This window comes from Rutilus rutilus (genome assembly GCF_951802725.1).
Source record: "Rutilus rutilus genome assembly, chromosome: 10".
NCBI lineage: Eukaryota > Metazoa > Chordata > Actinopteri > Cypriniformes > Leuciscidae > Rutilus > Rutilus rutilus.
The window spans coordinates 29,980,983-30,267,949 of NC_140215.1; the positions used below are offsets into that span (position 1 = coordinate 29,980,983).

The 286,967-nt window shown below is 40.9% G+C and overlaps 2 protein-coding genes across 3 annotated transcripts; one reads left to right on the forward strand and one right to left on the reverse strand.

Annotated features, from left to right (window-relative positions):
- Positions 1-8,022: 8,022 nt before the first annotated feature.
- Positions 8,023-16,890, forward strand: upp2 (uridine phosphorylase 2). 2 transcript variants are annotated; one of them, XM_084420551.1, is made up of 8 exons: positions 8,023-8,331; positions 8,419-8,490; positions 8,975-9,089; positions 9,944-10,102; positions 10,624-10,738; positions 10,960-11,169; positions 11,764-11,910; positions 16,054-16,890. In XM_084420551.1, the coding sequence occupies exons 2-8, from the start codon at positions 8,438-8,440 to the stop codon at positions 16,194-16,196; spliced, it is 942 nt and encodes a 313-aa protein (XP_084276677.1). In that variant the 5' UTR covers positions 8,023-8,331; positions 8,419-8,437; the 3' UTR covers positions 16,197-16,890. The 2 variants fall into 2 exon arrangements, with proteins under 2 accessions (XP_084276677.1, XP_084276678.1); XM_084420552.1 differs by having other exon boundaries at positions 8,264-8,331; positions 8,943-9,089.
- An 11,727-nt stretch (positions 16,891-28,617) lies between these two features.
- On the reverse strand, positions 28,618-199,132 carry LOC311298294 (coiled-coil domain-containing protein 148-like). The gene is made up of 15 exons (XM_084421092.1): positions 199,022-199,132; positions 196,470-196,524; positions 160,266-160,387; positions 117,075-117,178; positions 99,037-99,131; positions 98,566-98,711; positions 97,662-97,757; positions 95,370-95,557; positions 94,140-94,278; positions 83,071-83,277; positions 34,213-34,353; positions 33,519-33,637; positions 32,795-32,912; positions 32,505-32,639; positions 28,618-29,208 (listed from the first exon to the last, which is right to left on the reverse strand). Exons 2-15 carry the CDS (start codon positions 196,522-196,524, stop codon positions 29,062-29,064), a joined length of 1,812 nt encoding a protein of 603 aa, XP_084277218.1. The 5' UTR covers positions 199,022-199,132; the 3' UTR covers positions 28,618-29,061.
- Between the last annotated feature and the right edge of the window lie 87,835 nt (positions 199,133-286,967).

Consider the following 286,967-nt stretch of genomic DNA (forward strand, 5'->3'; position numbering starts at 1 on the left):
AAGACCAGATGTGGTGTTTAGGACCTCACATTGGTCTAAAATGGGAGACTAAAGGGTGTGAATTTTGTAATAAACTGCTGCTTCAATGTATATGTAATAAGTGATTATAATCAAGTCAAGTCAATATTTTTCTTCTAAATGTCAAATGAGATGAATGACTTCTATAGACTTGTGAGATTTTACTTTGTTATAGAAGTTATGTGATTACTGAAATGTTCTTTTCATGTATTCTCTAATGTCTGTATTTGATATCTGAGTGCAGTAACAGTGCTTTGCTCATTTAGCACAGCTTCAAGAAATGAAATATGGAAAGATGTTTTGTTTTGTTTGAGAAAGGTCTTCAACATGTGTCAATACATACATCTGTTTTTTTCGAGGGTACTCTGACAACTATGGTCAAAGGGGTCATTGAAGTCTATAGTTTAAGGGACCATCTCTTTGTTAAAGCCTTAACAGTTAGACTAAAGTGCATCCCTCCTTGAGAGAAAGAACGCATAATCTTGATGTTTTGAGACGAGTCTCCTGTTTATCGTTAGAGCCTAGCCAAATCCAACCTTGGAAAAGCTGTGTGTCAGGTGTGTGTTAGTCTTCTTGGTTACAGGTTAAGGAACCACTGGCATTATTGGAGATTGACTGAGTTGTTGTTCTGGACATGCTGGCGCCCAGCAACCCAAATCGGTAAATAGGTCACGACGTGCCTAACTTTAGGGTCTGAGTGTCAGCTGGATAATCGATGGAGATATGCTTCAGTCTATCTGTATATGTGTGGAAAATTACTATGTTTCTCTATTTCTTAAACTGCAACTTGAAGCAATGACGTAACTTAGACCTTGGTGAACGGTATAATTGCTGTGATCTTTGTAACTGTAAGCGGGGTGGCCTACAAACTCCTGTTTGAGTCTTGAAGGTGACTTCTGCTGATGAAACTGCAAACTATCTTCAGTGAATCTTTTCTTGAATTTTTTATAATTCTGACTCCGGGTCTTCATTCATCATATCTGGTAAAATATGATTTTCTACGATAATATATGATATTGAAGTCTTTGACTGTAAAATGTTTCAAACATGAATAACAGCCACACTTCATGTGTTTTTCTCTAGAAACTGAAGTGAATAGGATCTGTGCTTCTTCCTGAGGAGAGAATGTATTATCAGTATGTTTTGGTAGTTTGTCCTGATGATAGTTAGCTCAGGCCCTCTTCAACTTTTGGAGAAACTGCGATTCCAGCGCTTTTGTGTGTGCGTTGTTCTGTGCAGATCTTGTATAGGAGCTATGGGACACTTCGGCATGCAACAACAGACCCGGAGACGCCTTTCTCCGACCTCCGTGGTCACCGCAGACCTAATCTAGGAATCGTGCAACAACTATCTTGACTAATGGCGACATACTCTCCTATTATACCCTACATATCCATGTGTGGAAATTTGCTTAGACTATGTGTTTGCTTAGCCGATCAGAAACTGCAACCTGAAGCAAGGACTTAGCTTAGACCTTGGTGAAGGGTATATCTGTGAATATACAGTAAAGTGTCATTTATTCCTGATCAAAGCTGAATTTTCAGCATCATTACTCCAGTCTTCAGTGTCACATAATCCTTCAGAAATCAGTCTAATATGATGATTTGATGCTCAAGAAACATTTATGATTATTATCAATGTTGAAAACAGTTATTTACATTTTTATTTCATGATGCTATGATGAATAGAAAGTTCAAAAGAACAGCATTTATCTGAAATCTAAAGCTTTTGTAACTTAAACACAACCGTTCAAAAGTTTGGGGTCAGTAAGAATTTTAATTTTATTTTTGGGGGAAATAAATAAAATAAATCAATACTTTTATTCATCAAGGATGAGTTAAACTGATCAAAAGTTACAGTAAAGACATTTATAATGTTAGAAAATATTCTATTTTAAATAAATGCTGTTCTTTTTAACTTTATATTCATCAAAGAAGTTTGAAAAAAAAATTGTACACTGTTTTCAACATTGATCATAATAATGAATGTTTCTTGAGCATCAAATCATCATATTAGACTGATTTCTGAAGGATAATGTGACACTGAAGACTGGAATAATGATGCTGAAAATTCAGCTTTGATCACAGGAATAAATTACACTTTACTGTGTATTCACATAGAAAACAGTCATTTTAAATTGGAATAATATTTCACAATATTACTGTTTTTGTTTGTATTTTTAATCAAATAAATGCAGCCTTGGTGAGCAAAATATACTTCTTTTAAAAACATTAAAAATCTTACTGACCACAAACTTATGAACGGTATATATATATACATATATATATATATATATATATATATGTGTGTGTGTGTGTGTGTGTGTGTGTGTGTGTGTGTGTGTGTGTGTGTGTGTCCAAGTAATACACGTGTCCACTTTGAAACACAATGTTAATCTGACGTTAAACCTGCCTCCTGGTAGGTTTAATTTAAGCCTCAATTTAGTCCTGGAGTAACTCTAGTCTTCCTCCAGGAAATCAGCTTATTAAACTCTGGACTAAACTAAATCTAGGACTATTTAAAGCCTTGACCGAGAAAGCAGATTTCTGTTAATCTGGTTTAAAGGGCAATTTTAGTCTAGGATTAGGCTTAATCTCTGTTCGGGAAACCGCCCCTGAGGATACAAAGGGGCTAAAGACACACCTTAAAGGCACAGTATGTAAGTTTTGCCTCTAGAGGTCACTTATTCAGAACAATAACAAAGGCGTAGCTTGATGACGCCGTGAAAGTGCATGGAATCAGGAGTTGATGTCTTCACCTCCACAGCCGATGCAAAGCAATTCGACAGGACTCAGGCAGAAATCATGTTCATGAATGGGCTAATGTATTAAAGTTTTATTAAAGTTACTGTGGTATGAAGCAGGGTTGGGCAGAGAGGCCCTGACATCTTACGTTGCTTTTTTTATTATGCTTATATTTTGCATTTACATTTAATCATTTTGCAGACTCTTTTATCCAAAGCGACTTACAAATTAGGAGAGCAATAGAAGCATATAAGCAATATTATGCCCACACCACACATTATGTCCTTTTGTTTGCCTCCTTCCCTGAACTTGAACTCTGTTACAGTTACATTTGATCACTTAAATTCCCATTCTTTTATTTCATTCTAATAAAACAGAGAGGCACTTCAAGAGAGTCTGCACACTCCACCAAAGACAAGAGTCATCAAAAAAGCAAGATAAAATCAATGCTTTACTGAAGAAGGGTAAAGCATTGATTTTATCTCGCTTTTTTGAAGTCTCTTGTCTTTGGTGGAGTGTGCTGACTCTCTTGAAGTGCCTCTCTACTTGGAATTCTTTGTCTACGCACCTCATATGGATTAATTTTAAGGCACGGCGGTGAGTCCCTAGTTATTCTTCATTCTGATAAAACAGCCACAAGCTGAATTACTAATCACAATCACTTTATCTGACAAATTAAAATTGTGGGGTTACGTAGCGCTGTTTTACTTGATCAAAATATCCAGTAACACTTTAGAATGGGGAAAACACTATAAACAACGACTTTTGCCTCAATAAGCACCTAATTTACTGCTTATTAATAGTTATAAGGTAGTAGTTGTATCGTTTAAGCTCTGGTATTGGGTCGGATTAAGGGGTGTAGAATATAGTCATGCTATAGCATTAATATGTGCTTTGTACGTACTAATAAACAACCAATATGCAAGCTAATAAGCAACTAGTTAGAATTGTTCCCAATACTAAAGTGTTACCAAAAATCATACTAAAAATACATTCGGTGCTCGGTAGCCTACCAAGTCACTGGTTTCAACTTACATTGAAGTAAGCTAGATCGATATTAGAATATCATTAATAAAAGCTGGATGACTTGCATTGCTAAATGGCATGCAGTTCATTTTTAAATATATTGTATGGTGGAGAAAATGCGGTATTACTGTTTCTACAAATAAAGCTCTTTCTGATTATGCTATGTTAGACACTTGACAAAAAAAACCTGTTGTCTCTGAGGCATGGTGCAAACACGGGGTCAAGTCTCAGTTCCGGCAGGTAGGTGGGGGGAGTGATTGAACAGCGCTCTCTTCCAATCTCATTACACACAACTGAGGTGTGTGTGTGGGTGAGTTCAATTCTCACTGCTGTGTGTGTGCACACGGATGGGTGAAATGAGAACACAACTTCCGAGTAAGGGGCACCATAAGGGTTCAGCCCCCAGTGAGGGTATGATTTGGAAAAAAATATATATATATTGTTTGTATGCTAGGGTAGGTCTGAACAACACAGTAGGTTCTACTAGGTACCTACACTACTACACTACTACACTAGGTTCTACACTACCTATCAAGTCAGTCTCTGAATATTGATTTAATTTCCAGCTAATATTCAGTAATATCCATTAAGAATTTAGACAAACTTTACAGTATTTGCTGTAATTGTCTAGATTGGCTATATGTGGGTAAATATTTATTTTTTTATTCCCAACATGTAATGTGTCACGTGTAGGTTCAGATGAAGATGAGAAGGATGAAAAAAGTTCCACAAACAAAGTATTTATTTACAAAACAAACACAAAAATCCAATACAAGAATCAGGTAATGTGTAACAATACTGGACAATGAATGAGAACTCAAGAGGAACTTAAATACACAGTGATGATGAGACGATGACGAACAGCTGTGATGATAAATGAGTGTCCATGACAACGATTGGAGGGAAAGGAACAATGGAAACATAGGAAACAGGTGACTGACGAATGCATAGTAAAAGTCCATGAAAACAAAACTAAACACACAGATTGTGACATAATTACATAACTACATTTGTGCAGTAAAATTAACTTTAAAGAAGATCTAAATTTATCATTTGGTTCATGGCGATAACATGGAAAATGTGCAATGCTCAGTGTTGGGAGTTACATAAATGAATTACAAAATAAATGTAACTAATCTGTTACAGTTACTGAGAAAAAAGGTGTAATTAAATCACAGTTATTTATGAAAATGTTAACAATTACAAAGAGGGATCTGAATAGACCAATTATAGGTTTGTAAACATCCGGGATGCGCGCGCATCGTGGTTGCAGAAAGACCCGTTTAACAGCTGATCATTACACGGATACGGATAAGAATAATACTAATAGTTCGATTTAAAACATTTTTTATACAGATTTACGATTCTGGCAACCGATTGCACAATACGAAATTTTTCCGGATGTTGTCTTTTGGTCCCGACATGCGCAGTAGAACCTGCGTGACGCAGGTTGATAATTCCCCAATTAAATCACAGTTATTTATGAAAATGTTAACAATTACAAAGAGGGATCTGAATAGTTTCTGTAAAAAAGCTAGGATATGTTGAAAATATAAATGTGTTGCTTTGCCTGTTTTTGATATGCAAGATGCCTCCTGCCATTTAAAGGCCGTTTAGTAAAGCAATGCTATTCTGATGCTTTGATTGGCTCTGAATTGATTGGATTTGAATTTGCAGTGCACCACATCTGCCAATTACATCAATCCACATTGCCGCTGAAAGCTTTAGGCAACCTGTCTGAGAGATGCCATGGAGTGATAAAAATGCGTTCCAGTGCTGAAAATGTAAAAATATGTTCATCCAGAAATCAGAAAAGGGCGCAAATATAACAGTTCAGTGCAAAATACGTTTGCCAACTATTAAAATGCTATCGACATCGAAGGTTTCATTGTCGAACCTGAGGAAGCATCTGCAGGCATGTAACTTAGCGAACAGTAAGCAGTCAATAAATTAAGAGAGGCATTGCCTTCTTCCGCCTGTCACACCATGCTACTAACGTGTATTAAAGATGTGTTTAGCTCTGAATTGCTTGGTGCATGTCCACAGGATACCAGCAGGATACCACAAATGTGGCAAAGCCCCCTCGAGGTCCCTCCCCGGACAACTGTGCCTTTGTCGATGCTTCATCCTATGAAGAAGAATGAACGAAGCAGTTGTCCGGGAAGCTCAACTGATGTGCTAAGGTCAAGGAACTCTGTGACATGTGCCTCGAGGGAGCGTTTTCCCTGCTCAAGGCACAATAGTCAGACACCCAAGGCTCCAGCTCCACGGCGATGTCTAGCTCTGACTTCCTTTAAATTTCCGGCTTTCTGTGTTTTCACTGTTAAATTGAATAGAAAGTTGAACTGAATTGAAAGTTGTAATACTTTCTTCTGAAATAGTACTGAATCTTCTGATCAAAACACAGACGAAGAAGAAGCAGAAACAAGCATTAAACAGCATATAAATCAAAACTGCCTAAAGTTAATGAATGAAATGTCGACCCAGGAAGTGGTATAGGACTGTGATCCATACCATAGATTCATAGATCTACTTAGACTTAGACTTAGGCTCGATCTACTCCATCTATGTTTTGGTCTTCATGCTGAATCCAATCTGGATGTAGTCTTTGACAAAATGCATTTTTCTCAGCTTTTTTCTCAAAATGTTGCTTTTTTTAATGCCCACAGTCAAGTAAAAAAAAAAAAAAAAAAAAGAATGTATGAAGCTAGAATAAAACATTTTTTTTATTTTTTTTATTTAAGGCTCTGTTCTTTCTTTTCATACATAGTTGACAGTGATGATAAATCAGATCAGTAACTATGACGACACTAGTGGCACTAATGGTGCAAAACAAAAGTCCAAACAGGGTGATATTGTGACAAGTACACAGTGTGCTTTTCAAATTTTCACTATTTCATGTTGTTTTGCTTTGACTTAATGTGTAATCTATTTAACAGATGTTGCAAAACCCTGTGCAGTGTGCAGATAGAGGTAAATACACACTTACCTGTATTTTACCACTTACCTCTAAACAAAGTGTTGTGATCTTGTGTTTTCACTTACAATTTTTAAATCTGCTTGTTCAATAATGACATTTTGTTTATTTTAACCAAAACAAACATCTTCCAGATTGTAGCTTTAAAAGGTGATTCTGTTGGCTGAAAGAGCTTAATGGGTACTCTGTTCTGTGTCAACAAATTTGGGTAACACTTTAGAATTCTGTTCCATCATTAATGAATAACTAGACATGAACATTCTTGAAACTACTATTAACTAACAAGAAACTAGGATTATTGAATTAGTAAGTAATAGTTCACTATTAGCTAATCAATAAATACAAATTTCATACATCTCAACTACTAAATACAGATTCATAATTAATGTGAATAATGCAAAATGAATTAATTCTAGAGTGAAGATCATGGTAACCCACTAGTAATGACTAAAGTATTACAAAATCCTTCAGAAGGAATTATTAATTATTTGGATCAGTATTCCTAATCTGTGCAGGGTTTGGGAGACGGCTGGCTGGGCTCTGGGACCGGAGTGGGCCTGGTGATGGGCACATGGTGAATGCCGAACTGTTGTTCACCAGCACCCACTCCACAAACGTGGGAAATGTGAAGTCTTTGTTGCTCCTGCTCCATTTGGATGGCCGGCAAGCCCATAATAAAGGGGGCGGCTCAAAAAAATCTTAGTCTTGCGGAAGTGAAATCCACAGACAAAGAAGCGTTACAAACAAACTAACTTTTAACTAACAAACTGCACTACTTACAACTTAACATTATTGCAAGACAAAGAACATAGGCTAACTTTAAGGGTTTAAATACACAGGAGTAATAATAGCAATAGCAATAATAATCAATGCCTCCTGCAGAACAGGTGTAGAAACTAAACAGAACTGTCACACCCTCTGCAGTGAATGTCAATATTTTCTTGAAAAAATTAAAACATAAACAATATTACTTTTTTAGTATTTAGTTTTGCTAGCTCTATTGATTGTTACATAATCATTCAAACACTGGTGCAGTCACCATATAGATCTATCAATGTACACAACTATGTGCAGCGTCTACGCATTATTTTTATTTACAAAACAAAAAAATGTAAACTGTATTTTTAATGGATGGGTTGGAGCAGATGATGGAGTAGTGAAGGTTACTATCAGTGCTGGACACAAGATAAGGTTATATAAGATATGTTTAGATAAGCTAAACACATACACATGCACATCAAACCGTGCACACACTTCATTTGACTGTTTATTAAACTGTGTTGATGTTGGCGCAGTCCTGCATCTCTCTGTAGAGCATAAGTCTATTTGTTAACATATCAAGGGAGATCAGTAACCATGTGGAGACAGGGAGCAGGTGCTACACCTCCCTCTATAACCAATCAGAGAATGCTGAGCTTTCTATAAGAGCCTGTCTAAGTCGGACACATTTTTATTCTACAGAGGTCCTGATGACACAAAGGTCTGCATAGTAAAGGGGCAAAAGTTAGCAGTAGAACAAATCAAAAGGATTAAAGGATTTGTCTTGAAAGATACAGCTGCTGCCAGGTACAAAAATGGAATAAATTCTGCATGTTTCTTTTTCCTATATATCTGTGAACAAATAATGAATTTATATTTACCGCTCTCTTGCAGATTATTGAGAATTGCAATCATGGCACCTATTTTAATGAACAGCACTGGAAATGAACACAGCAGTTACATTCAGTAAGATAACTTTCATTTACTCAGAAAGCACACATCTTTAACAGATCAGAGAAGATGGGCAATGTCTGGTTGATGAATGTGTAAAGACTTCGTGTGTGGGCTTGTTTGGGTCTTTGGATATACTGGGTTCGGTTCAGTTCGGTTCAGTTCTGATAGACATCCAACAATTGTTAGATAGTAATATCTAACAATAGTCAGGATATTGAGAAAATGTGCTTGTTGCTTTGCAAAAATATTTTAATGAGAAAATCTCCTTGGTCCTTGACTTCGTTCTATTTCTAACTAATTTTTTAATAATAATTTTTCTCCGTTTTTTTTATTAGATTGATACTTTTTGAGTAAAGCACAGTGCCCATGCTTTTACTTTTTATACACTATCTACACACATGAATGTCATATGAGTTATATGGAACATATGAAATATTTGTGTTTAACAGTCTAACTTCTCTTAGTCCACAGCAATAACAGATGTGATGTGTCACAGACAGGTGGAGTATGTGAAAAACCCTCACCTGGACAGCATGGAAGAGGACATCCTGTACCACTTAAACCTGGGCACCAAGACCCATGACCTGCCCCAGATGTTTGGGGATGTGAAGGTGTGTACAGAAGTCCTGACCACACCTGATTGAATAAAGTAACATTTATTTTTAACAACATTATGAAAGTAAAAAGCCTAACTCATGTCTATGAGTTAGGCTTTTTACTTTCATAATGTTGTAAAAAATAAATGTTACTTTATTCAATCTTCATATTACATTCCTACAAAAATGACAGATACTTTCCTACGTTAAAACACGAGGTTAATTGTGTTTTAGACCATACATGGAATAGCGATTGATTGCGACCTGGAAGCAACATTGAGTGGTGGGATATTTTGCTAATAAAAATATTGTGATATGAGAATAGCATGAGGACGTTATTGTGTCTGGTTTTCAGTATCATCTAAGTGAGCTTTTATTAAGTTTTACACATGCACAGGAAGTTTCAGTGTGGACGAGCTAGTATGGATGGAGAGAGTTTTGAAATGATAATGGCATTTTCAAATTTAGACCTAGCCTTAGACAGCACATTTAAGGTGAAATTAAATGCAATAATCTTGAAGATAGTCTTTAGGACTGTATAGAGGATGATTGATGAAAATTATGATCTATTTACAAGGGTTCCAAAAAGGGGACTGCATGGCGCAAATATGAATTAGATATCTTATTTTCTACTCCATTAAACCAAGATTTTAGAATAGCTGAAATAATACATCTGAATTTTGTGATTAAGACTTCTTGAGCTACATGTAATACCAGTAAAGGGCAATTCTTGAAAAAAAAAAAAAAAAAAAAAAACTTAAAGTCTACAGAACAAAACAAAAGCAACATCAGATAGTTTAATGCAAAATGTATCTTTTGGTTGGAAAGTGATTCATTTTGCTATGTTTTGTCTGTTATCTCTTCTGTAGTTTGTTTGTGTTGGCGGAAGTCCTAATCGGATGAGATCTTTTGCCCAGTTCATCCATGAGCAGCTGGAGCTGCCAGGAAACATTGCAGATATCAGAGATATCTGTGAGGGAACGGATCGATATTCCATGTATAAAGTGGGACCTGTGCTGTCCATTAGCGTGAGTGTCTGAAATCCTGATGAGGCTTGTATTTGAATGAGAGATTATTCATACCAGTAAATTGATTTGAATTTTTTTTATGAAGATCATGTGATGTAGGTTAATTACTTAAAGATCAGTACGTAGGAGCATTTCACTGAATCCAGGATAAAGATTATCCAGTGGTAGTTGACCTTTATCTCAAAGCCAGTGAATACTACTGAGTTAATGATCTCTCTCTCTCTGTGTGTGTGTGTGTGTGTGTGTGTGTGTGTGTGTGTGTGTGTGTGTGTGTGTGTGTGTGTGCGTGCGTGTGTGTGTGTGTGTGTGTGTGTGTGTGTGTGTGTGTGTGTGTGTGTGTGGAGAACTTGTGGTCAGACTTATTGTATAGATATATGCATAAGCTATGAACAATGAATGACTGGATGAAACGTGTAATCATTAGCATCAATCATCATTAATCATAATCTGTAGTGGGCTAGCATCACTTTTTTTCACTTGCATCATAATTGATGTATTCTCCTCCGTTTTGTCTCTGACAGCATGGCATGGGTGTTCCCTCCATCTCCATCATGCTGCATGAGCTCATTAAAATGCTCTATCATGCTCGTTGTCGTGATGTCATCATCTTTCGCATTGGCACGTCAGGCGGAGTTGGTGAGCACTTCCTGCTCTATTGTATCATTGAGTTATGAAGCACAAATACATCAGCCTGAGGAAGCGGTTTTAACTTTAATGGCAATTGTGAAGACTCAAAAATGAATCAGTAAATTCTGAAGCATTACATATGAAATTTAAAACTGCTGGATGGAGGGGGACATGAAGCATATGTGTTTTCTACTTTCAAATAATTTTTCACCATTTGTTTGAACACACAGGTCTGGCTGCAGGGACCGTAGTGATCACAGATAAAGCTGTGGACTCTTTCTTCAGGCCCCAGTTTGAGCAGGTGGTTCTGGGAAAGGTTATCATCAGGAGCACAGAGCTAGATGAAGATGTAGCCCAAGAGCTCCTGCAGTATTCCTCAGAGCTTCCAGATATTCCTACTGTTATTGGAAACACAATGTGCACACATGACTTCTACGAAGGTACTGCAATGTTTTTGTACTTTGTTTTATTTAGTAGCCCATACTGGGTTTGGTCCTGTAGCCTAAACAGTAGAGCATGTTGTTAGTGATGCCATGATCCTAGGTTTGATTACTAGTGAATGCATGAACTTATTAAATGTACTGAATGCAATGTAAGTTGCTTTGGATAAAAGAGTCTGCCAAATAGATAAATGTAAAAATCAAATACAAAAAATATGATTGTTTGATTGAACTGATTGAATCAAACTGATTGAACCTGGATGTTGATTGTATACAATATACTAAATATGCTAAAATATGCAATATAGTTGTATAAAATATAGTATAGTATACTGTAGTTATGTCAAATCTGTTCACCAGCTATACTGTGTGTGTCATAACCCACCCATAACCGTAGTTTAAATGTCAGACTTGCCTAACAACTGCTTTAACCGTGACTGTATTTACAATACAACATGGCCTCTCACACACAAGCATTCAAAAACAGATCTTGTGATCTATGGATCTATATCTTAATGTGCTTTTGAAGACAGCACACTTAAAGGATATTTATTTTCATATAGTGACATACCTAACCTCCTTTTCCTGTTGTAGGTCAGGGGCGACTGGATGGAGCCCTGTGCTCATTTTCCACTGAAGAAAAATTCGAATATCTGAGGAAAGCTAACGAGGCAGGCGTCAGGAACATTGAGATGGAATCCACTGTCTTTGCTGCCATGTGTCGTGTCTGCAATCTTAAAGGTACATACGTTTACATTGTCTGTTGTCATCATCACAACTATAACACGTACCAGAGTAGGCAGGTATGGACCAAATTTTTTTAAGGCGTCACCATAAGCCCCTTAAGGCTGATATATTTATTGACATATAGGAATTATCATTGCATATTAGCATGTTGTTTCTTTGTTCTTTTTTCTTTTTGACAAAATGTTGAAACGGAGAACCGCCTTTGACAGACAAACGGTTCTGCCTTTGGGCTAAATAGGGGGATAACCAAAAATAATCGTCAGTATAAAGTATTGAAGGGACTATTAATTATGACCGCCGCTAGCGTAGCTAGCGAAAGCGGTCATATAGGGATTGTCAAAGTTTTTTTTTTTTTTTTTTTTCGTCACCTTACTGAATTTTTCGTCAACGATACCAGGGACACCGAAGCACCGGGGAACATGAAATTTGGTGGGCATGTAGCCCCACTAGACTTCTAAGGAAAAATTTCGTTTGGTCCCCGGGGGCCACTCCCCCCCCGCGCTGGGGCCCCCTTAAATTTTTCGTCAACGATACCAGGGACACCGAAACACCGGGGAACCTGAAATTTGGTGGGCATGTAGCCCCACTAGACTTCTAAGGAAAAATTTCGTTTGGTCCCCGGGGGCCACTCCCCCCCCGCGCTGGGCCCCCCCAAACCCAAAAAAATGCAGTTTTTCCTAAATAACTACCTGAACCGTGGCACCGAGGATGAAGAAATTTTTATGGTATGTTGGTCTACTAGACTTTTACGGAAAAATTTCGTTTGGTCCGCGGGGGCCACTTCCCCCCCCCCGCGCTGGGGCCCCCGTAAATTTTTCGTCAACGATACCAGGGACACCGAAACACCGGGGAACATGAAATTTGGTGGGCATGTAGCCCCACTAGACTTCTAAGGAAAAATTTCGTTTGGTCCCCGGGGGCCACTCCCCCCCCGCGCTGGGCCCCCCCAAACCCAAAAAAAATCAGTTTTTCCTAAATAACTACCTGAACCGTGGCACCGAGGATGAAGAAATTTTTGTGGTATGTTGGTCTACTAGACTTTTACGGAAAAATTTCATTTGGTCACCGGGGGCCACTTCCCCCCCCCCGCGCTGGGGCCCCCGTAAATTTTTCGTCAACCATACCAGGGACACCGAAACACCGGGGAACATGAAATTTGGTGGGCATGTAGCCCCACTAGACTTCTAAGGAAAAATTTCGTTTGGTCCCCGGGGGCCACTCCCCCCCCGCGCTGGGCCCCCCCAAACCCCAAAAAATGCAGTTTTTCCTAAATAACTACCTGAACCGTGGCACCGAGGATGAAGAAATTTTTATGGTATGTTGGTCTACTAGACTTTTACGGAAAAATTTCGTTTGGTCCCCGGGGGCCACTTCCCCCCCCACGCTGGGGCCCCCGTAAATTTTTCGTCAACGATACCAGGGACACCGAAACACCGGGGAACATGAAATTTGGTGGGCATGTAGCCCCACTAGACTTCTACGGAAAAATTTCGTTTGGTCCCCGGGGGCCACTCCCCCCCCCGCGCTGAGCCCCCCTTAACCCAAAAAAATGCAGTTTTTCCTAAATAACTACCTAAACCGTGGCACCGAGGATGAATAAATTTTTATGGTATGTTCGTCTACTAGACTTTTACGGAAAAATTTCGTTTGGTCCCCGGGGGCCACTTCCCCCCCCGCGCTGGGGCCCCCGTAAATTTTTCGTCAACGATACCAGGGACACCGAAGCACCGGGGAACATGAAATTTGGTGGGCATGTAGCCCCACTACACTTCTACGGAAAAATTTCGTTTGGTCCCCGGGGGCCACTCCCCCCCTGCGCTGGGCCCCCCCAAACCCAAAAAAATGCAGTTTTTCCTAAATAACTACCTGAACCGTGGCACCGAGGATGAAGAAATTTTTATGGTATGTTGCTCTTAAGGGCCCACATCAACCTAGCCCATAATCACTCATTTGTGATTTGCGCCCCTCCCATAAAAAATGAAAATGCAATATTATTCTGCTTTAATCGCCCCTATCTTCAGTGGAGATGTTCAGAACTGCACCATATTTCATGTGTATGATTAACTTGACATCCTCTGGGGGTATCCTCTGCTAAGTTTTGTAGAATTTCATCCATGGGGGGGGTATAAAATAAATTCATTTATGTGCACATTTAGTGACTGTACACTCATCGGCCTGTAGATGGTGCTGTTGAGCGAAGGGTTGCTGGTTTAGGATGATACTGTCACACACACACATGCAGGAATACAAACAAACGCAAGCATGCACACACACTGACATCCACACGCACAGACACACACCCATACACACACATACAAATCCACATGCACAGACACACACACACACACAAACACACACGCGCACACATGTACGCACACATACATACACGCACAGACACACACACACATACACAAACACACACACATACACACACACACACACACACACACACACACACAGACAGACATGCACATACTATTACTTTTTTTAGGTATATACATAAACACGCAATACAGCCAAATTACTCCACGTCATTTATTTTTGTGGAAAGCCAGTGCAGGCCTGAGCGGCGGTCATATTTTGTACCGCGATGCGGTACATCTAGTTGAAACAACTACTGCATTCACTGACACTGTATTGTCCTCTGTAGAGCTGTAGAGTTTTTTGGAAATATTTAAATTGTAGCTTTTCAAGTCAAGTTTATTCTTATAGTGCTTAATGCAATCTTTTTTATAATTAAATTTATATGAATTTAACAGTTTTTTTTTTCCCACTCTCAATAGGGACAGTGCTCATCAATCAACAGTCAGACACTTTAAATAAGTCAGAAACAGGCTAACTTCAGTTTTAAAATGGCAACCTAAAATTAAAAAAATTAAATAAAATAAAAATCACAATTATCCACAATTGATCAAACATATGTCTATATATTAAAACCAAGAAAAACCTTCTCCATGATTAAGTAAAAAAACACAAAAGTTAACAAACCTTAAAATAGTATTTCAAATCAAATACTAATATCCTACTAAAGATAATACTAAAGATAATAATAATGGAAGAATATAAAAAATTATGATTTATGTACAAGTTTGATTTGCTTTCAGCCATATCTTTAATTTATATTTAAATGTTGAATAATTTCTACTATCCCTCAACTCAGTTGTTAAAGTATTCCAATAATGAATGGCTTTAACTGAAAAGACTGATGTAAATTGTTGAACACAGTCTCTTCTAGTAGTTGCTATTGTTGCGCTGCCACTATTATCCTTCTGTATTATAACTGGCTTAACGTCCATTTAAAATCTTACAAATCAAGCAAGCATCAGCAAAATGTTTAATACAGAATTTATTTTTGAACTTATATTGCAACGATTAAAACTAACAGTCCTCCGATCAAGCGTTTTATATGTCTGTTTGTAAAGGGATTCAAATAAAAAATTTAACAATTTTTAAAATTGTTGTGCTTGCTTGTGACTAGTGAAGTAATATGTGATATGAGGAAAAGACCATAGAATGCATAAAAAGCTGTGCTATTGTTAGATATGGTCTTGTATGCAAAAAAATAAAATGAATAATATTGGCTACCTTTTTGGCATGCTTTTGAAAAGACACAATAAATCAAATGAAATGAAATACAAAATCGGATTTAAATTAGAATGTCCGAGTTGCTTTTCTCCATTCTAGAAAAGTGGTTGGTTATTTGTATTGTCAAGCTCTAAAAAATAACATTATAAAAACAGAATTATCTGGAAGTTGGAGCTAAACTTTTCAGGATGCTGCTTTAGGCACATCACTCCCGGGTTAACATCAGTGCTTTTCGACCAAGTTTGAAAAACATGCAAAGCTTTAGACATTTTTGAGCTTTGCAAGTATGATTTGAGAGCTTTTGAAAAGGCAAAGGTTTTAAGTGAATACCACCTTACATTTGATTGTGTTCCTCACACACACAGCTATTGTAGCTGAGTCTTGGATATTCTGCCTAAAATCTTAAAACAGAACTTTATCTTTGCTTGAACTAACCCTTATGTAAAGCTCATAGTCCAGGGTTTAAGTACTGCTTTGTATGCCTCACTTTATGCAGCATTGAATTACCTTAAATCTACTCCAAAGTGGTTAATGGCATGATATTTTTTGCAGCTGCAGTGGTGTGTGTGACTCTGCTGAACAGGTTTGAGGGAGATCAGATTTCTACACCTCATGATGCTCTTCTTGAATATCAGCAGAGACCGCAGCGCCTTGTGGTTCATTTCATCAAGAAACGTCTCGGACTCATCTCATAAAAATATGTAATTAATATCTACAGTGTAAATAATACTGTTTATAGTGTGTTTGTGTTATTTAAAGGCAACATTCACATTCTCAAACCATCCTCAGCTGACTTCCTTACATTTAAAACAAATGAACACACACCACTCTTAATGTTGTTAGTAATTTGTGTGTATTATAACTTGTAAATCTACTATATGATTTAAATTATATGTGTGGTAAACTTATCGGCGTGTGTGGTAAACTTATATTGTAAAAATAAGCTAAATAAATTATGTGAAGTTCATGTGGGTTTTTACTTTAGTAACACTTGATACTGATAATATGGAAAAGCAACTGATTATGCTGGAGATGCATATTCTTTGTCGCTAGAGGAAATTATTTGTCTCTAGAAGTTTCTAATGGTTAAGAGTCTTTGCTCATAAACCTCATGCGGCTCTTTAACCAGTGCTGTGGTCCATAGTCTCTCTGTTATGGAGGGGTCGAGGAGAGGTGGATTAATGAATAATTATCACTGAACTGTACTGAGCTGAATATTGACACTATTCTCTTGCTACAGCTGCTTTACAGCTGAATTCGAAGTTGTCTCATATTTGATGAAATCCATATCATTAAATCTGTTCCTGTCCTGTTTATTATTGTGAAGCTGCTCTGAAACATTTTCTATTGTATAAAGCGCTATAAAAAATAAAGGTGACTACTTGTAAACTGGCTCCTGGACGTATATTGACAGGCTCTATCTCCAGGGTGAAACTGCTAAAAGAGCAACCACTCTTGGCGAGTAATAAAGTTGATTATGATTTCGCTTTTCTAACTTTAGGCAGACAAAAGTTAAACACAACTACCACACAGTTGTCATCATTTACACACAACGACTCAAAATTGTTCACACTTATTTTTGATGATGTGACCAAACCAACTCTACATAATACAGGTCAGTTCAGAGCTCAGTACTGACTCAAAATGTTGCACTGAATGTTGATACCAACAATGGATGGAAACAATATAAGTGGGAGAGGAGGAAGAGTAAAAAGAGGAGGAGGTGAACATGCAGGAAGAGGAGGAGGACGAGAAAGAGCAAGGTGTGGAAAATGGTGTCAAGGCTGGATCTGGCTTTAGGGTTTTTCCCTTTGCCTGCAGAGATGACATTGTGTGTGATGTGGACAAAGTCATCTGGCCGGACCCAACATGAAGACATGATCCTGAAGCAGAATAAAATCTCTCTCACTGACCTTGATTTTGAAGTTGTACAACTCTTCTGAGTGACTGTAACATACTTTTCATTTCGAGTTTTTTACTGTAACCTTTTTGGCTTTTGCAGTCGGGTCACTGTATTTTCACAGTATGCAAGTGGTGAATATACAGACATTCAATAGGCCTACTATACAATATTCAGAACAATACTATACTTGCATATATACAGTATATAATTTATTTACTGTAACATTCACCGTCAGTCTTCTCTGCACTACATTCCCCAGCATCCTCTTTGGCGCACCTGCACTCTCTCCCCTGAGTACTGATCACACACACCTGCACATCATCAGTCCAGCAATTACCTCCAGCACTTAAGCTCCACTCTCACTCTCAGTCATTGTCTGGTATCATTTGCATCAAGATGCTAACGCTGTGCTTACCTCTAGGACTCAATGCTGTTTACCTGTTCCCTTGTATTCTCTCCAATTCTTCCTTGTCTCCTGTGTGTGCTCCAGAGTCCTCTCCAGTTCTGAGTATCTCCATCCGATCTCCATCTACAAGAAAACGAACTGAGTCATTGAAGTCTACACCATCTGGATATCTACTCACCCACTTACCTTTACCTGCACTACCGATCACTCATCTGGTTGTTCATAATAAACTCAGATTACCTGCATACGTGTGTCTGTTCCCTCTGTCTTGTAACATTTACCTTACTATTGTAAGTTGTCATTACTATACTTTTTTTACGTAATTGCAAAATTGGTTTACTTTGTTACAATATACTTTTTTTCTGTAACTGCATGCTTTGGATTCTGTGTTCTCCATTTTTGGTGTAGTGTCTAATGAATGATCTGTAGTGTTTATAATATTGTGTGTATGATCTGAAAGCATTGTTTGATTTTGAGCACAGATAAAACGGTTTTGAGGCAATTGTTTGATTTTGTCAGAGGTTGACCCAGACCTGAGGAGAGAGATGATGATGCTGTTGCTGAATAGCCTTTACATTTGCTGCATTTGGAAATAAAGCTTTTTAAAATGTAAGTATTTTACTGTGCATGGGCTCTTCCTTACATGTTTTGTCAATGTGACGTTTCAAAGGTCAGATTTTTGTCCGAAACAGCATGTACAGGAGTATTGCTTTATCCACTTATCCACTTAAAATTGTGTGTGAGGATTTAAGAAAATGGTGAGTTGTTTCAAGAATTGTTTCTAAGAAACTGAGAAAAACTGTAAACAGCAGTTCCCTTTCAAGGGAACTCGCGTTGCGTCGATTGACGCTATGGGAACGCTTTGCGTGATGACGTCTTGAAGCACATGTAAAATCAGTCCAATGGTGTAGCGGGACGTCAGAGGCGGGTGACGTCACGTACCAGGAAGCTATAAAAGCCGGCCTGAAGCAGGAAACAACAGCTTTCTGAGTCTTCAGTAGCGCTCTGTGTTGAAATCTGTCTGTCTATTTGGTGTTGTCTATATATATATATATATATATTATATTCAGTATGGCGAGCAAGCAGCAGTTTAGAGTGTGTGTCCATCCCTGCCCGCGTTATTTAACGGGAGGTGACACACACACTCTTTGTGTTGTTTGTTTGGGAGAGGAGCATGCCCAGTCAGCACTCGAGGGTGGTGACTGTGAGCATTGCTGTGCGCTTCCATTGCGTACACTCCGATCCCGCTTGGCTCGGTTCAATCCCGACCACGTTCCCCAGGGCTTTGGTCCCGCCGCTGCCGAGGCACGGCGTCGATCTCAGACCTGGGGTTCGCAGATGGATCTATCAGTGGATGTTGAGACGGGCTCTGCCTTATCTCAGCCTCCTTCTGATAGATCCAGTGCCTCTCATCAGGGTGTGGAAGCACGCGCTGCGGTTACTTCCCCCCCGATAGAGGCACCAGTACTGCAACTATCCAGCTCTGAGGAGTTGGATGTTGTAAGTATTGATGCTGAGTCTGAGGATTCGCCACCTCAGTCTCATGCTTTTGAAGAACTGCTCGATGTGATCACGAGAGCAGTTGACAGATTGTCTATTGAGTGGCCAGAGGATAGGCAGGACGTTCGTTCGAAAAGCAAACTCGACGAACGCTTCCTGCCATCTCGTGCTCAGCCCCAGCGTAGGAGCCTGCCGTTTTTCCCCGATCTCCACACCGAGGTGTCGAGATCGTGGGGGAGACCAGTCTCTCACAGAGTGTACACACCACACACCTCTCTATATTCCTCCATTTCACAATATAAAGAGCATGGTTATGGGGAGATGCCGAAGGTGGAAGAGACGCTCGCGGGCTATCTCTCTCCAGCAATGGCATCTTCCCTGAAGGCTCCTACACTCCCCTCAAAACCAGTAAAATTGACATCTTCCCTGATTAATAAATCGTATGCAGCCGCTGGTCAAGCTGCAGCGTGTCTGCATACGATGTCCATTTTACAAGCTTATCAAGCAGAATTATTGGGGGATTTAGAGGAGGGCGGGGGAATCGGTCCCGACACTGTGGCTGAACTGCGCAGAGCCACGGATGTTTCTCTCAGAGCCACCAAGGAGACCGCTAAATCTATCGGGCGGTCTATGGCTGCCCTGGTGGCCACTGAGAGGCATCTGTGGCTCAACCTGAGCGATATTAAGGACAAAGAAAAGCATGTTCTGTTAGACGCTCCGGTTTCCACTGCCGGGTTATTTGGGGATGCAGTAAATATTGCGGTTGCAAAATCACAAGAAGCCGCTAAACAAGCATCTGCTCTCCAAAAGCTTCTTCCCCGCCGTTCTTTCTATGAGGCTGCTGAGCGGGAGCAGCCTCACTCCTCTAAAAAGGGTGCTGAGCATCGTGCCACTCAGAAGCAGAGCGTGTCCTCCCGTGCTCCCCCACAAAAATCTCGGGGACACGGAGGGCGCGCTCAAACCCAGCAGTCTTCGAGGGGTAGAACGGATCTGGGGACCGTTCTGCCAACCCTGCCGCCATCGGCGTTACAGGGCGCAGCGGTCTCCGGCGAGCACATATCTCAAGGACCACCCGGGAACGTAGTGGCCTCGGGATGCCCGCCCCCTCCGAGGAGGGTGTTAGAGCAGTCTGTTCGGTCGCTCCCTGCCGGTGCGCCGTTACAGGGCGTCGAATTGACTGCTCAACAACAACAAAATCCAGAAACCAGTCTCGAGAGGCTGGTACCTCTAGTAGAATCTTTGACAGCGTGGAAGCTACTGTCAAATGTTTCTCGTTGGGTCCTGCAGACCGTGGAAAAAGGGTATCAGATTCAGTTCGGAAAACGCCCGCCTCGGTTTATGGGGGTTCTGCCCACTGTGGTGGCCCCCGAGCAGGTTCTGGTTATGGAACAGGAAGTAAACACTCTGTTAGAGAAGGGGGCCATAGAATATGTACCTCCCTCCGACAGGGAAACCGGGTTTTACAGCCGGTACTTCATAGTTCCAAAAAAGGACGGGGGATTGCGTCCCATTTTGGATCTTCGAGTTCTGAACGAGTCAGTCATGCAGCTCAAGTTCAAAATGTTGACATTGAGACAGATCGTGCCACAGATCAGGTCCGAGGACTGGTTTGTCACGATAGACCTCAAGGACGCATATTTCCATATTTCCATCCGTCCGTGTCATTGGAAGTTCCTGAGGTTTGCTTTCGGGGGCAAAGCATACCAATATCGTGTTCTTCCATTCGGCCTAGCTTTATCACCCCGCACTTTCACGAAGTGCATGGATGCAGCTCTGGCGCCTCTGCGCCTTCAGGGGATTCGCATCCTGAACTACATCGACGATTGGTTGATTTTAGCTCAGTCGCATCAGTTGGCGGTTCAACATCGAGATGTTGTTCTCGCCCACATGAAAGAGCTGGGGTTACGGCTGAACGCCAAGAAGAGTGTGCTTTCTCCACTCCAGAGAACCACTTTCCTAGGCGTGGTTTGGGACTCAGTGTCGATGCAGGCGCGCCTGTCACCGCCACGTATAGAGTCCATCCTTGCAGCTGTGAAAAGTGTAAAGCTAGGCCAGCTACTCACTGTCAAACAGTTCCAGAGACTGTTGGGTCTCATGGCAGCAGCTTCCAACGTGATACCTTTTGGACTGCTGCACATGAGGCCCCTGCAGTGGTGGCTCAGGACCAGGGGGTTTTCCCCGAGGGGCAACCCATTTCGCACAATCAAGGTCACGCGGCGATGCCTACGTGCCTTGGTTATGTGGAAGAAACCTTGGTTCCTGTCCCAGGGCCCAGTGTTGGGAGCTTCTTGTCGTCGCAGACTGCTAACGACGGATGCTTCCCTCACGGGTTGGGGAGCGATCCTGGAGGGTCGCTCAGCTCAAGGTCTGTGGGAAGACCATCATCGTTCCTGGCATATCAATCGCCTAGAGATGTTAGCTGTCTTCCGGGCTCTGAGGAGCTTTGTCACAGACCTCAGGGGACACCATGTGTTAGTGCATACGGACAACACGTCGGTAGTCGCCTACATCAACCACCAAGGGGGTTTGCGCTCGCGCCCATTATCAAATCTGGCACGCCATATCCTCTTGTGGTCCCAGGGGAAGTTGCTGTCACTCAGAGCAGCCTACATCCCCGGGGTTCAGAATATAGGAGCAGACACTCTGTCGAGGCAGGGGCCGAGGCCCGGGGAATGGAGGCTCCACCCCGAGGTGGTGGAGCTGATATGGAGGGAGTACGGCCAAGCACAAGTGGATCTGTTTGCGTCTCGAGAGACGTCTCACTGTCCACTTTGGTTCTCCCTCACGCATCCAGCTCCTCTCGGACTGGATGCTATGGTACAGGCGTGGCCGAGGCTTCGTCTGTACGCCTTTCCCCCAGTTGCTCTGCTCCCGGGAGTTCTGGAGAGGGTTCGCAGGGACCGGGTTTGCCTGCTTCTTATAGCCCCGCGCTGGCCGGGCAGAGTATGGTTTCCCGACCTTGTGTCCCTCCTCGACGGGCCTCCTCTGGAGCTACCTGTCAGGAGGGACCTTCTGTCCCAAGCAGGGGGTTCAATACTTCACCCCCGCCCAGAACTGTGGAACCTGTGGGCTTGGCCTCTGAGGGGGCCCAGCTCATAGAGTCAGGTCTCTCAACTGAGGTTGTTGAGACCATTCTACAGTCCAGAGCTCCCTCCACGAGGAAACTTTATGCCCTGAAGTGGAGAGTATTCACTTCTTGGTGTAGTGACCGTCGGTTGGACCCAGTCCACTGCCCAATTGGTACAGTGCTGGAGTTCCTGCAGGACCGGTTCACTGCAGGTCTGACCCCGTCCACTTTAAAGGTCTATGTGGCGGCCATAGGTGCTTACCACATTCCTTTGGGTGGAATGTCTGTGGGGAAGGACCCTCTGGTATCTCGTTTCCTTCGTGGCACTTGGAGGCTGAGGCCTGCAGTCCGCTCTAGGGTTCCGCCATGGGACTTGTCCATTGCTCTACAAGGCCTGTCCCTGGCCCCCTTTGAGCCCATTGAGGAGGTTTCTGAAAAGTTTCTGACTTTGAAAGCTATTTTCCTTCTTGCCATTTCTTCTCTGAAGAGAATTGGGGATATTCAAGCATTGTCGGTTGCTCCGTCCTGCTTAGAGTTTGCTCCGGGTATGGTGAAAGCTTTTCTCCATCCCAGACCGGGTTATGTCCCCAAGGTCCCCACTAATGTGGCCAGACCTATTATTCTGCAGGCCTTCTGTCCTCCTCCCTTCCAGAATGCGGACCAGGAGGCTAATAATTTGCTTTGCCCAGTTCGGGCGTTAGACGCCTACGTCCACAGAGCTGCCCTGTGGCGCAGAAGTGATCAGTTGTTTGTTTGCTTTGGCTCCCCTAACAAGGGAGGGCCGGTGTCTAAGCAAAGAATGAGCAAGTGGGTGGTCGAGGCTATCTCACTTGCTTATGAGGCGGCTGGGCAGCCTTCTCCTTTGGCTGTCCGGTCGCACTCTACAAGGAGTATGGCGGCCTCTAAGGCCCTTATTTCAGGAGTTTCACTACAGGATGTCTGTGATGCGGCAGGCTGGTCCTCACCGCACACTTTCGTCAGGTTTTACTCTTTGGATCTAGACTCTGCTCCAGGGTCTCATGTTTTGTCTTCCTAGTGCTGCTCTATTAGATTTCACACAGGACAGACATTTGTAGCTATGGAGGCGTTGGTATAGACGTTCCCATAGCGTCAATCGACGCAACGCGAGTTCCCTTGAAAGGGAACGCCTCGGTTACGACTGTAACCTCGGTTCCCTGAAGAGGGAACGAGCGTTGCGTCACCCTGCCATACCTCCTTCATGCCTGTCAGCACGACTTCAGACTTTACTAAGCTGTTGTTTCCTGCTTCAGGCCGGCTTTTATAGCTTCCTGGTACGTGACGTCACCCGCCTCTGACGTCCCGCTACACCATTGGACTGATTTTACATGTGCTTCAAGACGTCATCACGCAAAGCGTTCCCATAGCGTCAATCGACGCAACGCTCGTTCCCTCTTCAGGGAACCGAGGTTACAGTCGTAACCGAGGCGTTTTTTGTGAAGTAAAAAAAAATGCAATGCCACTGAAAACCAAATTCACTTTTCAGAAAAGAAGAAAAAAACGGGAATAACAAACTGCATAAGTCTGCTTAAGCCTAAACTAAAGTTGAAGCACCCTTAGATTTTTATTACAGCACTCAGGAGCTTGGCACAACTTGATGAATATTTTCTTTGCATTCTCCTTTTCAGAAGCATTGCAGGGGCAGTAATAATTTACAAATAATTTTATCTACAGGGTTAGTTTACCACAAAATGATTCTATTAATTAATTACCCTCATGTTGTTCCAAACCCTTAAGATTTTTGTTAATCTTCGGAACACAAATGAAGATCTTTTGAATGAAATCTGAGAGCTTTATAGACCCCTTTTCAGTTGGTACACATGGTTACGTTTTTTTTGTGGGCGGAGCTTAGGTGGTGGCAGATTGATTCCTCTGGCTGATTCACTAACGTTAGTTTGCAAGTTTTGTTAGCTTGTTTTTTAATGATGACTGGAGAAAATCCGATTTTATCTTAATGTGCAAGGTCACTCACTATCCAGGACCACGATTGTTATTTGCAAAAGTTAATTTTAACGGACATCCCAGATTGGCTGACCCGTCAATGGATGGACGATCTAACAGAATTAACGCTAATGCTTCCTCCGGTTCAGTGGCCTGACTTCTACACCTAAGTTACCTGATAGAGAAACTGAGCGTAAAGAGAAACTGAGGGCATATAAAGAGATGCCTATAACTGTACTAAATGGTCACGTACAAGACTTGTGTGGTAGCCTACGATCCGCAGTTCTGCCTAGTCAGCGCCAAGGCCAGACAGAAGACGACAATGTAAAGAGTGACATTATGGTGCAATTTTAATGATGAATATTTTCTAGACAGCATAAAAATGTATTTGATTACCCTTTCTTACCAGGTTCTTCAAAAAGTCTAGTCACAATCAATCAAAACAATGTATACAATCATAGATGATTCACAAATAATCACAATCATTTAGAAAACATTATGCCATAAAATTTCAAATTGGAGCCTGTACTCCATCGATTCTTGCACCCAACAACACAACAAGATGACATTTAATAACAATTATAACTAGAAAAAAAAAGTTTGTTGAGACAAACTTTAAGTTGGCTTGAGAAAGCCGGACCAGAGAGTTTGAAGAAGTTTAAAGTAGTTTGAAGTTTAAAGTACTTTAAATTTTGATTGATAGATTAGTTAGAAAGAAAGAATAGTTAGAAAGAAAGAAAGATTAGTTAGAAAGAAAGAAAAAAGATTAGTTAGAAAGAAAGAGAAAGAAAGGAAGATTAGTTAGAAAGAAAGAGAAAGAAAGAAAGATAGATTAGTTAGAAAGAAAGATAAGTTAAAAAGAAAGATAGTTAGAAAGAAAGAATAGTTAGAAAGAAAGAAAGATTAGTTAGAAAGAAAGAAAAAAGATTAGTTAGAAAGAAAGAAAGAGAAAGAAAGATTAGTTAGAAAGAAGGAATGAAAGAAAGATTAGTTAGAAAGAAAGATAGAAAGAAAGAAAGATTAGGTAGAAAGAAAGAAAGAAAGAAAGAAAGATTAGTTTGAAAGAAAGAAAAAAGAAAGAAAGATAGATAGAAAAAAGAGAAAGAAAGATTAGTTAGAAAGAGTTAATGAAAAAGATTAGTTAGAAAGAAAGAAAGAAAGAAAGAAAGAAAGAAAGAAAGAAAGAAAGAAAGAAAGAAAGAAGAAAGAAAGATTTGTTTGAAAGAAAGACAAAAGAAACAAAGATTAGGTAGAAAGAACGAACAAAAGAAAGAAAGAAAGAAAGAAAGAAAGAAAGAAAGAAAGAAAGAAAGAAAGAAAGAAAGAAAAAAGAGAAAGAAAGATTAGTTAGAATTAATGAAAGAAAGATTAGTTAGAAAGAAAGAAAGAAAGAAAGATTAGTTTGAAAGAGAAGAAATATTAGGTAGAAAGAAATAAAGATAGATAGATAGATAGATAGATAGATAGATAGATAGATAGATAGATAGATAGATAGATAGATAGATAGATAGATAGATAGATAGATAGATAGATAGATAGATAGATAGATATAAGAAAGAAAGATTGATTAGTTAGAAAGATAAATTAGTTAGAAAGAAAGATAGATTATATAGCAAGAAATAGATTAGTTAGAAAGAAAGATAGATAGATTAGTTAGAAAGAAAGAAAGATAGATAGATTAGTTAGAAAGAAAGAACGATTAGTTGGAAAGAAATAAAGAAAGAAAGATTAGTTAGAAAGAAAGAAAGATAGATTAGTTAGAAAGAGATAGAAAAGGTTTGAAGATAGATAGATAGATAAAAAAAGAAAGAAAGAAGATAGATTAGTTAGAAAGAATGATAGATTAGTTAAAAGAAAGAAAGATAAATAGATTAGTTAGAAAGAAAGATATAGATTAGTTAGAAAGAAAGAAAAAGAAAGATGGATTAGTTAGAAAGAAAGAAAGATATATTAGTTAGAAAGAAAGAAAGAAAAATAGATAGATTAGTTAGAAATAAAGAAAGATAGATTAGTTAGAAAGAAAGAAAGAAAGAAAGATTAGTTAGAAAGAGATAGAAAATGTTTGAAGATAGATAGATAGATGTTAAAAAGAAAGAAAAAGATAGATTGGTTAGAAAGAATGATAGATTAGTTAAAAAGAAAGAAAGATAAATAGATTAGTTAGAAAGAAATAGATTAGTTAGAAAGAAAGAAATATAGATAGATTAGTTAGAAAGAAAGAAAGATTGATTAGTTAGAAAGATAAATTAGTTAGAAAGAAAGAGATTATATAGCAAGAAATAGATTAGTTAGAAAGAAAGATAGATAGATTAGTTAGAAAGATATAGATAAGTTAGAAAGAAAGAAAGAAAGATAGATTAGTTAGAAAGAAAGAAAGAAAGATTAGTTAGAAAGAAAGAAAGATAGATTAGTTAGAAAGAAATAGATTAGTTAGAAAGAAATATAGATAGATTAGTTAGAAAGAAAGAAAGATTGATTAGTTAGAAAGATAAATTAGTTAGAAAGAAAGATAGATTATATAGCAAGAAATAGATTAGTTAGAAAGAAAGATAGATAGATAGATTAGTTAGAAAGAAAGAAAGAAAGATAGATAGATTAGTTAGAAAGAAAGAAAGATAGATTAGTTGGAAAGAAAGAAAGAAAGATTAGTTAGAAAGAAAGAAAGATAGATTAGTTGGAAAGAAAGAAAGATTAGTTAGAAAGAAAGAAAGATAGATTAGTTAGAAAGAGATAGAAGAAGAAGATAGATGATAGATAGATAGATAGATAGATAGATAGATAGATAGATAGATAGATAGATAGATAGATAGATAGATAGATAGATAGATAGATAGATAGATAGACAGACAGACAGACTGGTTAAAAAGAAAGAAAAAAGATAGATTAGTTAGAAAGAATGATAGATTAGTTAAAAAGAAAGAAAGATAAATAGATTAGTTAGAAAGAAAGATATAGATTAGTTAGAAAGAAAGAAATATAGACAGATTAGTTAGAAAGAAAGAAAGATTGATTAGTTAGAAAGATAAATTAGTTAGAAAGATAGATAGATTATATAGAAAGAAATTAGTTAGAAAGAAAGATAGATTAGTTAGAAAGAAAGATAGATAGATTGGTTAGAAAGAAAGAAAGATAGATAGATTAGTTAGAAAGAAAGATAGATTAGTTGGAAAGAAAGAAAGAAAGATTAGTTAGTTAGAAAGAAAGACAGATTAGTTAGAAAGAGATAGAAAAGGTTTGAAGATAGATCAGGTCAGTGGGATTATTAAGTTGGCTTGAGAAAGCCAACTTAAGCCGTATGATGTTTAATATTAATTTTTAGGAAAACTGTAAGTCAAAACAGTTAGAAAAGATATAGCACACTAAGTCAGAACAGTATGACTGTATGACAGAAAGGTCTGACCCGAGTTTGGAGTTTGTAGAGTTAAAGCTCTAGGAGGAGTTAGAGTCAGAACATTTTGGGTCAGAAAAAGAATAATAATAAGTTTAAATAGGATTTCAGTAAGTTGGCTTTCTCAAGCCAACTTAATAATTTAAGCTCCTTATTAAGTAGCCGAATCTGTGCTGGTTTGTATTGGCCACCTCCAGTCCAGTTTTCCCTTTGTTTTGCCACCAGCTAACGCCATGTAGTAACTGTAACTGTGACGTCGGCTCGAAATTGGTCTATAGACAGCTATGCAACTACATGTGCCACTTTGACGCTCAAAACGTTCATAAAGAGATCGCAAAACTAATCCGAATGGACTATATATCCGCTAATATGAATTGAGCGGTTTAGTCCAAATTTTCTTAAGAGACTCGATCAATGAACAGATTGAATTTAGACTTTTATTCACATTTAAACATTGATCAGCGAACATAAACCGAAGCTCAACCGGACCTGCTTGACGTGCAAGACCAAACCTCATTGGTTCTGGCAGAAGCTCGAGAATGAACCTCATTAGTTCTTGCTGAAGCTCAAATGTGCTGCGTAACAAGAGAATTAACCTCATTGGTTCTCACACGTCAAGCGAACATGCTTGAGCTTCAGTTTGCCACAACTGATGTGTGAGTTGATGAATGTGTTATATGTTTTATTCAGATATAAATGTGAATAAAAGCCTAAATTCAATCTGTTCATTTTATAAAGCAGCTTGACCTCTAAATATATAACATAATACATAACATATATATTGTATAATAATTCAAGTATTACATCTACAGCTAATTCTATTCAGTTTCTATTCTATTCTGTTTTCCCTAATCAATTAAACTAATTAGTGGATCTATTTAAATCACATTTCAAAAATACTTTACACATATAGTGATACCAAAGATGAGACGAAGAAAGACAAACTCGATAGCTACATTTAAATTGCAGTGATACAGGCAATACCTTTTTTAAAGGTCGATGTCATTGTAAAATTCCAATATATTTACTTATATATTTACTTTACAACGCGGACTGACAACAGCAGGCATGCATATATATATATATATATATATATACCTGGGATAAATAAATATATTACTAGAATAAAGTGTCCAGTGGGAATATGTACTTTAATTTGATTCTAAGGGTCAGAGAGGGTTGAAAATCATTAAAAATTAAAATATGACATAGCTCAAAAAGTCACCAACATGTGGAACATATGTTTTTTTAGTATTTTAAAATGATTAGTCGCCCAGTTTTAGGTAGACATATATGTGTTATATGTGAAAAGGTTAATATATTTATTTATTTAATGTTCAGGTTCTGAAGGCAGTGGATTCCATGTCTCGTCTGGGTGGTTTTGGAGGTTGGATCTCAGACAGAATCAGTTTTGCATAGGGGGTGTTATGGAGACCAGCAGTTCTGAGCGCCTGTTCAATACGAACTCTGGGATCAGACACAATCTGAAAGACAGACAAAATAAGAAGAAAAAAAGATAAGAGCATCTTTCAATTATTCACAGAATTATTGATTCATGGCAAATCTATATAAGTCACCATGATCAAGCCTTCAAAGTGAGATGCTCAAGCAAAAGTCAGGGAAGTAATATAAATAGAATTCTTTTAATAATTAAATGTTTTTTGTAACAGGATTTGCTGTTGACCGGTTGATCTGCTTTGACATGACCAAGGTTAAAGTCAGTAACTTATCTCAGTTTTATGTTTACAGGAAGTGATATTAAACCTCCATGTTATGAAACAAAAGTCTGGAAAAAAAGTCTGTATGTTTCACAGTTTGGCCTTGGCCAATAACTTTGTAAAGGCCAGAGTCCCAAAATGTCATCACAGGTTAACCATTATTATTGGCAGAAACATAATGTCCCATGTACATGACAGTCAGAACTGGCAGCTGCAGGTCTACCCTGAACCAGACTATTTAAATGTTGAGCAGTAAATAAAGGACTGACTGTGAGATCAGCAGAGGCCAATCATCTTGTGCCATGCGGTGATGATGTGACTTGTGCCAGATTGCATGTAAAGGACCTATCAGCCTGCGCCCTCTGGAGTTTCACGACTGAACTAGACACGTATGTAAATTTCAGCACATTTGTTCTAACTGATTAGACATAGACATCAAAGTTTGAATTTGTTAATTATATAATAAATAATTACATTGAAAAATTAAATTGTGAAATTAAAGTGAAAAAAGTAAAATAGTCCTCCATTACAGTATCTAAATTTTTCCTACTAAAAAGAATGTTTTATTCATGCGATGTCCACTGTAGAGGACACCGTTTGTTTAAAAAATAAAATGACATGAAAAGACATGACATGTGAGGGAAAAAACAATGGGATTTCTTTTTCATTCACCAATCAATTTTTAGGTTTCAAGATTTTTTTTTACCAAACTTTGTTACAATATTGGGGACATTTAATATTCAACAATATTATTGATCTGCCTGCATTGACATCATTATTTGAGAACTGAACTGAGCTGGACGATGACATTACGGTTTTCTCCAGAGTGGATATATAACTAAATTAATAACTTTTTTACAACAAAAATTGTTCACTGAACCATCACTGAACTTACTTAAAGGGGTGGTTCAGGATTTTCAACATCGGACCTCATTTTCAAGTGAGCCTGTTTGTCATTCATCAGTGGAGACCGTTTTCAAAAAAATTCATCCAGTCCTTACTTTTGGATAGTTCGCTGGTGCTAGGCTAGCGCGAGTCAACGGTAGATGCGTTAGCCTGCCATTAAAAACAGTTTTACCCACTCCACAGTACATCAAAAGCAAATCAATTATAACGCCAGACTACCGATATAAATGTCTGTTGAGAGAATAATGTTAGAAATCAAACTACCCTTTCATCGCATTGCAATAGTTATACTTTGTTCCCTGTGTTTATTAGCACAGTCTACAGCAGCGGCGGAGTGATATTAAGTTACCTAGGCAACCGAGACTACTACTAGCTAGCTATGGCACATGGACGTACAGACGTCCCGACTGTAGTGCGCTTCTTTTCTGTGTTTACTTTTCGGCGCAGTACTAACCGGAGCAAAGTAAAATTCCGCCACTGCTGAGAAACTAGTTCCTGTAAATGTAATGCGATCATTGAGATGCAAGTGTAGTTTGAATTCTAACATTATTCTCTCAACAGACATTTACATCGATAGTCTGGCGTTATATAATTTATTTGCTTTTGGTGTACTGTGGAGTGGGTAAAACTGTTTTTAATGGCAGGCTAACGCATCTACCGTTGACTCGCGCTAGCCTAGCACCAGCGAACTATCCAAAAGTAAGGACTGGATGAATTTTTTTGAAAACTGTCTCCACTGATGAATGACAAACAGGCTCACTTGAAAATGAGGTCCGATGTTGAAAATCCTGAACCACCCCTTTAAGCTAGACTATGATGATGGTTAATTTTATTTTCTTCTAGATCTGCTGTACAGCAGAAACAAACTTTGTTGCATTATTTTCCTGTTATCACTGTAAAGATGATTTGAAACAATCTATATTGTAAAAAGCGCTATAAAAATAAAGATGACTTGACTTGTTAGAAAATAGGCGGGTCCACAACACGCTTGTTACACACATAGGGATGCACAGCAGCAGCAGCACACAAACTGGACAAATATTAAAAATAAAAGGATTACAATGTAAAAGATTAATATTGTGTGCATAAAGATCTGGTGGAATCTGGCTTGTCCCGTACTACACTCGTGCCATGGAGGATTCGCTATTTACATGACGGAATTTGCAAGTGGAAAAACTGAACGCGTCTCCAGAGCGCAAACGGATCTGCTTGTGTGCGAGGTTAAAGGGCGCAAGCAGACCATCTACGGGACACCATATTGTAACTGTGTAACTGTTTGTGTAATAAGCAGATTGTACGTGCGTTGTGGACCCGCCTATAGGCGCACTTTACTAACGCGCTCTTTAAATAAAAATAAAATACTTTAGACCAGGTTTTTGTTGGTCAATGGCGCAGTCTATTTCAGTTGCCTCAAAATAGCAACGCGAAAACAATGCGCCTGAACACGATAACAATATTGTGCATGTTCTTTATTGCTAGGTATTGAAAGGACTCACATGTGCATTCCAGTGAATTATTAATGGGATATACTGTAAATTAAATCGGGAGAGCAGACCACAAATGTGCAGTATATGTAGTCCTTTTTCATACTGTTACAGCGGAATACAAAAGGAAAAAAGGAAATAATCAGGAGGAATAGAATGCAGCAACTGAAAAGAGCTCTTGCCATAGATATTCTTGTCATACCACGTCACTTTAAAATGCCAAGTGTTATTTTATTCTCTTAAAGTTTTGCAGCTCATTCAGACAAATGGACGGATATGGATTATTTGGATTAACCGTATGATTTGAAATTATTTGTTTCAGTCTTTTTTGAGTGGAACTTCCCCAAACCGGAAGTGCCACCTATAATCTAAACGCGGTAGGCTTGTTAGGAAAAAGGTGAATAAAAATAATTTATTTAATGTATTGTTTATTTATGATTTATTTAATTTATTTAACATAATGAAATATAAATTATAGGTTAACATCTAATGTTTCTGGAAATAGCCTATATTTCATGTGCATGATTCTTCTTCTGGTTCAACACAAAGGTTGGTTGGATTATTGGTCTCAGTGTAATAAAAGGCTTCATGTGTGTTTGTGTGAGGGAGGTGAATGTGTGTGTGCGATAGGTATCTACAGTATGTGCTGTGTGTGTTGTGTGCATGTGCTACCTGTTCATCTGTGTATGTATTTAGCGGGTACAGTGGTTTTTGCAAAGCAAAGACTTCTTCTGGAAGTTGACGTACTCTCCATGCCTCTGTGTTTCCCATCATCCTCTCTGGATTGGCCTCAGCTACTTTAGAGACCTGTAAACCAAACAAATACGCACAACGAGCTGTCACTGCTTAACAAAAATGATGCTCTAACCTAGGCTTAGGCCCTGATACAAATCATTAGATTAGATTAGAGTCTGGGCATTTGCATGTGTAAAATGCATGTGCAAAACTGCATGTGCGTGTACCTGGTTGCATAAAGCTTGTAGTCTCTCCTCTCTCTCCTTATCATCCTTCTGTTTTTGTTTTTCTTTCATTTCATGCATCTGCAGCTTCTGCTGTAACAGTTCTTTTCTGAACTTCACCCTGCACAACATATCCAACCAATGATACAGCTGAAACAATTATATTATAACATTCTGATTACATTTATCAGCATTTTGACAATATCCTGCGTACAGTATTTCTCAATATTGTATTTGCTCTGAAAAGGCTTAAAAGTTGTTGTGTTTTTTTTATTAGAGGAATCATAATCATTATATAAGCAACAAAGTTTCCTAGTAGATTCAAAATATTGAAAGCAAAAAGTAAAATACAGTTAAAAAAAGAATATATGTATATTTAAGATAATTAAACATTTTTCCACTCTTTCACTGAATAAACATAATGAAGAATACAATTTTATTTTAAATGTTTTATTTGACATAATACTATAAACAGTATTATTACATAATAACTTGTTAAAACAAATGTGTTAAAACATACATTAATTGTACTGTTTAAATGGCAAGATTTTGAAAGGAATGCAGATAGTATATTTGGTGGAAATGTATGAAATCTTTGTTCTTATAATATGATTCATGATAATAGTTTGTCTGATCCACAGTATCTGTAGCTGCAAGGCTGGTACTAAAGGTTTGCTGGTTATTTGGCCTTTTTTGTCAAATTGTTTCTCCAACCAAAGTACTTTACCTTTCTTTATCTCTCTGCATCTGTTCTTCCATCTCTCTTCTCAGTTCTGCAAGCCTCTTCATATCCCTCTTTCTCTGCTCATCTCTTCTCCTCTGCTTCTCTGCATGGAACCTATTTATCTGAGAGGGAAAGAAAGAAAAGCCATGTGATTTGTATTAAACTAGAATTTTCTTTGGCTGAACCATAAGCTAAAAACGAAAATTTACAGACTTCAGACATTTGTGTAGTTTTAGATAAAAAAATTATGTAGACATTTAGAGATTTTGTGTGAATGGAGAAAGTACGAAGATCGGTATAATCTATTTCTTTCTCATAAACGTCATTAATCAGGGACAAAACACAGCTCTGCAGGAAGTGAAGGGAAGCAGGAACACACACACAAATTTACATTCACATTACATTTATCAAGCTAATGGGCTGAGGACAGAGCCTTGGGGTTCCCCTAAGTATTTTACTAATGCTCATACTGGACTACACTGATTTTTTCATAGTGCTCTGATAAATTATAATGTAATAATGGCTTACAAGTGTTAATAAAAATGAAAAATAATGAAAATGGCTCATACAAATTGTATTCAATAATTCTGTTTTTATTAAAATTACATCACATTATGGGAATAGTTTGGTTTTCATGCTGACTTTAAATAATGATGACATCACATGTACTGTCATTTAAGGTTTCATTCAAATGTACCTGCTGTGTCAGTTGAGCTCTTCTAGTTTTTTCTCTCTGTTGTTCTTTCCTCAAGGTCTCCTCTTCCTCTTTGTGCCAATAAGCAGCAAGAGCAGCCTCCAACTCCGCAGCCTCCTCCTGCTGAATGCGCCACTGCTGGAGCTAAACCCACACAGACAGACAGGTAACTTCAGCAGCAATTTATCTGTAGTGTTTAGACCACTGAAGTGTTAAGCTGGAACTATGTACAGTAGACTGGAGATACAGTGTGTAGACTTTACTGAGCCATCAAAAAAAACAAAAAACATAGCAAATCTCTGTAGGCACACACAGTATTAAAATATGATTACACACTCAAATTAGAGAAACTGAGTCTTAAACACTTGGATGGATGGAACACTTGCATGGATCACTCGTCATTGCATACTATATCTATATATGTATAAAATAGTATATGAAAGAGTATGCAAAATGATAAAACAATGAAGAATAGTGTGAACACTGAGTGGTGTTCTGGTTATCATCTACAGCAGGGGTTCTGAACTCTGGCCTTCAAGATCCACTTTCCTGCAGAGTGTACTTCCAAACTTAATTAAACTCACCTACGTGCAACTTTCTAGTAATCCTGAAGACTTTGATTTGTTTGTTCAGGTGTGTTTCATTAGGGTTGGAACTAAAGCCTGGAAAGTGGACCTCGAGGGCCAGAGATGATATTCCCTGATCCGACAACAAATCCTAAAACAGTGGTTCCCGAACTGGGGGTACATGAGGTGACAGAGGGGGCCTGTGAACAAAATGCAGAGTATTGTCATTCATTTAATTCTACCCCAATAATAACATTAAAACTAAGCATGTATTTCCAGCAGACAAAATGTCCCCTCTAGTCAAGTCACATTCATTTATATAGTGCTTTTTACATTACAGAATGTTTCAAAGCAGCTTTACTGTGATAATAGGAAATTAATGCAAATAAGATTGTTTAGGCTGTACAGCAGCTCTAAAAAAAGTCATTATCCAGCTTAAGTAAGTTTTTTATTGATTAATTTTTGTGGTAAAAATCATTAGTAATTAAGGGGGCTGCTTACACGACACCATTTTCAATTGAAAATAGAAAGCTTTTAAAGGAGACATATCATGCTTTTAAATTGTTCCTTTTTAAATATAAATCATACATTTGTAGTCTATATAAAGCGGAACTGCAATGCTTGGGTCTGAATTCTTCATTATTATAGCTCCACAAGCCCCCTTTTTACCCCTTTTCTGTTGTGCGTCTCAGAGCAACCCGTTTTGGTGCGGTCTCTTTAAAAAACATTGAGACACTTCATACCCCGCCCCCTCTCCAGGTTGCAGAGGTTCAACTCCACCCCGTTCGGCCATTTTTGTAGTCTGATAGCAGAGATAGGATTACTAGCGGCACAGAAACTTTTTATTCACACGTTATTAACAAAATGTCAACAACGGAAGACTTGTCCAGCCAGCCTTACATGTTCGAGCCAGAGTCGGAGCCGGAGCGAGATAAAAATGTAGACGACGAACCTGCAGAACAACGTCTTCATATGGATGTATCGCAATGGTATGTTACTGTATTTACACATGAAACTTTGGTCTTCCGACCTTTTACCACCGTGTCGATTTATTTTGATTAATATGTGCGAGGGAGAGCGAGCAAGACAGCGTCTTTTGGAGACGGCGAAGTCATGTTTACACCATAGACCAGGGATAGGCAACTCCGGTCCTGGAGGGCCACACTGTCCTGCAGAGTTTAGCTCCAACCCTAATTAAACACACCTGAACAAGGCAATCAATGTTTTCAAGATTACTAGATAGATACAGGCAGGTGAGTTTTTATCAGGGCTGAAGCTAAACTCTGCAGGACAGTGGCCCTCCAGGACCGAAGTTGCCTATCCCTGCCATAGACTGTAGGGCTCCGAGAGAGAGCGCCCGCGCGACCGGGTCTCTCTCTCTCTCTCTCTCTCTCTCTCTCTCTCTCTCTCTCTCTCTCTCTCTCTCTCTCTCAATTTCAATTCAATTCAATTCAAAATTGCTTTATTGGCATGACTGTACATATTACAATATTGCCAAAGCTTGTAAAAGACATCAAAATAATAAAATATTACAACATAACTTAAATCTAAATGTACTACTTAAATTAATTGTACAAATTAACAGTGTAACAAATTATAATATCTGTAAACATTTTACACCATAGTGTTTTAACATATATACAAATTATAGTATCGGAACATTTTATACCACAGTGTTTTAACATATACACACACATGTCACTGAAGGTCACTGTGGTGGACAGTAGGGAAACACACTGAGGTCAGACACACACATCACACACACATTCACCTGCTGTCTCTCAGGCTGTGGCACACACACACGTATCTGGCAGCCAATGCTGCTGTCTGGCCCTCTCCTAGCAGGATCTTCATCTGATCTACTTCAGTCATGGCTGTAAAGTTCTGTATTAAGTTAGTGAGTTTGTTAAAGTAGAGTTCTCTGACTGAACTGTATTTGTGACAGTGAAGGAGGAAGTGCGTCTCTGTCTCGATCTCTCCTGTGCTACAGTGAACACACACCCTCTGCTCTCGGGGTAACCAGCTCTTCCTGTGTCTGCCGGTCTCGATGGCTAGACTGTGTTCACTCAGCCTGTACCGGCTCAGGATCCGTCTCTGCTTTGTGTCTCTCACACTCTGGAGATATTCTTCCAGTTCATAATTTGATTTCAAATTTCGATAGAATTGTAATTTACTTTGTGTTTTAGTTTCCTGATCCCAATGTTCCAGATATGTATTTTTAGACTGTTTGATAATTTGGTTTGTCCTGATGTTAGTGTGAGAAGCAGTGCTGGTCTGAGACTGGTTAGAGTTAGTAGGGTTAGTCCGGTTAGTGAGTCTCAGAACCAGCTGACTGAGGAGACTCTTTTCGGGGTTCAGTTCTTGGGTTTGTAGTGCTTTAAAATGTAGCGATTCTGTGGGACTTGATTTTAGATGCATCCAGAATTTGAGGGATCTTTTTTGCATATTGATAATCAATGGGAATCGGCCTAATTCTGCCCTACATGCATTATTGGGTGTTTTCCTTTGTAGTTTTAGAATCATTTTGCAGAATTCAGTGTGTAGGGCTTCTGTTGGATGCCTGTCCCATCTAGTGTAGCTCTGATCACTGAGTGGACCCCAAACCTCACTTCCATACAGCGCAATGGGCTGAATTACACTATCGAAGATTTTACACCAGATTGGAATCGGTAATTCAATGTTTTGGAATTTTTTCTTAATTGCGTATAGAGCTCTCCGAGCTTTATCTTTGAGAGCATTCACTGCCACACTGAAACTCCCCGATGCAGTGATGACCAGGCCGAGGTAAGTGTACTGCATCGTGTGCTCTAGGGCGGTGCTGCCTAGGCTGAACTGGTGTCTGTGTTCCTGACATCTGGGCTTCTTCTGAAAGACCATAATGTTGGTCTTGGTGAGGTTGACTGCCAGGGCCCAGTTCTGGCAGTAGTTCTCCAGCAGGTCCAGGTGCTGCTGTAGTCCCTGTGCAGTGGGTGACAGCAGCACCAGGTCGTCTGCGTACAGCAAGAGCTTGATGCTCCTGTCCTGTAGAGTGAGTCCAGGGCCCGTAGACTGCTCCAGCTGCACCGCTAGTTCATTAATGTAGATGTTGAACAGCGTTGGACTCAGGCTACAGCCCTGCCGCACTCCTCTTTTCTGGGTGAAGAATTCTGTGTGTTTGTTGCCAATTCGTATTGCACATTTGTTGTTCGAATACATTGATTTTATAGTGTCATAAACTTTACCCCCTACACCACTTTGTAAAAGTTTATAATATAATCCGTTGTGCCAAATAGAATCAAATGCTTTTTTAAAATCGACAAAGCATGCAAATATTTTTCCGTTTTTGGTCTGTTTTACGTGTTTATTGATTAGGGTGTGTAGGGTGTAAATGTGGTCAGTAGTTCTGTGATTTGGAACGAAGCCAATCTGACTCGAGCTCAGGACATTGTGTTCGTTAAGGAAGCTTACAATTCTATTGTTTAAAATACTGCTAAATAACTTCCCCAGATTACTGCTCACACAAATGCCTCTGAAATTATTAGGGTCCAATTTATCTCCACTCTTATGAATTGGGGTAATAAGTCCTTGGCTCCAGATGTCAGGAAAACAGCCTGAACTAAGTACAGTGTTGAACAGTTTGAGCACGGCCGCCTGCAGCTCAGGTGTGCTGTGTTTCAGCATCTCTCCTAGAATGCCGTCAGGACCGCAAGATTTCTTTCCTTTTTGGCTTTTGAGTTTATTTGTCAATTCTTCATGTGTAATTGGGAAGTCAAGTGGATTCTGATTATTTTTAATTGTCTCTTCAAGAGTTTGTAGATTTTGTTTGATCAGGTTATAATTATCATTGAGTTGGTTTGATGGGATTTCTTTATATAAGTTTTCAAAATGATTTGTCCAAATTTCTCCATCTTGTATTGGCAGGTCTTGTGGTTTCGTTGTGCTCAGATTGTTCCACATATCCCAGAACTGATTCTGATTTATTGAATGCTCTAATTCTTCTATACTTTTGGTCAGATGGTGTTGCTTTTTCACTCTAATTGTGTCTTTATATATTTTTAGTTTAGAAAAGTATTCAGTTCTTATCTCAGTGTTGTTTGGTTCTTTATGTTTCAGATTTGATAATTTTCTAAGTTGTTTTCTTAATGTTTTGCATTCTGAGTCAAACCATTTTTCATCTTTTGGAGTATTTTTAGTGTATTTTTTGCCTTTCTTTTTCAATTCACTTTTATGTGCTGCTTTTTTAAATATGTAATTTATTTCGTTTGTAGCCGAATTAACACCATCTTTAGTTGTTTTGAATTTCTTATTAATAAATGTATTTATTAGATTTTTTAGTTCTTCAGAACTGAGGGCTTGGACAAATTTGTCTGCGCTGTCTGGAGCCCATCTGTACCTCTGCTGGACCGGGTACATTTGGCAGGTTTCCGGCCTGTTTTGTTCTGGTGTGTGATGTGTTTTGATGTAGATGTTAGTTTGGTTATGGTCAGAAAGCGGAGTTTGCTGTTTGACAGTGAATGCATTGAAGGAGGAAGGGTCCATGTCAGTGATGGCATAGTCAACTACACTAGCTCCAAGACCTGAACAACACGTGAACCTCCCTAAAGAGTCCCCTCTGATCCGGCCGTTCAGTATGTACAGGCCTGAGGCTCGGCAGAGCTGCACCAACTCTCTACCGCTTTTATTCACGGTTTGATCAAGGTTGTTTCTCGGTGGAAGTTTTCTTGTGAGACTCGGGGGGTTTTGGCCAAACACATATTCATTGCCCTTTGGATCTATGACATCCGGTTCAGATCCAGTTCTGGCATTAAAGTCTCCACACAGCAGCACGTTTCCCTGGGCCTGGAAACGGCTGATTTCTGTGTGGACGCTGTTGAGGTATTCCTCATCATGGTAAGGGGACTCCGCTGGGGGAATGTAGATGGCACAGAGATATGTGTCTGTAGCTAAAATGCCAATTTGGTTTAATTTTAACCAGCAATGAAATTTCCCAACTGTAATGGTGGAAATGTGTTTGGCCAGATCCTCCCTGTACCACACCAGGATTCCTCCCGAGTCTCGTCCACGATGGACTGTACTTATCTTGACTGAGGGCACAATTACTTCATAATAGCCTGAGGGACAGTAGGTGAGCGCATCATTTCGACACCAGGTTTCAGTGAGGATTATGATATCAACATCTTCTATATTTTTTAGAAATTCAGGGTCTGTGCTTTTAGAACCAAATGTTGAAGAGTGAAGACCCTGAATATTCCAGCAACTTATTTGAAATGAACGCATTTGTATTCTAAAAGAAAAACCTATTTGGTGAGACAGAGAGAAGATAAGGTGAAGCTACATGTGAATCTCTACATCTCTCTCTCTCTCTCTCTCTCTCTCTCTCTCTCTCTCTGCGTGTTGGGAGTTTTTGGGGTGAGGTGTTGAGTGAGAACTGACCTGCAAAACCCTTTTTTCTCTTTCTTTTTTTCCCTCCTTTTTTTCTTGTCTTTCTTTTTTCTTTTTCACTTTTTTTTTCCTTTTTTGCATGTTCTGACAGTTTGTTTTTTGGTAAGCGGTTAATTTTTGAGCGCAACTAAGTTGCGCGATAGGATGGCGTCTATCTTTGCAGCATGGGGTGCGGTGTGTACCTGATGACGGTGTTATGGTAGAGGACGTTCTCGTGGCAGTGGGAGATGAGGTAGGCTTTGAAAGTATTATTTATGCCTCCCGAATGAATAAAGCGGTTGTTGTATTTGTAAAAGAGAAAAACACTGCTTGTAGGTTGATTGAAAATGGTATTGTCATACGTGATAATCTTGTGCAGGTTACTCCGCTTTATGCACCTTCTAGTAAAATCATTATTTCAAATATTCCGCCTTTCATTTCTAATGAGGCGTTGGAATGTGAATTAGTGAGATTCGGTAAGTTTGCTAGCGAGTTCAGAACGATTTCTTTAGGTTGTAAACATCCGTCTTTAAAACATGTTCAGTCTTTTAGAAGACAAGTGTATATGTTTTTGGACTCTCCAGAAAATACTTTGGACGTTTCTTTCCGTGTTAAGCATGAAGGGAGACCTTATATGGTTTATGCAACTACTGGCAACTTGCGATGTTTTGATTGTGGTGACATAGGGCATAAGCGGATTGCGTGTCCACGCAATGAGCACGGAGGAGCGAAACAAATAGTTTCAGAGGGGGAGGTTGATGCTGTGATCATCTCAGTTGACAATGAAATCGCAGGTCCTTCTGGGTTACAGTCAGATACTGGTACAGTAGCGCGTGTCATCTCTGAGCCAGTGTCTGCGGTGCCAATACAGTCAGCTGAGTGCAGCGCTAGTGACGTTACTCGTAGCGGGAATGCCGAGAACGCCGTAGCTGGAACTTGTGTTATTGTACCAGGTATCAGCAACGTTGAGCAAAGTAACTATAATGGTGAGGAATCTGATGAAATTAATCCGAGTGGGTTATTAACTTGTATAGGTAATGATAGTATTGATGCCATGTCTGATGATACAGATTCAATTGACATTGAGGGCTCACAGGGAGATCTTCAAAAGGAAATTTCCTTATATCCCCTTGAGGAAATAAATCACTTCTTGGATGATACTTTTGGCAAACAGGTGAATGTTAAAGACTTTTTCCCAGACATTGAGAAGTTTGTTAGGTCTGTTACAGTTCTTCAAAAAGCAGTTGGTTTCGATATTTTGAGTGAAAAGAAGCGTTTTCGACTAAAGAAGCATCTTACAGTGATAAGAAAATGTAAGAAAGGAAAAAAAAGTTCTTAAACTGATCAGGAATGCATCACATGGGTTGCTTCTCTTTCTTTCTTTTTCTGTTATGTCTGTCTTTCCTCCTCTTAAATACATGTATGGATAATTTGAGGGTGGGCTCCATTAATGTTAATGGTGGTAGGGATAGACATAAACGTGATTTGTTATTAGAAAGTATACAGATAAAGAGATTAAATGTTGTATTACTTCAGGAAACTCATAGTGATGTAGATAATGAAGCCGATTGGAAAATGTGCTGGAAGGGGCAACAGATACTTAGTCATGGGACAAATTTTAGTGCAGGTGTGGCAATTCTTTTTTCTCCAGAAACTAGAGTTAATATTTTAAGCTCTGAAGAAGTTATAAAAGGTCGTCTTGTCTTAGTGAAGGCTGAAATTTAAGGTTTTCTTTTTTGTTTCATAAATGTGTATGTACCGAATGTGGGACATGAGAGAATCACGTTTTTTAAGATTTTAAGTGGAATATTGAAACAGTGTCACAATAATGATAATTTGATAGTTGGGGGAGACTGGAATTGCACAGAAAATTTTACCATTGATCGAAGTTCTGAGGAACCTCATATGCAATCTTCCATTTACATGTACCTGTCTAAAATAGTAAAAGAAGCTGAACTATTAGATATGTGGAGGATTAAACATAATACTGCCAGACAATATACTTGGGTAAAAGTATCTGATGATAGAGTGAGTGCTGCCCGTTTGGACAGAATCTATATATCTAAATGTTCTAGTAATCGGGTTGTTGAGTGCTCAATTTTTCCAGTGGGGTTTTCAGACCATCATATGGTTTTAATGTCATTGGTGTTATCAAAGTCTTCAAGGAAATCTTCATATTGGCACTTTAATGCCAAATTATTACAAGATGTTAACTTCTGTAAACATTTTAAAGTTTTCTGGGAATGTTGGAAAAAAAAAACATACTTTTGAAAATGTAAGACAATGGTGGGAAATTGGAAAAACACAAATACAAATGTTTTGTCTGCAATATACAGTTAATTCCACAAATATGATAAAGAAAGCTATTCAAACTCTTGAGAGATCCATAGATTCAATAGAGAAAGATTTGTTGGATAGACATGATCCTGGTTTGTCTCATTGTTTACAACAAAAAAAGAGTGAGTTGGGGTCCTTTTTAAATGAAAGGGTGAAAGGAGCCTTGGTGAGGTCTCGGTTTATTGCAGTAAATGAGATGGATGCCCCAAGTTCATATTTTTTTAACTTGGAACGTTCAGTAGCACAGCACAAACAAATGGCCTGCCTCCGTCTGCCCGATGGAAGGGTCACCACTGACATTGCAGAAATGCGTCATCATGCAGTGGACTTTTATTCCTCTTTATATACTGCAGAACATTGTGACTTGGACTGTGCTGAGCAGTTATTTCAAGGCCTTCCTAAATTGGACTCTGATTCTAAGACTGCCTTGGACTCTTTTTTAACGTTTGAGGTAGGGGTGCTCCGATTGATCGGTCGCCGATCATAATCGGCCGATAATAGCTTTGGGATGTTTGATCGGTGGTCTCTATAAAGGCCGATCCAGAAAAGCCGATCAGATGACGCAAAACTCGCGAGACAATTTTTTTTACGCGCTGCTAAAAATGGCTTCACCGGTCTGGCAATTCTACAAGGTGTGTGAAAAAGACAATACATTAGCAATCTGCAATGTGTGTACCAAGCAAATCCCACGAGGCGGAAAGCACGCAAAACATTTTAACACCACCAACCTCATCAGACATTTGAAGGTTAGTCACGTAAAGGAATATGAGCAGTTTTCAAAGTTAGCTAGTGCAAAGAGAGAGCGAGACAGTTCATCAACTCAAGCGCCACTCACTCAGCTGTCGGTAACAGAGACGTTTCAAAGACAGCAACCCTACAGCAGGGACAGTAAGAAGCATAAAGAAATATCAGACAAAATAATGGAATTCATTTGCCTAGATCACCAGCCTCTGTCTGTTGTGGAAGACGAAGGGTTCCGGCGACTCATGTCCTATTTAGATTCACGTTACACTCTGCCAGGGCGTAAATATTTCACTGATGTGTGCCTGCCGCAGTTATACCAAACTGTGTTTACATATGTCGACAGCCTTATGAAGGACAACATAACATCGATTGGTTTCACTAGTGACATTTGGAGTGCGAGTGTATGCCCCATGTCCATGTTGAGCCTCACTGCGCAGTTTATTAATCAAAATTTCGAGCTACAAAAAGTTGTTCTACATTCTCAAGAGTTTCCAGGGTCACACACCGCGGAGGCTCTTGCTGCTGCATTCAGCGACATGTTTCGAGCATGGGGAATCCCGAAGGAAAAAGTGCATGTTATTCTAAGGGATAACGCAAAGAACATGGAAAAGGCCATGAGGGATGGCAATCTACCCAGCCTGCCGTGCATGGCGCATTCACTCCAGCTCGCCGTGACCGAGGGAGTCATGTCACAACGCAGCATCGCTGATATAATCGCTTCTGGAAGACGCATCGTCGGTCATTTCAAACACTCCCCGCTTGCTTACTCCCGGCTTCAAAGTATTCAGAAACAAATGGGCCAGCCTATCAAGAGACTACAGCAAGATGTACCTACCAGGTGGAACAGTACTGTATACATGCTGCAGAGTCTGCTGGAACAGAAACATGCCCTGTGTGCTTATGTAGCCGACTATGACTTACCCTCCATGTTCACCAGTAGCCAGTGGAAATTAGTTGAAAATATGATTTCGCTACTCGCCCCATTTGAAGAGCTCACGCTGCAGATCAGCGCATCAACTGCATCGGCTGCAGATGTTATACCTTCCATCAGAGCTTTAACTCGTCTTCTTGAGAAGACAGCAGAGACTGACCACGGTGTAAAAACTTCAAAAGCCACGTTGTTGGAAGCGGTCCAGAAAAGATTCCGTGACATTGAATCTGAGCGCCTGTATAGCATCGCTACAATCCTCGATCCGAGGTGAGAAAACTTAATTTACACATTCGTTTGTGTGTGTGCCCGCGCTCTGTGGCTGTCAGAGCGAATTAAAGAGCATGCAAATGAGTATTTCAAAGGTTTTAATTAATAATTGATAAAAAATATATATATTTATGACTATTCTAGTAGCCTGAGCTCCTTAATTAATATTGCAAGAATAGGTAGCCTATATTTGGTCTAAATGATTGATACAAGAAGCTATTAATGAAATGAAGTGTAATTTAATTGTTATTTTGTATAGGCTGGTATTTCCTTCAAATTCTGTAAATTTGCTGTAAACATGAGCAATTAGAAGAGTTATTAATAAGATTAATGATAAAAAAGCATATTTTTTGGAGTATGCTAAGCTGAGTAATAACAAGAGCTAATCATAACCTTTGAAATTAAATAGAACATTTCTTAGTATAGATTTTCTATTTTTTATGTAATTTCTCTGTGCTGTTACATATTTCTTTTCTAACATGGAGCAACTGTAACTCAATTATAAAAGTATTTTTGATTCTGATTTTTGATAAATTCATATTATTCAATTCAAATAAATTAATGAATGTTTTGTTTTCTTGTAAATAAAAGGTACAAAGACAGATATTTTTCTGATGCAGTCAAGCCCCAGATACGTGGGCTGCTTTCTGATGTCCTGGCCACTGGATTGGAGCAGCAGGATGGTGAGGCGGCGAGTTTGGCTGCAAGCGGGTCCGGACCCCCAGAGAAAGTACCACGAACTGGCTCCTTGCATGCCATGTATGCTGAGTTGTTGGGTGGAGATCAGGAATGTGGTGGCAGTGACATCAGCAGCTCAGCATCATTGCAATTGAATCTTTACCTGTCAGAGCCAGTTATCCCTCAAAGCGGACAGCCACTTGTTTATTGGCAGAACAATAAAAGCCGCTTTCCGGCTCTCGCACAAGCAGCACGAACCTACCTCTGTGCACCGTGTACAAGTGTTGATAGCGAAAGACTTTTTAGCACAGCAGGGAATATTATTGATGAAAAGAGAAACAAGCTGTCTGCCAAAAATGCAGAGATGCTTATCTTTATAAAAAAAAATCTGCCATTGATGCTTAAGAAGTAATCTCTATCCCCCCTCTCTCTTTCTCTACCTCACTCTACCTCTCTCTACCTCTCTAAATGCCAGAGTATCCCAGAAAAAAGCTGTTATGGACAGCTTCCATACAGATATGGAAGTTGTTAGTTATTTGAATTTTTTGTTGCTGTGCACTTTACTAACTGTGCTCCTTGAAAAGGTGTTTTACAATAACCAATGGCTGGCTGACTGACTCAAAACAATATTTTGGCTATAGCCTTTTTTGTTGCAGTTTTAGTTTAAAGTAGCCTAAAGCTAAATTTAAAGACTCAGATGTTATGTCTTATCTTATTTTATTTATATATTCTACAGGATTTAAGTTGTATTAGTCAAGCCCTACGTTGTTCCTAATAACCAAGCACAGGCTGCTAAGTTAATTTGCTGGAGATGTTGCTTGCAAATAAATACACAGTTGTCAATTCATGATGTGTTGTCTTCTCTTAATTGTAATACTTAATGTGCATTGTTGTTAAATATAGTTTAAAAAATTATGCTACATGATAAATAGAAGGCTTCATAGACCCTGTAATCGGTGATCGGTATCGGTATCGGGTGATACAGTTTCCAGCAATCGGGGATCGGTGATCGGCCCCAAAAATCCTGATCGGAGCACCCCTAGTTTGAGGAACTTTCATCTGCTGCCACACAGCTCAGCTCGGGGCGCTCCCCTGGTGTTGATGGGTTGACATCAGAGTTCTATAAACACTTTTGGGACCTTCTTGGTGTTGATCTTTTTGAGGTTTTCTGTGAATGTTTCAAAGATGGATTTTTGCCTGTCACATGTCGTCGTGCCGTTCTTTCTTTGCTTCCTAAAAAGGGAGATCTGTCTTTGTTAAAGAACTGGAGGCCTGTTGCCTTATTGACCACGGAATACAAGATCTTGTCAAAATGTCTTGCCAATAGGTTAAAGAAATACGTACACACAATAGTGCATAAAGATCAGACATATTGCATACCAAATAGGTCAATAATGGATAATTTGTTTTTAGTACGAGACATTCTAGACATTTGTAAAACATTTAATTTAGGAGTTGGATTAGTTGCCCTAGATCAGGAAAAAGCTTTTGATCGGGTAGATCACAGTTATTTATTCAACTTACTTAAAGTTTTTGGGTTTGGGGAAGGCTTTTTAAATTGGATACAACTCCTTTATGCTGGCGCTTCGTGTATGGTAAAAGTTGGGGGCGGTTTGAGTAAACCAATTTCTGTTCAAAGAGGAATACGGCAAGGTTGTCCATTGTCTGGTTTGTTGTACAGTATTGCTATTGAACCTCTACTTTTTAATTTAAGAAAGACTTTAGGTGGGTTTTCAATACCAAATGTGACTCAGAATACAAATGTCTCTATTACTGCTTATGCTGATGATGTGACTGTGTTGGTTAGCGGTGGGCAAGATATTACTGCTCTGTCTGAAGTCCTTCATTTATATGAGAAGGCTTCATCAGCAAAGGTAAATTGGGACAAAAGTGAGGCTTTTTGGGCAGGTCAAGATCCTTTACACGTTTTGCCATCACTGCCAGGGAAGCTTAATTGGGGCAAAGCAGGGTTAAAAGTTTTGGGAGTTCATTTTGGTTCAAACCACTTTCAGAAGTTAAATTGGGAGGGTGTAATGGAGAAAGTATGCACCCGATTGTCTCGCTGGACTTGGCTGCTACCCAAGCTATCCTACAGGGGGAGAGTCTTGATTGTCAATAACTTGGTTGCTTCCACATTATGGCACAGATTTAATGTGTTACAACCACCGGCTGGATTAGTGCAAGAAGTACAAAGAAAGTTGGTGAACTTTTTCTGGTCCGGACAACATTGGGTGCGCTCCTCTGTACTGTTTCTTCCGATGGCAGAAGGAGGCCACAGTTTGGTGGATATCAGGTCCAGGCTAATGACATTTCGTTTACAAGCTGCCCAGAGACTGTTATACAACAATGACAGCGCCTGGTTTGACACTGCAGTGGCACTTTTGAGAAGAGCTGGTGGAATGGGACTTGATAAGCATTTGTTTCTGATGAAGCTAGAAGAGACTGAGCTTTTAGATCTGACTCCTTTCTATAAATCTGTTCTGGAAGCCTGGAAAGTTTTTGTATTTTCAAGATCACCTGAAGCGCCTGCGGGGATGTGGCTGTTGGAGGAGCCATTGTTTCTTAACTCTTTCCTGCCTTCGAGACTTTTATCCTCAGCCTTTCTGCGTGCGCGTCTACTGTCTGCTGGGTGCACGAAGCTGAGGCATTTACTACAAACCAGTGTGGAATCCTTGGGCAGGAAAGCTGGGGTTAAGTCAACAAGAGTATTACAAAAGCTCATCACAGAGGTGATTGGAGAACTGGATTTTAACTATCGTTCTTTCTTGGACAATCCAGCTATAATAGATGAATGGAGAAGTGGATGTGAGTATTGTTTCCCCTTTCTGACTGTAAGAGCTGCGGTGGGGGACTGGCAGGAAGAGAGGAAAGGTCTATTGTCATTCAGAACTCCACAAATGGATGGATTTGAGTCAGTGGGAAAGAAAGCCCTTTATGTCACCTGTGTAAAGGTGTCTAATTTACTTTCTTTGACTGGGGTTCTTTCGACGAAATGGACAGAGGTTTTTGGCACTGACTCTTCCCCTAAAGGTAGTTGGCGTATCCTGTACAAACGTCCGATTGACCAGCGGACTGGTGACCTCCAGTGGAGGATTGTACACGGATCTATAGCTACAAACAGACGGTGGTGCATCTTGATCCTAGTGTTAGTGCGGGTTGTCCTTTTTGTGTAGAGACTGAATCTGTCTTTCATTTGTTCATGCAATGTACAAGGTTGATGGACTTGTTTTCATTGTTAACAGAGTGGGTTACATCTTTGGGTGAAACTTTTTCTTTTCAGTTGTTCATCTTTGGTCCAAAGTACACCGTTGAGCAAAAGAATGTTTTGGTTTTACTTAATTTTCTATTTGGTAATGCAAAATTAGCCATCTGGAAAACTAGAAAAAATAAGATATTAGGACAAAGTGCAGTAAATCCAATTTTCATGTTTTTGGGCCTAGTGGGTTCTCGTCTCAGAGTGGAATATGCGTACTATAAATTGGTTGGGCGTTTAGAGTGTTTTATGGAAATTTGGGGGATAAACCATGTCTTATGTACAGTTTATGAAGATGAATTGGTGTTGAAATTTTAATGTTTTTTTTATGTTATTATTTATTTATTTGTTGTGATGATGAGTGATTGTTATCATCATCATATTGTGTTGAACAAACATGTTTGTCTATAATTGTTGTTAAAATAAAAGTGTCTTAATCCTCTCTCTCTCTCTCTCTCTCTCTCTCTCTCTCTCTCTCTCTCTCTCTCTCTCTCTCTCTCTCTCTCTCTCTCTCTCTCTCTCTCTCTCTCTCTCTCTCTCTCTCTCTCTCTTTGCTCGTTCTTTCAGTCAAACATGCGCCACAAGCGCGGCAGTTCATCTACATTAGACGGTGTAATGAAGCGTGTGGGTTACTACATCCAACAACCGAACATTTTAACTTACCCTCTCGTAACTTCTGCATCCAGCTTGGACTACAAAATTGCAGCGATAAATAATAATGGCGGATTGCTCGAAGTGTTGGGCCGGAAGTCAATGTCCTTATTTGGCAGTTCCACTGCAAATACTGTGACGTATTAGTTCGCAAAACGTCATAGATAACAGAAAAATCTGAACCGGTTGAAAAATATGACCAAAACAGAATATAAAGATATCAACGAAGCACCTGAAGAGAATAATTTCATCTTTTCTGTACTTCTAAACACTCCAAATATACAACAAAATGCATTTAAGGGCTAAAAAAGTGCATTTAGCATGATATGTCCCCTTTAATGCTTTCTGGCCGTTCATTTACATGACAACGGCGTATTGGTGGCCTGAGAACGCAAACTTTGAAATAGTTTTTTTTTATTTTTTATATATATACATTTTCCTGTGAATCAAGAGACGCATGAATGTTTGTTAAACAAGTTTAAATGTAGGCAATATTTTAAGAAATGGTAAAAACAGTATAAAATAAGCTGTATCACAGTTTTTCTAAATTGCTAAAAAACAAAACCCCAACACAAAACCCCATTCTAAGGAACTACCGCTCTTCATATATTGAAACATTTATTTACAATATATTTACACTGTAAAATGTAATTAGTTGAGTGTTTTACTTAGAAAACATGGAAAACTATTGTTTTAAATTGGATGTTTTACTCAAAGATGTAAGTTTCTACTATAAAAACATACAAAAGAGTGTCAGGACTCTAATTGTATTATAATTAATACAATTAATTACTCAATTAATATAATACTCACATTGTATTATAAACACTGCAAAACTATAACAGGAGACCAAACTTTGTTGTGGTAAGCAGATTTTTTTTTTACCACATTGCAAATAACATTTTGAACTTATTTAATATTCAGTCACACACAGACATCAAGAATCAGTATATGAATCTCAACAACGGTAACATGATTAATTCTGCTATGCATTCTGGGAGCTACCATAGTAAAAAAACTCATCCATGGTTCCCAGCATGCATTGCAGCATGAAGAATGTCACCATTGTTGAGATTCATATGCTAGTTCTTGATGTCTCTGTGTGACTAAAGTTGGGACTTGAACTAAATGTTTTATGCACAATGTGTTTAAAAAAAAAACAAAAAACCACACACACAACATTTGCATCTAATTAGTGCAACAACGTTTGATCTCTTTTTGTAATTTCACAGCGTTTTACATTTTATGATATGACCAAACTTTTGTAATACACCTTTAGGATGAGATCACTACTGTAGCGACTGAAAAATGCTGTGCAGCTGTCAATCAGCTGTGTGTAACCCCGGGCACGCTGTTGGTTGGCAGCCTGGAGAGAGGGGCGGACGCCCGGGGGGTATAGTGTTTGAGTTGAGGAAGTTCGCTCTCTTTCTGTTCTGGGGGAGACACGCCCGCTGTGTTCTAATGCCTGCACGTTGTGCTTTTGGTGAATAAACAAGTTAACTGAACTCTGGCCTCTTTGAGAGATGTTACACTGGTGTCAGAAGTAAAAAATTATCGGAAACGCGATTAGGGAAGACCGAGGGTGCACCCTGCACTACTAGTTAGGGACCAGTTTAGTTAGTTAGTTAAGTTAGCGTTAGCGAGACCGTGTCGCCACGGTGTGCGTGGGGAGATGAGTGACAGAGAAGGAGCTAGAGCCACGGAATGGACATTTGGTGACTTACAAAGGGAACTGCGACGGCTGGAGGACAGCAGAGGACATCTTAGGGGCACGATGGAAGCAATGGCCTCCGAGGCTGGCTTTGACAGACGAGGACATGCACGCTTCGCGCAAGCCAAAGTCAGAGGGGGGCGCAGACACCAACGTCACCTCCGGCGCGGGAAGCTCAGAAGTAAACAACAATGGCGGCGCCCAGTCCACAATAACAGCGGTAGTGGCTAGCTCCGTGAAAACTCCAAAGTACAATGGGAAGGTGAGCTGGGAAGCTTTTCATGCGCAATTCGAACTGCTTGCTAAATCACAGAACTGGTCACAAGAGACTAAAGCGTTACAATTGGCGATGTGCCTTACGGACGAGGCTTTAGCATGCTTGCTACTCTTAGATGTAGATGACAGAGAGAACTACGTCGCATTGGTGGGGGCTCTCCAGCGACGGTTCGGGAACTTTACGGGAGCGGAGCTCCTCCGCAATGAACTGAATAACAGATACAGAAGACACGGCGAGCCGCTACGGCAATTAGCCAATGACATTGAGAGCCTTACCCGCAGAGCATATAGCAGCATGCCGACGATGGTACAAAGTGAGTTAGCCCGCGATCGGTTCATGCAAGCCCTTTCACCGCCCGAACTGCGTGTGGAGGTACAGCTGACACACCCACGGTCCCTGCAGGAGGCGTTGGAGAGGGCGTCAGAGAGAGAGACGGCCCGCGCCTACATCACAATGCCCACACAGGGACACAACAGTCCCCAGGTCAGAGCAGCAGCGGAGGTTCCGCAAACACCAGCATGGGCAGCGGAGCTGACAGAGCTGGTGCGGGCAGCTTCCCTGGGCACTTAACGGCGGTCTGACCGCACTACTAGACTGTGCTGGGGCTGTGGGGAACCCGGTCACTTGGTACGCTCATGCCCGAAAACACCCAGACACCGGGGAAACGACCCCGGGTCCGCATAGAGGGGGCGACGCGGACCACAAACCACAGCCCCCCACATACACCCTCAGGCACGGCCGGCCCAACGGAGGTGGCGGTAGTGGGCCGGACTTCAATTGGGGACCTCTGCCACATCCCAGTCACCGTGGAGGGAGTAACGTGCGTGGCACTGGTCGACACCGGCTCTACAGTGACATTAGTGCGGCCCGATGTGCTCCCCAGGCAAACGGTGTTGGAGCCAACAGCAGTCCACCTGCAGACGGTGACTGGGGAACTGTCACCCATGAAAGGCAAAGGGACACTGACATTTGTGGTGGGCGGTAAAACAGTGCGCCACCCGGTGTGGGTGGCGTCAGTCCAGGACCCCTGCATTCTCGGACTGGACTTTCTGAAGAACACGGGCTGTCGGCTGGACCTTGCAGAGGCCACCCTGTGCTTTCCAGGGGAACGTCCGGTCAACATGGCTCCACCCCCCCAGGGCCTCAACCCTACAACACCCCAGGTAACCACTGTGTCAGCAAACACCGCTGAAACCAACAGCGACCCTGTCGTAGGGACCTGGAGGCCCGCCCCTCGAGACCCCTGTAGCCCCCTGTAGCCCCCCACCCCCCCACACACAGCTGAACAGAGGCACGTTACAGCCCCCGCTGCTCGGAACACGTCAGCCGCCACCCCCACTACCCCTCTCACCTCACCTAGCCACCCCACCTGCGCCACAGCCGGCACACACTGCAAAGAGCCCTAAGAGCCGGGCCTCTGACCCATTAACAGCCCAGCTCCCCCAAATGGAGGAGGGAGGTGTCGTGTCGGCAGTACAGGGCATATGGCGACTGAACTGTTCTCATCTAGACCCCCAACAGGGGGAAGAATTGGGGCAACTATTGCTACATTTCAAGGACATTTTTGCATTTAAAGAAGGTGACGTGGGGCGCACACACCTAATGCAGCATGACATAGATACGGGCGACAGCCCGCCTATCAAGTTACGCCCACGTCGCCTCCCACTGGCACGCCAGGAAGCAGCAGACCAGGTGTTGTGGGAGATGCAACAGGCGGGCATTGTGGAGCCATCTGACAGCCCGTGGGCTGCCCCTGTTGTCATGGTCCCAAAAAAGAACGGTCAATGGAGGTTCTGGGTGGACTACAGACGGCTCAACGGGGTGACAAAGAAGGACTCCTACCCTCTGCCACGGGTTGATGAAGCCCTGGACCAGGTAGCGGGGTCAGCCTGGTTCACGTCGCTGGACCTGAGATCTGGATACTGGCAGGTACCTCTCTCGCCCTCTGCCAAACCAAAAACAGCGTTCTGCACAAGCTATGGCCTCTGGCAGTTCAAAGTTCTCCCATTTGGCCTTTGCAATTCACCAGCTTCCTTTGAAAGACTGATGGACAAAGTGCTGTCAGGTGTCCCTCGGTGTGTGAGTGCGTGGTGTACCTGGATGACATTCTCGCCTACGGCCCCACTTTCCAGGCAGCTCTCCAGTCCCTGTGGTATGTTTTGGAGCGTATAGCAGCAGCGGGCCTCAAACTTCACCCGGAAAAGTGCCACTTCATGCAGAGATGGCAGGCTGGGCAGAGATGGCATTGACACAATGGATGAAAAGGTACGAGCGGTCAGAGACTGGCCCACACCAGCGGACCAGCAACAGCTGAAAAGCTTCCTGGGCTTAGCCTCCTATTACCGGAGGTTCGTGAGGGGGTTCTCCTGTGTGGCGGCACCGCTGTTCAGGCTACTACACAAAGACCAAGACTTTGGGTGGACCAGTGAGTGTCAAACAGCGTTCACCTCGCTACAGAAGGCGCTGGGAGAGGCTCCTGTGTTGGCTCCGGCTGACCTCTCCCTCCCGTTCATCTTGGACTGTGACGCGAGTGGCCAGGGAGTGGGAGGGGTGCTGGCACAGCTAAGCCCAGAGGGTGAGAGAGTGGTAGCGTATTACAGTAAGACTTTTAATAAGCACGAACGCCGCTACTGTGTCACACGCAGAGAACTCCTAGCTGTGTTATCGTCCATTCGACATTTCAAATACTACCTTTGTGGGCTACCGTTCACCGTCAGGACGGACCACTCTGCCCTCCAGTGGCTCATGTCCTTTAAAGAGCCGGAGGGCCAGGTAGCATGCTGGATGGAGGAGCTACAGTCCTATGACTTTAAAGTGGTGCATAGAGCGGGAGCCCGCCACTCCAACGCCGACGCCCTGTCCCGCAGACCCTGTGCTGAGGAAGGATGCCGCCACTGCGATCGGAGGGAGACACGAGACAAGGAACTACAGGGTCAGGAGGCAGCCATCGTCAGCCGGGCCGAGGTGGCTGTGTGCCGCGAGCTTACTGAGATTTCAGCAACGCAGTGGAGACAACAGCAGGAGGCCGACACGGACATACAGCCAGTGCTCCAGTGGGTGGAGATGCAGACACGGCCACCATGGGAGGAGGTGGCACCGCTCTCCACAGCGACAAAAGGGCTGTGGGCAAAGTTCCAGGCCCTGTGGCTCACCGACGGGGTGCTACAGCGGGCCTGGAAGGATCCAGCGACGGGAGAGCTGAGGTGGCAGTTGGTGGTCCCCAGAGCAGAGAGACTGACCGTGCTGAAGGCAGTGCATGGGGCCACAGGGGCCGGTCACTTCGGGGTCACCAAAACTCTCCGTCGCCTACGACAGAACTTCTACTGGGGGCAGTTCAGGAGGGACGTAGAGGACTTCTGCAGGCGGTGCGACAGCTGCACGGCAAAGAAGGGCCCCTCCGAACAGTCCCACGTCCAGCTCCAACAGTTCCCTGTCGGCGCACCCATGGAAAGAGTTGGGGTGGATATAGTCGGCCCACTCCCGGTCACTGACAGCGGGAACAGGTATGTGCTGTCAGTCATGGACTACTTCACCAAGTGGCCCAAGGCTTATGCTCTCCCTGACCAGGAGGCAGAGACAGTGGCTGAAGCCCTACTGGAGGGCATGGTCTGCCGTTTTGGGACGCCCCAAACCATACACAGTGACCAAGGGCGAAACTTTGAGTCACGAGTATTCGCTGACCTGTGTCACAGACTGGGCATAAACAAAACTCGCACCACCCCCCTACACCCGCAGAGCGATGGCTTAGTAGAACGCTTCAACAGGACCCTGATCCAGCAGCTGGCCATCATCACCGCTAAACACCAACGCGACTGGGACAAGCACCTCCTGCTTGTGCTGATGGCCTGACGGTCCGCTGTCCAAGAATCTACGGCCTGCACGCCAGCCCTGCTCATGCTGGGTAGAGAGCTCCGCACCCCACCAGCAATGGCCTTTGGCCTCCCCCCTGACACCCCAGCTGTGCCCCCAGGACGAGAGTATGCCAGGAGACTACAGGACCGCCTAGAGACAGCCCACGATTTTGCACGTGCGCAGCTGCAGACAACGTAGAAACTACGATCTACATCACAAGGGCCGCCACCTGGAACCGGGAGAGCTGGTTTGGGTCCACAGCCCGCAGAGAAAAAAAGACCGTTGCCCTAAGCTGGACAGTGACTGGGTAGGCCCTTGTAGAGTGTTAGAGCGACTTGGGGAGGTGGTATACAGAGTACAGAGTGGCCATACATAGAGACAGATTGGCCCCCTACCATGGAGACGCTACCCCCCAGCTCCCACACAGGCCCTCACAGACCCCCCAGACACAACTCACCCTGCACTCACTCAGCCGGAGGGGCACCGGGCCCTACACACATTCACAAACGGGCACACAGACACACTCCCAGACATTTCCACACCACAGACATTTTTTTTATTTGTGAGCATTGGTGGAACTGAAGGTGTGAGAATAAACACGAAACACATGTGATCGTTGCCATGCGCTGGATTCGGCCAATCGTGTAACAGCTGTGTGAGGACGGTGAGGATGCTGACAAAGACAGCGTAGGCCGTAAGGCCTCGGCCTCGAGTGGTCGCTGTCTGACGAGCCTGCGCTGTAACAGCCCGGCGCGAGGTTCACCCTCGCCCGCCCCCACCTAATCTGTCATTTATTTTTACACTAAATTGTGTTTGTTGTCTTTACATTAGATTAATAATGTTTCATATATCTAGAATAGATATGGAATAAATAGCATTCAATACAACATGAGTATCTCTCATATACTTAAATCGAGTTTTAATTTCTCTTGTAGGATTGTGGATTTTGTAGGACGTCGTAGCCACTATTTTCCCATACTGTGAATTATTATGTGTTTTAGCTTTTGTTTCATGCCGTGTCTATGAATTATTAGTGTTGGGACAGAAGCGCACTTCCTCTTTTTAAGAGGGCAGTTGTAAAGGGTTTCTCTTCTCTTTTGGGATTGGGCATTGTGCAATATGGTGGGGTAATCAACCACAAAAGTACCTACTCTGGGTTGTTATTCATGTGCATTATTAATTTATTTGTATGTGTAAATTATTGGGAATGCTGTGGTTTGTAGTGGGAAACACACAAGTTAATGCCGTGCTATCACGTTTGCTGTGGAAGTTGTAGCATAGTAGGCCTATAGAATAAATTGTTTGTTCAAAAAAAAGTGGTTCCCCGTTTTGCACCAGGATCTGCGTGCTGCCCATCTATTCCCTATAGTTCGCTATATGTTGTGGACCCATGGTAACCGATGGTCGTAGTCTTTGACCTAGTAGTACTGGTAATAAACAACAACAAAAATGGAAATACAATTTTAATGTGATTATCAATAAACTATTTTTGTATCGCTTTTGCACATCAGCCTCCAGCTTGTTTCATTCTGATTGACACTAGCGTGGGGAAAGTCTTTAGTCTGGTGGGTAAATAGGTTCTCCCACACCTTTCAGATAAGTGGGAGTGGCGTAGTCATGTAAGGCCACACATATCACAGAAATAAAGTCAATCTGGTTAGTAGGGGTGTAACGATATTCGAACCGAACCGAAAAACCGCGATACACCACCCACGATACGAATCGCGATACTCTCATGGCGTACCGAACACGCCCGCCCCGCCCCCTGCTGTCCCGGCTCATTGGACCTCATGTCTTATGTGTACACAACGAATACAGCGTTGCCTAACCACCATTAACCACAATAAGCTCAGTGTTTTGTTACGTTCGATAATAAGCAAGGTGTAATCTTTCAAACTCTGTCTATTTGATCACGAAATTCAAACATTAAATGTCGTTTTGGCGCTCTTTGATGTGGCGTGACGGATCACCGTAGCTCCTCATTTAAAGTGGCAGCACGGAGCGCGAGTAAACGCGATTCTCTTCCTCAGTTACAGAATAAACATGAATGGACACCTGAAGGTATGTTGAAAGATACAGTATACTTACTGAAAGGCATCATAACTCGTGTAATTGCTCAGTCAGTGTTTCAACAGCGGAAATACGTCAATAAAACGCTTAGTTTTTCACATAGCTTTATTTACCTCAGGCAAGTCATTCAGTGTCCACAGCTTGTTGGTTTGCTAAGGAAATGAACTCTTTCACTAAATAAATGCACTATATTAGCCTATATATTATATTTTACTTAACCTGTTAATGACATCTTGATTATTTAATGTATGTTTAAAATATCTGTCATGAAAATGACATCAACTGTGTAAATGATTATATTTCAATAATAAATTAGAGTAAAAATGTTAATGTAAAAACTGCCTTATGTGCAGTTTACATGTTTTCATACAATTTGTTACTTGAGTGTTGATTGTTATTATATCTAAAAATAAATAGCAACTGAATTTAGGCTAAAAGTCTAGGCTCTGTTGTTAAGCTTTAATGTTATAGTAATGTGCAAGTAAGGGCTCCTATATAGTTTACAGAATTAGCAGATACATTTTTTTATCCTTGCGAAACGTTTACTTGTAATTGAATTAATTTAAAGACAAGGACACAATTTGTTAATTAAAGAACTGTTTAAAAAAAAAAAGCAATTTTAGCTTTCTAAACCCCCCACTCCACCTAAATGAACCGAACCGAACCGAGACGTCAAAACCGTGGGACGTACCGAACCGTCAGTTTTGTGTATCGTTACACCCCTACTGGTTAGTAAGTGAAGCTGGTAATGCTGAAATCTGCTGCTGAGATCTTGAGAGATCTGTTAATGTTTAATGTTCTGTTGGGATTTAAAGGGTTTCTCTTATGTCTTTGTGTAGCTGCTTACAACTTTGAGTAAAACCTCCTTTTTCCACGTTTTCGAAATACACTCATCCAGTGACATTTTACAGTGTAAATATATTGCGAATATATTGTTCAATATATGAAAACCGGCAATTCCTTATGTATTATTCAATATTTTGTATTATATAACACAATATATTAATGCAGTATATTATTTCATATATTTTTTAGTATTTACACCATATAATATATTGATCATAAATCTCTGCGCAAGGGGCGCAGTCAATTACCTCAGCTTCACTTCAACCTGGTGCTAATCGTTGAAAATGTGTCTATTTACAATGTGATTTTGGAGCACTGAGTATTGTAGCCAAGCATGGCTATGATGTTGAAAATAATGGGCAGTCAGAGGTGTTTAAGTTACCGGTCGATTGCGAGACTCAGCTCAGTATCCCTCAAAATACTGAAGTTTCTGTTTAGTGGCAGTTTGATAAGTCCTACATGCTCACAAATCCTCTCATAAAAAACAAAGCGTAGTAGACACATTGTAATTTAAAGATTTATTGTGCATTTTAGTCAAATGGGAATTAAAATGGGGGGTTTTTGCAAGTGTGCCGACCAACAGCTTCAGTAATTAAGGGAACGCTCGGTAATTGCTAGCTTTCTATGTAATTAATTTGGAATTTGAAGAAAAGTTCTTATTTTTCACGAGACTGTGACTTTTCCTACTTCAGTACAAAAAGTGCTGAACTTTGACAACTGAATTTTAAACCTAGTGATTTTATAATGTCTAGCCTAATTATAAATTCAAAAGCAAAACAGGTTGGAGAGTGGAAATGGCTAATATGAGCCAATAAGTGCTCCTCTGCTGCCATCTACTGGTTATAGTGATATTTTTTTTGTCTTTTTTATTTTTCAATAAAAGTGTTTGTTTTCCATTAAATGTTGGATTTCCTACATCTCGAAACTTTCAGTTTTACAAATGGGGACAATCTTGGAAGGATGAATAAATAATGTGTTTTGTCATATTCAAAATAACATTTAAAGTGCTGGAATATCCAATTACAAACACTGTGTTTCTTATTCAAATGTTCCCATTATCTTCAAGTCTGATGTAAAGGAATTTCCTTTATCCTGACTATCTAAAATAAAACTGTTGCGTCTACTCATCGACACAGAGCGTCTACTAATCGACACTTAATAAATAATAAAACTGTTGCGTCTACTCATCGACACAGAGCGTCTACAATCGACACTTAATAACCTTTATACTCCAGCTCTTGCGTCTTCAATCGACATCTGGCCGAGTTTCTTACTCTAACTTACTTGATTCCCTAAACTGACCTGCTGCGCAGCAGAAATGAACAGACAGACTTTCAGCAAATGTCCTCTAAATGCTTTAATAACGGCCGGGAGAGTCTTCGAGCAGTTCTCAGAGAACTCTCCCAAGAAGAATCAAGGCCGGTGGATCTCAGACAAATTCCATTGAGACATCCCACCGTAAAACACATATACAACAGTTTTTATAGTATAGAGGTATGACAAAATGTCAGGCTGCATTACATACTTTCCCCACTATTTGATTGGTTCTTCATATGCAAACCCCTCTGTTACTAGGTAAAGCAAACTCTGATCTTGCGGTGACTTCATCTGGAATCACAAGATTCTAACAGACTGTCTAGTTTCATTTCCCAAAACTAAGTTATTTTTACATACATACGCACACAGTCAAAGACACAAGTTTTCCATTGGTTTCATACAGTACATCCTGTTCCAATGTTAGATGTTAAATAAGGTTAGATGTTAAAAACATGATTAGTTTAATATACAGTTTAAAATCTCCACGACACTGACTTGCAATCGATTAAAACTGGTTCATTGGCAAATTAGGTAATTGTGGCAACTGCATTAAAATATAAACGTAAAAATATCAACCCTTATGCTGGGTAAATAACGCAATTTGCTTGGTAAAATTAACGCAACGTGTTCTGTCCTATCAGTTTAGTCTTACCCAGCCCTTGGGCTAAAAACAAACCCAAATATACACATGAAAGGAGAATGTATGTGTGTGAGAGAAGAAATATATGTATGTGAAAGGAGAATGTATGTGTGTGAGAGTAGAAATATACATATGTGAAAGGAGAATTTAAGTGCGTGAGAGTAGAAAAATATGTATGTGAAAGGAGAATATATAAGTGAGTGAGAGTAGAAATATATGTATGTAAAAGGAGAATGCAAGTGAGTGAGAGTGCCAGAATGAATTATGGCTTGTACGGCCCCTCATAGTCTTTCTTTACAAAGTGACATTGCCAAGTATTTACCTAATTAATGATCTAGAAACAGGAAATATCGCATGTTGTTTGATAACTCAGCTGTAATACGATCTCATGCATAATACAGCACAGTGATTGGGTTAAAAGAGTTCATTTGCATGAATAAATGCAGTGAAACGATTGACGTCAGCTCGTTCGTCCAGCCCCTACTGGAGCCCCACAGCCAATCACCACTCCGGATCATGCCGGAATTACGCATTGACATCAGAATAAAAACTAGTATGTTTACAGACAGTACTGGGAACTTACTTTATTTGAGTCCACTGAATAGGAATATTTCTTAATATAAAACTGCAAACATCTAATGTGTAATAGTGAATTAATTAAAAACATGACTTTAACTAAAGTCTTTGCCGTTCATATTTAGCTAGCAAAAACACACATCGTATGTGCTAAAGTATGTAGCAAGGAGACTGTCACTGCATCAACAAATACAATGTTACTGCCTTTTAATAAAGCAATAGCATAACCATCAGTGTTTCTAGGCTCATCATTGACTGAAGAACAGGCTCTACTCTCCAGCACAATGGTGACAGATCTCGTGTGCAAAAACACATAAAACACTTTAGTTTAATATTTACAGGTTTCATTCTCACAGGTTTCATGTTTAAAGTCTGTGTAGAGTTTCCTGTTAAAACGGTGTCGTGTTAGCGGCCCCTAAGTTAATGATCGTTGCGACGGAAGTGAATCAATCAAATTAACTTTAGCTGGAAAATAACTTTATTCAAGAACTGCTATAAAGCCAAAACAATCTCTGTTACTTTAAACTATCCTTGTATATCTGTAAAGCCGCTTTGGAACAATCTACATTGTTAAAAGCGCTATATAAATGAAGATGACTTGACTTGACTGACTTGACTCTCCTTTTTAGTTATTGACTTCGCATAACTTTTTTCTATGAACTTTCACTAATATTTCAGTGAAATTAACTTCTTTCGTTTGGCAAATCTGACTGTTACGTTTTACAGTACATTACAGTTTTTCCTTGATTTTACGGTAATCTACTGGCAGCTGTGGTTGCCAGTAAATTGATGTTTTTATACAGTTTGATGCCGTAAATTAATTTACAGTTGATTACATTAAATTACGTTTCACTCGTCACTTTTTTTTATTTGACACATTTAACCCTTTTAACCCCACTACAAAATCTTCAGTTTTAAATTAACACTTAAGTGTTACAGAGTGTTGGAGTAACACTGGAGCAGTGTTGAAGTTAATGATATAATTCAGTGATTAATTAACAGATGATTGAGCATGACGAACACCTGATGTTAACAAGCAGAATCACTGAAGGACGGAGGAACAAGAAGAACTACAACTGACTTCCAGCCACAGAAGACATTAAATCTCTCAAGATCTCAGCAGAGGAGGATTAAACAACTCCAAAAAATAGCATTACCAGCTTCACTTATTACTAACCAGATTGACTATTTATTTTTTCATACTTCTACCGAAATTTATATTGAGAATTAACAGAGGTTTAGAAGTTGTTTTGTTTCATTTGACGTTACCATTATGGAGATCAGTGTTTGCTTTAGTTGTGGTCTTGACCCTTGACTTTAGCAATAGTTTTTCTGTGACTGCTGTAACTGTGTTTTTAAGACACATTTGTTGTGGCAAAAACAAAGTCAACAAAACTGAGATCAGGTGTTGCTGACAGGGGGGCAGGGATTTGTATTATTTTGAAGGTACCCCCGGGCGCCGCCATTGGCTAGCGGAACCCCACCTGCTGTTAGCATCCCATTGACTCCCATTCATTTTGGCGTCACTTTGACAGCGAATAACTTTACATCTGAGGCGTTTAAAGACTCCATTTGTCCATTATTTATTTCTAAAGAAACACGAAAATGTATAAAAGGCTCCATTACCTTGTAGCTTACGTTATGGCCCTGTAGAAGCAGTTTTTGTAAAAGTAGGCTAACGATTGCGTCACAGCCACGCGACTCTCTGTCGCACAGTAGGAAATTACCGTATGGACAGGAGGAGAAGCTCGCGGGCAATCGGGAGGACGTCGAGGCAAAATGACAAAATAATTAATCAGAACACCTACAAAAAGTTTCTCCTGCTCCAAGATCGTCTCTGCGAGTTTCGGAAGGTAATGATTCAGATTGATCTTGGTACAGCTACTAGAAGACAGACGGTTTGCTCACGTCACATCTACGTCGTCGAGCTCAGTTTGAGTCTGCGCAGTACGCTGGACCCCCAGGAAGTAAGAGTTTCTAATTGGCTTCACTTTGTCTCCGTTGAATCCAATGGGGTCGCTGTGTCCATTTCTTTTACTGTCTATGGTTGCTGATAATGAAGGCAGCACATAATGCTTGGATCACCGATCTCATCCAGTGTCTAATCACTTACCAAAATGTGTTTTTTAATACAGCTTAATTTAATATAACTACACTGTGAAACTACAGCAAAAGATCAAACAGTATTGCACAATCAGTTATGAAGTATTTTTAAACTCATTAATCACTAAAAAATCTTGATAACATCAAATCTGAACATCACAAAACACACAACTAAAAGTCAACACAAAACCAACAGCAAAAATAAAAGCAAAAATGAAAAATGAAAGAAAATAGCCAGACAATAGGTGGTTTGCAGTCACGTGATTGTGATGACGCGCGAAATTCAGATGGAGGGCAGGAAGTGAAGAGCGGAATGGACGAGATGGCGGAAAGTCCGTACTGGACTACTTTTGACGCTATTACAAGAGAAATATACAACAAAAAATCGAAACATATGTTGGACGTGATCCTTACGTTATGAAGAGGAGCGATTTTTCAACTGAATTGAAAGATTTTGCCTGTAACGTTACGAGTTTGTCTTCAGTTACAGGGGTAACTTACAAACTCAAAGAAAAGAAGAAACAATTACTTTGACTTTACGAAGTTCAGAAACTGGTACGTTACATAAACATAGCCACATAAGTTAATTCACCTTTGACAAAGTGATCACTGCACACACAGGCATTTTCCGACGTAGGTTTGCAAGCCATTTTTTTCCGGCGTTTTTCGGTCAATTTCTTGCCTTTTTCCCCCTTATGAACAACAACTTTTGGTACTCGATAAAAACTCCTCGTGGTTTCATCGATTTGAGCAACCATAAACGACGCAAAACATAGGCATTTTGAGTTTGTTATAGTGGTTCTAAATGTAGCAAATCACTTCCTGCCCTCCATCTGCATTTCGCGCCATGGCAACGCAGTAACGCGACGTCATATGCAAACAAGCTATTGACCTTTCGCCGGCCCCTCCCCCAAAACGGCCATTGTCCAATCACACATCATAGCAACCGTTACTATGTGAGCAGGTCCGACAAACATTAGCAAGATGGTGAAGCGTGCGCCCACGGCGTTTGTAAATCGGACACTAGATACCCCGAGAGATTGTCTGGAGGAGTTGTGTTCTTTCCATTCCCAAAGCCGAAAACACAGCGTGAGCGATGCCTACAATGGATAAAACAGTGTGGACGGCCCCACTCCCAGTTAAATGTGTCGAACATTACGAAGCATAAATACGTCTGCTGGCTGTGGTGTCGATGGTTACTTAAAGTTTTTTTTTTTTTTTTTTTTCTGATCTGAAAAACTATCCTATCTGTTACTCAAAAAACATAATATTGTTAGTATGATCCGTTGCCCCACTAATAAATATTATGGTCTCAACCGCGAGTTTTGTGATCTGTTGTCCCCCTAATAAATATTATGGTAAGTGCATTATGAAAGACAAGCAATGAAAGTTATTTAGATGCAAATTAAGGCTATGTCTGGTTAAACAGTTATTGTGTGATTTCGTTTATTGTGCGTTGTCAACTTGAAGCATGAATTTGAGAAAGAAAATCATTTTTGGAAGAAAATGCACCACATACTTTTGTCAATGATATAAGTTAAGTTATAGCTAAAAGATTGTAAAAGCTTTCAGTTCACCCTGCCTAATTGTAGTTGAAAAGTCAAATTAAGCTTGATTAATGATATACTGTGACTGATCAGATAAACTACAGCATCGAGAATATAACTCCCATGTGTTTTGCAGCATTTAAAATTTTAGTCATAGTGTGTTATGCGAAAAAACACACATAAGAAATTATTGCTGACAGCACTTTTATTTTCAGAGAGTTTTTTCTTTCACACAAAAACACAACAGTGAGTGTCTTTCAATGCTTTTAAACACTTGTTTTCTTGTTCTTTGTCATATCACAAATTATGTGTATGAACAAATATTATGTAAGCATTAGCCTCGACAGAGACGTAGATAGTAGTCGTGTCTCCTTCATTGCGTATTTTTATATTTTGAATATATCCCTCCACTGCATACTGTAACCCCTTTTGCCTCGATCTGGAGGATATCACGGAGGTATTGCTCCAAAAATGGTCACTGACACGCACGGGTATAGAGGGTTTTCACGACGCGTCATCAATCCGGAAGTCGGCCATTTTGGAGGTACTGAACGTAAACAGTGCCATTGAACTGAACGGACTCGCAAATTTGGCTGATTATTGCTTCTGAAAAATGGTCAAGTTTTGGTCTGTACTCATCGGTCGCACCGAGAAAAAACATTTCTAGTTCTATAGACTGCCGAAAGTTAAAGAGAAGAGTGCAAAAAACTGATGAAAGATGGCGTTTGTGGTTGAGAGGCACAGCATCAGCCACATGTGTAAATGAAGCGTTAACTATGGCTAAAATTTTTACGTATAATAGTTAACTATGGGTACATACACACTGTCAATCCGATTATCTTTGTATCCGATTGGAATATGATCTAAAATGATGTCCACACTCCACACTGTATTGCAACTGTTCAGAACCGATTTGTGTGTCCACGCAGCTCTTTGACAATACGGCAATGATGTTGCGTTGATGGAGAGGTTTGCATTTGCAATATAAATGTTTTCTTATTTAAATTTTACAATATGGAAATGTATAGCCGCCGCGTTGGACTACTGTGTCTCGAGCTGCAGAACTGTAGGAGGCTGGTAGGTTACTGTATGCACAACTCTTTTTCATCCGCGCCGGTTTCAAAATACTTTTCAAAAATAATAATTTTCTGCTCGTCCGGCACTTTGCATCAACACAACCTTGTTTCGGCAGCGACTTTCAGCATGTTCCCTATAACAACGTCTGATGTTTATATTTTACGTGGCGTGAGAAAGTCACATAAACCACGAGAAAGAGCGTTCAGACTGGTGGATTTCCTGATATGTGATTTGAATAGGATATTAAACCACATATGGATGTAGCTTGAAACCGATTTCATGTGCTTTTTTTGGACTGACAATCTGAACGTAGCCAATGTCGGGATACGAAAAAGAAGTAACGTTAAGGACTAACGTTAGAGAAGCTAGCTCGTTCAGATCTTTACCACATATTACCTTAAGTTTGTCAAAATTTTGAGCTCTTTCCTGCTTACCAAGTCCTTCTCTATATGATTACGCAGCTTCCATGTGTTTTTCCCGTGGTTTAGACATCAGAAATGAGTGTAACAATGTGTTCAATAGTACATAAACAGTGCAATCCATGCCGTTGTTTACATCCGAGTACCTCCAATATGGCCGCGCATCCGGGTAACTGACCAAATCGTGACGTAGGTGAAAACCCTCTATACCTCTTCCCGTCATGGCAATCTGTCGCGCTGGTCGTGTTTGATCATTTGTTTGTCGGACGTAGCAACAGTAACTAAGGGGGGCGGGGCTCGGCGAAAGGTCAATTCAGCAGCATAATTTATTCATGCCGCAATGCATGCTGGGAGTCGTACACAAAATTTTTTTTTTACTATGCTGGTACGTAACATGCATTGCAGCATGAAACTTTTTGATTGTAACCATTGTTGAGATTCATACGCCGATTATTGATGTCTGTGTGTGTCTGGCTGATCCAAAAGTTCAAAATGTTCTGAGCATAAACTTTTTTAAATCTTTCATATATTCTGCTTGTGATCAATACTCCAATAGATCTCCATCTGTAAAATCACAGTGATACCATAATCAAAAATGCAAGACATCACCCATATAAACACATTAGACAATAAATGAGATCAGTGAATCAGAGCACTAGATGATGATTGTAACCATTAACAAATAGTAATTTAGTCACTGTCATCTGATCCTGTTTTCTTTCAGCTTTATTGCCATAGCAAATGTATTTTAAAAACACAGCGATAGCAGCTAAAGAAAAACTAAGGTTCAAAAGGCAAGGGTAAAGAGCACCACTAAAGCAAACATTGATCACCATCATGGTAACATCAAATGGAAAAAAAAATGACATCTGTCACCTTTCAATAAGAACTCCTGTAAGCATTAGGGTGGTCCTTATTTTTAAAGTCTCCAATTGTCATGCTCTTAACCCTTTAAATTGTTCCTTTATATAAGAAAATACAGCATGCCAATTTTTATGGCAGTAACATAATAATTACTGGTAGCTCAATAGCTTTAAACTTTCTGAGATTTTGATGATTTTCGTAAAAACAGATCATTTGAATTGGTATTGTACCTGGCTAGTAAAATTCCAAAAAAAATCTCCATAAAAGCATCTAATGTATTCCTAAATATGTATTTTAGATACATATCTCAGTTTACTTATTGTAGAAACTAAATCCAAATTAATCCATCCATGACCCGGTTTAGCAGATTTACCTTTCCTGGTGGAATCAATACATATTTCTATTGATGATCACCTTGGTTATTGTTTGGGTTTAGAGCACATTTTTTGGTTTAAAAAATTACATTACGTTCCTTGAAATTGACCCGGAACTTTGGCCGAATCAAGCAGATTATCAGGAGGCACAGGCAACCATACATGCAATGAAAGTAGTCAATGATCACGCCGAGAGAGGAGTGGCTCTGATTCAAGAATACAATGGCTATCTCACACACTCTGAAGAACAATTGCAGTTTCTCCTTCATGTGGTGGAAGATCACCGATGGATCTATCCAGACTGCAAAAATTCAACACTGAAATCAGAAATGAGGGATTGTTGAAAATGTTGTGCTTTTTTTGAGATTGTTGTCATTGTTGTCATGTCAGTGTTGCTCTGATTTCAATAAAATGTAGTTCATTTGCAGCAACTTTTAATATTACTTGCATATCACAATAACGCCACACAGCTTAACATAGGCAATCTTCCACATGATTGAGCTACCTCTAAATATCTTTTTTTTTTTTGTCAACATTTTTGCATATTTCTAATTTTGAAGTTAAAAGGAACAGTTTAAGAGGTAAAATTTGGACTTGATAAGGACCACCCTAGTAAGCATCTGACAGAAATAAAGTCACTCTGTTAGTAAAAGGTGAAGCTGGTAAATGCTGTTTGTGGAGTTGTTTAATCCTCCTCTGTTAAGATCTTCAGAGATCTAGTCTTTTATCTTCAGTTGATTTCATCTTTTTTTCTGTTCTTCTTGTTCCTCATTCCTTAAGTGATTCTGCTTGTTAACAGCAGGTGTTCATCCGTGTCTTAATTAACTCACTTGTTTTTATTCACTCCGTGAATATAGTCCAAGTGGACTATATTGGTGAACAAGGATATATAGGGAATAGTGAATGAGGGTATAGGGTGTGATTTAGAACACAGCCTCTGAGTGTCGACTTTGAGTGCTGTTAATTCACAGTATATTCCAGTAGGCTACTTTCTCGAAAATGACAAATATCACCCAGATTGCATTTTTTTTAATCGTTAGTTTATGTTCACCGACAGCAAATTTTACCTCAGACGAAATTCTGGCAATGTCAGAAGATATGGCTCACGGCCTGCAGTGTGACTTCTCCTACGACGACCATCAAATTGTCTTTGTTTTTCAAGACAATAATCAATGACCACGAACAAAATAAACGTTAGAGATTTCTTTGTAGCCACCATTTCAATCCCGCGTGTAATGCAGCTCACATCACTGAACTTGTTATTGATTGATGATGTAAAACTCCTTAACTGATGATTGAGCATTAGTGATGAACACCTGGGGCCCTATCATACACCCGGCGCAATGCAGCGCCAAGCACGACGCAAGTGTGTTTTGCTAGTTTCAGCCTGACGCAGTTATCATTTTTACGTCCTGCTCAGTTGTTTAAATACAGGGCTCTATGCTAACTTTTTTTCCCAAGGAGTACATGTGCTCCTAAATGAAAAAATGTAGGAGCACACAAAGAAATATAGGAGCACAGTGAAAAAAGTTGATTAAACTGCTCAATTCATTTGGATTAGTTTTATCATCTTTTTATGAACTTTTTTCGAAGCATCAAAGTGGTAGTTGTGCAGGCTGTCAATGGAGGGAAAGGAAAATGTAATCAAAAAGTTCTTCATTTGTGTTCCGAAGATGAGTGAAAGTCTTACAGGTTTGGAACGACATCATGTAATAAATGACAGAATTTTCTATTTTGGGTGAACTACCTGTTTAATAATTATGCAATTATTATTTTTAGCCTACTTCAAAATATATCAAATTAAAGTGTGTAAAGTGTTATATAAAGTGTGTTTTCGCAAAACTGATATAAATCAGATCTTCTATTCCCGTGCAACAGATATGAGCTGCATTTTATTGATTATACTGTAAGCTCATTTCAAAATCAGCGATAGGAGAGAGCGACAGCAGCACTGGTAGCCTAATATAATTTCGTTTCTTTACTATTAATGAATATGATTGTGTGTTGAGCGTCTACGACTTACTTTCACTTTCATTTGCGGCAGTTTGCGCGTTGGCTTGATGAATAAATCGCTCATCTGTCGTGATGCATGTTGCAGTAGCACCATCAAATCTGGCTATAACATGACATATAGCCAATAACACGCTCTCACACGTTTATTTTTAGCACTGTTGGGAGGAGTCACTTGACTCTCTCACTTAAATATTTCAGTGATTGGCTCATTGGTTGCGAATCGTCGCTCTCATTTGAATAAAGTTAAGCCAGGAATCATGTTATCTTCACATCGCGCAGTTGCGACCCCGTCCTCTTGCTTGCTCTTGCTATGAAATCAATGGTATGCTTCGCTTCATCGCGCTGTTGTTCAGTGTATTGAGAACCCAAAACACACCCATTTACTCATTAAGAGAATAGGGACAACCCTTTTAGACCATGCACCGATTTTTTTTCATACGTCTACACCGTATCATACATATCTCCACCGAGGCCCTGGTGTTCTCAAGTGCTGAATACTGTGCTCCGGCCTGGTGCTGTAATTAAGCTGGACACTGCCATTAACACCGCCCTACGAACTATATCCGGTTGCCTACGTGCCACTCCAACCAACCAACTGCCTGTCCTCTGAGGAATTGCCCCTGCAGAGGTCAGGCGAGAAAGAGCAATGCTGGCTCTTGCTTGAGAAGCACAGACGAGGGAATCCCACCTCCTTCACAAAATCGCCACGGAGACACCACAGCAGATGCGCCTCAAGTCCTGGCAACCTTTTGCCACACACGCCCAAGAACTGCTCCGCACTACACCAGCTAACATCTGCAAGGCTGCCTAGGTCTAGGCGAAATGGAGGGACCAGTGGAAGTCAGCGACCCCACGGATGTTCCTGGCCTGGCCCTGAAAGCAGTGGACAATCCTCAACCGCCTGAGGACAGGTGTGGGACACTTCAGGGCAGCAATGATGAAGTGGGGCATTGCGGGATAGTCCTCAATGCGAGTGCGGAGACCCACTACAAACTGTGGAACACATTTTAACTAGTTGCCCCATTTCACGAGTAAGATAGTAATCTGCCCCATATTACAAATAAGTCGGATAGAATAATGCGTATTTGGCGTGCTGTCCGAGGAGAGGGCTCCGGGCTCGGTATTCAGCCCGAACCCAGAGTACGCCCCCCCGTATTCCTGGCTGTGAAAGAACAAGCCAAGAGTGAGGAGTCGGGGTGGTGGAGGGATGCTGAAAACTGTCAAGGAAAGTTAGGTGAGTTGACAGAGTGTATATATATATATACGTGACCAAGATGGCGCCGGTGCTTATGGCGTGCCGTCTCTCTGTCCTTTCCTGTTTGTTTTTTATGGTTGTTTTATTAATAACATTGTTTATACATGACGCTACCTCCGCACTGATTTATGACCGTCATACACTTTTAAATATTCGAAGTTCATATGAGAAATATTTTGAAGATGAAAGAGGTGAGTTGCGGCTCCCAATCACTAAGCCGCCGCTGATTATTCCTATTCGACACGGTTGACCACAATATCCTTATTTCCCGGCTTGAAACGTGTAGGCATTGTTGGAAATGCCTTAAATTGATTTAAGTCCTATCTCTTAAATAGACGATTCTCTGTTTGTATGGGTGAGTGCACATCAGCTTCATCACCTTTATCATGTGGCCTTCCACAAGGGTCCGTTTTAGCACCACTTCTCTTTTCTTTTTATATGCTTCCCTTGGGTTCAATCTTGCGTAAATACAGTGTGTCATTCCACTGCTACGCAGACGATACACAGCTGTATACCACTTAAGTCAAATGACTCCACTGCCATAGAAAGATTGTTGGCTTGTTTAAATGAAGTTAAGGCATGGATGTCTACAAACTTCTTGAGCCTTAATGAATCGAAAACAGAATTGATTCTTTTTGGTCCCTCCGACCTTGATAACGCAGTTGTAACTGAGCTGGGTCCTCTGAGCCTGTTTAGAAAACATCATGTAAAAAAATCTGGGGATGATTTGTGATAGTGCACTTAAATTTGACAAACAGATAAATGAAATCGTTAGAACGAGCTTCTTTAAATTGAGGATGATTTCCAAAATTAAACTTATTATCCCTGAAAGATCTAGAAAAAATAATTCATGCATTTATCACTTCGAGATTAGACTATTGCAACTCGTTATATTATGGTGCCCAAGATAAAGTTTTAGATAGACTGCAGATGGTCCAGAATGCGGCTGCAAGATTGCTTACAAGCACTCGCAAATTCGATCATATTACTCCGGTATTAAAATCATTACATTGGTTGCCTGTTACTTTTAGGATTCATTTTAAAATTTTGTTATTTGTATTTAAATCTCTACATGGTTTAGCCCCATTTTATATTGCTGATCTAATCCAGGAACAAAAGTCAATGAGATCACTACGATCACAATCTCAGAAACGTCTTGTTGTTCCTCGGTCTAAGATGAAGTCTAGAGGGGATCGCGCGTTTGCGGTCGCCGCCCCTTATGGAACAATTTACCTTTATATGCAGGGACCTTCCTACACTCGGTCAGTTTAAAAGCCATCTGAAAACATATTTTTTTATGATAGCGTTCGATCAAGATTAGTGTGGAGGGTGCTAGTGTCATTTATTTCCTTTTTATAATATATGTTTTTTGACTGTTTTATGATGTTTATACTACCTATTTAGATATATGGATATGCATTTTCTTTTATTTGTTTTTCTCTGCTCATTGTTTTATTGCTTGTACAGCACTATGGTCAACTTTGTTGTTTTATTTAGTGCTTTATAAATAAATTTGAATTTGAATTTGAATATATATATGCTTCCTCTCATGCTGATAGGGTAGACATGGTAATTGTTTGATGAAGAGTTGATTGATTGATTATTTGAACGTGCTCCTCCCGAACTTTGTTAATGAAACATCATATATTGGCCCCCAGAACGGCGAATGCTGTTTAATTGACCTTGATCATAGGACGTTGGACTGGCTCGCCTCAACAGAACTGAAGGTCTAAGGACATACGCCAGAGAGAGAGAGAGAGAGAGAGAGACAGAGAGAGAGAGAGAGAGACGTCTACAGAAAATCCTATTGAGAATTAACAGAGGTTTAGATGTTGTTTTGTTTCATTTGATGTTACCATTATGGAGATCAGTGTTTGCTTTAGTTGGGATATTGACCCTTGATGTTTTGTTTTTGGCTGCTGTAACTAAGTTTTTAAGACACATTTGTTGAGGCAAAAACAAAGCCAACAAAAATTAGATCAGGTGTTGCTGATTATGTTTTGATTATGACATTGCATAATGTTTGATTCACTGATCTCATCCCATGTCTAATCTCTTATTAAAAATGTGTTGTTTTAATACACCATAATTGTATATTACCACCTCTGTGAAACTACAGCAAAAGATCTATAAGTTATGAAGGATTTTTAAACTCATCATTCACAAAAAAGTTTTGAACTACGACATAATTTAGACACAGACATCAAGATCAGCAAATGAATTTCAGCAATGGTGACAATCAACAAAAAGGATAACATCAAATCTGAACGTCCCAAAACACGCTACTAAAACCAAGAGCAAAAATAAAAACAAATAGTAAAAAATAAAGAAAATAACCAGACAACTTGATCGTACAGAATTAGTTAATTACACGTCGATCTCGAATCTACCTTTTCTGTCAAAGATACTAGAAAAGGCGGTATCCTCACAACTATGTTCCTTTTTAGAAAGAAATGATATCTGTGAGGATTTTCAGTCAGGATTTAGACCATACCATAGTACTGAGACTGCTCTCATTAGAGTTACAAATGATTTGCTCTTCTCATCCGATTGTGTTCTATCTCGCTATTAGTGTTGATAGCACTACATCCTTATGCATCGTTTTCTGTCAGGACTTTTACGTGCTTTTCTCAACTCAGTGAAGTGACGTCGGTGTCCGGGTTAGCAGTAGCATGAGCTGTCAGGCAAGTGTTATTTAAATAAAATCCTGATGCACTTACAAACTTTCCAGTGCCTCGTTTTATGAGTACAGAACCAATTTGTACTACTGTAGAAGTTTGTTACCATTTTGGGCATTACAGGGGTGATAGTAGAAAAAAATCCTGAGCCTGAACTTTTTTCCCTGGGAGGTAAGCTAAGAGTCTGTCGTTGCTAAGCCAAGATATATGCCCTGATTAACATAATTGTCAAGTGGGATCCAGGGGTGTGCTCCCCTATGAGAACATTTTGATAAATAGTCCCTTAAATGATAGAGTCTTGTGACTTTTGTGGATATAAATGGACATAATTCAGACATGAGATGAACAAACCCAATACAAGCCTATATTACAGTAGCAGGTTTCAGTAAGTCAAATTTAAGACCTTTTTAAGACATTTTAAGACCATAAAGATTGAAATTTAAGACCTACGACGCATTGCCAAAAAATATTCAAATCGAAGAATTCATTTTATTTCAATGAATTCAGTCATTGAAAAAGCATTTATTTAATTTACATTTAAATCAATCACATTAGTAACCTTCCACACCCAACAACATGTGTCAGAGAAAAGAACAGAATCAGATATAATTTTTTTTATATATAGAAAATTGTACTTTGCATATTATACTGTAAAAAACACATAATTAGTTGATTTCAGTTGATCATAACTAGAGATGAAATGGCATGAACATTTCTTTTCATGATTATAGTGACACAAATTATCACGGTTATCACAGAATCCTGTTCAAAAAGTACTAATACTAGCCTACACAATGAAATCAATTCACCAAGTTTTATGTCGAAAACCAGCAAATAACAAATAAAATAAGCATCAATATGCACTTTTTGTTTACATAAACATTAAAATAATACCATTAGAAATGATAGCCATATTTTAAAAGCGTCTGCAACATGTTATACTAACATGTACAAGTTCAAAAAGTTTTGACAAAAAAGTTTTTTTATAAAAAGATAAACCTCACATATTTCAGACTTTAAATGATTATTCATAAAAATAATGAGTCAAAAAAAGATAAATTACTGACATTTTCAATGCACTTTAGCTTATCTTCTATTATTAATAGTAAAATTAGGTCCGATTTTCCCGCTCTGCGCTCTCCACAACGACAAAAAAGTTTTAGTGGCTAATGGATTTCCACCGCCGAAAAACATGGAAAAAAAAAACGAGCGCCTCGCTTCAATTATGAGCGCGCTTATTACCGCTTACCGCGCGCCTACATTTGAATGAACTTGAGCGCGCAAAAGACGCGATATATGAGTTGGCCAGCTACCTCAAATCAGGCCACGTGCTACTGGAGCTCGCTAGCGATAGTTTTTTCATCAAGTTTGATCCACCTTTATCGACAAATTTGGTGTCTTCCCCTGGCTTCATAAAGTTGCACTCCATGACTTTGGCTATGTTTCGCGCTGCCAGTGTGGGAAACACATTCGTAGTGTATGGGAAACACAAAACAAATTCGCACGTGGAGTGACTGCTGAATCTATCTGATTGGCCAAAACCCAAGACCAGCCCCTGCCTACCCTTATTACTGATTGGCTTAAGTAGGCTAACTGGTGTGGTTTAGTAAATGCAAAGCGCCTCTCATGCGAACGCAAATCTGAATTTTTTTTTCTGTACGCCGGAGCGCTATCAGGCCTGGCATTATTAGTGGGGTAATTTACGAGATACAAATTTGGAGCCAACAGCGCCTGCACTAAGCCATTCGGCTGATATCTCTAAATAAGCTCTAACTTTAAAAAAATTCAACTAAGGGAAAAAAGGCTTCTGGGGGGGTGTTTGGCTCGATGTCATGGTGCAAAGGACACTAGGTTGATTTTACTCCGAACCATCCCTTTAATGTGGGTGCCGATCTGAGAGAAAGGGGTAGATCATTCCAGAGTTTTGGAGCTATCGAAACAAAAGCTCGATCTCCACTTCTCCGTTTAGTTCTAGGAGTCGTTAAAACCAGCTGGTCAGACCTTGAAGACTGTTTTGGTTCATATTTCTCAATCAAATTCACCAAATTCAAAGGAGCCATACCATGCAATGATTTATATAAAAAAAAAAAAAAATTGTTAAACTTTATTCTGTAATCGATCGGTAGCCATTGTAAAAAACTCAAAACTGGAGTAATATGGTCTCTCTTACGAGAGTATGGTTTGGACAACTGGTCCAAAAATGCTACTGCGAGGCTTTTGAAAGGTCAAAAGCCTCGCAGTAGCATTTTGGACCAGTTGTAAACGGTAAAGCAATTACTTATTTATGCCGACAAATAGTAAGTTGCAGTAATCTAGCCTTGTAAATACAAAAGCATGAATGAGTTTTTCGAGATCACGCGTGGACAAAAATGGTTTCACCTTCGCTATTAATCTCAAGTGATAAAAACAAGATCTAACCACAGAATAAATCTGTTTCTCAAACTTGAGATCACTGTCAAGAAGAACTCCCAGAAGGGGGCTAAACCACCCAGATCAACAAAATTATTTGGAACTCCAAACCACACAACTTCAGTTTTATCTTCATTTAGTTTTATAGATAAAATAGCATCTAATAACATGTAAAGATAACCATGATTTGATGTCATGTATACAGTCCCACAACGACTCGATTCTTACTGTTCCTTTTTCAGAGGAAGATAGACTTGCATATCATCTGCATAAAAGTGAAAGGGGATTCCATGCTTGCTAAAAATTTACCCAAGGGGTAACAAATACAAAGAAAACGAAATTGGGCTGAGAATGCCTCCCAGAATGAAAATTTCTGTTTAAAAGAAAAGACTTAAACCATGCAAGCGCTATACCGTGAATTCCCACGACCTTTTCGAGGCGTGAGAGTAAAATCTCATGGTCAGTGCAGTGGTGTCAAATGCAGCGCTAAGGTCCAGTAAAACAAGAACTGCTGAAGAATAAATCATTTAAAACCCTGATCAAAGCCGACTCTATGGTAAGCCCTAAAACCTGACTGAAAAAATTTAAAAATATCGGTTTGAAGCAAAAAGATGTTTATTTGATTCAAAACCACCTTCTACAAAACCTTAGATAAAAAAGGTAACTTTGAAATTGGCAGATAATTTGATACAACAGCAGGGTCCAAATGTTTTTTTTTTTGTGTGTTTTTTTTTTTTAAAGAGGCTGGACAAGAGCATGTTTAAACTGATTAGGGACTACTCCTGTTAAAAGACTATTATTTATAATAGATAGGATATAGCGTCAAGAACATCAAATGCTTCCTTTACTTATCTCGCTGGAATATCATCTAATAAACAGTCAGTTGGTTTTGACTGCTTGATTACCTCGGCTTGTGACTGCAAGGAGATCATTTCAAAATGGTCAAAACTAACAAATGGTGGCCGGACACCTGAAGAATCAAACTAACTAGATTTGATCATTGGATTTAATTTCAGTGATCTTTTGGACAAAATAATCCAAAAAAGCCTCACAAGAGATAATTGGAGGGTGAGAAAACACATCAGTTGTTGGATTAAATACAGAATTTACTATATTCAATGAAACTTGCGGCTTACTACTATTTTTTGTAATTGCTTCTGCAAAATAATTTCTCTTAGCCATCTTTACGGCATTCTGATTGTTGTCTTGAGACTCCCGTAACATTTGAAAAGATACCTGTAACTTATCAGGTTATCCTCAACCCACGAGTCACATCATTCAGCCAGGACTCAGGTCTGGATTTGCACTTTTTGACATGAAGTAGGGCTACTGAGTCCAAAAAGGGTAGACAAATGGAATCTAGCACCTCGAGTGAGGAGTCTAAATCCATATTAAGGGAAAAACTGTCCATTAAATAAAAAGGATTAATTTCGTAAAATAAGTTTTTGAATTGCTCTATAGCTCCAGCGTTTAAAACCCGTCTTAGTTGACTTTGATCTCTAGGTTTTTCAATTTTATGTGGTGTCAACACCTTAAATAAAATTGACTTATGGTCAGAAAAAGCTTGATTTGATATTTCAACATCAGCAATAGATAAACCAAAAGTCAAAACTAAGTCTAAAATATGACCATGGGTCACATGAGTGGGTTTATGCACATGCTGTATAAGATTAAAATAATCAATTACATAAAAAAAAATCTCTTACCAATGGCTTTGTAGGACAGCACATGTTAAAATCACCCACTAGTAGCAATTTATCATATTTCAATAAAATTTTACTTAAAAAGAAAGAAAAAAAAAGTAACCTCACAAATAAAGTCCTTATTGTGTATAGGCGGTCGATATATTACGGCACACGCAACCTGATTAGTCACATTTAATAAAAACAACTGCAGTTCAAAGCTTAAAAAAGTGCCAACAGATAATGGTTGACACGAAAAACTGTTCTTAAAAATAGACTACGTTTACATGCAGCCAATAACCCGGTCGCGCACGGCCAATTAAACACCGGCAAAAACCCAGATATGCTCATATCCCGGTTTTTAAAAACCCGGATATGATCCCTGGGGTACCCCTTTTCTGACCCGAATATTTGGTCATGTAAACGCGTATCGGCATATCCCCATCAAAAGGAACATTGATTTGTGTTCTGCGCATGTTCTAATTCGCAAGGAATCTTGGTCTTTTGAGTAGAGACGGCGCATACAAAAATCCGCGTGCAGTATACCGGAAGTAAACAAGAAGTAGAGGTAAACATGGCGAGACGCAGCACAGCACCACACTTTTGGAGCGAGGAGGAAAGCGCAAACAAAGGCGATCGCTATCTGCCCCGAACTATTCATTATCCGTGTGCTGCTGCTGTTGTTGTCGTCTTTGGATACAGGAAGAAGAATCGGAAATGACGCATATTACGTCTTAAGGTTGTCCGTACGTCCAGACGCTAACAGTGCGTCGCCGTTTACATCGGGATATTGCCAATTGATTACAAATTCCATGTATACAGGAGTAACTCTCTCTACTCACGCATGTAAACGGGTTATTCCGAATGTTTCAGAAACCCAAATAGTGACCTTAACCCGACCATAACCCGAATATTGACAGCTTGTAAATGTAGTCATAGATGTCAGGCCTCCACCACGGCTTGTGGTGCGTGGAGTATTCAAGAAACCACAATCCTGAGGTAACAGATCCGTGAATGGGCTTAAATCATCAGGAATTAGCCACGTCAAAAACAAGAAGTCTAAGTTGCGTTCAATAAAAAAGTTATTGCAGGTTCAGGACGAATATATCTGCAGAAATAGACAGTTGATTTACACGAAGGCGCAGAACGCGCATTCTAGCTAACAGTCGGCAGTAGTTCTCTCGGTGTGTTCAAGTGCAGCTTTTTACCCCGACGCGAGGTGACAACACAGTCAGCTTTCATCAGCGCTAGTTCATCGGCATCGGCTTGGTGTGTTCAAAGCCCGTCTACGGAAAGCCTGTTCACTCCAACGCCTTATTAAGTCCTATTGGTTGTAGTTCCAATCAGAGTTCCACTGGGGGCGCTCGCCATGAGTGCAAAATTAATGGGAGTCAATGGGGCTAGACGACTAAATTTGTCTCCCTCACCCGATTGCCGTTGAGAAATCTCAGATTTGATTGTAGGTTTTGCAAGTTCAACATGGGTTATAGATCGAAAGTTGAATGAACGAGTACTTATTTCTTTTCGATTTCTTACAGGTTGAGTTGTTGTTGCCCATAACACGCTAGCATTCTGCTAATGACGTCAGCATTCTGACGTCATTGACATTTTGAAAGACTTACAAATAAGTAACTCTAAAAAATCTAACACCAAGCAAAGTGTAATTTCTTTGCATCCCCTTTCGAAAACAACATTCAAATTACTAGACAAAAAATTATATCCTAAGAAAAGTGGATTTTGAGCGGTATAGCTCCATAGACCTCCATTCATTCTGCACTCGTCATGTGAGCGCCCTCATATGGAACAAGAGTGGAACTGCAACCGGAAGTTTATTGAGTGGCACTTCTCCCCTCATTAGACGTTCTCTGGTGTGTTCCAGGCTTAACCCTTGTGTGGTGTTCAAAACTCTATAACCCCCGGGATCTTCCCGGTCAAAAATGACCGGACTATAAAAAATAGCTTATAAATCTCTCATTATACTATATTTTCACCCAATATTGGATTCAATCTTTTTGTCAACTTGTTCTCTTTCAATTAGGACTGGTTTTATATTTCTATTTGCATCTAATTAATCGTAGGCCTCATTTATTTGACAGTAGGGATCTTATTCTTTGAGTAAAAAAAACATTCTTTTTGAATAATTTTGGAAATATTAAATAAAATCCGAAGAAAATTGGCACTGTTTATCACACTAGTCTACTTTAATTTTTCACCAGGAATTTTGTTTTGAAAACCTTTTATTTTGTACAAAATGGCACATTGTTACCCTTGTGGTCTTCCCGGTCAAAAATGACCGGCCTACAAAAAATTGCTTATAAATCACTCGTTACGCAATATTATCACCCAATTTTGGATTCAATATTTTTGTCAACTTGTTTTCTTTCAATTAGGACTGGTTTTATATTTCTATTTGCATCTGAATAATCGTAGGCCTTGTTTATTTGACAGTAGGGATCTCATTTTTTGATTAAAAACAACATTATTTTTGAATAATTTTGGAAATATTAAATAAAATCTGAAGAAAATTGGCACTGTTTATCACACTAGTCTACTTTAATTTTTCACCAGGAATTTTGTTTAGAAAAATTTGTATTTTGTACAAAATGGCACATTGTCACACTTGTGGTCTTCCCGGTCAAAAATGACCGGCCTACAAAAAATTGCTTATAAATCACTTGTTATATTATGTTGTATTATGACCCAATATTGGATTCAATCTTTTTGTCAACTTGTTCTCTTTCAATTAGGACTGGTTTTATATTTCTATTTGCATCTGATTAACCGTAGGCCTCATTTATTTGAGAGTAGGCATCTCATTTTTTGAGTAAAAAAAACATTATTTTTGAATAATTTTGGAAATATTAAATAAAATCTGAAGAAAATTGGCACTGTTGATCACACTAGTCTACTTTAATTTTTCACCACGAATTTTGTTTTGAAAAACTTTTATTTTGTACAAAATGGCACAGAGTTACACTTGTGGTGTTCCACTGGGCCATTGAGGGCCATTGTTTCAATGGGCCATTGAAAGTGAATGGGAGAGACTGAAAAGTTTTCAGGAGCATGTTCATTGTTTATGTACACATATGTGCATGTGATGGATTATGGTGAGTTTGGGCTCTTTTTAATCTTAACAATCTCATGTAAATAATGATGTGCCATTTTCCACAATTTATGCATGCTTCATTGAGTTATGAGTTAAAACGCGACATAAGTGCTAGGCTACATCTATTCAAGGCTCTGTGAGCGCATGTGGGGGTTCGTGTGTTATAACTCCATTAGGAATATCTTTAGATCTGAGTGATGGATTATGCTGAGTTTGGGCTCTTTTTAATTGTGATAGTCTACTGAAAATAATGATGTACATTTTTCTACGATCTGTGCATGCTTCGTGAAGTTATGAGCGAAAACCAAACGTGAGCTTCATGAGTATATACTTGGCTAGGTGCGTCTGTGGTATTTTTTGTGTTAGAACGCCATGAGGAATATCTTTAGATCTTACTGATGGAATATATTGAGTGTGGGCTCTTTTTAATCGTGAGCTCCTGCTGTAAATAACGATGTGTCATTTTTCATGATCGATGTATGTTTCATGAAGATACGAGTAAAAAGGCCAAGTCTAAGCTACCTTGCTTGGCTATGTGAGTCTGTGTGTCTGTGATATTTTCGTGTTAGAACTCCATGAGGAATATCTTTAGTTCTGAGTGATGGATTATGTTGAGTTTGGACTCCTTTTAATTGTAAGCATCTGCTGTAAATAATGATGTGTCATTTTCCACAATCGGAGCATGTTTCATGAAGTTACGAGCGGAAATGTGTCTAAAATTCCATCATCCATATATGGTTTACACATGGGTCTCTTGAAGGGCTTCTTTTACAAAAACCTCGCTCAAGTTTAGTAAAAAGCCTGAAACAATTATGCTTGCTGTATTCTACTCATTGAGACCTTTCAAATGACATATGACACAGGACTATCTGAGCTGTATGATGTATTTGACATATTGCTGAATGTAGTACAAAAAAGTAGTTTATAAATTATGAATTTGTTTTTTTCTATTTATCAGTCCTAACTGAAAGAGAACAAGTTGACAAAAAGATTGAATCCAATATTGGGTGATAATATTGCATAACAAGTGATTTATAAGCAATTTTTTGTTGTCCGGTCATTTTTGACCGGGAAGACCACAAGTGTAACAAGGTGACAAAATCCCCCCTAAAAAAGTAAGAACATTGTCAAAAAACACAGTTCCATCTGTGAATAGAGTCACTAAGTTTCAGTCCAAAGCGATAACATTAACTAGTATTTTGGGGTAAAAGAAAATTCTCTCCAGGTCAAAATGACCCGAACACCACATGAGGGTTAAGAGGGAGCGCAGAGTGGTCGGCACAGGTGGAACTTTCTACGTGCAAAAGCTTGCTCCGTCCATTAATGATTTATTATCCAAAAGCATTTGCTGGTCATAAGTTAACAAGACAGAGGAGTTTATCACACAGAGAGACATAATCACGAATAGAACAAAGACAGACTCGCAGAGCGAGAAACGGCATGCCATGTACACCAGCGCCATTTCTCAATCTTCCTTTTCACCGGCCCCAATATGACCACAAGTGTTGGAAGAGATTGTCTGATTGGCATCAAGAGGTGGTTCTCTGTTCCTTTATCTACCTTTCCTATGTGCAGTGCTGTGGGGTGTATTTGATAGCAGATTTTACAGGTTTGGCGTTTTGTGCAGGCTTTACTCATGTGGCCTTGAACAAGATAGCCAAAACATGTTCCTTTTTACTTTATGATTTGGATTTTGTCTTTGTGCATTTTCTTTTTAACCCTTAAAATGGCAAGACTATAAAGAGAAATTAGAAAATGTATTTATTATTTTCCATCTTAGCACACAAATAATACAATTTCATATTTATTTATTTTTAAACATTGACTTTTATTTTTGTTTTATTTTAATGTTTGTATCCCCCAGGATACGTCACCAGTTTGATGGTATAAATTAATTGAAAACAGAATGCTTGTTTGGCAATGTGTATTGCAACATTTTAGCCAAATATTTAAAACATGTATTCTCTCAGTTTAAACTAAACATTCTTTGTAAAATTCTGTTGAACAATAAGTATAATGCCTATTTATAAATATATTACAGCCTACTGTATCATATTTAATACGCACATTTCTAAGGCCTATAAAATATCAGTATGACCAACACTTTGCTGAAAAACCTGTTTTACATGATCTACTTCATGCCTTCTGTCCTCTGATTGATATTTTATACTTTTATTTATTAAGTAAAGTCTTTTTTGCTCAGAAATCTTTAACCATTTTTATAAAGTAAAAGTAAGATAAACATTTACTGGCACGCCCATCAAAATTATTTAGACTGTCGAAAGAGACAGTCAAAAACATGATAGAAAATAGCTTATTACCTCTAAATTCTTAATGTAATCTTGATAACATTATATGGTGACCTGAGAGAATTTTTTTATTTTTTTATTTTTTTTATGCAGTATATGACACCTTTAAACTGTAAAAAAAACATTGGCCTGGTTTCACAGACAGGACTTAGATTAAGCCAGAATTATGCCTTAGTTCCCTTAGGACATTTAAGTAGCTATAATAAATGTGCCCTAGAAAAAAAAAAAAACTTGAGACAAAACAATGGCAGTGACATGTTTTAAGATATGTCAGTGCATGTTGCTTTCAGTTAAAACAGCTCAAACATGAAACGGGGGTTAAAATACAAAGTATTCCATTCTACAATACACTTTACTGTAGTATTGACTGAAAATTACTCATCAGGTAAAAGCACAGAGTTCTGAGATATAGAGAGGACAAGAGCAAGAAAGAGTCAAAGAGAGAGCCAGACTAGTGAAGTGTAGACATGTTGGGCTGCTACAAAGAGATAACTATAATCCTGCTCTGTGTGTTCCTAATCCACTAAATGGAATTGCAAAATGAATGATTTCCAAACAGGATTCTTAAACTCTCCTCCCCACAGCCACACTAAACTTTGCGCTCCACTGACTTCCAGTTACAGGAGACAGGAAACATAAGCTCATGTGAAGATACGTGTTCCATTGAGTTTGGTGAATTGTGACCTCCAAATTTCTGACAAAAAGACGTGACTCATCTAAACTTCAAAGATTGACCTCTTGACTGAATTTCAAAGATCACAAACTTTAAAGGTTGAAGGTTTGAAGTGTTGCAGAGAAGTGGAGTAATGTTTTAATGTCACATTTTAAATGTATTATTTTGTATGTATTACTTATTAAAACAGAAGAACTAGTGTGGCAGTGTCTTAAGATGTAGGTAAATGTAAAAACCTTTTCTCTGAGCTTGAGGCATATGTTCTTCTGGTGTGAACGCTGGTTCTGAAGTTCTTGCTGCTGTATGCGAGAAATCCTGCAGTCCTCTAACACGCTCAGCGCCCTCAGGAGCAGTTCTGAGCGATCCCGCTGCCAGCCCTGCAGTACCAGACTCTTCTGTGTCATGCTGAAATGATACCAGTCACTCCAACGCTCATGTGCACTCTGCAATATAACAAACACCCACAAATTCAATAACTGTTGCACAAGCATATCCAAGAAACACAGTGACATATTCAGAAACAAGTATTCAGCCCCCAGCTTAGTTGACAAACATTTGGCAGCGATTGCAGCTGTAAGTCTTTTTATGACTTTGATGCAAAAAGCTTCCCTGCTGAAAAATCCAGCTCACACCAGCCTGGTTTATGCTAGTATAGTGCTGATCTAACTGTTGGACCAGCATATTTGTGCTGTTCTAAAGCAAAACGGAGCTGGTGAAGCTGGTTCACCAGCATGATCTTGTTGAGTGTGAGTATGCCAGCTGTCTGTATGCAAGACGTTTTTTGGAGACAAGCATTGTTTTTGCTTGCATATTTCTATATTTAAAACATTAATGATGCAAAGGAAAAATAATATAAGGTTAAAACATATGATATATTGAATTATGTGATTATAACTTTGTAATTTATTTTGCTCCCTCTGCTGAAAGGAGAACAGAACATTTAAATTGTTTTAGTTATGATTAGACTGTCACAGTTACCAGCTGGTGTTCCCAGGCTGACCACCAGAGGGCACTCCTTCTCTGATCTTTGCCACTCAGCCATGAACTTCAGTTCCCATAATCCTTTGCCTGGACTCATCACTAATTATTCACCTTATTCCGGAAGTAGCACTGGGTGGCGCCATCTGCGTAATCTCACTTCCTGGTTTAGCTACTTAGCGCTTTGTTTGCCCTGGTCCAATCTGTTATCTGTCTTGATATAAGTAGATAGACTATAATATTATAGCCAAATGCGTTGGCCTATGGTTATTAACAACTGCTGCAACGTACTAAAGTACATTTCACTTGAAGCTTTTGAAACAATGCCACAATCAAATTATTTAAACCAGCTATATATGTAGCCTTTTTGAAATATGCAGTTTAAATTCAAAATTCATCATGTAATTAGGCCTATTCATTGTGGACGTTGCGTATTTAATAAAAGTGAGAAAAGCGTTTTGTATGCTGTTGTAAGCTGTGTCTTTCTAATAGCTATTACTTAGTTATGAAGATGTGCACAAACACTACTACATGTAAAGTTTGAAACATTATTACACCACAGTTTGTTTGCTTAATCACCAGATACATTTGCAGTGTATAGCCAACAGATGAGAAAAAAATAGCCACGAACTGGTGTAGAAAGAAAGTAGAGCCTCAACTAGATGAACAAGAGGGTAACGTTAGCTTAGCTAACTGCTAGCTGCAATTTCTTATGGTTTGATCTCTAACACAAGTAATGGCTGTAAAATAAATCCAGCGACTGAATTCTAGAGGACCATAGCTTTCAAACAAGGTATAGCATGTGTATGTGTCCTGTAGTGAGACCATTACAACATTAGATGTGTGTGGCTAATGTAGGCTAAACACTACACATCGGCCGAGCTGCGATCAGACAGGCAGACGGGTCATATAAACACCTAAAAGTCGTTTAAAAATTACCCCGAGAAACAGTGCATTGCTGTGCTGTTGGTACACACGTACATAGCACATTTGGCACAAATTAGCTTATCTTATGTGACATTTTATCAGTGAGACTTCTCTGCAGTTCTCCTCGAAATTGAATGAGGGTCCGCTAAACCGGAAGTTGGTTTACAACGGAAGTACTGGACAGAAGTAAAAGTGGGCGGGGTGGAATAAGGTGAATTGCATTCACCTGTGTGTCCTTACATTGTTTGTCTCACCCTATTTATACCATGTTCTCTCTGTCATTTCTCATTGAGGTTTTGTAATTTTAACACGCCATTTCTGAGCACTCTCCCTTGTCTTTTGTTCTTCTGTGTGATGGCAAAATGAGGCTTCCTGAACCACTGAGACCTCGCAGCCCATTGCTTCAGCCAAAGGTTCATTACTCGAAGCTTCATTCAGCATTGCTCACTAGTGACACCTAGCTACTGTGATAAGAAATAGCAGACAAATTAATTCATTCTGAACCAGTGCCCCCCCCCCCCCACCCACCCACCCACCCATTTTTTATAATTTTTTTAATACATTTTTTATATATATATATATATTTTATAAAACGTTATTTTTTTTACTCACTGTTAATGTCTGTAACCTTTCATTTGCAATAATAAAAAGACATGAGCAGACATTTGTCCATTACCTGTGTATAATATAAAATATGTATCTTTCTCTGTCTGAATTTACTTGTGCAGAGTCACACACACAGTTAATTAATTATTCATAAATTGTTTGGATAGTGACAATATGAACAACAAAAATGACACTGTGTTGAGTGCAGTGCTTATGTTGGAGGGAGTGTATTAAAGTAAACCGCAACAGAATAGTCTGGAAGGAAGGATTACAATAGATTTTTATTAAGAAACAGAATTATTTCAAGTGTTGTTGGGGTTTAGACGATTTCTCTTCTCGGACAAAATCTCTCCAGTCTTGGAAAAGATCCTTTCACAAGGAACAGAGGATGCAGGGGAACATAAAAATGCCAGTGCCAGCTTGTGTAAATGAGGACACTGATGCTTCTGTTGAGCTCAGACAGGGGAGGATCTCCTCTTTCTTGCTGGTCCATTACCAGGAAAAAAGAAGAGGTCACAAAAAGCAAACAAAACAAAAAAGGAAATCAAAATCAAAAAGCAGTCCAGTCCAGATCCAAAAATCCAAATAAGCTTATCTAATTAATATAACAAGACTATAATATAGCTACTATAATTAATAGTAATACTATAACTATTCTAACCTGATAATATAATAATATACAGCCCTAACACATGTATGACACAATAACGACAATGAAAATGATAGTTATCTAACTCTTTGACACTACTACAACTGCTTCTACTACTCCTGCAACACCCACAAAGAGGCGCGAGTTTCGAACCTCCTTTTTCCGGAAGCAACACTCAGACCGAACCGATGACGTATACACACAAACCGAGGCCTCGTTTGTCATTAGTCACGTGATTTTCACGTTAACAACACAAGCCTCGAATCGCGGCTTCATCTGGCACGCCCATTTTTTCTCGACACAAGCTCCGATGCCTCGGTTCAAATGTCACATCACTACTTCTGTGGATTGTTTGCAAGTGTTTTTGACTCTTTGCCTGGCATGACTACGATTCTGGATTTTCCAATAAAGCTGCGCTTGGATCTCACCTAATCTCAGAGCTATCCGTGACATACACAATTAATCAATGTCACTGGTAAACTAGTAAAACGTTTCAAAGGATCAAAGGAATTGTCTCCTGTTTCAAAAGGTCTGTACACAAATCAGTTAAAACCAATTAAAAGGAGCTTGTGTACATTGAAAAACAAAAACATTTAGAGATATGAAAGACTTTCATACTCATTTGGGAACTCACATGTCAAACTTCGGCTGTCAGTCACTGATTCCAAGTGCACATAGTAAAATCCATTGCAGTAAGGAGCATGAAATATTGTAGACAATAGTGATAGCATGCACTTTTAACAATTGCTGAAAGAGAATCGTCGACCACTTTGAAGGAAAGGAAAAGCATCACGTTTTCATAATCGTTTGAAGCCAAAATAAATAAAAAACTAAGCTAAAACGCAGCCCTAAATCATTCTTGAGAGCAAGGGGGTGCTAAGTAACAGTTTCATATTAACATTAATGACACAGACGGCAGCAGGTTTATAAGGTTACTGTCACTTTAAGACTGAATGCATGGATCCAATATTTTGTTTTACATGCAATTTACTTCCCAACTGTTTATGTTCACTTCAGACATAAACAACTATGTGTTTGACCATTTAGGTGTGAACCCGAAGCCCAAAGTATACTTTGCTTATTCGTGTTCCACACCGACTCGGAGCGCACGCACAGAAAGCTATTTGGAGAACAGGATCTCTTTCACGGCTTAATGCAGTTTTATTAACTCTTTTTTATTAGCAAGCACATCCGGCAGTTTAGAAACAGTATGCATCTAGGATACTGTTAGAATACTGTTCCATCACAGTGCTTATTTTGAATTTGAAGTTTTCAGTTCAACTCAAGCTTAACTTCCATAGGAATTCATTGAAAACGCTTGTGTGCACGCACTGTGAAAGACAGAGCGAGACAGAGTTAAAGGAGCCGTATGTAAGATTGTGGCCAAAACTGGTACTGCAATCACTTTCAAATTACTGTAGAGCTGTGTATCCCCTCCCCCCTGACTTGAGGTTGCCAGATAGGCTGCAGGATCCAGCAGGAACGTAGGCTGCTACGTAGCTGTGGTAACTAGAGCAGAGCTGGCAACCCCGATGCCGAAACACTACTGATTTTGTGATTGGTAGATAGGTGGAGGGTGGCGCTTCAGGCCATAACACAAGATGACAACATCAACATCAGTTGAGGGCTGCAACTTCACTTTTTAAATGACAATATCCTGGCCGGACTACTGTTGTCATTGATATAAGTATTTGAAATGAACATGATTTCTTAATGTCTAGTGACATATCAGGGCCATTTTATGATTAATTGAAATACATTTCTTACATACAGCTCCTTTAATGCAGATGTATTTGGATATTTTTTTATTTCAAAATCACTCTCATTGGTTGGTGCTTACTGCTGATTGTTTTGCATGCAGTAAAGTGTAAAGTTTGGAGAGTAGCATAAAGTTTGGCGATACACCTGATGAATTATTCTAATTAAAAAAAAGTTAATATCGGCAAAATGTCAGTCTCGCATTTCTTTTTTTTTCATATCCACGAATAAAGCTGATGCTGTTTCTGATCAAAAGAGATCCCGAAGATGGAACGGCTAATAATTAGGATAGCGGGAGACATGAACAATAGGTTTGATCAGTCAGAATCAGAAATCGTTGTCGGTGAGAGAATTTCACTGATTAGTTGAATGATGCTATTCAACGTAGCTATATCAACGTAGCTCAACGTAGCTATATACATGACAGAATAATACACTTGGCTGAAGTTAGGGCCATGCAGAAACTTGTGAACGATGCTCTTACAGTTGTGCCGTCACCGTTTAGTGACATCACTGTATGTTCTGGGAAAACTTAAGTTGTATGGTGGTCAGTGTCGGTCACAGCGCCTTTTAATTGCTGTTTTTGATCCAGCAATTATTAATTTACAAATTAAGCACTGGTTCCATCATAAATTAATAATTACACAGGAACAAATGAGTAACACAAAGTTAACACTCTAGTAACTACTATTAACTAACAAGAAACTCTGATTAACGAATTAGTAAGTATAATGCTAGCTGAAATTGGTAGTTCAATATTTGCTAATCAATAACTACTATTTTTTTCATACCTCCAAGAGGACTACTAAGAACTACTATATCCAGGTTTATAATTATCATGCATAATAAATCATGTATAATTCATTTTATTCGAAATAGTTACCCACTAGCAATGACTCAATTACCAAATCCTTCAGAAGGAATTAAAGGGTTAGTTCACCCAAAAATGAAAATTCTGTCAGTAATTACTCACCCTCATGTTGTTCCAACCATGTAAGTCTTTCGTTCATCTTCGGATCACAAATTAAGATATTTTTGATGAAATCTGACAGCTGTCTCACTCCTCCATAGGCTTTCAGAGGGACCGAAACTCGCCGGCCCAGAATAGTTATTAAAAACATCGTTAAAATAGTCCAAGTGACTACAGTGGCTATACATTAAGTTTATCATGCGACGACAATACTTTTTGTGCGGAAAAACAACAAAAATAACGACTTTATCCAACTATTAGTGTTCTTCAATGTGGGCCTCTGACGAGAGTTCACGGGAGCGCCAGGACGCATGTGCGAGAACTGAGATTACGGCGTTCTTCTTCTACTACTAACTTACTTGTTACTGGCTGCTCACTCCTTGGGATTATTACCGCCATCTACTGTACAAGATGACGTCCCGACATCATCGAGACCTAAATCACAATAAGTGTCGAATTCAATAGCTTACACATACAGCACGCATCTTCCTCTGCTTATAAACAGACCGTTTTGCGCTTCCGGCAATGTCGGGACGTCATCTTGTGATCCGAAGATGAACGAAAGACTTACATGGTTGGAACAACATGAGGGTGAGTAATTACTGACAGAACTTTCATTTTTGGGTGAACTAACCCTTTAAAAAACCCTAAAATGAAAAGCATGATAACTCCTAATGACTTAAGTCTTTGTAAGCTTTTGAGTTTTTTGTAATTTTTAAAATTGTAATTCCTTCCAATGGATTTGGTAACACTTGAGTCATTAGTGGGTTACCATGATCTTCACTTTAGAATACTGATCCAAATAATTAGTAATTTCATAAGAAGGATGTAACACTTAAGTCATTATAGTTATTGATTAGCTAATAGTAAACTACCACAATCGACTAAGCACTATTACTTACTTATTCGTTAATCAGTGTTTCTTGTTAGTTAACAGTAGTTACTAGAATGTTAATAGTGCATTACTCATTTGTTCCTGTGTAATTATGCATTAATGACCGAACAGTATTCTAAAGTTTTACCATTTATTACCATTGAATGTAATGATGCAATTTTAGCTGTGCATAGAAAAATTGTCTAGCGAGTTTTGCGTCATCTAATCGGCTCTTCTGATTGCCTCTTTATAGAGACCACCAATCAAACTATATAAAATGATTATCGGCTGATCAACAACCGACGCCCGATCAATTGGAGGACCCTTACAAATCATCCCACATCATGTTCTGTAAGCGTGTCCACAACAGGAGTTCACATTCTGACAAGCACGCATCTGAGGCGGCGTTGGTGACACGTTGTATTAGTCAATATATTTTATCAATCGCATCGACTCATTTTACAATCCAACTACCCATTTATTTAGATTAAAACCCCTTCTCATTCATTTGGTGAGGAACATGGCATTTTGAGCAGCAGTTGCAGACCCTGTCATGCTGTTGGCTATATGCCACTGCAGTAGACACATATTGCAGTATTAAGGCTAACGATTAATCAGTAATTAAGGAAACTGAACGGGAGTAATTAAGGTCACAAAGAATACTAAACTGAAAGGATATGTACATTAAACAAAGGCTACGTTCACACTGCGAGCCTTAAGTGCTCAATTCCGATTTATTGCTCAGATCTGATTTTGTTTTGTATAGCTTTTCATTGTTTTAAATGTGGCCAATATCAGATTCCAGTGCGAACAGATCATGGTTCTGAACTTACCCACATGCGCATAAGAACGATAAAAAGTCGTCACGCAGCACGCTGTCATACGAAAGTAAACACAGAGAACATTATTGTAAATGATTATGCGTTCATTTATAGTGTGATCTGCCGCAGAAGCCAGTAAATTTATGCACAAGCAATATAAAAAAACAAAGACGAGGATGCTAAAAAAGAGAGCAGAATTTTTTAACATTTATTATACGAGCCCTCGTGTTTTGCTTGTATATAGAGCTGTCACTGTAATATTTGTATGCTCTGACACATAACTATCCTTTGCTGACTACCTTTCACAACTGTCTTGATAACTTTGGGTATGTACAATTTTTGAAGTGACTCCCATGAGCGCAGAATTGTGATGACTGTTGCTCTAAAGTGTGCTCTAAAGTTCAGATTGCGGTCGCATTGCAAAACATCTGACCTGTATCGGATTTAGTAGCACATAAGTAGCACAAATCGGAATTGAAAAGCACCGCCCCTAATGTCAGTTGGACAATGGACACTACAATTATAAAATGAAAGTTTCTGCTTTGCTCCATACAGCAAGAGCTGCAGACTCACAGCATAGTGTAGCAGAAGTCCGATTTCACTTATCATGTGAAGAAAGTACGGAGAGATGACTGACAGGATGATGGCAGAGGATTTGGTGTGCAACAGATCCTGAGCGTCATTGACAAATATGTTATATTGGCATATAATATGCCAAATTATATATTATATTATATATTTAATTATTTCCTTTCTGAATGCATATATATTTCCTTTCCGAATGCGGTATTCAGCTTCGGGCACATCCCTACTCCAGTACATTCAAAACTCTGCTGCAAAGGTTCTCACCATTTCCAAAAAGTCTTCTCAAATGACCAAGTGGTTGCCTGTTTCCAACCAAAACCAAAATAAAATCCCCTTTACCACTTTCAAAGCTCTCCACTGCCTTGCTCCACTAATATATCTCTGATTTCCTTCAACGCTACTCTTAGCTTTACTTGCTTAGGTCCTCCACTAAGTGTTCTCTCGCCACTATAAGCTGTCAATATTTGGAGGAATGGCGTTTAGCATTGCTGCCTCCAAATTACTTTGGAGAAAATAATGATTTGATCCCCTGCTGATTTTGTAAGTCTGTCTATAATAATAAATGAAGGGTCAATATTTTCTATGGTAGGTTTATTTTAATGGATAGAGACAGAATATCAACCAAAAAATCCAGAAAAAAACACATTACATATACATTATAAATTGATTTGCATTTCAGTGAGTGATATAAGTATTTGATCCCCAAGCAAAACATAATTTAGTATTTGGTGGAGAAACCCTTGTTGGCAAGCACAGAGGTAAGATGTTTCTTGTAGCTGGTCACCAGGTTTGCACACAACTCAGGAGGGATTTTGGTCCATTCCTCTTTACAGATCCTCTCTGAATCCTTAAGGTTTCTTGGCTGTCGCTTTGCAGCTCGAAGTTTCAGCTCCTTCCACAGATTTTCTATAGGATTAAGATCTGGAGACAAATTGCTGTAAAATTTACAGCAACTTTCTGGCAATTTTGGTTGCCAGTAAGCCTGTAAATTTTACAAGATTACCGTAAATCATAAACTATAAATATACTGTAAAATTATACAGCACACCTGTAAAAGCAGCAAAACAAGAGCAGCTGTGAATTTACAGTTCTTTAAAGTAATCTTTACAGTATGTTACTGTTATTAATAATGCACTGAATTAAAACCTGAGATAACTCATTTCATTTGAGGAAATTGATTGGTCAATTGCCATTAAATATTTATACTGTGAGCTATTTCATTTGAGTCCACTAAGAAAAATACTTAAATGAGTTAATTAGAAACATCTACTAGTACTATACTACTACTATAATGATATAGTGGAGATCTGTTAGTGTTTAATGATGTGTTGGGATTTAAAGCGTTTCAGTTGAGTTTTTTGTGTCACCATTGTGTTGAAGAGTAGAGCCTGTGCTTCAATCCAGGATGAGCACAGAAACATTGATGATATGCTGCATGTTGCTTATTTTTTAAAGACAATTTAAGTTCTTCACCTCATGCATGTGTGCTGTTGTGAACAGTTATCTGCAAGAGGATTGAGTTAAATTGATGTTTTGTAAACTCATTTAAATTAGTTTTATTTTTTTAGAAACAATCTTTTTTTAGTGGACTCAAATGAAATAAGATCACAGTATAAATATGAAATGGCAATTGACCAATTTAAAATAATCGGTGTCCTCACATGAAATGAGTTTACACAGGTTTTAATTCATATTGTAAAGATTACAGTAAAGAACTGTAAATTCACAGATGCTCTTGGTTTGCTGCTTTTACAGGTGTGCTGTATTTTACACTTTAATTGTAGGTGATGATTTATGGTAATCTTGTAAAATTTACAGGCTTACTGGCAACCAAAATTGCCAGTAAGTTGCTGTAAATTTTACAGTAATTTTTTTACAGTGTAGGCCACTCCAAGACCTTAATGTGCTTCTTCTTGAGCCACTCCTTTGTTGCCTTGGCAGTATGTTCTGGGTCGTTGTCATGCTGGAAGACCCATCCACAACCCATCTTCAGTGTTCTGGCTGAAGTAAGGAGGTTCTCGTCCAAGATTTTACGGTGCATTGCCCCGTCCATCAGCTCCTCAATACGGTGAAGTCGTCCTGTACCCTTAGCAGAGAAACAGCCACAGAGCATGTTTCCACCTTCGTGCTTGACTGTAAGGATGGTGTTCTTGGGGTCATAGTCAGCATTTCTCTTCCTCCAAACACGACGAGTTGAGTTGATGCCAAAGAGCTACATTTTGGTCTCATCTGACCACAGCACTGTCTCCCAAGCCTTATCTGAATCATTAGATGTTCATTAGCAAACTTCAGACAGGCTTGTACATGTGCAGATGTGCTTGTACATGTGCGGGTGCTGCAGGATTTCAATCCATTGCGACGTAGTGTGTTACCAAAGGTTTGCTTGGTGACAGGTGTCCCAACTGCCTTGAGATCATTAACAAGCTCCTCCCATGTAGTTCTGGGCTGATCCCTCACCTTTCTCATGATCATTCTTACTCCATGAGGTGAGATCTTGCATAGAGATCTTGCATGGAGCATGAGGTGAGCGATTGATGGATATTTTATATTTCTTCCATTTCTGAATAATGAAACCAACATTTGTCTCCTTCTCACCAAACTTCTTGCTGATGGTCTTGTAGCCCATTTCAGCCTTGTGCAGGTATACAATCTTGTCCCTGATGTCCTTTGACAGCTCTGTGGTCTTGCCCATGGTGGTGGAGAGGTTGGAATGAAAGATAGAGATTCTGTGGACAGGTGTCTTTTATACACATTACGAGCTGACATTAGGAGTACTTTCTTAAAGTGGATCAAATACTTATTTCACTCGTTCAAATGCTAATCAATTTATAACCTTTACATAATGTGTTTTTTCTGGATTTTTTGGTTGATATTCTGTCTCTATCCGTTAAAATAAACCTACCATACAAATGATAGACCCTTAATTTCTTTGTAAGTGGGCAAACTTACAAAATCATCAGGGGATCAAATAATTATTTTCTCCACTGTATGTGATTCCCCTCTGGGACATCTATTTATGATTTCGAGAGAGAACTGAAAACCCACCTTTTTCTTAAATGCTATTCTTATCTAAATAAAATAAACATTATTATTATTATTATTATTATTATTATTTTACAGTATGTATGAGTACTAACCAGTTCCTGCTGGGTTATATGTGGAAGCAATCTCTGCAGCATGTCAATGTAAAGTGAGCGCTGGTTCCTCAGACTTGGGGAATACTGGCTCATTATGTGCTGGAACCACTCATGATCTGCTTCATTCCAGCCACAATTCCTGAGACACACAGTAAAAAATGACTCTTCTCAGATAATACTTCCTAAACTACACAGGTTAAATTCCATACTATGGATGCTTACTTCTGCCTCAGAGTAAAATAAATTAATAAAATAAAATTAATAATAATAAAAAACAGAATAAAAAGTTAATTGCAACATTATTTTTTGTAATTGTGAATTTATATTTCAAAATATTACTTTATATCTCACGATTTAACTTCAAAGTTAACTTCAAGTTTGACATCAAATGTACCAAATGCCACTGATTCTCATGTATCAGATGACCAATCACGCCATTAGATTAGCTATGGTGGTGGGAAATGACAAATAATTAAATTAATGCCTGTTACTCACAAAACCCTCTCAGAAGACTTTGTATATAGTACACCAGTCATATGATATAAAACGTCAGAGTAAGAAATGAAGGAGGTAATTGTGAGAAAAAGTTACATTGTGAGATGTAGAGAGAAGGAATTAGCAAAAACAAGACAATTTTGAGAATAATTATTATAAGACATCAAGTCACAGTTAAAATCACATTGGTAAATATATTAAAAAAATAAAGTAAATATATAAAAAAATAAAAAATAAAGTCTGTATCGCAAAGACTTGAAAGTGGTTTATTTTTTTTAAATACTAAAATTCTATATAATATTAAGTGTACTGTAGCCTACAGTTTAAATGTATTAAATGAAAGAATAATGTATTAAATGTCTTATTATTAACACATATAGTAATTTATTGGAAAATTGGTGTTTTAAAGATAATACTTGTTCAAGGCCTGCTCATGTGTATTGGGGCAACACTATCAATACCTAAATTAATCTGCAGAGGTCAGGAGTTACAGCAGTCAAGTGGTACAAGTCAGAGCTCTCCGAAAATTATGAGTTTACAAGTTATAATTACGAGTTCTACAAGGACGTGAATGCTTTTTACAAGTTGGAATCTTGTCATTACGGTATGACAACGCACCTTATGGATAGCCCCTCATGGGGTTAAAAAAACACTCATATTGTACATACATTTTAACATGTCCACTACATATAGATTATAACAGATTATAAAAGAGATGATAATTAAGAATGTTACCTGTCCAGGCCCTGCATTCTGCTCTCCACTATTGCTAGTCTGAGTTTATTTTTCTCAGTAAGAGAGTGGAAGCTGTGAATAAGATCTGATCTGAGGTCAGGGTACGGGCAGTCTGCAGTGAAGATCTCCTCTGGAACCTTTTCCAAATATGCTACATGGCTTCCCATTGCTGCAGACTGTAGGTGCTCCTGTAGGAAAAACAGTTTTATCTTCCAACATGGCTAATAAAATGTTTTACTACAATTTAATTACAACTTGAACACATTTTTGTATACTTTTCCACAACAAAACTCACAGATTAATGTATCATTGAAGACACAGTTAAATCAAAATTAAAGCTTTGTAGCAGTCCATGTCTTTTTTAAATAATCTATATGCTAGCACATTCCTGAAATATAAGCGTATATGTGTTTAAAATTGACAGTCTGGGCCCTATTTTAACGATCTGAAACGCAAGTGTCAAAGCGCAAAGCGCAAGTAACTTTGTGGGTGGGTCTTGGCGCTGTTGCTATTTTCCCAGCGGGATAAATGACTCTTGACTCTAAATTTATGTGCTTGATGACTCTATATGCATTTATAGTGTGTATATAAACAAATATATATTTTATAATGGCATAATTATACATATGCATGTACATTTATATGTTTTAATAAGGTGTCAGTGTATTTAATTAGACTTTAACTTTGCAAGCTATAAAAAAATCTAGCATTTCCTCGTTTTACCACTGATTTTTAGTGACAGTCTCGTGTACTGCATTGAGGTGCTACTGGATGCATGGGCCACTGGCTTTGACCACACCCACTCCCCTCCCTTCTTCTCACAGCCACCACGCCCATTTAAGTTGCATTTTTCAAAAAGATTGTGAGCTAGACTTGAGCTGAAAGAGGGGGGTGTCATGACCCTTTAATCCTCCTAGGCATGGAATTCACCAGAGCTGCACAGGTTGTTGCTGGGATACTCTTCTACTCCTCCATAATGACATCATGGAGCTGCTGGATGTTAGACATATGGTGCTTTTCCACCTTCCGCTTGAGGATTCCTCACAGGTGCTCAATAGGGTTCAGGTCTGGAAAAAATACCTGCCAACTCCATCACCTTCAACTTCAGAGTCCTCAGCAAGGCAGTTGTCATCTTGGCGGTGTGTTTGGGGTCGTTATCATGCCGTTCAGCCCAGTTTCTGAAGGGAGGGCATCATGTTCTTCTTCAGAACATCACAGTACATGTTGGAATCCATTTTTCCCTCAATGAAGCACAGCTCCCCAGTACCAGCAGCACTCATGCAGCCCCAGACCAGGGTGTCGCCAAACAAGTTTATCTTAATCTCATCAGACCACAGGACATGGTTCCAGTAATTCATGCTCTTGGACAGGTTGTTTTCAGCAAACTGTTTGCGGGCTTTCTTGTGAGCCAGCTTCAGGAGAGGCTTCCTTCTGGGACGACGGCCATGCAAACCGACTTGTTGCAGTGTGCGGCGTATGGTCTGAGCACTGACAAACTGACCTTCCGCTTCCGACGCACGTGCTGTGAGGACTCAACTTCTTTGATCGACCCTTGCGAGGCCTGTTCCAAATGGAACCCGTCTTGGAAAACCTCTGTATGACCCTGGTCTGTACTGTAACTCAGTTTCAGGGTGTTACCAATCTTCTTAGGTCATCTTTTTGGAGAGCAACAATTCAGATTCTCAAATCCTTAGAGAGTTCTTTGCCATGAGGTGCCATGTTGAACATCCAGTGGTCAGTATGAGAGAATTGTACTCAAAGCACAAATTGTAACTGCTCTAATACAAGATACACAAATTTGTATGGTCCTGTCAAGCAAACAAAAACATGAACATGATGAATGTGACGTGGCTTTGCATGGTTAAACGACGTACTGCTATTATCACCTAGGGTGTACTCACTTTTGTTGCTAGCTATTTTGACAATGATGGCTGTATGTTGAGTTATTTTCAGAGGACAGTAAATATATATTGCTATTCAAGCAGCACATTGACTACTCTAAAATATTTCAAAGTTTAATTTCTATAGTATATATAGTATATAGTATTATATAGTATATATATATAGTAGTCCCTTGAGAAGATATACTAAAATGTTTGCTGAAATGTGAGGGGTGTACACACTTTTGTGAGATACTGTATATAAAGTCAAGTATATACATACATATATATGTATATGTATATATATACATGTATGTATGTATGTGTATTTATATATATATATATTAATTCATGAAAAGTGTATATTATTCAGTGAAAAGTGTATAGGCCTGTAGTAGAAATCTAAAGTGACCTTGAGTTCATTAACACAGATGTCCTGCTGTAGAGATTCACATTCACATTGCAGTCTGTTCATCACCTCCTGTTGCTGCTGTCTGACAGACAGAATCTAAAACACAACGAGACGGGGTTAATCAAAGTTAGCAAATTATGTATATTATATATGAAATATAAACACACATAGATTGCTTCTTCTTAGAGCAGCCAGATTCTCTCTCTCTCTCTCTCTCTCTCTCTCTCTCGCTCTCTCTCTCACACACACACACATTGGGTTCCATGTTTTATGGGGACTTTCCATAGGTATAATAATATTTATACTGTATAAACTGTATATTATATACCCTAACTCTACCCCTAAACCTATACATCACAGAAAACGTTCTGTATTTTTACATTTTCAAAAAACATAATTCTGTATATTTTATAAGCTTTTTCCTCATGGGGACAAAAAAAATATAATTTCCACAAGGTCAAAAATTACTGGTAGTACTATTTTTGTGGAGAAATAACGTAGGGTTTACCAGGACCACACACACACACACACACACACACACACACACACACACAATGGTACCTTATCATTATGAGGACTTTCTGCAGGCGTAATGGTTTTTATGCTGACCTAACCCTAACCCCACCCCTCAACATAACCCCCACCAAAAACTTTCAGATTTTTTACATTATTGAAAAAAACAATGTTTAGTATGTGTATTTAGTCTTTTCAACTCTTTTGAATTTTGGGGACAGCTGGATGTACTCATAATCTAGGGGAAGTGGCCAGCAACCTGAATACACACAACATTATGAGGAAATTGGGTGAAGTACACACACACACACAAAGTTGATTAACACCATTGTCCAAAATGGATGTGTATGCTCAATAAAAAATGTGTGTATTGCTAATTGTGATTGGGTACCTGTGGTAAGACTTCCTCTAGCTCACTGATGTGATTGGTTGTAGAGCAGTGTGATGTCAGTCTGTACTGCAGATCATCTTTTAGGTCATAAACCGGTTCTGCTGTGGTTAATCTAAACTTTTCACGTTCATTTTCCAGCTCCAATTCTAGACACATACAAAACATGCACTTCAAGTAATATAATGCAAGTTAAATAATATCAAATATTCTGAATAAGAAAAAGAAAATGCTTGGTCTGGTCAGGCTGGTCTAGTTTGATAGAGGGGTTTTGGAAACCAGTTTTGGCTAGCTAGCACATTAGCCAATGTGAACCCAATGTGAAGTGGCAATACATACAGTATGGTAATGTCTCATTATATTCTAACCCTAACCCTAAACCCCTAACCCTAACCCTGTGATTTCAATATGAATATGTAGCTAACAGTATTTCACGTGTTTCAATATTCCAACAAAAACCAAAGTGAACTTTACCATATGCCTGTAACTGAGAAAGGATATCTATGTCTGTTTCCTCTTCAAGTCCAACTCCACGAAGAAAATGTTGAAATTCTTTCTCAGTCTTGTGCCTGAAACATTCAATAAACATTACAGTTTATAGAGATGACTATTTATATGAGATTTTCAAGTGCCAGAAATGAAGTTACAAACTACGAGTTGCAAGAGTCACAGTGTATGTCTACTGCAGTGGGAAAAATCCACTCAGTGCTCTCATAGGAATGAATTGAAAACATCTGTTTGGCTTAATTTACTCCAGACCAGTGGACATGCACTAAACTAGATTAGGATATGCCTGTTTTGCAGTAGATATGTGTCTTCATCTTAACGTGATGGTCGAAGCAGGATCTGAAAAGTGACTTTTAAAGATACTATATGTGAAACAGTTTGAAACAATAAGCATTTTTTAATACTAGTAGGCCACATTTGTAACCTTAGGTTCCCCCACATAACCGTCAAATGGTGCCCTCTCTTTATACTGAACTCTATCCTCTGTTACCATCACATTTACTCCTTCATCTACTGTATCAGGAGCCTGATTCCTTTTGTTAATAGCGAAGTATTGTTTGCTTGGTCAGCAATTTTGAGCTTCAAATTTCCAGTCAGTCCAATCAAGTCATTAGTTAGGAATGAGATCATGGAAATCACAAGTAATATTGGATATTATGGATAATACTACTGCTGGTTCATATGTATACACACACACACACACACACACACACACACACATACACACGAGATAACAAGGACTCTCGCTGGTAAGAGATTGTGCATTAAATATACATTTAATGTATAAATGTCCATGCATGTTAGATTTGGTAGGGTCTGTGACACTTTTTTCTAGGACCTTGTATGGATTAAATCCAATGATCCAATGTTTTTTCTGGTATATCTATTTATATGTTTTCGTATTCACTACCTTTTTGTGTAACAGGTATAGAAATGATACTGTTAAATGTATGTATTGTTAAGTATAATTCACACAAAATTGTTCATTTACATATACCTGATGTAGCTGCCTGATTGAAATGTGACTGCTTTCCCCTTTAATTGTTGTGATGTCATGAGTCAACATAACTTCCGGTTCTGTCTCCTGCTCTTCCCTTTTGTATCGTAACTGAATGGGAGAGGTAGGTTTCTTTCGACATCTGATAATCTTATTTCATTTTTACTGTAATTATTGCTTTTATGTCGATAATTTTCGCCCTAATTTATGTATTTAATGTTATTTTTCTTACCTGTGTGATTATTTTTGTCATTTTACCCTTTGAGTAATTTTTTTGCCTCCTGCTTAAATATGTGGAAATGAGAGCACATGGTGACAAGTGCACATTTAGGCAATGTTAAGGGCAATTCACTCAAAGAGGCTGCTTATTTGGTCTCTTGTAACAGGTATGTTTTCCTGTTTATACTATTTTCCTGTTTAATGTGATTTTTCTTTACTCAATTTGTTTCATTCTCTTTATTGGCCCTTTTGCATTGTAACTGAATTGGAAACGTCTAGGTTACTACTGTAACCTCTGTTCCCTGAGAACAGGGAACGAGACACTGCGTCAATTGACACTAAGGGGAATGCCTCAGGCGTGACAGGTGTCTGAAATCACAATCAAATCATGATAATCCTATTGACCGGCGACAGCCCATGAATCATTAACGTGCGACCTGGAAGTATATAAGGGCGCCTTGCAAACAAGATAATCACCTTTTTGTCTGAAGGGACTGTGTGGTAGGCAGGCCCCGAGGCATGGCGAAAAGACGCAGTGTCTCGTTCCCTGTTCTCAGGGAACAGAGGTTACAGTCGTAACCTAGACGTTGCCTTTCAAAAGGGAACTCGCACTGCGTCGATTGACGCTAAGGGGAATGATATACCAATGCCACCATACTAAGGGGAGTGCATACCCATTGGCAGTGACAACTGCCAGAACCACTCACCCTCTGTTCACATTGGGCTGTCAGTGACAGCATTCCCTACGGTCATAGCCCATGCTATACGTATAACAGGAAAACCTCCATAAACATTGTTTAATGAAAGGCCTACCTGGGCCTGCTCAAGGGCCTAGGACCACAGCTTCAAATTTAGAAGGGGTCCTTTCTAGGGAATATGCCTAGGGAACCCGAAGGAGCTCGAGCCAATCACTATTCATAGGAACATATTCACCTGAAATGCCACCAGGAAGGCCTGAGTTGGTGTCACTTACAGTGGACATTTCAGTCTGGCCAAATTCCTGTCTGTATGAAGACAGAGCCTCTGGACACTTGCCTTTAGATAAGGCATCCAACCCGAGGGACTACAAAGCTGACAGTGAACCACTCGGCCCGGATCTCAGAGACAGGGTATCCCGGAGAACATAACTCAGTATGGTTATTAAGTTAAGTGCCTACAACCTTTGCTAGCGAGGGGAGTTTCTCTGCTTGATCCACAGATCTACCCAGCGTTTGTGTTTCAAAACACAGAGGAGGCCTAAAAAGGCCTAAGGGCTGATCTAACTGGGAGGCCCAACGAGAGGCCTAGGACCGTCTGATCAGACTCAGGAGGCCGAGTACTCATAGTGACCCTTAATGAGGGGAGCACATGGTCTGCCTGGTAGGGAAACCAGGCTGTAGGCTAGATAAAAGAGGTTCTGGGAGGGAACCAGTAGCAGAAAATGACCATTTAGTCATGCTAGGGCGCCAGCTCGCCTTCGCCAGCTGAACTGATAGCAAGCGGCCACTAGCTGCCAGAACCCAGCATCACTGGGAAATCACTTACAAGGAGGCCTGGTGAAGCCTACTACCTGATAACCAGAAGGCTGGCTACCTAGTGCCCGTATTTGGGAACTCGCCCTAAGGGAGGCCTACTATCTGGTAGCCAGTACAGCTAGCTGTGCAGTTGCCCTTCCTTGGGTTTTCGCCTTCAAAGAGGCCTGGAGAGGCCTACTACAGGGGCTCAGGGTCAGGGAGGCCTTGCTAAGGTCAAGACCATAAACACCACTGTTTGTATACCCCGTCACTCAAGACTCACTTAGAAGATTGAGAGGACTCACTTAGAAGATTGAGAGGCCTACTAGGCCTGAAGCAAGTCAGCCAAAATCATACTGCCGAGGACTCGCCATCAGTGAGGCCTGGTTGGGCTCCTAGCTGATAGCCAGTCTATTCTGCTACACACATATACGGTTGGGAACCATACTACACCAACACAAATATTGAGGCCACCCACAGGAGGCCTAATAAGACAAGCAACCTGGTCACAGCTATAATGTATGTCCCACAACGTTAGGACTCCCTTCCAAGGAGGCCTGTTTAAGGCCTACTACCCATCAGTGAGTCTACTGCCCAAACTACTAAGGCCAACCACCTGAGGTAAGACCCCAGAGTCTGGGGCCTACCATCTGTAGACATGGGTGTCAGCTCATGGCAAAGCTCTGGCTTCACGGGAGCATACTTCGAAAACCAAAAAGAAGTGAAAGTTAGAACTTTCCGCTCGACCCGAGCCATAATGCTGCAAGGTAGGATAATACAGAACTGAAAGTGAAGTACTCAGAACTACCCTGCATCACAGGGGAATACTACCACCTAACCCTGAGATTTAACCCTCTGGGGTCTAAGGTGTTTTTGGGATCCTTGAGATGTTTTGACATGCCCTGACATTTGTGCTTTTTCAGTTGCTTATAAACATATTAACCCCCTGGGGTCGGCGGTATCGCCGGCGATACCAGCTCGTTTTTTTTTTTTATCAGTTCAAAAGAGATTCATTTTGCTCTGTTGACTTTGATATTACAAACAAGTTTCATACATCAATCGATTCTGTTAAATGTGTATTATTTTTGTGTATACTCACAATAAAAACAAAGTGTTGTGCTTTTTGCCAAATAAAGAAAAATAAACACGAAGCGAGTTCTGCCTTCTCTCTGTCAGTGAAGTCCATTCTGAAACGCATCCGAAAATGAACAATAATTAAGCGAATACTCAGTCAAACAGGCATACAGACACACAGGCATGAAGCTTGAATTCTCTTCTTTTAAATGAAGTAATTTATATAAAAAACAAATATTCTCAGCTTGTGAAATCTGTATTAAAAGAGAGCGATTCCAGTCGAGCTCATTAGAGCTCATTCAAATGTAATGTGACCACGCCCCGGAGAGCGCGCGCTATTCAAACACAAATGAATGAGGCAATCCACGCAAACCTGTGAACGCCCCCATATCAGCTCGAGAAAACACAAGTTTATTCAGATCATTACTTGTTTACACCGTCTCGCAGCGCTGTGAGGAATAATAATAATGGAAAATGTACCTCAGAAGTGCGGGTATTTCGAGGAGCAAGGAATCCGACTGAGCTGAGGAATACTGTAGTAAGTTTTTTTTCCTTCTCAAGTGAATCGCGTTCCTGTTTGTGAATGAATGAACGGCAGAGATGCGCGCTGTTTACCACAGCTCGCAAACAGACCGTTTAAATTTAAATCGCTTTCTGTGTGTGAATGAATGATGATGTTTTAGCAAACTGTATTGCTATACTGAGATGAGTAAAAATCGACTGAAATATGTTGAAATAAAATGTAGGCTATTTTTATAAGCAAATTAACATTTATATGCCCTAATATTTCATAAAAACAACGTTACAGTCAGGCGAAATATGAAAGACAACATTTTGTTGACTAGATTTGGGTACAGTTTTTACTGTAGAATATACTGCCACATCAAATAAGCTTTTGTTTAGCAATTTCTGCTCATATGTTATAAATATATATATATAAAATACTATTTTTGTCAAAAATAAAGTCATCAACTAAGATGTTAGCTGTTCCAATGTTGGCTATATTCAAACTAATGAATACATATGATAAAATGTAGGCCTATAATATTTTTTTTACAAAGAAAGAGTACACTTGAAATATTGTTGAAATTGTAATTATTGTTGTAATTGTAACCTTTTTAATAAAATAGCAAAACATATTTACAAGATAGATGTAAGCAAAATCTTAAATGGTCAATATAAGTCTTCTTCTAAATATATCTTTTGTCCTTGCATTGTGGCTCAGTCAGTGTCACACCTGAATGAATGGCTCATTATGCAGAGTGGGTGGGACATTGTGTTCTCAGGTGTAAACTACTCCCCCTTTACGCCCCCCTCGCATATTGGCTTTCCAAGCAAAACCTGTTTTACACAAATTAAATCAATGTATTGTTTTATGTGAACGATAAAGCAAGACTATTTTCACATAATTTTGAAGCCAGAACTCGAAGCGACAACATCCATTAGTCAAAAGTCTTATTGACACATATTTAGTATGAGTTTTGTGGTCTTATTTCAGCAACTTTCATTTTTATTTTTTCCAATAACCACGCATAAACATTATTCTCTTAAAAATACAAACATCTACATTCATGTTGCTCACATATTATGGTAGCCCTGTTTGTGCTATATAGAGTGAATTTACACCTTTGCCATTATCATGTTTATAAATAACTGAAAAAAGCACAAGTGCATCAGGCAGTGCATTGTAGTCTCCCTGAGGAAAAATTTGATTCATTCATTGCTATAGGAGAGGAAGAATTTACTAAACTCGTTAAATCATCTAAATCTACAACATGTATGTTAGACCCTATACCGACTAAGCTAATGAAAGAGATGCTTCCAGAGGTCATAGATCCTCTTCTTAATATCATTAATTCATCTTTGTCTCTAGGATACGTACCAAAAAACTTTAAGCTGGCTATGATTAAACCGCTTGTTAAAAAAATGCAACTTGATCCTTCAGAATTAGTCAATTACAGGCCGATCTCGAATCTACCTTTTCTGTCAAAGATACTAGAAAAGGCAGTATCTTCACAACTATGTTCCTTTCTAGAAAGAAATGATATCTGCGAGGATTTTCAGTCCGGATTTAGACCATACCATAGTACTGAGACTGCTCTCGTTAGAGTAACAAATGATTTGCTCTTATCATCCGATCGTGGTTGTGTCTCTCTATTAGTGTTACTCGATCTTAGTGCTGCGTTTGACACCATTGACCACAACATTCTTTTAAATAGACTAGAAAACTATGTTGGCATTAGTGGAATTGCACTAGCATGGTTTAAATCATACTTATCTGACCGTTATCAGTTTGTAGCAGTAAATGAAGAGATGTCTTATCAATCACAAGTTCAGTATGGCGTACCACAGGGCTCAGTACTAGGACCGCTGCTGTTCACTCTGTACATGCTACCATTAGGAGATATCATTAGGAAACATGGAATTAGCTTCCACTGTTATGCCGACGATACTCAGCTCTATATTTCTTCAAAACCTAACGAAACTTACCAATTCACTAAATTAACAGAATGCATAGCTGATATAAAAAATTGGATGACTCGTAATTTCCTACTTCTAAATTCTGAAAAAACAGAGATTCTAATTATTGGACAAAAAACTTCCTCACGTAATAACCTAGAATACTGTCTAACACTTGATGGCTGCTCTGTTAAGTCTTCGTCGTCGGTTAGGAACCTGGGTGTGCTCTTTGATACCAATCTTTCATTTGAAAGTCACGTGTCTAGTATCTGTAAAACCGCATTTTTCCATCTTAAAAATATATCTAAATTACGTCATATGCTCTCATTGACAAATGCGGAACAATTAGTCCATGCGTTCATGACCTCAAGGCTAGATTATTGTAATGCTCTACTGGGTGGTTGCCCTGCACGCTTAATAAACAAACTACAGCTAGTTCAAAACGCAGCAGCTCGAGTTCTTACCAGAACCAGGAAGTATGACCATATTAGCCCGGTTCTGTCAAAACTGCACTGGCTCCCTATTAAACATCGCATCAATTTTAAAATATTGCTGATTACTTACAAAGCACTAAATGGTTTAGCTCCGCAGTACTTGAGCGAGCTCTTAACGCATTATACTCCTTCACGTCTATTGCGATCTCAAAATTCCGGCCAGTTGATAATACCTAGAATATCGAAATCGACTGCTGGCGGTAGATCCTTTTCCTATTTAGCACCAAAACTTTGGAACAGCCTTCCTACCATTGTCCGGGAAGCAGACACACTCTGTCAGTTCAAATCTAGATTAAAGACACATCTCTTTGACATAGCGTTCACATAATACATTATAGACTTCTACAATTCAATATTAGGCTGCATAGATTAGGTCAGCTGGAACCGGGAACACTTCCCATAAATCCTGATGTACTTGTTACATCATGAGAAGAATGGCATCTACGCTAATTTTAGTGTCTTTGTTTATCCCAAGGTTTTCCCGCAGCCTGCCGGATCCAGGCCGTTTCCAGATCTGATGAAGGACCTTCGCCTGGACCCGATGTCAACGCAGTGCTGAAGTGCCAACTAGTCTCTCCCTATGGAGGATCCCTTTCCCACTCTACAGATAACGCGTCGTCGGGAAAACTCAATTTGCGTATCTACCCCGAATTGATAAAATAAAATAAAATTCTGAATCAAAACTATAAGGAAACACCAGTAATTTGTTTAGGCTTGGTTTGCAGGGAATTCCAAACCTGCACACATATATTCAAACGCACATAACTATAGAACCCGTTCTTAATGCGCATCTGAACGCCATCAGCGTTTCTCACAGGTTCGCGTTTAAAGTCTGTGTAGAGAGAATGGTGTCGTCTTGGCGGCCCTAATTTAAAAACAAATGATCGTTGCGACGGAAGCGAATCAATCAAAACTAACTTTAGCTGGAAAATAACTTTATTAAAGAACCGCTATAAAGCCAAAACAATCTTACGTTAAATTATACATTTATCTATGTAAAGCTGCTTTGAGACAATCTACATTGTTAAAAGCGCTATATAAATGAAAATGACTTGACTTGACACAAATGTCAGGGCATGTCAAACAACCCAAGGGCCCCAAAAACACCTTAGACCCCAGAGGGTTAATGGCAAAGGTGTAATTACACTCTATTTAGCACAGGGCTACCATAATATGTAAGCAAAATGTATGTACATGTTTTTATTTTTGAGAGAATAATGTTTATGCATGGTTATTGAAAAAACTAAAAATTAAAGTTTCTGAAATAAGGCCACAAAACACATACTAAATATGTGTCCACAAGACTTTTGATTAATGGATGTTGTTGCCTAGAGTTTTTGCTTCAAAATGATCTGAAAATCATCCTGCCTAATCATTCACATAAAACAATACATTGATTTAAACTATGTAAGACACATTTTCTTTGGAAAGGCAATGTGCGTGGGGGCGTGAATTATTATGAATAATGTTCTGATTCACACCTGAGAAGACAATGACCCGCATAATAAGCTGCATAATGAGCTGCATAATGAGCCTTTCATTCAGGTGTATCGCTGCGAGTACCACAAGAAAGAATGTGAGGACTTATTTTGAATGCATGCAAATTATTTAATTTCCAAGGTAAACATTTCTAGTAACTATGCAGTTAATTCTCATACTGTATTTTCAGAAAGTTTTGGAATATAATAATAATAATAATAATAATAATAACTGACTTTTATAGCGCCTTTCAAGAAACCCAAGGCCGCTTTACAAAGGGTGGGAACTGGTTAGGGGGGGGGAGGTTAGAGAGGTTAGAGACCAAAGGCCTCTGTGAACAAGTATGCCTTGAGGTGCTTTTTGAAAGACAACAGTGTGGGGGCATGACGTATGTGGAGAGGTAGTTTGTTCCAGAGGGTGGGGGCAGAAACACAGAATGCTCTATCACCAAAGGTCCGTAGCCTGGTGCGAATATATCCTCTTCCCAAATGTGTCACTAATAAAAAACAATAATAAATAATTTAATGAGAAGGTTTATATTGACCTATTAAGATGTTGCTTACATCTACCTTGTAAATATATGTTTTGCTATTTTATTAAACAGTTTTCACATATATAAATCAACAACAATAAAAAATTTAACAATATTTCAAGTGTAATATTTCTTTATAAAAAATATACATTTTATCATACGTATTTCAAAGTTAAGGATTCATTACAAACTCTATAATAACATCTTAGTTGATAATTCAATATACCTACTTTATTTTTTACAAAACAACACATACTATATATTTAACATATGAGCAGAAATTGGCGAACAAAAGCTTATTTGATGTGACAGTAGTCTTTTTTACAGTAAAAACTTTATAATCTATCCAAAACTAATCAATGAAATCTTGTCTAAACATTCATATTTTGTCTGTAACATCGTTTTTATGATATATTAGCATATAAATGTTAATTTGTAGTTTAATACGTTGCTTATACAAAGACATTTTATTCAACATATTTCAGTTGATTTTTACTCATCTCAGTATGGCAATATAGTTTGGTAAAAGCTAAACTAGTAGATGTGTTCATGTAAAAATAACATGTTTACTAATGTAAGTGCAAGTGTGAATGAACGGCACAGATGTGCGCTGTTGTTTACTACAGCTGAAGTAGTAAACAACTACTTGTAAACATCTGTGCCGTTCATTCATTCACACACAGACACGCGATTCATATTTAAACAGTCTTTTTGCGGTTTACAGACACTATTGCATATTGCGATTAGAACAAAGCACTGAAGAATAAAGAACTTACAATTCACAATCCTCAGCTGGATCCGTTGCTTCTCGAAGTGAAACTAAACCAGCATATCTGAGGTCAATTTCCCAGGATTATTTCTCACAGCAAAGCAAGACGACGTAAAGTGCATGAGTCTGATTAAACTTGATGCGTTTTATCCAGCTGATGTGTGCATTGACACGTTTGCATGGATTGCCTCAGATCATTTGCGTTTGAATAGCGCGCACTCTCCGTGGGCGTGTCACATTAGCACATAACGAGCTATAATGAACTGAAATGAGAACGACTGACATCTCTCTCTTTTCATACAGATGACATAAACTGAGAATATTTGTTTTTTATATAAATTACTTATTTTAAAAGAAGAGAATTCAAGCTTTATGCCTGTGTGCCTTTATGCCTGTGTGACTGAGTATTCGCTGAGTTACAGTTCATTTTCGGACGCGTTTCATAATGGACTTCACTGATGGAGAGAAGGCAGAACTCGCTAAATGCTCGCTAAATAAACTAAATGTTTATTTTTCTTTATTTGGCAAAAAAAACAACACTTTGTTTTTATAGTGAGTACAAAAAAAAGATGTATAACACTTATATGTAAGATCAAAATCAACAGAATATTTTTAGTCTCTTTAGCACTGATTAGAAAGAAAAAAAAAGCACCGGCGTGATCGCCGACCCCAGGGGGTCAATAACTAATGATCTTTGCAACGGAGGTGAATCAATCAATCAAAACTAACTTTAGATGGACAATAACTTTATGATAGAGCTGCTGTAAAGCCAAAACAATCTCTGTTACTGTAATTTCCTATTATCACTGTAAAGCTGCTTTGAAACCATCTATATTGTTAACAGCGCTATATAAATGAAGGTGACTTGACTTGACTAAATCGTCCCGGGTTATGATTGTAACCCAGAGAATGAGATCCTGCGTCGAGAAATTGGCACATTGGGGAATGCCTTCAGCGTGATGTGTCTGAAGCCTGTATGGAACTAGTCCAATCTCGATTGGTGTTGTGTCATTACGTCATTTGTGACATCGTATGTGAAGACGATGCTGAAGCTATAAAAGGACGGCAAGTCGTTCTCAGGAGCGCAGGAAGTGGGGCCGAGGGATGCAGCGTCTCATTCCCTTCTCAAGGCGAGATAACTTGTGAACCTGGTGTAGAGAGCAGATCCAGACTATAATGATTTATGAAGGTGTGTGGGGAGGCCCAGCTGGCGGCATCACAGACCTCTTGAAGGGAAACCCCTGCTAGCAGGGCTTTAGAGGATGCCACTTGTCTAGTTGAGTGGGCTCTTATCAGGAGAGGCAAAGGCAAAATGCACGCCTCGTAAGCTGAAGAAATTGCCTCCACTATCCATCTGCTAATAGTTTGTTTAGAGGCAGGGGATCCCTTCTCAGGTAACCCAAAACACACAAGCATCTGGTCCGACTTCCTCCAGCCCGAGGACCTGTGTACATAGGCCTCCAGAGCTCGGACCGGGCATAATAGATGTAGCTTAGCTTGATCAGCCAACACATGTGGTGGAGGATGGAATGCCTGCAAGATTACAGACCGTGCCACATTTGCAGGCCCCTTAGGCACATAACCGGGTCTAGGGTGGAGAACGGCTCACACTTTGCCAGGAGCAAACTCAAAGCAAGAGGGAGCAACAGATAGTGCCTGCAGGTCCCCGACTCTTTTTAGGGACGTGATAGCTAGCAGGAAGGCTACCTTCAGGGTTACATATTTCTCGGACACCTCGTCCAAAGGTTCGAAGGGTGCCAGCGATAACCCTTCAAGAACCACTGCCAGGTCCCATGTGGGGACCCTGGTCTGGACGACATGGCTCATCCTCCTAGCTCCATGAAGGAAACATACTATAAGTAGGTGTCTCCCAAAAGTGCCCACCCCTAGAGGCGCGTGGAAGGCAGCTATGGCCGCCACATAGACATCAAGCGTAAACGGGGAGAGCCCGTCAGAGAAGCGACTCTGGAGGAACTCCAGCACTGAAGCCACTGGGCAGTTAACCCTCTGGGGACCAAAAACGCGCCCGCGCGTTTTGCTCGTTTTTTTTTTTAGCAATGAAAAATAAACACTTAATGCTCTGTTAATTTTGATCTTTCATTTTCGTGTAATACATCAATCGATCCTGTTCAGTTTCTATTTTTTTTCTGTATACTCACAATAAAAATAAAGTGTTTTGCTTTTTGACAAATAAAGAAAAATGAACATGATGCGATTTCTGCCTTCTCTCTGTCAGTAAACTCCCATTTGAAACGCGTTCGAAAATGATCTATAACTCCGCGAAAATTCAGTCAAACAGGCAAACAGACCCACAGGCATAAAGCTTGAGATCGCATCTTTTAAATTAAGTAATTTATATAAAAAACAAATATTCTCAGCTTCTGTAATCTGTATAAAAAGAGAGCGACTCCAGTCGAGCTCATTACGAGCCATTCAAAAGTAATTTGACCACTCCCCGGAGAGCGCGTGCTATTCAAATGCAAATTCTGAGAACCATTTCAGTCTGTGAAACGCCCCCACATCAGCTGTAAACAAAGCGCCACGAGTGAGGCATAATATAGCCTACCTTATGGAGAAAAGATTCCTCAGAACAGTGCTGATATGAGGAGCAATATCTCCTGATATGAGGAGCAGATCCCGCTGAGGAGTGAGGTAGGCTGTTATCTTTTCTCAAGTGTTAATGTGGAATAACGTTATGGAATAACGTTAGTGTAGGCCTATGTAAACCGCAAAAAGATGAATCGCATTTCTATAATATGACTCGCCTTTCTGTGAGATGAATGAAGGGTACATATTTGTTAAGACTGTTTAGCCTAAATATGAATCGCGCGTCTGTGTGTGAAAGAATAAACTGCTTTGCTATAGCCTACTGAGATGAGTAAAAATCGACTGAAATATGTTGAAATAAAATATATTTGTATAAGCAACGTATTAAACAGTTTTTAGGCTACTGTAGAATATACTGCCACATCAAATAAGCTTTTGTTTAGCAATTTCTGCTCATATCTAACGTTATATATATAAATATATATATATATATATATATATATATATATATATATATATATATATATATATATATAAAATAGCCTACTATTTTTGTCAAAAATAAAGTCATAGACTAAGATGTTAGATGTTCCAATGTTGGCTATATTCAAACTAATGAATACATATGATAAAATGTAGGCCTATAATCTTTTTTTTTTTTTTTTACAAAGAAAGAGTACACTTGAAATATTGTTGAAATTGTAATTATTGTTGTAATTGTAACATTTTTAATAAAATAGCAAAACATATTTACAAGAGAGATGTAAGCGAAATCTTAAATGGTCAATGTAAGTCTAAATACATCTTTTGTCCTTGCATTGTGGCTCAGTCAGTGTCACACCTGGCTCATTAGGCAGAGTCATTATGCAGAGTGGGTGGGACATTGTAATCTAAGGTGTAAACTACTCCTCCTCCTCGCATATTGGCTTTCCAAGCAAAACCTGTTTTACACCATTTAAATCAATGTATTTTTTTTGTGAACGATAAAGCAAGACTATTTTCAGATCATTTTGAAGCTAGAACTCAAAGGGACAACATCCATTAGTCAAAAGTCTTGTGGACACATATTTAATATGTGTTTTGTGGTCTTAATTCAGCAACTTTCATTTTTATTTTTTCCAATAACCACGCATAAACATTATTCTCTTAAAAATACAAACATCTACATACACGTTGCTCGCATATTATGGTAGCCCTGTTTGTGCTATATAGAGTGAATTTACACCTTAGCCATTAACATGTTTATAAATAACTGAAAAAAGCACAAATGTCAAGGCATGTCAGAACATCTCAAGGACCCCAAAAACAGCTTGGTCCCCAGAGGGTTAACTGGGTCCAACTGATGTTCTCTGCACCATAAAGTGAATACATTCCATTTTAATGCATACAGTTTCCTTGTGGAGATGGTTTCCTTGTGGAGATGGGCTTCCTCACCTGAATGACAGTCCTCAGATCTGGCTTCGGTTTGGAGGACTTCGGCTGAGAGTTTTGTCTCCTGCTCCAGGCCTTTTGTGGGGGAGCACGAGAGGCAACACTCTGCTGCTGCAGGTGCGAGGAGCTGGTGGCTGCCTCGTGGGACTGCCCCCTGGCAGCAGAGCCACGAGATCTGGAGTGACGGTGGGGGATTAGCTGTTTAAATGCAGCTGACTGTCGCTTCGCCTCCTGAAACCGTCTCATTTCGACAACAGTATTGACTGCGTCACCGAAAAGGCCAGAAGGCGAAAGTTGGGCATCGAGGAGGAAGGCCCTGTCCTTCTCCCCAATGCCCGACAGGTTCAGCCACAGGTGTCTCTCCGTAGCTACTAATGCTGCCATAGAGCGGTCGATGGCACGGACCGTCTCTTTAGTAGCACAGAGAGACAAGTCAACCGCTCGACGAAGTTCAGTAACCTCGATGGCCAAAATATCTAACTCCTCGGAGCCAAATAGTTTGAGCATCGGGTCCTCGTTCTGGGCGGAAGAAGCCTCGGAGCGGGCTTCCGACTCCTGAACGGGACCAATGGAGCTGGCTGCTGATTGCTGAGAAAGGGCCGAAGCCTTCTCAACATCATCCACAAGCTCCATCTGCGAACCCCATGAGTGAAGATGACGCGCTGCCTCAACAGACGCGGGTCCCGAACCACGGGGAACGCGAGCCTGGCCTGATTCATCGAACAGGGCCAGGCGGGAGCGGAGCGTCCTGAGAGGCAGCAAATCACAGTTTGCACAGATAGCGCCCTCGAGCGGTGCCCGTGCATGCTGCACTCCCAGACAAACAACACAAAGCGAGTGTGTGTCACCCTCGCTCAAATAGCGCGGGCAAGGGGACGCTCACTGCCTGAATTGTTTCTCCTTATTTGCTATATATATATATATATATATATTAGGGGTGGCACGGTACATGAAAAAACATCCGAACCGTTCGGTTCGCTTGTCTCGGTTCGGTGCGCGTGTGCGTCGCGCGGTTTGCACGGTTCGACGCATGCGCAATGTAGCCTCGTGCCCGTGCTAATACAATGCTAAATCATAAATCAGACATATGTAGAATTACATTACAATGTCCAGCAAACGATTTATATAGTACACTGAGTTTACCTAGACATTTAATGAGATCTACTCCACTATATGTTGTTTTTTTCATGTGAATAAATAGGCTACATAGATCGACTGTTCCACGTAGCCTAATGGTCCAGTGGCAGAACTTGCCAAGCGTATCAAAGGTTCTGAGTTCTAATCTGCGATCGTATATATTTTTTTCTTTATCAAAACCGATTATGTTTATCAGCGGTTGTATATCAAGCAGGGACCGATTTGTATGAATTTTGTTTTATTATTTAATCGGAACGAGTAGCCTTGAGTCTCCTCAATGGCTTGAAGCGCGCGTCCGAGTGATGAATGTGCGGCCGCTGCGGTGTGTGCGCGAGCCACGAGAACACTGTATCAGCACCACTGATCGCAACTGCAACGAGCACTTTGATCACTTGATTAAAAAAACACATTTCAGCGCTAAATTGCTTCTTATTTAACAAACGAATGAAACAAATACTTTGCTAGTTAACTGGAAATGTTTTATTTATTTGTATTGGTACACCCGTGCTGCAAGATAATATCAACCCTGGCAAAAAATGGTGGGGACATGTCCCGCCTATGATGACGAGACACGAGGATAAATTGACAAATAACGGTCCAACACAGCCCACGTAGCTCTACAGATGATGGACCTCCAGGGCCACTGAAAGTTTCCTCAGGGTGACTGCTCACTCATATTACTTCAGAATGGGAAATGAGAAGCTGCGTTTTGCAAACACACCCCATTTATGAAATAAATAAATAAATAATTAGATAATTCAGCTATATATCATATGCTGAAGTAAATTTTTGGAGTGTTAAAGATTAAAAGAAAAAACAACAACATGAACCGTACAGAACCGAAAACCGTGACCCTAAAACCGTGATACGAACCGAACCGTGGGTTTTGTGAACCGTGCCACCCCTAATATATATATATATATATATATATATATATATATATAGAGAGAGAGAGAGAGAGAGAGAGAGAGAGAGAGAGAGAGAGAGAGGGATAAGGGATGATATAGTGATTTTCAGACAACACCAAATAAGACAGTACAGTACACAGAACGCTTGCTGAAGACCAGAAAGCTGATGCCGTTGTGATCCGGCGTCCTTTTATTAGCTTCCACATCGCCGTCACATGCGACATCACGAGTGACTTAATGACGCAACACCAATCGAGATTGAACTAGTTCCATACAGGCTTCAGATGCATCACACTGAAGGCGTTCCCCAATGTGTCGATTCTCGACGCAGCGCGTGTTCCCTCGAAAGGGAACGGCAAGTTAGGAGCTACTTTTAGCCTTTATATGTTTTGTGAATACGGTCCCTAATATCTAACTCACAGCACCATAACAAACAAGTTGTAGGCCTAACCCAGGGCATTGAAGGAAAGAATGCAAGGGAGTTCATGCCTCTCCTGCTCTCTGAAGTTCTCTGTGACTCTTATATAAGTTGCCAAATTTAACTTTGTAATTTTTTGCTTTATCTACTTATTTTTTTCTTCTCATTGCTTTTCTGTATTTTGTACAAGTTGTGATAGCTGTTTTGGGTATATATTTAAGTTTTAGGAGTTGGCAGTTCTACGTGTTTAATCGGTTGTTTAAATTGATGTTCTCGTCATGTTCAAAAAGATGAGCATCAGATTTGTGTGGGGTTTTTTTTGTGATCAGGTTAGACTACATAGATTGGTCAAGTTTTTCATTCAAATTTTAACAGCAAATCTAGAGGCACTTCTGTTTTAATACACAAATGGATAAAGTTTGTCTCACAATGTAATCTCCGATTCTGGTGGATGTTATGTATTATTATCTGGAATTCTGACCTCTTATATACCAAAAGATCAAGGTAAATTTGGTTTCTCATGTCATGACCCGTTTAAACCAATGACGTTTTGATTGTTGTTTCGACGGAGCCAGCAAGAAAGAGAAAGACTTCCCCTGTATGGGAATACTTTGATCTGATTTCTCCTTACAAGGTAGGCATATATACATACATACATAAATACATACACAATTACCAATGCATTATATTTGTTAAAAAAAACATTCAATTTCATAATTCACAATCTTTTATTGAAAGGTGAAGTGTATGTTGTGCTCCAAGGAACTGAGGTACAATACTAACACTTTGTCTATGCTAAGGCATTACCGTGCCTTGCATGAGAACAAGGAGGGAAATGGAGGTGGCCCCAGCCAAGGTGGGTCATTACAAATATTATAATTCTGTCAGGTCCATTAAGTCAAGAACACACGGACAATAAAAATAAAGAATTTTCATTGAATAGATTGCAAACAAGTTGATGTTCCTGAATTGAAATTTGGCGGTATGGCTCTGTTCAGGGAGTCCTCTGACCTTTCATGAGCACCATGAAATAGCAGAGAGTCAGAGGACAGCAGCAGCAGCATTAGGGAACGCTCACACAGTTTAGAACTGTGAGAGCTAAAATATCCCCCCAAACAAAACCACACCTGGCAATCCTCTGAGATACATTGGATGATTTTATTTTAACAATTATATGCTTAGTAATCTACGAATATACAGATAATTTGCAATATGTTATAATCAGATGAGTCCTGACCACCCATGAGTTAGCAGAATCAGGGGACAGCAGCAGCAGTATGTTCTGATCAGATGAGTCCCCTGACCATTCATGAATTAGCAGAAGTCAGGGGACAGCAGCAGCAGTATGTTCTGATCAGATGAGTCCCCTGACCATTCATGAATTAGCAGAAGTCAGGGGACAGCAGCAGTATGAGGAGATAGCAGCAGCATATAGAGACAGCATTATCAGCATGAGGGGATGCAGCAGCAGCATAAGGGCTCTCACATTATTTTGACTAGATGAGCTATTCCCCCCAAAACAGAAATTGAGTGTCTCGAACGGTGTCGTCTGAGCCACCCTAATTTAGCAATTTATATTATGGTAAAAATGTATTAATTACTGAAATGACTATTCAAGACTGCAATAGCTAAAACATGCTGTTACCTAGAATTATCTGACTTTGAACTGTTTTGACAGTCTGCAGTGTAAGCGCTATGAAGAGATGACTAAGCCATCTTCTGAGAAACAAGCTAGATGAAGGAATTAAACAACTTTTTTGTGTTAACGTTATTGTGTAAACATCCCCCAAGAGTACACATTTCCCATTCTTCTTGATCAAACCCACCTGATTCAACTCATCAGCTCTTTATTAGAGGATGAATGGGTCAAATAAGAGTGACATCCAAAATGTGTGCCTCCAGGAATAAGGTTGGATACTGACCAAGATACTGGAACCAGCTGTTTATTTATTTATTTTACAAACAAATGTTTAAAAGGAGAAAACCCCTGCTAGTGTTATTAAACAAAGATTTGAAAATACAGTCTTAAAATTCACAGGTACGCTACCTGGCTATGTTGAGTCTGTGATGCTCTTGGAGCCACACTTGTCTATGCAGTCTCAGAACACTCCTTTCCTTGTTCACCTGAGCTGCATCCAATACCTTCTGCACCTGAGATACACACAAATGTATATTTCAAACAAGATAATCAATGTCAAATAAGAGATTCAATGGTATTTGCAAAAGGTGAGTTGATAGTGAGCATATAGTGACTAATGGGGCAGATATGAATGTGATTTTCACCCTTTTCACCCTGTACATGCTACCCTTGGGAGATATCATTAGGAAGCATGGCATTAGATGAGCTCCCTCACTGTTGATGAGCCTCAGCTCTATATTTCTTCGCGCCCTGACGAAACTTACCAATTCACAAAATTAACGGAATGCATAGCTGAGATAAAAAAAAAAAATGTGATGACTAGTAATTTCCTACTACTTAAAGGCAGGGTAGGTAGGATTTATTAAAAATTAAAGATCCAAATTTGTTAAAACTTTCTATATATATCAATACATAATTAAAATGTAAGAACTCTGAAAAAAAGAGTATAAAAATCAAGTGACTCTAGACCGTTTAATCTGTATTAAACACAGCTCATTATTTTGATTCGGGACGAATCAAAGGATTGGCTTAGGCGACTGTCACTCTCTCGCAACCATGGCAACCACCCTTTTGCCACACAGCACCTGCCCACTTGCGCGCGACCGTTTGATTTGAGGAGTGCGAGAGGCACGGAACCTGATCACACCTCCGTCCAGTAGATGGCGGTAATGCACTATGTTTGCAAGCTGCCAATAAAATCTATCGAAGAAGAAGAAGAAGGCACTGAACCTAGGAATACCAAAACAATGGCAGAGAAAGAGCAATCTAAATTTACAGTACCGGCATATGCAGTTAGTGAAGGCAAACCAGGCAAAAAAAATGCCCCTTCCCCTCCGCTTGTCTCAGGTAAATAATCCTAAATAAAAAATAGTCGCGCGTTCATGTGTTTTGGGGGCGTGGCTTTGGAAGAAGCACAGAAATGAGGGGGTGGAGTGAATGGAAATAATGAGATGTCTTTAAAACAGTCGTGAGAGGTCTACAGACACTCGATTTTGATACTTTCTTTTTCAGAGTACTTACATTTTAATTATGTATTGATATGTACATAAAGTTTAAACAAATTTGAAAAATAAAATTTTTAGACCATTTCTACCTACCCTGCCTTTAATTCAGAAAAAACTGAGATTCTAATTATTGGACCAAAAACCTCCGCACGCAATAACCTAGAATACTATCTAACACTTGATGAATGTTCTGTCAAGTCTTCGTCGTCAGTTACAACCTGGGTGTGCTCTTTGATACCAATCTTTCATCTGAAAGCCATGTTCTAGCATCTGTATAACCGCATTCTTCCATCTTAAAAATATATCTAAATTATGACATATGCTCTCAGTAGCCCCTTTCACACATACAGTCTTTACTGGTAAATTACCAGTAACATATAATGTGTGAACAGGACCTTTTCAAATATACCGGTAAATTGGCTCCGGCAATTTACCAGTCGTAACATTGACAGTAAATTACCGGTATATGCGCTGTGTGTACACGGAATGAAGATTACCATATTTTGCACGCACAAGGTCAGAACGCGCTGATGTAAGAAGTGATTTGGGCCAATCAGAAGCCGTTGAAAGAGCAACGGCTCTGAGCCATTCATAAAATTATGACTTCAAATTAGAGTGATGCCGAAACTAAAGCGCTTCTCCTCGTCCAGGCGGATAAAGAGATTTGTCAACAACTTTAGAGGTCACTTGCGGTTAATGACAATTACAGAGATTACCGGTTTTTGGAACTGATGTGTGAATGGTCTGTTACCGGTTAAAAAGCCAGAATGCTGTTGCTTGTGTGAACAGCACATGTTGGAATTTACCGGTAAAGTCGTTCTGGCAATTTTACGGTAATTTACCGGGATTTCTGTGTCAAAGGGCTAAATGGCAAATGCAGAAGAGTTCATGCGTTCATGACTTCAAGGCTAGATTATTGTAATGTTCTACTGGGTGGTTGCCCTGCATCAAATCAAATCAAATCAAATTTTATTTGTAGAGCGTCTTACAACAGCCAGATGGTGCACAAGGCGCTTTCCAGTAAAAACATCAATAGACAACAATATATAAAAACATAAATGTACATAAAAATAGCAGTCGAGTCGGAGGCTACGTGTTAAAAGCTTGTACAGGGGGGCAGCTGAGGAGGAAAAGTCATTAAGCATTACTGAAAAAGTTCTGTTAGTGAGATATGAAGAGAACCAATTGAGCACCGCGCCCTGCAGACCGACAGCATGTTGAAGGCGGGAGATGATGATGGCATGATCCACGGTGTCACATGCAGCGGTCAGGTCCAGTAACACCAAAACCACAGAGCTTTTACTGTCCAGGGCTCCAAGAATGTCATAACGCTGATTCGGTGCTATGTCTAGACCTGAAACCGGACTGAAATTTATCACCAATGACGTGCAGTTGGAGATGAGACTGAAGTTGGGACAAAACAAGCTTCTCCATCAACTTAGACAGAAGTGACAGGTGAGATATTGGGCGGAAGTTGGACAGTATGGAGGGATCAAGGTTGGGTTTCTTGAGCAGCGGTCTGACAATGACGTGTTTGAGAGCAGTGGGAACAGTTCCCAAACTAAGACAGCTGTTTATGAAGGAGACAAGGAAGGGACCTACGATGTCAATAGCCTCCTTCAAAATCCTGGCCGGAACACCGTCAAGAGGGCAGGTGGTAGGCTTCAACTCATGGACAGCTTTTTTGAGGTCCGCAAGAGTAACTGCCTCAAAGTTCTCCAGCACACATTGCACCGCTCGGGAGGACATGGCAACAGCAGGGGCTTGTGTAATGGTTTGCCTAACAGACAAAACCTTGTCCAAAAAGTATTGTTTGAATGCATTGCATGTATTTTCAGATACATCATTCAAAGCAACAGACATCGGATTTATGACAGAATTAATAGTGCTGAACAGGATTCCAGGGCGGTGGCTGTTGCTATTGATGAGATTGGAAAGAAACTGTCCTTTAGCTTCCTTCACTGCTCTCTGATAGGTGGCAAGACTGTCTCTAAACATCTCCAGTGACACCTGCAGTCTATCCGTCTTCCATTTTCGCTCAGCCTGTCTACACTTACGCCTGAGGGCCCAAGTTGTATCATTGAGCCAGGGGTACAATGGACCTTTGGTCGTCTTTACCTTGTAGGGCGCAACAGAGTCCATAATCTGGGAGCAGATGGTGTGGAAGGAGGAGAGGAAAAGGTCAGGACATAGAGGCGATGCCAATTCAGCAGTAGAGGCGAGATCAGAAACAGAGAAGGCAGCAACAAAGTCATAGAGGTAATGAGGTAATGATGCGACGACGATGGGGGGCAGTGGACGTGGGTGCAGGAGGAACAGCACAGATGTCAAACCGTATGAGAGAGTGGTCAGAGATGGGAAAATCCTGGACCTCACAAGTTGACACTGTCACCCCACGAGAGATGATAAGGTCAAGAGTGTGACCTAACCTATGAGTGGGACAGGATATGGACTGGGTCCAGGGGCGGATCTACCGATCTTTGCCACCCCTGCTGCCACCCCAGTTGGCAGCTAGGGATGGGTACCGAAACCCGGTATTAAACGGGCCCTGGTGCTGAATTTTGAAAGACCGCTGGATCGATAAGCTCGGACGTTATCGGTTCTGCTGTCGGTACTGGAGAAATTAATAAAGTACACGTGCTATTTATTATTGCTATTAAGAAATTATTATCTTGCGAATTTAATCTCGCCAGCCACTTCTATATATAATAATATTGAACCATTTGTCTGTGATGCATTTTTGTTAAAGAGAGAGAGTGTGTGAGAGAGAGAGAGAGAGAGAGATCTTTCACGCGGAGCCACGGCGCGCACAACACAACAGCCCTGCTTAATGAGTGACGATGAGGACAGAACTAAACATTCAAACGGTTACACTTTAGATTTTTGATATTAAACTCTATTTAGATTTAGATTTTGGCTTCCAATGATTATAAAAAAGAAGATATTTGAGGTATAACCATTAAAAACTAAAGCTGCATTCTGTCTCACGCAACTTCCTTCCCTTCACAGCGGTGCGCTGTCATTTCTCCTTAAAACACAAACAGAATCAGAGTCAGAATCTGCACGATCGGTGATTGTTGTAAAATGTAGTCTATACTGTTGCTAAACTGCGGGACGCATTTGATAATAAAAGGCTATTAAAAGTACCAAAATTGACGCAATAGACACTGTTGCAAATGCGTCACGCGCTCCAAAACACACCGCAACGAGACAAGCAACGTATATTTTGGGCTTTGTGTGCGCATCTAAAAAATCCAATATGTCAAAATGGCTGTCTTGGAGATTCACTTAAACAGTTTATTCACTTAAATAAAAAAATTTTCTCAAATGGGCGTTAAAAGTTGGGAGAAAATATGATGCGTAATAATGATTAGATCTGCATTTGGTCTTAAAGAGGATGTGAATCATTAATGTGAATCAAACAATAAAAGGCAAAGAGAAAACAAGTCGCAGCTCTTGAATGATATAAGCTTTAATCTATCTATGATAAACTATGCAGTGTTATTTTAAATCTGACTTTATTAGATGTCTTTTTAGCCCATATTACTCCTGAACAGTAATGTCAGTAGACATTACTGAAATTAAAACACTGGGTATATAATTTGTTTAATTGTATACTTTTTTTGTTTGACCATGTGTTTGTACTTTGTTTTTGGTGTCCTATGTCTTCTGTATACAAAACACAAAAGCCTGCACCCTTCTGCATAACATACATGTTTTATTTGTTTTGTTAAAGCATTGCTTTTTCTTTTGCTATAGATATTTATTTTACATTTCAAAATATAAAGCAATATTAATTGTGTTCTAAATAAATTTTTTTCCCCGTTAAGAATACCGTTAAAGTACCTGATCGATAAGGAGTATCGGTAAGAGTAGTAATACCGTTAAAACCTTAACGATACCCATTCCTATTGGCAGCAACGAATTAAAAGTTATGGCCAATTTAACTGTGATTAAATTCAGTATATATACGTCTGCCATATGTTGCCACCCCTCAAAAATTCCTGCCCCCCTCTCGCCACCCCATAAATATTTTTCTAGATCCGCCCCTGACTGGGTCAGATCCAATGAATTTAAAAGTGCCTTAAAATCATTAGCAGGTTTATCAGAGGGGCAGAAAACATGAATGTTAAAGTCACCACAGATTAGAATATTGTCAAACTTTGCCAGAAACTCTGTCAGAAACCCTCAGAAACTCTGAGGAAACTCTTAAACTCATTTAAGAAATCCCTATTTAATTTAGGCGGCCGATAGATTACTGCACATAAAATAGGACAGGGCAGTGTGAGCACAAATGCTTGTAACTCAAAGCTGGAATACCCTCTAGTGGACAGCTGGCAGCACTTCAAGGACTGTCTGTGTGTGGTGGCTATCCCCCCCGCCCCTTACCGTTTGCCGCGGGGTGTTTAGGTAAAGATAGCCAGAGGGGAGGAGTTCCGAAAAGGCACTGACGTCACCTGGGGGAGCCAGGTTTCGGTGAGGAAAAACAAATCCAGATTGTGAGAGATGACATCGAGGACAAATGTTTTGTTATTGAGCGATCTGGTGTTACAAAGTGCCATGCGGAACGTGGTCGAGTTGACAGGCGGCGATGTCACACGAGGAATTGGACGGAGGTTTCCTTGGACATAGCTCCGGGTGGATGTTTTTACATGGCGGGGACATGGAAATGGAACGCCAGTGTCGAAGCTAACCGGCCGAAGCCACCGGTAGCATTCCCGCGATCTTCTAGCACTGCCAAGTCCTGATCGATCTCCACTCCTCGGCGACTGAGAATCCAGGTGAGTCCTCAGCCTGACATGTAACGTAATCGGTTACCTAATGTAACCTCTGTTCTCTCTAGAAGAGGGAACGAGTATTGCGTAAGTTGCTTACGCTATGGGTAAAGTCATCTTTTCTCGAGATATGAAGCCAAAAAATGATCCTTAATTTTTATAATCTTGTCAACGCAGTGCAGCAGCACGCAGACCTAGAGCAGGCTATCTAGCATGTTCATTGGCTGCCCTGCGGCAACTGCAGCAGCCTACCACTGAGCCTGGCGTGACGTCACGCCCAATTGGGGGCGCTTGGGGCCCTCACGCGTCACAGCCCGCCAGAAGGGGCGTGGTTAAGCGTATATAAGGAAGGCTCGGAGGCTGGTTCGCTGGTTTTCGTCAATGAAGCGAATGAGCTCGTGGCGCGAGCACGGCGGGTTACGCAATACTCGTTCCCTCTTCTAGAGAGAACAGAGGTTACATTAGGTAACCGATTACGTTATCTTACGAGAGGTTCTCTCGTATTGCATAAGTTGCTTACGCTACGGGAACACCCTTGTCAACGCCGTGCGCGCCCAGCATCCACTGAATGAGTCCCAGGGAAAGCCCGGGGAACACGATGAGTGGGAGCCGGGCGGCCAACAGAATGGCTAGCGCATGTACATAAGCACACAGTAGGGAGTGCAGAGCGGCCCAGCCGGTCAGTACTGAAACTGACACAACCCTTTATAGTGCAGCTCAACCAGGAGAGCTAAATCGAACAGCAGTAGCCTGCGCACGAGATTGTGGGCCGGGCATACGCGCAACTTAGACAGATAAAATGCGCCCATCACTTTGGGGACGTAACCGTGCCTCGGTTTGAGAATGACTTTCGAGTCATTAGGTCCGAACTCGAGGCACGCGGCGTTAACTGATAACGCGTGTAGGTCACCCACACATTTGACTGATGACAGAGCTGTCAGAAAATGGTTTTGAGCGTGAGGTATTTGAAATCCACAGTTTCTATCGGTTCAAAGGGATGCGCTTTCAAGGCCTCCAGGACCAGGGAAAGAACCCAAATAGGAACCGACGGGGGCCGCGGGGGTTCATCCTCCTGGCTCCTCTAAGGAAGCGGATGATGAACTCGTTCCTTCCTAATGCGCGGCCATGCGCCGAGTCGGCGAACGCTGAAATGGCCGCAACATACACTTTGAGCGTGGAGGGGGACCTGCCCATGTCCAGCAGCTCTTGAAGGAAGCAAAGCACCCGCGAGACCCCACACGTTTGTGGGTCCAAATCTTTGACGGTGCACCACTTATTAAACACAGACCATTTAGACGCGTAGAGCCGTCTCGCAGAGGGAGCTCTAGACTGTGTGATCGTGTTCACAACCCCTTTTGGCAGGTCAACGGGTATTCGTTGAGTATCCATGCATGCAGAGACCAGCGCTCTGGATGAGGATGCCAGATCGAGCCGCGGGCTTGAGAGAGAAGGTCTCTCCTTACCGGCATCGGCCATGGGGCTGTGTCTGCCAGCCGCATTAATTCCGGGAACCACGTTTGATTCTCCCAGTGCGGGGCTATGAGGAGCACCGAGTGGCGCGTTTCCCTGATTCTCCCGATGACCTGTGGCAACAGTGAGACCGGGGGGAAAGCGTACAGCGGGCCGCTGGGCCAGATTTGGGCCAGCGCATCCTCGTTCTTTGAAAAGAACCTTGGGCAGTGAGCGTTGTCTTTTGACGCAAAAAGGTCGACTTTCGCTTTGCCGAAAAGGCGCCACAGTAACTGGACTGTCTGGGGAAGCAAAGACCATTCCCCCGGGGGAACAATACTGACGTATTGTCCGTGCGGACTAGTACATGGTGATCCCGCAGGTATGGGAGGAAGTGCTTCAGCGCATTCTCGACCGCCAGCATCTCTAGACAGTTTATGTGAAGGCGATTCTCCTGCTCTGACCAGAGGCCATAGACCGGTCTGCCCTCGAAAAGAGCCCCCCAACCTCGGTTGGAGGCATCTGTCGAGACAACTTTTCGGTGCGAGACAACTCCCATTGTCACCCCCGTGTGGTACCATTCGGCCGCCAGCCAGGGCTGCAGGGCTGAAACGCAGCCCTGGTTCACACTGATTCGCGAGCCGCCGGCAGTCCAGGCTCGGTGAGGCACTCTCGCTTTCAGCCAGCGTTGTAGCGGGCGCATGCGCAGTAAGCCCAGCTGGAGCACAGCTGCAGCTGAGGCCATATGGCCCAACATTCTCTGAAATGTTCTCAGCGGAACCCGACTGCCCATCTGGAAAGACGCGGCGAGATGTCGAATGCGGCGCGCGCGCTGCGTTGACAATCTGGCCGTCATAGCCACCGAGTCCAGTTCTATTCCCAGAAAAGAAATTGACTGACGGGGCAGTAATGAGCTCTTGGTCCAGTTGACCGAGAGACCCAGGCTTTCCAGATGGCTGAGGAGCGCTGTTCTGTGAGACATGAGCTCTGTCTCTGACTGCGCCAGTATCAGCCAGTCGTCCAGATAGTTCAATATCCGCATCCCCTGTCTTCTCAGGGGAGCGAGAGATGCACTTTGTGAATGTACGGTGTGCTAAAGACAGGCCGAACGGCAGGACGGTGTATTGATATACCTGACCATCGAAGGCGAATCTCAAGAATGGCCTGTGACGGGGTATAATCTGGATCTGAAAATATGCGTCTTTCAGATTGAGAGAGATAAACCAGACCCTCGGGCGAATTTGCGCGAGGATTTGTCTGGTTGTGATCATTTTGAACGGTCGTCTCATGAGAGCTTTGTTCAAATATCTCAGATCTAAAATAGGTCTTAGAGCTCCGTCCTTCTTGGGTACGAGGAAATAACGGCTGTAAAAGCCCGTCTCGCTCAGAGAAGGATGCACCTGTTCTATAGCCCCCTTGCACAGCAGCTTTGTTATTTCTGCCTGAAGTAGGTGCGCTACTTCTGTATTCACTCTCATCTCGGTCCGTGCTCGAAGGCGCGGGGGACGGCGAGCGAATTATAGCGAATAGCCCTGCTTTATAGTATTCAGCACCCATTCTGACATGCCCGGGATCGCTTCCCATGCTTTCGCACGCATAGCTAGGGGTCGAATGGTCTCTCAGATCGCCGCACTGCGCAGGATGGGGAACCCGTATCAGAGAGGATGGGGCGGCGCGCGCGCCACCGGTGCTCGACTACGGAGGCTCGCTGACAGCGGTGACTGGCTGGGCAGCACACAACGGCTCGGTCGCTGTGAACGCAGCACATTTTGTGGCGAGAAACCCGTGGCGCGAGAGCGGCGTCGGGGGTAGCGTGTTTATTGGTAAGTTAGCGCGCTCGTGAGCGGGCACAGGGCTTACGTTCGCAACACGGCCAGTGTTTGGGAGCTTTAGAGGATCTGAACCCCGGGACGACAGTGTGACAGAGCGGGCAGTAGGTAGGTGTGGGCACGGGATCGTGGGCACATTTCCTACGCTTAACACTCGAGCGGCGCTCAGTGTTTTTTGTCTCAGTGCATGCATTGTTTTAGTTTGGCAGGATCGCTGCTAGCTTAGCTTAGCATAATGAATGGGATCCTTTGTTGCCAGCTAGCATGTCCTGAGTAAAAGTGATAAAAATGTAATTAAATAAAAAACCTAATTACTTCTTGTGGCCTGCGTATTCACAACGAGTACAAATAGCAATGCAGATTAAGACTAGGCGATTTCCTAGGCAGATATTGACTTGGGACTTTATGCTATTGTCACAGGCCGGGGCGAACGCCAGCGGGCCGCCCACCCCTAGTATGCGTACTGCCCCTGAGGAGCTGACCGTGGACACGAAGGAGGCAGACACAGAATTAAAAATAAGCATGTTCTTTATTAAATATTGAGAACAATCTTAAGAGTCTCTTCGGCGTTCTCTTCTTCGGGGCTCAGACAGAGAGAAATATGAACATAATTCACAGCTTCCGCGTTCTCTTCTTCGGTGTTCCCTTCTTCGGCGTTCTCTTCTTCGGGGCTCAGACAGAGAGAGATATGAACATAACAGGAACGTAACTCAGCAGTTTCAGACAGAGAGAGGAATGAACATAATTCACAGCTTCCGCGTTCTCTTCTTCTTGGCTCAGACAGAGAGAGATATGAACATAACATGAACGTAACTCAGCAGTTTCAGACAGAGAGAGGAATGAACATAATTCACAGCTTCCAGCAATTCACAGCGTTCTCTTCTTAGGCGTTCTCTTCTTCGGGGCTCAGACAGAGAGAGATATGAACATAACATGAACGTAACTCAGCAGCTTCAGCATTCTCCTTCAACAGGGCTCAGGCTGAACAGCTGTGACTGCGAGTGAACAGCAGAAACACAATTCCCACACTCGCTCATTTCCACAATAAAACAATTCAACAGACTCACGGTGCAACCAAGGCTTACACCCGCAATCCAGCCGAAGTCTCCTCTCTCTCTCTCTCTCTCTCTCTCTCTCTATCGGCATTTGCCCACCTATCTACATGTAGGAAAGACGGTGAATAAGCCCTATTTCAAAAAACGGTGGAGTGTTCCTTTAAACATTGTATACATTACATCTTGCCAATTACTTACAAAGCATTAAATGGTTTAGGTCCCCAGTACTTGAGCGAGCTCTTAGCGCATTATATTCCTTCACCTCTATTGTCAAAATAGACAAAATTCTGGCAAGCTAATAATACCTAGAATATCAAAAGCAACCACTTAGCATTGTTCGGGAGGCAGACACACTCTGTCCTTTGTTGCTATATAAATAGCAGTAGTGTCTGATTCTGTGAGTGAGCACATTAGCCTAGTTATCACAGTTGAAAACCAAAAGAGCACCTCTTCATCTTAAAATGTTGTGTAATTGCGCTTCTCATTGAAAGAATGCTGTCCCGATGAAGCCTTGATTCCTGCTCTAACTGCATTATAACATTTGTATAGTGTTTGCATGTGTCTTGACACTGTTAACTTCTAGACAACGCTGGGAGATCCAGAGAGAGCGTGTTTGAATTTGCTGTTGTATAAATACGAATGTAGTATATAATTTAACAGCGGGAATGACTGCTACATTCATAGTGTTTGTGTTTGTCTCTACAGTTGCAAATAAAGCCACAATAAGCCCAATTGAGCGAACTTGTCAATCATCTTTATTTTTTTTTTATTTATTTATTTGTTCTGCACAGATATCACATGGATACAGTACAAGGAGGGGAACAAAACCCAGTTGGGTTTATACAGAGTTCCACTCCACTTGCATGAATAAACAAAAAAAGGCACGCAGACAAATAAGTTGAATAATAAAAAGAGGGGAAAAACATATTTTCAGAAGCATAATTATCCTAATGGAAATAACTTAAAGTTACAGATGTTGAAGGGTAAAGGTAAAGGTAAAGGAGGAACAAAAGTAAAGAGCAGCATATGAGGATCAGTAAGACTATAGTATACTGCATGGAACTATAACAAAAAACTGTCATTGTAAAATCAAAAGATATTTCAACTGTTTTTTAAAAACAAGCAGAGAAGACATGGATCTTAGGGACAAACTTAATTCACTCCATAGTTGAGGACCCCTAAAGCTGAGGTCAGTTTTATGACCTGAAGTTCTAGAGAACGGTAAGACAAGATTTATTTCTCTATGCCTTGTTTGATGGATATGAGTATCTGAAATAAAAGTAAAGAAGTGTTGTAATGTTGGTGGGAAATCTTCTCTCTTATAAATAAACTTGTGAATAAATATGCATGATAAATAAACATTAACTTTCTCAATTGATAAAATCTTGTATCTGAGAAATAGAGGTGCAGAAGGAGCATATTTAGAAGAGTAGGAGATCATACGCAAGAACTTCTTCTGAATTTTAGAAATTTTAGCAAGATAAGTGGGAAAAGTAGCACCCCAGACAATATTGCAATAATTCATAAAGGGAAATAAAAAACTGTAGTAAAGCGTTAGATGAGCAGATGAGTGGATTGAAGGTAAAACAATTCTTAGAATATTTAGCATTTTAGAGGATCTAGTCTGTACTAGATCAACATGTTTGGACCAAGTTAAACCCTCGTCAATCAGAACACCGAGAAATTTTGTTGAAGCCACTTGAGTAACTGGAGCTCCATCAATTTCTATACAAGCATGTTCTTTGGGGTAGAATTTATTAATATTGTGAAATATCATAAAATTACATTTTTTGACATTGAGCGTTAGCTTGTTAGTGCGAAACCAATTTGATAATATTTTTAGCTCGTCATTAACATGTTGGATCAAGGTGACAAAATCCTCATGTACTGCAATGAGATTGGTGTCATCTGCAAATAATATGGGTAGGAAATGATCACAACAAAGGAATAAATCATTAATATAAATTAAAAACAATAAAGGACCCAGAATAGAACCCTGAGGAACCCCAAATGAAATTTTAGAAGTTTTAGAAAAGAAACCATTGAGATAAACAAATTGTTCTCTATTAATAAAGTAATTGCGAAACCAAACTAAGGCAGTACCCTCCACTCCATATCTATTAAGCTTAGAAATCAAAATATCATGTGAAACAGTGTCAAAAGCCTTACTTAAATCGAGAAAAACACGAGAGCAAATTTTTTATTATCACAGGCATTTGATATATAATTTACAAGCTGTATTAATGCATGTTCTGTTGAATATTTTTTTCGAAACCCATATTGATGTTTGTATATAATGTTATTAATAATTAAATGTTTATTTAATCGTTCATAGACGAGTTTCTCAAATATTTTAGAGATACAGGGCAGAATGGATATGGGACGATAATTGCTAAACACCTTTGTATCACCTAATTTAAAAATGGGAATAACTTTTGCAATTTTAAGAGCTTGGGGAATAATTCCAGATTGAAATGATAAAGAGATTACATAAGTAAGAGGTTGAATAATATGATCAATGGTCTCCTTAAGGAGGATACTCTTAATGCCATCGTGGCCAGGGGCTGAGTTCTTTAGAGAAAAAATAATATCTCGGACCTCCTGCGTAGTTGGGTGATCAAGATTAGGGAGGGGAGAGTACCGCCCATTTATTTGGCTACATGGATCATTATCAGTTTTCTGGATATTGTGTGCTAAATCAGAACCAATTTTAGTAAAGAAATTATTGAAGCCATCAGCTATATCAATAGGGTCTGATAGACACATAGTCCCTCATCTCTGTGGGTGCAGACGCAGCCTTCCTATTACGACTCAGAACCTGATTTATAATGTTCCAGGTTGATTTAATGTCATTAGAGACTCGATTAAACTGGTCGGCATAAAACTTTTTTTTAGTCGCCTTAATTAAGCTTGTGAATTGGTTCCTATATTTTTTGTATGTTTCTAGGTTATGAGGAGTAGGCTTGGTGACAGACTTGCGATACAACCGATTTTTCTTTCTGGATAGTTTCCTCAATTCACCGGTAAACCAGGGTTTGTCTCTAACTACTTTGGATTTCACAGCTATCAGAGGAAAACTGGATTCCAGAGCAGAATTAAAGAGAGTCAAAAATAAATCATAGGCTTTGATAGCATCCTGCAACAACATGACCTCATCCCATATGATAGAGCTGATGGCTGATTTGAATATTCCAATATTTTTAAGGGTGAAATTTCGATATTTTACATGCACATTATTAGTAATACAAGCTCCAGGAACAGAATGTATCATTTGAAAGACTGGAAAATGGTCAGACACGTCACACCATAACAGCCCTGATGACACTTTATAGTCACATGAGTTAAACAAAATATTATCTATAAGAGAGGCTGAGTGTGTGGTAACTCTGGTAGGTTTTGTAATTAAAGGGCAGAAATTTACAGAATACAAGGTGTTAAGAAAATCATGTGTCGCAATGTGATCAGCATGTAAGATATTCAAGATGGCGGCGCGAGTACATCGCGAGGCTCGCGGTCTCTCCAGATTCTGTAATTTAGCAGTATTTTTCTTGCTCATTTCGGGTCTGTTCGTCCAGAACAGTTGTGCCTTAACATCGTACACCCAAGGTGAGCTTTTGGATATTGGTTTGCGAATTTCCGACAGTTTTATGGACAACCTTCGACTCCTTCCTGAGATCGCCAGATCACCCGAGGCTATGCACTCTGCCCGGCCGGGCGGAAGTGCTCGCAGGCGCCGGCGAGATCGTAAACAAAGGCGGGGGAAGCGCGGAGGACTAAGAGCTAAGCTAAAGCTAACACCACACCGGCTCTCTTTACCCAGCATTTTCCTTGCCAATGTACGGTCGCTGTTGAACAAAATGGAGGAGATTCGACTCAACATCACATACAGCAAGAGACTTTTGAACTGTAATGTTCTAATTTTCACGGAAACATGGTTAAACAGCGGAATACCGGACAACGCTATTGAGCTAGCGGGACGCCATACATTCCGGGCGGATAGAACATTACATGGCTCCGGTAAGACCAGAGGTGGTGGATTGTGCATTTACATTAACAAAGCTTGGTGCACAAACTCTGCTATTGTTGGGAGACATTGTTCAGCTAACCTTGAGTTTCTCATGGTTAAATGTAGACCGTTTTATCTACCGCGGGAGTTCACTTCCACTATTATAACTGCAGCCTATATTCCCCCGGATGCTGATGCCAAGTTTGCTATGAAAGAACTTCACGCAGCCATCAGTAAACAACAGACCGTTCACCCGGAAGCTGCGTTTATTGTTGCGGGTGATTTTAATCATTCAAACTTAAAGTCAGTGCTACCGAAATTTCACCAGCATGTTTCCTGTCACACCAGAGGAAACAAAACCTTAGACCATGTTTACACAAACATGGCTGAAGCTTACGTCGCGACACCCCTCCCCCACTTGGGAAACTCTAACCCTCATTGATCCCACTCCCCTCATATACTGATTGACTCTCCTCTCCCTCCTCACACCTGCCTCCATTTTGTTATTTGTTATTTGCAATACTATAATGTTCATTTGCACTGCTGACTGTTATTACAGTAACAACTGTTTACATATGCATCTTGCACTACTACCTTGACTGGAATATGCTCATTTGCACTGCCGACTGTTTATTTACAGTACCGACTGTTATATATACATTGCAATATCGTACCTTAACTGTAATATGCAATTACTTTCCACTGCACTCACTCGGATAGCTTCTGTCCAAACTTTATTTGCACTACTTTAAATCCATTGTTATACTGCTCATTAGCCTAACTTATACATATATCTATTTGTAAAATTCTGTTTATAGTAATATCCATCTGTATATTATGCTCACATTCTGTTTATAGTAACAGCCATCTGTATATATATTCATAGTACATATCTATCTGTAAAATTATGTTTATAGTAACAGCCATCTGTATATTATATTCAGTACATATCTATCTGTAAACATTCTGTTTATAGTAATAGCCATCTGTATATATATTCATAGTACATATCTATCTGTAAAATTCTGTTTATAGTAACAGCCATCTGTATATTATATTCAGTACATATCTATCTGTAAACATTCTGTTTATAGTAATAGCCATCTGTATATTATTATATTCAGTACATATCTAGCTGTAAATTCTGTTCACAGTAATAGTTATCTGTATATTATATTCATAGGACAATCTATCTGTAAATTTTTGTTTATAATAGTATTCAACTCTATATTTATTCAGTACATATCCATGTTCTGCACTTATGAACCACTGTATATCCTGCACTTGCTGCTATTGCACTTCTGGTTAGACCTAAACTGCATTTCGTTGCCTTGTACCTGTACTTGTGTAATGACAATAAAGTTGAATCTAATCTAATCTAATATTCAAATTGAAATCACCGTGTAGCAAACAAAGCTTATGTTCCTTTGAAATAATATCTAAGGTTGAATCAAGTGCATCAATAAAAGTATTTATATCTGAAGCAGGTGGTCTGTAAATGCATCCAATCACAATGCTTTTCCCTTTAAATAAATAACATGAGGGAATTTCAATAAATAGAGATTCTACTAATGTTAGGTTGAAGTCATTACTTAAATCCTTTCTGAGAATATAATTAAATGAATCAGACACGTACAGAGAAACTCCTCCTCCTCTTTTCATTTCTCTACAGGAGTGGATAGCATTATAATGTGATAGATTATAAAGGTGTGATGTGTCATTATGGAGCCATGTTTCCGTAAATGCTAGAGCTGAGAAGGAGTGTGACAAGGTAGATACTGTAAGAAGGTTTTAAAGTGATCGAAGTTTTCTCTAAAACTACGTGCATTCACATGAATCGTGGAGAACGATATTTGATCAGAATGTGTAGGAGACAAGCAAGACAAGAAATTAAACTGCTGTTCGGTATAATATTCACACGACAAATTAACAGAATTCAGATAATTGTTATTGGAGTCAGGATTAAAAAAGGTTTCATAAATTCCAGAGTTATTGTCCATGTTCAGCTCAAATGGGTTCAGAGTCCGTGAATCTATTACAGGCACTGCGTGTTTCCAGTCACTTGTTATGAAACTAGAGTCAATTGATGTCATAATAAGGAAATGATAAGATAGTACCTTGTAAGAACGTCATCACACCAAAACGACTCACGTTCCACCAACACATCAGAGTTAATCCTTTCACTCGAGCCCGAACAATCCATCGGCAGCAGTGGAAACAGGAGTTCTTGAGACTGAAATGATTCATTTATATTCATCCAGCTGATTTGATTCCCGTATCGCCAAAACCTTCACATCCTCTGGTCGTAATCCATTCGTCTTAATCCACACTTTGCAGTTCCGGGTCCATGTCGACTGAATCTTTCCATTTTTACGTAGTAGTCTAGCATCCTTAGCAATATCGGCATTCTTCTTAGTGAGATGTTCGTTGAGGTAAACTTTCGTGCCCTTCAATTTCCCCCCTTGTCTCAACAGCGCGACTTTGTGTTTGTGGTTCACAAAGCGCACAATGATGGCAGGAGGCCCAGGGATCGTAGAATGACGCTTCTTAGGTAGCAAGTGACAGGCAGAAAAGTTTTCACTCTGAACTTCAATATCTTTGCTCACCAAGAATGAAACAACCTGCTGTTCCAGAGATTGGGTCTCTGTCTCCGGTGCATTAGAATCGAGGACTCCTGCCACTGGATCCGCCACCCTCGCATAGGTACGGTGTTTCGTTTCCAAGCCAGTTATAATGAGGTCGTTCATTCTCGTGTGCTGTTCAAGATCGTCGATTCGTTTCTCCAACATAGCTATTTTCTCATCTTTCTTCATCAGTAACATCTTAAGCGACTGAATGTCAGCTGACAGTTTCTCATTCAATGCCGTCAAGTTTTCCTGTTTAGTTACGTTTCTCAGCGTTAAGCTGATCAGTTCCAATTGTTCCTCCACTCTTTTCATCTGTGCAATCGTAGGCCCCCCCATACTTGCTTAGATTGTTTTCAAAAGTGTAATTAGTATGATAAATTAATGTGGTGAAATACCAACAAAACCAGAGCTCCATTCAACAGCTGAGCTGCGTGCCGCCATCTTGGTTTTTTTGATGGTCTTGATGGATGATGCAGAGTAAACCAATAAGAGGACAGTTGTACTCGCATGTGACTTGGCACGCTTTGAAAGGTTGCCTTGTGAAAGTGAACCGAACCAAGAAGAAAATGCAACATTGTAACAAATTAAGTCCCTGTTTCGGAACAAACAATCCTTGCCACTGTTGCCTTGGCTTTTGGCTTGCTTAGTTGGGGACATTTAATATTCAACAATATTATTGATCTGCCTTACTTAAGGTGGACGATGACGCAATTTTTTTCTAGAAACAAACTTTGTTGCTTTGATACAATCTATATTGTAAAAAGCGTTATATAAATAAAGGTGACTTGACTTGACTTGAAAACACACCCAGACCCCTTTAAAGCAAACCGAACCGAGACCATCTCGAGAGGAGGTCTGAGTACGGTTAGATTTTATCTTTTGATACGGTTCGATAAAAACACCCAATATGAACTCAAACCGGTTTGGGCTCACTTGATTTTTTTTTTTTCGTTCGCGAATTCCAATATACTTTGATCATCTGATGCCTCCATGCAAATCAGCTGTTCATCATGGCTGCTTCTTCTGGCAGATCTCTACAAATTATTCGTTCACAACGTACACTTGTTTATTGTAATTTCAACTGCTTCCAAACTGTGAGGCGCGGCTGCATGCCTTGCCAGTTTAAAATGGTTTTACGAGCGCACACACCTAAAGCGCATGCACTGAAAGCCAGCTGTCACAGTGCATGTACTAAACTGAATTATCTTATTGCGTTTAAAGTGTCAAAAAGTATATTGGATCCGTGCATTACTGTAGTTCTGATATCAGCTTAATCAGTAGAATCGGTATCATGATCAGTATACATTTTATTCATAAAGTGAAGAATATGCAGTTTTATTTTTTTCATTTGATTATTCCATTTATTACTTGAATGCTACTTTTAGACATACTTTACCTGGAAAATGTAAAGCAGTTCATTTCATTAGCATCTTTTTTTTTTTGTATTGTATTTGTCCTATTGTTTTTTTCTATGCTGATGTTATCGTTGCATTCTGCAATTAACAAAACGATTCAAGGAAAACAATTCAAAATAAATGTTATTTACAAAGGTGGATGTGTGCTATAGTGCAAGAATACGGATGTAGTGTTTGTGTAAAAGATAAACAACTTAGAGTTAAGCTCATTCAACAGCATTTGTAGCAATGTCATATTACAAAATAATATAATTATTAATAATAATAATAATCTTTAGAAACAAATATCTTGGTTAGTGAGTCACATATAAGTGAATGGAATAAAATTTTGAAGGCCATTGGCTCAGCCATCAAAATATTGAACTGGACTAGATCCAAAGAGCAACAGTATGAACACAAAGACGTCTGAGACCACAGTTTTTTAGTTTTTTCCTCTGTACAGATAAAAACGTTATCAATATGATTCCTGTTCACACGGATCCGCGGAAAAGATAAAAAAAGCTGTATTATACATGCCAGACAAGTAATTTGTGATGTCACTTTGTAAAGAAAGACTGCGAGCCCGCACACATATGCATTCAAACACGCATGCCTATAGACTAAACACGTAATACGCATGTGCATGCCATCACCGTTTTCACAGATTCACGTTTTTGAAGTTTACACGGAGATTGAAAAAATTAAAAAAAAATTGAAAACCAGCACTGAACCATGAAAATGTAATGTAATTTAAAAAAAATATTCATAAATTAATTATATGGTGATCATTCATGTTAGTTCATATTGCATTAACTAATGTTAAGAGATACAACTTTAAAATGTAAAATATATTAGAAAATGATGAAATTAAGAATGAACTATACTTTTACCTGCAGGAAAGCAGGCAGAGGACTGGCTGAGGAGGATTGAGAAATCAGGACTTCCGGGGAAATTCAAAGTATGGTTTTATCAACATGTACTGCTGCTGAGACTTACGTGAGACTAGATAGCAACTTACTGTTAAGTCAATGCTTAACTCTGAAGTGAACGGGTTGGTGACCTGGATCACCAGTAGCAAAAAAAAAAAAGAGCGAGCTCTGCTGGACAAACTACGTAATTACACAATTTACAAGCAGTTTATCTGCGTTATATGTTCTGTAAAAAATAAAATAAAATAAAATCATATCTGCGGCATATATGCCAATGCAGATATATCTGTGACAGGCTAATATTGTCAGATAAAATCGGCAGACGAATAAATCAGTTGGGCTGACATGAAACATGACTGACATGAAACATGAACCAAAAAAACCTGTGACAATATCTCACAATTCTGACTTTATAACACAATTGCTACTTTATATCACGCAATTCTGACTTTATATCTCGCATTTGCGACCTAATATATCACGCAATAAAAACGCGAGATAAAAAGTCATAATTGCGAGATGTAAACTTGCAATTATGAGAAAAAATGTCAGAAATATTAGATAAAAAGTCGCAATAACCTTTTTTTTTTTATTCTGTGGTGGAAACAAGTTTCCATAATATACAGCAGTATGTATATTACGGTATTTTCACTTTAATACACAAATCTAATATACACATGTGATTTCTTTGGTTGCTGTTTACGTTCACAGACATATCCGACAGTGTTTATGTTAACTTTGTGTGTTTTTGACATAACCCTGTGTGCATTTGACAGTTTAAGCACAATAAGTAGTGAAAGAGAACTGAGTTTAATACTCACGGGACGCGTCGTCTGACACCCAGCTTTCTGTGCATGTGCTTTAGATGTGTGCGCTCTGAAAACCATATATCAGAAGTTTAAACTGATATGGCTTTAAAACGCATTCAAATAATGACTTTCATGATGAGAAAGAACTGCAATCTCACGTGAGAGTCACCGCGATAAAGATGATAAACAAAACCAAACACATCATTTGTTAGTTTTTGTCAGAGTATCCGGGGCACAAGCTGGGCACAGCACTATTCTGGATGGGGGTAGGGAGCAGCAGCTTATTTGCATTTAAAGATACATACACAAAAACAGTGTGTTTTTGCTCAGTGTTGCCAGATTAGGCGGTTGTTGTTGTTTTTAATTTGATTGGTTTGGGTGGGTGGACAAAATTTGGGCTGGTCTGGGGTCAGTTTGGCGGTTTTCAAACATATACATTTTATAGTCTAATTGGTTAATAAACAAAACTTAAGTGTACTCCATAAAATTAGTCATCATGATGTTGCTAAACACACAGGCCCAGAGTCAGCTGGCATTGTTGTTGACTTCGCCGACGAGCATGCACTTTTAGCAGGCAGGCAGCAGGTAGACGTGATCATTCATGAGTGACAGGTTTTTAGCATAATAACTTGTAGCTGTATATTCAAGTGATCGCTATGTAAATATACAGTAAGTTGTATCGACAGTAAAGAGTGGGAGAGTGACCCAACTCTCAAAATGTGGATTATACATGTGGAGGCAGATGACTAGAAGGTTCTTTATAAATATAACTCTGAGAGCACAGTTGAATGACTTAAGTCCCCTGTACTTGCTCTGCAGCATAGCAGATCTATTTCACCAAGACCAAATACATTAGCCATGTATTACCATATACATTGGTAATATCGGTAATATCCATTACCATACCAATCTCTGTTACCATACCAATCTCCCGAGAGTTGTCATGACAGAACTTTACTTAGGGCATTCGGAAGCTTGCCTGCTGTAATAGCCAACTGTAATAGCATGTATCTGTGATGATATTGCCTGTATGTCAGGGATGGGCGATATATTATCGTTTGCGATATACAGGTAAAAATTCTTCTCAAAATAAGAATTAGTCTTCCCGCGATAATAACGATAAAGCTTAGTTGATGACATATTTCTGTTTGGGACCCATTCGAAGCTCACATGCAGAGTGAAAACAACTATGGCGGAAGGTAGACGTGAAGCTGAGGCGGAGTTTATCGCTAAATGAGAAACTAGGGATGTAATGGTATGAAAATTTCATATCACGATTATCAATATTATCACGGTTTTGTTAAAATGAGATGAAAATGTTCAAAAAGAACTGATACGCACACTGAAAACATTTCAACAAGTTTAATATTTGGAAATCAACAAACAACAAATAAAATTACCAGCTCTATGCACTTTTTTTTAAGCATACACATTAAATGATATGACCATCGTCAATAACAGAGAATAGTACATACAATATCGGATGTCACTGAGAAGCTGAAGCCGCGGCGAGGAAGACTTTTGGGTGAGACACAGTGAGACAGACTGATGCTGCCTGGACAGGACTTACCGCGAGATTTCGCTATAATCGAACACGGTTTCTGTGATAATTAAATTGTAAACGGTAATACTAACCATCAGGACATTTTATCGTGGTTTATCATGAAACCAGTAATCATTCCATCCCTATGAGGAACTACCTCTACAATCTGGAACTGGTACTCACAGATATATTTTCACTCACCGAACACTGACTGAGCGCTTGAGAGTTCCGTTCTCTGACAAGCAATTTGTAAAGTGCACTATTTCAGTTCATCCCAATGAATGCAGTGTATTTGATGCACAGTAAACACTAGTGTGAGGCGCCCGACTCGCCTTCACTTTGCTGAGAGCGCTCAGTGTTTCTCACACACTCAAAGAGAGAGCGAGAGAGTCTTATACCACACAGAACAGAAGTGCAACATGTAAACGATATTATTTGTTGTATTATCCTGTAAAAAATAATGGAGTTCATTTGAAATTATTCAGCTTTTATGAGAAACCAGAAACTAATGTAGAAACGCAAAATCTTATTGGCAGTTCGAGCGAACGCAGACAATGTGATTCATTTTCATGAACACCAGCAGCTCATCAATTCTTAGTGCGGTGTATTTTGTTATTAGTAGTAGAATATGTAGTAGTATTATTATCTTATCAGTATTACTGTTAGTTTTTTATATTTCAAACTTGTAATTGGTTTAAATTATTATTGTGTGATGTTTTTCAGTACAGTTGCACTATTTAAACATTATCTGCACTTTTACAGAAGAAACTGCAACTTTTCCATTTCTGCAAGGGCTGGTGTTTGGATTTTTACAGTTTTTTTATTCTATGTAATTGGTATATTATAGGAGTGTCACATTCACCGTCTGTCATCGTCCTGTCTGCACTACACTTCCCAGAGTCCTCAGTCATCATCTCATGCACCTGGTCCTCATCACCATCATCATCATCTTCACTGTCACCTGTTGTTTCTGTCATTTCCCTGTGTATTTAAGTTCCTCTGTTTCAGTCTTCAGTGTTGGTCAATGTTTGTGTTAGCACTCTATCTGTGCACGCACACTGTTTCGTATATTCTTCAGTTTAAATAAATATTGAGTATTTTGGATCTTTTGCCTGGAACTTCATCTTCTTCAACCTTGAGACGTTACAGATTGACCGACCACATCATGAGCTGGAAGCTCGCTGGACAGATCGCGGCTTTGGCTCGGGATAGCCGCGATCTGTTCCAATTCACCTGGGGGTTTGTTCCTCTTGCTGCCTCCTGCTCGCTGGATGATGAGACAATCAAGGCGTGTTACCGGCTTGGGGCCAAGGAGGTCGACCCGAGGGAGCTTCCAGATCTCTCCGGTCAGGACTGGAGAGAGGCACTCTCCAGTTGTCTGGAGAGCTTCCTCCCGTGGCACGCCATGTCACCGTCTGAACTTCACGCCAGTTCAGCCGAGCCTGCACTTCACGCCAGTTCAGCCGAGCCTGCACTTCACGCCAGTCCAGCCGAGCCCGCACTTCACGCCAGATCAGCCGAAGCCAAAGCAGTATGCGTCGTGCCCGCCGCCCCTGAGACTGTGAGCGCCATGCCCGCCGCGCCTGAGACAGCAAGCGTCATGCCCGCCAGCACAAAGTCTTCACCGCTGGTCCCGTCCAGCTCAGAGCCCTCTTCGCCGCTGGTCCCGTCCAGCTCAGAGCCCTCTTCGCCGCTGGTCCCGTCCAGCTCAGAGCCCTCTTCGCCGCTGGTCCCGTCCAGCTCAGAGCCCTCTTCGCCGCTGGTCCCGTCCAGCTCAGAGCCCTCTTCACCGCTGGTCCCGTCCAGCTCAAAGATTTCTTCGCCGCTGGTCCCGTCCAGCGCAGTGCCCCCTTCACCGCTGGTCCCGTCCAGCGCAGAGCCCCCTTCACCGCTGGTCCCGTCCAGCACTGAGCCCCCTTCACCGCTGGTTCCGTCCAGCACTGAGCCCCCTTCACCGCTGGTTCCGTCCAGCACTGAGCCCTCTTCACCGCTGGTCCTGCCCAGCACAAAGCCTTCACCGCTGGTCCTGCCCAGCACAAAGCCTTCACCGCTGGTCCTGCCGCCCAGCACCGAGCCCTCATCGCTGTCCAGCACTGAGCCCCCTTCACCGCTGGTTCCGTCCAGCACTGAGCCCTCTTCACCGCTGGTCCTGCCCAGCACAAAGCCTTCACCGCTGGTCCTGCCCAGCACAAAGCCTTCACCGCTGGTCCTGCCGCCCAGCACCGAGCCCTCATCGCTGTCCAGCACTGAGCCCCCTTCACCGCTGGTTCCGTCCAGCACTGAGCCCTCTTCACCGCTGGTCCTGCCCAGCACAAAGCCTTCACCGCTGGTCCTGCCCAGCACAAAGCCTTCACCGCTGGTCCTGCCCAGCACAAAGCCTTCACCGCTGGTCCTGCCCAGCACAAAGCCTTCACCGCTGGTCCTGCCGCCCAGCACCGAGCCCTCATCGCTGCCCAGCACCGAGCCCTCATCGCTGCCCAGCACCGAGCCCTCATCGCTGCCCAGCACCGAGCCCTCATCGCTGCCCAGCACCGAGCCCTCATCGCTGCCCAGCACCGAGCCCTCTTCAGTCCCTATCAGGCCAATCAGAGACTGTTTTTAGCCATCCTTCTTCTCCTGTACCCAGGACTTTCCCCAAGTATTTTTGGGGGGGGGGGGGGGCATATGCCTCCGTCCTGGCCACCCGGCGGTGCGGACCCTTCGGGTGGCCAGGGCGGTGATGTCCCCTCAGGCGACCACGGCGGTGAGGACCCTTCGGGTGGCCGTGGTCGCCTGAGGGGACATCACCGCCCTGGCCACCCGAAGGGTCCGCACCGCCCGGGCCTTATCCTCAACCTGCACCGCCTTGGTCCTGTCTTCAACCTGCACCGCCTTGGTCCTGTCTTCAACCTGCACCGCCTTGGTCCTGTCTTCAACCTGCACCGCCTTGGTTCTGTCTTCTGTCTTCACCGTCGTGATCACCTCCTCCTCTGTCTGTCCTGCCACCATCCTGGAGTCCGTCCTTCTAAACCTGTTCCACCTTCTCGTCACGGACTCCAAGATGCCCCCCCCCCCCGTATGCTGCCTTCTTCGGCGCGGGACTCGCCTTGCGGGAGGGGGGAGTAATGTCACATTCACCGTCTGTCATCGTCCTGTCTGCACTACACTTCCCAGAGTTTAAAGGCTTTGAGAATATTTCCTTTTATAATTTTTGTTATACAACGTTCAGGTTAAATCCTACGTTTTACTATCAGTTCTGAGAAAGACGTTTACTTTGAAAGAATAAGAGGTTAAAGAATAACAACCACTTAAATGGAGTCAGGTTAGAAGAATTATATTGTAGTCAGATTAATTATATTGGAGTCAGATAAATACCTGAATTATGCACGTCATCCTTCAACTGCTTTTTGTTCTGGTTATTGGTTCAAAATAGCAGTGTGAGCTTTGAGCCGTAAATTATATATAATACAAATAAGCATATAACTTGTACAAATAAATTAATGTCTGCTTAGAAGTTTGTCTCTCACTTCCATCTAGCAGTTGTGTAGTGCACTGCGATATCTATTGGTCCAATAGGAGGGGGAAATCATGTCCATACCCAGCTAATAAAATATTATAAAAAGCACTGATCATTTACTGAAGTCATGTCCAGGAACTGTAAATAAAGTACTGAACAAATTACTGAAAAAAAGGTAGCGTCCTCAACAAACAAATAAGAGATCACTTAGTTTAAGTTTGAATAATATGGACATATCAATAAAAATATAAAAATTTTAATAACAAATGTTGTAAAATTAAAAAGGTTAGTAATTATCAGTTTTTCTTTTTATTAGCAGGGGTGTGGTGAGGGGGCCTCCAACATAAATTTGCCAAGGACTGCAAATGTCTAGAACCGGCCCTGTCTAATATTTAAACTTGCTAGGTAATGTTTTCTCATAAAAATCTGATGATATCCTATTAATTCAATAGAATGTGAAGGAATACCAATATGGCAGCGCGGTGGCTTTATTTTTTATTACATCATGCTGGGACTCATCTCTTCACCACAACAGCAGTTTAGAACGCAATGAACAATCTAGTCATTTATAGGTGGTTTCAACGGCAACAACATAAACAAACATTACTGCGCATGCGCACTTTTGTGGCCCAAACTTAACTTCCGGTAGACTTACGAAAAGAATCAATAACAATAGAGGCTGCGTTATCTTTCTTATGTGTTAACATCTTTCATTTTAATTGTGCAACATGTCAGTGATGCCGCCGGTGTAAATCAGTAGTGAGATCTAAATGGAGAGATGTGCCTACTGCCAGAGGAATAATCAGAATACACTATGAATTAAATTTTTTAATGTTGTTTTTATTGTTTCAGAATGTTTATTATAATCTCCAATTTCTGTCTACAGTAGGGTAGAGTGGGGGAAAACGTCCCCCTTAAGCAGGGCTCGACATTAACGATTGTCCGGGACAAGTGAATTTTACTTGCCCAACGAGACAATTAGACTGATAAAAACATCAATAACAAAAAATATATTCATTTATTCATTATTCATTTAATATAAGTAGCAATTGATAGTGAATAATAATATAATTTACAACGGTAACATTGTGCTGTTGAGGCTCGTACAGCCTCATGAGGAGAAATCGAAACTGAGCAAAGCACACACAGAAACTCGGTTAACATACTGCTGTAAAAAAATTAATGTTGAGTTTTTCATATTTATAATATATGATAGTACAGTTAAGCAACATCACACGACCAAGATTGCTGAATACCATCACGATTGAAAATGTGACACTGATTTCAGTTAATACTAAGTCACTTACATTTTAGACACAATATTGACTGTTTTAGTTCTATTTCAGCAGACACGTAACACATAACACAGTATCACACCCACACTTAACCGTGTTTCATTACTGAATGATTCAGTGTTTTGAACGAATCGTTTGAATAAGTAACTCACTCATTAAGACGGTCACCTGCCGCCACCTACTGTTGGTTTAGTTTCGTGTTAAAAAGTATCATTCTTTCCAACGTTTCTTATTTGTATATTAAAAAAAATATTTAAAACAATCTCATAACATTATTTAATGCAGTTGTGATTTTTCTGTGTAAATTATTTGATTTGATTGGTAACAGCCCAATAGTGTCTTATTATTCTAATTTAATTTATTGATCAAATTTAAAACATTTAAATGAAAGATGAAGCATATATTTAAAACGATTAGGGGAAAATGCCCTTTATAAAGGTTAAAATATCCTTAATATGCATATTTAAATATATCAAGCTGACTGAACACTGATGAGAATATTGCTTCAGAATAAATTATATTTACAACATTTTAAAAAATCCTATTTTTTGTCTGGACAACCTAATTTTTGTGAATGAGCGATTACTCGTCCGAAGGACAAGCACATGAAAAGACTTCCCTGCCCTTAAGGACTGTGTCATTTTGTACAAGGTTTTTTTTTTTACGTTTTCTGCATTTCTCCTTTTAATCATGCAATGCGGAATAACATTTTTCGTCGTTTCATCATATAAGATTAATGTTGGGAAACTTAAACTAGTAGATTAAGTACCCTATTTGAGACTGATTGTATATGAATAAATCACAAAAATCCCGTGCTATGGGCACTGCCATTAAAGGAACACTCCACCGTTTTTTTATATTAAACTATGTTATTCCCTTAACTAAGACGAGTTCTCAGTGAGTGCAATCAATCGCTCTGGCGCGCAGCGACACTTTGATAGCACTTAGCTTAGCCCAGTTCATTCATTAGGATCCAAACAGAGATGAAGTTAGAAGTGACCAAACACCTCCACGTTTTCCCTATTTAAATACAGTTACACAAGTAGTTACACGACCAAGTATGGTGACACAAAATAAAACGTTTTTCTAAGCGGGTAAAAAGGATGTATATAATGAATAACATATAATGTATGGCGGAATAGCACTTGGGAGCACTTCGACTCGGCGCAGTAAAAAGTCACGTTGGTTCTAATGACAGAAGTGAGAGGGAGAGGGGGAGAGGACTTTTCAGGAGTGATGATATTACTGCGCCGAGTCGAAGAGGTATGTATCAACTCGTCTTAGTTAAGGGAATAACATAGTTTAATATGAAAAAAGTGTTCCTTTAATTGAGGATAAAGTAAGAGTTGTTTTGTACTCCGTGATAAAGGCCTATTACAGACCTAATTTAAATAGTTTGCAGGAAACAGAAATCCGATTAGTTGTCCAGATACAGAGACCACTTGATGAACAAATGTAAACGAGCCGTGTCCTGATTGACTGACGATCCGATCTGCTTGATCCCTCTAGAGTACATTATTTCTGATAACAAGCTAAATAAATTACAAGTAAATTACATTACACAGAAGACACGACTCTGCTCTCGTATGCACTCAGACTTGATATTTATGAAGATATACATGTGTGTGTGTGTGTGTGTGTGTGTGTGTGTGTGTGTGTGTGTGTGTGTGTGTGTGTGTGTGTGTGTGTGTTATTTTTTAAATAATAAAAAAAAAAAAATTTGGGCCGAAGCAGCTGGATTGTGGTCAGTTTTTACCCTTGACGGCTCTCTCTGTGTTGTGTAATTTGATCTGGTCATGTCAAACACTTGATCAGCGTGAAACTCAGTGCAGCAGCTTGTAGTTTGTCAAGCTACAGTTTCAAATTAGTTAAACTACAAGCTTTGAAGGAGTTAGTGTTGGAGAATTTTCCTTTGATTCATGTCTAAGTATGATGTAATGAAACAAAACAAAAAATGATGACAAGCATGAAAAAATAGGTCTGAAGAAGGATGAGAGAATGGAAAATAACCAGTATGCATCAGCAATATGAAGTGTCAAAACAAAGTATGAAACAGAGCACCATTGTGTGAGGTTTGACCAATAGAGAAGACATGTCTAACTGTGCCAAGGTCACCAGGCGTGACAGAGGGGAAGAGATAGATTTGAGAGTATCCATTGGGCACCTAGCGATAAGAAAAAGTATAAGACATGAACACTGGCCAATGTAACCTTAGATGTCCGGCTTCTCACTTTGTTGCTTGTCAATAAAGTTAATTCTTCTGACCTGGAACCTCGACTCTGAGAAACTTCTTCGAGACCTGAACCAAAAAGAACTATGAATTTGCCACAACATTAGCTACAGAAAAATTCCGGCACCAGCCACTAGCCAGACCAATAAACAAACACAGACCGGAAGTTAACTTTGCGCGTGCATTCGATAAAACCATCTATAGAGATCAGTGACTATAATACAATAATAGATTTGCATTGAATGCTCGTGTGCCTTAACGGTATGGTGGACGAACTTTTATTAAGCGTGTCAGAGAGGTTTTAGGTTCTAATCAAGCGGCAACCTTCCCGACTCTCTCTTGAAACCAACACAGAAATTACTTAAAATGCAATTCATCGACTGGCTGCTAGAGACTGTCGTAGAAATTTTAAACTGTATATTAAACTAACCATGTTTCTAACATCTAACCTTATTTAACATCTAACAATGGAATAGGATGTACTGTACGAAACCAATGGAAAACTTGTGTCTTTGACTGTGTGCGTATGTATGTAAAAATAACTTAGTTTTGGGAAATGAAACTAGACAGTCTGTTAGAATCTTGTGATTACAGATGAAGTCACCGCAAGATCAGAGTTTGCTTTACCTAGTAACAGAGGGGTTTGCATATGAAGAACCAATCAAATAGTGGGGATATTATGTAATGCAGCCTGACATTATGTCATACCTCTATACTATAAAAACTGTTGTATGTGTGTTTTACGGCGGGATTCTCAATGGAATTTGCAAGAGATCCTCCGGCCTTGATTCTTCTTGGGAGAGTTCTCTGAGAACTGCTCGAAGACTCTCCCGGCCGTTATTAAAGCATTTAAAGGACAATTGCAGGTCTGTTTGTCAATTTATTCCTGCGCAGGAAGCTAGTTTAGGTAGGAAGCTAGTTTAGGAAGTAATTTAGTTTAGGGAAAGCTGGTGATCGATAGAGTGGGGACGTGAAGAACGGGAACCAATAAATGGAGCCAGGTAGTCCGGTGATCTATAGAGTGGGGACGTCAGGGACGGGAACCAATAGATAGAGCCGGATAGTTAGGTTAAGGGAAAATTCCTTTACAAGACCATATAGATTCCATATAGAAACAATATTACGTGACAGTTCTCCATTATGGACGCGAGCGCTCTGAAGCAGCACTAAAAGACTTTCAAACTTTCAGAGACTTCAAAACAGAAAGCACAAATCCATTCTTTAAAACGAATTTCGTTTTGTTTTAATTGTATCTTAATTTTAATATTATTTTCATTAACAAATTTCCTGGATTTAATACATAAAAAGTAAAAAGGCTAGCAATCACAACATAAGGTGCTTGAACTGGAGATCATCATGAACCAGACCGTAGCCTCGCCTCGCAGGTCTAAAAATGTGAAATATATTTACAGAAAGCTGGTTCTAAACAAAACCATCCAAAACAAAAAAACTATGTAGCCTAATAAATGTGCATTTCTCTGGTGCGTTCACTAGCCTACTGCGAAGATCGCGAGTCAATAGCCTATCGTCAACTTCATCTTTGCCAGAAGTTAATAAACAATTAAAATGTCTTATTGCAATATTTTACATATTCATAATCATTATTTTTGCTGGATCTTTGAGACAGCTTTTTAGGTTTATGGCGTTTTGGAAAAGAGCTCTTCACGTACAAACACCGTTTCACTAAGGCACAGTAGCCCTTCAGCACATAAGAGAAAGAAAAAAAGAGAAAAAGCACGGACTTACTATTACGAAACTTTGATGTGGTTGAACAGGTGAAACAGTCACAAATTCCTCAGCGCGTCCTCCTCTGATTGCTGTGTTCTGCACTCAAAAAGTGCGTGCAGAAGCACATGCGCAAAACGTAGGTTTGTAAAATGTCCTTTTTTTCAAAATGATATATGATAAAATAAAAATAATTAATTTATCATTTTACAAAATGGTTTTGCGCATGTGCTTCTGCGCGCACTATTTCGAATTTACGTAACGTTTTTGACGACACGGGACCATGGGCTGGGCCACTCGGAGGTTGCTTCCGGGAATAGTAGGCTACTGCCCTACAGTATTAAAAGTCGCATATAATTTATAACATATTATTGTTTATAAGGTTATAGTGTGCGTTATTTGTTTTCTCTTTAACTTCTTTCAGCTCTTTTCATGTTTGGGGGGTCGGATTGTACAAGTTACTTTTGTTTATCGCTCACAATTGCTTTGTTTATAACAGACTGATTATTTTTTTTTATTTTGGTCACATTTGATTTGCTTAGAGCAAATTTAGAACATTATGTTCCTCCACATAGAGGAATTACAATAAAACAGATTGAAAAACAAAACCTCCTCTACTTCTTTTGTTCAGGCTGCGATGGGCCATTAGTCATTGGGGGGGTGTCTATGTCACACCCCTGGTCTGAATCTCATTAATATTTATAGCCATTACCACTCCCATGCATAAACCTCTTCTGACAAAAAAACTGTTTTACAACGTTTAAATCAATGTATTGTTTTATGAGAACGATTAGGCAGGATGATTTTCACATCATTTTGAAGAAAAAATCCTAGGCGACAACATCCATTTGTCAAAAGTCTTGTGGACACATATTTACTATATGTTATGTGGTTTTATTTCAGCAACTTTCATTTTTATTTTTTCAAATAACCACGCATAAACATTATTCTCTAAAAAACACAAAGATTTACAAGCATGTTGATCAGATATGATGGTAGCCCTGTTTGTGCTTTATAGAGTGAATTTACACCTTTGCCATTAACATGTTTATAAATAACTGAAAAAACAACAAATGTCAGAGCATGTCAGAACACCTCCAGGGCCCAGAAAACCCCTCAGACTCCAGAGGGTTAAGGGAAAATTCCTTTACAATTTGGCGGGCCATCCAGGAGTCCTCGGAATCTCCCTTTGTTGAATGAAAGGGGCGAGGAACCACGTTGTCTTCACTCTGCCAGACTGCAGAACCCTCTTCGACAGAGGGAACCATTCCAGTCGGGCTAAAAGGACTTAAAGTATTAAGGTAGTATGACAGACCTCAGCACTTTTCCTTTGAAATGCTTCTAAATTAATTAAAAGGTAATAAAATTTTGGCTTTTCTGTTAAGTGAAAAATTTGAAGAAAACTGGTAATCACATCTAAAAGATTTAAGTAATTTAAAAAATGTTTCTTACCTTGTCTATTAAGGGCAATGAGCAATGATTATGGTTAAATGCAACCAAGGTATATGTTGAGTATTTTGTTTTTTTGTATTAAGAGTGCTTCAAAAAAGCTGTCAATAAAACTTCTGCAAAGCAACTTGTCATGCTGGAAATCAGATCCGGGAGGGGAAAATACCCCGAGATGCTGCAGTACTGAAACTGTTTGAAGTTTTGTTTGAAAAAGACTTTGATTTTGATTGAATTAAAGAAAGGTTAATATAGAAAGATAAAGAAAGAAATGTGGAAACAAGATAACTAGATCAATATTGTTATCCTGAGATTTATGAATTTTTACATTTTGAAATCAATTAAACATTGCAGAAATTGTTAAAATTATAAATCATAATAATAGGAATATGCACATGTGAAATACTCTGTGATAATTAGGAAATTTTGAATCATAAAGAAACTTTTATGAGTTAGACTTTAATTATGTATTTATGTAGATGAGATATATAAAGCTGAGCAATAGAATTTAAGTAATTCACTGCTTTTGAATTTAGGCAATCACTTTAAGTAATGAATAAATAATAAGATATTAACTGCACGTGTTTAAATATTATACATTCTATCTGAAAGTGTCTAGAATTTGTATCCCGTTATCCCTGGGAGACAGTGTGGAAAAATGGTTTTGATCTATGAGATTCTAAGAGTCAATGGTTTATGTTTAACTAAGATAATTTTTGTGCATTATGCATCGTATGAGAATGAGATTGGGTGACCAACTTTAAATAGAAATTGTGATTTGAACAAGCACATAACTGACATATTAGAGTCATTTTATTTTGGTTTCTTGTAAAAGAGAAAAGAAAGAATTATTTTTGTTTACATTACACTGTAATAATTAGAGGAGTTTTCCTGCTTTTTCCTGCGTCTTTGCAAAGAAGAAGTGCTTGCTTTTTTTCCGCAATGAAGGACTAAGCTTTTTAATAAATTGAAGAATTGCTGTGTTGTAAACCAGAAGAGACTTTTGGAAATTAAGCTGTTTAATTTTATTTTTGCGGTTCTCTGAGTGTTCAAGATTTCAGACAGCTGCCTTGAAAAATGGGATGACTGCAGAAAAAAAAGAGGAAGTGGGGCCTGCAGCTCCCCTCCTGAAAGAGGAAGTTGACACTTCTGAGGGGGGTCAGAATGGACAGTTCAACTGAATGACAATCCACACGGAGAGACAATCCAATGTATCTTCCGTGTGGGCTAGGTGCTGCACTTTCAATGATCACTACAGAGACTGCTTCAAATTTGATTATTATTTAACTTGATTGTTTTTTGATTATCCACTGGTTTCAGAAATTCTTCATATTCTTCATATTTCTTCAACTAACTCTTTGAATCTGCTTTCAATAGGTAACATTAACAAGCCCTACTGCAAGAAGTTCAATAGCAGAAGTGAGAGCATGACTCACCAATCTGGACATGGCAGTGAGGTTTATGTAAAAGCATTAATAGGTTATTGACATTGCAGAATTCTATGGAAAAGAAAAATATAATATAGGCCACAAGGCGTCTAAAGAGAAATTATGACTAGCAACAACTGGTCACTCCATTTCATTTAAAGGTAATCTCTAGATTCAATAGAAACAATGTTTTCTAATTATAGACTTTTGAAATCACATGCTGTCATCACCAGGGGTACGAGATGGAAATGTTATTTTCTTTTTGTCCATTGATCTAAGATTGTGTGAAGATTTCCAAATCTTATTTTAAATAGCTTGTGAGCAACAACAAAAAGTTTGAAAAATTGAAATTGTGCAAAGAATGACAAATTGCATTGGGAAATTAAAATGGATTCTCTCAACTGCAACTGCAAATCTATACGATTATTATTTTAAAGTGTTTAATCTATTTGATTTTGAAAAGGTTTACGTTCACTGTGTTAAACTTAAACACATGGCGACTGCATCAGACAATTGAAAATAAATATCCTAACGTTTAGACACTGTTGCAAGGGGAATTTACTGTGCACAGTATGTCTACGTTCAGTAGCTTTGACGGAAAAGTTGTTACCGTTCAGATTTAATGGTATTCCACTCCTAATAAATATATGTTCCCCATTCAGTTCATAAACTGCTAAAGCAGACAAAAAGGTATAATTCTCTGGCCAGAGAGAGGGGTGTATGAAAGTGTATGAAAGTGTGTGAAAGATGGTGTTCTGAGAAACACAGAGACAAATAAATTGTCAATCAAAACAGCTGTATCTAAATTTATAAAGTGGGCCCACAGGGTAAATTATGCGCAAAGGGTAAATTATGCCCACAGGGTAAATTATGCGCACAGGGTAAATTATGCGCACAGGGTAAATTATGCGCACAGGGTAAATTATGCGCAAAGGGTAAATTATGCGCACAGGGTCAAATATGACCCCACAGGTTAAAATATGACCACACAGGTTAAATTATGACCCCACAGGGTCAAATATGACCCAACAGGTTAAAATATGACACACAGGGTAAAATATGACCCACAGGGAAGAAAATATGGCCAACAGAACAACGACCATGGAGGATTTTGGCTAACTAGCCTAAGCTGGGTTTATTGTTGTGGCAGAAATAAACAATGCCACACCTGTGCAGCGTATAACTTTGGGAAGGCAGAGAGCAAGCAAGTTTGCCCTGTCCACCCCATACTTAACTTTTTCCCTTTTACAGGATGTCATGGTGGACCTCATCGAACAGAACTGGTTCTGTTCCAAATGTATAAAATATTGTCTTGTTACTGTTTAACATGAAATTTTACAGGTCTCATCAAAAAAGGACGACCGGCCAGACAAGCAGATGAGTCTGGCAACATGATACATGTTGTCACTAACAAAATACTTAAGGTCTCCATTCACAGGTTGTTCTTGTGGTTCACTCCACAAACAAGGTCCAGTGGACTGCGGTTGTGTTCTGAGGAAAAATCTTGCAACTATCAGCAAGGTTGCAGTGTGTGACACCTCCGTCCCATAGATATAAACACTAGATGTCGCCTTGTATACGGCAGTTCATTGGAACGAATGCGTCAATAGAGCCGCCATCTTGGAACAGGGGAACCCTCCTCTTTAATGCATCAGCGTCAATGTAGGCAAAGGTCTAACGGAAATAAAATCACCATAAATCGTCATGAATGCGATTTTCTAGTTTTTATGGTTCGTTCCAACGGTCAGTCATGTATTTATCATTGAGTCCAGAGGAAATTTAAGGTTTTGATATTAAGATAATTACTTCTTTTTCAAAATATAATGCATAGTGCTAGTAGGCCTACGTTTATTAGTCACATTCTTCCACTTGAGTAAACTTAGAATAAACTATTGCTATATAATACATATATAAATGAGCTAAACTTGGCCACTAAATATTTAATATTCAATTATTTTAATGATCACAATTAAATTTTTAATTTTATTAAATTGAACAAGCGCAACATTCAGCATTCAATCAAATATTCTAAAAGATGTTTTATTAAGAATAATGTTATTTCAACATAATATCTCGTTATTTCGACATAATATGTGTGCGTGCAACAAGCAAGAAGTGCATTTGTAAATCCGGTGACGCGTGCATTGATTTTTATTAATAAACTTCTGACAGTGTCGACTCGGCTGCAGAGATGAAGTTGACGATCGCCATCTCCGTAGTGAACGCGCCTAGAGAGAGAAATGCACATAATGGATTACATAATCAGAGAGTAGCCTAGCTTTTTTCTTTCGTTTTAAATTATTTCGTTTAAAGACTATTTAAGCTTTGTGTATTTGATGTATTTATCTTGTCTGTGTGAGGCATAGGCTGAGTTTCGTTAAGTTAGGATGAGATGCGCTCCAGTTAACGTGCAATAAGTAAGTGACCGCGCGGACGCCTCCACGATTATATCAACAAGCAATTTGTTGATGAATAAAATTTATTAAAATTAAGATACAATTTATACAAAACGAAATTCACTTTAAAGAAAGGATTTAAACAGTTGACATTTTCACAAATTTCAGTGTCCTTCCACACCTCCATCCCCAGTTTGCAAGGAAAAGAAACAAGCCCTTGAGCCCACTGTCCTTGTGCAAAACGCACACATAGGCTACATAAGATTTGCGGAATTCTATGTATAATAATCATGGATGTACTGTTTGAAGATTGACAGGGAGAGGACCAGCATACTATTAGGACTGTACTTACAGGTTTTTTTTGTTTTGTTTTTCATTAAAAGGTTTGAGTACAATCGGTAAAAAATCAAAAGTTAGGAACAACACAGCACATCACAGCCAAAAGTGGGTATTGAGGATCAACTCCTGCATATTGTACATTTTAAACACAAGAGTTATTTCAAATAATATCTAAATAATATTCACAGTTCATTAGCTGTGCGAGAATCACAGTTCATTTTCTTCCTCCAAGCAGACAAATGTACACTGAACTTATAAAAAAACAACTTGACTACTACCATCCACAGAGAAAATCTAATCCCATGCTGTCTGGTTTAGATTTCGTTCGTGTGAACATCCATACGCAGCACAAAAGTCCGGTATCATCCATAAAATTGAAGTATAGGCGGAGATAGCAGCGTTACCTAGCTACTTCCTATGGCAAGACCCCTGTTCAAAGATGGCGGCGGTTTTGACGCATGTTTAGAACCCCAAGGCGACATCTAGTGTTTATATCTATGCCTCCGTCCAAGCTTCTCACCTTAGACTACACCAACCTGCCCTCAGCAACCCCAAACGCCGACACCAACGACAACGCACAGCGTCAAGTGAGGGACAAAGGAAGTGCTAGTAACTTTTCCTCCCTTGCCAGCGCGGGAAAGCCCATTGCAACGTTTCGCAAAGAATCACCCTGGTGAAGATGGAACGTCCATGGGGCAACGAGATGATCAATACATCTGGAGGAAGATGTGGACCAACTAATGGTTTAAGCTTAGCATAATAATTAATTGTGTGTTATGTCAATTGATGTTTTTATTCAGTTCAATCAAACTGTGCGACTGAGAAATTGATTTAGAACTCATGATTTGAACAATTACTAATTAATAGGTACATTCAGGTACTCGTAAATTAAGAAGAGGAAAATGTCTTAATTCTGTAGAGTATAAGGACTCTAAATAGGTACATTACTGTAAAGATAATAAAAAATCTAGGGACTATTTTTGAAGAAACTTGAGGGGTTTAGAACCCTAATTCAGATATCACAGATGCTAAAAAATTAATAGTTGTAATAGTTGTTCTCTAATAAGAGAGAATAAGTTACTTTGCCGGACTAGGTCCGAATGGATAATTGGGTAGGTTTCTATAGCGATTAATTAATGACTACATTAAATATTTTTTAGGTGTTTCCATTTGTTAAAATAGAAAAAGAAAAACTTTCAAAAGGAGATTGATTTTGGGAAACATATTTAATTTCTGGATTATTATTAGTTAAAGAAGTTACCAGTGTGATTATTGAAATGTTCTTTTCATGTATTGTCTAATGTCTGTATTTGATATCTGAGAGGTGACTGCGGGTCTAGTCTATCTAGGAATACAGTAACAGTGCTTGCTTATTTAGCCCGGTTTCCAGAAATGAAATATGGATTCGTTTTGTTGAGAAAGGTCTTCAACGTGTTAAAAAAAATATATATATATATGTATCACAAAATTAAAACCAAGACCAAGAACAATGTAACACAAACATGTTAGATTTAAACTGAAATGAATCTAAACAGTTAGGACATTTCAGTGAAATAGAATATTTGCTCATAAAACAAAATTCTAAAAAGCTTTCTTAATTCAGAATGAAGTTACAGATTTAATGATCTGGATCACTAGCCTGGGTGCCAGCCCGAACCCCGCCCACAACATTTTTTGGTCGGGAAGTTCGGTCTGGACTCGCTCCGTTGAGGAGCTATTATGCCCGAACAAAAATTGTTCGGACCAATCAAATTGTCAGGGCGGGCTTTATACGATGATGGACAGATGAGCAACGGTAACGTAATCATCCACGTCACCAAAGAGCGCTTGATTTGAATTAGTTTACAACAAAGACGACTGCTGCTGGAGAATTGAGATTTCACGAGTTCACATTTACAAATAAGTCAGATAGAATAAATGCGTTTATAAGATTTCACACAAATAAGTCGATAGAATAAATGCGTATATGACGTGCTGTCCGAGGAGAGGGCTGTGGGCTCGGTAGCCATAGCCTACTCCCCCGTATTCCTGGTTGTGAGAGAACAAGACAAGAGTGAGGATTCGGGGTGGTGGAGGGATGCTGAAAAACTGTCAAGGAGTGTTAGGTAAGTTGACAGAGTGAATATGCTTCCTCATGCTGATAGATAGGGTAACGTTAGACATGGTATTGTTTGATGACAAGTTGATATTGGATTGATTATTTGTACGTGCTCCTCCCGAACTTTGTTTATGAAACATCATGTGTAGATTCCGCCATCGCGTCTGTTATAGAAGATATCGACAGCGCATTCATTTTAAAAGAGGAACAGAGAGCCGCGACATTTTGTTGGTTGAAAATATGAATGAAGAACATGCGTCATTTACTCCGTTGCTCTGATTGGTTGTAGGTCTATCCAATTGAGTGCAGAGTTTTTTTTTTTCCTGGTTCGGTTGAGACACACCCCATAATCAAATCTCTATGGAGAAGTATCAGACTCACATTCTGACTAGAATCTGAGTATGACGACGTCAGGCTACTGGATCACTGGATCCATTATGAACTATTCCGCATTGCCAACAAATAGAGGCAGGACATGTTATGTCCATCAGTTAATTCTGGAAAAATAGGATTTTAGGATAGGTAATTAAAGATTAAATGGCATATCAGCAGCTAAAGCTATTATCATGGCAACAGCTGGGTGAGAGTTAATTTTAAAATAATGACATTGTTTGAAACAAAATAATATAATTGTTGATATTTGTGTTAAGGATAAAAAAATTAAAGATTATAGATTTTTTTTTGGTTCGATTTTATTACACAGATCCTTAAATAGATCTGACTAAGTAAAACAATCGCCTGCTTGAATTAAAAGCTAGTAAAATAAGGTTAAGAAAAATGGCTAATCAGCAGTATCAGCCTGTTAAAGGTCAAATAGATCAATGAGATTCAAAATCCAGAGAAAGATGATACTTAAACTTGACTCAAGGTCTACTAAAGTTTAAAGGCAATATACTATGGTATGTTTAGTTGTTACTAAAGATAGAATGTTGGGAAGAAGATGGTATGTTTATGTAGAAGATGGTATGTTTATGTGGAAGATGGTATGTGTATGTGGAAGATGGTATGTGATGTGGTAATATTGGAAACAGGTGGTATTTTAATTACAACTTGGAATGCTGATTGAAGGAATATTTGACAGGTATTATAAAGTAAAAGATGGAACATGGTATGATTAGAGATATCAGGTGGTATTAAAGTCACTGACTTATAATGGGATGATTTGGTAAAGGTAAATTAGATTGCAGGTATGGAAAATTGATTAGAATAATTTAATTTAATAATGGTCGTGTTTTGGTTACGACCAGAGAGAGGAACTGTCGTAGAAATTTTAAACTGTATATTAAACTAACCATGTTTCTAACATCTAACCTTATTTAACATCTAACAATGGAATAGGATGTACTGTACGAAACCAATGGAAAACTTGTGTCTTTGACTGTGTGCGTATGTATGTAAAAATAACTTAGTTTTGGGAAATGAAACTAGACAGTCTGTTAGAATCTTGTGATTACAGATGAAGTCACCGCAAGATCAGAGTTTGCTTTACCTAGTAACAGAGGGGTTTGCATATGAAGAACCAATCAAATAGTGGGGATATTATGTAATGCAGCCTGACATTATGTCATACCTCTATACTATAAAAACTGTTGTATATGTGTTTTACGGCGGGATTCTCAATGGAATTTGCAAGAGATCCTCCGGCCTTGATTCTTCTTGGGAGAGTTCTCTGAGAACTGCTCGAAGACTCTCTCGGCCGTTATTAAAGCATTTAAAGGACAATTGCAGGTCTGTTTGTCAATTTATTCCTGCGCAGGAAGCTAGTTTAGGTAGGAAGCTAGTTTAGGAAGTAATTTAGTTTAGGGAAAGCTGGTGATCGATAGAGTGGGAACGTGAAGAACGGGAACCAATAAATGGAGCCAGGCAGTCCGGTGATCTATAGAGTGGGGACGTCAGGGACGGGAACCAATAGATAGAGCCGGATAGTTAGGTTAAGGGAAAATTCCTTTACAAGACCATATAGATTCCATGTTAAAATGCCCAACTTTAAAGCAGAAAAATGTTGTGTTTACATCCTGGTGCAAAAAGTGGTTTTGGTCTATATAGCTAATTTTGCCCTTTACTATGAGGGGGGTGAATTTTTTTATAACTCATCTATTTAAGTTATATTTAGCCTTAAAATTCTGCATAATTAAGTGCGTGGCCACTTGAGTGACAGGTGGATTGCCGCTGCTGTCACTACTAGCCGTTTGTCTGCTGTCTGTTAGCCGTCACGTCACGTCACCTGTCTTTTTGCCCATTTTCATTTATCCAGGAGTGATGCGCAGTGACGCGCTACCAAGATGGTGACGGCCGGCTCCACCCACTTTGGGCTTCAAAAATGCTCTTTAGAAACCTAAGGGTGACGTCACGGACACTACATTCATATATTTTTACAGTCTACAGTCTAATCCACCCTCGTATAGGTTTGTTTCTCATTAACACCAAAGATGTTCATGAGGGATTATATGTCAAGAGCATGGACACGTTTGTGTGCTTTTGTTTTGTGATTTCACTGCAACAAATAGAGAGTCTCCGCAATGGCGTTCAGTGATAGATTGAAGTGCTCGTCTGTGTGAAGTGACAAACAAAATATTCCAGTTGCCAGATCGCCTCTTATTTAACAAACAAACTAAATGAATGCTCTGTGATTCTGCTAGTCAACTGGATATATTGTCTTAGGTATATCTGTACCGCGAGAGGTTTCAAAAAGTGATAGGGACATTGGGACAATATATCAACTCTGGCAAAAAGTGGTGGAGACATGTCCCACCCGCAAATTACACTATGATTCCAATACATTAAATCTTCGTTGGAAAGTGTGTGTTCTCCTCCTCTCTGCTGCCATCTTGTTACTCCTAACTAAGTTAGGATACCTCTCCAGCACTCTTAAATAATTTAGGAGCTGAGGCCTAGTCTTAACACTTAGGAACCTTTATGAATCACACTTTAAGTCCAGAAATAAGAGTAAAATTTCATAATTCTTAGAATTTTGACAAACTATAGATTAAAATTGTACCTTGAGCGGCTTTATACATACGGCCCCAGGGATGTATGTATAAAACTTATCAGAAAAGCTCTGAAGAATAGTCTTAGGCTTTGACTTAAGTGTCAATTCTTAGTAAAAGGTAGGACTTGTCTAAGAGTATGAGTAGGGATGTGCCGGTAAACTGGCTGAGTAGCACTGGCGGTGGTCCGCCTAAACATTTTTTGTATGTGAATGCTGTTTTACATTAATATTATGACACAAGTGAAGCACAAAGCTTTGTTTACAAAATAAATAATAGGTTAGCAATTAAATGTTACATCGCAGCCATGGAAACATTTGGATTCATGACGAATGAGAGAGTTGTGCATGAGCCCATAAATTTAAGCTTTGTATTCTGGTTTGCGATCTGGTCACCCGATTATCAGCGAATTTAACAATATTCTATTAGTTATTCCACTGGACATGGAATCTCTTGTTTCTTTCCCAAATCTTCACTCACGTCTCAACCATTTTCGAAGGGGATTATAAATGTTTCTTTCTTGGTTCTCTTTTAATTACGCCTATTATATTTGCATTCTTTACTGTGGTAAAGTAGAAAAACGCTGTAGGACAGATAGCCTACCTTTTTACTTGCCCGTCAAATACTTTTTAACACAGTTCTTGTTATTAGACATGGTGTAAGTCTAATAACAAGAACTGTGTTAAAAAGTATTTGACGGGCAAGTAAAAAGGTAGGCTATCTGTCCTACAGCGTTTTTGTAAACCGCGCTTCACACACGCGGGTTATTTTAGTTTCGCTTTCTCTGGCAGCGTAAAATCAAACATAGCCTAAGTGCCTTGCCCTTGTGGAAGATAAAATTCGCTCTTCAGACCTTTTACAATAAGTAGAAAACATGATATCAGAAAAGAGATTGATGGTCTCTTTCCTGCTCGTGTCCCACATCCCTCTCAAAGTGCAGAACGGTAGGCTATATGACGCATCTTTGTGTGGAAATATAAAACAAATGTTTTTTTTAAATATTTAACTTTGTTATATTAGCCTATTTAAGTTACCATTATTTACTGATATTTATTTCAATGCTTTACAGGCTGTAGTGTGTTGTTTCTTTGACGGAATTGCTCAAATAAACATGCATGTCAGTTACGAAATGGATGTTTGAGCCTCGTTTATTATTATCTTTTTCTTTTTTTCAAAACAACTCCCCTACCACCACGCCACTGCTGGTAGTTGGTCCATTACTACCACGATGGTAAAAAAAAACTGCCACCGTCACAGCCCTAAGTATGAGACTTTTATAAAGAAGCTAAAAGCAACTTTCAGCAAAGTCTAAGACTGATTCTTAAGTGCTGACAGAAGTAGAACCTGTAGCAGTAGTTTGCCTTCTTTTTTTTTGCCAAATAATTTTGTCAGATACATAGTACATACCCTCACTAAGTTTAGTGTTTTGTTCTTCCTTTGTTATTTTAATTTATTCAAAATAAAATAAAATATTTTCCCCATGTTTTGATGGTTTAAGCAAACTTGTAAGGTCAAAAAACCTTCACAAAATGTTTTGCCACTACTACATGTTTGGTGTGGTTAGTGACACAGTGTGCTATTTAAGACTGTGGACTGATGGGCACAAGTCCTCACCTTGTGAGGTGAGCATTCTTCACTGCTGCATTTTTCCAGTTGCCAAAAAACGTCATTATTACTTTCATTACTGCAGAAGTTATTACATTTCTTGCAAGGTCATATACAAAAAAGAATACCTTTACAATCAAGAACATATAATTTTATCAACTCCCTGTCATCATATCATAATATGCATAACATAACATAATATACATAAACATAACACATAAATATACATAATACATTATATCTTTGTTGGAAAGTGTGTGGTCTCCTCTCTCTGCTGCCATTTTGTTACTCCTAACTAGGTTATGATACCTCTCCAACACTCCAAATAATTTAGGTCTTAACACTTAGGAACCTTTATGAATCAAACTTATTCTTAAGTGTAGGAATAAGGGTAAAATTACATCATTCTTAGATATTTGACACACTTAAGACAAAAATTTTACCCTGAGTGGCTTTATACATACGGCCCCTGGTCTTTGAAACCCCTTGAAACTTTAACAACTTAAAATTATGAAACATCACAATCCATGAAAGCTTTATCATTCATTTTTAATTGCACTTCTATTATTGATCTATTTGCTATCATAGAAATTAACACAGGTATGCAATCAAAAAAGCAAAACACATTCATTACCTTCTGTTGAGAGAGCTGAGAGGAGAGGCGTTTTGCCTCTAGCATGGCCCGCATTTGCTCATATTGGATCAGGTCACATTTTGAGTGTCCCAGACCCACTTGTATTCTTCGAGACAACTTTTCTAGGTGATTCAAAAACATACAATAAACAAAAGATTGCATATGTAATTAATTAGTAAATTGTAGTCAATTAATCAGCTCATAGTTTATATCTGAATTTATATTTATAGTCTGTGCACAGAACAATACTAAACGTACTCGGTTACTAACGTAACCTCGGTTCTCTCTAGTAGAGGGAACGAGTACTGCGTAAGATATCTTACGCTAGGGGAAAATCCTTTTTCCGCGAGATATTGAAGCCAAAAATTATCCTTAATTTTGTAATAATGCAAAACGCGTTGCGGCAGCATACAGACATAGGCGAGGCAGCTCGCGCGCCTATTGGCTGTTCTGCGGCAACTGCAGCAGCCTATCGAGCGAGGCCTGGCGTGACGCCAGACCCAATGAGGGTGCTTCGCGCCCGCTGCGTCACATCCCGCCGAAACGGGCGTGGTCTAGGCCTATAAATACCGCTCGCAGGCAGCTATTATCTGGTTTTTCATCATCGAAGCAACCAGAGCGTGTGCATGCACGGCAAGATACGCAGTACTCGTTCCCTCTACTAGAGAGAACCAAGGTTACGTTAGTACCACCCATACGGGGTGGTGTGGCGCAACTCGGTACTCGGTACCACCCATACGGGGTGGTGTGGCGCAATGGATAAGACACATGCCTTTGGTGTGAGAGACCCGGGTTCGAATCCACTGTGAGACACCAATGTGTCCCTGAGCAAGACACTTAACCCCTAGTTGCTCCAGAGGCGTGCGACCTCTGACATATATAGCAATTGTAAGTCGCTTTGGATAAAAGCGTCAGCTAAATGAATAAATGTAAATGTAAATGTAAATGTAACCGAGTACGTTCTCTTACGAGAGGTCTCTCGTACTGCGTAAGATATCTTACGCTAGGGGACCCAATGCAAAACGCCGTGCATGCTGGGATCTGACACCAAAGACCCAAGGGCAAAAGCCCGGGGTTCATATAGTGCACAATCACCCAGGGAACTCACAGGGAGTCCGGGAAGAGGGGGGGCGAAGCCGCACTCTTCCACATATGGCAGCGTCGCTTAGACGCGAATTTCATCATACAGACAGGGCGGGGTACGGCCTGAACTGATGGGGAAATGTGGGTCTTACACAGTTTGCCCAGGCACATCTTTGTGCTACTGCTTTTCAGGCCATGCCTCTCGTGGAGTGCGCTCTGACACCCAACGGGCACTGCATGCCCTTGGAGGCGTATGCTAGCGCTATAGCATCAACTATCCATCTGGATAGGCTCTGTTTCGACGCGGCTAGTCCCTTAGAACGCCCGCTGAACGAAACAAAGAGCTGCTCTGTCTGTCTGAAAACAGACGAGCGAGACACATAAGCTCGTAATGCCCTGACTGGGCAAAGGAGGCTCGCGTCTCTTTCCTCATCAGGGACCGGTAGGGCTGACAGGGAGATGACCTGCGCCCTAAACGGTGTGTTGAGGGATTTTGGAACATAACCGTGCTTAGGTTTGAGTATAACCTTCGAGTCATTAGGCCCAAATTCCATGCACGTCGCGCTCACAGAGAGCGCGTGCAAGTCCCCTATGCGCTTCAGTGAAGCGAGAGCCAGCAGAAACACAGTCTTGAAAGACAGATGTTTCAGATCAATCGTCTGTAAAAGCTCGAATGGTCCACATTTCATGGCTTCCAGCACCGTAGAAAGGTCCCATACGGGGACTGAGGGAGGTCTGGACGGATTCAGTCTCTTAGCCCCTCTAAGGAAGCGGATGACTAAATCGTTCCTTCCTATTGACTTACCAAGCGTTGTTCTCGAGAACGCTGCTATAGCCGCCACATAAACTTTGAGCGTGGAAGGGGTCCTGCCCTTATCCAACAGCTCTTGTAGGAAGGAAAGCACCTCCGTCACTCCACAGTCTGTGGGTGACACGCCACGGGCTGTGCACCAGCCCGAAAACACTGACCATTTAGAGGAGTAGAGACGTCTTGTAGACGGAGCTCTAGCCTGCGTGATCGTGTTTAATACTCCCTTAGGGAGTTCAACATGTACCCGTTGATGGCCCAGACATGAAGGGACCACAATTCCGGGTGAGGATGCCAGATCGAGCCGTGGGCCTGAGAGAGGAGGTCTCCCCTCACTGGCACTGGCCACGGGGCAGTGCTCGCTAGCTGCATCACAACTGGGAACCAAGGTTGGTTTTCCCAGAACGGTGCTACAAGCAGTACTGAGCATCCTTCTTCCCTGATCCGCTCTATCACCTGAGGCAGGAGAGAGACGGGGGGAAGAGCATAGAGCGGGCGGCGGGGCCATACATGAATCCTGCTCTTGGAGAAAAATTCCGGACAGTGAGCGTTTTCTTGAGACGCGAACAGGTCTACTTCCGCTCTGCCGAATTTCTTCCACAGCAGTTGGACTGTCTGTGGGTGTAGAGACCATTCACCTGCCGGAACATTGTTCCTGGACAGTCTGTCTGGTCCTATGTTTGGGAGCCCTGGCACGTGCGCTGCTCTCAGCGAGCGCAGGTTGCGTTGAGCCCATACCAGGAGGCGTTCTGCTAGCCTGTGCAGGTTCCTGGACCTGAGGCCGCCCTGGCGATTTATGTAGGACACCACAGACATGTTGTCCGAGCGGACCAGGACGTGGAGTCCTTTTATTTGGGGACAAAAACGCGTCAGCGAGTTGTCTACTGCCAACATTTTGAGGCAGTTTATGTGCAGAAGCTTCTCCCGTTCTGACCACTGGCCGAAGAACGGTCTGCCCTCGAGCAGCGCTCCCTATCCCGAGGTGGATGCGTCCGTAGACACCATCCTCACCCTCGAGGAAGTCCCATGGCTTACACCTGATTGGTACCAGTCGTCCGCTTTCCAAGGTTTCAGAGCTGTGACGCACTTCTGATTGACCTTGAGACGAAGCAGACCGGATGTCCACGCTCGGCGTGGGACTCGCGCTTTCAGCCAGAACTGCAGTGGGCGCATGCGGAGCAGGCCCAGCTGGAGCACTGATGATGCTGAGGCCATGAGACCCAGCATCTTCTGAAATTTCTTGAGCGGGACAGATGCGCCGCAGCGGAAAGAGTTCGCTGCACGCTGAATGTCTACCGCGCGCTGTGGTGATAGTCGTGCTATCATGGACAGCGAGTCCAGCTCTGTGCCCAGGAAAGATATCGTCTGACTGGGGGACAGAGAGCTCTTCGCCCAATTGACTCTGAGACCCAAATTCTCGAGGTGATCGAGTAAAATGGTCGTGTGCTCTATGAGCACTGAGCGAGATTGCGCTAGAATCAGCCAATCGTCCAAATAGTTCAGTACTCGCACGCCCCTCATTCTGAGGGGTGCGAGCGCCGCATCCATGCACTTCGTAAATGTACGAACGGCAGGACTGTGTACTGATATGCCTGGCCCTCGAAGGCGAATTTTAAAAATCGCCTGTGACGTGACGCTATCTGTATTTGAAAATACGCGTCTTTCAGATCTATTGACACGAACCAATCTCCTCGGCGAATCTGCGCGAGGATTTTTCTGGTCGTGAGCATCCTGAACTGTTGCTTCACAAGCACTCTGTTCAGTTGCCTTAGATTTAGTATGGGTCTGAGACCCCCGTCTTTTTTCGGTACCAGGAAGTATCTGCTGTATAGCCCTCCTTCGCTCTGAACTTGAGAGAGAGGCTCTATGGCCCCTTTGCTCAATAGTTTCGCCACTTCGTCTCGAAGTAAATGTGCTACTTCTGTTTTTACCGTGGTCTCGACGCGCGCCGTATAGCGGCGAGGGCGTCGGCGAAACTGCAGCGAATAGCCTCTTTTATAATGTTTAGCATCCACTTCGAAACCCCAGGCAGCTTTGCCCATGCATCTGCATGAATAGCTAGGGGTTGAATACGAAGCGTGCTCCGTTCGCTCAGAGATGGAGAGGCTTCGGTGTGCTGTAACACAAGCGTCGCGCTCGTGACATTTGAGGCAGGGGCGTGCTGATAACAGCGGGCAGATTGCCCGCGCTCGACTCCTCTGCGGCGGTCAACCGAGAGGGGGAGGGCTGGGCGAGTCCCGTCGGAACTGTCATGTCTGTGCGTGGATCTGGGCGCGGGATAGCGGGCACATTTACCACACCGAAAGCATTGTTCGCTTGAGTGAAGCGAATGCACGTTGGTTTCGTTTTTACAGAAACCGTGAGACATGCATAACGTAGTGTTTGTGGGCACTGGGTAGTGGGCACATTTACCACGTTTGATGCGCAATCGATCTGAGTCGATTTTATGTGCGTGAGCCCTGTGTGACGGGCTGTGCTTGTGTGTAGAGATGGGCACTGGGCAGTGGGCATTCTTTCTACACATAAAACACCATCGGCCGTGGCCGGGACACCAGAAAATTCACTCTTATGGGATTTATCTGGGTAGCCGTAAAAGCGGCGTTTGTGTGCAGGCAAGCGTGCTGCGTCGCCGACTTGTTTACTGCAGAATACACTGGAACAGTCACATTTACTGGAACTGAACGAGCGAGAAGTTGCCATAGAAACAGAGAGCGTCAACATGCTGGCGTTTATTTGCAGGCCTGCGTGCATTACAACAGGCTCGTTCACTGCAATATTGACATTTCCAGTCGCCTGAATTTCAGAGGGGAATGAGAAATGTATGAGAAATGGAGGTCGGTCCGTCCGCAGCGGGACCAGAAAACCTCTCTTTTCTCCTTACGCCAGTGACGCACGGAAAACCATAGAAACGGTGTTTGGGTGCAGGCGAGCGGGTTGTACAACGCGCTCGTTGGCTGCAAAATACACATCTGCAGTCGCCTTTTCAGGGAGTCTTCAAAAAGACGCCCGGCTCTTTTAGTGCAATGAGAGTGTGTGTCGCGGCGGCGAGCACACACACATACATAAACACAGTAGCAGAGAAAGGATATAACGCCGGATAGCGCAGCAGGAAGGCAAGGAAGGCGGCGCGGCCAGCGACTTCAGTGACTCGTCCCGCTGAAGGTGCTCTCTCTCTGACGGCGCGGCTTCTTCTCCAGCTCCAGCGATGCGTGTGCTTCGCTTGAAGGATGAAAAATCAGATAATAGCTGCCTGCGAGCGGTATTTATAGGCCTAGACCACGCCCGTTTCGGCGGGATGTGACGCAGCGGGCGCGAAGCACCCTCATTGGGTCTGGCGTCACGCCAGGCCTCGCTCGATAGGCTGCTGCAGTTGCCGCAGAACAGCCAATAGGCGCGCGAGCTGCCTCGCTTATGTCTGTATGCTGCCGCAACGCGTTTTGCATTATTACAAAATTAAGGATAATTTTTGGCTTCAATATCTCACGGAAAAAGGATTTTCCCCTAGGGTAAGATATCTTACGCAGTACGAGAGACCTCTCGTAAGAGAACTGTACGATTCATGAATGTCTGTAGAGAAGTGATATTGTAGGCAGCAGAGGTGTAAGCAGTCTCATAATAGACACACACTTATTTGCAGCTCATAGCTGCTGAGGAGAATGAATGACAGATGGTGCGGCTTACAGATCATTTTCTGAATAAAATGTTAAAATCGGAATGAAACGCAAGTTGCAATAGTCTTTTCCTCCCTATTGTGATGTATATTTGAGTGCAACGCTTCTCGAACAAGAAAAAATGTAGGGCGGGAATTGATTGGATCGTTGTAGTTTGCTATTGCTGCAGCTTCATGTGAGTGACAGGCCTGGGCATAGCCATAATTTCAGAAGTGAGGGGGACAAAAAATGTCAAGTGTAATACCAGTTTTTTTTTACCTTTGTCTAATTAACAGGTTTAAATTTTTCTTATATATGATATAGATATTCTACCGCAAAGTAATGACCAGTGGACGTCACTGATCACTACCTTGTAATGTGTATACTAAGTAGGCTACTGCTGACATTTGCCATATCGCTCTGCGTTATCGGCCAGGTAGAACATTTATCCCAACCACTAAAGATAGATTCACAAATAAGCTGCCGTATCTGTCTCAGCTGCTCAGTGTACAGTACCTAGGCTAATCACACAGATTAACTTGATGAAAAGACTAGCAGTATGGGCACTATCTTCTCTAGTACATTAGAAACTGTTGCACCCATCAGATTAAAAAAGGTTAGAGAGAAAAGTATTACTCACACTCTTAAGTGAGAAACTCCTAACCTAGAGCGCAAATGGAATCAACTCATAGAGGTCATTAGAATTGTGTGGAAAAACAGTATGTCCCGCTTTAAATATCTCAGCAAACCTTCATTTAAAGGGATAGTTCACCCAAAAATGAAAATTCTATCATTGTTTACTCACCCTCAAGTTGTTCCAAACCTGTATGAGTTTCTTTGTTCTGCTGAACACAAAGGAAGATATTTGGAAGAATGTTTGTAACCAAACAGATCTCGGTCCCCATTGACTACCATAGTATATTTTTTTCCTACTATGGAAGTCAATGGGGACCGAGATCTGTTGATTACAAACGTTCTTCCAAATATCTTCCTTTGTGTTCAGCAGAACAAAGAAACTCATACAGGTTTGGAACAACTTGAGGGTGAGTAAATGATGACAGAATTTTCATTTTTGGGTGAACTATCCCTTTAAACACCTTAAACGATCCAATTAAGCTCGATCCGAACAAAATTTCGATCGGATTGAAAGGGGTGGTTTACTCCTTTTCTAATCCGATCGAGAGAACATGTAAACACTTGATCGGATTAAAAACCGAAACTAAAAGCTGTTCTTCCTGTTGAAGAAAGTGTCATATAAATGAGTGTCCCATCATTCTAAAATTATCCTTTCACTCTGCGTCTGTGAAGTGGAGCAGGACAACGTCCCACCGGTCCTTGTTTCGGATTCTCATCCAAAGACGACTAGTTTTGTGCGCGGGGAGGGGAGAGGCATTTTTACTGCGTGATAAATATGAGCAGCACAGCACAACGGTTCATATGCTCATCGTCTCCAAATTATGACCAGAAATAGATAAATATTAAGTCTGCTGTTTAAAACAAATAAAAAACCAATGTATGAGAATAGTTATTATGCGTAAACAACTCTGTATATACGTGCAGTGTGCGCATGTCAACAAATCTATTCCGATTTGAATCTTGTGACATATTAACACGCACATCAACCCGATCACATGTTTAGCGTTCATGTAAACACTACGAATGAAACACACAGAATGAATTCAGTCCTATTGAAACAAAAGTTGTGCATGTAAACGTAGCCACTGATGTGGTTGTGAAAAGAACGGAGGTTATTTCGAGCAGAGTGAGAAATCATTGCTGCGCTGGGTAGAAATGTAATTTTGTTTGAGAGTCGAAGATTGGAGAAAGACAAAATGGATCTGCCGATCAAATTTTAGAATTGCAAGTCGATTTTGAGCATCTGAGAAATCGGAAGAATGTTTGAAAGAAGGATGAATAGAGCGTTGATTGTTCTGGTGGTGTTTTCTTATTGACTTCCTGAACGGAGGAGAAATAATCAGTTGCTTAATACTTCACGAGGAATACTTTGAGAGGAAGATTTATTTGGATGTCAGGTCCACGTAGAGAGGCACTGGGGTGCGTGACGGGCCTGTATATGGAGCCAATGTCCTAAATCTCTGAAAGCCAGAATTTGAAAAAGAGCGATTATCCTGCTATGTCTGCTTTATTTATGAAATAATTGCAAGCGGAAGACCAGAGTGTCTGAAGACAGCCGTCTGAAGAACTGCAGTAGTTCAAAAGAACTTGTCCTGCATTTGTTGATGCAATAGACTGCAGTGGAGTTATTGCAATAGAAGAGAATGCTTTTGAAGGCCCATTCTTTCTCCCACAGAGTAACAGCCATGATAAGCGGAGGGAGAAATCTCTGCTGCGGCAATTAGTCCATGAGCCAGGGCCCCAAATTTGGTCCATCGGTATCATCTGGGGGGACAAAGTCTCATAGTGATTTTTGCCAAGGTATACACCCCTAGTACTAGAAAAATCATGATAGCAGTGCAGGGGTGGTAGCGAAATAACTTTTTTCAGCTCATGAAGTTACTAACCCCCTAAAATAAATTCCGTTTTTGAAATCTGGTGTATATCTGGTTTAGGCTCATGCTAGGGATATTGTCAATATTCTATAATATGGTGCTTGGTATCGTTGGAAAGGGGACCTTTTAGGCTTTCATTTAAGCCCAGTACTGAATCTGTCTGACAAACACAGAGGTCACATGACTTCTTTAAACCAGAAATAACACACATTTTTTCACAATTTCCGCCTAAACTGTATGCTTTCTTTTATCCCTGTGGCATGAAAGAACAACAGGGACACAAAACTCAACAACTTCAATACTCAAGGCACTCTGATGACTCAGAAAATGTATAATATACCCATACTATTTATTTGTGAGAGCCTTAAATTAGACTTGTGCAGCCAGCACAAGTCTTCAAAATAGAATAGAGCCAATAGAATGGACAAATAGAATACCCTATTAGTCCAGGGCCAAATGGCCTATTTATTCATGTACAGTTGTAATAAAAAGTAATTGTTTCAATAGTGTTGTCAACATAACACTTGTAAGTGGTTTAACAAAATGTTTCTATCATGATATTCACCCACTTTCAGTTAGAATGTCAGAAAGTAGCTCATGCACGGTCCATATGGATTTTTGGGCTCCAATAGTCCATATTGGACCCAAGAAACATATTTCTGGCCAAAGAGTCCTCGACCTTGGGCTTTCTACACATACTCTTATACTCCTTCTGATGCTTCATAAGCCACATAGTCTGAACATTAACGGCACAGACCACGGACGGCGCGCTGCGTGGAACTGTTGGTTCAGTTGACTGGTTATAACAACACTACCAACTATGCCATCTTCAATCAACTTCCATTGAAGCTGCACAGACTTCAGAAACACAGACACAGACATTAACGCTCTATACATATTGATCAAGAGTCAGACCACTTGAGGAAAACTTTTAAAACCTTTTGAGGAACCTTTGACCAGAAATAATAATAGGTCATATAAGGACATATATATGGCTACACTAATTATTTTGCTATTATTCTCGTGCACTGACTCGTTCACTAAGCTGAACAGCCAATCAAGAGTTCTCTCTTTCACCGACGGCCCGATGCCGATTCAACATGTCGAATCGGCCGTTACAAAGCCGACGAGGACCAATTTCAGCCGACGGTGCGGAACACACTGAGAAGATTTAGTCGGCCGACGCACGGAAACTGCCCGACGGCCGACCGTCGGCTTGGTGTGTTCCAGGCTTTAGAGGACTTCAGATGAGAGCAACTCTGAATCAACATACACAACTGCCAAATTTTCTATATATTGCAATCATTATGATCACAACTTGTAATAATTGCTTTAATGAGCTCATTGTCTCTGCATAAATCAATACATGATGTTAGCTAACTTCCTGATTTGTATTTACTTAGAACTGTACATTTCTGACATATGGATATTACTGTCTTGGACACAGTCACATCTGATAACAGATTAATTTAAATTGTAATGTAGAAACATGCATTTTCTGTAAAGCTTCTTTAGAACAATATGTATTGTGAAAAGCGCTGTATAAATAAATGTTAATTGAACTGAAGTATCTCTTACTTTTAACTGACTAAGAAGCCAAATACACTGCTGAAAAATAACCACCAATAACCTTTTATTCTATAAGGTTTTTTTTGTGGTTTTTTTAGCATGATAAGCAGTGTCACAGGCTAACCAAAACCTAACATTTATATATAAAAATATAATGTCTAGTATTTAGATAGTGTCACATATTTTACCAGAGGCTTAAAAATATTATCACTTAATTCACATCATATTTACACATAAGCACATATTTACACTTTTTTTTGTGTACACTCACAATAAAAACAAAGTGTTGTGCTTTTCGCAAAATAAAGGGAAAAAAAACATGATGCGAGTTCTGACGTCTCTCTGTCGGTGTAGTCCTTTCTGAAACGCATCCGAAAATGAACTGTAACTGTGCATTCACACCGCCGCTGGCGAGAGAGGCAAAATTCGCTCTCGCCGCCCTGCCAACGACGAATTTTGCCTCTCTCGCCGCCCTGCCAACGACGCCTTGTAGAAAGATGTGGGGACGCTCTGACGTAGATCGAATTACTTGACTGCGTTCTCTGGAATCCTGTCAAGCGGAGGACTTCTACATTCCGATTGGTTGCCGCCGAACCGCGTCATAGCTCATTACCATAAAGTTGACCTGACTTTAGGGATGGGACGATTACCGGTTTCACTATAAACCACGATAAAATTTACTGACGGTTAGTATTATCGTTTAAAATGTAATTATCATTAAAATCGTGTTTGATTATCGCGATTTTAATAACTCGCTGTAAATCCTGTCCAGCCAGTAACAGTCTGACGCAGACGCAGCGCGCAATGTTGTTGTTGTTGTTTTTTTATTCGAGAAGGAATAGCGGAAGGCAGTGACCGTGCTCGGGAGATTTTTCAGCCTTTTAAGAGGACCAAATCTGAGGTGTGGTCATATTTTGGCTTTTACAAAAGTCCTGAGTGAAACTTAATCGAGGATGGTCACTACAATAGGGGGGAAACACTTCAAATCTGCCGAGTCGTCTTGTGTGACCATCACCCACTGTTTATAGCGAACGCAAGTTAACTTTGACCTCAATACCAAAACTACGTCTGGGAAATAATTGGGCACAAAATGTTGTTTTGAGTTGAAATATTTTATCTCACTCACTTGAAATAAACGTGAAACTTCCGCGAAGAAAAGTTCGCAGCAAGTGGCTTTGAGCCAAAGACAAACGATCAAGTTCAAACAAGACTATTAAGAGTGACATTTAAGGGATAATAATGTATATCATTGTACACTTATTACACCAATTTTTTTTTTACCACATAATTACGGGGACATATTGAATTGAGATTAATATTTTAAATCTTACCTGTTTATAAATCCATTTTGTACAGCGTACAAAACAATCGTCCAAACCCGGAGACGCAAGACGGCAAGTTGTATTTGAATGAAACGAGAGAGCGCGTCCGTTGCGATACATGGATGTGCGCTGTGTTATAATGCGTTGCTATTGACGACGGTCATTATAAGGAAGGAAATGCCACAGAATATAATCTTGCTTAAAAAAGTGCATAGAGCTGCTCGTTTTATTTGTTGTTTGTTGATTTTCAAATATTAAACTGTTTTTATAGTGTGAGCATCAGTTCTTTTTGAACACTTTCATCTCGTTTTAACAAAACCGTGATAATATTGATAATCACGATAATTTTGGTCACTATAATCGTGATATGAAATTTTCATACCGTCCCATCCCTACCTAACTTCAACTCTTCTCGCCGCTCTCACCGTCCAAAAAGCGCCGCACCGCCCTTGCCAGAGCTCGCCGCCGACTCGCATTGAAAATGAATGACTTCCGGCTACTTTGCCGCTCTCGCCGGCGGTGGTGTGAACGCACAGTAACTCAGCGAATACTTCCCACTCGAGAGATATGTCTTTACAAAGCTTGGAATGTCTACTTTTAAATGAAGTAATTATAAAAAAAACTAATATTCTCAGTTTATGTAATCCGTTTGAAATCATGGAGATGTACAGTCTTTTCGTTCTCACTTCATTATCTCTAATGAGCTGAGGCCGCCATGCCCCCGGCGCTATTCACATGGTACATAGTTCAGGTGATCTATATGCATCTCACACGCCCACCGATCAATGCCACAAAAACAAGAAGTTCTTTCATCAGATGATTAACTAAATACAGGCGATACGGATGAACTGATTAAGACAATGAAGATGACACGTGACATGATGACAGGTGGATAAGTCCAATGAAGACAAACTAAACAGAACACAATTGTGACAGTACTCCCCCCTCCCGGTAGGCGTGTCCTCGTGCCGTAGATAGGCCAACTGCGGAGGGAGGGAGGGGACTTAGGAGGAGGATGAAGAGCAGGTGAAGGGCAGACAGAAGGCAGGAGGGACCAGGGCAGAGCAGACGATGCAGGTGGCCAGGGCGGAGCAGGCTGTGCAGGTGGGCAGGGCAAAGCAGGTGGGAGAGGAGACCAGGGTGGAGCCAGAGAACCGACGAGCCCAGGCGACGCAGAGGATCCGGTGGGGACATAGAAGGGCGCGGTGGAGACAGAGGGAGTGAGGACCAAGGAGGAACAGAAGGGAGTGAGGAGTCCAATGGAGCCGGGAGGACGGGGGGGACGAAGGGACGAGGAGTAGCCAGAGGAGTGCAGTCCAGAGGCGAGGGTAGGTCGACAAATGTCCAAGGTGGATCCGGGGGGACAAGGGAGCCTGGCGAAACTGGTGAACTGATGGGCTACGGTGGAGCTGAGGGAGGTAGGAGCCAAGGTTGAGCTGATGGATCGACAGGCCGAGGTAGAGTCCTGGTCGCAGAGGTTGGAGGCGGAGACCGGGTAACCACCGACCAGGCTGGAGTTGCAGGCTGGCAGACCCACGGCGACTCCACCTCCCTGAAGGTGGTTTGAGGAGCTGAGGGGCTGACAGGCCGTGGCAGAAGAAGGGTTGAGAGGTGATAGATGGGAGGAGGTGGGAGAGGGAGGCTGGGTCCAGCTCAGGCTCAGGTTCTGGAACAGATTCCGGCTTGGGAACAGACTCAGGCTCGGGAACAGACTCAGGCTCCGGAGCAGACTCAGGAACAGATTCAGGCTCAGGAACAGATTCAGGCTCCGGGACAGAAGACTCAGGCAGGGCGGTCTTGGCGGGACGAGACACTGGACGGGCGGTCTCGGCGGGACGAGACTCTGGACGGGCAGTCTCGGCGGGATGAGACTCTGGCAGGGCGGTCTCGGCGGGACGAGACTCTGGACGGGCGATCTCGGCAGGAATATGGACAGTCCTTGGGGTAGAAACAGGTCTGGGAAATGGACAGTCCTTGGGGCAGAAACAGGTCTGGGAACGGAACGGGGAACAGGAATAGGTATGGCGACGGCCATCCTGGCTGAGGGCTCAGACGGTGAGGCGGCGGCCATCTTGGCTGAGGGCTCAGGCGGCAGCCATCTTGGCTGAAGGCTCAAGCGGTGAGGCGGTGAGGCGGCGGCCATCTTGGCTGAGGGCTCAGGCGGCGGCCATCTTGGCTGAAGACGAGGGCTCAGGCATGGCGGGCATGACGTGAAGAACAGGTTCGTCAGGCATGACGTGAGGATCAGGCTGGTCAGGCAGTGTTCTGGATCGGGGCTCGACGCTCTCCAGACACCTATTAACGGTCTCTTTCCAGTCCAATCTTGTGGTGTCTGGGAGGTCGCTATGGTGGTGGAAAGTTGCCCCGATCCAGAACAGGGTCCTTAGGGTCTCGACGTAAGTCTAAAACTAGAATTTTTAAAGTGAAGTGTCGGAGGAGCTTGAGTTTGTTGTTTGAAACCGCGAGAGGCGTCTACTCTCACCTAAGCTTTCGCAACGCCTACATCCTACGTCATGCGTCGGGTCAGAGGTCACTCTTCCACCGGAACTCGACTTGCTTACCGCTGTTACAGGAAGCCAGTGATTTATAGTTTATGAAGTTATAAATATGGATATTTTTCTTGCAAAAAGGCATCGCTTAACTTCAGAAGGCCTTTATTAACCCCTGGAGCCATATCGATTACTTTTATGATGGATGGATGTGCTTTGTTGGGCTCACTATAAGCTGGTGGCGGCAAGACACATGAAGTTCTTTATAAAAGAAAAAGGTAAGGGCTGTCCTGAGCCAGGACGATTATTCTGGCCCTATCATCCATTTTGGGCGGTCCGTTCTTCTGTCACGGTGTGATGTAGGCAGAAGAAGACGAAGAGTCAAAAGCTTTAATACAAACTTTTACTTACAATATAATTCCAGACAGACAGGCAGAATGTCCACACACACTACATAAGACTGACATATGTTACATCCTGCTTAAATGGCCCTGCTTGTCGGGACAGAATGTTCAAAATATCTTATTTTCATGAGCATACAAATGTTCTTATTTATTGTTCTATTTATTTTATACTATTGCACTATTGAAACAATAACAAGTTTGCAGTAATGCAAAGATGTCATTTAATTTTGTAAAAAATATTATTGTAATTTTAAAACACTGTGCATTTAGTTGTTGTTGCTAGTTTGAGTTGAGAAATACACATTTCAGCATTATCACTAATGTGTGTGTGCATTTTCCTTGAGAACCAAGCAAGTTGACTCATGAAACCATTTGTTTATTATATCGCAATAGCATATTGCAATTGCAATATTGACCTCAATAATTGCAATATGACATTTACCCCAACTCATGCAGCCCTACTTATGACACTGATTATCATGTAAAATACTGCCTTATGCCTGATGCAGCTTTGCGGGTATCTGCTTATGTTTAAATATGATGTTATTTAAATGATAATATTTATTAGCCTCCGGTAAAATATGTGACACTGTCTAAATACTCGATATTATATATTTGAAATATATATGCACATATGCATATTGTTTGTGCACATATGTTTGTGAATACAGGTGTAAATGTTTGAAATGCGTGTGGTCTATATGACCCATCAACAGATACTCGCTGTGACGCGGTCTATGGCCCATCAATAGATATTTCTCCATCCTATGGCCCATCATCAACAGATATATACAGTACATACACTGTGTGTCCATGCCCATTAAGTTTACTTTGGACAATGTATGCTAACAGTGTTTTTTTTTGTTTTTTTTTGGAATGTGGTCGCATCACACTCGCCTTCACCAAGTAGGTGTCGTTCAGTTCTCAGTGCAATCGAGAATCATACTGAGTAAGTGCACAGACGTAATATTTTACAGATGTAATGTAATTGTGTTTACAATCGTCAGTTAGTTAGAAAGAAAATAAGAAAAGTTAAAAAGAAAGAAAGGAAGAAAAATTAGAAAGAAAAATTAGAAAGAAAAGTTAGGAAGAAAGAGAAAGAGAAAGAAAGAAAGAAAGAAAGAAAGAAAGAAAGAAAGAAAGAAAGAAAGAAAGAAAGAAAGAAAGAAAGAAAGAAAGAAAGATTAGTTAGAAAGAAAGAATAATTAGAAAGAAAAGTTAGAAAGAAAGAAAGATTAATTAGAAAGAAATTAGTTAGAAAGAAAGATTAGTTAGAAAGAAAGAAAGATAAATAGATTAGTTAGAAAGAAAGAAAGAAAGAAAGAAAGAAAGAAAGAAAGAAAGAAAGAAAGAAAGAAAGAAAGAAAGATAAATAGATTAGTTAGAAAGAAAGAAAGAAAGAAAGAAAGAAAGAAAGAAAGAAAGAAAGAAAGAAAGAAAGAAAAGTTAGAAAGAAAGAAAGAAAGATTAGTTAGAAAGAAAGAAAAAAGTTAGAAAGAAAGATTAGTTAGAATGAACGAAGGAAAGATTAGTTAGAAAGAAAGAAAGAAAGAAAGAATAATTAGAAAGAAAGAAAAGTTAGAAAGAAAGAAAGAAAGAAAGAAAGAAAGAAAGAAAGAAAGAAAGAAAGAAAGAAAGAAAGAAAAGAAAAATAGATTAGTTAGAAAGAAAGAAAGAAAGAAAGAAAGAAAGATAGATAGATTAGTTAGAAACAAAGAAACAAAGAAAAGTTAGAAAGAAAGAAAGATAGATTAGTCAAAGAAAGAAAGAAAGTTAGAAAGAAAGATTAGTTAGAAAGAAAGAATAGTTAGAAAGAAAGAAAAGTTAGAAAGAAAGAAAGAATAGTTAGAAAGAAAGATTAGTTAGAAAGAAAGAAAGAAAGATAGATAGATAGATTAGTTAGAAAGAAGAAAAGATAGAAAGAAAGAAAAAGAAAGAAAGAAAGAAAGAAAGAAAGAAAGAAAGAAAGAAAGAAAGAAAGAAAGAAAGAAAGATTAGTTAGAAAGAAAGAAAGATTAGTTAAAGAAAGAAAGAAAACTTAGAAATATTAATTAGAAAGAAAGAAAGATTAGGCTAGTTAGAAAGAAAAAAGAAAGATTAGTTAGAAAGAAAGAAAGATAATTAGATAGATAGATAGATAGATAGATAGATAGATAGATAGATAGATAGATAGATAGATAGATAGATAGATAGATAGATAGATAGATAGATAGATTATAAAAAGAAAGAATAGTTGGTTAGAAAGAAAGATTAGTTAGAAAGAAAGAAATATTAGTCAGAAAGAAAGATAGATTGGTTAGAAAGAAAGAAAGAAAGAAAGAAAGAAAGAAAGAAAGAAAGAAAGAAAGAAAGAAAGAAAGAAAGAAAAATAGATTAGTTAGAAAGAAAGAAAGTTAGAAAGAAAGAAAAAGTTAGAAAGAAAGATTAGTTAGAAAGAAAGAAAGAAAGAATAGATGTCCCGCGATCGTTCTGCGGTTACCATCAGCGAGTTTTGAGCACCGTATCTGCTGTAATTTGCCGCGAGAGAAACACGCTAATCAGTATCAGCATCGGCAGTATTCTAAACTGCATCACCAATGTGTTTACATTAATAATGTATCATTGCACAATTTATCATGACTATTTGCATTGATAAGGCTGTTATTACTGTTAAGGATGCAGACTTGAGTGTTTAATCATTGTTTATTGCATATCATGCCAGTGTGTAAATGATTCTCAGAATATGATTGTAATTATATTTCTTTATTGTTCCTTTAGACCATTAATACAGACATCATTGCCAAAGAATAACTGGTTCAGATGACAACCTAAAGACTGTTCAATGAATCCATCTTTGTGAAGAATCTATTCTCCGACCCCTGATTCTCTGACCGGAATCCTGTCCATATTTGGCCACCTCAATCAGCGTATTATAAAGTTGTAGCACGCATCCGCTACAAAGGTGGTCCTTCGAGCCGGATTGAGAGCAAGATCGAACCAATATGGACAAAGCAGAAAGTGACCTATCTGAGACAAGGTCCAGACCTCGACGCAAGATTAATCTGCCTACACATCTGGATGATTACGATGTTGGCTACCACCCTGCTGGTGACCTTCCTCCAAAGGCTTCCTCTCACTGTCCTAGTCAGCCCCGAAGCAGCTCGAGGAAAACGTCTCGCAGTGATGTCAGCTCTCAATCCAAGAAAAGTAGGCGTTCCATTACGTCCGCTGGCGTTTATGTCCCACAAGAGCTCTCTAGCGTCCAGACTGCTATGTTGGAGGAAAAGATTAAACAGAGACAGTATGACCGTCTAAGGCGGCAAGTAGAAGAGGACTCACTGATTGATCTAGAATACCAAAGACTGCAGGCACAAGCTAAAGAAGCCCAGCGCATGCAAGAGGAAGCGCTAGCCGCAAAGGCAGCCCTGTTGAAACAACTAGAACGACAGCGCAAACTTCAAGAAGCAGAGACTGAACTCGAAGTAGCTAAGCTTGTATCCTCCATGCTCTCTGTAGACTCTAGAGCGACCACTCCAGTCCCTACAGACTCTGGTTCTCCAAACGCTCAACAACTTGCATCACGGCGTAGCCAGGCTTGTTCACCGCAGCTCATGTCTTCCGAACCTCAGCAGCCCCTCTTCCAGTCACCCGCTGTGACGTCAACACTGCTGCCCTGTCTTACAGCACTGCCTGATCCTGATGTCTCTGCAGCGTCTCCTAGACCGCCACATTGGGCCTCACCTGCTCCTCACTCTGCGGATGCACCCATGCCCGCTGCACTTGACCCAGGGCCACAAGCATTCTCTCCGCCAGTCCCTGACATTGCACCATCGACTCCTACAGCCGTTCCAGTACACTGTGTGTCATTACCGTCGAATATGCCCTCTCAGCCTTCAGCAGTGTTCACCATCCCGACCTCCGCTGCGTACCCCATGAGCAGCAGCATGCAGCATGTGACACAGCAGCCTGTTACTGCCACACTACCTACTCTTCGCTACAGGCTACAACAGATAGCAACAACGCCTATGACAACACTTCCAGGTCCGTCACAGCTCCCTGTCTTCGGCCACCAAGCATCTGCGATGACACTTCATCTCCTGGTTACGTTAAAGCATCTGTGCCTCTCCCCCCAACTGCCTACTCACCTCAACCGAGTCCAGAGCTCCTGCTCGCATCAGCCTATGGCATTCCACGACCCACGTTACCAGTTTTCGAGAGCGGTGCTGAGAGTGACTTTGCTTTGTTTAAGTTAGCGATGGACAATTTGTTGAGTACTCACCATCATTTCAGTGAACAGTATAAATACCATGTTCATTTGGAACTTCCTAGTGCCCATCAGCTCGCTAAATCCTTCATGTATCATCCCCAGCCTTATACTGCTGCTCTGCAGGCACTTCAAGACAAGTATGGACAACCAAGACAGCTTGTTCAGTCTGAGTTGGGTGCCATCCTAAGCACTCCACCTCTTAAGTTGGGTGACGCCAATGCCTTTGATTCATTTGCATTGTCATTGCATTGCATTGTTTAGTGGGTATGCTGAGAACTCTTGAAGGCCAGAATGGTTACGAGCTTTTGTGTGGCTCGCATGTGGACCGTCTCTTGAGTAAACTGCCACCAACCTATCGCGACAGTTTTGTTGAATACTGCCTAAGTCGGGGTATTCTCCAGACCGGCACCGACAAGACCTACACACTACCTGATTTCGCAGACTGGCTCCAGATCAAGTCCCAAGCGAAACGTATCTCTAGCAGAGCTGCGGCTATGTTCCAGAGTGAAACTCTGAAGCCCCCTGGTAGAGCTAGAGGAGCAGCGGGCATCCAAGAGGGCAGCCAAGGCCAGTTCTCCTGACACGTGAGAGTGTAGCTAAGACTCCTGAGTTGACAGCCCCTAAGTCCAGCTCCAAGCCCAAGCCATACTGTCCCCATTGTGACAACAGGGATCACTACCTCAACTCTTGTGAGGCATTCAAGAAATTGACTACCTCCCAGATTGTATCTTGGATTAAAGATTGTAAACGATGCTGGAGATGTGGATGGTCCCATGCTGTAGAGTCTTGCAACCTCAAACGTCCATGTAGAATCTGAAAAGAGCTACATCTCACAGTTCTTCACGATTCCATCAAAGACACCACCAGTGCTGTCCTCACCGTCAGCCTCCCATCGACCCGGGTTTACTTGGACAGACCGAACCGTACACCCAGAGTCATGCTGAAGGTCGTCAAGGTCCTCCTTCACAATGGACACCACACAATGGAGGCACATGCCGTTCTTGACGATGGGTCAGAGAGAACACTCGTGCTTTTCCCAGTCGTGCAGCAACTCAAGCTTACCTGTACCCCAGAGTTACTTCATTTACAGACTGTTCCGCAATCACACACAGAACTCGAAGGTTCGTCCGTTTCCTTCGAGGTCTCAGCAGTCACCAAACCCATGCAGAGGTTCACTATCCCCAATGCCTTTACTGCGACCGGTTTGAGTCTTGCAGAACATAACTACCCAGTGGCTGCACTCCAACGAGCTTATCGTCATCTGAGAGATCTCCCTCTTCCCCCTGTTGACAGAGTCAAACCACTACTCCTCATTGGTTTTGACATGCCACACCTCTTAATGCCGATACAGCCTGTATGCAGAGGACCAGACGGAGGTCCAATAGCCATCAGAACACAGCTGGGATGGTCTCTTCAGGGTCCCTTGAGCCCCAAGCAGCCCTCACGGTGTTATCAGCAGTGCCTTCATATCACCACCACTCCGCTTCATGATGATCTGATTCGGCACGTCGAACGTCTCTGGCAGGTCGACACCTTCCCATACAATGAGAAGATGGTCATCAGGTCCAAGCAAGACAAAGACGCTCTCGCTATGCTCCAGAACGCCACCACCACTGTGAACGTAGATAGCGTTCAACGTTATGCCACACCATTGCTCCGACGCATGCCCATGACCATATTCCAAACCGACAAGGATGCTGTTTTTCCTAGTCTTCGAAGTACCGAGCGCAGATTGGCACGAGATCCTGAACTAGCAAAAGCCTACTGCAATGAAATCCGCAAGTTGGAATCGGCTGGATATGTAGCCAAGATAACCATAGAAGAAGCACACAATACCTCGGAATCCTGGTTCATTCCACACCATATCGTACAACACAATGGCAAGAACAGGATCGTCTTTAACTGTTCATTTCATCATCAGGGTCAGTCCTTGAACAGTCAGCTGCTTCCTGGTCCGATGCTGGGACCCTCTTTGTTAGGTGTGCTCCTGAGGTTCCGACAACACACGGTGGCTGTGAGTGGGGACATAAAAGCTATGTTCCATCAGGTACGCTTGTTGCCCAGGGACAAGCCAGTGTTGCGGTTTCTTTGGAGGAACATGTGCAGAGACCAGGAGCCTGAGATATATGAATGGCAGGTGCTTCCGTTTGGAACTACATGCAGCCCGTGTTGTGCCATCTACGCCCTCCAGCGCAGTGCCCAAAACCACCCTAACGACCAGGTCAGTCTGGTTAACATAGTTGAAAATTCCTTCTATGTTGATAACTGCCTGCACAGCACTTCAACCTCTGATGAAGCTAAGGATGGACTTCGTCAACTACTGTCTGAGGGAGGCTTTGACTTAAGACAGTGGGCCTGCAACGTACATCTTTGTCATCGAACATCTTCCCGCAGAAGCCCGGTCTGCTAACAGTGAACTGTGGTTGACCAAAGTCAGTACAGACCTACAAGAACCCACTCTGGGCTTACAGTGGAACTGTCTCAGTGACAATCTAGGCTATAATTTGCGATCAACTGAGCCCCTAGAGCCTACCATGATAAACGTGTACAAGACCTTGGCCAGCCAGTATGACCCGCTGGGGTATATCATCCCGTTTACCACCCGGGCCAAGGTTCTCATCCAAGACCTCTGGAAGCAGAATTTGGGCTGGGACGATCCAATAACACCTTTACAGCTAAGAGAGAAGTGGCTAACATGGATACGAGAGATTCCTAATCTGCTTCAGCTGCAATTTCCTCGACCTTATGCCCCAGCCTGTGCTGATTACCCTAGTGCCATCCGAGAACTCCACGTATTTTGCAACGCGTCAGAAAGAGCATACGGCTCAGTGGCCTATTTGCGTACTACAGATGATCAAGGCCACATCCATGTCGCCTTTGTTCTGGCCAGATCCAGAGTGGCCCCCAGAAAATGCCTCTCCATGCCTCGTTTGGAACTGAGTGCAGCCCTGACTGGCGCCCAGTTAGCCAAAGTGATCCAGACTGAGTTGCCTCTTAATCTCCATACAGTCACCCTTTGGTCTGACTCAACAACCATGCTGAACTGGCTCACCTGTGAGTCCTGTCGCTACGAAGTATTTGTAGGGACACGCATAGCAGAAATCCAGACCCTCACAGACACGGCTGAATGGCGGTACATTGATTCAGCTCACAACCCTGCTGACCACATCATAAGAGGCCTGACACTGACCCAGATAGCAAGACCCCACCATTGGAGTTCAGGACCAGACTTCCTCCTTCAACCTTCTGACCAGTGGCCATCTACACCCGTCACTAAGGTAGAATCTGAGATCAGTGAGTTGAGGAAAACTGCATTCATCAGCACTGTCAAAGTCTCCAATCATTTACTTGTGGACCCCAATCAATTCCACACATGGCTAGAGCTTGTTGAGGCCACTGTCAGGTCCCTACACGGCCCCGGCTGTTGCAGACAGTGACTCTTCACTGCAATGCAATGCTGAAGACTATGTTGAAGCAGAGAAACTTATCCTGGCCCAAGTTCAACAGGACTCATTCCCACTAGAAGTCCAAGCTTTGAAGACTGGACAGCCGATTCCAGCTACCAGCCGTTTGGCATCCCTTGCACCAGAGTATGATAAGGACACAGGTCTCATCAGAGTAGGGGGACAGTTACGTAGAGCGAGTGACCTCGACCTTGATGCCATCCACCCGATACTGTTGGATCCTGGTCATTCTACAACGAAGCTGTTAATTAAAGAGACGGACCACCGACTTCTGCATCCTGGTTCTGAAAGGGTGCTAGCGGAATTGCGTCGCCAGTATTGGATACTCCGGGGCAAGGAAGCCGTCCGTAAGTATCAACGCAAATGCCAAGATTGTCAGTTCTGGCGAGCCAAGCCTGAAGTCTCCCAAATGGCCGATCTTCCATCCTGCAGGCTGAAACTTCACCAACCGCCGTTCTATTCTACTGGGGTAGATTATTTCGGCCCCCTTTCAGTCAAAGTTGGTCATCGCCACGAAAAAAGATGGGGCATCCTTTATAAGTGCATGACAACCCAATGTGTGCACCTTGATCTGTTGGAGCACCTTGACACTGATGCATTCCTGCTCTCTCTGCGTCGCTTTATAACAAGACGAGGTAAGCCCATGGAATTGCTCTGTGACAACGGTACCAACTTTGTAGGAGGAGACCGAGAACTACGTGACACTTTTGATGTCATGGCACCCAAGCTTCAAGAGCTGCTTGCTCCACAGAAGATCAGATTCCGCTACATTCCACCTAATGCTCCTCATTTTGGAGGAACCTGGGAGCATGAAGTCAAATCTGTAAAGACTGCACTACGGGTCATTCTGCGAGAGCAAACGGTGCCAGAGCCAGTGCTGCAGACATTGTTAACGGAGGTTGAGGGTATTCTAGATGCCAAGCCTCTCAGCTACGTATCTTCCGATGTTGCAGACGTTGACCCAGTGACTCCGAACCTACTCCTTATGGGCCGTCGTGATGCCTCAAGTCTTTTTTGACTCTACCAACTTGCTCGGAAGACGCAGATGGAGACACAGCCAGGTGTTGGCGGATCATTTCTGGACTGCCTTCATCCGCGATTACCTCCCAAGTTTACAGGATCGGCATAAGTGGAGAAAGGATGGCAAAGAGCTAACTGTGGGCCAAGTGGTTCTTATTGTTGATTCCCAACTTCCTCGTGCCCTCTGGCCTGTGGGCACAGTGACTGAGACGTTGGCTGGACCTGACGGGAAAGTTCGCACTGCTCGTGTCAGAGTTAATGAGAAATCCTACACTCGCCCAGTTGTTAGGTTGATTCCACTTCCTCACTTTGAGGAAGGGCCTTAGACACTGTAGACAGACTTTCTTGGTGTTTAAAATTATCCTGTCAGATAATTGGGGGCAGCTGTGTACGAAAGCCTGTCCTAGGAACCAAAGTTGTTGGCCACACGGACTGATTATAGTGTGACATGCAGGAAGACGATTTGGTGAATGTTCATCTCTACACGCTTGTCTATGCTCTGTATAATGCGTTTATGCCTTGATGTAAGTACATCTGCATGTATGTTATTGATGTCCCACGATCGTTCTGCGGTTACCATCGGCGAGTTTTGAGCGCCGTAGCGGCTGTAATTTGCCGCGAGAGAAACTAAACTGCGTCACCAATGTGTTTACATTAATAATGTATCATTGCACAATTTATCATGACTATTTGCATTGATAAGGCTGTTATTACTGTTAAGGATGCAGACTTGAGTGTTTAATCATTGTTTATTGCATTTGTTCGACTATCATGCCAGTGTGTAAATGATTCTCAGAATATGATTGTAATTATATTTCTTTATTGTTCCTTTAGACCATTAATACAGACATCATTGCCAAAGAATAACTGGTTCAGATGACAACCTAAAGACTGTTCAATAAATCCATCTTTGTGAAGAATCTATTCTCCGACCCGATTCTCTGACCGGAATCCGGTCCATATTTGGCCGCCTCAATCAGCGTATTATAAAGTTGTAGCACGCATCCGCTACAAAGAAAGAAAGAAAGAAATATTATTTAGAAAGAAAGAAAAGTTACGATAGATAGAAAGAAAGAAAGAAAGAAAGAAAGAAAGAAAGAAAGAAAGAAAGAAAGAAAGAAAGAAAGAAAGAAAGAAATATTAGTTATTAGTTAGAAAGAAGATAGATAACTTAAAGCTTAACCCTCTGGGGACCAAAAACGCGCCCGCGCGTTTTGCTCGTTTTTTTTTTTAGCAATGAAAAATAAACACAAAATGCTCTGTTAATTTTGATCTTTCATTTTCGTGTAATACATCAATCGATCCTGTTCAGTTTCTATTTTTTTTCTGTATACTCACAATAAAAATAAAGTGTTTTGCTTTTTGACAAATAAAGAAAAACTAACATGATGCTATTTCTGCCTTCTCTCTGTCAGTAAACTCCCATTTGAAACGCGTTCGAAAATGATCTATAACTCCGCGAAAATTCAGTCAAACAGGCAAACAGACCCACGGGCATAAAGCTTGAGATCGCAGCTTTTAAATGAAGTAATTTATATAAAAAACAAATATTATCAGCTTCTGTAATCTGTATAAAAAGAGAGCGACTCCAGTCGAGCTCATTACGAGCCATTCAAAAGTAATTTGACCACGCCCCGGAGAGCGCGTGCTATTCAAACGCAAATTCTGAGAACCATTTCAGTCTGTGAAACGCCCCCACATCAGCTGTAAACAAAGAGGCATAATATAGCCTAAGTTACCTTATGGAGAAAAGTTTCCGTGCTGATATGAGGAGCAATATGAGGAGCAGATCCCGCTGAGGAGTGAGGTAGGCTAAGTTATCCTTTCTCAAGTGTTAATGTGGAATAACGTTATGGAATAACGTTAGGCCTATGTAAACAAAAAGATGAATCGCGTTTCTATAATATGAATCGCGTTTCTGTGAGATGAATGAAGGGTACATATTTGTAAAGACTGTTTAGCCTAAATATTAATCGCGTTTCTGTGAGATGAATGAAGGGTACATATTTGTAAAGACTGTTTAGCCTAAATATTAATCGCGTTTCTGTGAGATGAATGAAGGGTACATATTTGTAAAGACTGTTTAGCCTAAATATGAATCGCGTTTCTGTGAGATGAATGAAGGGTACATATTTGTAAAGACTGTTTAGCCTAAATATGAATCGCGCGTCTGTGTGTGAAAGAATAAACTGCTTTGCTATAGCCTACTGAGATGAGTAAAAATCGACTGAAATATGTTGAAATAAAATGTATTTGTATAAGCAACGTATTAAACTGCAAATTAACATTTATAGGCTATGCCCTAATATTTCATAAAAACAACGTTACAGTCAGGCGAAGTATGAAAGACAATATTTTGTTGACTAGATTTGGGTACAGTTTTTACTGTAGAATATACTGTCACATCAAATAAGCTTTTCTGCTCATATATATAAAATACTATTTTGTCAAAAATAAAGTCATAGACTAAGATGTTCCAATGTTGGCTATATTCAAACTAATGAATACATATGATAAAATGTAGGCCTATAATCTTTTTTTTTTTTTACAAAGAAAGAGTACTTTTTTGCAGAAATATTGCTGAAATTGTAATTGTTGTAATTGTAACCTTTTTAATAAAATAGCAAAACATATTTACAAGATAGATGTAAGCAAAATCTTAAATGGTCAATATAAGTCTTCTTCAAAATATATATTTTGTCCTTGCATTGTGGCTCAGTCAGTGTCACACCTGAATGAATGGCTAATTATGCAGAGTCATTATGCAGAGTGGGTGGGACTAAGGTGTAAACTACTCCTCCCCCTCGCATATTGGCTTTCCAAGCAAAACCTGTTTTACACCATTTAAATCAATGTATTTTTTTTTGTGAACGATAAAGCAATACTATTTTCACATAATTTTGAAGCTAGAACTCGAAGAGAAAACATCCATTAGTCAAAAGTCTTGTGGGCACATATTTTGTATGAGTTTTGTGGTCTTATTTCAGCAACTTTCATTTTTATTTTTTTAAATAACCACGCATAAACATTATTCTCTTAAAAATACAAACATCTACATTAGGGGTGTCAAAATGAATCGTTTCTTCGATGCATCGCGATGCAGACGAGGACGATTCGGTATCGGTTCAGTAATAGACCATAACCGATTATAATGTACGGACTTTTCTGACGTCATTTGTCGCGTACGTGCATTGTGGCGGAAGCATACAATGGCAGAGGGAGGCGAGACGCGAGTGCGAGAATATTAAAAATGCTCCAACTACTTTAAAAGCCGACATCTGGGCACGTTTCGGCTTTTAGGAACAACCTGGTAAGCACGACCTGCAGAAGACACGCGCTGTACTGTGCGCTCATGTCACACACAAATAGAATATGCAGGAGGTAGGCTAATACCACTAACTTCATAAACCACGTTAGCCGTTTTCACCCCGAGCTGTTAACGCCTGGCAGAGTCAGAGAGATGCGCGGATGAGCTCCAACGCCGAATCCGCAGCCAAAAATAAACAGTCCACCCGCCCCAATAATATTCTCTGATTTAAGTATCCGCACCCGATGGTCAAATTACAATTATTCTGTGTTGTTACGCGTGATTATAAATGGATGATCCATTCGTCACCTTCAACAGCGGACTCGGCGACGGTTGATGCGCGCATCTTTAATGGTAACATAATAGCCTACACTGATTAATGAGCGCTGCTTTTAAATGAACATTTTTGTAAAACAAAATTTATTTGACAGATTTTCCTTTTCTTAATGGCATAAACAAGCTTTACTCCCTTGAAACTTTAACTGGAATGTCACTGTTTCTGTCACTGCGACTTCCCAAGCACACACACACGCGCGCACACATCACTTTTGAAGAGAAATTTAAAATTGAGGATGCGGTGCATCGCGATGCATTGTGATATCGAATTGAACTGAATCGATGACATGATAATCGTAATCGAACCGAACCGTGAGACCAGTGTAGGTTCACACCCCTAATCTACATACATGTTGCTCGCATATTATGGTAGGCCTGTTTGTGCTATATAGAGTGAATTTACACCTTTGCCATTAACATGTTTATAAATAACTGAAAAAAGCACAAATGTCAGAGCATGTCAGAACATCTCAAGGGCCCCAAAAACAGCTTGGTCCCCAGAGGGTTAAATGGGTATCAAGGGCTTCTGACAGTTAAACAAAGTTCAAACAGTCTTGGACATTTGGTCAATGAAAGTCTATGGAATTTTTAGGATTTTTAATATTAATTTAGAAGAAAACTTAAAGTCAAAATCAGTCTGAAAAGATATAGCACACTAAGTAAGAACAGTCTGAAGGTCTGACCGAGTTTGTAACGGACTAAAGTCCAGTTTTGAGTGGAGCATAGGGCACACCGACTGAGATTTTAGAGATCCGGCTAACACTTGGCACTAGTTCAAGTGTAATAATAATAATAAATATAGCTGCAAGCAGCAATTACGGGGTTCAAGCATTTAAGCCCGTCATGCCAACTATGCTGTTGAGTTCTAGGCCAAACCGAAATGTAGGCCTGAAACCATTAAATATCCATGATGGAGAATACACAAAATCTATAATAACAGTGCACCCTAATTCTTTGAAAAAAAATTATGGTTTTAAACATTTGTTTATCAGCTAATGCTGGATAATGATAAAGATTAGATTAAAAAGATGTATTGTCCCTCTTGTGGACAACAGTAGTATTTAAGGCTTCATCTTCAGTTTAAATGTTTGTTAGAATGTACTGTGAGCCCTCTGAGCATCAGAAATCCTTGAAACCTGGCACGTTTCTTCAAAATCAGTTGTTCTCCATATCTACACAGTTTTGTGAAGTTTCACGTTGTGCATACAATATATAGACATGTTACTCACAATGGGCCATACCAGAAATATATAAAAAAAATTATCTGCTAAACGGTTTCATCGATCAAAATTCTTTTGATAACTTTTTGCCATGAGGGTCCTTAGATAATGCATGTGAAGTTTCGAGCAATTCGGACAAACGGTCTATGAGGAGTTCGTAAAAGTAGAATTTTCAAATAATCACAAATATTTAACAAATTATTTGATTGACAGCAGTGGTTCTTGAGGAAAAGTTGTCCAGAATGAGGAGATCTATCAAATGATATGCATATTGTGTGGATGTGTAAAACACTACGTGATTACAGAGACATAAAACTCGTTAGCGCCATCTAGTGGCCGATTTCTTTCAAAATTCTTACAGGCCTCTAGGGCCATGAGTTGAACATGCCCACCGTGTTTTGTTCCGATCAACCTTTGTTAACCTTGTGTAATAGGTGCTCAAACTTCACTGGCTAATGGCGGCCATGTTTTTCGAGATAGGCCAATGGGCCACCTATGGGCCAATCGGGGTCATACTCTGATAGCTTTTTGCCAGCTATAGCGCCACCTATGGTCCGATCTGCATGAAACTCTGCATGCTTCCTCACCATGTTATGACACATGCTCATCAATTTTTGTGAAGTTCTGCTTCTGTTTTCCTTTAGGATTTATAGACTTTTGAGTGTATTTTGTCACGCCCCTTTTCTAAATGACCCTGTTACAGCCACCCAAATACAAAAGTTCAAAACCAGGGACTAGTTCGCAAAAGTAGGTTTGGACAAAATTCGACATAGCGGAAAAGTTTTCCTGCCTAAATCGAAATTGGAAAAATCCTAACAATTACAATAGGTGTTCAGCACTTCGTGCTTGAACCCCTAATAATAATAATAATAATAATAATAATAATACGTTTATTTTTTATAGCGCCTTTCAAGAATCCAAGGTCGCTTCACAAAATAATACAAAGAGTTGACAGACAAAGAGACAAGCAATCTGCTTATTATAAAAATCAAACAAGCAGAAAAGCAGATGGAGACAACCAATAACTACAAATAAATAACATGAGAAGTTATAGAATCAAAGAAAACATCAATTTCGATAAAGTAAATATGTAACATAAAAAAATTTAAAGTGGAAGACAGAGAAATAGAAAGGAAAATAATTATTTACTGAGCATGGTGAATAGATGAGTTTTAAATTGAGATTTGAAAGTCTGGACTGGAGGTTAGGGGTGGCACGAAGATTAGGGGGCAGCTTATTCCATAGCTTAGGGCCTATAACACTAAAAGCCCTACCACCCACAGTAGAGAGTTTATACTTGGGTACGCCAAGCAAATGGTCATTGTTAGATCTAAGGGCCTGGGCAGGAACATATGGTTGCACTAACTCAGCAAGGTATTGAGATGCGGGGCCATGACAGGCTTTATAAACTAAGACTAAAAGTTTAAACTGGATGCGATTGACCACAGGAAGCCAGTGAAGTTGGTAAAGGATAGGACTGATATGTGCAGATTTTTTATTATATGTAAGGACTCGAGCAGCAGAGTTTTGCACCATTTGAAGGCGATGTATATGTGGATATGCCGCTAAGGAGTTACAGTAGTCCAATCTGGAGGTTATGCATGGATAACAGTTTCAGCATCTCCAAAGTTAAGAGAGGGGCATATACGAACAATATTCCACAAGTGGAAGAAGCATGATTTAACAATAAGACCAATGTGTGAGTGAAAACATAACGAGGAGTCGAGCAAAACTCCCAGATTCCGCACAGTTTTTGAAGGCCTAATCTGGACGCCATCAATATCAATAAAAATGTAATGCTGGAGTAAACTCTGTGATTTAGGGCCAATCAACCTAAATGATTGTGTGTACTTAGTTAATTCATCAACCTAAATTAATGAATGTACTTAGACTGTAAAGGCTAAAAAGGGAATTTCTGTTTAGGACAACAAAATGTTGATTGACCAACCTAAAGGGTGAGCCTTACCTCTGTTTAATGAAATGTTCCTCTAGCTAAATGTAAGTGGGAAACCTTGGCTTGACCAAACTAAAGCTACATCAGAGAAGTAATGTTGTTCTGCTTATAGACTATCTGTAGTAGTGGTACCCAAGATCACAAACGCACCAGTTTTGGTCACTAGACAGAGGTATTTGACTATACTGTTTAGAAGGCCGCCTTCATTGCTCTATCTAAAAGTATTTTTTGTCCCCATAGATCTGTAATTTAAGTGACACTATCTCTAGTCAGAGGTCAAGAGTTAAACAGAATAATCAGATGTCTAGATAAATTATCATATAAATGGTCAATAATAAATTGCCATTCTAACCTAAATTCGAGGTTTTGATAAAATGGAGTCAAAAAAAAAAAAAATGGAATTAAATTATTTTTGCCATGCTAAAAAGACAGTAGCACGCAGTAAACCTTCACCTGCTTATTGGAAACTGTTGTTGGACTGATTGGGCGGGCCTTACAGCTGTATTGTCCAAATGACAATGTTATGATTGGTATATGTACTATAAACACTTGTGCATTGTCATCATGGATGTCAATTAGCACTGCATTATTCATATACTTTGATGTTATAAAAGTACCCCGAGATGGCTTGAAAAACACATAAATCACATATTGTCGTAATAGTGTTTATTGTCTTGACGTTTCATCAGTCAAAACGTTTCTACTTCTTATTGAGCTACAGCGACAGCTGGATGCCTTTGTCCATATTTCCTGGAACGGTGGCTGCATCAGGAATTGCATACTTCGCAACTATTAGTCCATGAGCCAGGGCCCCAAATTTGGTCCATCGGTATCATCTGGGAGGGGCAAATGCTATCATTGTTTTTTGGCAAGGTATACACCCCTAGTATTAGAAAAATCACGATAGCAGTGCAGCGGTGGTAGCGAAATCACTTTTTTGAGCTCATGAAGTTACTAACCCCCTAAAATAAATTCCGTTTTTGAAATCTGGTATATATCTGGTTTAGGCTCATGCTAGGGATATTGTCAGTATTCTATAATATGGTGCTTGGTATCGTTGGAAAGGGGACCTTTTAGGCTTTCATTTAAGCTCAGTACTGAATCTGTCTGACAAACACAGAGGTCACAAGACTTCTTTAAACCAGAAATAACACACATTTTTTCACAATTTCCGCCTAAACTGTATGCTTTCTTTTATAGTTGTTGAGTTTTGTGTCCATGGTGTTCTTTCATGCCACAGGGATAAAAGAAAGCATACAGTTTAGGCGGAAATTGTGAAAAAATGTGTGTTATTTCTGGTTTAAAGAAGTCTTGTGACCTCTGTGTTTGTCAGACACAAACTTTAGGGGGTTAGTAACTTCATGAGCTGAAAAAAGTGATTTCGCTACCACCGCTGCACTGCTATCGTGATTTTTCTAATACTAGGGGTGTATACCTTGCCAAAAAACAATGATAGCATTTGCCCCCCCGTTGATACCGATCAACCCCCCTGGCTCATGGACTATATATAGTAGGCTAAAAACAGTACGTGACAAAAGAAGTATATACGAATTCCCAGTACTCATAAAAGAGTAGGCAAAAAGTAACCAGATAACCTACTACTTCTGGCGAGATTCTGAAGTGCGCATATGATGGACACTTTATTATCCCATGAGGCCACAGGAGAGAATTTGTGAATGGCTGTGAGGTGCCCCAAGTTATAAATAATAACAAATTAATTGCGAGTGGGTCACGGGCCGATGAGACAAATCATTATTGTAAGACACGGAACTCTCATTTCATGGTAAAACGTAACAAACATTTTAAAAGCAACACTTTTACTTTCGTTTTCAACAATGTATTTCTCTTCAGGGAAAAGCAATCACGGAAAACATGCCTAGAGCACCTTCTAGTGGTCATTATATAAAACACAAAGAAAAAAACCTACATGAGATTGCTTTATAACTTAACAGCTTTAACTAAAAATATACACAAGCTTAACAGAAAACAGAGTGTTTTCCAACAATGATGTAATGAAACGGTGATCATTTAAGTTTGAAGGGAGTAAAGCCTGTGTTTAGGCTACTAAAGAAATGTAATTTTGCCAAAGAAGAACTTTTATTTTAAATAAATGTTCATTAAAAGCAGCCTACTTCAGTGTGATATGTTACCATGTCATCACGATTAACACTGATAATTTGAATAATTGTAATGTGATGATAATTTTTAATTTTAATTTGTTACATTTATATAGCGCTTTTTCTGAGACCTCAAAGCGCTTTACATAGATGGGGGAATCTCCTCAACCACCACCAATGTGCAGCATCCACTTGGATGATGCGACAGCAGCCATATTGCGCCAGAACGCCCACCACACACCAGCTTACTGGTGGAGAGGAGACAGTGATGAAGCCAATCAGTGTATGGGGATGATTAGGAGGCCATGATGGACAGAGGCCAAGGGGCAGATTTGGCCAGGATGCCGGGGTTACACCCCTACTCTTTTTCGAAGGACATCCTGGGATTTTTAATGACCACAGAGAGTCAGGACCTCGGTTTAACGTCTCATCCGAAGGACGGTGCTCTTTTGGCAGTATAGTGTCCCCATCACTACACTGGGGTGTTAGGACCCACACAGACCACAGGGTGAGCACCCCCTGCTGGCCTCACTAACACCTCTTCCAGCAGCAACCTGGTTTTCTCAGGAGGTCTCCCATCCAGGTACTAACCAGGCTCAGCCCTGCTTAGCTTCAGTGGGCAACCAGTCTTGGGCTACAGGGTGATATGGCTGCTGATAAGGTGCAGATATCTAAATCAGAGAATATCAAAGGTTTATGTGGATGGCGGGTGGATGATTTATCTTTAACAGCGGGTTCGGGTGATGTTAGAGCTGATCTGCACATCTCTAGCGCACAAGCCCTAGAGCCCCCTTTAAAGTTTAAGTCAATGCACAGACTTTTTCTTGGTTCAATTTGCACACTGAACATGGAGCTCTTAATTTTGAATGCTCAAAGTGCACCATATTAATGAATTTATCTTCAAAATGTAGCAGGATGAAGGAGGACCCCCTAGCACCAAGGTCCAGCCACCACAGTTTCATAAAATCCTGTGGGAAACACAGTATATGATAGTGTCCTTAAAATAATTAATAATTAGCCTAATAATAAAACAATTTTTGTTGAAATACCTAAAATATGTGCTTGTAAAAAGTGTTTTCTTTAACCATGATCAAGATTTTACCACCTCTGCCTCGTTTTGAACCAGGAAAAACCCTGATACCATATTGAACTTTTTTAATGCTCGCAAAGTAAGTACTAATTCAAAATAAGTACATGCTCAAAGAGAGTTTGCGATTTCGGATGCTGCTGTCATGAGTTATTACCTCTATGAGTCTGTTTTGGACTTTCTGTGTAAGGGTGCCCTTCGGCTACGAGTATGAATGAAACATACATTACATGAGAGCGTTTAGCACTCCATAATGTTCACATTGCCTCAATTTGGATAAGAATAAAATGACAGGTCATGCATAGACTTTGTTGTCTCTTTGAATTTAAACCTAGATATATTTACATTGGCCCATGAAAAGCTCTATGTGAACACACATGCCCAAAAAAGTGAGGAGGACAAATTGACATTTTATTAAAAGTGTGGGGAACACGCCGGGAGAGGTATTTTGATTCAAGATTATGAGGGCACATACATTAAAAATAAACAATGATGAAAAAATAATTTATTTTAAAAAATCCATCAATTTTGATTTCGACTCCCATTCAGCCGCTCCCATTCATAAAAAAAAAACTCCAGTGTGGTCGTCATGAAAGCGTTTGACAAAACAACGTCCCTCAGCTTTTAGCTAAAAATTTTGCACATTTAGAGATACAGTATATTGATAAACTATTAATATATTACTATTATAATATTTACTGAATTTATACCCAAAATGGGCCGATGTAATCATTATGAGCGCTGGATACTCTGATGTAATGGCCCTGTCCCAAATGGCACACTTCATATGCACTTTCGGTTTTGTGGACTTACAATGGCTGCTGCGTGCGCGTGTCCGTTAAGTACGTGAGACCGTAGGGTGTCCCATTTGTCATTTTAAGCCTCAGAAGGGTGCTCGCGAGCACCCCCTTTGCAGTCGATATGCGCCCTCGGTGCGCACCGAGCCCGCACTTCTTCCCAACAGTCAAAACGGCATTACGTAAAAGTACGGACTCATAGGAAGACCACGAGTGCTTAGGGTGCCATTTGGGACAGGGCCACTGTGTTTTCAATACACACTGGCAGCCTGAGGGTGCCCTATGCACATTTAGTCCATATATGGAACGCATGAAGAAGAGCCATATCATGTGACATTCCAGGAACTCCCTGACATAAACAAGGCTTATCAGAGATCTGTAAAATGCAGATAAAGATGTTTTGGAGACAATAAACATGATTGCAACGATATATGATTTATCTGTGTTCTTCGAGCCATGTCAGGTATTTTGATAATAATAGATTATATTTAAAATGTAATGCTAATCGATATAGAATTTATCATCGTGCAGAATACTATAAAATAATATATTTTCTGAATGATTTTTTTATCCGAAGCCAAATCAGATCACAGAAGGTTATTTAAAACCCTTGACTTGCGTTATAAAGTAAGTTTGGACCAAAAACATGGTTTTACTTTCATAAATTGTGTATTGATGGTGTGCTAAGCTAACATGCTAGCTAGCCCTGATGCACCTGCCACCTAGCTGTTATTTTTATGAACATTTTTAAATAGGAATGCTAACTGAAAAGAGAATTTGATTCAGTTTCAAATGTGAAGTGAGAACTTTGATAAAAGAAATAAGGGATTGAAACAGCGTGAATAGTTAGTTAGTAATTATAATGAAAAGCATTATTTAGAGCCATAACCAGGCTGGAGAGGTGTGAATGTGAGCAGGGGAGACTGAGACTGAGGCCCCGTCCACACTACTGCGTTTTCGTTTAAAAACGGAGACCTTTTGCTACGTTTGCACCTCCCGTCCACACTAAAACGGCAAAAACGAAGACCCAAAACGTTTAGAAGTTTAGAAACGCTGCCGACCCGTTTTTCGTTTTGAATCTCCGGAGGGCATTTTAGTCTGGACGGGTCAAAACGGAGGACTTTAGAAACGATGACGTAGTAGAGGCTCACGCTCAGCTCTATGATTGGGTGTCGTCAGTCATGGCGTATATCTTTGCTAGCAGCTTTTGTGCAAGTAAATTCTGCATTTTACAATGCTATAACTACATACATGCGCCGGAGGCAAGCTATCATTCGAGCGATCTGTGACAATTCCCGTGTGCAGCGGCGGTATCGACCGTACATGGAGGGTCGGTTTTGAGTTAACCCGGGAAGAACCAGCGCATGGTGGGATAATTTTATCAATGAAGTTGTGTTTACACCGGCACGCGCATGCCCAGTGTTGGTGAATGGTCACGTGATCCGCGTTTTCAGTCGTTTTAATGTGGACGGAGATCAATTCTAATACGCAGCTAAAACGCTGGTGTGGACGGAGATCGTATTCGTTTTAATTCTCCGTTTCTAAACGAAAACGCAGTAGTGTGGACGGGGCCTGAATGGGGCTCATTTGCGCCACAAAACAATAGAGACAATAAACTGAATGGATGCCTGAGAAGATGACAATAAACATCAGTTTGCATTTTAGAGTCTAATCAAAATAAAGTCATAGACATGATCTTGAAAAACATTTAACTAAATACAGAGTTTTAGACTTATCATCTTCAGATTTTAAATATAACATGGTCAGACATGTGGCTTTAGCTGCAGTGTATTTCTAGATTGATACAATGCCAACTTCAATTTTATTTTCATGAAGATATTTAATAAAATTTGATTTCTAATAACTTTACAAAACTTTGAAGCTATTTATAAAAAAAATTCATTATGACAATAATTCATTCTAAATTTACAATGAACTGCCAAAGTGTCAGCTTTCAAATGAGATCATACTTGTGCTTTTAGTGCAAAGGGTTCATGAACTGTATCTGTTTTAGTTTGGGTATGCCATTTCTGGGGACTTTTCAAAAGTGGGGTTGCTGGCTAACAGGTTAAAGGGTTAGTTCACCCAAATATGAAACATTATGTCATTATTTACTCCAAACACGTAAGATCTTCATTTGTGTTCATTTTCTGAATCTTTTTGATTGAATTTAGATTGAATTTAGGCTTTTATTAACATATAAACATTCATCAACTCACACATCAGTTGTGGCAAACGGAGGCTCAAGCATCTTTGCTTGACATGCAAGAACAGAGTCAGATAAACAAGTAATAAAAACTCAGTGAGTGTTTTAGCGCAATTTTCTCACGTCATGGGATCACAACACTCAAAATTAAATTTTTGAAGCATAAAGGAAAGGTTTTTGATCAAATCTTTTTTTTCTAATATTATTGTAAATTTTAGAAGCTATCGATTGCAATTTGTTTCAACTCGATAGCTATTATGGTTGCCGAGAAATTTGCAAAAAAATGATTTTTTTCTGGAATTTCCAGGAAATCCAAAATCTTTTCCTGGATTTTTTTTGTGCGTTCCCGAGATTAGACCTTCCTTAACATAATGCCGAAAACCCGAAGTCTCTAGGTGGTCTGGTTGAGGAGTAGATAGAAGTGCAAGATTGGTGCGCACAGACAGAACGAACAGAAATCACGAGTTAACAATCGCAATTTTGTCCGGTGGAAAATTGCGCTAAAAAAAGCTAACCCAGCTTGTAATTAGGTTGCGTAATAAGGGTGAGTAATTAATGACAGAATGACATTTTTGGGTGAATTTACCCTTTAAAGTCTGATCACATCTGCCCTACCTGTGTCTTCAGAGCAGTGATTTGTGAAGAAAGTACAACAATCTCTGCTACACATCTGTGAATAATTCAGGAGAAAAAGATTTAACATTAAAGACGATTCCAAATGTAGAACTTTGTATTATAAATGTAAAAAATGTGATGCATATAAATATAACAGGCTTAGAAGACAAATCATATTCAGTAATATTATCGATTTAACTGCAATTGAACTGATTTAGTTTATCTGCATTGAATCAACACTGATAGTCCAGTCATTTTATGAAAAAAGGTTGAACAAATTGCAACAGAAGCAAACTCAACTGATTTTGTATCCTCAATATGTCCTGAGTAAGGAACAAAAAGCCCAGAAGAATCCCATTAGGGGAAAGTTTCGAAAAAGACCCAAATATAGCCTATTTATACGCCTATTCATTCTTTTTCTTACGTGAATAGAGTAAAAATTTTAACCTTTAGATATCACCATGAAAATTACAGAGCTGATTACTTATGTTGTAAAGTTTTTCTTTCTTCAAAGCAGACCAGGAGACGTTGGGATCACGTTCAAACAGAAGAGTTTCTTTATTTGAGCGCGGCTGCGGTGCTTCCAACATAATCTAACTAATGTAACTTTTCATGGTCTCTTTATAGGCATTTCAGCGGGCTGTCCTAGGTGCTGAACTTACACACAGCCTTTAGGGATGACAATAGAGGCAATTACCCCCAACTGAGATAACTGTACCTACCCAAATTGTATAAACAACACATGGTCACAGTAGGAAGATTAAAGACTTCCCCAAATGGTATAAACAACACATTGTCACGAGAACTAAGACTATGTGACATTCACACACACAGTTCAACTCTTAGTTTTCTTATGTGATGTTATGTAAGGGAGTAGGATCAGCAGATCTAAGCATATTTAAAATAGATTCTTAAAATTTGTAACCCTTCACTTACATCAAGACAAACAAAAAATGTATTACAAGTTTTTTTAAATTGTTTGTTAACATGGACAAACGGTGCATAATCTAATTACGTAGGCCTATGTGCTAATTTGCATAAATACCACAACAGATCTAAACATTGGGTATACCCAGGTGAAAATGTCTTGTTGTTGACATATAACAGTAAAATACTTAATATTAAGGTCTGAATGGAACCCATTTAGGCAACCCATGAGCATTAATATATAGAGGCAGAAGAAGTACTTTAGAAACCAGCCTTTATTAATTTTTAAGAGATGGGGTTTGGGGCTGGGTCCGTGGGACTGTTTATGGGGGACGAGTCTGAGGGAAGAATAGGAGACAATGGTAAGGAGAATGCAGAAGACAAAAGGTAGGCAAAATAAAAAGTGAATCCCCAGAAACAGTCCCACGGACCCAGCCCCAAACCCCATCTCTGCAATAATAATTAATAAAGGCTGGTTTAAAGTACTTCTTCCTGGCTCTATGCTCATGGGTAGCCTAAATGGGTTCCATTCAGACCTTAATATTAAGTATTTTACTGTTATATGTCAACAAGATTCAACAAGACATTTTCACCTGGCTATACCCAATGTTTAGATCTGTTGTGGTATTTATGCAAATTAGCACATACGTAATTAGATTATGCACTGTTTGTCCATGTTAACAAACAATTTAAAAAAACTTGTAATACATTTTTTTTTTTGTCTTGATGTAAGTAATCAGCTCAGTAATTTTTACAATTACTCAACAATTTTTACCCTATTCACGTAAGAAAAAGAATGAATAGGTGTATGAATAGGCTATTTTTGGGTCTTTTTCGAAACTTTCCCCTAATGGGATTCTTCTGGGCTTTTTTTTTTTTCCTTACTCAGGACATATTGAGGATACAAAATCTGTTGAGTTTGCTTCTGTTGCAATTTGTTCAAGGTTGACCCCCATTTTGGCTTAAAATGACTGGACTATGACTGAATATTTGAATAATGACAATTCTGTAGAGCTGCTTATAGCTGAATGTAATTTGTAACATAATTGATTGACTTAACAGCACTGATACAGTAATTTAACTGAATTGAAACAACATTTAACTAAACTGAGCTAAAAACAATGACAGATACTGCGCTGCAAACATCAACCACACCTTTAACATGTCAATGCTGGCAAATCCACGGCCACACCTAGCTGTGGATTATCTGTTACATAGGCTAATAAATACTGAGTAACGTTAGTCTATAGTATAAATACTATAATTTGTCCATTTTGATTTCAAAATGTGTGACTTTAGCTAAATATAAAACAGTGGCGAAATGTTTTCTTTGGGGACATACAAACATATGACATACATAACGTTACAGTCTAATCTTATGCAGGGCTTATTTACGGTGTAAAGTCAATCATTTAACGTTACATTAAAGATTGACTTAACGTTAGACATATCCTATAAGATATGTAAGTTAACTTAGATCTAACGTTAATTAAACATCTTAAAATATTTGCAGACCTTCGCAGAGATACTTCACAACTAATAAACAGAAGACAATATCTTCAAACAGCAAACCTCTAAAACCCCTAACACAGAATAAACGCATATTTAAAAATGAATTAGCCTACCTTAATAATGGTTCTGTTGCAAAAGCTGTTACTTGTGTATTCAGTGTAACCACGGAAACTGTTTTCCTCTTTCCTATTGGCCTATTCCATAACACAGCCACCCAACCAAGCGTCCGTTCTACCGGGTAGCGATATTTTTTTTCCCAGGATGGTAGGGGAAGACTCATGAATATTCATTGAGGAAGTCATCCCTGATTGGTCTGATGACCTACCCCTAACCCCGCCCCTAAACCTACCCGTCACTGGGGTTAAGACCAATCAGGGATGACTTCCCTAATGAATATTCATGAGTCTTCCCCTACCATCCTGGTAAAAAAAAAATCGCCTCCCGGAGTATGACAGTGGTTCAACATCTCTATCTTACCTGTGTGACATTAGACACCTCTCTTTTACTGTTTTGTTACTTGATGACATTCGCTCATCAATCCATGCACTACTCTGACCTACACCAACTACGAACATATTATGCTTGTTCGACTTCGCGCAGAGAATAGAGAGATGAGAGGGTCTGTAGTGTTGCCATTGGAGAAAGCGTAACGGCTATGTGTGAATATTCCCAAACGATCTGACAGTGCGATCTCTTTGGGTTATGCAATTTAATTTTTATAAATAAAAAAATTATAATAAAAAAAAAAACACATTTGTCTGTATTAAAGAAAAAATTATTGATAAACATGTATTTGAAATGGAATTAAATAACAAGTACTGTGGGTGTCTTGTTCATTTTATTTATTTTCATATAAAAGCAACAGAACTCGAATTACATCCAGTTTATTAGCAACACTGTGCACGAGCGTGAATCCCGCGATATCCATCTTTGATCTCACAGGTGTCAGATCCACTGCGAGAAGAGAGATCTGTCCGGCTTGCCTTCGCTTTTTTCACTCCTCCCCTCACTGCAGCCGTCTACTCTCGGCTACATTTCAGACAAGGCAAGGCGCATCTCAAACAAGCCTCCAGTGTGGTTCGCCTGGCTCTGATGTCACGCTGACGTATGTCAAAAAACACTCGCGAGCGCAAGGCGCACGTCATATAAAAGGCTTGTTTGAGATGCGCCTTGCCTCGCCTGAAATGTAGACGAGAGTAGGCGGCTGCAGTGAGAGGAGGAGTGAAAAAAGAGCAGGCAAGCCGGACAGTTCTCTCTTCACGCAGTGGATCTGACACCTGTGAGATCAAAGATGGATATCGCGGGATTCACGGGATTCACGCTCGTGTTGCCAATAAACTGGATGGAATTTAAGTTCTGTTGCTTCTATATGAAAATAAATAAAATGAACAAGACACCCAAAGTACTTGTTATTTAATTCCATTCCAAATACATGTTTTTCAATATTTTTTTCTTTAATACAGACATATGTGTTTTTATTTTTTTATTTTTTTTATAAAAAATTAAATTGCATAACCCAAAGAGATCGCACTGTCAGATAGTTTGGGAATATTCACACATAACATAGGCTATACACATAAAACATGATATTAGAGTTTTAAAATCAAACATTTTAAAAGACAACAATACATCACAGTTGTTTAAACCAATGAGCATTAAGCTGTGTCGTCAGCAAGTCGTTTCCCATCATGCTTTATTATCAGCGCAGTCGGTGAAGAGCAACTGCGCTCGACTGCAGAATCCGACACGTGCGCCTTGCGCTCGCGAGAGATTTTTGACATACGTCAGCATGACATCAGAGCAAGGCGGACCGCACTCGGACACATTTCTAACCGGCATGCATCTCGCGGTGATCACCGGTGATCGATTCTGCGCAGATTTTGCTCATCTCAAACAAGCCTATTGCCTTGTTTATACTTTCGCCTGGCTCCGCAGCGCGAGTCTCCGCAGACTGCGCGCGCACCTCCCCAAACGGACGAGGCGTTTATACTTGACGCGCTCGCCGTTGTACTATTCTTTGAAACGACAGGGGGCGACTCGAGTAATTGTCCTCTAAACCATCAGGAATCAGCAGTGAGAAGAAGAAAGCTATACACACGTGACAATGTTTATTTTAGTAGACACCACTGTTACCACACTAAAAAAAGAATCGTGTAAAACCCAGTAAACCCTGAGATTATTACTCGTGACAATAAAACAAAATATATGGATATGAGAATGTGTACAATATAAATAAATTAACGATCTCTTACATATTTTCTAATTTCACTAAACATTTCATTGTTTCATGAACATTTTTATTAAACATGGACTTTTATGTTCATTAAAAATACTTTTAATGCTATTGTATGCTCATTTTTTAAATGTAAGCAACTCATTTAGACGTGCAAACTGGGTGCCGGTTGGGGTGAGAAGTTCGAGCTCGGCCAGATTCGGCTCGAAGTCGTTCATCTTCGGATGCGGCGCCGCGCGCGTTGTTACAAAAAATGTCGCGCACACCGCCAGGCGAAATTGGGTCTTGCGAACCCAACGCGCACGACCGCCCACACCGCAATGACGTCACTTTTGCCGCGCGCACCTTCGCGCTCGTGCGGACGCGTCGAGTATAAACCAGGCTTAAGGCTTGTTTGAGATGAGCAAAATCTGCGCAGAACCGATCACCGGTGATCACCGCGATATGCATGCTGGTTAGAAATGTGTCCGAGTACGGTCCGCCTTGCTCTGATGTCATGCTGACGTATGTCAAAAATCTCTCGCGATCGCAAGGCGCATGTGTCGGATTCTGCAGTCGGGCGCAGTTGCTCTCCACCAAGGGTGCAGGGATTTGTATTATTTTGAAGCACCCCCGGACGCCGCCATTGGCTAACGGAACCCCACCTGCTGTTAGCATCCCATTGACTCCCATTCATTTTGGCGTCACTTTGACAGCGAATAACTTCACATCTGAGGCGTTTAAAGACTCCATTTGTCCATTATTTATTTCTAAAGAAACACGAAAATGTATAAAAGGCTCCATTACCTTGTAGCTTACGTTATGGCCCTGTAGAAGCAGTTTTTGTAAAAGTAGGCTAACGATTGCGTCACAGCAACGCGACTCTCTGTCGCACAGTAGGAAATTACCGTATGGACAGGAAGAGAAGCTCGCAGGCAATCGGGAGGACGTCGAGGCAAAATGACAAAGTAATTAATCAGAACACCTACAAAAAGTTTCTCCTGCTCCAAGATCATGGACAGCTCCTACTCACGCTCTCCGTCTCTGCGAGTTTCGGAAGGTCATGATTCAGATTGATCTTGGCACAGCCACTAGAAGACAGACGGTTTGCTCACGTCACATCTACGTCGTCGAGCTCAGTTTGAGTCTGCGCAGTACGCTGGACCCCCAGGAAGTAAAAGTTTCTAATGGGCTTCACTTTGTCTCCGTTGAATCCAATGGGGTCGCTGTGTCCATTTCTTTTACTGTCTATGCTCTCCACTGACTGCGCTGATCAAAAGCATGATGGGAAACGACTTGCTGATGACACAGCTTAATGCTCATTGGTTTAAACAACTGTGATGTATTGTTCTCTTTTAAAATGTTTGATTTTAAAACTCTAATATCATGTTTTATGTGCATATGTTATGTGTGAATATTCCCAAACTATCTGACAGTGCGATCTCTTTGGGTTATGCAATTTAATTTTTATAAAAAAAATAAAAAAAAATAAAAACACATGTCTGTATTAAAGAAAAAATTATTGATAAACATGTATTTGGAATGGAATTAAATAACAAGTACTTTGGGTGTCTTGTTCATTTTATTTATTTTCATATAAAAGCAACAGAACTTGAATTGCATCCAGTTTATTAGCAACACTGTGCACGAGCGTGAATCCCGCGATATCCATCTTTGATCTCACAGGTGTCAGATCCACTGCGTGAAGAGAGAACTGTCCGGCTTGCCTGCGCTTTTTTCACTCCTCCCCTCACTGCAGCTGCCTACTCTCGGCTACATTTCAGGCGAGGCAAGGCGCATCTCAAACAAGCCTATTATTTGTCTCCACACTCTTATTTTTGTATAACAAAAAAATATCTTTACCAGATAGTTGAATCTTTAATTTTGTGCATTTAAATATCAGATATTCAACATCAATCCAAAACACTTGGGTAAATACACATTCAAAGAATACATGTTTTATTGATTCTTCTGTATTACAAAATTTGCATGTAGTTTCCATGTCTCTAAAAAATCTTGAGACTACTTGTCTCACTGGATAAATCAAGTGAATAATCTTATATGTCATTTCTTTAACTTTATTGGTCAGACCAACGCTATCTCACGACCAATTCGTACGAATTCGTACGAATGATAAAAAGTTGGCTAATTCGTACTAATTCGTACGACCTTACTCCTACGAATTTGTACGATTTGTCTAAACCCACGTGATGGGTAGGTTTAGGGGCGGGGTCAGGGGTAGGTCATTCGTGTGAATTCATATGAATTGGCCAATTCGTAAAATATGTACGATTTTGCAAAAAGGTCGTATGAATTCGTACGAATAAGCCACCTCGTAGAATTTGTACGTTTCGGGCTGGTCAGACCGTATTTACTGGGTAAGTCCCAGACCTCTTTCCATTCAATCTGATTATACATTGAGTTCCAAAAAGGTTTGCATTTAGGCAATAACGTAATTCTACATAATTCTCTAATATAAAAGTTATTACATTTTTTATCTATAATTTTCACGCCATCAATACTTAACTGATTAGTAGTATATATGGGGATAGCTTCGGAAGATACATTGCCTGATAAAAGTTGAATAAGGCCACTAGGAATGGCATCAAATACCACTGCAAACTCTTTAGCAGTTAATAGTTCAGGAATTCGCAGTAATTAAAAAGATGTCCATTATTCTTAAATAACTGTCTGACCAAAATTATACCATTATTGTACCAGTTTCTGAAAAATAAAGATTTATTTTTTAAATGTAATATATTTGTTGTTCCAAATCACAGATTTGTGTGGAGAAAAATTATGCTTAAAAATGAGCATCCATAATAGAAAAACCTGTTTATGAAAAGAAGAAAGCTTTATCGGAATCTTAATTACATCAAAATTACACCTCAAAAAAAATTCTAAGCCCCCCAGCTTATCAAAAATGAACTCAGGGATGATATTCCAAATTTTGCCTTTAGAGTTCAAGTAGTTCTTTATCCACTTGTTTTTAAATACGCAATTAACAGTATTAAAGTCAAGTACATTTAGACCACCATCCTCAATTGGATTGCATAAAACAGTTTTTTTTTAATAATGTGGTCTGTTCTTCCAAATTAAATTGAACAAAATAGTATCCACCTCTTTTATAATTGATTGTGGAACATCTAATGCAAGAGCTGTATACACCAAGCGTGACAATCCTTCAGTTTTTTATAATAATATTCTTCCTTTTAATGAAAGATCTCTCATTAACCATGAATTAAATTTTTGTTTAATTTTCCTAATAATTGGTGTAAAATTTTAATTATTTCTCTCTTTTTGGTCTTTACAGATCTTAATACCTAAATAATCTACTAACTCCTTTACTGGAATACCAAGAATGTTATTATGATTACATGTTTTCAAGAGGGAATAACACACATTTTTTAATGTTTAAACATAAACCAGATACAGAAGAGAAAATATTAAGGCACTCAATAGCTTTTTTAACTTCAGTTTCACTTTTAAAAAAAATAGCAGTGTCGTCCGCTAATTGAGAGCATTTTAACTCTTTCTCCAAAAGTCTAAAGCCGCGTTTCCACCGCAGGAACTTTCCCCAGGAACTAGGAACTTTGGGCTGGTACTCGATGTGTTTACACCGCAGGAACCAGGGTCTAAATGAAGTTCCGGGTAAATATTTCCCCCTCCGATAGTCCCTGCTCACGAGGTAGTACCAGAGCCCGTCTACGGAGAGCCTGTCCACTCCCTATTAAGCCCTATTGTACCGAATTTTGGTTGTAGTACCACCAGAGTTCCACTGGGGGCGCTCGCCATGAGTGCAAAATGAATGGGAGTCAATGGGGCTAGACGGCTAAATTTGTCTCCCTCACCCGATTGCCGTTGAGAAATCTCAGATCTGATTGTAGATTTTGCAAGTTCAACATGGGTTTTAGGTCGAAAGTTGAATGAACGAGTACTTATGTCGTTTTGATTTCTTACAGGTTGAGTTGTTGTTGCCCATAACACGCTAGCATTCTGCTAATGACGTCAGCATTCTGACGTCATTGACATTTTGAAAGACTTTTTTAAAGCAAATAAGTGACTCTAAAAAATCTAACACCCAGCAATGTGTAATTTCTTTGCATCTCCTTTCGAATACAACATTCAAATTACTAGACAAAAAATTATATCCTGAGAAAAGTGGATTTTGAGGGGTATACCGCCATTGACCTCCATTCATTCTGCACTCGTCCTGTGAGCGCCCTCATATGGAATCAGAGTGGAACTGCAACCAGTTCAGAAGCCGGAAGTGTAGTGAGAGTGAAACTTCTCGCCATATTAGACATTCTCTGGTAGTACTTTTTCAAAGTTCAGGAACTTTCAGGGGTGGGACTTGTGCGCTGCACAAGCTGATTGGTTGTGTTCACGCCGCATTTTGGTTGGATGACTCCACGCAGCATTTTCTTTATTTTTAACCTCCCTTTTAAAAAGTGGCTTCATGCAGTAAAGTTGTCTGTCTGCAAATATGGAATTTAATAAAAAAAACTGGGGGACTGGCGACGAGTTTCAGGCTTTATTATTTGGGTATTTGTGGAAGAGGAAACTTTCTGCGCGTTCGTCACAGCCATCTCACGGCCAATGTCCGCAATAGCTGATAACATACAATTTTATATCTAACGTTAGCATTACGAGCTCTGAACACGCTTTATCAGTGCTCGTCTCTTTTATGCCACAGCTTTTAATATTAAGTCATTATGTTTACACATTGTCATCTATTGCAAGGCAAACCATGTTACAAATTTACTATAACAGGATTGAAATAGCGCATTGAGGTGTAACAAACAACTATTTACAAGACTGTCACTATTTATGATTGATAGACGGGGTTCAGGCTTTTTTTAAAGAGTATTTACGCAAAAGGAAATTTTTGCGCGTTATTCCCAGTCATCTCACAACGTACCTTGTCTTAATTTTATACGCATACAAGCTTTCTGAACACGCTTTAGTATCAGTGCTCGTCTATTTTGTTATGTTAATTACCTCGTTAGTAAACCAATAACTGCAACACAGTTTGAATCTCCTCCAAACTTATAAATGTGGCGCTCAAAACTGATTACTGTCCGTCGCAGACTGGGAGGAGCAGTTGCGCGCAGTTTACCTTCCCGGTACTTTAGACCGCGGTGTAAACGCAGAAAGCAACCGGTCTGGGGCAAAAAAGGTTCCTGGGAAAAAGGTTCCTGGGACAAATTGTTCCGGGTAATTTCGGTGGAAAAGCGGCTTAATACCACAAAATGTATCTCTTTTAATATGTATGGCCATGGTTTGTGTTACAAGTAAGAAAAGAAACGGTGAAATGGGACAGCCTTGTCGTATACCTCTATTGATTTTAAACCTGGATGATGTTCCATATGATAACTTAACTGAGCTGTTACAGTCATTGTACAGTGTTTTGATAGCTTTTTTAAAGTATACTCCAAAACCAAAATAATTTAAGGTCTCCAACATAAAGTTATGATCGATAGTATCAAACGCTTTAAAGAAATCAACAAATAAAACAAAACTATTATCTGTAATAAATTCATTGTAGTCGATTAAATCCCAAATGAGCCTAATATTATTACAAATGTGACGACCTTTCATAAATCCTGATTGACATTCGTCAATTATGGGATCAAGGCAGTTCTTCAATCTTTCTGCAAATATTCGAGCAAACATTTTTGCATCATTATTGATTAGCGTAATGGGACGCCAATTCTCTAAAAATAATATATCCTTATTGGGCTTTGGTAATAAAGTTATCAATCCATGTCTCAGTGAATTGGGTAAATAACCTTGTTGTATAGCTTCTCTAAATACAGCTAACAAAAAAGGGGATAATTCATTTTGAAAATATGTATAAAATTCACTAATTAAACCATCATTCCCGGGTGACTTATTGTCTTTGAGTTTGTTAATACAATGAGATATTTCATTTAAAGAAATCTCTTGGTCGCACATTTCAATAGAAGACTCACTTATCTTTTGAATATCATCTTTAATAGAATCTAAGATTGACTGTGCATTACTCAATTTGTTATCATAAGAATACAATTTCTCATAAAGTTCAGCCACGTATCTTGATATTTCTTTAGAATTTTCTGTTAACTGTCAATTAATATTCAATTTGACCATAGATGCAAGTTCTACATTCCTTTTTTCCATATTAAAAAAGTATTTTGTATTTTTTCTCCTTCCTCTAACCATTTCTTTCTTGATCTTATGAACAGGGTTCGAATTACAAAGTGGCTTTTGGGGGAGCCCTATTTTCCGATCCTCCCTGACTGATTTTAACGCTTTTGGTGCATGTTCGGGCATTTAAAACAATAGTTTTACAGTAAACAGTACAGAACGTACTTGGTTACTTACGTAACCTCGGTTCCCTTACCTCGGAGATAAGGGAACGAGTACTGCGTTGCCTTGCCGTGCTATTTCTCTCACGTCAGGTGTTTTCGCTTCAGTCGATTAGATCTGTCATATGGCGAGTTTTCTCTGGATTTATACTCTTCTATTTGGCGCGCAGAGTCTGGCAGGTCGCCAAGCGCTCCTATTGGATCGCGTGCTTCTGCTTTCTCGCCATTGGTTTGTGCAGTTGCCTCAGCACAGCCCATCAGCGCGTTCGCGCGAGCTCTGATGCTCTCGCCTGTGCTGCTGCAATACGTTTTAAAATAAAGGCTTCAATATTCTCGAGAAAAGGAGTTTTCCCTTGTACAGAATGTACAAAAAATGTACAGAAAATCAAAATCTATATGCGACACAAAAAAATGGACAGTGTTTTAGAGCTCCCCCTAAATGTCTCAAAGTAGGCTTTCAGGGGAGCCCAGGTCCTTTTCAGGGGAGCCGAGCTCCCCTTAGCTCCCCCGTAATTCGAACCCTGCTTATGAAGGCACCCTTTGCTTTATATTCATATATTTTATCTAAATCTAACTGTAGTTGTAGTAATTTGTTTTTATTTTCTTGATCTATATTAAAATTTCCAGAAAGGCTTATAATTTCCTGTATAATTTTTTCTTCGTTTTCTCTTCTATGTTTGGCTATTTCCTTTCCTCTCCTCATGGCTAAAGTTCTAATCTTATACTTCATTAATTCCCAATTTACCCCAAATAAATTAGTTACATTTGCCTCCTTCCAAATATGATAACCTCTTTTGCTTTATCTCTAAATTGCACATCTGTCAATATATTCTGGTTTATTTTCCAGTATGTAAAAGTTTGAACCTCTTTGGATTTAGTTGTATTTAACAAGAGAAAAATAGCTTTGTGATCTGTAAGAACAGAAGGCTCTATAGAGACTTCATTAACACAATTCAATAGATTCCTTGAAATTAACCAATAGTCTATGCGTGACTGTTGAGAAAGTTTTTCCTTTACACCATGTAAATTGAATTTTGTATGGATACTTATGTCTCCATATATGAGTAAATAGCATACTGGTATCTATATACCAGTCAAGTCAAGTCCAAGTCAAGTCAAATCAAGTCCAGAGTAGAACATATACTATTCATTTCTGGAAGAACAGACCTGTTACTAGACGAGGTGGAAAACAATCCTTTTCAGAATCCCATATTGTATTGAAATCCCCTCCGAGTAATAATTTCTAAGTACTATATTGTTCCACTGTTTTTCCAATCTGGTCTTCAAAATTCAAAAATAAAGTTTTGTTTTGTGTGGTAAAATTACTTGCGTAAATATTCCCCAAAATAAAAAATTCAGCATTCTTTTCTATAACCAGTATCACCCATCGACCTGAATCATGCATTTTGTTTTGAATTATTTTCCCCTTAAATGTACCTTTTAATATTGCAACACCAGCTGATCGATTACTCCCATATGACATCCATAAATCATCCCCCCATTGGCTCTTCCAAAAATTATGATCTGACAAAGATGCGTGTGTTTCTTGAATATAATAAAAATCACATTTAAATTTCCTGCAAAACAAAAAAACTGCTTTCCTTTTCAGCAAATCTCGAATTCCCCTGACATTTAAAGATAAAACTGACAAAGATACCTGTATGCTATATTAGCAACTTAAATTTTAACAAATATGAAACAAAACATGTTCCTACACCTCAAAAGTAGAACTTACAACCCAAATTGACCTTAATAATACTTGAACTAAATCAAAACCTTTCGAAAACTATGCTGTGCAAGTGCAATATATTGTAGTATATAATAGTATATAATTCAGTTAACAAAGATCCATTCTGACCGTAAACTGAAAGAAATATTCTGTTGTAAATGTCACAAAATTCCATCCAGATTATGACTGCACTTGTAACCGTATACTAACACGTGCAGAATTGTGTCCATATGCAGTTCTTTATCAAGAATTATGCACATATAATCATATTCAAAACCTTAGGGAGGTATTTCCTTTCCATCAACGAAGGCTCTTAAGCCGACGAAGTAAGCCTTCTTCCCTGCCTGCCGAGCAGCCTCCACTTTTGGCCACAGTTGTCTGCGTAAGGCTTTGTCCATAGTCGTTAAATCTTCTCCGAACCGTAGCTCCTTGGACCTTTTTTTTTTTTTTTTTTTTTTTTTGTTTGTTTATAATGCTTTATTGACAACAACAGGTAGCATGTACAGTGCCATATCTTGTATAACAAAAATATTTTCCATGCCTCAACAAAAATAAATAAAAAATAAACTAGAACACACACACACAAAAAAAAAAAAAAAAAAAAAAAAAAGGATGAGAGGTTACATAAACATAATTTTACAAACAGATCTACATTATATATAACAGTTCCATAGGATATTACAATGTAATTTAAGTACAGAAAATATACTTTTCAGGTCAGCCCCATTCATTATACTTTATTTTTTTATGTTAAGTGAAAATGTTAAAGAAGGAGCATATATTAATCGTTTTAATTGCTTTACTATTTTTAGATTTAGACATTGCATCTATGTACATTTTAATCTCCTTTTCAAGCACCATAAAAAGAGGTTTGCCTTTTGTAAACTTGCATTTATGAATGTGAAATTTACATACAAATAAAATAAAATTTATAATAAAACCAGCGTCCTTTAAGGAGCGATCATTTATATAAAAACCCATAATCACATGTTTATAAGATAAAGAAAATGTTCTTAAAATATTATTAGCAATGAAACCCTCCACATTATTCCAAAAATACTGGGTAAATTGGCAATACCAAAACAAATGTGAAATTGTTTCAGTGGAGCATTCACAAAAAGAACATTTTAAATCAATATTAATTTTAAATTTTTGTAAGAATACCTTTGTAGGATAAACTCTATGAATTAATTTATATGAGATTTCTTTAACCTTATTTGTAAGGAGGAATTTTTGAGGTAATGACCAAACCTTAGTCCAATTTACATTATTAAAGAAACTGTTCCAGTAGAAAATAACATAAGGCGTAGAGATACTCTCTCTTAAAAATAAGGATCTAATTTTATAATTGTTAGGCTTTAACCCAGAGAAACATATAGTGCGGACAGAGGTATGTTCAGGTCTAGGAGGACAGACAGATAGTGTGGATGTATATACACTGCTTTTGAACAGCATAAGTATACCTGCAGGTATGGCCTTAGTAAGCACCTTGAATTCTTTTAATGTAATAGGTATTTTGTATCTTGAAATAAAGTCTGCAAACGAAAATAAATTCCCTTCATTATTAAATAGCTGATTCACTAACAACAATCCATTACTAAACCAATTATGAAAAAATAAAGACTTATTTCTATTCAAAATATTAGCATTATTCCAAATAAGAAAACTATGAGGGGAGAAATTGTGTTTATAGATAAGATTCCAGGTTGCAAGTACTTGTTGATAAAATTTAGAAAGTTTGACGGGTAGTTTTTCAATTTTATAATTACACACCAAAAGAAATTCTAAGCCACCCACATGAGAAAATATAAACCGAGGAATTATATTCCAAATAGATGAAGAGTTTTTAAGATATTGTCTTATCCAATTTATTTTAAAGTTACTGTTTAGAGAGCTAAAATCAATAAAATTCAACCCACCTTTATCATATGTATTCAGTATTACTGATTTTTTAATATAGTGTATTTTCTTTTTCCACAGGAATTTTGTCAACATACTGTCAATTAGTTTACATGTGTGTTTGTCAACAGAGATGGATTGAGCGGCATACGATAAACGAGAAATGCCCTCTGCTTTAGTAAGCAGAACTCTACCTTTGAGTGATAAATCTCTTTGCAACCAATGGTTCAATACCTTGCGTGTCTTTTCAATAATTGGAAGAAAATTGGAAGGGCATCTAATTTTATCATCTTTGATTATTTTAACTCCCAAATAAGTAACACTCTCTCTCACAGGAATATTACAAATTGACGATTCCAAACAATGACCAACTGGGAGTAACTCACATTTGTTAATGTTAAGGCGAAGGCCAGAGGCTTTGGAAAAGGGCTCAAGAGTCTCTAATGCTACCGCAACCTGAGAGGCATCCTTCAAAAACAGAACAGTGTCATCAGCTAATTGACTTATTACCACTTCAGTGTCATCAACAGTTATTCCTTTTAAAGGGCTTTCTCTGATATGCAAATTTAGAAGTTCGGTAGCTATCAGAAACAGATAAGGGGAGATTGGACATCCCTGCCTGACTCCCCGATTCAGGGTAAATCTAGGAGAGGTTCCACTGCTGAGTTTGATAGAGCTATTGCAATTTGTATAGAGCATTTTAATAGATCTACAAAAGAAGTCACCAAATCCCACCTTACAAAGAGTCTGGAACAAAAATTCATGCTCCAGGGAATCAAAAGCTTTATAATAGTCTAAGAAGAGAATAAGAGTATCATTAGAGAGAAATTCAGAGTAATCTAGAATGTCTAAAACCAGACGTATATTATTAAAGATGTGCCTTTTTTGTAGAAAGCCAGATTGACATTCATCAATTAAACTATTCAAGATACGTTTTAATCTTTTAGATAAAACCAAAGCAATAATTTTATAATCGTTATTTAGCAACGTAATTGGCCGCCAATTATCAATTAACAAAGGATCTTTGTTTGGTTTTGAAATTAAAGTTATAAGTCCTTGACACAAAGTTGGAGGAAGCAGGGCTCTTTCTATACTCTCTTTGAAAACTTCGAGCAAAAAAGGGGATAAAAGTTTGCTAAAAGCTTTATAGAACTCAGCCGTCAACCCATCTGTTCCCGGAGACTTATTATTTTTCAAAGAATTAATTGCATCAATAATTTCTTGTAAACTAAGAGGGGCTTCACATATATTGGACTCTTCATTATTAATCTGCTTCATATTATGTAAGGACTCTAAAAACTCAGATGTAGATTGTTGACAAAAATTCGAAGCATACAAATTACTAAAATTCAGAACAAAAATTTGCAATAATCTTAGGGTCCTCCACAATATTATCTTTAATCCTCAATTTTTCAATATGATTATTTCTAGCTTGTTGCCTCTCAAGTCTAAAAAAATAAGCAGAGCTCTTTTCGCCCTCTTCAAGCCACTTCCTGCGCGACCTAACAAACGCTCCTTCAGCCTTTTGTCTGTAAATCTCTTCTAGTTTGAGCTTCTGTTCAATAAGTTCTGCTTTATCAAATTCTGATAGTTCTTCTACTCTTTTGGATAATAAAGTAGATATTTTAAATAAAATGTTATCCTCTTCAGCTTTCCTCTTTTTTGCAAACTCACTGCAGTACCTCCTAAAAAAAATTCCTACTTCAAATTTGAAAAGTTCCCAATTGCTACAATATTTTTTTTCAATTTTTGCTTTATTCCAATAAGTCAAAATCATTTTTTCTATGGCAGTGATTACTTCTTTATGTTGAAGTACTGTTTTATTTAATTTCCAGTATCCAGACTTTTTAATTGAATTTACAGAAGAACTAAAGGGGATACTTATTGAAATAGCCTTGTGATCCGAGAATGGAGATGGTAATATATCAGTAACAATATTAACTATATCCTTAGATGTAAGCCAATAATCAATCCTGGACTGACTAGATAAAGAATTATTACTCCAAGTAAAGCATTGTTGTGATGGGTGAGATTTTCTCCATGTATCAATTAAGGAAAATTTCTCCATAAATGTAATTACATAATCTGGACTTGTATTTCCAGCCTGAGGAGGCCACCTATCTAATCTGCTGTCCAAGACGACATTGAAATCACCTCCAAAGATCAGATAAGAATTAGGATATTTGGCTAACATACGAGTCACCCGATCACCTAATCTGTCAAAAAAGGCATCATTTTCTTTTTGTAGATTGAAACCATATACATTAAGAACAATACAGGTTGAATTTAAAATTTCAAGGACAAGTAAAATGTAATGGCCAGACGTATCACACTCAGAGCTTATTATTTTCCCTTTAAAGCGATTTTTCAAGATACAAACCCCAGCAGAGTGAGTAGTTCCGTGAGCTAACCATAAATCTAGTCCCCATTGTGACCTCCAAAAATGTACATCTTGACTATCCGAATGGCACTCTTGCAAAAAACAAAAATCTGTATTAAAGCGCTTCAAATACAAAAAAATGGCTTTCCTCTTAACAATGTTACGTAACCCTCTACAATTAAGAGAAACAATAGATAACGACATAAACCAAAACTCTATAGAAAATACACAGATAAACCCAGAAGATTCCTATAAAAACAATTATAGCAAATCTTAGACGGTTGCAACAGGTGTATACCAGGATGAGAACAGCAATCCCTTTTTAATGCAAAGAATGTTTTTTTTTTTTTTTTTTTTTTTTTTTAAATTGCCTCTTTTTGTGTACAAATCAAAATATTTTAACTGGAGTTTCAGTCTCAATCAAGTTTTTAACCAGTATAAGGAGAAGAGTATCTCCCTATTTAAAGAAGAGAAGAAAAAAATAATAATTTTGTATTATTGCCTCATTAATAAAATTACAAAATAAAACACTTGATCTGGAGTCTCAGTCTCACTCGAGACTTTAAACAGAAAGAAGGAGAGTACTTTTGCACTGAAAGAGGCTATAAACATGTTTTTTCTTCCAGTTTCATTCACCTTAGTCTAATCACAGCATCCCTCGTAGTTTAAGTGGGTGGATGAATCTCAACGCCGTCAACAAAAGCACGGCCACCGACAAAGAAAGCTCTCTTGTTTTCCTTACGTGCTTTTTCGACAGCAGGCCATAATTTCATCCTCTTTTCTCTGTCGGCAGGAGACAAATCCTCAGAGATCCTCAGGTGGTTGTTCTTCAGAAAGTCTGCATCTTTGGCAGCACGCCAGACAGCATCCCTGAAAAAACGTGATGTGAACTGAAATATAATACTTCTCGGAGTGCTGCTTCCAGGTTTGATACGACCGAGGCGATGTGCAACATCCACGACGTCCGGCAGTTTATCTTTATGCTGCGGCAAGAGAAACTGGCATATTTTAATGACCTCATGACGAACATCTTCTCCATTTTTCTCTTGAATCCCTTGAATTCTTAGATTCCATCTGCGGGAATAGCCTTCCAACAACGTTAGACGTCTTTCATGCTCCTCGGCACACTTTTCAGCTTGTTTCAGTCGAGGTTTCATGGCATTGACGTCTGCGCAGATAAACTCAATCGTTTCCTTTAACTCGGTGATTTGTTTTGTGTTGCCACTGACTTCAGTTTTCATTTCATTTATTACCTGTGAATTTCTTTCCACCAACTTCTCTAGAGTGTCCGACCTATCCTTCACCAGCCGAGAAAGGTCCGAGATCTGCGAGAGGATGACTGAAGTATCTTTATCCACAATTTTGCATTGTTTGGGGGCTGGCGATTTACAGGGAGTTTCGGGGAGACATGGAAATTCCTCCTCCACCAGCATAAATTCTTCTGGGTCATTACCCTGTTTAAAATAGTCGTGCAAGTTGTCATCAATCAAGTCGCTAGAGGAGACTTTAATCGCACTTTCGGTCGCCTGCAAACTGCTGCTATTTTTACTAGCCATGTTAGCATGTACAGTTGGTTCGGACTTTCCAGCCTTCTTTCCAGAACTTTTCCTTTTCTCTGAGCCCCCCATTGTGGTCTTTGGTGAATCACTATAATATCAGTTTGAGTTAACTTTCAAAATTTTCTTTGCAGTAACCATAGGCGTAATTTGCGGGTGGGACGGGTGGGACATGTCCCCACCACTTTTTGCTAAGGTCGATATTGTCCCCACCACTTTTGAAACATCTCGCGGCACGAATGTACCAATACAAATAAATAAAAGATCTCCAGTTAACTAGCAGAGCATTCATTTAGTTCGTTTGTAAGAGGCGATCTAGCACTGAAATGTGTTGTTTTTGAAATCAAGTGATCAAAGTGCTCGTTGTCGCTGCGAGCAGATACAGATATACAGACACAGGCATGGATACTGTGTTCTCTTGTGGCTCGCGCACAGTCATCACTCGGACGCGTGCTTCAATCCGTTGTGGAGACTCTCTATTCGTTCCGGTGAAATTACAAAACAAAATGCATATAAACGTATGATTGCCTGATATACAACCACTGATAAACATAATGGGTTTTAATGAGAAAAAAAATATATATATACGAGTGCGGATTAGAACCCACAACCTCTTACACGCTTGGCAATAGTTCTACCACTGGACCATTTCAGCAAACACAATTTTTTAAAGGATTTACTAATACCAACATATATCAAACCTCATTAAACGACAAATTAAACCCATGTACTATTTCAATCGATTGATGGACATGTTATTGTACATACATCGATTTATGATTTAGCATTCATACCCCCCCACCCGTAAAAAAAAAAAAAAAAAGTCCCACCCACTTTTTAAAACAAAGTTACGCCACTGGCAGTAACGTTATGAAGGTCCGTTTAAGTGATTAGGATTGCGAGCTCATCGAAACGCGTGCGTTCAAGGAGCCATCTTGAAAGTCCCCCCGCTCCTTGGACCTTAGGTGCTGGTTTTCGCCGCTTTCCAAAGCATATCTCGTAAGGATCTGGACACAAACTGGATGATGACGGTTTTCTTTAAAGCGTCAATGCTCACCGTAATTGCCCTTAAGAGCTCGTCTAATCCGTTGATCAGATTCAGTAGCGGGTTTTGGCACGGGCGAACCGGGCAACCGCCCGGGGCGGCATTTTTGGGGGGGGCGGCACCGCCGGCATGAGCAGAAAAAAATAAAAATCTGCGCCGCAAAGCGCCGTACTACGCTATTATCTATCATTTCACTGTGTGGGGAATTGGCAAATTTGCGCCCCCTGCAGCTGCAGACGCCCCTGCTTGCTGAGAAGATGCCGTACACAGAAGCTGTTTGTTTGAGAAGGGGAAAGGGGAGGGGGCGCGAAGGCGCGGGCTCGGATGACAGTTCACCTCTGGGTCTCTTCCAAATGGAACGGACAGGGGGGGGGGGGGGGGGGGTCCATATAGTTATCGAAGTCAGTCACACCTCGACTTTCTTCCAAATAACGCACATTTCATTCATAATATTATGAATACAGGCCTCTATATTTCCTGCACATTTTTGTTTTTCTGAATGGTCTGAATGGCTAATAAAAATAGGTAATCCAAAACGATTACTTGGTCACCACCACCAAGGTGAATTGGTTTAGTCTTGACTTCTGGTCGTGACTCGTGAGTGACAGTTGGTATGGGGGGATCAGGGGAAATGTTGATTGTCGATGTCGAGTGCCAAATAAGAGATGGACAAGAAAGGTCAAAGCCATCAGGCAGGGCCGTCGCTAGTGGGGTGAAAGGTGGTGACAATTATAGGGGCCCCCACTGCCCAGGGGGCCCCGCAAAATCCAGCAGTTATACTATATAGGCCCCTGTTGTATGAATAATTCTAATATTTATATTAGTTGTATTCCTGACATTTAAATGAAAACCACAAAAGCATGCAATTTGGTTAAATATTTTTTCCAAATATTCTCTTACCTCCCTATAAATGGTTTAGTCCGATCTAAAGTATTTATTAATTATTCAGTCAGTGACAAACATCAGATAGACCCAATAAAAGTGTAAGTCCCACCCCAGCTCGTGAACAGAACCAATCACAGATGAGGCGGCAATGCCTGATGTTAACGATGAACTTGGTGGAAGAGCAGGAGACTGACTGACAAAATGTCGCAGAAAAGAAATCATAAATCAGGGTACCAGAAACACCATGAACAGAATGAGAGGGAGGCCGGGAGAGTTGTTGTATCCCAGTCGATCAAGACGTCCTTAAAGACAGGTTGTATTGTTATTTCGCTGTGAATAAGAAAACTACCGTCCACAGCCTGCCGGGTCCTGTCACTCTTCATTATCGGTGCGCACCACAGTCGACCGAATGATTACGTGTTCAAAATTCCTGTCTTTTTACACTATTGTAAATAGAGTTAAAAAATTGACACGAGTCGCGACGCATTGCATTATGCACCTAACCTGCTGGCTGATGATGTATTTATTACATCAATAAAACACGAATACACACTACACTTGAATTAATAAATTTTAGCTTTATTTAATAATATTTCTTTATTAAAATTTAAGACAATAAATGACTTTATTTTTAAAATTTGACTGCATTCTTGTCAATTTATAAATGTTTACTTTTTGATTTATGAATTATAACAGACGTTTCCTGTCACGCCCCTGGGCTGATCTGTCCGTTCTTCCTGGTCTCTGTTGTGGTTTTGTGTTTGTTTGGAGCATGTGGGTCTGTTTTGACAGTTCACCATGTGCTTCTCTGTCATTTGCTGTGTCTCTCCCCGCCCCCTTGTTATCCCATTCATTACCTCGTTATTGTTTCACTCCCCTCACCTGATCATGTATCAATTTATTCCTTCTGTCTCCTATTTAGTCCCCTTGTGTGTGTTGTCTTGTGCCAGATCGTTGTTTGAGCTATGTGTGATTATTGCTCCAGTTGCCTTGTCTTGTGTTCCTCTGTGTCGTGTTGGACCTTTTGCTAGCCTTTTGTTTCATTTTTTATTTTTATTTTTCTCTACCTCCTCCTGACCTTCCCAGGAGGTTCAGCTGCATTCAGACCTGGCCTTGCTCTCAGTCTCTGCTTGTGGATCGTCTCTTTCACTGCCCTCCTTCACATACTACCCGAGAGTCACCATTCTCCTGCCGCTTCAGACCGTCGCTGCGCTACACCGCCTGGTTCTGGTTCTTCAGACGTTATGTCGATCTACTGAGGACACTACCCTGGGACTCCCTCTAAATTTGTTAAGCCTATATTGAGTTCCTGTCAGGGTCATTCACAGACATTTGTGTTTCACTTTTTGAAGAAGAATAAACCTTTTGTTGCCTGCAGTTTGAGTCTGTGTCCTAACCTAACAGAACGATCTGGCCAGTATGGACTCAGCGGGCACAGATCCCCTCAGATCAGCGGTCACTCAGCAGGGCATCCTCTTGGGCCAGCATGCCTCCCAGCTATCAACCACATCTCAGGAAGTCGGGTACTTAAACTCCCAGTTGTCAGAACTAAGCACCCAACTCCAGGAACTACGCAGGGAGACTTCAGCTAACCGAACTGATGCCACTGCCGGTTTATCTGCTCTCCGTCAAGAGCAGGAACCTCATGCTAATAACCTGCCACCCTATGATGGTAACCCTAACTCCTGTCGAGCGTTTTTGTCACAATGCTCTCTGGTTTTCACCCTTCAGCCTCGTCGGTACGCTGCGGAACAGACCAAGGTTGCGTACGTCCTAACTCTGCTGACAGGAAAGGCCCGTGACTGGGGTACATCTGTGTGGGAGGCCCGAGCTCCCTTTTGCACTTCCTTTGAGGAGTTCCGTCAGGAGATGGTCAAGCTGTTCGACCGGTCAGTTCAGGGTGAGGAGGCAGCGGCTCAGCTGGTACGGCTATGACAAGGAGGTCGGTCAGTAACAGAGTTTGCAATAGAATTCAAGACGTTAGCAACTTCCTGTGGCTGGGATGATGGACCGTGCAGAGCTATGTTCCGGGCTGGATTGGTTGAGGAGATCCAAGATGAGATTGCCACCCATGAGCTTCCAAGTGGCTTTGATGAGCTGGTTAATTTGGCACTTCGTGTGGAGAGTCGCCTTCACCTCCGGCGCCAGCATCGGGCTGAGCGCTCTCCCTGGAGGTTGGGAGAGCTTACTAGCAACACCACTTCGGTTTCGCCCTTGCCTAGTCCGGATGATCCCGAACCCATGCAGCTGGGACGCCTGCATCTCACTCCCCAGCAGAAACAAGAACGATTTGCCCGGGGCCTATGCCTTTACTGTGGGAAGGCTGGACACTTCGCCAATAAGTGTCCGCTAAAAGCCAGGGCCCATCAGTAGCAAGGGGGATCCTGGTGGGCGCTTCTTCCGTTATTTCCTCCCCTTCTTCCCGCACCCTTCTTCCTGTGATGGTCCAGTTCGGGGGGTCTAATTACACTTGCTCGGCTTTGGTGGACTCTGGGGCCGGTGGTAATTTCCTGGACAGTGGTATGGCGGAGCGGTGGGGTATTCCGGCCACTCCTCTTCCTAGCCCCATCTCCGTTCGGTCCCTTGACGATTCCCCGATCACTATCATCACTCACGTCACTCCCCCTGTAAGTCTTGTCGTCTCAGGCAATCACTGTGAGATCACCGAGCTGTACCTACTGAGTTCCCCGAGTGCCCCTGTGGTCCTGGGGCACCCGTGGCTGGTGCAGCACGGCCCTCACGTGGATTGGGCCAGGAATTCTGTCTTGTCATGGAACCAGTCTTGTCTTGTATGTGTGCTGCCCCTTCTCCTGGCTCTGTGTTTCCTGTTTTGCAGGTGGATGCGGCTGGTTTCGACCGGTTTTCAGCAAGTCCCGAGCCATGTCCTTGCCTCCCCACCGGCCATATGATTGTGCCATCAATCTCCTCCCAGGCACTTCTCCGCCGAGGGGTCACCTATATTCCCTGACCGGTCCAGAAAGAGAGGCTATGGACAAGTATATTCGAGAATCTCTAGATGCCGGCCTCATCCGCCCCTCCTCGTCTCCGGCTGGTGCAGGGTTCTTCTTCGTAAAGAAGGATGGCTCCTTGCGTCCTTGTATTGATTACAGAGGTCTGAATGACATTACTGTCAAGAACAGGTATCCCCTACCCTTAAAGGAGTCATAACCTAGTATTACATTGGATACCTACTGCTGTATTATAGTCTTTCAGGCCCTTCTAAAAAAGAAAAGTGGAAAAAAAATAAACACAGACCTACTTTTACCCTTATTTCTGAAGGCATTATTGTCTCGCGAGATCAATGCGATGTTTTGGCTGTCGTGGACGCTCTATATGGCTCTGCACGCCAGTTGAAAGGGTTGTTGGGACAGCGTCATTAAAAATGAATTTCATCCACTGGTCCCTGATAGTTTTGTCCGATTTTGGGAGATAAAACACATTTACATGTTTTTTATGGCAATCAACCAAGTCCGGTGTGCACTCGGTTTCTCCATCTTTCTCGACTGAACTGACTATGAGGGGGAGAGGGGAAGGGGGGGCTTCCTGCTGCGGTGTCCATATATGGTATATCCTACTACCTCATGACGTCAAGAGGGAGCTGAAATCAAAATCTCGTATTTGAGTGCGCGTGCACGCGCGCTGGTTTATTTACCCTGAGGTAAACAAACGCTTCACTTTTAAATATCGGCTTCCCGGCCAGTGTATAATCGTTAGTCGATCATAACATACATTGATTCTCGTGGAAAAGTGAAAATTGCAGGTTATGACTCCTTTAATGTCATCTGCCTTTGAACTCTTGCAGGGAGCCAAGGTCTTCAGTAAGTTGGACCTCCGCAACGCTTATCTGGTTCGGATACGAGAGGGGGATGAGTGGAAGACAGCATTTATCACTCCCTCGGGACACTTTGAGTACCGGGTCTTACCGTTTGGTCTGACCAACGCCCCAGCTGTCTTCCAGGCCATGGTCAATGACGTGCTGAGAGACATGGTTAACAAATTTGTCTTTGTGTACCTTGACGATATTCTTATTTTTTCTCCCTCTGTTCAGGTACACACTCAGCACGTACGTCAGGTCTTGCAACGGCTCTTAGAGAATCAGCTGTATGTAAAAGCGGAGAAGTGCGTCTTCCACGCAGAGTCAGTTTCGTTCTTGGGCTACATTATTGCGGCAGAGGGGATCAAAGCTGATCCCGCTAAGGTAAGGGCCGTAGCCGAGTGGCCGACTCCAGACTCACGCAAGGCTCTGCAGCGATTTCTGGGATTCGCCAACTTCTATCGGCGTTTTATCCGGAACTTTGGTCAGGTTGCTGCACCCTTGACGGCCCTCACCTCTACCAAGGTACCGTTTAGGTGGAATTCGAAAGCACAGGGGGCCTTTGAAGTCCTCAAGTCCCGGTTCATCTCAGCTCCTGTTCTTTCTTTTCCAGACCCTGAATGGCAATTTATTGTGGAGGTGGATTCCTCTGAGGTTGGAGTAGGCGCGGTCCTTTCTCAGCGGTTTCCTAGAGATGGGAGGGTGCACCCCTGTGCCTACTTCTCTCACCGCCTGAGCCCTGCAGAACGGAATTATGACATAGGGAATCGGGAGCTGTTGGCGGTCAGGCTGGCTTTGGGTGAGTGGTGCCACTGGTTGGAGGGGTCGACGCAGCCCTTCTTGGTCTGGACGGATCACAAGAACCTGGAGTATATCCGTTCGGCCAAGAGGTTAAGCTCACGCCAGGCCCGATGGGCTCTTCTTCGGCCGGTTCAACTTCACTCTCTCGTATCGTCCAGGCTCTAAAAATGTCAAACCCGATGCTCTCTCTCGTGTTTTTGGGATTCCTGGGGGGGGGGGCGCCGGTTGATACCATCCCCAAGGAGATGGTGGTGGGGTCCCTCGCCTGGGGTGTTGAGAGGCGAGTGAAAGAGGCCATACGAGAGAGAGAAGTGCCAAGGAGGTGTCCAGAGGGTAGGCTTTTTGTGCCGGCTGAGTTGCGCTCTGAAGTCCTCCAGTGGGGGCATTCATCCAAGCTGGTCTGCCATCCAGGAGTTCGGAGATCGCTGGCCGCCATCCGCCAGCGGTTTTCCAGGATGTCAGGCAGTTTGTGTTGGCCTGCTCGGTTTGTGCCCAGAACAAGACTTCTAATCAGCCGCCTGTTGGTCTGCTTCAACCCCTGCCCATCCCTTCTCGCCCCTGGTCACACATAGCCCTTGACTTTGTCACTGGCCTTCCGCCATCAAGGGGAAACACTTTAGTTTTGACGGTGGTGGACCGCTTCTCTAAGGCAGCCCATTTCATTCCCCTTCCCAAATTGCCCTCAGCTAAGGAGACTGCTCAAGTGGTGGTTGATCACGTCTTCCGGATTCATGGTCTTCCGGCAGATGTGGTCTCCGATAGGGGGCCACAGTTTGTCTCCCGGTTCTGGAAAGAGTTCTGTCGGCAGATCGGGGCCTCTACGAGTCTGTCGTCAGGTTTTCATCCTCAGACCAATGGGCAGTCCGAGCGGGCTAATCAGGATTTGGAACAAGCTCTCCGCTGCCCGACATCCCAGAATCCGAGCTCTTGGAGTCAACAGTTATCCTGGATTGAGTACGCCCACAACTCATTGCCGATGGCTGCCACAGGTATGTCTCCATTCCAATGTTCCATTGGGTTTCAACCTCCTTTGTTTCCCTCACAGGAACCCAATGCCGCTGTTCCGTCTGCCTCAGCTTTCGTCCACCGGTGTCGTCGCACCTGGAAGATGGCTGAGAAAGCCTTGGCCCGGACTTCCAGACGAACTTAGGCGGCGGCCGGCCGACACCGAACTCCTGCTCCCCGCTACGTATGTGGTCAAAAAGTATGGTTGTCTACCAAGGACCTTCCTCTCCGGGTGGCCTCTCGCAAGTTAGCCCCCAGGTTCATTGGGCCATACCAGATCACCAAAGTGTTGAGTCCGGTGGCGGTAAGGCTCAAGCTACCTCCTACACTTGGTCGGGTACACCCAGTCTTCCATGTTTCTCGGGTCAAGCCTGTGTTTCGTTCCCACCTTAATCCAGCTGTTTCTGTCCCTACCCCCCCAACTCCCCCCTGTCTAGTGGAAGGTTCCCCAGTCTTCACTGTCAGACAGTTGCTGGATGTCAGACGTCGAGGTCGGGGCTTCCAGTATCTTGTGGACTGGGAGGGTTATGGTCCGGAGGAGAGGTCTTGGATTCCGGCTCGGGATATTCTGGATCGGTCGTTGATCGAGGACTTTTACCGGAAGCGTGGTAGGCCCCTCCCTCCCGGGGGCGCTCCTGGGGGGGGGGGTAATGTCACGCCCCTGGGCTGATCTGTCCGTTCTTCCTGGTCTCTGTTGTGGTTTTGTGTTTGTTTGGAGCATGTGGGTCTGTTTTGACAGTTCACCATGTGCTTCTCTGTCATTTGCTGTGTCTCTCCCCGCCCCCTTGTTATCCCATTCATTACCTCGTTATTGTTTCACTCCCCTCACCTGATCATGTATCAATTTATTCCTTCTGTCTCCTATTTAGTCCCCTTGTGTGTGTTGTCTTGTGCCAGATCGTTGTTTGAGCTATGTGTGATAATTGCTCCAGTTGCCATGTCTTGTGTTCCTCTGTGTCGTGTTGGACCTTTTGCTAGCCTTTTGTTTCTTTTTTTTTTTTTTTTTTTTTCTCTACCTCCTCCTGACCTTCCCAGGAGGTTCAGCTGCATTCAGACCTGGCCTTGCTCTCAGTCTCTGCTTGTGGATCGTCTCTTTCACTGCCCTCCTTCACATACTACCTGAGAGTCGCCATTCTCCTGCCGCTTCAGACCGTCGCTGCGCTACACCGCCTGGTTCTGGTTCTTCAGACGTTATGTCGATCTACTGAGGACACTACCCTGGGACTCCCTCTAAATTTGTTAAGCCTATATTGAGCTCCTGTCAGGGTCATTCACAGACATTTGTGTTTCACTTTTTGAAGAAGAATAAACCTTTTGTTGCCTGCAGTTTGAGTCTGTGTCCTAACCTAACAGTTTCCCTGATGGGGAAAAAAAACATTATTTTGCTGTTACTTTTTTAAAATTGATTTTATTATTATTTAACAATTTATTTTTATTAGTTGTAATTTTTATATAAATTTAACTTTTAAAATAAAGGTTTTACAACAACATCACCTTCTTCTGTTATATGTGGGCCTCCATGCTCATCTATTGTACAGTATATTGGTGGAGGGTGGTGGGGGCCCACATCAATATTTTTTCAGGGGGCCCCGAATCCTCTAGCTACGGCCCTGCCATCAGGTGCCCAATTTAGAAACGAGCGAAAGATAAAGGTATGCAATGCAACTATGTTTTCTCTGTATGATTACGGTATCCATGTCATGAATGAAGGGGCAATATTAATTGTTGGGTATAACTCTTATTTGTTAGCCTTTTTGCTATGCTTAACAATAATTCGGTTTTAACTCAAACACGAGATCTAATTTCACCATAATATTGTTCTTTGCAACAAAACTGTTACAAGTTCAGTTATTACACTGCAAAAAAAATGCTTTTCTTACTTAGTATCAGGCCCGGATTGGGTAATCGGGAGAATCGGGAGAATTCCCGGTGGGCCGCTTCACTTTTGGGCCGGTCGAGGATTTTTTTTTTTTTGTTTCACATTTCAATGTCACGTTAGTAACATTACACGTTCCGCCTTCTGACACTGCAGCGCGCAGCCTCTGCATGGGTTGTACCATGTGAGGGAGTTCTCCCCTCCCCTACTATAGAGTTGGTTGGGTCCATAGCCCGTCTTTTCCAAAACGTTTTAGGTAGGCTACCGCGGCTGCGGGCCCGCGGCATCGCCGGCGCCTACCGATAGCTGGGCCGGCCCTACCGTAACGGTACGGTCAGGGAGGATGGATGGGAGGATGGATGGGAGGAAGAGGCCAGGAGGTATGGAAGCTTGTTTCCGCCACAGAATAAAACATTTTAAAAGATAATTGCGACTTTTTATCTCACAATTGCGAGTTTACATCTCGGAATACATCAGAATTGCGTGAAATAAAGTCTCAATTGCGTGTTATAAAGTCAGAATTGCGAGATATAAAGTCAGAATTGCCTGAAATAAAGTTGCAATTGCGTGTTATAAAGTCAGCATTGCGAGATGGTCAAAATTGTGAGATATAAAGTCGCAATTGCGTGTTATAAAGTCAGAATTGTGTGAATTAAAGTCGCAATTGCTTCTTATAGTCAGAAATTGCAAGATATAAAGTCAGAACTGCGTGAAATAAAGTCGCAATTGCTTCTTATAAAGTCAGAAATTCAGAATTGCGAGATATAGTCAGAATTGTGTGATATAAAGTCGCAATTGCTTCTTATAAAGTCTAAGTGAATTATTATTTAACCTTCACATTATTTGTTGAACTATGGTATTAATACAAACTACACAATAGTAACAGCTGAACTGTTGCTTCATTTATCCAAATTGGAAAAAGTGCTAATTTGGAATTCCACCATGGAAAAAGTGGGCCGGTCTTGGGCCTGAACTCCAGGGCTGAAAAGTGGCCCCACTCCGGCCCTGCTTAGTATTTTTGTCTTGTTTCCAGTCCAAATATCAAACATTTCTTAAATAAAGATGCATAACGTTATTTTACTAAAGTAGTAAAATGACATAAGATATAAAGTCTTGTTTTCTGGGGAAATAAATAAAAATTTAGATTTTGCTTAAAACAAGCAAAACATGATCTGCCAATGGGGTCGAAGGGGGTCTCGCCCAGGGTGTAATTCAATGTAGAACCGCCACTGCGTTGACTCTTTCATTTATGCATCGCATGATGTTTTCTTGAATTTCAGACAGAGACGGTTCATTTTTACTTTTCTTCGGATCAAGTGTGCTACTGCGGTCAAGCCAGCCGCGGTCTGAAAATACACGGTCAAGCCAGCCGCCAAAAAAAAAAAAAAAACGTGTGCGCCTATTACTGTGAATACGGTAATTTCATTAACAGCAGAGGGAGAACGCGCTTTCAGAGCGCTTGAGTTGCCCAGATCTATCTATCTATCTAGCTATCTCTTTCTTTCTTTCTATCTAATTTTAATTTATTTCTTACATCTAATAATTTTCTTTCTATCTATCTATCTATCTATCTATCTATCTATCTATCTATCTATCTATCTATCTATCTATCTATCTATCTATCTATCTATCTATCTATCTATCTATCTATCTATCTCTTTCTTTCTAATTTTAATTTCGTTCATCTATTTCTTTCTTTCATTCTATCTATCTATCTATCTATTTTCTTTCTTTCTTTCTTTATCTATCTATCTTTCTATCTATCTTTCTATCTATCTTTCTTTTTTCTATCTTTTTCTTTCTTACTATCTATCTATCTATCTCTTTCTTTCTATCTAATTTTAATTTCTTTCTTTCTTTCATCTAATAATTCTTTCTTTCTTTCATTCTATCTAGCTATCTATCTCTTTCTTTCTTTCTAATTTTAATTTCTTTCATCTTTTATTTCTTTCTTTTATTCATTCTATCTATCTATCTATCTATCTAGAGACGATATAATAAGATGCCATATTTCGATAGTTTTTGTACTTGTTATCCTTTTAATTTACACTCACGTTGTCTTTGCAAGTTGTGTGACTAATGTTTTTTTTCTTTTTTCTTTATAGGTCACATCTAGAGGATTTTTATGTAGAGGTTTACAACATAATTATTTGCACACAAAAAAAGCAGTAAAATAAAGTATACATTCTTTCTAAATACATCTTTTGTTTTGTTTTTTCATATAGATTTTTACTATATTAAAAGATTCTGGAATTCAATGTCCCACCTAGTATGCACACCTCATTTGAAACCATTTCTGTCAGGACCAATACCGTCAAATACGATTGACAATTAGCATACAGTTTGGATTGGCGGTATGGTTCCATTCTGGGCGAGAACTCCCCTGCGCATCCATGCAGCCTAGCATGGATAAGAGCAACAGTAACCCCCCTTGGAGTAAACAGAACAGAGCCAACATGAAAGTTTGCAAATATATTTAATTCAGATTTTAAAGGACAACATAATTCGAGTATTTATTCTGATTCAAGGGGAATCAGATCAGAATGCCAAATCCTGACTGGGCGAGAGGAGGAGCTGGGGAGGGAGGAGGGTTTTCTCCTGAGAAACGCGATAGCTGCTGATAATACTGAAGGAGCTTATATATGTTTACGGTGATAGGCGTCGTATTCCTATAGGTAGATGTGGATCAGCTCAGAGTCAGCTGATGCGAGCTTGACTAACGCTACGCTTGATTTTACTGCAGCATTTTGGAGATACGTCAACTTATTCGACTTTGGAGGCCTATAAAGACCACAATTCTAATAAGTAGAAAATACTAATGGTCAGGTCTTATAGGGGACGTCCCATACAGTATGCAAACATCATATCAAACCATTTTACTGCAGCATTTTGGAGAAATGTGACATTTTACTAATACAGAGGCCGATAAATACCTCATTTCTTATAAGTAGAAAAAAGTAATGGTCAGTTCTTCTTGGGGACGTCCCATACAGTATGCACACCTCATATCAAAACATTTTACTGCAGCATTTTGGAGTTATGTCACATTATTCGACTTCAGAGACCTATAAATACCTCATTTCTAATAAGTAGAAAAAACGAATGGTCAGTTCTTATAGGGGACGTCCCATACTGTATGCACACATCATATCAAACCATTTTACTGCAGCATTTTGGAGTTATGTCACATTTTACTACTTTAGAGGCCTATAAAGACCTCATTTCTAATAAGTAGAAAAAACGAATGGTCAGTTCTTATAGGGGACGTCCCATACAGTATGCACACCTCATATCAAAACATTTTACTGCAGCATTTTGGAGTTTTGTCACATTTTACTACTTTAGAGGCCTATAAAGACCTCATTTCTAATAAGAAGAAAAAAGTAATGGTCACTTCTTATAGGGGACGTCCCATACAGTATGCACACCTCATATCAAAAATGTTACTGTAGCGTTTTGGAGATATGTCACATTTTACTACTTCAGAGGCCTGTAAAGACCTAATTTTCATTGAGTAGAAAAAACGAATGGTCAGTTTTTATAGGGGACGTCCCATACAGTATACACGCCTCATATCAAACCATTTTACTGCAGCGTTTTGGAGATATGTCACATTATTCCTATTTATACACCTATACAGACCTCATTTCTAATAAGTAGAAAAAAACTAATGGCCAGTTCTTATAGGGGACGTCCCATACTGTATGCACTCCTCATATCAAAGCATTTTACTGCAGCATTTTGGAGATATGTCACATTATTCAAATTCAGAGGCCTGTAAAGACCTAATTTTCAATAAGTAGAAAAAACGAATGGTCAGTTTTTATAGGGGACGTCCCATACAGTATGCACACCTCATATCAGACCATTTTACTGCAGCTTTTTAAAGATATGTTATATTTTACTACTTCAGAGGCCTATAAAGACCATATTTCTATAAGTAGAAAAATATTAATTGCCAGGTCTTATAGGGAATGTCCCATACAGTATGCATGTCACAGATTGTGTTGTAAAACGCAGATGAACACGATGATGAGGGCAAAGGCGCCACCCCCTGGAAGGTGCAACCTCGCGCCGGCAGATGGAAAGAGGTGGCTTAGCTGGAGGACAAAGAAGCCGGAGAGAGCCATAAAAAACCACCCAGGGTGGTGCAGATGGTGGTGACAGCCAGGGGATGGCTTTGAGCAGGGAAGAGCAGAAGGAGACCCAGGCCACAGCCAGGACTGCCTTCCACGGTGGCGTCGCAGGAGGCAGTAGCCATGGAGTGAAGAGTCCCGACGCCACCATGGGGACTACCGGAGGTGACGATGGTGATGGAGGTGGAGCACACCGCGTAGCCAGAGAAGCGATGAGGCAGTGAGACACAAAGACCTAGGCGACCGTGACTGGGCTGCAGCGACGACCCCCTGAGGTGGAAGCAGGGATCCTGAGGTTAGAGGCTGAGCTGGAGCGACCATATGTGAAGGTGGAGCCTGAGGGAGGGCGGGGCTAGCCAAAGCTTAAGAGGTGGAGGGCCGCAGGGCAATGAATGGGCCGCAAGTCCATGGCGAAAGTGGTGCGATGACCAACCCAAGTGGAGCCGACGTGCCGAGGGAGCTCGGCGAGGCCGAATGGCCGATGGTCCACGCTGGAGTCGAGGGTGGTAAAAACACAGGAGCCAGGGCGACGGGTAGAGGTAGAGCGGAGGCGGAGCACTCAGTGGCTGGAGGCGGAGCCACAGTCTCCACTCTCCCAGGAGGAGATGGCTCCCAGCAGGCCCAAGATGTAGCTGTGCCACTGAGAGGAGGCTGAGATGCACTGCGGGACTGATGGGAGGAAGAGATGACTGGGTGGCAGGAGTGTCTTGGGCCTGCAGAGACATACAGATACTGAGGAAACATACAAGTTTATTACAAGTGGTTTGGAGAGGTGGTGGGAGAAGGAGGTTGGGCGGGACCAGCAGATTCACTCTCACTGCTTGCGGTGGGCTCATGCTGCTGATCCTCACAGTCTGGGTGGTCTTGGCTGGGAACTGGGTTGTGAGTGGGACTGGCGTTGTTGTCCACAGTTCCGACGGTGAGTGGCGATTCACAAGACGCCAGCACCCACTCTACGAATTCTGAATTTCGACTTATTTGAAATGAGGTCTTCATACACCTCTGAAGTCAATTAATGTGATGTATCTCCAAAACACTGCAGTAAAATGGTTTCATATGAGGTATGCATACTGTATGGGACGTCCCCTATAAAAACTGAAAATTAGTTTTTTCTACTTATTAGAAATGAGGTCTTTATAGGGCTCTGAAGTAGTCAAATCTGACATAATTCCAAAATGCTACAGTAAAATGTTTTGATATGAGGTGTGCATACTGTATGGGACGTCCCCTATAAGAACTGGCCATTAGTTTTTTCTACTTATAAGAACTGAGGACTTTATAGGCCTCTGAAGTCAAATAATGTGACATATCTTCAAAATGCTGCAGTGAAATGGTTTCATATGAGGTGTGGATACTGTATGGGACGTCCCCTATAAGAACTGGCCATTAGTTTTTTCTACTAATTAGAAATGAGGTCTTTATAGGCCTCTGTAGTAGTAAAATGTGACAAAACTCCAAAATGCTGCAGTTATATGTTTTGATATGAGGTGTGCATACTGTATGGGACGTCCCCTATAAGAACTGGCCATTACTTTTTCTACTTATAAGAAATTAGGTCTTTACAGGCCTCTAAAGTAGTCAAATGTGACATAACTCCAAAATGCTGCAGTAAAATGGTTTGATATGAGTTGTGCATATGGGACGTCCCCTATCAGAACTGACCATTACTTTTTTCTAATTATTAGAAATTAGGTCTTTATAGGCCTCTAAAGTAGTAAAATGTGACAAAACTCCAAAATTCTGCAGTAAAATGGTTTGATATGAGGTGTGCATACTGTATGGGACGTTGAATTCCAGAAACTTTTAATATAGTAAAAAATATATATGAAAAAAAAAAAAAGATGTATTTAGAAAGAATGTATACTTTATTTTACTGCTTTTTTTGTGTGCAAATAATTATGTTGTAAACCTCTACATAAAAATTCTCTAGATGTGACCTATAAAAAAAAACATTAGTCAAAGAAATACTCAACTTGCAAAGACAACGTGAGTGTAAACTAAAAGGATAACAGAGTAAAGTACAAAAACTATCGAAATATGGCATCTTATTATATCGTCTCTCACAGATAGATAGATAGATAGATAGATAGATAGATAGATAGATAGATAGATAGATAGATAGATAGATTGATAGATTGATAGATAGATAGATTGATAGATTGATAGATAGATAGATCTGGGCAACTCAAACGCTCTGAAAGCGCGTGCTCCCTCTGCTGTTACTGAAATTACCGTAATCACAGTAATAGGCGCACACTTTTTTTTTTTTTTTTTTGGCGGCTGGCTTGACTGTGCATTTTCACACCCCGGCTGGCTTGACCGCAGTGGGGTGCTGGGCGTTGAATCCGGTAAAGAAACTGTGATGCCTTGCACTACATATGCGTGCTCTGTTTGTATGTCAGTGCTGCAAATTTGCATTTCATCATCTTTGTTCTTCATCTTTGTCAGCAACTTTGTTAGGCTGTTTTTTTTTTTTTTTTACTTGAACGTTACTCTCCCTCTCTCGTTTTTCCGCCATTCAATGCAGTCTCTCTGGGTTAATTACAACGTTCAAAAGCAATTTACAGCAACTCTCCATGTTAATTATCTGGTAAATAATAAGATCTTTGTCACGGTGTGACAAAAGCCAGATAAAGAGAGAGAGTAAAATCCTCGTGAAGGCAGTATTATTTGGAGACCTCTTGTGGATGGTCGTCTCATCACACCGCGAAATCTGTTGCCATGGCAGCGAGGCCAATTGCCTGATTGACAGCAGGTGAGGAGAATTACAGAGAGTGTTGTGAGAGGAACGCGCATTAAGATGGGGCTTTAAAAAGAGAGAGGAAACAAATGGTCGGTGTGGTTCTTTCTCCCCCGTGAGAGGTTGGGTTTCCTCCCGTGAGATATTGTGTTTTGTCGGCGGGCTGTTTGTATTGAGGCTGGGCAGTGAAACAGGGCGAAGATTGAAGCCGAGAAATGGAAATGAGAGAGTGAAGTTTGTCAGTGAAAATCCAGGGGATATCGTCGACAGTGGGAAGGACGCAAAGTGATGAGTATTTGATCCGTTGTTTATATGCACTGACACTGAAGTGGTGTGGAGAGTCTGGAAAGCGTGTGGCACGAGTGAAGTATTACACCGAGTGAATTAATGATCTGTCTCCAACCTTTGTTCTTCCTGCACTGAATGTGACGATTACTACATCCGTTTGACTGTCTCTGAGAGAAGTGGAGCCCGTGTGAGAGACGAGAGTTGATCTGGTGGGAGAAAGACCGGTGGGTGAGTGCTGGCCCGAATGCACGGTGTGCGAGTGGAATGCAGTGCCTGAAGTGACGATTCACACGGTTTGTGTTATGGAGTGAGGTTTATCGTGTGGAGAAGTATTAATAGTCTGCTGTGCACTCTCTTCTATAGTCTTTCACCCGCTGTTTCTGAACAGAGTTTGTCACATCAAGCGCCCAACTTACCATTTGAGACAGCCTTCCTCTGTTAATGCTGCCGATCTATTAATTCCTGTTACATTGTTGCAGCGTACAGCTGAACTGGAGCGTCTTGCTTAAAGCATCCTTCCCGTCTGGTGGTCTCCACACGTCCCTATCAAAAGCCGCTGCCTGTTTGGAACGAGAGAAGGTATTGCAGCTGAATGTCTTATTACTGCTGAATGGTCAAATCCTGTTGCATCGATACAGTGTACAGCTGAAGTGGAGTGTCTTGCTTAGAGCATCCTTCCCGTCTGGTGGTTTCCACATGCCCCATTGAAAGTCGCTGTCCTGTTCGGAACAGGAAAAGGTATTTGAATGAACGTTTGATACGCTGTTGAACAGTTAAACCCTGCTACCTGGTTATAGTGCACAGCCGAAGTGGAGTGTCCCGCTCAAGTGTCCTCTTCGTCTGGTGGTCTCCACATGCCCCATTGAAAGTTGCTGTCCTGTTCGGAAAAGGAAAAGGTATTTGAGTGAACGTTTGATATGTTGTTGAACAGTTAAATCCTGCTACCTGGTTACAGTGCACAGCCGAAGTGGAGTGTCCTGCTCAAGTGTCCTCTTCGTCTGGTGGTCTCCACATGTCCCATTGAAGGCTTGTCCTGTTCAGAACGAGAGAAGGTATTTCAATTGAACGTTCCATATGCTGTTGGAAAGTTAAACCCTGTTACCTGGTTACAGCGTACGGTCAAGGGAGTGTCTCCCTCAAAGTGTCCTCCCCGCTTGGTGGTCTCCACATGCCCTATTGAAGGCTTGCCCTGTTCAGAAAGAGAGAAGGTATTTCAATTGAACGTTCCATATGCTGTTGGGAAGTTGAATCCTGTTACCTGGTTACAGTGTACAGTCAAGTGGAGTGTCTCAGGAGAGAAGGTATCATTGTCGAGTGTCGCATCTTGTTGAACCATTGAACCCTGTTGTATCGTTGCAGGGCACAGCCAAAGTGAAGTGTCCTCTTGCCGGGTGGTCCTCCACGCCCGTGTTGCAAAGTGTTGCTACTGTTCAGAAGGAAAGAGAGTAACTACGGCATGTGTCTCGATTAAAGTGTTCTGCTGTTCAGGGTCCCTTCCTGGCCCGGCCCGCTCGCCATCTGCGTCCCTGTGACCCGTCTGAGTCGAGGACCCCCGTCCTCTGGATACTTACCTCTGGGCAGCCTCCGGCATTCGTTCCATCCTCACTGCGAATACCTACCTGGTTCCAGTCCGAATGGGGTCCGTGTAGCCAAGACTTCCTTGAGAGCCTTGTAAAGAGTACTTACCCAGTGGCTTACCTGAGTGGTGTGCGTCCTCCTCTGATCCCTCTCCGACGAGCCGCAGGGTGTCCACGAACGTCCATCCCGCTCCGGTCCAGGGGGCCCATCGAATTGCTTCTGGCGAAAGAAGAGATTTTAATTAGGACTTTTCAAATTTACCTGCTTTTAACTTAATAAAGAAATAGTTATTCCTTTATCCTCTGTTTTTGTCTGGTTCCTTGACACGCTCCTCGAGGCGGTGCCCTGTTTGAAGAATTGCGGCGAGAAGCTCTGGCCCTTGAGCGTGATCACACCGAAGGTGTGGATCCTCCCAGCTGTCTGGTGGCGAACGCTGTTAGTGGCGAACCCTGCCACCTCCGATTGGAAGCATGCCCTTCGGGAAGAATTGAAAAAGGTTATCCGAGAACAAATGTCTGATCTGTCCAAATCTGTTGTCGAAGAGCTCCGCCGAGAACGCCTCCATTCACTTCCTTCACCGCGAGAGCGGACCTACTCTGACGGGAGTCGCCCTCCAGAGCGTCGTTTCGCCCGACCCATGGGTCCCCGATTCCAGTGGGATGAACAGGGGCGTCCTATCTGTAACGGTTGTGGAGAAGCTGGACATTACATCCGTCAGTGCCCTTCCAGACGCGCTTCACAAGGGGGTTTTTAGAGTCTCCGGCCACTGTGGGTCAAGTGGTCGGGACCCCCTTTTCAGACCCTTCTTCTCCTGGACTGTCTAAAGAACGCCTAGTGGGCCGCTGCCCGAATATCACGATCCGAGTCAACAGCAAGAAGGTGCAGTGTTTGTTGGACACGGGGTCGCAAGTCACTCTGTTTGCGGAGAGCCTGGTTCAGGAACTATTCGGCACCCAGGGCCGACCGACGACTGAGGCCCCCTGGTTAACTCTGCGAGGGGCCAATGGGCTCGATATCCCGTATGTGGGTTATGTAGTGACAGACCTGGAGATTCACGGTATGGTTGTACCCCAGAAAGGAGTGGTGGTGGTTCGTGACGTGTGTCTGGGGTCTCATCGCGCCCTACTGGGCATGAATGTCATCTCCGACTGCTGGGAAGAGCTGTTCCAGCGTGGGCCGGCCCGAGCGACTGTGACACCTGAGGGCAGAGCATGGGAGCGTATTCGGGCAGACTGTCGCCGAGTTTGCCTGGCCGAGCAGCAGGAGGACCGGGAGAGCACTGGGAGAGTGGCTTGCCGTTATGCTTTGTCCGTCCCGGCTCGAAGCGAGGCGATGGTCTGGGTCAGGGTGCCCCCTAGACTTTACCACCCGGAGGAGTGGGTGCTGGTGGAACCACATAACGAAGGTCCTAAGGTGGAGGTGGCCAGAGGACTGGCATCCGCCCAAAGAGGCCGAATTCGGGTGAGAGTTCGGAACACGAATCCTTTTCCAATCCAACTGTATCGTCATCAGCGTCTAGCCCGAGTCATCTCGGTGAAACCGCAGCAAGTGCAAGAGCCAGGAGAAGTCAAGTTCAGCCAAGTAGGCCCAACCGTAGTGGAGGTTGCTTTGGCGCAGACGGGGATGCACAGTAGAGAGGCTGGAGAAGGACTGCCGGCCCACCTTGGAGGTGAGTCCCTACGGGGAGAAGGGCTGGCGGAGGATCAGACAAGGCGGCTTAAGGCTTTCCTATCAAAATGGCCACAGTTGTTCTCCACCCACGATGAGGATTATGGGTGTACTAACATCGTTAAGCATCAAATTCCCACTGGAGGGGCCACACCCAGTAGAGAGCGCTACCGACCGGTGCCCCCGACATTGTACTCTGAGGTTCGTGCTCTGTTGCGAGGGATGCTGGATAGAGGGATCATCCGCGAGAGCAGCAGCCCTTGGGCGGCCCCGATCGTACTGGTGAGGAAGAAGACAGGCGCATGGAGATTCTGTGTGGATTATCGGAAGTTGAACCTAGTGACAAAGCGGGACGCTTTCCCATTGCCTCGAGTCGAGGATTCCCTTACTAGCCTCACACGGGCGGCCTGGTATTCCACACTAGACTTGGCGAGCGGCTACTGGCAGGTGCAGGTGGACGAGCGGGACCGGGAGAAGACGGCCTTCACGACCCCCTTTGGGTTATACGAGTGGGACCGGATGCCCTTCGGCCTCTGCAACGCCCCTGCCACGTTCCAGCGACTAATGCAGTGCTGTTTAGGGAGCCAGCTGATGGATACCACCCTGGTGTACCTGGATGACGTGATTATCTATTCCCCCGATTTTGAGTCTCACCTTCAGCACCTGGAGCAGGTGTTCCGCTCTCTGGAGAAGTACGGGCTGAAGCTCCAACCGGATAAATGCCAGCTTTTCCGGAAGGAGGTAAAGTTCCTGGGCCATATTGTGAGTGCGGCAGGGATCGCTGTGGACCCAGAGAAAGTGTCGGCCGTACAGGGGTGGGCGGCCCCAAAGACTGTGCGCCAGGTTCGATCCTTCCTCGGTTTCGTGGGGTACTATAGGAGATTCATCAAGGATTTCTCCAAGATAGCCAAACCCATGAACCAGTTGCTGGGTGGAACGGGACATGTCCGGGGCCGAGGGTCCCCAGTGGTGGAGTGGGACCAGGCATGCGAGATTGCTTTTCAGAAGCTCAAGCAAGAGTTGTTACAAGCACCCATTCTGGCATATGCCGATTTCACACAGCCCTTCATTCTTTACACGGACGCTAGCCATCTGGGCTTGGGGGCTGTTTTGGCCCAGAAACAACAGGAGGAAGAGAGAGTCATCGCGTATGCTAGTCGGAGTCTACACCCTGCGGAGAGAAACGATGCCAACTATAGTTCCTTCAAGCTCGAGTTACTGGCTATGAAGTGGGCGCTCAGTGAGAAGTTCAAGGACTACCTATGGGGAGCAAAGGTAACCGTGGTGACCGACAACAATCCGCTGGTACACCTGCAAACCGCCAAGCTGGGGGCGGTAGAACAGAGGTGGGTGGCTCAATTGGCCAACTTTGATTATCAGCTTCAGTACCGGCCAGGAACGGGAACATACCAACGCAGACGTGCTGTCTAGGTGGCCTGAAGGAGGGTCGGAAGATCCGAGACCCATGCTGGAGGCAGACCGTGATGAGGAAATGATGGTGGGCATTGTGGAGGCACCGGGGCAGCCACCGGAGGAGCCGCCTGTAAGTTGGGGATGGGATCCACAGCGTTGGAGGATGTGGCAGGGCGAAGACGAGGACTTGTTAATGGTCCGGGCCTGGTTGGAGCGGGGCAATTGGCCGGAGGGTGCGGAACGCCGGGCGCAAAATCGAATTGTGAGAGGCTTGTTGGGCCAGAAGGAGAGGCTCCATCTGAAAGAGGGGGGGATTTGTCGGTCCATTCAGGACTCACACTCGGGTGATCCGGTCTGTCAGGTAGTGGTTCCCGAGAAGAGGTGTCACGCCCTGCTGGAGGCTTACCACACCAAGCTTGGTCATCAGGGGCAGGAGAGGACAACGGCACTTTTGCGACGCCACTTCTACTGGCCTGGGATGGAGGGAACTACGAGGGCCTACCTGCGGGGTTGTCCGCGCTGCACTCTGTTTAAAGCCAGGAAGGAGCCTCGAGCTCCAATGGTCCCCATTCGAGCCAAAGCACCGATGCATATCATCGCTATGGACTATCTGTCGCTGGGTAGGCCGGTCGACCGTATCCAGAACATCTTAGTGATTACAGACCTTTTCACGAAATATACCTGGGCCATCCCAACTCTGGACCAGACCGCCATCACTACCGCTAATGCCCTGTGGAGGTATGTTATCCAGCCCTTCGGGTGCCCTGAAGTGTTCCATTCGGATCAAGGACCCAATTTCGAATCCAGGGTAGTACGTGAGTTGTGTCAATTGTATGGATGTAAGAAGACTCATACGACGCCCTATCATCCTCAGGGGAACGGAGGGTGTGAGAGGTTTAACCAGACGCTGATTGGTCTTTTGGGGACCTTGGAAGGTGACCAACAGGGACATTGGGTGGATAACCTCCCGGCGATGGTACAGGCATATAATAACAGCATTCATAGTACGACCGGCTACGCACCAACTTACCTGATGTTCGGAAGGCATGTGAGGCTACCAGTGGACCTACTGCTGGGGACTGCGGCGGCTGAAGAAGGAGGCAGCGTAACGGGGTGGGTGACCAGACACCATCAACGCCTTCAACTGGCCTATGAACGGGTCTCAGACCGAATCAACCAAGCCGCAGCCAAGAATAAGAGGTTGTATGACCGTACGGCACGAAGTGCGCCACTACTGCCTGGCGAGAGAGTTCTAGTTCGAGACAACCGACGACAAGGAAAGGGTAAGCTCAGTGATCGGTGGGAGCCCCAGCCGTATGTGATCCAACGACAGCCGCGCCTCGATCAGCCTGTGTATGCCATTCGTCCCGAAGGGAGAGCAGGGCCAGAGCGGGTGCTCCACCGCAATCTGATGCGCCCTTGTCCAAACTACCCCAAACCAGCTGTAGAGAGACCGCCTACTGAACCAGTGTGGATGCCTCCCGTGGTGGGATGGGCTGTGGTCCCTCAGAGAGTGGGGATAGGGCCAAGGCCCGAGGAACCGAATTCCCCGCCAAGACGGTCCCAAAGGGAGAACCGGGGACAACCCCCATCCAGGTATGGAGATTGGGTGTCCGGATCCCGTTCTAGGGACTAGAACGGTTTGGCAGGGGGGTATGTCACGGTGTGACAAAAGCCAGATAAAGAGAGCGAGTAAAATCCTCGTGAAGGCAGTATTATTTGGAGACCTCTTGTGGATGGTCGTCTCATCACACCGCGAAATCTGTTGCCATGGCAGCGAGGCCAATTGCCTGATTGACAGCAGGTGAGGAGAATTACAGAGAGTGTTGTGAGAGGAACGCGCATTAAGATGGGGCTTTAAAAAGAGAGAGGAAACAAACGGTCGGTGTGGTTCTTTCTCCCCCGTGAGAGGTTGGGTTTCCCCCCGTGAGATATTGTGTTTTGTCGGCGGGCTGTTTGTATTGAGGCTGGGCTGTGAAACAGGGCGAAGATTGAAGCCGAGAAATGGAAATGAGAGAGTGAAGTTTGTCAGTGAAAATCCAGGGGATATCGTCGACAGTGGGAAAGACGCAAAGTGATGAGTATTTGATCCGTTGTTTATATGCACTGACACTGAAGTGGTGTGGAGAGTCTGGAAAGCGTGTGGCACGAGTGAAGTATTACACCGAGTGAATTAATGATCTGTCTCCAACCTTTGTTCTTCCTGCACTGAATGTGACGATTACTACATCCGTTTGACTGTCTCTGAGAGAAGTGGAGCCCGTGTGAGAGACGAGAGTTGATCTGGTGGGAGAAAGACCGGTGGGTGAGTGCTGGCCCGAATGCACGGTGTGCGAGTGGAATGCAGTGCCTGAAGTGACGATTTACACGGTTTGTGTTATGGAGTGAGGTTTATCGTGTGGAGAAGTATTAATAGTCTGCTGTGCACTCTCTTCTATAGTCTTTCACCCGCTGTTTCTGAACAGAGTTTGTCACATCAAGCGCCCAACTTACCATTTGAGACAGCCCCGCTCTGTTAATGCTGCCGATCTATTAATTCCTGTTACATTGTTGCAGCGTACAGCTGAACTGGAGCGTCTTGCTTAAAGCATCCTTCCCGTCTGGTGGTCTCCACACGTCCCTATCAAAAGCCGCTGCCTGGTTGGAACGAGAGAAGGTATTGCAGCTGAATGTCTTATTACTGCTGAATGGTCAAATCCTGTTGCATCGATACAGTGTACAGCTGAAGTGGAGTGTCTTGCTTAGAGCATCCTTCCCGTCTGGTGGTTTCCACATGCCCCATTGAAAGTCGCTGTCCTGTTCGGAACAGGAAAAGGTATTTGAATGAACGTTTGATACGCTGTTGAACAGTTAAACCCTGCTACCTGGTTACAGTGCACAGCCGAAGTGGAGTGTCCCGCTCAAGTGTCCTCTTCGTCTGGTGGTCTCCACATGCCCCATTGAAAGTCGCTGTCCTGTTCGGAAAAGGAAAAGGTATTTGAGTGAACGTTTGATATGTTGTTGAACAGTTAAATCCTGCTACCTGGTTACAGTGCACAGCCGAAGTGGAGTGTCCCGCTCAAGTGTCCTCTTCGTCTGGTGGTCTCCACATGTCCCATTGAAGGCTTGTCCTGTTCAGAACGACAGAAGGTATTTCAATTGAACGTTCCATATGCTGTTGGAAAGTTAAACCCTGTTACCTGGTTACAGCGTACGGTCAAGGGAGTGTCTCCCTCAAAGTGTCCTCCCCGCTTGGTGGTCTCCACATGCCCTATTGAAGGCTTGCCCTGTTCAGAAAGAGAGAAGGTATTTCAATTGAACGTTCCATATGCTGTTGGGAAGTTGAATCCTGTTACCTGGTTACAGTGTACAGTCAAGTGGAGTGTCTCAGGAGAGAAGGTATCATTGTCGAGTGTCGCATCTTGTTGAACCATTGAACCCTGTTGTATCGTTGCAGGGCACAGCCAAAGTGAAGTGTCCTCTTGCCGGGTGGTCCTCCACGCCCGTGTTGCAAAGTGTTGCTACTGTTCAGAAGGAAAGAGAGTAACTACGGCATGTGTCTCGATTAAAGTGTTGTTCTGCTGTTCAGGGTCCCTTCCTGGCCCGGCCCGCTCGCCATCTGCGTCCCTGTGACCCGTCTGAGTCGAGGACCCCCGTCCTCTGGATACTTACCTCTGGGCAGCCTCCGGCATTCGTTCCATCCTCACTGCGAATACCTACCTGGTTCCAGTCCGAATGGGGTCCGTGTAGCCAAGACTTCCTTGAGAGCCTTGTAAAGAGTACTTACCCAGTGGCTTACCTGAGTGGTGTGCGTCCTCCTCTGATCCCTCTCCGACGAGCCGCAGGGTGTCCACGAACGTCCATCCCTCTCCAGTCCAGGGGGCCCATCGAATTGCTTCTGGCGAAAGAAGAGATTTTAATTAGGACTTTTCAAATTTACCTGCTTTTAACTTAATAAAGAAATAGTTATTCCTTTATCCTCTGTTTTTGTCTGGTTCCTTGACACGCTCCTCGAGGCGGTGCCCGGTCCCCAGGGGTGGGTGTAGTCTGGCTTGGCCCACCCCGACCTGTGACATCTTACATTTAGATGTCGGATTGGTCAATTTATTAAACAAAAAGAACGATATGAGGTGAATGAACAAACTTTTATCCTCAGCATCTCAAAACTACCTCCTCACCGGTCGCCATCTTGCGCGCCCCGAAAGCCTTTATTGCACGTGTCGGATTCTGCAGTCGGGCGCAGTTGCTCTCCACCGACTGCGCTGATCAAAAGCATGATGGGAAACGACTTGCTGACGACACAGCTTAATGCTCATTGGTTTAAACAACCGTGATGTATTGTTCTCTTTTAAACTGTTTGATTTTAAAACTCTAATATCATGTTTTATGTGTTTACGTTATGTGTGAATATTCCCATCTATCTGTACTATGAATATGCTATACGCCCAGTTCCACTGACAGTGCGATCTCTATGGGTGCGATTCTCTCTCTCTCTATATATATATACACATATGTCTGTATTAAAGAAAACACGAATTAAATAACAAGTAGCCTATACTTTGGATGTCTTGTTCATTATATTTATTTTCATGTAAAAGCAACAGAACTTAATCAGAGCCCGTCTACGGAGAGCCTACCCACTCCCTATTAAGCTCTATTGTACCGAATTTTGGTTGTAGTACCACCAGAGCTCCACTGGGGGCGATCGCCATGAGTGCAAAATGAATGGGAGTCAATGGGGCTAGACAGCTAAATTTGTCTCTTTCACCCGATTGCCGTTGAGAAATCTCAGATCTGATTGTAGATTTTTCAAGTTCAACATGGGTTTTAGGTCGAAAGTTGAACGAACAAGTACTTATGTCCTTTTGATTTCTTACAGGTTGAGTTGTTGTTGCCCATAACACGCTAGCATTCTGCTAATGAACGCTGATTGGTCAGTGAAGGACTGATTACGACCAGAGATACCGCTTGATGGCATCGTGTCATCCGCAGCGGGACCAGAAACAAACAAAACAAAAACTCTTCTAGCACGTGTGTTTACCTGTGTCAGCTGTGTTGTCGATGCCTCCAGAGAAAAGAAAGTGCAGAGTGCGAACGCACCAGAGTGAGTGAAGAATTGCCGTTAAGCAGTATCTCTGGTCGTACATGTGTATGACGTCATTGACACTTTAAAACACTTTTTAAAGCAAATAAGTGACTCAAAAAAATCTAACACCCAGCAATGTGTAATTTATTTGCATCTCCTTTCAAATAAAACAAATTCAAAAAAATTCAAATTACTAGACAAAAAATTATATCCTGAGAAAAGTGGATTTTTATTGGTATAGCGCCATAGACCTCCTCCGTCCTGTGAGCGCCCTCATATGGAATCAGAGAGGAACTGCAACCAGTTCAGAAGCCGGAAGTGTACTGAGAGTGAAACTTCTCGCCATATTAGACATTCTCTGACTTAATCCAGTTTATTAACAACACTTTGCACGAGCGTGAATCCCGCGATATTCATCTTTGATCTCACAGGTGTCTGATCCACTGCGAGAAGAGAGAACTGTCCGTCTTGCCTGCACTTTTTTTCACTCCTCCCCTCACTGCAGCCGCCTACTCTCGCATACATTTCAGGCGAGGCAAGGCGCATCGCAAACAAGCCTAATGATTGAATTCTGATGAAACAGTGTAACAGCACTTATTTTGGTCGTGTCACTCACTACACTGGTGTATTTTTCAAGTGTAAGATTTTGCCAGGCTTCTCAATACATATGAGAAACATTATACTTGGGTATTTTGACTCAGACTCCACAAACGAAAATATCTTTCCTAAAATTTCCTTAGCAAATTTTACATTCACAAATGCAAATTTTCAAACTTCTTAAAGAAGAAATGGAAAATTATTTAGATGTGATTTCAGTATCTACTAACAAGAAATATATAGGATTTGCTCTGCCTTTGATCTCTTCATGTGAACATTTTTATGTGATGTAATGGCCCTCTCTCTCTTTTTTCCTTTTTTGTATTTTTCTTTTTTTTTCTCCTTTTTTTTTTTTTTTTTTTTGGTTGATATTATGTGATGTATGCTTATTCTTTTGTATGTTCCCGTTCCCTGCAATAAAAAAAAAAGACAGTTTAGCTTACGTTAATCAGTTTCTTGTGTTTGTCTTGTGAATAAATGTTCTATATTTGGTGTTATATCGCTAGTAAACGTACAGTAGGACTGCATTGTTTGTGGAATGTGCTTTACTGTGGAAAAAAATAGTGTGAATATCTCTATTAGTAGGCTATTAGCTGCAAAGTGGGCCTACTAGTCACTGCAGGGCACATAAAACTACTTTTAAGATTACACTAAAAACTTAATTGTAATTTAATACATATATAATTCATTAAAATTATATGTATTTTTTAACCATCATTCATTTAAAAGCATTATATTATCATAATTAGGCACACAGCAGTCATATCATTACAGTACAAGATTACTGGCAGTGATAGAAAGAACACTTTATTTTCATTAAACAACATACAATTTAAAACAATATTTAGAATTAAATTATTCATTTTCTCTTTATATATTAAAATGCATAATATCAGCATCATATGCATACATGCAGTTACAGGGCTGCCAACTTTTGAGTTTAGCTTTGAGTGAGAATTATGGAGGGGGGTGAATTTGGGGGGGGGGGGGGGGGGGGTGTAAAAAAAAACTTGCATCACAATTGTGTACTGTGAATGTCAAAACATTTGGAAACTAAACAGAATTTTATGAAGTTTAGTGACAACATGTTACAATGTTTACATGGTACATTGTAGTAGGTTACTATTATTATTATCGAGAGACACAAATTTCACGATTTCACTTGTGATTTGACTCCGATCTCAATTTAATATCGATTAATTTGGATAAATATTAGGTAAATACATGTTAATTTTTCTCAGCTGGTATTATTAAAGGTTAAAAATAACAACTCAAATTAAATATAATGCATTTTTTGTTATAATAACAACGTTAGAACATTTTAATGATATAAGTAAAAATATAATAAATATATAATATAGTGCACATGTTTAGCAAAATACTCCTCTCTATAGCAATTTTTCCTAGCCAACTAACGTGCTATTAAATGGCTTTCCTGAGGCAAATGTAACGTTAGTAACATATTGTTCTCCAGCTGTTTTATTGACTGAAAACATGAACCTCGTCTGAAAGGCAAAGGGGAGGTGTTGCTGTAATGTATAGTAATATCTTCAGAATTACTAAAAAGTCTAGTTTCAAATATAATTATTTTGAAGTGTTGGTGCTTAATGTAACACTATATAGTGCAAATGATATTTGAAATTTGTGCTGGCTACTGTATACAGGCCACCAGGGAACCATACAGACTTTATCAAAGAATTTGCTGACTTTCTATCAGAGTTAGTACTGGCTGCAGATAAAGTCCTAATGTTTAAAATACATGTAGATAACGAAAAATATGCATTGGGATTGGCATTTAAAGACGTTCTGAACTCTATTGGAGTTAGACAACACATGTCAGGACCTACTCATTGTCGTAATCATACTCTATAGATCTAATATTATCACATGGAATCAATGTTGATGCCGTTGAAATTCTGCAGCAGAGCGATGACATCTCAGATCATTATGTAGTCTGCAAAGCCGACTCTGTGTTACAAATATGTTAGACATATCACTTCTGCCCTAAAGATTGCTTTATTAATACTATTCCTGATCAGTTTAATCTCCTCAGCATCCCAGCTTAGAAGAACTCAAAATTGCGACAAAAACTTTTAACTCTCTCTTTTCCAGCACTTTAGACACAGTTGCTCCTTTGCGCTTAAAGAAGATTAAAGGAAATAGTCCAACGCCGTGGTACAACAAGCACACTCGGGCCCTTAAGAGAGCAGCCAGAAAAATGGTGCGCAACTGGAAGAAAACAAAACTAGAGGTATTTCGCATTTCATGGAAAGAGAGCACGATTGTATTCAGAGAGGCCTTAAAGGGATGGTTCGGAGTAAAATCAACCTTGGTCCTTTGCACCATGACCTTGAACACCCCCCTTGACGCCCAGTTCCAGGAATTCACTAATATTTTGTTGGTAGTACCAGTTTGCAACAATTATTAGTTAACACTAAGTTGTAGCTAACACTACATCCTTATCCATCGCTTTCTGCCAGAACTTTTACGTGCTTTTCCCAACCACTGAAGTGACGTCGACGTAGATAGACGTAATGTTGTCTCTTCAATGCACATTGGAATGACTTAGTTGTGGTATGCAAAAAGTGTTATTCTTCAATACACAATGTTAAATCGTGTGTGCAATGGAGTGCACCAACACTTATGTTATCTCTTCGTTGCATAATGAAATGAGCTAGTTATTGTATATCTATGCCATGCACTCATAGCTTATATGTTATTCTTCAATGAACAACGTTTGATCGTCTGTGAAATGCAATGCAACATGACAAATTGTATCTCCTCAAAGACAACGCAATGAGATAGTTCTGGTATGCATTGCAATGCAACAAGTGCAAAGCTTACATGTTATTTTTCAATGCACATTAAATCATTTGTGCAATGCAATAGCACAAATTTGATCTCCTCAAAGCACAACGCAATGAGTTAGTTCTGGTGTGAATGCAATGCAACACGTGCATAAGCGTATTATTTTTTAATGCACAACGTTAGATCGTTTGTGCAATGCAATGCAACAGCACATATGTTATCTCTTTAATGCACATGGGAATGAGTTAGTTATTGAATGCATTGCAATGCAAGAAGCGCTTAGCTTATATGATATTTTTCAATGCACATCGTTAGCTTGTGTGTGCAATGCAGTGCAACAGCACTCATGTTATCTCTTTATACACATAAACTGTCACGATCCACACACGGGAAGCAGGGAAGATCCAATTTGCAGTAAGTATATTTTATTAAGGGAAAATCCAAAAACAGTGGTCAAGTCCAGGCATGGGTCAAATACCATAGCAATCCAAAACACAAGACAAGCACAGACAAGAAACAGACACTGAAGTGGCATGATAAATACAAGGACTCCGTGACACATACTCAAACAGACAGGGTTATATACACAGGGAAATGACAATGCTAATGGGGAATAGGCTGAGTGCAATGATTAGTGACAAGGGACAGCTGAGTGCAATGAAGAAACAAGGATCGTGGGGAATGTAGTTCAGAATGTGACAGACACCGTGGGGAAGGAGGACATCTAGTGGTGACCCAGGGAACACAAACCAGACACTGTGACATAAACTTAGTGTATGCATTGTGATGAAATAGCTATTGTCATAATTTCTCTTCAATGCATTAATGAATGATTTAGTTGTAGAATGCAATGCAATTTGAATGCACATATGATGTGTGTTGTCTTTTCATTGCAGAGAGGAATTATATATTTTATGCATTGGAATGCAACAGAAAAAAATGTATCTCTTCAATGCACATCGTAGTGAGTTAGTTCTTGCATGGATTACATACAACAAACGTATGTGTTATTCTTCAATACACGTTAGATAGTGTCAATGCAATGCAATTTATTTTCATTGCACAGTTATTGGATGTGCATTGTAAAGGAATAGCTATTGCAATAATTTCCCTTCAATACACAAATTAATAGTTTAGATGTAGTATGCAATGAAATGCGAAAGGACATATGTTATGTGTTTTCATTGCACAGAGAAATAAGATAGATCTTTTTTTGCAATGCAACAGTTAAAATGCTATCTCTTCAATGCACATCGGAATGAGGTGGTTCAAGTACAAATGTGTATATTCAATGCACTCATAGCTTATATGTTATGCTTCAATGCACACTGTTTGATCGTCTTTGCAACTGCACATGTTATCTCTTCAGTGCACAAAAGAATGAGTTAGTTATTGTATGCAAAGTCATGCAACAGCTCATATGTTCGTATCTCTTCAATACACAATGTAATCAATTAGTTGTTGTATGCAATGTAGTGCAATGAAAATCATCGATTATATTAACCAGCCAGTAGTCCATTTACTCAACTTATTTCTGGCCCTAGAGTACGCGATCTTGATATTTCTATACATTCCCATTGACTCCTTCTGATGTTACATAAGCCATACAAAAATACATTTTTGAGCTATTGAACATATTTCTGGCCAGAGTCCGTGAACATGAACTCACTATACATACAGAATGACTTCTCGTAATGTTATATCAGGTAGAGAGTAGTCCATATTTGACCGATTGAAAAACATTTTGGCAAAAGAGTCCTCAAAAGGATTTCGACTATAATAAACTTATAAACTCCTTATGATGTTAAATCAGCAATACAGAAGTCCAAATTTGACCTACTGAACATATTTCTGTCCATATCTGACCTTTTGAACTTATTTCTGGTCAAAGGGTCCTCAAAGGTTTGAACTAAAGTTATAGACTCCTTTTGATGATAAATCAGCTATGTCCCCTTTTGACCTACTGAAGAGTCAACTCTTTCTGATTCTTCATAAGCTGTATAGATGTCATAAACTATCTGGCGAATTGAAAATATTTTTGGCAAAAAGGTCCTCACAAGTTAACTTACTAAATACTTGCAGTCTTCTTCTGATGATACATCACTTAAACAGGTGTCCATATGTGACACTCTGAATATATTTTTGGCCAAAGAATCATTGAACATTAACTTTCAATACATATTGACTCAAGAGTCAAAATTTGACCTATTTTGGGCTGATTTATCATCAGAAGGAGTCTATAATTTTACATAGTTTAAAAACTTTTGAGGAACCTTTGACCAGAAATAATAATAGGTCATATATGGACATATATATGGCTTATGAAGAATCAGAAGGAGACTATGAGTATGTATAGAAAGTTCAAGATTGAGGACTCTTTGGCCAGAGATATGTTCCTTGGGTCAAGTATGGACTTCTGTCTGGCTGATGAATCATCATAAGGAGTCAATAAGCATGTATAGAAAGTTCAAGATCAAGGACTCTTTTAACAGAAATATTTTCAGCGGGTCAATTATGGACTACTGTCTGGCTGATGAAACACTAGAAAAAGTCAATGAGCATACATAGAAAGTTCATAGACTCATTTGCCAGAAATATGTTCAACAGTCAGTATGGACAATTGTCTGGCCAATATATTATCTGAAAGAGTCTATGGGCCCTATTTTAACGATCTGAAACGCAAGTGTCAAAGCGCAAAGCGCAAGTAACTTTGTGGGCGGGTCTCGGCGCTGTTGCTATTTTCCCGGCGGGATAAATGACTCTTGCGCCCGACGCAAATCTAAAAGGGGTTGGTCTGAAGTAGCTTCATTATTCATAGGTGTGGTTTGGGCGTAACATGAAATAAACCAATCAGAGCGACATCTCACATTCCCTTTAAGAGCAGGCGCGCTTTTTCTAAGCGGATTCCTATTATAATGACGGATTTGCCAGGCGCGCGCCAGGAGCGGTTCACAGCCGAGGAGACCGACGTCCTCGTCACGGCCGTAAAACACAGAGAAGTGACATTGGGGATGGAGAAACAAACACACCCAAATTAGCTTCGGTTAAACAGGCGTATGATAATTTGGGCGTATGATTAAATGTGTAAGCTAGATTTATGCCTATTTTATTTTCACATCTTCATGGACACAACAATGATTTCCCTCGTGTATTAATATGAATAAATGAATGAAATCTTTATTTCGAACAATTAAAAAATAAATTAAACCAAAGACAGCAACACATTAATATCCATCAAGAAAAATAAAACAAAATCAAGAAAAACAAAACCTTCTTTTTTTTTTGCATAATAATCACACTGTTCGAAAAGGGATACGTAGAAGCCCTAGGCTTATCAAGACCTACAAGACCTAATATTTTTCCTAGTAATAATGTATGATTTGCAAAAATGAAAACGGCTGCTTCTGTGTAGATGAGAGCATCAAATTGTAATGCGCGTTGTGCACACGCTACATTGATTATGGCCAAGCATGCGCCCTTAAAATAGCATGAATAACATGCGCAACGCGCCACTGACTTTAGACTAGGTTTTTCCTGGTCACTGGCGGAATTGTTTTCTAAACCTGCAAAATAGCATGAGGGAACGTTTGCGCCGGAACACGCCTCCTCTTTGCGCTGAACCGCCCCGGGGAGCGCAAGTGTATTTGCTAGTTAACCGACGTGCGTCTGTGGAGGGAAAAGTCCGCTTTGCACGGGTGCAAAATAGGAATGATACATGCGTCAGTGTACAAAGTCAATTGCGCTGGGTGCAAGATAGGGCCCTATAAGTATGAATAGAAAGTTCAAGATCAAGGACTCTTCAGTCAGAAATATGTTCAATATGTCAAATCTGAACTACTGTATGGCTGTAGAAACAGCATAAGGAGTCAATGAGCATGTTTAGAAAGATCAAGGTCGAGGACTTTTTTACAAGAAATATGTTCAGTATGTCAGATATGGACTATTGTCTGGCTGATGAATCATCATAAGGAGTCAATGAGCATGTATAGAAAGTTCAAGATCGAGGAATCTTTTACCAGAAATATTTTCAGCAGGTCAATTATGGACTATTGTCTGGCTGATGAAGCACTAGAAGGTGTCAATGAGCATGTATAGAAAGTTCCAAGATCGAGGACTCTTTTACTAGAAATAAGTTCAGTATGTAAAATATGGACTGTTGTCTGGCTGATGAAACATCAGAAGTCAACGATTATGATTAGAAAGTCCAAGTTCAAAGACTCTTCAGGTAGAAATATGTTCAGTGGGTCAATCATGGACAATTGTCTGGCTGATGAATCATCATAAGGAGTCAATGAGCATGTATAGAAATGTCAAAATCAAGGACTCTTTTATCAGAAATATTTTCAGTAGGTAAATGATGGACTACTCTCTGGCTGATGAAACACTAAAAGGAGTCACTGAGCATGTATAAAAAGTTCAAGTACATAGACTCGTTGGCCAGAAAAAAAATTCAATAGTCAATATGGACAATTGTCTGGCTGATGTACTATCTGAAAGAGTCTATAATAAGTATGAATAGAAAGTTCAAGATCAAGGATTCTTCAGTCAGAAATATGTTCAATATGTCAAACCTGAACTACTGTATGGCTTAAGAAACACTGTCACTGAGAATGTATAGAAAGTTCAAGACAGAGCACTCTTTTACTAGAAATATGTTCAGCAGGTCAATTATGGACTGCTCTCTGGCTGATGAATCATCAAGGAGTCAATGAACATGTATAGAAAGTTCAAAATCGAGGTCTCTTTGGCCACAAATATGTTCAATAGGTCAAATTTTGAAATACTATATTGCTCTTGTAAAATCAGGAGTCATTGAGTATGTATAGAAAAATTAAGTTCATAGACTCTTAGGCCAGAAATATTTTCAGTAGTTGAATATAGACAATTGTTTGACTGAAGGACTTTCTGAAAGTGTAAATTAGTAAATATAGAAGGACCAAGTTCATAGACTCTCCGGCCAAAAATGTGTTCAGGAGGTCAGTTATGGTCGATTGTCTGACTGTTGAAACATCAGAAGGAGTCAATAAGCATGTATAGACAGATCAAGGACTCTTAGAAATAGGTTTAATAGGTCATATTTTGGAATACTGTATTGCTCTTGCAACATCAGAAGGAGTCAATTAATATGTATAGAGAAATCAAGTTTATAAACTCATCAGCCAGAAATGAGTTTAGTAGTCAATTATGGACAATTTTTTGGCTGTATCTGAAAGTGTCTATGAGTATGTATAGAAAAATCAAGGACTCTTCAGCCAGAAATATGTTCAATTGTCAAATATGGACAATAGCCTGGCTGATGAAAAATCAGAAGGAGATATTTATTATGTATAGATAATTAAAGCTCCAGGTCTCTTTGGCCAGATATATGTTCAATGGGTCAAATATGGACTACTGTATGGTGGATGTAAAAATCAAAAATAGTCTAGGAGAATGAACAGTAAGTAAAAGTTTGATGATTCTTTTGCCAGAAATATGTTCAGTAGGTAATGGACTTCTGCCTCAATGATGAAACAAGCCTATGAGTATGTATAGAACGATCAAGATCGAGGACACTTTGGTTATAGAAATGTTCAATAGGTAAAATTTGAACTACTGTATGGCTGATGAAACATCAGAAGGACTGTAAGAGAAATTATTCAAGAAATTTAAAGTTCAAAGTCTCATGTCTAGAAATTTGTTAAAAATATAAAATTTGAACTACTGTATGTCGGAAGCAGTCTATGAGTATGTTTAGAAAGTTCAAGATCAAGGACTCTATGGTCAGAAATATATTCAATGGGTCAAGTATGGACATATTTCAGGCTGATGAAACATCGGAAGCTGTCAATAAGCATGCACAGAAAGTTCAAGATCAGGGACACTTTGACAAGAAATATGTTCAGTAGGTCTAATATGGACTTTTGTATGGCTAATGTATTATTAAGTGGAGTCAATAGAAAGTTAATGTTCAAATACTCTTTGGCCAAAAATATTTTCATTTGTTCAAATAGGAACCTCTGTATGGCTGAATTAACATAATAAGAGGACCCTTTGACCAGAAATAAGTTCAATAGGTAAAATATGGAATTCTATATGGCTTATGAAGCATCAGAGGGAGTCTAGGAGTGAGCATACAAAGTTCAAGATTGAGGACTCTTTTCCAGAAATATGTTCCTTGGGTCAAATATGGAATACTCCATGGCTGACGTAACATCGGAAGGAGTCAACAAATATATAGAAAGTTCAAGTTTGAGTACTCTTTGGCCCAAAATATGTTTAGTAGGTATAAAAGGGACCTCTGTATGGCTGATTTTACATCAGAATTAGTCTATAAGATTATATAGCTTATATATTATATATTATATAAGATTACATATATTTAAAACCTTTTGGGGACCCATTGACCAGAAATAAGTTTAACAGGTCAGATATGGACTTCTAAATAGCTTATGAAGCATCAGAAGGAGTCTATGATTATGTATAGAAAGTTCAAGATCGAGTACACTGTCAACTTTCTGCCTGATTTAACATCACGAGAAGTCAGTCTGTACAGATTATACAGATACAGATACAAAAGAAGTCAATCTGTATGTATATCAAGGTTATGTTCAAGAACTCTTTGGCCAGAAATATGTTCATTAGGTCAAAAAGGGACCTCTGTTTGCAGTCTCACTTTGTTTGGGAAAGTGGGAGGGGGGGGAGGAGGGTGATGTTCTTGCTCGTTTTCATGTGTTCCTCTTGTCTTTCTTATTATTTTATTAGGGCATTTTATTTGTACGCTTCTACTATGTAAAATCTGTATGCATCCTGATACACTTTCACCAGGTGGTGGCATCACTTTTACTAGTTGGAATGTGCGCGGGCTGGGTCACGTTCTCAAGCGAGCTAAAGTGTTCTCTCATTTAAAATTGATAATAAATTGACTCTAAATTGATATCCAAAGTTATTGCCTCAAAATATCATAATATTCTCATTTCTGACCACTCTCCTATTTCATTGGTCCTTGATCTTAATCATAAAAAACAGCAGTTTACCTGGAGTCTCCACCCATCATTGTTTTCTGATGCATCATTCTGTCAATATATATCCACTAAGATCTCAGAATTCCTAGAGAGTAATGACAATTCGGAAGTCACAGACTCCACTTTATGGGAAACTTTTAAAGTTGTGATTCGGGGTCACATAATATCTTTTGAATCTTCTCTGAAAAAGGAACGGCGAAAGCGACTGTCAGAAATCGAAATTGAATTATCGCAAGTTGGAACTTGTCTACAGGACTTCCTCCAGTCCTTCCACCTTACAAAATATTCTTAAACTCAAATATGAATATAACACTATCCTATCCAGTCAGATATGCGATCAATTGTTTAAGATCAGGCAGAAACACTTCGAGTTGGGGGATAAGCCCCATAAATTACTGGCCCGACAGTTGAGAGGCTTGCAAGCTAGTAGAGCCATTCATAAGATTAAATCAAAGACTGAAGAACTAGTTATTGATCCTAAAAGTATAAACAATCGTTTTAGGGAATATTATGAAGAGTTATATATGTCAAAAGCAAAAGGGAATGTTTCTGACTGGCTGGAGCATCTAAGACTCCCTAAATTAAGTGCGGCTGCTCGTGAAGCTTTGAATTCTGACATTACCACGCAGGAGATTCTGGATGCTTTAAAATCATTTCCCAATGGCAAGGCTGCTGGCCCAGATGGTTTCGGAATTGAACTGTATAAAAAATTTTCTATGAAGATTGCTCCTCTTCTTTTGAGGATGTTCAATCATTCATTTGGAACCCAGAAATTTCCACCCACATTGTATGAAGCTAATATTTCACTGTTATTAAAAGAAGGTAGGGACGAAGCTGAACCTTGATCATTTCGTCCTATCGCACTACTGAACTCAGACATTAAAATTTTTACCAAGTTATTAGCAAATAGGTTAAATAAATATATATCATCCATCATTCACACTGATCAAACTGGCTTTGTCCCAAATAGATTTTCCTATTTTAATGTCAGAAGATTGATAAATATAATGTATCATAGGTATAGTAAGGGCTCGAGGGTGGCTGCCCTTTGCCTAGATGCGGAAAAGGCATTCGATCAAGTGGAATGGGCATATATGGTAAAGGCCTTGGAGGAGTTTGGATTTGGTCGTCAATTTGTATCGTGGATTACAATACTATATGCTCATCCATCTTCCTCCATTCTCACGAATCAAGAAAGATCATTGCCGTTCCGATTACACCACGGGACATGCCAGGGCTGCCCCCTCAGCCCATTGCTCTTTGCCATTGCCATTGAGCCTCTTGCCATTAGTATCAGGAATCATCCTTCTATTGAACCCATCCGACTGGGTAATGTGGATCACCATATTTCCCTATACGCGGACGATGTTGTTCTTTTTATATCACAACCAGAGAAATCAGTTCCTGTATTGCTGGATCTTATTAAAACATTTGGTGAAGTTTCCGGATATACAATTAACTGGCAGAAGAGTGAGTTCATGTCACTGGGCGCGGATCTCAACACTGAATTTTTGCATAATCTCCCGTTCAAAATTACAAACAGGCTGAAGTATCTTGGTGTAGTTTTGCCGAAAGACCCTAAACTAATTTTTAAGCTGAATTTTCTTGAGAAACTGGAGAAACTGAGGAGGGACATTGAAAAATGGAGGACTCTTCCTCTTTCTATGGTGGGTCGTATAAATGCCATTAAGATGGTTTCCCTGCCGAGGTTCTTGTATCTTTTTCAAAATGTACCTATTTTTTTGGCACGATCTTTTTTCAGATCTTTGGATTCGATAATTCTTCCTTTTATTTGGGGCTTTAAAGCACACAGAATTTCAAAAACTCATTTACATAAACCAGGGAAAATGGGTGGGTTAGGACTGCTGAATTTTCTGCATTATTACTGGGCAGCGAATGCTAGAGCCCTGGTTTATTGGCAGGAAGGATATAATATGGAGGTATCTGCCAAGACTCCCCCCTGGGTTGCCATTGAAATGAGTGATGTCAAAAATAGTTCTCTTCCGGCACTTCTTTTCTCAACACCCAGACCTCCTGCAACTGTTAAGATGGATAATATGATTATCTTTAATTGCTTAAAAATATGGCAGCAAATTAGAAAGGACTGCAGACTACCAGACACTTCTATCCATGCTCCAGTATATCGCAATCATGCATTCTCTCCATCCCTCTCGGACGGGTCTTTTAACAGTTGGAGGCTAAAGGGTGTAGTCACTTTGAAAGACCTGTATATTAATAAAGAGTTTGCCACATTTGCACAGTTACAAAATAAGTTTTCTCTTCCCGCAACACATTTTTTCAGATATTTGCAGATTCGAAATTATGTTCGTCAATGTGTGCCTATCTTTGAGTCTCTTCCGGAAGATAAAATTATCTATAAGCTTTTGTTGGGCCCACCTGATTCTAGAAAATTGGTCTCTGGCTTTGTAAATATATTCTCTGAACGAACAGTTTATGCTACACACTCTTTGAAAAACTCCTGGGAGGAGGAGCTGGGAATGCAGATTGGAGATGATGTTTGGAGGGAGGATCTGATCTTGTTCTATTAGCACCAGGCATCAGTTAATCCAATTTAAGGTGATGCACAGGCTTCACTACTCAAAGACCAAATTGCACAGAATCTTTCCCACCATTTCATCGCTTTGTGACCGATGTAAATCTGCAGAGGGCTCTCTGACTCACATCTTTTGGACATGTCCGAAACTGAATAATTTTTGGTGTAACATATTTAAGTGGTTTTCTGACATATACAGCTGTGTATTTGAACCTGACCCAATGATTGCATTGTTTGGGGTTTCTCCTTCTCTACTTAAACACAGAGTTTCGATGCAAAGCACAATTATGTATGGAATGGTAGTTGCAATGAAAATGATTTTAAAACTTTGGAAGTCAGATATTGTGCCTCAGTTTAGGATCTGGTTAAGTGAGCTCATTGGTATATTGCATATGGAGAAGGTCCGCTATGGCATGATGGACAATCTTAATAAATTTTCAGATATTTGGCAGCCATTTTTGGCTCACCTTGACAAATACAACACTGATTTTGACCAGCAAGGGAGTTCATAGAGTGCCAACCACCTTTACCTTCTCTGTTTAGTACTTGTGTTGAGATTCTAGTGTCAGCGGTGCAGCAGTGTACTTAATTATTGTTGTTTTTAAATATGCCCTGTTTTTTCTTTTTTTGTGTGTGTCTGTGTTCTGTTTTGCTTGTGGTTTCTATTCTGTATTTTTTTCTGTCTGTTTTTTTTTGTTACTTGTAAACAAAATTCTAATAAAAAATATTATAAAAAAATAAAAAAATAAAAATAAAAAAAAGGGACCTCTGTATGGCTGATTTAACATCAGAAGTGGTCTGTACGTTTTTTATAGTTTAAAACCTTTTGAGGACCCATTGACCAGAAATAAGTTCAATACGTCAGATATGGACTTTGAATTGGCTTATGAAGCATTAGAAGGAGTCTATGAGTATGTATAGAAAGTTCAAGATCGAGTACTCTTTTTCCAGTAGTTGAAATATGGAATTCTCTATGGCTGATTTAACATCAGAAGGAGTCTATAAGTTTATAATAGTAAAAAAAAAAAAAAACATTTCGAGGACTCTTTGGCCAAAAATGTGTTCAATCGGTCAAATATCGACTACTCTCTGCCTGATTTAACATCATGAGAAGAAGTCAGTATGTATGTATAAGTTAATATTCATGGTCTCTGGCCAGTTATGTTATGTATGTTATGTTTAGTAGGTCAAAAATTTACTTTTGTATGGGTAATGTTACATCAGAAGGATTCTATAAGTTCCCCTTCGAGGGAACTCGCACTGCGTCGTCGTCGTGACGACACTTTGGGGAATGCCCCAGCGTAGCGCATCTGAAGTATGAATGAAATCTGTCCAATCCTGATTGGTGCTGCGTCATGACGTAGTAGATGACGGCATACCCGGAAGATACAAAGGGACGCCGGCACACACACACATTTAGCTTTTTGCTCTTCAGCTGAAGCGCTCTGTGTTTTGTCAGTCTTATTTATTGTTGTCTGTCCTATTCTAGTCACAAGCATCAATATGAGCGAGCAGTTTAAGAAGTGTGTGCATCCGTGCCCACGCTATATTTCGGGCTCGGACACACACCAGCTGTGTGTGCTTTGTTTTGGCGTGCAGCACGCTAGGGCGGCTCTCGAGGGAGCCGCTTGTAGCGAGTGCGATAAGCTGCCGCTGAGAACATTGCGCTCACGGCTCGCTGTGTTTGAAACGGCCAGGCTCCCGAGCCTCGCGGTTCTGGGCCCGCTATTGCCGAGGCAGAGCGGCGTCGCAGATCGTGGGGCTCACAAATGGATCTGTCAGCGGGACATGGGACTGCTACGGCATCTTCCCAGTCCTCGTCTGAAGATTCAGACGTTCTCCCGCCACGTGTGGATTCCCGCGAGGCGGAGGACCAGATGTTGCAATTGTCCGGCTCTGAGGAGTCAGATGATTTAAACATCGAGGCGGGTGATGCGACGTTAGAAATTCAAACGCCAGCGCATGCACCCGCTCAAGAGGAGCTTGTGGAGGTTCTGACACGCGCTGTGGCCAAACTTAATATCGACTGGCCACAGGAGGAACCTCAAATCCAGCCGCCCAGTAAGCTGGATGAGAGGTTTTTCAAGCGCAGATCTCAACCTCCACGCCGGGGTCTGCCTTTTTTCCCTGACTTGCACAACGAGTTGTGTAAGTCGTGGGACAAACCGTTTTCAGCCAGGCTCTCTAATCCCCCAGTCCTTGATTTTGCAAATGTTGTGGGGGCGGCTGAATCTGGTTATGGGAGATTACCTCGGGTTGAGGAGGCTCTCGCGAGCTATCTCTCCCCCGAGGCCGCATCGTCCCTTAAGGCCCCGGTACTGCCCACTAAGCCGTGCCGAGATACATCAGCGCTGGTGGGCAGGGCATATATGGCGGCTGGGCGGGCTGGTGGCTGTTTGCACACGATGGCAGTGTTGCAAGCCTACCAGGCCGACCTCCTTAAGGAGCTGGATGAAGGCCAGGGGCCATCTCCAGAGGATATTGTGGAGCTCAGAAAGGCCACTGATTTGTCTCTCCGCATCACCAAGGAGACGGCCCGTGCCATCGGCCGCTCCATGGCTGGTTTGGTGTGCGTTGACAGACACCTATGGTTAAATTTATCGGGGATGAAGGAGAAGGAAAAACATTTTCTCCTGGATTCCCCGATCTCGCCTTTTGGCCTTTTTGGTGGCGCGGTCGATACCGTTGTTGGAAGATTTCAGGAGGTGAAAAAGCAGTCAGCGGCCTTCCAGCAATACCTCCCCCGTCGCTCCAGCTCCTCTAGGAAGGCTGCCTCTAAGGGGCAGCCTCAGCCGTCTGCCAGCTCCTCGCACCGTCAGGTGCAAAAGGAGAGTGTTGCCTCCCGCGCCCCTCCCGAGGGAGCCTGGCAAAGGAGGCGACGCTCTCGAGGTAAGCCTTCGGAGCCGAAGGTCGATCTAAGGACCGTCCTTCAGGCGAAGAAGGCTTCCTCTAAGCGGTCCTAGTTGCGACCGGACCGCTGCAGAGCTGTCCCCCCCGGGATGGAGCGATCGAGGTCGCTTCCTTCCCGGAGCTCTCGGGGAATCAGTGCTGTGCTCCCGCCGTCCAGTACGTTTCGGGCCACACTGATTTCCCGCGTACGCACGCCGCTCCAGCCACCTCTAAAAAGACCTGTGGCTGGGCAGCGAACGCGTATGCACACCGAAAATCATTCTCGACTACTCCCTGCCGGTCAGCCGCTTCAGGGGGTCGGGAACGAGTCTCGGTTAATACCCGAGGCCAGCCTCGAGAGGCTGGTTCCCTTAGTAGATTATCTCGGCGCATGGTCATGCCTTCCGAATATATCTGCATGGGCCCTGCGTACTGTAGAGCTGGGTTACAGACTGCAGTTCAGCTCCCCTCCACCGAAGTTCAACGGGGTGGTCTGGACTGTGGTCGGCCCAGAGCAGGTTCGGGTTATGGAACAGGAAGTTCAGTCCCTGTTGGTAAAAGAGGCCATAGAACGTGTTCCTCTGCCACACAGGGAGTCCGGGTTCTACAGCCGGTACTTCATAGTTCCCAAGAAGGATGGGGGGTTACGTCCAATAATAGATCTCAGGCACTTGAATCGTTCTCTGAGGAGATTCAGGTTCAAGATGCTCACAATTCCAGCCATCGTGAGTCAGATCCTGTTCGAGGACTGGTTCGTCACGATAGATCTGAAGGACGCATACTTCCATATCTCCATCCTTCCATGTCACAGGAAGTTCCTGAGGTTCGCTTTCGGGGGCGAAGCGTACCAATATCGGGTTCTTCCCTTTGGCCTAGCTCTTTCCCCTCGCACCTTCACCAAGTGCATGGATGCAGCGCTGGCTCCGCTGAGACTCCAGGGCATTCGTGTACTCAATTACATCGACGACTGGCTAATATTAGCCAAGTCGTACGAGATGGCAGTTCGGCATCGAGATGTCGTTCTAGCCCATATCAGGTGCTTGGGGCTGAGACTCAACACAAAGAAAAGTGTGTTGACGCCCTCCCAGAGGACTACGTTCTTGGGAGTCGTATGGGACTCCACGACGATGCGGGCACGAATGTCTCCCGCACGCGTGGAATCCATACGGGCGATGGTCTCCAGAGTGAAGCTAGGCCACAACCTCACTGTGAAGCAGTTTCAGAGACTGCTGGGCCTCATGGCAGCAGCGTCCAACATCATACCTTTTGGCCTGCTACACATGAGACCCCTACAGTGGTGGTTGAGACCCAAGGGGTTTTCCCCGAAGGGAAATCCGTTCCGTATGATCAGAGTAACGCGCAGATGCCTTCGTTCTCTCGTCATATGGAGGAAACCTTGGTTCTTGTCCCTTGGTTCTTGAATCATCAGGGGGGTCTGAGGTCGCGCCCTCTATGCAGACTGGCACACCAGATCCTTCTGTGGTCCCAGGGGAAACTGTCGTCTCTCAGAGCGATGTACGTCCCTGGGGACCAAAATCAGGGAGCAGACGTCCTGTCGAGGCAGGGGCTGAGGCCCGGGGAGTGGCGACTCCACCCAGAGGTGGTGGGAGCCATGTGCGTAAGATTCGGCCCAGTGGAAGTGGATCTGTTTGCGTCTCAAGAGACGTCCCACTGTCCACTGTGGTTCTCTCTCAGGCATCCAGCTCCGCTGGGGCTGGACGCCATGATGCAGACGTGGCCGAGGCTGCGTCTGTGCGCATTTCCCCCGATCGCTCTGCTCCCGGGAGTCCTGGAGCGGGTCCGCCGGGAGGGGATCAGTCTACTTTTAGTAGCACCCCGCTGGCCGACCCGGGTATGGTTCTCGGACATTGTAGCACTGCTGGACGGCCTCCCGTGGCAGGTCCCTCTGAGGAGGGATCTGCTGTCGCAGGCAGGGGGCACAATATTTCACCCCCGGCCAGAGCTGTGGAACCTCTGGGTCTGGCCCCTGAGGGGGCTCGGTACCTAGAGGCTGGCCTGTCAGCAGATGTTGTCGAGACCCTACTCAGCTCCAGCGCGAGGTGGACCCAGTTAACTGCCCAGTGGCTTCAGTGCTGGAGTTCCTCCAAGATCGTTTCTCCGCCGGTCTTACCCCGTCCACACTTAAGGTGTATGTGGCCGCCATTGGGGCTTTCCACTCGCCTGTAGGTGATGGGCCTTTGGGGAAGCACCATCTGGTTGTACGTTTCCTCCGTGGGGCACGGAGGATGAGGCCTGCGGCTCGCTCCAGAGTCCCAACCTGGGACCTGGCGGTGGTACTTGAAGGGTTGGCTGAGGCCCCCTTCGAGCCACTGGAGTCGGCTGAGGCAAAGAACCTGACCCTTAAGGTGGCCTTTCTCCTAGCTATCACTTCTCTGAGGAGAGTGGGGGATCTCCAGGCCTTGGCTATAACGCCAACTTGCCTGGAGTTTGCTCCTGGCGGAGTTAAGGCCATCTTACATCCTAGACCGGGCTATGTGCCCAAGGTGCCATCTAATGTGGCACGGTCAGTGGTTCTTCAGGCCTTCCATCCTCCACCTCACGTGACGGCGGAAGAGGGGAGACTTCACCTGCTCTGCCCAGTCAGAGCCCTGAGAGTGTACCTTGAGAGGTCTTCTCAGTGGAGGAAGTCAGACCAGTTGTTGGTGTGCTTTGGTTCACCCAAGAAAGGGCTGCCTGCATCCAAGCAGACAATCAGTAATTGGATTGTCCAGGCTATAGCCACGGCTTATCAGGTGCGCAATCTGCCTTCACCTATGGCCGTGAGGGCTCATTCTACCAGGAGCATGGCCTCCTCGGTAGCCCTCCTTTCTGGAGTCTCGCTTCAGGATATTTGCGAAGCGGCTGGGTGGGCCACTCCGCACACCTTCATACGGTTTTACAGTCTGCAACTCCCTGTGACGCCTGGCGCCAGAGTGCTCGCGTCCTAAGTGTGCCTGTTTTTACAGCTTCATACTAGGGCGGGTGTGATTACGGTGTGGCATAGTGGGTATTACGTTCCCCAAAGTGTCGTCACGACGACGACGCAGTACGAGTTCCCTCGAAGGGGAACGTCTCGGGTTACGACTGTAACCCTTGTTCCCCGAGAAGGGAACGAGACACTGCGTCTCGTCGCCACACCTATCACGGCAGAGCGCTTGCTTCATCGCAAATAGCTAAATGTGTGTGTGTGCCGGCGTCCCTTTGTATCTTCCGGGTATGCCGTCATCTACTACGTCATGACGCAGCACCAATCAGGATTGGACAGATTTCATTCATACTTCAGATGCGCTACGCTGGGGCATTCCCCAAAGTGTCGTCACGACGACGACGCAGTGTCTCATTCCCTTCTCGGGGAACAAGGGTTACAGTCGTAACCCGAGACGTTTATATAGTTTAAAACCTTTTGAGAACCCTTTTACCAGAAATGAGGTCAATAGGTCAGATATGGACTTCTCAATGGCTCATGAAGCATCAGATGGAGTCTATACGAGTATGTATGGAAAATTCAAGATTGAGCACTCTTTTCCAGCAATATGTTCAGAAGGTCAAATGTGCACCTCTATATGGCTGATTTAACAGATAAGTTTATAATAGTAAACAAAAAACCTTTTGAGGACTCTTTTGCCAAAAATATGTTCAATCAGTCAAATATGGACTACTGTCTGGCTGATATAACATCACAAGAAGTCAGTCTTGAATGTTTAGTGAGTTCATGTTCAAGGACTCTTTGTCCAGAAATTTGTTCAGTAGGTCAAAAATTGACTTTTGTATGGCTGATGTAACATCAGAAAGACTCTACGAGTATGTATAGAAAGTTCAAGATCGATTACTGTTGGGTCAGAAATATGTGCAGCAGGTCAAAAATGGACTACTGACTGGCTATTACAACATCAAAAGAATTCAGTCTGTATGTATAATAAGTTCATGTTCAAGAACTCTTTGGACAGAAATATGTTCAGTAGGTCAAAGAGGGACCTCTGTATGCCTGATTTGACACATAACATATGTTCTTTCGCATTGCACTGCATACTACAACTAACTTCATTTTTGCATTGAAGGGAAATTATTGCATTTACCTCTTGCGTCACAATGCATTGAATAACTACCTCATATCTCATGTGCAACGAAAAGATAACATGAGTGTTGCATTGCACACACGATCTAAGAATTAGCGTTGAATAATAATGTATTATTATATCTAACTATATCAGTTATATCTTTTATGCAATGGAATGTAACTCCAAAAAGGGTATCTCTTCAATGCACATCGGAATGAGTTAGTGTATGTGTGACCATATGACTCGATCAACTAGTAAAGCCCGTACTCAAGACCCCAAATTTTCAAGCCTCCCCAAACAGGCTTTCCACTAAAGGAAAAGGACGAACAGAGACAAAACCACAGACTACAATTTTATTTATCAATTAGTTACTAAAAACTCAAAATCAATGATAAAAAAAAAAAACACTTTAATCAATGTGAATGAATCAGCCCAATGGGCTTCGGGCACATGGGCCGGCCACCCATACACTGGCCAAACACACACAAAAAGAAAAAGAAAAAAAATATACTAACAAAAGGACAAGTCACAATAAAAAGGATAAACTAAACAAGTTGGTTTCTTTCTTTGGTCAAGTCAAGTCAAGTCATTTTCATTTATATAGCGCTTTTAACAATGTAGATTGTCTCAAAGCAGCTTTACAGAGATAAATGTATAATTTAACGTAAGATTGTTTTGGTTTTATAGCGGTTCTTTAATAAAGTTATTTTCCAGCTAAAGTTAGTTTTGATTGATTCGCTTCCGTCGCAACGATCATTTGTTTTTAAATTAGGGCCGCCAAGACGACACCATTCTCTCTACACAGACTTTAAACGCGAACCTGTGAGAAACGCTGATGGCGTTCAGATGCGCATTAAGAACGGGTTCTATAGTTATGTGCGTTTGAATATATGTGTGCAGGTTTGGAATTCCCTGCAAACCAAGCCTAAACAAATTACTGGTGTTTCCTTATAGTTTTGATTCAGAATTTTATTTTATCAATTCGGGGTAGATACGCAAATTGAGTTTTCCCGACGACGCGTTATCTGTAGAGTGGGAAAGGGATCCTCCATAGGGAGAGACTAGTTGGCACTTCAGCACTGCGTTGACATCGGGTCCAGGCGAAGGTCCTTCATCAGATCTGGAAACGGCCTGGATCCGGCAGGCTGCGGGAAAACCTTGGGATAAACAAAGACACTAAAATTAGCATAGATGCCATTCTTCTCATGATGTAACAAGTACATCAGGATTTATGGGAAGTGTTCCCGGTTCCAGCTGACCTAATCTATGCAGCCTAATATTGAATTATAGAAGTCTATAATGTATTATGTGAACGCTATGTCAAAGAGATGTGTCTTTAATCTAGATTTGAACTGACAGAGTGTGTCTGCTTCCCGGACAATGGTAGGAAGGCTGTTCCAAAGTTTTGGTGCTAAATAGGAAAAGGATCTACCGCCAGCAGTCGATTTAGATATTCTAGGTATTATCAACTGGCCGGAATTTTGAGATCGCAATAGACGTGAAGGAGTATAATGCGTTAAGAGCTCGCTCAAGTACTGCGGAGCTAAACCATTTAGTGCTTTGTAAGTAATCAGCAATATTTTAAAATTGATGCAATGTTTAATAGGGAGCCAGTGCAGTTTTGACAGAACCGGGCTAATATGGTCATACTTCCTGGTTCTGGTAAGAACTCGAGCTGCTGCGTTTTGAACTAGCTGTAGTTTGTTTATTAAGCGTGCAGGGCAACCACCCAGTAGAGCATTACAATAATCTAGCCTTGAGGTCATGAACGCATGGACTAATTGTTCCGCATTTGTCAATGAGAGCATATGACGTAATTTAGATATATTTTTAAGATGGAAAAATGCGGTTTTATAGATACTAGACACGTGACTTTCAAATGAAAGATTGGTATCAAAGAGCACACCCAGGTTCCTAACCGACGACGAAGACTTAACAGAGCAGCCATCAAGTGTTAGACAGTATTCTAGGTTATTACGTGAGGAAGTTTTTTGTCCAATAATTAGAATCTCTGTTTTTTCAGAATTTAGAAGTAGGAAATTATGAGTCATCCAATTTTTTATATCAGCTATGCATTCTGTTAATTTAGTGAATTGGTAAGTTTCGTTAGGTTTTGAAGAAATATAGAGCTGAGTATCGTCGGCATAACAGTGGAAGCTAATTCCATGTTTCCTAATGATATCTCCTAATGGTAGCATGTACAGAGTGAACAGCAGCGGTCCTAGTACTGAGCCCTGTGGTACGCCATACTGATCTTGTGATTGATAAGACATCTCTTCATTTACTGCTACAAACTGATAACGGTCAGATAAGTATGATTTAAACCATGCTAGTGCAATTCCACTAATGCCAACATAGTTTTCTAGTCTATTTAAAAGAATGTTGTGGTCAATGGTGTCAAACGCAGCACTAAGATCGAGTAACACTAATAGAGAGACACAACCACGATCGGATGATAAGAGCATTTGTTACTCTAACGAGAGCAGTCTCAGTACTATGGTATGGTCTAAATCCGGACTGAAAATCCTCGCAGATATCATTTCTTTCTAGAAAGGAACATAGTTGTGAAGATACTGCCTTTTCTAGTATCTTTGACAGAAAAGGTAGATTCGAGATCGGCCTGTAATTGACTAATTCTGAAGGATCAAGTTGCATTTTTTTAACAAGCGGTTTAATCATAGCCAGCTTAAAGTTTTTTGGTACGTATCCTAGAGACAAAGATGAATTAATGATATTAAGAAGAGGATCTATGACCTCTGGAAGCATCTCTTTCATTAGCTTAGTCGGTATAGGGTCTAACATACATGTTGTAGATTTAGATGATTTAACGAGTTTAGTAAATTCTTCCTCTCCTATAGCAATGAATGAATCAAATTTTTCCTCAGGGAGACTACAATGCACTGCCTGATGCGATACTGTAGTAGACGGTTGCATAGTTATAATTTTATCCCTGATATTATCAGTCTTATAAGTGAAGAAGTTCATTAAGTCATTACTGCTGTGCTGCTTGGAACCTTCTGTGTTTGAAGCTTTCTTTTTCGTTAGTTTAGCCACTGTTTCAAATAAATACCTAGGATTATGTTTATTTTCTTCTAATAGGTTTGAAAAATAAGCAGATCTAGCAGCTTTTAAAGCCTCTCTGTAAGCAATCGAGCTCTCTTTCCATGAAATGCGAAATACCTCTAATTTTGTTTTCTTCCAGTTGCGCTCCATTTTTCTGGCTGCTCTCTTAAGGGCCCGAGTGTGCTCGTTGTACCACGGCGTTGGATTATTTTCTTTAATCTTCTTTAAGCGCAAAGGAGCAACTGTGTCTAAAGTGCTGGAAAAGAGAGAGTTAAAAGTTTCTGTTGCAATATCAAGTTTTTCTAAGCTATCCGGGATGCTAAAATGATGAAACTGATCAGGAAGATTATTAATAAAGCAATCTTTAGTAGCAGAAGTGATAGGTCTAACATATTTGTAACACGGAGTCGGCTTTGCAGCCTTGGCTAAATGTAATTTACACGAGACTAGATAATGATCTGAGATGTCATCGCTCTGCTGCAGAATTTCAACGGCATCAACATCTATTCCGTGTGATAATATTAGATCTAGAGTATGATTACGACGATGAGTAGGTCCTGACACGTGTTGTCTAACTCCAATTGAGTTTACAATGTCTTTAAATGCCAAACCCAATGCATCTTTTTCATTATCGATGTGTATATTAAAATCACCAACAATTAGTACTTTATCTGCAGCCAATACTAACTCTGATAGAAAGTCCGCAAATTCTTTGATAAAGTCTGTATGGTGCCCTGGTGGCCTGTATACAGTAGCCAGCACAAATCTCAAACGTGATTTATCATTTATACTATATATTTTTACATTAAGCACTAACACTTCAAAAGAATTATATTCGAAACTTGATTTCTTAGTGGTTTTGAAAATATTACTATAAATTACAGCAACACCACCCCCTTTGCGTTTAAGACGAGGTTCATGTTTATAACAGTAGTCTTGCGGGGTGGACTCATTTAAAGTAATGTAATCGCTTGGTTTTAGCCAGGTTTCTGTCAAACACAGCACATCTAGGTTATTATCTGAAATCATATCATTAACAATGAGTGCTTTTGAAGTAAGCGATCGAATATTCAGCAACCCAAGCTTTAGCATTTGCTCATCTGTATTATAGCTGTTTTTTATTTGTTGAACATCAATTAAATTTTTAACCTTAGATAGGTTTAAACATTTTTTGGATTTCCAAAATCGGGGAACAGACACAGTCTCTATATGATGATAGCTAGGTGAAAGAGGCTCTATGTGATGGGATTTACGCGATTTACCTGGGTGACGCGAGGCCGCTAGCAGATGGTTGGTTTAGCCAGTCTGTCTGCTTCCTGACCTGGTGCCCAATTTGTCATGTTTGAGCTCTAAGACTATGAGCCATATTACTAGATAGAAGAGCAGCACCATCCCAGGAGGGATGAATACCATCTCTTTTCAACAGGTCAGGTTTGCCCCAAAAACTTTTCCAATTGTCTATGAATTCTATATTATTACACGGACACCACTCAGACAGCCAGCGATTCAGTGAACACAATCTACTAACTATCTCATCACTCCTGCGAACAGGAAGGGGGCCAGAGCAAATTACAGTGCCTGACATCGTACTTGCAAGTTCACACACCTCTTTAATATTAATTTTGGTGATCTCCGACTGGCGGAGTCGAACATCATTAGTGCCGACATGAATAATGATCTTAGAGAATTTACGATTAGCATTAGCCAGCACTTTTAAATTTGCTGTGATGTCAGGCGCTCTGGCTCCCGGCAAACATGTGACTATGTTCGCTGGTGTCTCTATTTTCACGTTCCGTGTGATCAAATCACCAATTACTAGGGCACAATCAACAGAATTCTCAGTGGGTGTTTCACTGAGCGGGGCAAATCGATTTGTTGTGGTAATCGGAACGGAAGAGTGGTTTTTTGATCCGCGACTAGAGCGATCCCTCACTGTCACCCATTTGCCCGGCTGCACAGGCTCTACTTCAGCTGGAACCGAATCATGTAAAGAGTTCACTATGCTATGCGCATCCAAAATAGTATCTAAAGCTCTAGCACTCTTACTATCCTCAATTAAAGTTTGGATGCGTGTCTCTAATTCTGAAATCTTCTCTGTCAGCCTAACTGTCTCCTTACATTTATCACATATAAATCCTACATTGCCAACAGAGAAGTCTATGCTAAACATGTGACATGAAGTGCAGGTGACAATAACAGGACAAGACATTACTCACCGTGTTTGTTGACTGATTATTACTTACCTGAGCTTTTATTAACTCAAAGGCGCGAGAGAAAAATAAATAAATAAAACAGCTGAGCGCACGGGTGGCGCGTTAACAGGCTAGCAGTAGCGAATTAGCGTGTTGTGCTAGTAGTAATGGAAGCTAGCGATGTCAATCTGAGATGTTGGGTAAGCTGTATTTAGTATAAACAACTACAAATTGTAGTAAATGATGGTTCAAAACAAAGAAATACGAGGCTAAGACGGAGCTTACAGCACCGAAGCAAACACACTCACAGCAGGCAGCGAGGCAGACAGGAGCAATCGATCAGCGATCCAACGATCCAGACAGCAAGTATCAGCAAGTATTTGGTATATGTCTTTATGTAGCAGGAAGGGTTATGACCCCTCCTACTTGTTATGGTTTGGCCAATGGCCTGGCATCCGGTGCGTATAAGAGCATGGGTTACTGTCACAGGTCGGGATGGGCCAAGCCGGACTGCGCCCACCCCTGAACCAGGACCACCCTGAGGAGCGTGTCAGAGACGAGACGGAAACAGAATCCAAGGGAATAACAGTTCTTTTTATTAAAGTTAAAAGTAATTTGAATAACCTAAGCTAAAATCTTCCTTTCCTCTTCTTCCCCGGAATCGAGGCAATGCAGCAGTCTCCGGGGCCCACTCCCACGCCAGTACAAGGTTCGCAATGGCCTGAGATGGATCGATGGATTTCCACAGGTGTGTATGCGGTCGGGGCTGTTCCTCTTCCCACACTGATGCAGGGTCCGCAGGGACCTACGACGGACAGGTGAGTTTCCACAGGTGAGTAGACAGTCGGGGCTGTTCCTCTTCCCACACTGATGCAGGGTTCACAGGGACCGACGACAGACAGGTGAGTTTCCACCGGTGAGTAGACAGTCGGGGCCCTTCCTCTTCTCACACCGATGCAGAGTTCACAGGGACCAACGACGGGCAGGTGAGTTTCCACAGGTGGGTATACAGTCGGGGATAGTCCTCTTCCCACACTGATGCAAAGTTCACAGAGGCCTACGACGGACAGGTGAGTTTCCACAGGTGAGTAGACAGTTGGGACTCTGGGGCTGCAGCAGACTCGAGTCAACAGGCTGAACGGAGCTTCTCTAGGACAGACAGTTCGAACAGACAGAGTCAGCTTCAACAGCAGTATATAGGCCTCACGTGTGTTGCCGGGGACAGGTGACTCCACACCATGCAGATGGGCCGGGGGCTATAGCAGACTCAAAGGTGCAGGCCGAGCGGAGCTTCTCCTGGACAGACAGAATCAACTTCAACAGCAATATACAACTCACGTGTGTTGCGGGGGACAGCTAACTTCGCACCATGCAGATGGACTTGGGATTGTAGCAGACTCAAAGTCGCAGCTGAGCAGAGCTGCTCTAAGACAGACAAAATCAACTTCACCACAGTATACAGTTCTTACGTGTGTTGCAGGGGACAGATAACTTCACACCATGCAGATGGGCCTGGGGCTATAGCAGATTCAAGTCGCAGGCTGAGTGGAGCTTCTCTAGGACAGACAGAATCAACTTCAACAGCAGTGTACAATTCTCACGTGTGTTGCAGGGGGCAAGATAGCTTCACACCATACAGGTGGGCTTAGGGCTGCAGCAGACTCAAAATCAACCGGCTGAGTGGAGCTTCTACGAAGACAAACAGAATCAACTTCAACAGCAGTATACAATTCTCACGTGTGTTGCAGGGGGCAGATAACTTCACACCATACAGGTGGGCTTAGGGCTGCAGCAGACTCCAAGTCAACAGGCTGAGCAGAGCTTCTTCTAAGACAGTCAGAACCACTACTTCAGAACAGAGAGGTTAGTTTGACTTACAGATGCTGTTCCTTCTAGTCCTCAACAGATGGAACCGATCGACATTATTAAGCTCCAGTTACTGACAGTAGACCAGCATGGCACGAGGGGAGTGCACGGCAAGAGAGAATAAATCTTCCACACACACACGGCAATTTCACTCCAAACATGCAACGTGAGGGGGGAAACGTCAATTTAGGCACTGCAATCCACTTCAAATAAGTGCAGATAAGGCCAGCACTCACCCAGGGGTCTCCGTGCCACAAGCAACGAGCTCCAATGTTGGGAAAAAGATGTTTCAGGGTTTTCCTCCACAGACATAGACGGATTCACATCACCGTTCCAACACAGGGGAAGAGGGTAAGAGATCGAACATGAATCAGTATAATTCACTCAGTGACGTTTAGATAGCACAATCAAAGCACTCCAATCCACCTCAAATTCAGTGTTGAGACATGCAGGTACGAGATACGATGGTCGATTACTTATCTCTCTCCCTTCCAGGCAAACAGTGTGTTTTCACAACTCTTCCACACTCCTCGAGTCCCCTCCAGCAGCACTTCCCTTTGCACACCACAATTCTTCTCTGCAACACTCAAATAGAACGACTTCTCACAGGAGAGAACCACACAACAGTCTCTCTTCGCTGGCTTTTTATATCCTTCTCAATGCCCACATGGCTTCGTCATGGCTCTAGATTAATTCCCCACACCTGATGTCGATTTCCTCATCCCGGTTGCCAAGGCAACAGATACACATTTACACGGGGGGTGGTGTGTCCTTGTTATTGTACCGGAGGGGACACAATTGCGGCAAACTTTAGTTCCGCAATTTGACTCATTTGTCACACCGTGACATTACCGTTCCTTAGTGTGCGTCACTATCCGGGGCCGTGACGTCACCCAGGCGCCCTGCTGCTTTTTGCTGGAGTGCAGTGTCAGGTGTTGCTCGTAAAAGATCGCTGAAGCTGCTTTTTTTTTTTTTATTAACATTTTGCCAGTAACATTTGACATTTGAAAACATAGTATTAAATTCCAACGAAAGATATCAATGAATAGGAACAAACAATCTGTTATGAGGGATTTATAATAACAGAATAAAAAAAAATAAAAAAAAATAAAAAAATACAGATAAAATAACAAAAAAATTTTTTTTTTATAAAATACAATAACAATTATATCAAAGATTAAATAATAATAATACATAGACAAATAAATAATAAATAAATAAATACCTTTTTACTCAAGTAAGGGGTAGGAAAGCTCATCAAAAGATTATATCTCAATTTGGTGATTCAAAACCTTATTTAAAATCTGGTATGTTTTAACTGCTTTTTTGTTTTGATTTAATTTACAGAGGGATTCAGCAAAACTTTTTAATTCAGAGCAAAATGCAATAAAATTTGGGTTTGAAGCTGTAAATTTACACTTATGAATATGACCTTTTCCAAGCAAGCACAGGATTTTAATAGCATTATTTAAAGGAACAGAACCAGTGTTACATGACAAAAACAGGACCAGGAACAGAACCAGTGTTACATGACAAAAACAGGACCATTTCTTCAGTGATGTCAATAAGGTTATTAAAGGATGCTAAGATCAACCTTGAAATCTCATTCCAAAATGATACTGTAAAGGGACATTTAAAAAACAAATGAATCACTGATTCATTTTCAGATCCACAAAAAGAGCATTCTGGGTGAATATCCATAAATTTAGATAAAAATAACTTGCAGGGGTAAAAATGATGAAGGATTTTAAGGTGAACTTCTTTTATTTTGTTTGGTATCACAAACTTATTGTGAATAGACCATATGTTAGATAAAGATAAAGAAGGATATATCCGTTTCCATGAAGACACTGCTTTAGGAGAAATACTTATAGAGAGTAATGTTCTTCTGATATAAATATTATTGCATTTTTTATCTAACAATTCAATACCATCTATCATTAATCGAGGAATGTCTTCCTTTAAAGGAGAGTATTGTAAGGATGATTTGATAAGCTGTAGAAGTTTAGGTGAAATACCATTGATTATTCTCAAAAATTCTCTTTGAGTAATATTAATACTGTTTTCCTTACTAAATTTTTCATAACTAATTAGAGTCCCATCCGTGTTTATAAATTTTGAAATACATATTATATTATTTTCTACACATTCTTTATTAAATACCGTCCTGTTTTTATATAGTATATATTGATTATTCCATACAATGCATTTGTGAGGTGAAAAATTGTGTTTAAAAGCCAATTTGCAAGAATCCAGTGCTTGCTTGTGAAAATCTGATAAATGGATAGGTAACATTACATTTAAAATTACAACTTAGCAAAAACTTTAAACCACCACAGTGGTTAAATAATAAATTTGGAATGAAAAACCAGGGAGCATTTCCACCAAGCATACATTGTTTGACCCAGTTGATTTTAAACACCTGGTTGAGAGTTGTGAAATCAATAGCATTAAAGCCTCCCTCAGCATGGTCCCTAATCATTGTTTTCCTCTTGATGTATTCAGTCTTGTTTTTCCAAATAAATTTAAATAAGAGAGAGTCAATTGACGTTGCTGTTCTTTTGTCCACATATAACGATAAAGCCGGGTACACCAATCTTGAGATTCCTTCTGCTTTTGAAAGCAATGTTCTTCCTTGTATAGTTAAGTCCCTTTGAAGCCATCTGTTAAAAATGTCATCTGTTTAAAATTTTTTAGACAAAATTGTCTGGACATCAGCTTATGGCTGATGTAACATCAGATGGAGTAAACGACTATGTGTAGAAAGAAACAGCATAAGGAGTCAATGAGCATGTATAGAATGTTCAAGATCGAGGACTCTTTTACTAGAAATATGTTCAGTTGGTAAATTATGGAGTACTCTCTGGCTGATGAAGCACTAAAAGGAGTCAATGAGCATGTATAGAAAGTTCAAGTACATAGACTCGTTGGCCAGAAAAAGAAAAAGAAAAAAAAAGTCATTATGGACAGTTGTCTGGCCGATGTACTATCTGAAGGAGTCTATAAGTGTGAATAGAAAGTTCAAGATCAAGGACTCTTCAGTCAGAAATATGTTCAACATGTTAAATCTGAACTACTTTATGGCTAAAGAAACAAAATAAGGTGTCACTGAGAATGTATAGAAAGTTCAAAATCGAGGACTCTTTTACCAGAAATATTTTCAGTAGGTCCATTATTGACTACTGTCTGGCTGATGAAACACTAAAAGGAGTCAATTAGCATGTACACAATTTTCAAGTCAGAAATATGTTCAACATGTCAAATCTGGACTTCTGTATGGCTAAAGAAACAAAATAAGGCATCACTGAGAATGTATAGAAAGTTCAAGATCGAGAACTCTTTTACTTCAATAGTCAATATCTACAATTGTCTGGCCGATGTACTATCTGAAAGAGTCTATAAGTATGAATAGAAAGTTCAAGATCGAGGACTCTTCGGTCAGAAATATGTTCATTATGTCAAATCAGAACTACTGCATGGCTGATGAAACACCAGAAAGAGTCTATGAGTATGTTTAAAAGGTTCAAGATCGAGGACTCTTTTGCCAGAAATATGTTTAGTGGGTCAAATATGGACTGCTGTCTGGCTGATGAATCAGAAGTCAATGAAGATTGAGGAAGAAGATTATGAATAGAAAGTTCAAGTTCAAAGACTCTTCAGGTATATGTTCAGTGGGTCAATTATCTATATGGAGTCACTGAGAATCTATAGAAAGTTCAAGACAGAGGACTCTTTTACTATAAATATGTTCAGAGGGTCAATTATGGACTATTGTCTGCTTGTGAAACATCAGAAGGAGTCAATGAGCCTATATAGAAAGTTCAAGTTCAAGACTCTTCGGGCAGCAACATGTTCAGTAGGTCAATTATGGACTTATGTCTGGCTGATGAAACACTAAAAGGAGTCAATTAGCATGTACAGAATGTAAGTTCATGGACTTGTTGGCCAGAAATATGTTTAATAATTAATATGGACAATTGTCTGTCCAATGTAACTTTCTGAAAGAGTCTATAATTATGAATAGAAAGTTCAAGATCAAAATCTCTTTGGTCAGAAATATGTTCAACATGTCAAATCTGGACTACTGTATGGCTGAAGAAACATCAGAAGTAAATGATTATGTATAGAAAGTTCAAGTTCATAGACTCTTCGGGCAGAAAAATGTTCAGTAGGTCAATTGTGGACAATTATCTGGCTGATGAAACATCAGAAGGAGTATGTATAGAAAGAATAAGATCAAGGTCTCTTTGGCCAGAAATATGTTCAAATGATCAAATTTTGAAATACTATATTGCTGTTGTAAAATCAGGAGTCATTGAGTATGTGTTGAAAAATGTTCATATACTCATTGGTCAGAAATAGGTTTAATAGGTCATATTGATACAATACAATACAATAATGTTTTGCTATTGTAACATCAGAAGGAGTCAATGTATAGAGAAATCAAGATTATAAACCCATCGCTCAGAAATGAGTTTAGTAGTCAATTATGGATCATTTTTTGGCTGAAGTACTATCTGAAAGCGTCTATGAGTACGTATAGAAAGATCAAGGACTCTTCCAGCCAGAAATATGTTCAATTGTTAAATATGGATAATAGCCTGGGTGATGAAAAATCAGAAGGAGATAGTAATTATGTATAGATAATTAAAGTTCTAGGTCTCTTTGGCCAGATATATGTTCAATGGGTCAAATTTGGACTAACAATATGGTTGATTTAACATCAAAAGTAGTCGATGAGAATGCATATAAACATACCTTTTGACGACTCTTTTGGCCAGAAATATGTTCTCTTGGTCAAATATGGACTACTGTATGCTGGATGTAAAATCAAAAATAGTCTAGGAGAAGGAACAGTAAGTTAAACTTTGATGATTCTTTTGCCAGAAATATGTTCAGTAGGACAATAACTGACTTCTGTCTCAATGATGAAACATCAGAACAAGCCTATGATTATGTATAGAACGATCAAGATCGAGGACACTTTGGTTATAGAAATGTTCAATAGGTCAAATTTGAACTATACTGTATGGCTGATGAAACATCAGAAGGATTGTAAAAGCAATTAGTCTCATGTCTCATGTCTAGAAATATGTTCAAAATATAAAATTTGAACTACTGTTCAAATACATTGGATAGCAGATAATTAATTAACAAGTCTACAAGTATGTTTAGAAAGTTCAAGATCGAGGACTCTATGGTCAGAAATATATTCAATGGGTCAAGTATGGACATCTTTCAGGCTGATGAAACATCAGAAGCTGTCAATGAGCATGTACAGAAAGGTCAAGATCAGGGACTCTTTGACCAGAAATATATTAGTAGGTCAAATATGGACTTTTGTATGGCTAATGTTTTATTAAGAGAAGTCAATAAGCAGAGAAAGTTAATGTTCAAAGACTCTTTGGCCAAAAATGTGTTCAGTAGTTCAAATAGGAAACACTGTGTGGCTGAATTAACATAATAAGAAACCCTTTGAGGACCATTTGACCAGAAATAAGTTCAGTAGGTCAAATATGGAATTCTATATGTGGCTTATGAACCAACAGAAGGAGTCTAGGAGTGAGAATGCAAAGTTCAAGATTGAGGACTCTTTTTTTATCAGAAGGAGTCTATAACTTTATATAGTTTGAAAAAATTTGAGGACACTTTGACCAGAAATAAGTTCAAAAGGATAGATATGGACATCTATATGGCTTATGAAGCATCAGAAGGAGTCTATGAGTATGTAAAGAAAGCCCAAGATCGAGGACTCTTTGGCAAGAAATGTGTTCCTTGGGTCAAATATGGAATTCGTATGTCTGACGTAACATCAGAAAGAGTCAACAAGTATATATGAAAAGGTCAAGTTTCGAGTACTCACTCCTTGGTCAGAAAAAAATTCGGTAGGTCAAATATGGACTTTTGTCAGGATGATATAACATCCGAAGATATCAGTCTGAATGTATAGTGTTAATCTTTTAGGACTCTTTGGTCAGAAATATGTTCAGTATAGGTCAAAAGGGGCCCTCTGTATAGCTGATTTATCATCAGAAGGAGACTATAACTTTATATAGTTTGAAAAAATTGAGGACACTTTGACCACAAATAAGTTCAAAAGGTCAGATATGGACATCTATATGGCTTATGAAGCATCAGAAGGCGTCTATGAGTATGTATAGAAAGCCCAAGATCAAGGACTCTTTGGCCAGAAATATGTTCAGGAGGTCAAAATGGGACCTCTGTATAGCTGATTTATCATCAAAAGGATTCTATAACTTACATAGCTTGAATTTTTTTTAGGACACTTTGACCACAAATAAGTTCAAAAGGTCAGATATGGACATCTACTGGACATTACTGGATTATATTAATACCACCATTGACAGTGTTACAACCCAGAAGCAGATCACCACATACCCAAATCAGAAGCCATGGATGAACAGGGAAGTGCGACTCCTATTGAAGACACGCAATACTGCCTTCAGATCAGGAGATGCACAAGCCTATAGTACATCCAGAGCAAATCTGAAAAGGGGCATCAAAGAGGCCAAGCACTGCTACAAGCTTAAGATAGAGGGACACTTTTCCAACGCTGACCCTCGGCGCATGTGGCAGGGCATTCAGGCCATCAGTGACTACAAACCCTCTCACTCCACCCCCGCAGCCACTGATGTCAACTTCCTGAACGAGCTAAATGACTTTTATGCTCGCTTTGAAAGAGACAACAGAGAAACTGCCACCAAGCTCAAATCCTCAGCTGACCACCCACCGATCACACTCTCCTCCACAGATGTCTGCAATGCACTGAGCAGGATCAGCGCGCACAAGGCTGCTGGACCAGACAACATCCCTGGACGCGTACTCAGGGCATGTGCGGAGCAGCTCGCTGGGGTTTTTACAGACATTTTCAACCTGTCTCTTGCCCAAGCAGCTGTACCAACATGCTTTAAATGCACTTCCATTGTGCCAGTGCCAAAACACTCCAGCCCGAAGTGCCTTAATGACTACCGCCCTGTAGCACTCACACCCATCGTAATGAAGTGCTTTGAGCGGCTGGTCCTGGCACACCTAAAAGACTCTCTACCATCCACATTGGACTCACACCAGTTTGCCTACCGTAGCAATAGGAGCACAGAGGATGCAGTCTCCATGGCACTGCACTCTGTGCTCACACATCTGGACAATAAGAACACTTATGCACGCATGCTGTTTGTTGACTTCAGCTCAGCATTCAACACTGTCATCCCAACTAAGTTAATAGCCAAACTTGGAGACCTGGGCTTCAACACCTCCATGTGCAACTGGATTTTGGACTTCTTGACCAACAGACCCCAGAATGTTCGATCAGGCTCCAACTGCTCCACATCCATCACACTCAACACTGGTGTACCACAGGGCTGTGTGCTAAGCCCGTTCCTCTACTCCCTCTTCACCTCCGACTGCAAGCCTGTGTACGGATCTAATTCCATCGTCAAGTTTGCGGACGACACTACGGTGATTGGTCTCATCAGCAACAACGATGAGACTGCCTATAGGGAGGAGATCAAGCACCTGGCCACATGGTGCACCGAAAATAACCAGCTCCTCAACACCACCAAAACGAAGGAGCTCATCGTGGACTTCAGGAAAGTGTCAAGAGGCACACACGACACCATCCACATCAATGGAATGGCTGTTGAGCGTGTCTCCAGTTTCAAGTTCCTGGGGATCCACATCTCGGCGGACATGACCTGGACAACCAACACCTCCAGCCTGGTCAAGAAGGCTCACCAGCGCCTTTTCTTCCTGAGGACACTGAGGAAGAATCAGCTTTCCTCCACTATCCTGGTGAACTTCTATCGCTGTGCAATAGAAAGCATCCTGACCAACTGTGCTACAGTGTGGTATGGGAGCTGTTCTGTTGCAGAGCGCAAGGCACTGCAGCGGGTGGTGAAAACCGCCCAGCGCATCACTGGGACTCCACTACCTGCCATCGAGCACATCCAGAGGAAACGCTGTCTGCATCGAGCTCGCAGCATCCTTAAGGACTCCTCTCACCCAGCCCACAGACTGTTTTCTCTCCTGCCCTCCGGCAGGCGTTTCAGGTGCCTCCGGACCAGGACCAGCAGACTAAAGAACAGTTTTTTCCCCAGAGCTGTCTCTTTATTAAACTCTAACCCTCATTGATCCCACTCCCCTCATATACTGATTGACTCTCCTCTCCCTCCTCACACCTGCCTCCATTTTGTTATTTGCAATACTATAATGTTCATTTGCACTGCTGACTGTTATTACAGTAACAACTGTTTACATATGCATCTTGCACTACTACCTTGACTGGAATATGCTCAATTTGCACTGCCGACTGTTTATTTACAGTACCGACTGTTTATATATACATTGCAATATCGTACCTTAACTGTAATATGCAATTACTTTCCACTGCACTTTCACTCGGATAGCTTCTGTCCAAACTTTATTTGCACTACTTTAAATCCATTGTTATACTGCTCATTAGCCTAACTTATACATATATCTATTTGTTAAATTCTGTTTATAGTAATAGCCATCTGTATATTATGCTCACATTCTGTTTATAGTAACAGCCATCTGTATATATATTCATAGTACATATCTATCTGTAAAATTCTGTTTATAGTAACAGCCATCTGTATATTATATTCAGTACATATCTATCTGTAAACATTCTGTTTATAGTAATAGCCATCTGTATATTATTATATTCAGTACATATCTAGCTGTAAACTCTGTTCACAGTAATAGTTATCTGTATATTATATTCATAGGACAATCTATCTGTAAATTTTTGTTTATAATAGTATTCAACTCTATATTTATTCAGTACATATCCATGTTCTGCACTTATGGAACCACTGTATATCCTGCACTTGCTGCTATTGCACTTCTGGTTAGACCTAAACTGCATTTCGTTGCCTTGTACCTGTACTTGTGTAATGACAATAAAGTTGAATCTAATCTAATCTAATCTATATGGCTTATGAAGCATCAGAAGGAGTCTATGAGTATGTATAGAAAGCCCAAGATCGAGGACTCTTTGGCCAGAAATATGTTCAGGAGGTCAAAAGGGGACCTCTGTATAGCTGACTTATCATCAAAAGGAGTCTATAACTTTATATAGTTTGAAGTTTTTTTAGGACTCTTTGACCACAAATAAGTTGAAAATGTCAGATATGGAAATCTATATGGCTTATGAAGCACCAGAAGGAGTCTATAAGTATGTATAGAAATCGTCTCCGGTTACTTATTGTAACCTTGTTCCCTGAGAAAGCGGAACGAGATGCTGCGCTGCTCAGCGCATTGGGAACGTCTTTAATCGTGACCAGCTGTGAATATTGTGTATAACACGTCAATGAAATTGACCCGGAGGCAATATAGCCTCGGTCGGTGACGTCATCGGCGCGCCCCCGCGACACGAGGCTATAAGTAGATGAGCCACAGGTGCATCGTCAGGATATTTTGTCTGAAGAGCAGTCCTGGGACATCTTCAGCACGGCAAAGTAGCGCAGCATCTCGTTCCGCTTTCTCAGGGAACAAGGTTACAATAAGTAACCGGAGACGTTCCCTTTCGAAAGCTACAATCGATGCTGCGCTGCTCAGCGCATTGGGAACGAGAATACCCACGCCGCCGTGCTTGAACATGTCTGGACTCCCACAGTTGTGCAGGTGTGTTTCACAAGAACGTAAGAAGGTCTAGACATTAGCTTGCGATGTCGACTCAAGGACATGAGAGCCCGGAGTGGCATGAACATCCAAACTATAAAATCTTATGAATGTGTGCGGAGAGGACCAGCCTGCCGCATCACAAATAAACTGCAAGGGGCACCTCTTGCCAAGGCAGCAGAGGAGGCGACCCCTCTGGTGGAGTGAGCCCTTAAAGCCATTGGCGAAGCTTGACCGCGCGCCTCATAGACAAGAGCAATAGCATCCCTGACCCAATGTGACATGGTCTGCTTAGTGGCGGCAGCCATCGGTTGCGGCCCCCATAACAGACGAAAAGTCGCTCTGACTTACGCTACTAGCTAGTGCGGTGGACGTAGGCCTGAAGAGCACGGACTGGACATAGTCTATGAGATCTCTCCTGTTCCGGCGTCGTGAATGGCGGAGAGCAGAAGGCCTCAAGCGTGACAGGATGTATAGCCGAAAAAGGCACCTTAGACAGGTAATCAGGATGAGGATGCAAAATCACTTTCACCATTCCTGGGGCAAAGTCTAAGCAGGGTGGCAAAATCGACAGAGCCTGCATATCCCCAATTCTTTCAAAGAAGTTATTGCCATAAGAAAAAACATCTTTAGAGTCAGAAGTTTTCAGACGCTGATTCTAGAGTTTCAAAAGGTGTCTCAACCAGACCCTTCTAGGACTACTGCTATGTCCCATGATGGGATATTGGTTTTTACGGGAGGCCTCAGTCGTCTGGCCCCACGAATGAAACAAGCGAGCAGAGGATGTCTCCCGAGTGGCACCCCGTAAACCAAGGCGTGGCAAGCCAAAAGAGCGGCCAAATAAACCTTGAGAGTGGTCGGGGCATGTGCCTGTTGTTAATTTTTCCTGCAGAAAATCCAGAACTGAAGCCATCTGGCAGTTGACCGGATCTGCATTATGTACAACACCTTTCAAAGACACTCCATTTGTTGGCATAACTCTTTCTAGTGGAGGAATCCCTAGCACTTAGAATGGTCTCAATAACGGCAGGCGAAAGCCCAGTGTCCCTCAGTTGGTACCCATCAGGGGCCAAACATGAAGGTTCCAGAGGTTGGGCCTGGGATGGAATATCGCGGCCTCCGTCTGAAACAGAGAGTCCCTCCTCTCCGGAATCGTCCATGGCGAGCCGTTGAGGAGAGATATTATCTCGGAGAACCAAACTCTGGCTAGAACTCCTGGGAGCAGAGAAACTGGAGGAAACGCATACAGGCACATTCTGGGCCATGTGTGCGCCATCGCATCCAGACCCAGGGGCTGGGTGATTCAGAGAGAAGTAGAGGGGACATTGCGCTTTCTGATAAGAGGCGAAGAGGTCCAACACCACTTCGTAAAATCTGGTCCAAATCTGTTTGACTACTTCTGGGTGGAGTTTCCATTCCCCTATCGGTAGTTTCTGTCTGAACAGTAAATCCGCTCCCACATTCAGGTGCCCTGAAATGTACACTGCCCTGAGTGACAGGAACTTTTCCTGGGCCCAGAGAAAGATCTGCCTCGCTATTCTGTTCAGATTGCGTGAGCACAAACCTCCCTGGTAATTTATGTAAGAGACTGCCGCTGTGCTGCACTAGGACATGACGGTCTCTCAACTGAGGGAGAAAGTATTTCAGGGCCAGAAATACAGTCATCAGCTTGAGGCAGTTGATGTGCCAATTGAGCTGATGACCCTCCCATTCCCCTTGAGCTGGACGACCACTTAAGACCACTCCCCAGCCTATCAGGGAGTCGTCTGCCGTTAGCATTCTGCGACAGCGAGACGCACCTAAAGTGGGACCCAAAGCAAGGAACCGGGGTCTGAACCACATAGAAAGGGAACGAAGCCGCAGCGCGTAACCCTTACCATAAACATGGATTTTAGAAAGTGCACGAAGCGTTCAGCGCGTGACTCACCATAAACATGGATTTTAGAAAGGACACGAAGCACTCAGCGAGTGTTCCTGCCTTTATTTGCCCTTGGGGATTGTAGTTGAAATCCCCCGTTTTGAGCCACAGCTAAAATGGTCTCATGCGCAAAAGGCCCAGAGGAATCATTGTGGACGCAGCTGCCATGAGACCCATGTAATGTCCTGACCTAGCTAGATGTTGCTTAGGATGTTAAAATTGGTCCTGACACGAGCGGGAGACAATTATGTCCGATGGTGACAGAGTCTCATTTAACCCCAAACATGTTACCCTCAGGGTGGGAGAGAGAACGCCCTTGGCGTTGACCTCAGCCCCCTAGAGATAACATGGCTAGGTCGAATGGAAGGACCCAAATTGGTAAGCTTTGCCCCCAAAAGCAAACTTGGGAACCTCCTGTGTTGTGGCAATATTCGATATGAAAATATACGTCCTTCAGATCGATCGTGACAAATCAAACGTGATGTTGAATTTACGACACGATCATCTTACCGTTAACATCTTGAACTTGAGTGCTTTAACTGTACGGTTTAAGCCTTGAAGATCGAAGATTGGACGCAACCCCCCATCCTTTTTGGGGACCAGGAAGTATCTGCTGTAATAGCCTGACTCTCTCTCTGGAAGAGGAACATGTTCTATGGCCTCTTTTCTCAGCAGAGATTGTAGCTCTTGTAACAGTACATGCGCCAGTTCCGGTCTCACGGAAGTGAATACCACGCCGTTGAAACGCGGAGGACGATTAATAAATTGGATTCTATCCTATTTGTACTGTACTTAATACCCACATAGAAAAACCTGGCAGAAGTTTCCACGCTGCCAGACTCTCTGAGAGTGGTATCAACTTAACACTTCCTTTTGAGGGGATGTTAGATGTTCCGTGTCCTGGATGACAGCAGAAAAGCAACAGAACATCTAACATTTCGCTGGAAACCGCTGCTCCCCGAATCACCAGAGGTGGCGAGGAAGTACAGTGGTTTTGTGAGGGTGTCAGGTAGGAGCTGTTTGATTTACATGTCTCGTCCCGTAGGGGCACACCCCCACAGACCTGGGACAAAACAACCCTCAGGATTTTGTCTTAGGTCTATTATGCAGCTGCTGAGTACAACGAGCCGGTCCCCAGTTTTCACGAGGGGGAGCGCAACTCGTTACACTCTGCTTTTGAACCCTCCTAAAATGATGATGAGCAAAAAGAAGAGAAGAAAATGTCTCTTCAGACTGGCCCATCATCGTATAACCACACAGCCCCGCACCCATGATAGTCTTAATACGTCAAGGGCACAAAGATGCACGAAGAATAAGGTTTTCCCATAACCGAGTTAACGTCATGGAGATCCTCAAGGAGGGCAGTCTAGCTGTAATCCGACCATCACTCAAGTCACCACCAGAACCTCTCAAACGTTTTAACATAACGAGAGATGTGTTCAGAGGCAGCTTTAATTCTTCAGAATTAAATGTGTCCGGAAAACAGCCAGACAATATTATATTATATATAATACATACATATATATATGTATATATAATTATATTATATAAATATTATATATATAAATATAAATATCAGTTCCTCAGCAATAAACACATCCCAATCAGACAAGCAAACACGGTCTGGATGAGAGGCTGTGTTTAAATCTTTCATAAGATCAACCTGGTATGCTTTTCACACGGCCATGGTGTACAACGCAATACCAGCCTAACCGCTGAAAATGCATCTGATAATATGATCCCAGGGGAGAGATAGCCCGCGAGCGTCTCTCCAAACTGAGGCAATATCATATAATCGCGTGCCCTCGCACCCGCGATAGTAGAATGGCTCGATGTCGAGGACACAAGACATAAATATTTACAATCTTTATTTATTTATAGACTGTGTTTTATGTGACTCTTTTTGTTGTGATCAGATCAATCTGGTCACTGCACAAGCGATCGCCACGATCTCCTTTTATCATCACGGGAGAAACGCTCGGAGGCGACAAACCCACGAGATTCAATGTCCTCTGCCCGAGCCGAAGAAGCGCCGAGGCACGCTTCGGTAGTCAGGCAAAAGGACATCGCGATCTGGAGAGAGAGCGAGCGATAGGGAACCAACGTCTCTCGCTTCTCAGCCGATCTGGCGCGCGAGCCCCACAATCTTTATGGGCGCTACCCCTTGAAATAAGCAAAGCGAACGCAAAGCACTTAACTGTAAACATTCCACAGTGCTCGCAATCACCATGCTCAAATGCAAGGGCAGCATGTTCTTTCCCAAACAAAGCAAGCAGTAAGTGTGTGTATCCAGTTCCGACATGGAATGGGAGCATGGAGGAACACAACACTTATTGTTTTGTTGGCTCATTTCTCCTCTTTTTAAACTCTTTGATGTGCGAGAGAGAAAAGGCTTGAGAAATGAGAAATTTTCTGCACACTGCCTGAATAAACTAACTCCTAGCAAAGATCTGTAGCAGATAAAAGGTAGAGAGAGAGTTTTGACGTTCACACATGCACAGTAATGGTCTGAAGACAAAAGACCTGACGATGCACCTGTGGCTCATCTACTTATAGCCTCGTGTCGCGGGGGCGCGCCGATGACGTCACCGACCGAGGCTATATTGCCTCCGGGTCAATTTCATTGACGTGTTATATAAGCTGTGTCCCAATGTTGAAGGCTGCATCCTTCGAAGGACGCAGACTTCAAGGATGCAGCCTATGCGTCCTCTGAAGGACGCACCATGTAGCCTTCCTAGGATTTCCTAATTGTGCAACCAGGTGTTCCCGATCACTGCTCCTGGCGCCAAGCAACGGTGCGAGAGGACAGCTGCTATCCTGATCATTCATTTTGATAACTGAGTAAACAGCTATGGAGCCAGAATTGGCTATTGTCATTTTTATGTTTTATATTTTACTGGAGGTCATGGTGTGCCCCGGCGCTGCCGAATCATGTATTTTCGGTTTAGCCCTGTTTGAATACAAAACCCAATTTAATATAAAAAGTCCAGTATTTCTCGCGCTCGTCATCTGCAGCTGTCACAGTTGCCAGGCGACAAGAACAATCCTTCGTAGGCTAGACCGGTCCGAGCGCGTCAGATGCGCCCTTTGATATGGGACGCTGCTGTAGTTAGCAACAATTTGTTAATATTGTGACAATAAGCCTACATTTTGTTACTTTAATTTTCGGAACTGCATATTTCGTTAAGTATTCACTTACAAATGTGAAGTAACCTGAAGTACTTTTTTCCCTCACATCACAATGTGATTACATTACACTACACAAAAGTATATAATGTAACAACCAGATATTACTGTATATTGAAAATATACAGAAGTAAAATGCAACATAGCCTACGCAGTAATGCAGTAGTAGCCTAACATAAATGCAGTAAAAGTACTTTTTTCAGAAAGCCGTCGATTGAATCAGCCCTGCAAACCTGTTGGTAGACAACTTAGTGGATAGTGGAAATATGCACTCAAACGCTCTGGAGACCATCCCAGATGATGTCCCACCAGCAGGAGGCCTTACCAGGGGCAGCCCATCCCGGTCCAGCAGCTCCAGCGTCTCCCTGCTCAGCTCAATAGAGTCTACATCATTTTTTTTTCTTATTTTATGTATTGTAAAATTAAATGTTTATTTTATGTTGATTTTGATATGTTTAACGTATTTTGTAAATAGTTGGAAAAAGTACTGTTGGGGAAAAATTCATCTTTTCTTTGTATTTTATTTTCAACGATTTAACAAACGAATGCCATGCGTTCTTTGGCTGTATTTTGAGTTTCTTTTATGATATTGATACAGCTGCAGGGTGTGTGTGTGTGAGATTTCAGAGGTAAGGAGATTCCCGTGCTGGGGAGGGGTCAAGGGGGGTCCCTTTTGTTCCTTGTGCTGTGAAGGGTGACAAGAGATAACACTATAAAAATGCTGGCCAACCTCTGCTCTGGGTCTCACTCCGCCTGCAGCTGGACTGTGGATGGACTGGGAACATTCTTGCAAGAATAAATATCTTTTAAGGACAATTTGAATCCTGATGTCTCTTATGCCTGATGCTATTTTGTTAGTTACTTGTTTTTGCCTCAACAAGTTGGTGTCAGAAGTGGGATCCATGAGGTTTCTTCTGGCCCTGAGAAAGCGTATTGACGGACTGATCACCCTAAAGCACAAAAGGCTTTAGTCTTACCTCGCCGAATTGAGAGAGAAGAGCCAAAACTGCTATCAGGGCCAGGAGGAACCCACTGGATTCAGAAAGAACTCGGAGGCAGTAAAAGCATCTCGGGTAAGAGACAGTTAAATTATTTTGATAATTGTGAGTGAACGTGAACCATATTGGCTGAGTTTTGCTTTTGGTACGAGTGAAAGGTGATTCAGATAATCACACATTTTTTGGGGAAGAAATTGATCTGACAGATTCGGATCGGTATCTACCACACTTAAGCTCGTTGGTGGACGGAAGTGCCACAGGTGATTCAGATAATCACAATTGCTGATTAATTAGTTTTACTCAAAAACTCTGTAACCTGAGGAAATCTCGTACAAGTGGACGGAAGAGCCACATCAAATCAATCGTACAAGTGGACGGAAGAGCCACATCGTACAAGTGGACGGAAGAGCCACATCAAATCAATCGTACAAGTGGACGGAAGAGCCACATCGTACAAGTGGACGAAAGAGCCACATCAAATCAATTAAGTGAATCAGAAATTAATCGAGCGCTAGAAAGTGCCTATGGGAAGATTTTGAGTAGAACGTAATTACAGAAACCCGACCGATTTTGGGTAATGAAAAAAAATTGGGTCTGTTGAAGACGTTTGACAGATACTGTAAGACACGTGTCGAAATTGTGAAATCCAGAAGGGAGATTCAGCCAAAATGGGGTCATCTAACAGTAAAGTAGATCATTTTTATACACCAATTTTCTGTCAAAAGAGAAATAATGATGGTGGTAAATGTAAATGTATTTCCCCGAGGCGGGAACCTTGAGTAAGATAAGACTCAATGTCGTAAAAGAATCAATAGAAAAGAACGAGGGAAAACAGAATGGTTGTTATGTGTGTGTTAAACATGTGTGTAAAGGACGCACACACGAATGCATACGCTGATTTACTTTCTGCTACCTGCAATGAAAAAAAAAAAAAAAAAAAAAAAACGGTTGGAAATCTTTATGTGTGGCTGATGAAACTTTGAGCAAAGCTATGACTGATGATTTGAGCAGTGTTGTGAATGATGAGCATATGAGATTGTACAAAAGTAGCCTACAGGGTTTTCTGAAATGCTAACTTATCCGTTACTAGTCAGAAAGGGTTGTTGAAGTTTGTTCATGAGTGTAAAACTGTGAACGGACAGTGAATTGTTGGATGGGAAAGAAGCAGATAAAAGAGAACAGAGTATTGAAGAATAGATTGCCATATTTTTGTAACAAGAGTTGAAGGTGCAAGCGGCTAAGATAGCTGTCTGTGTAATTTAGAGACTGAGAAGATTTAGGGAATCTTGTGTTTTCTGTGAAACAGTAGAGATAAGTAGGACTGAATAATTATAATACAATCTTGTGATTTATGTTGAATCTGCAAACTAACCATTTGATAGAAGAATAAGCTTTTAAAACCAGTGTTGATGAAATTAATGACACGTTAAAGTTTTAATACTGTATGAAGAGTAACTGAACAGTCCTGATAATAGTGAGATAAAAGAGAGCAAATGCTGTAAGCAGTTCTGCTCATGCTCTGAAGAGATTTGCAGATGATGTTTTGTAAAAGTTTGATTGTGATTGGAAAGATAAACAATAACTTAATTGGCTCCAAACAAAGAAAGTGCCAAAATGACACAAATTTAGAGAAAAGTCTGTGTTAATATGGGTTAGAAAGTAGATCAATGTTAATATGATGAAGATTGTTTCAGCTATTGAAATTGAATTTGCAACTGTAAAAGAAAAGACAGAGAACTGCTTATCAATGGCTCTGTTGCATTTCCTGAATACAACACAATGTTTCAGAAGTGCAAAATAGGGTGAAGCTGTTAGAAAGATAAAAGGCAGAATAACAGAGAGTGTTTTATTGCAGTCAGCTGGGTCATTCAGTGACTGCGCACTGTATGACTGTAAAAGTAAATGAGGGAGAAATAAAGTTCATAGTTGGAACTTTTGAAAGTTGTAAGAAGATTGAAAGATTTAAGTGTAAGGAATTCCTTTTGAAAGGAAAGAACTATAAAAAGTACCGGTTGACGTAAAATTACGGATAAGACTAAATGAGTTGCAAAATATTTTAAAAGTACCGGTCACTAAAAGGATGATTGTGTCTTGAATGAAACGCTTTGATAAGGTTTTAGATGGTATGGAGAGACAAATCTAATGAATGATTTATAATGATAATCAAAAAAAATGTATGACAAGCAGAGAGCGCAGCCTAAAAAGTTGAATCATAGAAGCAGATTGATAAACTCCTAGAGAAAACATTGAAGTCAGGTATTAAATTATGGCAATTGAAAACCTGACAACTAAAATTGAAATGAAATTGTTATTAAGAACTAGAATAATTCTTATTATTTCTTTAAGATAAAATAAACAGAAGCAGTGTTACAGGATTAACAGTTGCTAAATGTAAAATGTGTAAAAGGCATTTGATTAAACAAAGGCTTGTTAATGTTGATTTTAAAAGATAAGAATGTGATTAGGCCAAAACAGGTTTGCTTATCTAAATCTGGCATGTGCTGTGACTGAAATTGCCACAGTTTCAGTGCAACAGAGACTCATTCTGAGTGGAAATTTGTAATGTCTAAATTACAATACATGTAATTTATGGAAAAAATGCCTTAAGATGGGCTACAGTTAAAGAAAATATGGCAGATAAAGTCTGATGTTAAAAGTTTATGAGAATGCAGTGTACCAGTCCTGATGCCTCAAGAGTCTCTCTCTCTCATTCAATGTCAGCTGAAAGCTGTTGTCTGAGCCTGTGTAAAGCACAGTGTTTCAGTTGAACAGATTCATAGATGCGGAAAAGCTAAAACAAATCATGCTACAGGCAGTTCAGATTTG

What these genes read in the sequence shown, in the direction of transcription:
- upp2 (XM_084420551.1), top strand. Translation starts at nt 8,438, where the DNA reads ATGGCACCTATTTTAATGAACAGCACTGGAAATGAACACAGCAGTTAC. An exon ending in GACCTGTGCTGTCCATTAGC is followed by an intron (nt 10,103 to 10,623) that starts GTGAGTGTCTGA and finishes TGTCTCTGACAG; the next exon opens with CATGGCATGGGTGTTCCCTC. An exon ending in TGGCACGTCAGGCGGAGTTG is followed by an intron (nt 10,739 to 10,959) that starts GTGAGCACTTCC and finishes TTGAACACACAG; the next exon opens with GTCTGGCTGCAGGGACCGTA.
- LOC311298294 (XM_084421092.1), bottom strand. Translation starts at nt 196,524, where the DNA reads ATGTGTAGCAGAGATTGTTGTACTTTCTTCACAAATCACTGCTCTGAA. An exon ending in TAGAGGAAGTCTTACCACAG is followed by an intron (nt 97,758 to 98,565) that starts GTACCCAATCAC and finishes GTTGTGTTTTAG; the next exon opens with ATTCTGTCTGTCAGACAGCA. An exon ending in GCCTCAAGCTCAGAGAAAAG is followed by an intron (nt 34,354 to 83,070) that starts GTTTTTACATTT and finishes GTGTGGGTTTAG; the next exon opens with CTCCAGCAGTGGCGCATTCA.